Source organism: Cylas formicarius, unplaced genomic scaffold, assembly GCF_029955315.1.
Source record: "Cylas formicarius isolate icCylForm1 unplaced genomic scaffold, icCylForm1.1 PGA_scaffold_5__7_contigs__length_24384050, whole genome shotgun sequence".
In the NCBI taxonomy this organism is placed as follows: domain Eukaryota; kingdom Metazoa; phylum Arthropoda; class Insecta; order Coleoptera; family Brentidae; genus Cylas; species Cylas formicarius.
In genome coordinates this window covers 4,196,043-4,455,644 of record NW_026844341.1, presented here as the reverse complement: position 1 = coordinate 4,455,644, position 259,602 = coordinate 4,196,043, and the positions used below count along the sequence as shown (strand labels likewise).

General features: G+C 35.0%; 6 protein-coding genes and 2 long non-coding RNA genes across 19 annotated transcripts in view; 4 read left to right on the top strand and 4 right to left on the bottom strand.

The window, feature by feature from the left end:
• The first annotated feature begins 54,279 nt into the window (after positions 1-54,279).
• Positions 54,280-87,702, top strand: LOC132702357 (uncharacterized). The gene is made up of 6 exons (XM_060670940.1): positions 54,280-54,488; positions 69,770-70,035; positions 70,258-70,453; positions 77,205-77,351; positions 82,903-83,070; positions 87,381-87,702. The coding sequence occupies exons 1-6, from the start codon at positions 54,280-54,282 to the stop codon at positions 87,643-87,645; spliced, it is 1,251 nt and encodes a 416-aa protein (XP_060526923.1). The 3' UTR covers positions 87,646-87,702.
• On the bottom strand, positions 61,100-67,120 carry LOC132702373 (uncharacterized). The gene is made up of 3 exons (XR_009618880.1): positions 66,981-67,120; positions 66,847-66,927; positions 61,100-61,571 (listed from the first exon to the last, which is right to left on the bottom strand). It is a non-coding gene; the product is annotated as an uncharacterized LOC132702373 (long non-coding RNA).
• Positions 87,703-119,863: 32,161 nt separating the features above from the next.
• LOC132702356 (uncharacterized) lies at positions 119,864-122,390 on the bottom strand. The gene is made up of 2 exons (XM_060670939.1): positions 119,970-122,390; positions 119,864-119,917 (listed from the first exon to the last, which is right to left on the bottom strand). The coding sequence occupies exons 1-2, from the start codon at positions 122,388-122,390 to the stop codon at positions 119,864-119,866; spliced, it is 2,475 nt and encodes an 824-aa protein (XP_060526922.1).
• Positions 122,391-128,093: 5,703 nt separating this feature from the next.
• LOC132702143 (solute carrier family 35 member F3) lies at positions 128,094-181,208 on the top strand. 10 transcript variants are annotated; one of them, XR_009618855.1, is made up of 13 exons: positions 128,094-128,279; positions 147,813-148,150; positions 156,660-156,827; positions 156,879-157,047; positions 157,138-157,316; positions 157,375-157,518; positions 160,053-160,227; positions 167,023-167,112; positions 167,168-167,297; positions 168,313-168,340; positions 170,548-170,577; positions 173,901-174,001; positions 178,834-181,208. XR_009618855.1 is itself a non-coding variant. In XM_060670595.1 (12 exons), exons 2-12 carry the CDS (start codon positions 147,875-147,877, stop codon positions 178,860-178,862), a joined length of 1,491 nt encoding a protein of 496 aa, XP_060526578.1. In that variant the 5' UTR covers positions 128,094-128,279; positions 147,820-147,874; the 3' UTR covers positions 178,863-181,208. The 10 variants fall into 10 exon arrangements, 9 of the variants coding, with proteins under 9 accessions (XP_060526578.1, XP_060526577.1, XP_060526585.1 ...); XM_060670595.1 differs by lacking the exon at positions 168,313-168,340 and having other exon boundaries at positions 147,820-148,150; XM_060670594.1 differs by lacking the exon at positions 168,313-168,340.
• On the bottom strand, positions 128,284-134,393 carry LOC132702144 (uncharacterized). Its single transcript, XR_009618856.1, has 3 exons — positions 132,582-134,393; positions 132,402-132,511; positions 128,284-128,421 (listed from the first exon to the last, which is right to left on the bottom strand). It is a non-coding gene; the product is annotated as an uncharacterized LOC132702144 (long non-coding RNA).
• An 8,334-nt stretch (positions 181,209-189,542) lies between the features above and the next one.
• Positions 189,543-194,557, bottom strand: LOC132702419 (thioredoxin domain-containing protein 5 homolog). Its single transcript, XM_060671011.1, has 6 exons — positions 194,264-194,557; positions 193,854-194,100; positions 193,622-193,759; positions 193,414-193,569; positions 193,021-193,356; positions 189,543-190,696 (listed from the first exon to the last, which is right to left on the bottom strand). The coding sequence occupies exons 1-6, from the start codon at positions 194,413-194,415 to the stop codon at positions 190,571-190,573; spliced, it is 1,155 nt and encodes a 384-aa protein (XP_060526994.1). The 5' UTR covers positions 194,416-194,557; the 3' UTR covers positions 189,543-190,570.
• A 403-nt stretch (positions 194,558-194,960) lies between these two features.
• On the top strand, positions 194,961-208,955 carry LOC132702383 (odorant receptor 49b-like). 3 transcript variants are annotated; one of them, XM_060670971.1, is made up of 8 exons: positions 194,961-194,999; positions 200,048-200,271; positions 200,323-200,562; positions 200,615-200,957; positions 201,009-201,108; positions 201,161-201,253; positions 208,295-208,450; positions 208,846-208,955. In XM_060670971.1, exons 2-8 carry the CDS (start codon positions 200,070-200,072, stop codon positions 208,894-208,896), a joined length of 1,185 nt encoding a protein of 394 aa, XP_060526954.1. In that variant the 5' UTR covers positions 194,961-194,999; positions 200,048-200,069; the 3' UTR covers positions 208,897-208,955. The 3 variants fall into 3 exon arrangements, with proteins under 3 accessions (XP_060526954.1, XP_060526953.1, XP_060526955.1); XM_060670970.1 differs by lacking the exon at positions 208,846-208,955 and having other exon boundaries at positions 208,295-208,799; XM_060670972.1 differs by lacking the exons at positions 201,161-201,253; positions 208,846-208,955 and having other exon boundaries at positions 208,295-208,799.
• Positions 208,956-235,631: 26,676 nt separating this feature from the next.
• The window catches only part of LOC132702139 (chondroitin sulfate N-acetylgalactosaminyltransferase 1), a 464,298-nt gene continuing 440,327 nt past the window's right edge, over positions 235,632-259,602 (top strand). Inside the window, exon 1 of the mRNA XM_060670591.1 lies at positions 235,632-235,925. The gene's annotated coding sequence lies outside the window, so the exon portion shown is untranslated. The remainder of the gene's footprint in view (positions 235,926-259,602) is intronic.

The window sequence follows — 259,602 nt, the reverse complement described above, 5'->3', positions numbered from 1 at the left end:
AATCATATCTCAGCCACCATATTCACCGACTTTTTGCTGTTCGTAAAACTCAAGAAACCCATGAAAGGAAGGTTTGGAACGAGGAGGACGAGGATTGAAAAAAACGTTGCCATCCTTGTGCTATATATGTGGGAATCTCTTTAAAGGGAAGAACATTAATTTTGATGCATAAATAAATACTTTTTGATAAAACATAATAGTAATTTTACCTTTTGGACACGCTTCGAATACTTATTTTTTAAGTAACCCATAGGTCAATGGGATTTAAATCAGGGCGATTCGGTGATACCTAAGAGTGTCTTCCTAAACACCGATGTTTTCTTTTTCATCTTGAAGAAAGTGCAAATACCTGTTACCCGTTGCTTACCTTTCCTGTTGGTCATCCCTGCAGCAGTGTCATCAGTTGTTTAAGAGATGTCTATCATTTTGAAGATTTCCAACCATTTCTTAATGTCTAGGGATTGTCTATAAAACTGTCTCAAACCTTTATTTTTGTCCTGTTAGTTTTAAAATAAAGTTTACCTTGAAAATAAAGCAGCGTGTTTAATTCTTCCTCTTGATTCCACTCTGGTTGGAAATCAGGAGGAAAAATTTCCCGTTAGCCGGGAAAACTTTGGTGATATTCAGAGCGAACTTGCGACTCATTCTCATTGTTTGAATTAAAAAAAGCTAATTGTATGAAAAATAGTGTTTCTACAAAATTATAACTAGGCGTCGTGACACTATTAATATCTGTCAAGGTGTCATCAAAACATAATGTTGACCATTAAATTTTGCTTTTCCCCCTATTCTCCTTACTAAATAGTTTTTGATCTATGACTTTTCTGAATACATAAATCTAGTATCTATGTTCGTTATCTATGATACGTTCATTGTAATGTTCATCGAATAACGAGCACGATCTACAGAAAAAAAATCACTTGATCCTGCATGGATCTTCAGACTGGAGCAGAAATAATAAATTTATAACCAACTGGAAAAAAAAATGCAATTCAGAACGAAGTTGCGTAACCCACTTGAAATGAATGTAACATCCGATAATTCTCCTCTATATTTGAGGAAGAGTTCAAAGTTCATAGTTGACACTCACTTGGAACGGAATTTATAAATGGCATAAAAGATGATGTATGTCCTAAATTAAATAAATGTTACTACACTATCAAATTGGATAGATCTAATCGTACCATGCAAATGCATCTTCATGCACTGCATACATGTATGGGGAAGTGCTCAATTCCTAAATCGAACGTTAGGAACTCAAAAGCATCTATTTCCATTAATATTTGGCTTGCCATTTTCTGCCACATGCACACACGCTTTGAAAAATAACAAAATGTCGGTGAATGCTTTAGCTCTTGTCACACATATGGCACACGAAATAGGAACAACTTTAGTGTAGAAAATCACAGTCATTAATTTATAAAAAGAACATATTGTCTTATAAACTTGTTGTTTATACTATAACGTTTTAATTTAGGAACTCTTTCTTAATATTAAGTGCTGAGCCGTCCTAATTATTAAACAGTTTATTATTATTATTATTTAAAAAACGGCTAAACCAAATACAATCTATAAAGAGTGTCTTGCGACATGACTGCCGTAGCTTGTCAAATGAACATATATCCGGAACGCTGTTCTTATTCTACTTACCTACAACCATTTGAAATTTTAAAAACCATTTTAAAGAATTTATTTTGAATTTACTATTTTCTATTTATATTTGATTTTATTGCATTGGTTGTTCAAAATGTCCACTCAGTTGCAGTATACATAGTCGAGAAGTTCTTAGAATTTCTAGCCGTCAGGATCAGCACGAATTGTTTCTGCGGCATCCATGATTCCAGCTACCAGTTGTTCTCTGTTTTCAATACTTGTTGCGTAAACTAAAGTTAGCAGTTTACCCCATAAAAAGAGAGCTCGATGGCAGAGTTACGGCTGAACCTCTTCCAATATACCGGTTTATATAATTTTGATTAGGAAATTCTGTTACGTGTCTACCAAAGTGAGGACGTGAATCCACATTGTTTTGTTGTTTTACATTAAGAGGAACATCATCCAGTATTATTGGAATATTATTTTCAATGAAACCTAAAAAACGAATAGCCCTGAGACGTTGTTCAATTATAAACGGACCAGTGATGTGGTCAATCTACCTTGAAAATGGGATTCCCGAGATTGTGGTGTATTTTCAAGTGCCCAACAATGTGAATTCCTGGTATTATTAGCACCGTTTCGGTGAATGAGGATTCATCACTAAATTATATTATTCGACAAATCCTTTGATTTATCAATATCCAGCGACTAAATTGAAGTCTTGAGGCATAGTCGACAAGTGTTAAAACTTGTACAGGTAAACTGTGGCACGAGTACAGCCAAAATTGTTCAAAGTTCTCCACATTCTTATGCGGCGTAGAGGGCGGGCACTTTATTAGGGGCCCTTTTCTCAGGAACTACTGATTTTAGAAAAAAAGAGTTTATACAAAGGTTTTATGGTTTTATTTAAACTTTAAAATTATATATTTTTTATATGTACAGGGCGTTAAAAGGAACACCCTATATATTTTGATTCTTTTAGAATTTTTGCCAAAAATAAAGGTAACTTTTATAGAAACTACTTATTCGAATTTTGTATAGCTTAAACAGAAATTGAGATTATATATATTTTTTATGCAAAATTATGTTGTTAGTAAATATAGTTTTCCACGGCTGGCAGTAATGACTAGTTGATCAAATTTTCAACACATTTTTAGAAGACTTCCTTCTAACGATCTGCGACAACTCGGTATTTTAAAATTATACAGGGTGTCTTATGTCCTATATAAAAAAGCATATTCTTATTTTTAAATTCATTTTAAGGATTTTTGCAATGGGTGATGTGTCTCGTTTTTCTAGGTATGATAATACAGAGGATTATAGGTATAGGAAATTAAAACGTCATCATTTTTTATATCCTCAACGATGTAAAATAATATGTATATTTATGATAGAAGTTTTAAAAATTTGAAACACATAAAAGTTACAAGTAAAAGCAACAGTGTAACAATCAAAGTAAAAACTAAGGTAAAGCAAAACAGAAAATCTACAATAGGTTTTTAACATGTCCACCATTTTGAATAATGCACGTTGTATAAACAACCTCTATATGGTTTATAGCATTAGAAACAAAAACAGTGTTATTTAGTTGGACTACAGCTTCTCTAATACGCCTTTGTCCATTTACCGTAGGGCATCTTTCTTTATATACCATATGTTTAATTAACCCCCATAAAAAAGTCCATTGGGGTAAGATCTGAACTTCTAGGTTGCCAGCAGATATTTCCATTTTGTCCATTTTCATTTAAAAATTCAGTGATATCGTTTCCACGGTGGTACGGAGCCACCATCTTACTGCCATATTAATTGAGCACGTTGACAAGCCGGTATTTCGTTTACTATTAATGGTTGTACTTGATATTTGAGCATATTTAAATATCGTCTAGAGTTTAAGTTTACATCATAAAAAATTGGTCCTATAACCTATGATCGGTATATTCCACACCACACTTTCACAAATCATCTACCTTGTCGTTTTACTTCCAACACCCTTTTCTTATTTTCATTATTCCAGTAATGTGTATTTTTAATATTAAAAATTGGGGCTTTTGTATGAAAAGTCTAATCATCGGTCCAAATTATATGACGCAAGGCATTATCAGCGAAATGTATGTCCATTAAAATATTGTATATTCTCAAAATGTAAAAGTATATCCAATTGCTTTTCCTCTGTTAGAACTTGTGGTCTCTTCTTGGACGTTGGCAGAAGGGTTCTTGCCTAAATTTTGCATAAATTTTTCGAAATAGCTTCTTCTCTGGAATAATAAACTTTCTTTGATGCTCTCTAAAAGTCAGAGCTGGACTTTTCATATTCTGTATACATTTTTAACTTAAGTAATAATTGTTTGATTAAAATAACATCTGTCAAAACTTTGAGTGTTAATTATAACATCACTTAAAACAATTATTAACACTTATTTGGTTACCACAGCCGAATAGGGTCAAGAGTAAGTTTCACAAAAATATTATTATGCCAAAAGTTCAGATTTTTACCAAATTATATATATTCACAAAAAAATGACAATAAAACCTTAATTAATGTAGTGAAAATTTAAGTTTAATAATGGAGAGGTGTTTAAATCTAATTGATCGTTAAGCAATACATTTGAATGTTTTATTTTGTTAATTTCCATGGCTTCTAATAAATTTATTTACTTTCCAACTTTTTTTGGCTGTATGAAAAATATCAAAATTGTCGTCAAAAATGTGTTTTTCTGTGTTTAAGTGTGTACCATAATTAGAATCTAGACTATTGTTTTTAAACGCTCTTTTATGCTCGTTAATGCGTTTCATGAAGGATCTACCTGTTTGTAGGACAAGATGCGCATTTCAACCTGTAGACACCTTTGTGAGATTTTGGACATTTCGTTTTATTGTTTTCAAAAATTTTCCTATTGTGTTGTTAGTTCTGAAAGCTCTTTTTAAACCACATTTTGACAAATGTTTTGAAACTTTTTCACTTTTTCGTGTTTTCGGAAAAAAAGTTTTCTGTTGCCTGGATTTGTTTTTTATTTATAATTTTATCGATAATGGACGGATTGTAGCTGTTTATTCCTAAAAATTTCGAAAACCATTAGATTTGGGTTTAGGGCACACATATTCCAAATTATAAGCCTTTGGACCTGCTTTGAAAAAAATATCAAAAAGATTGGCGTCTCATTAAAAAAAAATGAATACTAAAAGTTGAAATTAAAAAAGAATATTTTGCAAATCTGGTTAAGGTTAAGTACAGAGTGCGGCAAAGTGGGATGTTAATAAAAACCAAACTTCATAAAGCAAACATTTTTTTAATATTATTTTTGAAATGTACATTTTATGCCATTTAGGAATGCTATTTTTTAAAAATAATATCTTTTAAATGACGGCCATTATTGTCGATGCACTCTTGTAGGTTCTCGCGGGAGCGCATCATTACCCGATGGAATTGAGGCAATTTCTTGTCTTATGGCTGCCTTTAATTCTACCAAAGTCCACGGACGATGTGTGAAAACTCTCGCTTTCAGGTAACCCCAAAGAAAAAAGTCGCAAGGCGATAAATCAGGCGAACGTGGCGACCAGTCAAGATCACCCCGTAAAGACACCACTTTGTTTAGAACATTTCTTGAAGAAGATTTAGTGAACGATGCGTTGTGTGCGATGTAGCACCATCCTGCTGGAACCAAAGATGTTCTCTTTGATCGTTGTTCAACTTGTTCACTTTTGGACGCAGGAAATTGTTAAGCATATCAAAATATCAATCTCGATTGACTGTTACCGTTATTCCACCTTCTGCGAAAACGTAAGAACCCCACACGCCGAACTGCGAGATTGCACACCAGACTGTGACTTTTGGACTGTGAGGTGGTCGCTCATGAAGTTTCTGTGGACTATTTGCACACCCATAACGGAAATTTTGCTTATTTACGGTACCCGAGAGTTAAAAGTGTGCTTCATCGCTAGACATGAATATCCCGGCATAAACTTGTATGGGTTTCAAAATCTCTTGCGCTTAATTCCTGCACTACCATCATTTTGTCCGGATGCATTTGGAGTGTTGTGTAAAATTGTTCGAACACTTCTATCGGGAATTCCCAAAGCAGCTGCATGCTTACGAGCTGAACGCCTTGGAGACTGTTGTACGGAAACTCTCGGCCAGTAGATTTTCGGTTAAGCGCAGAACCTGTTTCCCTAAAGTGCAAAACCCACCGACGAATTGTTCTTCCATCCGGAACCGCGTCATGCCGATCAACATCAAACTGATAACGAAAGGCGCGCTGCGTCGCTATTACAGATTCCGCATTTCTAATAAACTCCTCCACAACGAATGCACCATGCACTCCGCTCCAAGCCATGTCGATAACTGAAAATTGCATACCTTTGTGTTGCCGGTTTTACAAACCGAACAACCACTATTTGAAATCCTGCCTACATTTTTGCAGCACCCTGTACAAATATGCGGGGTGTTTCATTGAAAAAGGGGAAGTTGGTAATTTTCTATACATTTGCGGCGATCATTTGTTTTTATTGCATAGTTCAAAAGGTAGTAAACAAAAAATCTTGAATAAAAAACTTTTTCCTATCCTCTTCAGATGGGTGTCAAAATATAAATGAAAACCCTGTACATACATCTTTCATTTTGTACGCATACCACTTATTAATACTTTTAGTTTGTGTTGATATAGAAATTGACTAAGGTTGATAAAAAATAACTCCAGACTTCACAACTCATATCATTATCGCACTCTTTGATCTCGTGTTTGCTCTATCCTCAGCCGGAGTTATTCGACGCCGATAAAATTTCGCGAAAAAAAAGTAGAAGACTGAGTTTTATCCGACACGACTTCTATGTTACAGTCGTCCTATTTACCTTGGAGCCGGGATATTTGAATTTGCATACCAAAGGGGATAATATATTGATTCGGCCGTAAAAACCGTCAACAACAAATTTCGGGCGGTTTTTTCCCCGTCCGTTCACTCGCGTTTCCACTTTATTCTACGTTTGTTGACACGAACGGCGAACTTTTCGTTTGATTTTGATTTTCTGACAAGTCCCGTTCAAACAACTTTACGCAAACTCGTCGGAAAAATGTCGCTCTTTAAAATCTGTCTCCGCTCTTTTGTTGACTTTTCAATTTCCCTTTTCGGATAAGTCATACGTATCTTCGTATGTCATGCAAAATGCACTTATTTTTATTACTTTTTGATTAATCCTGGTAAGACATTTTTGACATTTATAATATATAATAATAATATAAGTTGGTCAGTTTGCATTGGGAAGAACTCTTGGTCAAAGAAGCAGTTGAAACCAAATGCAAATAGTGAGAGAAGTTACTTTATACCAGAAAGTTTTTCCATTAGAAGTATCGTTCGAAGTCTCCAAACCAAGCTTTCAGTAATCTCTAGGATTATGAGCAGATATTGAGAGTTCCAAGAGAACGAGCGACAACAGCACGTAAAGATCGCAATTTGGTTAGTTTGGTTAGTTTTTAAAGCCACAGTACGGAACATAATCCACACAGCTGGCATGCGGGACAGAATTCGAGCTATGAGATTACACCAAGCACAGAAGTGAACGATTTCGTGGTCCAAATGCTAGAGAAACTTCATTTTGGAGGTGGCTCTTATATCTACATGTGATAACGTGGGGCTATATGAATGTAATGCTTCCCTTCCCTGGTTTCTTAAAAATAGTGTTATTGTTTTGTTAGAATGCCGTACTTTTAAGAAGAATAAATTTTATTTTTTGGAATAATTCAAAGTGGTCCTTTTCATTTGACTAGTTAATATATTCTATATTATACAATAATCAAAATCAAAACAACCCTAACAGAACATCGACTAAACCATCACAAATCGGCTATGGAAAGGTTGTACTGACCTAGAAATGAAGGAATCCGAGGGCTACTAAATCTGAAAGCAGCTTTCGTCGAAAAAACGAGGAACTTTAAACAATTTTTCTGTCAATGGACTACCCCAAATATCCAGAATATAGTTAGAATTGATAAAAACTATCAGCTCTGGGCGTCTCGGAGAACGAAGAACTCACAGAAAGCGGACAAAATAATATCTCTTCCCTGAGAGAGAAGAGTTTTTTAGCTCCATTCAGAACCAGATCAAGATCTTACATAAAATAGATTGTTGACGAAAGTGTGGTCTCAGCTTAGCAAGATCCTCCATTAGGAAATTGCTCTAAAAACTGGACAACATAACACCAGAACTCAATAATAACTAATAACAAAGGACAAAAATTCATCTGGAATATGAGCATCCAGACAGATCGAACAGTCCCTAATAACAAAGCTGACATTTTGATGAGCAAAGATTACTTACTGTAGTCAGCATAACCATTTTAGTAGATGAAAACATTCAGAAAAAACATTGAGAACACGAGAAAGTACCAGCAGCTTTCCTTTGAGCCGAAGTATCTCTGTGATATCACCAAATAGATTGGTAAATAAGAACTTATCTGATCTCCAGCAGCTGAGCATTTCAAGATCAGCGAAGATCTATATGCAAAAGACTCTTAACTGTGTCGATTATCCGCTAATTCTTGTCCACGTGAAGAATGTCGGTAGCCTTGGTAAAAATCTTACAAAAAAATAAATTAAATAAAATCATTAATATTAAATAAAAAAAATAAACAATAATATAATAAGGTATGTTCCAAATACCGCCACTGATTACGCTATGTCTCCTGTTTTTTATAGGTTAAGGGCAAATTATGTACGATATAGGTTGAGTTTAATTTTTTATATCCTATAAAGAAGCTAATATGGAAATACTTATCTATATCAAGCGCGAGATTATTGAGTCAACTCCATTTCCAAAGTCCATTGATATCTTTCAACAATATTATTCTTTCGGAAAAGGAAAAGCTGCGAATTCCAGATTTTTACTAATATAATTTGTAAAAAAATAAATGGAAATTAATGGCAAAGTTGACCACCCTGGGCTACCTTCAAACGATGAGAAAACGGTAAACAATTTTACTTTTATCATTCTAGCGTCCTTTTAGAAAATCCTAAATTATAGAATTTTCCAAGCAGAAGGTCGAAACCAACTCTGTCACCTTAGAAAAATAAGTGCGACTGAATCGACGTGATATTTTCCCTCCAAGGTTTCCAGTTCATTGCTTTTATTAATTTTTGATATATAATATGTTATATATGTATTGTAAAATTAATTAAAATTTTTTTGGATTCTTTCTGCGTCGGTTGTTTATAAATCAATCTTCACGTTTCGCCAATCATCACGTTGGCTTCCTTAGAGCTTAACTGTGCTCTGTACCTGCCTATAAAGGGGTGACATGAAAATTGTGTCGGATTTCAATTTTAGTGAAACGAAAAGACCTGAGTCACGGTTAAGATTATTTGATTGCTTATAGATTTCTATTCATTCCCGCATTTTTATTTAATAGAAGAATTGATTATATGATTGTGTTCAGCAAATAGTGGATGAGTTTACTTGTGGTAGTCTTTGCGATCTTTCATATTCTTTGAATCTAGTTGATATTTTTCGTCCTATGTCTTGAATGTGTTCTTTGCCGCATATACATTGAATCCTGGAAACTCCTGGTATTTTAAACTGAATTTTGTCTTTGACGGAGGTGGTTTTACGTAACATTTCTTCAGAATTTTTTATATGTAGTCAGCGATCTTTTGAATGTTAAGTCAACAATGGCACGTGTGAGGTTACGTTCGGACTCATTGTGTTTGGAATGTTCTTAAGAACATAAATAATAAAAGGAGTACAAACTTTTTACTTAGAATTTATGAATCTATCCTAATCTTAACAAGTAACGGAACGGTACTAATGAGAAAGTTCTAGCATAAAATAGTGAGACTATGGAATGTTATTAAAGCCATGAAAGTATTACGTGAAAAACTAGAATCCAATCGTATTCACTATCCCGAAAAGCTCGCGAATCCAAACAAACGACATTTTCCTAACGCGTATTTGACTTAATATCATTATTTGGACAAACTCTATCTTTTATCGTGTTAATTGTTAAAGTTGTTAAAATAAATAGGAGAGAGAAATGAGAAAAAAATATACGCTTTGAGATTTGAGACCTTGACAATTTTAAGAGACAATATGAATAACAGAAAACAATATCCAGGTTTTTTGGATCCCCAATCAAAAACTATCGTTTGAAATTTAATGAAATGTTTCGGAAATGACGGGCCATAAGTTGTGCAGCTAATTGTGTCTGAAAGACTAAAAAGTGTAGTCGATGAAAGCCAAAGATATTTTAAGGAATCGAAGTTTGGAAAAGTAACTAATTTAACACGTTTACACGTACTACACGTACACGTACACACTGACACAGCGGTCAGGGCATACGATGGTACGTCCAGGTGAGCCTACTATGCGTGTTCGTTACAGCTTCCACTTATGAAAGAAACGGTAAAAAAATATAGTATTTGATATTTTGAGTAAATTTTTAAAGAAATATAATGAAAATTACATATCAAAATTAACAAAGGGTTTTTTTTAGAAAAAACAAAATCTTGGCTATATGAGTCGGTAAATAGTTTCAAGAGGAAAAACGGATGTGCCACATTAATTTGCAAACATTGTTTCTAATAATCTTTCTACCAGTACGGTGTAAGGTTGACATTTCTGGCATGCAATTTAGTTATCTATAAAAAGTATCCAGTCTTTTCTATTTAGTGCCAAGTTTTTAGCTTCTACCCATGTTCATCCCCTCTTTTTCAAAATCTTTCCCCATGTGCTGTCCCAGGTTTCTCTGGGTCTTTCTCTTTTCCGTTTTCGCTAAATTTTACTCTACCAAACTCTTTTAAGCGGTACTGTGCTGCCCAATCTTTGTAAATGGCCCCACCAACCAAGTTGTTTTTTTTCAATGAATTCTTCTATGGATTCCACCTTTAGCTCTTCTTCTATAAGTGCATTTCTAGTTTTGTTCCTTTTAGTTATTACTTTCACTCTCCTCAAGTATTTCAGCTCTGCTGCTCCAATTTTGCTCTAGTCCCTATATAACAATATCTAAGATTCGGAGTCATATATAAGGGATTAGAAATTTCCTTTTTATTTATGAGCCTCTTACTCAATGCATAGTATACCATATTTGCATTTTCTATTCTATTATTTAATTCTGTGTCTTGTCCTCCTGTCTCTTCGAACGTAATTCCCAAGTACTTGAAGCTACTAACTTGTTCTATTAGTGTCCCATGCATTCTCACCTCTTTCTATTTCTCGTTCGACACTGCCATAACTTTGATTTTATTTATTTTCATTTCGTTTTTTGTTAGTATCTGATCCCAATTATTTAGATTTGCCTCCAGATCCTTCGATGTTTCCGCTATGATCATTAGCGCAGCGAAGGCACATTCCGATATATTAATACGCTCGGTATCCAACGTCTTTTGATCGCTGTTCTGCCATTCTAATCATATCGTTCATGTAATTAGTAAAGGGCTTAAACTACTTCCCTGTCTCAGAACATGGGAATTATTCCGTGAACATATGACCGAGATATTAGAAGCACATAGAGTAACAAATAGGCACAAGAAACAGAAATGGTTGACTGAAGAAATATTGAACCGTATGGAACAAAGAAGACAATACAAGAACAAAGCAGTAGAATACAAAAGGAAACAAAAAAAAATAAAGCAAAAAATACTAGCAGCTAAGGAGAAGTAGATGACGGATAGATGTTCTGAAATCGAAGAATTTGAAAAAAAACATGATATGTTCAACATGTACAAGAAAGTTAGGGAAGTTGCTGTCTTATATAACAAAAAGGCTGCTAACACTATAGTGGATAATGCAGGAAAAATTATCCTTGAGATATGGAGTAAATACGTAACCGAAATATTTGAAGACGACAGGCCAAATATACAAGATAATGTAAATCGAGATGAAGGACCAGAAATCTTGAAATTGGAAGTTCTACATGCTATAAAAACCGCCAAACCCAAGAAAGCAAAGGGACCAGACAACATTCCAATACAGCTCTTGCAGATGATCCACGAAGACCACATCAGTGCCTTAACTAAGTTTTTCAACAATGTATATGATTCTGGTAAAATTCAAGAAGAATGGTTGAAGTCTGTTTTTATAACCCTTCCGAAAAAACAACAGGCGAAGAGATGCGATGAATACAGGTTAATCAGCCTCATGAGCCACACACTTGAAATCGACCTTCGCATAATACATGGAAGAATAAGAAGCCGGTGCGAAAGGGATATTGACGCAACCCAGTTTGGTTTTAGAAACGCACTTGGAACCCGTGATGCACTTTTTGCCCTAAATATCCTCCTACAAAAGTGTCGCGACCAACGTAAAAACATCCATGTAGCTTTCATCGACTACGAAAAAGCATTTGATAGGGTTCAACACGATAAGCTTTTTAATATATTAAGGACCTCAGGTATCGATGGAAAAGATCTACGTATCATAGAGAACTTTTACTGGAACCAAAAAGCATTGGTACGATTCGATTAACCCGCGAATGTTGCATTCAGCGAGGTGTCAGGCAGGGATGCATTCTCTCCCCGCTATTATTCAACCTTTACTCAGATGTGATTTTCAAAGAGGCTCTACAAGATAAAGACCATGGAGTGAAGATCAACGGCGAACTGATTTTAATACTATCCGGTATGCCGACGACACGGTCATCTTATGTGATAGTATCCAAGGCCTTCAAGAGCTGTTGGATTGCGTAAACACGACAGGACGGAACACAGGTCTAAAAATGAATGTCGCTAAAACAAAATTTATGGTATTCCCTACATATAGACCAGCTAAACATTGAGAGAGTTACCTATTACAGATATCTTGGATGTTATGTCACAGAGCAACTAGATCCAGATGAAGAAATCAAATGCAGAATAGAAACAGCTCGCACAACTTTTATGAAAATGAAACCATTCTTCTGCAATGATAGCTTAAACCTCAAATTGCGCCAAAGAATGATCAAATGCTGTATTTGGTCTGTGTTGTTATACGGTGCTGAGATTTGGACTCTCAAGGACAATGCTATTAATCGTCTGGAAGCATTCGAGATGTGGTTGCATAGAAGAATGCTCCGAATACCATGGACCGTTCAGCAGACCAACGAAGCAGTTTTAAATAGAGCAAGTGCCGTCCGTGAGTTATTTAACACAATCAAAATACGAAAAATATCGTACCTGGGGCACGTTCTTAGAGGGGACCGCTACAAAATCCTTCAACTTATAATGAAAGGCAAAATCGAAGGTCGCAGAGGTGTTGCAAGGAAACAAATGTCATGGCTAAAGAACATCCGCGATTGAACAGCAAGGGACATTCCTCTATAATTGTTGTAATTCTCGTTATCTCCTTTTTTGTGCAGTGGTAGTATTAAACCCATTTTCCAATCTTCCGGTATTTTTTCTACTACCCATCCCATATTGAAAATTTTTAACAATAATAACAATAAGTTTTTTCTAGCATGTTTTTTACCATCTCAACTGTAATCTTATCCTCACCTGGTGACTTGCCATTTTTAGCTGTTTTATTGCCGTAATTAATTCTTCTCTCGTTATAAGTTGTCCATTTGATTCTGTCTCTTCCTTGCTCTACCATTTGCATACTTTCGTATTCTATCTTTTTGCCGTTTGTTTTATTTTCGGAATTGAGCAGTCTTTCAAAATATTCTCTCCAGCGCTCCATTATATCTGCTTCCGTTGTTAGTATTTCACCTGCTTCGTTTTTAATTGCCGCACTCTCTACTTTCTTATTGGCTCAAAGACCTTGGAATATTCTGTAGAAAAGCTTTTGATTGGTTTTGCTCTCTGACTCTAATTTATCTACAAATTCCCTCCATTTTTCTTTTCTTTCTTTGTTCTTTATAAAGTTCATAACTTCCCTACGTTTTTTCGGCTAAATTAGCTTTCCATTTTTCCTTCCTTATATTTACCTGAGTTTTTATTGCTTCTGACCACCATAGTGTTTGTTTTTTATTACTGTTTTGTTTGTTTGTCCCACAAGCGTCTCTGTCTGAATTAAGCATCATACTTTTGTAAAGTTGCCATATTTCCTCCAAGTCCTTATTTACCAGAGTCTCCTTCAGATTTTCTAATTTATCGTTTATAATTTCCCTATATTTTTGAGGTATTATTTCATGCTTCAGTCTGAAAGACTTAATTTTAAACTGATCTGATATAATATATAATTAGAATTTTACTATATAAAATTGCATTAGTTGTAGGTCATACACTATGCCATTTTTTATTATTTGTGGATAATGACTTAATTGAAATGTTCTCTCACATTTTGTTAAATAGAAACCGCAAGAAATATTTTCGAAAGCCAGACAATCGTCGACGAGACGCGATCAAGAGTTACGTGCAAGACGATAAAGTGCAATCTGGAAATTAGATAAAGTGAAATCGCTGACGTCGCAACTTATGAGGAGCAATCGCCAAAATTTGGAAGTTTTTAAGTTAATCCTCGAGTGATCGGGGCGCCAAATGCACGAACGACCCCTATGAGATTGTGCCGAGCTTATGGCCCGGATTATCCCGCGTTTATCTCGTCGTTGGAACGAAAGTTTATTTCACTGCTTTTATCTCTAATTTTCTTAAGGTCAGTATTTCGCGGTTAAAGAGTCCCTGGAAATTGTGGTCTCTCCATAAATTGTTGCACCGTTTTCGCTAGTAGCGAATCATTTTCGTACTCTATAAGAAAGTTTCAATTCAATTAAAATGTGACAGAAATAATAAAATGAATCATTCTAGTTGTGATTTATTATTTCTCCGAATATGTATAAGCACAGTTCCACTGCATACCTAAAGACTTACTTACTTAATGTATAATATGAATCATTATAACGTCTTTAGTACGAAATAAATCTTATCATAGAAGTATAAAAACCAAACCGTCAAAAGTTAACAAGAGCAACGGAAAATCTCTTTTCAGGAATATTTAGACAAACGTGAAAATTGCAAGTTCTACTAAATTTATAATTGGAGAATTTGGCAGATCAAGTAATTTTTGATAGAGGCTATACTCCAGACTAGTAGAATGAAATTTTTACTATCAAGAAAGTCGAGTTTACCAATCAAACAACAAAAGGAAACAAACTTCACGTTAAGTGCTTAGATTTTATTAATCCTGACAACATTTGGATGGATAAGCAAAATGTGACTTAGAAAATACAAATATGTGAGCCTAGAATTATTTATTGTAGTTGTAATTGACTTCAAGATAGAGTTAAGATTGAAGTTGTGTTGTGTGGACTTGAAATGTTTTAGGCCAGCTAACGAATTGAAAAATTATATTTTCAAACCATTCAAACATTTCAACGATTTGGATGAGTGTTGGTTGTATGCCTCTCTTCCTAAATAAATCATTTTGATACATAAAACATTTTTCATTGAACCTTACAGAATTAGTTATATAAGACAGTGGGATTTAAATAACAAGCAAAATATTAAAAACAATTTATTACATTTTGTTTCTGTTTGAATAAACTGATAACGATATTCAGCAGTCTTGTTCGCCATCGCTGTAGATTCAGAATTGCCTTGAGAATTTTAATTATTGTTGTGAAATCCGATTTGTTCGTTTTCATTTGTACTTTCTTTTTCTGCATGCCATGCTGACAAATTCAGAGGAGGGGGTTGAAAAGCTAATCGACGTTGACATTTTCGTATATGAAGGTCTAAGCGTGACCTAAGCACCCGATGATCTGATATATCATACAAAAGCTTTGGTTTTCCATATTCATTATTGTGTTAAATAGATCAACTTCGATTCGAATTAAAGAGGTTACTGTTAAAACTCTGGCATTTATGAAACGCACCTATTCACAAAACTTCCCCACTCCGGGTAAAAATCGCGTGGGCGATCGAAAGCAAATTCTACAGAATACTGCGCATGCGAGCCCTGAACATTTCCAAAGAAAATTTGAATCAGAAGGCATGCGCCAACCCGAACACATTACTACCATACTACTAACAAAAACCTAACTTTCAAAATATTTTTTTTATTTGACGTTGTCTTATGGCCCTCAGCTGAAATGGTGCGTGTGTCCGAACGATTCCGATTTAGTGACAGTGAAAAAAGTAATATGGGTCACACTATTTGCTTTATGTTTGCAGGACGGTAAGAGGCTTTATTTATGAGAAATATATGTTGACTTTAATAATTAATTGCTATTTTATATTTAATTTTAACACCGTCCACTATTGGGGATGCAGAAACTAATAAATGAAGTGAATGGCCATATATTGTCATTAAGTAAACCTGAATTTATTTCGAGGTCATAGAGAAAAAAAATTCAGATGCTTGCCAAACAATATTTTCATTTTTTTTTAAGTTAATACTAACCATGTATAAAAGAAATAAAAGCAATAACTTTAATTAGAAATTTAATTTTGACGTGTTGTCCCCTTGTAAATTTTTGAGATTGCCTATACCATCATAGCTGGTGTATAGACATGAAAAACAAAATTTTAAATGAAACAATATTCTTAAGTTATATAATTATACATAGGAATATAAAATAAAAAATAAATATTTTATCTCAACAAAAAAATTAATAAATAAAATAAATAAATAAATAAAAATACAAATATTCTTTGTAGGAGTGTGTTTTATCGAAAATTTTTAAATGCAAAAGTTCTCTGTATGCAGTTAAAATAGTTACCTTTGTACAAGGCTTCTCATAAATCTCTCACAGAATCTAAACTTTGACAATTTTTAGTGAAACACCCGGTACATTATATCATTTTTTCGGCGTCCTTGCTCATCCTAATTGGTTTTCACAAATTTTAATTTGTTATTTTTTATGTTAAAAGAGTTAAGAGACTATGCAGTAGCCCTAGAATTTTCCAGTTCGTTCACCTATAAAACAACTTTAGGTCTGCAGAAAAAAGGCAAGAAATATTATTGAAATGTATTGACTAATACAGTTTAAACGGAACTCTTGTATTCATTCGTTTGAATTTCTTATATCTAATATTCCAATTAAAAAAAAATGCTGTTGCTTTCTACCTTCAATTTGACTATTTTATTTAACAGGCAACTATCATTATGAAACAAGATACAGCCTGTCATATTTAAATAGCAAACTTTTTCCACTTTTCAAACGATGTAATTTTTTGAACACCTTGTATAGGATAATCGAAATATCGAATTTTTAATTGCCATACTGTATAAATGTTTATCAACAAATTTATGGCTCCGAGAGTAAGAATCCAAATTCGTCAATTCAGGTGAAATGGGTGGTCAGTCTGAGAGTCGCTTAACTCCTTTGATGTAAACTTTTGCCACACCGATTTTTACCACCAATCAAAAATAGAAAAATGGCGCAGAGTTCACAATAATGATACATCAGTCAAAATTGTCAAAAGGTATTAAGTATAGGGAAATATGAAGGAACCTGGCTTGAAATTTAAAAGTTATATCATATACTCGCAGTAATGAGTTTCCCTGTATACATATATATATATATATATATATATATATATATATATATATATATATATATATATATATATATATATATATATATGTACATATATATATATATATATATATATATATATATATATATATATATATATATATATATATATATATATATATATATATATATATATATATATATATATATATTTTTTTTTTTTTTTTTTTTTCACGTATTGATTCACGCATGGAAAAATGTGATGACACTATATTCCGGGATATCATCCGTTCGCTTGTTGAACTCCGACTGGAATCCTGCAGACGAAAACACTTCGAACACTCGAAGTGTTTTCGGAGCGCGAGCATTGCAGATGCCAAGTGAGATTTTTCCGAAACGTCTGCAGGATTCTAGTCGGAGTTCAACAAGCGAACGGATGATATCCCGGAATATAGTTTTCATCATATATATATATATATATATATATATATATATATATATATATATATATATATATATATATATATATATATATATATATATATATATATATATATATATATATATATATATATATATATATATAAACTCCCTCAGCCATCCTGAATTATCTTTTCTCAAAAACTCAACACATGTTTGCGAATACGTTATTATTATTATCTAATGAACCTAAATTTGTAAGCCGTTAATTTTGGTAAATAGTATTGTATATTTTACAAGAAACTCAGTGCAATTTTTAAATGGGGTCTAATATTCAGCGCACCCTGCACTGCTCGTTTTATAACATCTGGACCCGCGCCAAATCTTTCCGGATAAAGAATTAGCGAGGGAACCGCATTCAGGTAAGGCCAGGACGTCTCATCTGCTATTCTACTTGATAAATTGTCCACGATAAATTTTCCGAAAGCCATTCGGAACAGGTAATGAACTATTTTACACCCGGTTACAATTTTGCCATTCTTGTACGGCTTAGCAGGAAACGTTTTATGGGAAAGTTTGCCTTCGGCGATTGAAATTTGGCTGGGATTTCATATCGTACCGACTCCTACCAGATGGGTCAATAACGGGCAGTAATTTTTTAAGTCTGTGTAGTAACTCGATTCGAGTTGCTATGGGTACTAGTTAAGTGAAGCGGGTTCAGCAACCAAACTGTTGATATAACCTCCAACCATTAGACCTCTAAGATCTTGGCCTGATGATCAGTGCGTTATTTGAAGGTTTGAGGTTACATCAAGCGTTTAATTGTTTGTATGGGTCATTTGGGAGGGTATAAAAAAGATTTTTTGTGTATCTGATACACACAAACCAGTTGCTAGTTGCCTGTAGAAAGTACTTACCACGTATGAGCATATTAATGGGAAGATTATCCTCATTATATCTTATAACCAATAGATCATTAAATCAATTTAATTGATAATTTATTACTGTTTGATAATACTTTTCCGCTGGATATAAAAAATAAAGTCGCCGAAACTGTAAAAACTCGAGATGAATTTGAATTCTATCAAAAAAACAACAATTCGATTATTCAAAAGGACGTGAGTGAACATACGATTTCCTTGATCTTGACATTGCATTGCAGACTTCAAATGAGAGTTATAAGGGAAATGAAGAGGATTTCAAACAAATGAAAGTTGTATACGACGCACCAGAACGTGGAGTAGCGTCGGTCTCTGACGAAAAACGAAAAAACGAAGAAAAGTGTCAATACTTGCTGCAAGTTCTTAATGAACAAAAATGTTTCCTGACTGTAACAAAAGTTAATTTGTGTAACTGAATCTAACAATGTAGATTTTTCTATTAATACTGTATTAAGGTATAAAATTTCGTATGGTTGAACTGAATTCTTTTTTTATTAATGTATTTATTTATATTTCTTGAATAAAGATCTTTTGTTTTCTGGAATAGGTAATACATAATACAATAATACAAAATTTATTAAGTCTATGAATAAATTAACAATATTTATTAAAAACCATCAATATAAGTACCTATTAAGGTTCCAATGCAAATATCTTCAAAACGGTTCGAGTAATCGATAAACCACAAGAGAACTTTTTTATAGAGCATTCAATTTCCTATAAAATTTATTAATTATTTAAATTAATGATCTACTGGTGATAAAATATGACTATTTATAGATGAAAATGAAAAACTGTAATGAGAATAATCTTCCCGTTAATATTAAAAACTTATACGTGGCAAGTACTTTCTAGAGGTAACTAGCAACTAGTGTTTGTGTGTCAGATAAAAAAAAACGTTTTTTTACCTACCCTAATGGCACATTGTAACAGTTAAACACGTAAATATGTGATTTTCTGCGTCCCAAAATAGATTTATGGATTTCATTTCCGTCCAGTGCATCTTTTACAGTTCATTTTGCTCTGTATAGTATGCAGGTCTCGGATAATATGCCCAAAGTATGAAAGTTTGAAGAGCTTGTCGTCTGCATATCCTATATTATTAATAAGTACACTGTTTATTAAGATGCCGTGTTCTCTAAAGTCCCTCCAATAGACTCTCCGAAAACATATCAAAGACCAGGGGGGAGAACACACGTCCTTGTCTCCTCCGAAGCGCGAGACTTCTGTTTCCAGTAAAGATTAGATACAATCATTCCGATTATATTTGTACAAACTCTGAGTGTCCTCTTTTTATTAATTACGCAGTGAGCATCATAGGTATGTATGTGTTGAAAATTTTCTTGGTGGTTCCCTGCCAGCGGCAGGGGCAATGTTGTAAAAATTAAGACCATCTTTATATAATATTTACATTTCGTTTAAAAAATGTGTTCATATTTCAAATAAAATTGAGGTAGATATCTATTTATCTATCTGGAAAAAGTACGTCAACTGAAAGATTGGCTGAGCTGCTAAAAAATAGAAAATTTTGAACTACGTAATAAGTTGACTTATTATGTAGTCGACCCTTAAACTATAAAATAGATGTTAATTTGGTTAGGTGGTTTATATTAATGTTATCCTTCCTTGAGGTTGGTTTCCTTATTTCTGAGAACATCATAAAGCCATACAAAGCAGCAAACCCTTTTATAGAAAATCAATTTGTTAACTAAATTATTTAGCGAATTGGCTATTGATAAATAATATGCTTTTTCGCAATGTTTGCCAAAGGACTGAAGAGAATGCGTAGGGATTTGCGCTACTAACCAAAACTGAGTTCCAGTCGCAGCGGAAGAAATTAATACGTTTACATGAAGCCGTTAATCAATGGCCGATATCATTCCGGTTATGATTTAGTGCAGTCAGTGTTAAATTAATAAACATTTATAATCGCCCTTAACTAGACGGCTTTAATGTTTGATTGTTAATTGCTTTACGGGCCTCGGTGGTGGTCAACAAATACGATTAATATGTTATTGGTTTATGTGAATGACGATTTTCCATCGTGATGTCAAATATGAAATTAATGTTAGCGCGCCAAAATACGAACGATTTTAAACACAGGCTGTTGTAAAATCATTAAAAATATTTTTTCAAATAGCTTTTAGTTGCAAAAATGCAGACATTTCAGCTAAAATACAAGAAAGAAGAAAGCAATATATTTTATATAGAGGCTCCCTGTGAATAGGCACGGTTTAAATATTACATGAAAGTAAGCAAAATATTAAGATAACAAGGACAAAAAAGGAAGAATTATAAATACGAGTTGGTTGGGAACCATGTGAATTTATTTTTCTGCAAGTAATTGTACATTATTTGTTTTTGATGCTTATTTACAATACAAGCGAAACTGAACATTATATTTTATAATATAATATATAATATTGTGTAATAAGAAAAACGTTTGTTCTCTGTATCTCCTTTCTTTCAATTTCGAAGGATGGTTTCGTTCCCTTTTCTGCAAAATCTCCACTTTTTCTAAAACTTATTCTCTCTTCAACTCAACATCTAAACATTGTATCCAAATTTCATATATTTCTATCTCCATGCACACTGGCTTGAATGCGGATTTCGTTGAGTTCCATCTGGATGTTCTTTTTCAACTCCTAGTACTCATTTTACATATTTCTCTTCCACTCTTTCTATTTCTTCTTGTTGTTTCCAGAAGTATCTCGCTTTCTGTTCCATACATTACGACATACTTTACAAGTAACTATCATCTAGTTTCAACTTTTATTGCCAAAAAGGATATGTTAATTTCGCAATGGCTACTTCCTCAGACATTCTAACAGAAAAAGAATATTTTGACTCTTTTTGATTGTCACATGTTTCTGCTTCAAAAAGTACCAACTTATTTTACATTAGATCTTTGTATTTCAAATCAACATTAATACTTTGCCTATTGGTCACATGATATCGTGTCATCCCAACACTGTACAGAAAGGTCGTAATTGGAGAGTTTTAACAAAAAAAAAAGTTCTACAGTAAAGGGAGTAAAAACGACTTACATGTTATGGGATCAATTCTCCAGAAATATTCGGTGGTACCAGAAGAGATATAGGGCGTTGTTCAATTTTCGTAAATTTGGAAAATTACCGAAAACTTTTTTAATTATGGAAATTTGAGTTAAATGTGCATTGAGATTTATTCTACAATTTTCTGTTTTCTGACAAGGCTCTGGATATGATGTTTAAAATAGCTCTTTTCTGTAACATAAGTTTTTACTCTATTTCTTTCTATTAAAACGCTACACTTACGACCACCCAGTATGTCAGACCAGGTCTGCGATTTTCGTCCAAGTTTTTTATTAATGAGAAAAAAACAACGACAGGATAATACATCACGGGAATATAGCGAAATTACAGCCTGCTAAAATTGAGATATAAAATTTCACCATTAAGTCTACAAGAAGCTACCCGGGGGCGCTGGATTCGGTCCGGTTTGCTGAATGGAGTGACAACCTCGTGATTGATGAAGTATCATAGTTATTTTAGCCGTTGCGGGTGCATAGTTTGGTTCGAATTGCTTAATATGCGTTTGTTTATTTTTATTTCACACATTGCGCAAGCGTTAAGCGGAGAATCTCATCTACTTATAATAACTAAACTAAACTAGAAAATTCAAGTGTCTCGAATGATGTCGAGTTCGTCAACCATATTCACTAAGCCGATCAGATGTATATATCGGGAAGATTGTTAACCTAGAAAACTTTTTACCCATACACTTGGGTCTATTCGTCCGTTTGATCCCGAATGACCCAAGTTACAACTGAGCTATTGACTATCTTAATCACCTGATATCAACAGACATTAGAAACATAGCTATTTTTAGGTTGGTTATCGTCAACCTTGGGATTTGTTTTGCGACTCCAACTGGTCATTTGAACCTCTCAGGACGAATGGACATCATACGCTTTCTTCTGCTAATAAGCAGATCTGCCTTTCCTAGTCGCCTGTAATTAGTATGAACTTGAATTTCTACCTTGTCTTCGCATCCCTAGTGAGTAATCTTGAAACTTCAAAAAATTTGAGTTATGAGTCTGATTCACTTTTCTTTTACTATATATTACAATTACTAGACACTCCTTGATCGTGGTTAAGATTATCTTAAGGACAAGGTTCTTTTTTCGATATTCCAAGTTCAACCAGAGATTTGGAGAGCTCTCCCAAGATAGCCATAAAGAAAGTTATCAAAGCAAAAAGAATAGCAAAAGCGGAAAACCTCCTGTTCAAGTTCATATACAAAAAAATAAATCTTTTGGAAGAAGAAAATATAGATATACTGGTGTGACTAAGGTCAGACTTATTTTTGATTCCGAAAAAATGCGAACGCACAGTAATGTGTTGAATATGATGAATATGATTACTCTGTAGACTGACCTTTTGTTGAGTTGTAGAGACCATAACGTTATACCCAATTTTCTTAAAATATCCCATCACGTCCAAACCTTGTCCGCTTATAAAATTCTTCGAAAATCTAGTTTCGCTTTACTCCGATAAAAAATTCTTCATAAGAAAATAGACCAAATCAATAAGGCTCCTCTGCCTCTAGACCTTGAAATTTCTTCCACTTTGACCCCATCCGAGTTCGATACTCTTTCAAACATGATCCATGAGAAAGTTTTAAATGTTCATTTATCTACTACCCAAAATCATATTCAGAATATTGAAAAATTAATGTCAACACCAGAAAAAACATCAAACTCTTTTCAACTCCCAAACACTGTAAAAAATGTATCATCGCACCATCAAACTCTTCTCAACTACCAAACACTGTAAAAAATACATCATCGCACCAACTTTCGGAAACGGAAAAATTAGTTCTTTCAAAAGGTTAACTTCGTTCTTGCCCCACGTATTATCCCAAAAGAGGAAATCATTTCCAATGTCGAGTTTATCCTAAACAAACTGCCATCTCGAACAGCTAATGAAATTAGATTTCAAAGGGCAAAAATCTTTAAAAAATCTAAACCTCCAATCCAAAAGATTCAAGATATTCTTACAAACGGATCATATCATCAACTTAAAAAGATCTTACGTTATTTATGGACCGCAACATTAAATCTGTTGTTAAAGCTTCTTCTCTATCAGACAGAAAATATCTAGCTTCCTTATTAAAACCCCTTAGAGGGAAAACTGACAGTTTCGTATTTAATTCCTTTCACTTCATTACAAGATATTCTAGTTAGTTTCGACGTAGAATCCCTGTTTACCAAAGTTCCTTTTCCTGAAACTTTTAACATCATTTCAGATATATTAAGGTCCGAGAATTTGGAACCAAACCTTCTCACCTATGGGTTCTCCACTATCACCAGTCATCCGGAATATATTTATGGAAGCCTTTAAGAAGAAAGCTCTAGACATTTTTCATGTAAAACCAAAATTATGGAAACGCTACGTCAATGATACTTTTGTTATTTTTCGTCATGATCAAGAAACCCTAGTAGATTTTCTCAGACATTTAAACTTTATACACCGTAACATACGTTCTACCATTGAGTTGGAAACTTTCGAATCCTAGATATTCTTATCAATATAAAATCAGACCTAACATTGATTGGGTCATTGTGTTTACAGGAAACCTACGCATACAGACCGATATCTTAATGCATGGTTACATCACCATCCGATCCAAAAATCATCGGTTATCAACACCTTACCTCTGCTCTTCTCTCTAATAATTTCCACATTCAAGATATTAAGCGTTCCATCCATACACTTCACCACAACCCTCCAATAGCAATGAGGCCGAAAGCAATCCTACACTTGCCACTGTAGTCCTTCCTTACATTCAAAATATCACTGACCCATATCAAAAGTTCTAAAGAAGTATAACGTCAAAACTAGATTTATCACTAGTCCAAAAATCTCTGAACATCTTCTGTCCGTCAGACAAAATTCCATTTGAGATGCCACGAGTTTACAGCATTCCATGCATATGCGGCAATGAATATATTGGAGAGACTGGTAGAAAAATATCAACTAAGCTCAAAGGACACAAAAGAGCCTTAAAACTAAGACAATAAACTCATCAGATGTTGCCGAACACAATCATGGAACCGGACATAAAATTTTATTCGATAAAACTAAAATTCGAAAAATCGGAGAGTCTATAGAAATCTATAAATAACGTAACAATCTTAACCTCGACTCCGGTCTCTACCTGTCACCAATATGGGAATTAGTCATCCGAGATGGAGTTTATGCGCCTCGTTTAGCTCCGCCCCCCTCAAACAATATATAAGCAGGTACAGAGTAAAACGCGAGCCAGTTTCAGTCAAGCTCTGAAGAAGTTCGACTCAGCAAAAACCGGGAAAAATGGGATTATAAGCTTAATGATTCATTCAAGGATATTCATATTCATAGGATTCATTTATAGTCAGGGAACGGGAACCCGAGAAGCACCGTTTCGCTTGAAGGTTTTCAAAAGTGTAGAGGAATTGTTGGATTGAGAAGATCGTGTGAAACTCTTGAAAATATTGAAGTCAAGTGCTATAGTAAAGTTTGGCAATATAAGAACCGAATCAGCATACAAAAAGGAGTCAACTCACTGCAGTCGGATATCGGTGCGGAAAAAAATATTTATATTATCAAAAACCTCAGATCCACCAATCGATTAATATAATTAATTAATATATATTGGAGACTAAGAGAAGTTGGATTAAAATTCAAATATTTGAGAATATGGATTCAGAAACAGGAATTAGGTCCTGGATCGAGCAGGTAAGAGCTACTTTTAACCTGATTCCTCTGTAATTCCACCTGTCCGAATATTAGATATCGATTCGTGTTCTCTTCTGTTGGATAGCTACGAAGCATGAACTTTGATCGTTAACACCATTTCCACAATAATGTAATAATAATAATAATAATAATAATAAAGAGCCTTTATTCGGTTTCGACGGATGTATCTTACAAAAAAATATAAAATAAAATATATAACTGTGGGGCGGCATCCAACATAGTTTCTCTGCAACCCCCTAAAACGAGTATATGACACAATTTATAAAATAAAATATAGCAAATAAATTATATAGACATTCATTCAAAATGGTAGACACTGCTAGAGTGAATTCAAAAAAGAAATACGTATATTCAATTTAATAGTTACTAGTTTTATGATCGGTCTCTATTAAGATAAATGTATTGCTTAAGTTTTTGTTCGAATGAAGTTAGCGATGTGATTGATCTCAGTTGGAGAGTGAGTTTGTTGTAAGCCTTGATAGCACTGTACGTAGAACTGTACTAAAACTGTGCTGAAGTATATTTGGGAACGGTAAACAGCCCCCTATGCCGAGTATTAACCGAATGAATATCTGATCCACGAGTAAATTTGTAAAAAAGATACGTCGGACGTTGGAGAGATATTACTTTTTTAATTAAGACTAAAAGCTGCGACTTAAAACGTTGGTCTAATGTTAGCCAGCAAAAATGGTCTAGGCTAGTAGATATATGATCAAATTTACGAATATTGTATGAGAATCTGAGACAGGCATTCTGAAGACGCTGGAGACTAACATCCTTCTGAAGTAGGGCAGACCAGTAAACTATCATACAGTATGAAATTGTTGGGAGAATTAAGGAATCGGCAAGTTTTAACTTAGTTGCTGTGTCCAGAATATCTTTATTACAGTAGAGAATCTGAAGCTTGTAAAATGATTTCTGGATCAATGAAGCTACGTGACCTTCAAAACGCAGATTATTATCCAAATGCAGACCCAGATTTTTGCATTCGGCAACGGGCCGTAAGAGAAGGTCATTTAAGTAAATTTTGGCAGCGTCTAGACTAATTATTTTTCCTTTATCTTTACCAAAAATTATGAGTTGCCTCCTTTTTTTTCGTTAAGTAACAGACCGTGCTTACTAGAAATATAACTGAGAGCACGTAGGTCACTGTTTATATAATTAACGGAGGTATTAATTTGAGAGTAATTAAAAGAGAGATATACTTGAGTGTCGTCTGCATACTGATGGGAGGAACAATGCTTAATAAATTTACAGAAGTCGGAGGTATAAATGGATAATGTGGATACTTGGTACACAAAGTATCCTGGACAAGGGATGTCACTAAAAATGAGGTGCTGCAGCAAGCGCAGTGTGAGAGGGAATTAGTACACGTAGTTAAAAAATGAAAAACCATCTTGGTCTTATAATGCTTAGAAGTAAATATTGATAATGGAATGGAAAATTAAGGAAAATAGGCAGGAAGAAACATTCCTAGTTGAACAATATCAGAGACTCGACAGGTATGGATAATCCTGAGAGTTTGGCCAAAAGTGTTGCCCATCTTCAATGAACCATGAAGATAGCACTCTAAGAATGAATGAAATGTCTGGCACTATTACTGAATTAATTGTTCAAAGGCTTAAAATTCCTTTATTTTTATTGAGTTAAGTAAAGGGTTAGACAGTCGCATTCTACGAAAGTAATAGAAATGCCCTTTCAGACGGCACCGACAGAGTTCATTAACTAAGTGGCCAGTCGTCCGGTTGGCCAGTTTCTCGTTCCGGTTCATGTTGGAACGAATAAACGCCGTTTTTATTCTTATTCGGCAGTAGTAGGAAATATATTAATTTTCACCTCCAGTACTACAGTTTCCCGCGGTGGAATACATAAATTTCGCTGATAGAGGAAGTACATGCAAATTTATTGAAATTTATGCCGCTGTTTCAAGTCGAAACGCATTTCCCCCGCAAATATGCAAAAATTAAAGCTACCCCACATTCGAGCCGCAACAAATCACGAACGTTATTTCCTCATTTTCCGCTATTCTATTAAGACAAGAACGAGACGGCCGACGGTGGGAGTAAGGGGAAATTCTTTCTCATCCGATGTCTCATTTGACCCTCCCCTAGGATGCCGTACCGAGGAATAATCAGCCCGGACAATCTGCCACTTAGGTTTCGCGAGGCGCTGTCGTCCTCTGGCGGGACTTCGCGTAAATTAACGGGGAGGGTGGCGCGAGTTTCTCGCTGCTATAATCGCGATTGTTTGCTGAGATTGCTTGTTTATTCCAAATTGGGCGTGAAAAAACGGGGGAGAGTTGTTTCGGTTTCGACGAATAAATTCGTTACATTAAAACGAAATTATTTCCACTTCCGTTTCTCTTCGTGGTTGCTGAAAACACTACAACGCCAAAATGATGCAAAGCTTAATAAAATGTAAAAAAGTAGTGGGTTTAAAAGTAAAGTAAAAAAATAATTCAACACAAAATGCTTTTTATGCTATAGATGAATATCTAAATTGCAAGGCCCCCGAGCTTATGCCTTAAAAATCTATTTAATTTTAACACATTTTATATGACATTATCCTATACTTTGTTAAAAGTCAATAAACATGTGTTTTGTTGTCTTGTCTATAGTATTCTGATGACTTGACACTTATCGGATTCCTTCATAAACGACTGAATAGAAGAAAACAGAAGATCTCATTCCAATAATCCAATGGGAAGTTTGCAGGATCACATCGTTAGGGTTAAAAATTCCAGTCCTTTCTTTTTTTAATTATAAACAACAAAGACATCCAACTTTCAAAGTAGTTTTTTAAGCGCATAGCATAGCATGGCATTCCAGCAACAAGTTTAATAAACGCCATTTTAATTACTATTTTTATTTGACTCAAATGGAGCGCGTACTTAATAAACTTTGTGACTGAAGAATTTTATCTAGGTACATATTTGACGTGTCCTAAAATATCAGAAACATTTAATGTGGGTAACGTAACTAATTTATTAGACTGCTTAAGTCAGAATTTCTAGAAGATATATCAGAATTTCTGCACAATAAGCAAGAATTTCTGAAAAAAGTAAGAATTTCTAAAAAAAGTCAGAATTTTAGATTGGCACTGTACCCTATGCGACACTTACATAAGAAATTTTGACTTGTTTTTCATAAGTTCTGAATTATTTTTTAGAAATAAATCAATCATAAATTTTTTACAGAAATTCTGACTATGGTCAGAAAATCTGACTTATTCTCAAAAAACTGCCTTATTAAACTAAAAACTATATTTTATTTTTGGTGGACTTACAACGCTTTGGTAATCTGCAAAGCGTTTTATTTATAATAAATAATTTGTAGTACCTGGCCACAAAAAACTATAACTAAACGTCCTGGCATTTATTACATTTATTGCCATTATAATAAAGGGATTAAGTTGGTAAAGTTTTATGTACCATCTGGCAAATTTTGGAAGCAAGAGTATAAAAAAAATAAATAGGAAATAATGTTTTCAAATAAAACGAGCACGTTCTTTGATTACTTTGTCGAAATAAATTTTTATAAAAAGGCAACGCAAGTTGTTATTGCCACTCACCTCACCACCGCGATGTTTGTACCACACGGATCTTCAAATTCTTACAAAACGTAAAACCCCTAATATGAAACTCGTAGTATCCGGATTCGCAAGACGGTGTACATAATTGAAGAGAGAGAATGTATATACCACGCGAGGCGCGGGAAACGCAAAAAGCTTTCGGAAAAACAACTTGGTGAAATTGAAAATCAGCCACTTGTAAAAAAATCGCAGGAGCAGCGCACAAATAAATTTGCGTGCCTGTATTTTTATTAACTTTCGATGTTATATTTGCCTCGAGAGATTTGTAAATTTGATGTTATTGCTTGCTTGCGAAAATACCTCAAATCCCTTTGCATATTTTTGAGTCAATTCATTAAAGTCTAACGCCATTGTTTTTGTTTTTCTGCTATTCAAGAATTATACATTCGTTAAAAACAGCACAAACAGTACAATGAAACATTATAAATATATAATATAGCGATTCCAGTCCTCAGGAGATCTAGTAAAAATACAACAAATACAACAAAAATATATAGGAATAAAAAAAATACAATAAAAAGGTAAAAAAATGTAATACAAAATGTAAAAACAAAAACAGGCATAAAAATGAACAAAATGGAAAATATCGGTCACAATTAAATAGAAGAATCAGACAATATCCTTTATCACTTGTGTTTCTTCAATAGCGAAATATTCAATAAAAAATGGTTATATTTTGACTTCAAAAATTTTAAACGGCCAATTTGTGGGTTGATTTGGTATTAGGTTATACACGTTATATGCATGATTATTTGAGTGGAAGGTAAAAAGATTCTCGAGTCCTACAGCAGAGGTTGGATATAATTGTTGAATATGAGCTCTCAAAGATTTTTTCTCGCAAACCTAAGGTGGTTCTTCATTGCAACTTTTTAGGTTTATTCCATTTATTAATGATATTTTCACACCTTTTACTAGCAGTCACCTATTACTTTTCTCTGCCGATGCTGTTTCAATTTCTCGGAGTTTTGAACTATTATTCTGTTTTAACTGTGATTTTTTTGTACATTGTATTGTTTGTTCTCACTGGTGGTTAATAACACAGGTCTACAAAATTAAACTTTTTGACATGTTTGAAACCTAATTTTTTAAAATTTTAGTAGGCTGATTTCAAATATTTTATGCATTTATTTTTATCACGTAAGGATTCTTGCAAATATTAAAGGAAAAAAACGATATTTCAAAAATTATTTATTCTTTTATTCAGTAAAAAAGTGGAATCCTGTCTGAAAAAAACTTTGCTCGAACTTTTTTGAGTGAAATCTTAGTCTTTTTACCAGAAAGCTGCATTGCCCGGACATTCAGTTGTGTTTTAAAGGGCATATCCCGTTTTAACATTTATCAGTAGTCCGCCATCATTGTTCTGCTCCATCTGCCTTGGGATTGCGGTTCCATTTCCTTAATCTCCTGATGAAACCTCTCTAGCTAACTATTCCCAGATTTCCAGGAAAATATTTCAAATGTGAAAACAGGAATTGCACTTTCAAACTCATATTACAATCCAGGCGATGAAGGTTTTTTTAACATATTTTGAATAACACTTTTGTAGTTTTGGTAGAGCTCCCAAGAAACTTATCTATTACTTCGTTAAATGAAAACCAGGCGTTTTTCTCCACATTGATCATGGTGATCACGCGGCCTAACAAAAATCTTGGCTGGAAATTTTTTGTACAAATATTTCAAACACTGTCCACTGTTGTCTAGGGCTTTAACAAACTGCTTGATTGATATGAGGAGGAGGTAGTAAATTTGGGGTCAACTAAGCTATCTCTTAATACATTTTTGCTACTAGGTACAAGGTTTGTTCTAGAAGGCCATTTCAGTCTAATGTCTATCTCTTGCCGGAGTATCGCACCAACAAATAAAGCATGGGATTTTTTTTAACTCCCTTCTTGTCCTGGGAGAATGCACGGCCCTTTAAAATCATCACAAAGCATCCAATGCTCTTAGTTTCTTCAAAAGAAGTACTAAATTTCCATACTTTTCTTTTAGATGTTCCGAATGTGCAACGGGAACCGAGGCCAGTTCGTTACCATTGTGCAATAAGACGCAGTCCATCCTGAGTAAAATATGGACACAACTCTTTTTCGAGATCCCGGTAAAAGCTTGATGTGACGCCAGGTGCCAGTAAATGCTTGTTACGAAGTCTGGACAGTAACAATTCAGATGCGTTCTTTGGAATGTGCAAATCTCTAATTAAATAATTTAATTGGCGCTGTTTAAGCACTTCAGACTCTCTGCAATCTGGTGTGAAATCTAAATCATCTGGGTCGGAATTAGATTCCTCTGATTCTCACGATATGAAGTTTTCTAGTACTTTTAGGGCGGTAGGTATCGGCACATCTAGTTCATGGGGAATTAGTCGAATAGTAGAGTCAAGATTGGGATAAAAAATTTGTTTTTTTTCTGTTGAATCCTTGAACATTACAAGAACAAAAATAACATTCATCACTGTGATTCCTGGGCTTTCGCCATACCATAGGAACACCAAAGGTTAAACATTTCTTCCTTTTGGCCAATTACGTAATGCTTCTCAAACGGAACAAACAGTATGAGGAGCCGAGGACTTTTCTTGGTCGCCAAGCATGACCAGCAATACGGTATTGACGATTTTGCGCCAACTCTGTTGCTTTGCAGAGAAATCTAATATTATCCAGCGTTGCCAAATCACATTTAATTTCATTCAAAAATCATGGAGGGCTCCCAATAATATACAAATAAGCAAACAGCTTTCAAACATCAAAATCACTGAGGACTTGTGTGATCTAATAATGACATTTTTGCATTAATTGCATTGTCAGGAACACATTTCATCTAGTCTTTTATATAATATAATTTGTCATTCACAGAGAACCTACAATTAATCTTGAAAAATACGTTCAATTAGTTAATGTCTCAAAAACCAAAAACTTTTCCTTTAGGCTTAGTGATCCAAATCCGCCCAAGTGTTGCTTTTTTATAAATAACAAACAATTCTGTTGAAGTAGTGAATTCTCATACAGATTTCTTCTTCTTCATGCACAATGTCAAGAAAATAACAAACACATATCCTGCTCATAGCATGTGAAATGAATCTAATTTTGCCTCCTCGAGAGCATTGATGCATGTTTTTAATAGTACCATTGTCAGTTGTTTTTCTAGTAATGTTTCTGCCTTGGGTTCACATTATTTTGATATTAATAAAAAAGTCCAATCTAACTTCTTCAAATCTATTTCTTCTACTCTTTTAGGACTGGAGTATGGTATATCTAATCTAAAATTCACTTTATTTAATATGTGTCAAGTTATTCGAGAATGGGTACTTCCAAGGGATGCGCAGGTAAGCCCTGTGAACTGTAATTTTGTTATATGTAACAAAATGCAGTCCAAGAACTGTAAAACGCACTGAGCCTGACATCCTGATTAAATTCAAACAAATTCGCTTTCAGACCGATCCTGGAGTCACTCGAAATTGTTACTAGATAATGTTTTGCGACATTTTAACTATCAATGACTCTTTCTAAAGTCCCTTAGCTCTAACTTACCACTCTCACAACCAGGACTCTAGCTCAACTTGAAATAACCAATTCACAAAATTCACGTATAAAAGTTTGTCATATAAACCACTCAACCACTGCACTGTATGTAGCCTTCATGAAAATGAAAATAATTTTTATAAAAAGATTAGAACTATCCTGCTTAAAGATGTGGAAAAGATTGGATTATCTTACACCTAGAAACGGGGTGGAGATCTGTGTGAATAGATAAACTGCATTTAGTTGAACATAATAAACATAATTATTTGCCTGCTTCACTGAAAGGTGCAAATAAATTTCAATGGCCTAGTAAAGGTTTTTGAGAGAGAGTATTTTGAATGTAATAATAGTTTATTATAATTTATTATCCTATATTTAATTTTTACTGTTTTAATTTTCAACAAAATCCGACGTTTGCTGACAGAAGTCCAAAATAAAAATATATCTTTTTAAAATCTAATTAAATAAAAAAAATATCTTTTTAAATATATAATCTTCTAAAATTAATTAAAGAATTCCGTAGCTACTAAAAACAAAACAATATTTAGGATGGGCAAAAGGCAGGAACAACAAACATGTTATAAAACTTCTGGATTCCTCTTGCGTCGGTTTTTGTTGAGTCAAACTAGCTAACGTTTCGCCAAGCATCCTGTTGGCTTCTTCAGAGAGACTGAAACTGCCTCGCATTTTACTCTGTACACGTATTGTTGTCTTGGATGACCGATTCCCATATCAGAGACAGTGTTCAAAGACTCTAGGCTCTGTAAACAAAAGAGTTGGTAACCGATGATTTTTGGGCAGGATGGTGCAACCATGTATTAAGGTGTGGTAGGTTTTCTGTAAATGACCCAATGTTAGGTCTTATTTTCTATGGATAGGAATAGCTAAGAATGTGTGGTTGTTATTAGTTTCTATTTTAATGGTAAAAGGTATGTGTAATATACCTATTATATTGTCAACTACGTTGCTACATTGCGCTATCAAGTTTCTGAATTATTTCTGCCCCAATGATCGCGCGAGGACGTGATACACTGAATTACGCGTTGTATATCGATTCTAATACTAGCAATACGTTTTGTCAAAATAACATTTTCTTTGGAGATTTTCTCATTGCCAGCAAGGTGGTCTAACTAAAGTATATCTTCGCAATAGTTTGGAACGCTAACATTGCCAATCATTAGCTTATTGTAGGAAGTCTCTAATAACCCCAGCTGTAGAAGTGAGAGCACAGCAGGTTGCAGTCATAAAATGTAAGTTAATTCAAGTTAATTTTAAAAGGGCTAGAATAGACAAAATAGACCTTTCCTAGTTCGACATTTTTTTATACGCGAACCCAGATAGTCGCAGTTTCTTTTCTCTTGCGTTAATCTCTTAATTAGATTTTCTCTGTTGATGGTTCTTCAACTGCTGCTTTATCGCATGTAGGTCCTTTATTTAACATAATTGCTTTTACTGCCTTTTAGTCTTGTCTGGTTTCGTTGTATAAATACATGTTTGTTCAATTGGAGTATTAAATTTGTTGTGATTTGCTGATTGAATTATTGTTATTGAAACAAGCAGGCTCGACAAGAAACTTGATTAAACCAAATCCGCTACGTCCCATCGAGCTTGATCGCCCCGTTCTCTCGACTTTTGTGTACTGGAAGGTCATTTCAAGGACGATTACACGCCTACGAGTTCGTTAAAGACCGTTAAACCGATCACCGAGACACGGGAGCAGGAACAGCGATTAAGATGATTTGTAATGAGCCCCGGAAGCGGCCATAATGGCTTCGTTAAACAAATGTCTGGTCCTCAAGGGCCCTTGCAGGAACTCTGGCACTCGAAATGCTATGCAATTATGCCGAGTGTGTCGGCGGACGTATTATTGCAGAATGCGAGGGGAGGAACAGTTGGTTTTTCTTTATTTTGGATCGGTTTGATCACTTCAACAAAAACTTAATTTTATTTTACAATGATCACATCGATATTATACCTTTCAGGGGTTTTTCACTTTACATTATAAATTTCTCAAAGTAAAAAATTATTGGTACAATTTAAAATCATTGTGTTTTCCTGGAGTATATTAATATCGTCGTGGAAAGTTTTGGGGGGTTTTAATATTCCTGGGGAAGTCGGTAAAGTCATCATTAAGCTCATTTTAAATGTTAATTTGAGTTTGTTGTGGGTGGGGGGTAGATGGGTTTTTATTTTATTCTTTGGGTCAAGATATAGCACGTTCCTTTCATCTATAGATTTTAAAAGTCTCCTAGTCTACTATAATTGTTTTTATTCATTCTCGGCTTCTCAACTTTTCCACATACGATTCTATGTATGACATTATTGTGTTCTTTGGGCTTTTAAATAAGTTTTTAGGCCAGATAAAGGTACCTACAGATTTGCGATTTGGAAACTATAAGAAATCCGTCTCTGTCAAATGCTTACTTCTGTGCTCCCAAACATCTGGTATTTTTAACAAAGAGGCTCTACGAACCACGAAAATATACATATTTACAGTTATCTAATTTGTCGCTGATCAGTTATTTTCACCTGCAGCAATAATCGAGATTTCAGCGTACCCCACAGTATCATCCCTATGTAACAACTAATTAAACAAAAAATTCAACTATGAGGGCAAATGCGTATCATATTCGCTACGAAAGAGGTTCTACAAGCAAAAACGATCATAAGCGCACGCCGGAACCGCTAAGTCTGCCTTGCCTGACCGTCCTCGCAAAACTGACCCTTTCTGGCTGTTTCGCGGACGGCCGTGATATTCACGACATGGCATTACATTTTGCTATTGAAAAAGAAACGATCCATCAGATGTTTTTAAAACGAAAAAAAAAAGGATTTCTAATAAAAATATTGAAAAGCGGTTTTGTCAGTTTAATGGCTGTATGTTGTAGATAACAAAAACATAATAATATTTTTTTTCAATTTTATCATAAAATTCACCCCCACCATCCCTTCGCACCATACGGTTTTTGGACGACCAGTTGATTTTATATTCTTAGGGATAGTGTAAAATTGCGACACATTTATGTTTCTAAAACCTCTTGTAGTTTTATATAGAGGAATAGTATTGTCATAGCTGAAAACGGAAAATAATCACTCAGACCAGACCGAAGAGTTTTTTTTATTAGAGTTACACCAAAAACAAAAATGCAATCTAGACAATTGAATGAAGTTTTTGTAGTTCCCGTAATTTTTGTAAGGTACAATATACAGAGATTTCAAATGAATTTTTTAGGGATGAAATTATTATAAAATAATTTTTTTAAAATGTGTCTGGACTGCCTTTAAAATTATGTAAACAGCAAATACCCCTTAGCCTACGAATTTTGAAAAGCTGTTTTGTTGACATTAACGTAATCAAATTAATATCGATACTTTTGGTCGGATTATTTAAAAGTAAGTTTATATTTAGATTCTAAAATTTGTAAAATTTCTTTTCAGAACGTTTATCTTAACATCAATTTATAGAAGTTTATACCTCTTTCAAAAAAAAATATTTTGAAGATACTCAAACCTTTTATTTAGCTTACTAGCGGATAGCCAAATTAATATTGCAGTAAGTTTTTTTAGTTATGAACAAACTAAATAAATCCGAAACAATGTCATAAGTTATAAAAGGTTTCTTACTTTTTGGATAGAACACATTCAGTGCAGTAATATTTATTACTGTTATGTCGTCGTTTCATAAATCGAAAGTTTACATCTTCTTAAGAAATATGTAGATCAACAAAAACTGAGCCCCTTGCAAGTCACGATGCGGCCGCCAGAAAATTACATTTAAACGCACGCGGAGCCATTCATGACGTGCAACGGATTTAATTTTTTATGAAAATTCTTGTGAAACATTTTATTTTTTGTGAGGTTTCGGTCATCAAGACCTTCTTCAGACATTTAACTTTATCCTACAAAAATGTATTTTTAAATAAAATTATTTATAGCATTGTTTTCCTGGTCATAAATAAAAACATAGATAAAGATGTGTATAGGAGTCAGCAAAATAGATTGAAATGATTAAAAATTACTAGTGCAAGTCAATAGAACATACAGAGTGATTAAAAATAATATAAAAAGGGATGCCGAACAATAAAACATACATAATTTTTTTATATTATGATTACGTACCCTAAGCCAAACATCAACGGTTCACTATATAGTTGTTTGGTAACTTACAGTTTTACAACATTCACACCAGACATAAGGAATATGTAAATCGACAAGCCACATTGATAAGACGAACCAAAACAATAATGCGAAGCACGGATGTACGTTTCTTACGTACTTTTTTTTTCTAAAGCGGTTTTGTTTGTTTGTGTGAGATTCACGGGTTAATTTGTCTATTTATTTAATTAAGTTACGATAAATTTTGCTGAGATTTTTTGTGCCAGTCTCAGAATTTATGGCGTTTGGATTTTTTTGGATCTCAATCATTTCATCAAATTCCCGTCTTTTTGTGTGGTTTTCGAAGAGTAAAATTTTCATAGTTTGAAAGTCAAACGAGTGCTGATTCTCCCTGGCATGGCTCGAACGAGCAGTGTTTTTTGTTGTCATATTTATGGCCGTTTAAGCGACTTTTTAAGTATTGACTAGTTTGTCCGATGTAGACACCGTTACAATTTTGGCATGGTATTTGATACACAACATGACTTTTTTTCTCGTCAGGGATTTTTGATTTTAATTTACTCAAGTTTTGTTCTAATAGCTTATAACCTTTGTTTGCCACAGTAATACCGTGTTGTTTGCTTAAATTTTCCGATACCCATGGAACGTACTGTAATGGGAGATATTGTTTTTGAGTATTTTTCTTTTCGGATTTGTTACCAGCATTTTGATTGTGAAATTTATGCATCCGTTTTTTGAAAATTTTATATACATCCGGATACATAAATTTCACAATCAAAATGCTGGTAACAAATCCGAAAAGAAAAATACTCAAAAACAATATCTCCCATTACAGTACGTTCCATGGCTATCAGAAAATTTAAGCAATGTTTTCAAACAACACGGTATTACTGTGGCACACAAAGGTTATAATCTATTAAAACAAAACTTGAGTAAATTAAAATCAAAAATCCCTGACGAGAAAAAAAGCCACGTTGTGTATCAAATACCATGCCAAAATTGTAACGGTGTCTACATCGGACAAACTAGTCAATACTTAAAAAGTCGCTTAAACGGTCATAAATATGACAAAAAAAAATAACACTGCTCTTTCGAGCCATGCCAGGGAAAATCAGCACTCGTTTGTTTGACTTTCAAAGTGTGAAAATTTTACGCTCAGAGAACCACACAAAAAGACGGAAATTTTATAAAATGATTGAGATCCAAAAAAATCCAAACGCCATAAATTCTGAGACTGACACAAAAAATCTCAGCAAAATTTATCATAACTTAATTAAATAAATAGGAAAATTAACCCGTGAATATCACACAAACCAAAAAAAAACCCGCTTTAGAAAAAATGAATAAATAAGACATCATCTTCGTTAACCAATGTTACGAGCCGCCTCGGATGTTTCAGATTTCGGTGAGAAGTTTATTAATAATTATTTTTCACGAGCTAAGAAAATGAACTGACAAGCTGAACCCATATAACATTTGATAAGATCCAACTCGTAAATTTATGTTTTCCTAATTCTTAGCTATGGTAAGTATCCCTGGAAGGTCTACAGTGAGATGTACCGTTATATTAAAGAAATGGCAGGACTCACAATGCACGGAAGAAAAGACGGGAGACTATTTATACTTTGTTATATATATTGTTCCCCAAAAAATACCAAAGAGTTAAGCAAAGACCATATTCTGAAGCACGGTCGGCTTGCCATTACTTAAGGCAAGTTTAAAATTTTGTGTTGATGAGAAAGAAATGAATCACATATTACTGAGTCTTAGCGTTACCTCCTTTTTTATATAATAAATTTTCTCTTTCCGTATTTTTATTCCTGAAGATTAGATCAACCTCAAACGTTCTTGTAAGGGCTAACAAGATCGATCGGTGCCGAAGCAGTCCGACTTACGTCTAAACAATTCAAGGGAGAAAGGCACTTGTGCGGGCAATCGATTGATATTGGAGTTTAATTTCCCCCCGTCGACAAGCAGAAAAAAAGGAAGCCCACCGGCCACCTTATTACCCCACGTTGGACTTCCTGATTGATTAGAAGCCATCGCGCATTTTCCACCTCCCCGGTTTTTGCGGTCGTGTTTGAAAATAAAAGGGCCCGACGCCGGAGGCTGATAAAAGGCGAAAATAATCCACTGCCTGTTCGGGACCGCATCGAGTAGTTATTTGGATCACGTGCCACTTTTAGTTCCCCGACCGGAATACGGAATCTACGCGCATGCAGTCGTGTCGGACAGATGATGATTGTGCGACTGTCTCTCTATTTGGGGTCCGGACGCCAGAAACTCACAGGCGGCGAATTTATTAATTATTACCATACGTTTCGTTAGGCAATGGGCTTTATTTAAAATTGATAATAATAAATGCCTTTTATTGTATTAACTGTAATTGTATAACTCCGCCGTAATCTAGCTTAAAAACTACTCTACTGAAGCGGACGTTGACATGTTTAACAAAGACATTAACTATAGATATTACGTATTCGAGCAATTCATAACAATAAAAATTTAAGCTTAAGTACCAATATAAAAAATAATCCTATAAAAACCATAAACAGCTTTACAATATGAAAATGTTATTGTAAGCTTAAACCGAATTTAACATAATTTGTACATAATATGAATTTGAAAGTTTTAACATTGAGACTTGAACAGTGTCTGGGTATTAAATGGTAGCAACGCAGTACGTTATACGATAAAGAACCATGAAACATGGCGACCGGTGGTGGAGCATAAGTTTGCTAGTACTTCTAATATTCAAATTATGTGGGTTACAACGAAATATTAATCGCTCGCGAAGAGAGGTGGGAGCAATGGGTTCGTGAATTATTTTAATTAAAAAACAACTAAAATGTAGATCTCCACTAGCAACCATTCTCAGCCAATTTATATCGCCATAAAGATGAGAAATATGATCAAATTTTCGGATCCATAGACTGAACGGAGGCATGAGTTTTGAACGCTTTGTATTACGGCTCGACTCTCATGCCCAAATGCCCACAGAGCACTTTATGTTTGATGGATTATGCTTCATATTTTATGTTGTAAAATTGTTATTGCATGTTATATTTTATTTATAGCATACTCTATGTCTGTAACAACCTGATAAATGAAATGAAATTTATTTACATTTTTGTCTTTTTTAATTTATTTTATTTCATTTGTGAAAACATAGGAAATTTTTGTTGTCATTGTGAAATATTTTGTTTGCTGTAAATGTTTGAAACAAATCTTGTTGATGTTTTATCAGAAACAAGACCAGAAATACGAAAACATGGACTAAATGTAGGACAGAATGGAGAGTCTCAATAACAAGAATTTCTTGGGTTGTGTTTCTTGCTCTCATTCGAAGCTCCTTTACTCGACTGCGTAGTCCACAATTTTGCCACTCTTTTCCTAAGCAATACTTATTCTCCTATTTTTTATTTCCTAGCCTCAATGCAACTACCTTCTATTTTTCCTACTTGGTGATACGTTTCGTCAATTGTTGTTCTCTATCCTACGTTATATCGCGCTTCTAAAGTCCAGTCACTCCAGAGCAATTATGTAGTTGCATAAATTGACACAGGAATTTTCTAGTCAGTTTTGAAATCCGTGGCATGACCCACGTCAAGATCAAAATTTCTAAATTTAGCGGATAATTAAATCGTTTCAAAATCCCCGACGATTTGGTTAGATTTGGTAAAGAAAAGCGGGTCCATATTTTAAACCCTGTGGATTATTTCACAAAAAAATGCGAAGAAACCGCCTTTACCCTTAAACTCGGTACACAATGTACAGGGTGGTCGTTTAAGATGGGCGTTATCTCGAGACCTACGAAAGTTGTTTCTATTGAAATGACCTCTATTCTTTTTATTTTCCTAATCGTCTCTTTTTTATATACAGGGCGGTAAAACAAAGTAAATTTTTTTTAAATCCTACCATTTTATTGCATTTTTTGATAGTTCGTTCAAAGAAAAATTCAACACGATATATGTATCGTCCCGATAAGGGATTTATGAATTATGCAAACTCCTTTTTTTAAATTACTTTACATATATTAATTTATTTCGCGGTTTTTTCGGGCTCAAAAAATGACGACTCTTTTTACTTGCGGCCGAAGACAAAGGTCAAAACTTTTAAATCGATCCACACGGACTCTCTCTCTGATCGACCGTCGAACCGAACGCATCACGGACAATTCCAAAGTGTAAAGCAATTAAAAAGTGCCGGTACGTGTAAAACCCGCGGGTGCAGAGAACCAACAACCCCCGTACAATATATATTTATATATATATATATATATATATATATATATATATATATATATATATATATATATATATATATATATATATATATATATATATATATATATATATATATTTGTACGAAAATCTGTGTGGACTGTATTTGGGCTGGTTGCTATTTTTTGATTTTCCCTTTACGATATAATGACGACTCCGAAAGGGTGCGGCCTACCTTGATCCCTTGAAGGGGTTCTCTGCACCCGCGAGTTTTACACGTACCGCCACTTTTTAATTGCTAATATTTGATATTAGCAATTATTTGTATTAAAAAAACCCTTCTTTTAATTCCAATCGAATATTGAGTATATCTTCTGCAAAAATAATGGGTTATTATATATATATATATATATATATATATATATATATATATATATATATATATATATATATATATATATATATATATATACACCCGGTGTCATCAAATTTTTCCATCCGTGAATCAATACGTGAGAATATATATATATATATATATATATATATATATATATATATATATATATATATATATATATAATTCAACTTTTTCCTCCTTCGTATACATTATACAAAACAGACTTAACAATAATGCAGCTTAATAAAATGATTTGAAAATAGCGAAAGTCCGAAAAAATCGTTTAAAAGATTATATATATATTATACGCTGATACCTGTGAAAAAATCAGTAATATTACTACAACAGAAACCTACTATCGTTTTCAAAGCTAATGCGATGATAACGTCAAAAAGGTCAAAATTGATAATATCATCAATTGTGGGTTTGTGTCGTTCAACAAGCAGGTTTTTATATATATTTTAAAGACATGTGGTCTATATCATTAAGAATATGAATATAGTTTAAAAGTGTTTTTCCATTTAACGTCCCTATATACAAGATTATTAAATTATGAATGTAAAATAATTTATGTATTATTGCAAAATAATTGCCAATTAAGGCATAGTCTATGTTATATAATTGCAATTGCTATTAAAGTGACTGTTCGAAAATTCAATAATATACAAGGTATCTCATTTAAGAAATTTTTTTATGTATTTTTTATATATTATTATATGTAAATATTTCAATATTTCTAGAATATTTTTTTTAATTTGATCATTGCCTAAAGAAAAGCATTATTTTCGTAAAACAATAGATGAAAGAAAGTTTAAAAACTTAATTAGCAATCCAAAAATGATTTTAAACATTACCAGAATTCTGAAGATGATCGCTAATAAGTTCGAAAAGGTGCATTACAGACTCATACTCATATACATCGTTGAATTTGTCTTTGAAAGGACGATCCAAAAATGCAATCAAATTTAGGGAGTTCTATTTAAGAAAGTGTAACTTTGTTGTGCCACCCTGTACATAAAAAAGTGACGATTGGGAAAATGAAAAAAAAAAAAAAAGATCATTTTAATAGAAACAACTTCTGTATTTAAATTTTTTTCGTTCGTTTCGAGATAAGGTATTTACTGTGTCAATACTTGAAACCATCTCATTTTTATGAACGAGCAATTTCAGTTTCTGAAAATTATTGTATTATTAAGTATTGTAGCATGTTGCCGATGCAGTAGATATTTTTCTGAGATCGCTACATAAGCTTGTTTCTGGATGCATCAGCACTGATCATGAACATAAAGGCGAAATGCAGGAATGAAAAACATCTAAAACTTTCCCTTTTTCCAAATGAATAATATAATTTGTGGCACTGTTTCGAAGTGGAAAATCAATATAACTTTTTAGTGGCTTTTGGATCGAAAAAATTAATTCCTTTTAATAATTACTTTTCCTCTCTTATAAGAGTACATGTCACAGTTGAGTCGCTTCGCAAACATTTACACGGTATTGCACATGGTTCATTAAATGATGGATTACAATCATCCATTGCTTATAAACGACTGACATTTTTGAGAGAATAAGAGAAAATCCAATAGGATGCCTTTCCAAATACTATATTTTTGGACGAGACTTGGATATTTAGTTCAGAGAAAATATGGTCAAGGTTCGCTATAATTTTATATGCTGGGTCTAGAAATGGCTTTGTGGAATATGCCAGTCTTATTTTAATATCGGGTTGCAAATCGGGGGACTACCTTGGCTCAATGAATACTGAAAGTTTTGAAAATTGATTTATATATGTTTTTTATTGGAAAAGTAGACTTTTTCGAATCTATGAATAGAGATAAAAGTTTTAATTTTGTTTTCACGGAAACTCTCATTTCCTCAATTCTAATATGCTTTTCAAAAAAACTTATGGATTTTTTTTACTGAAAAATGTGGTTCAGTCAACAGCTGTTGCCCAATGTTAGTGAACCTTCATTAATAGCAATGGACAATGGACTTGGACAATGGATTTGCATGAATACGAAATGATTTCAAAATATAATCTTTTAAGAATGGCCAATTTAATCCGATAGCGATGGTTTAATCAGATTGCAAACGTTGTTATGACGTTAAAATAGGTTCCATCAATCCTGTAACATCTGATGCTGGACTGATCGAGTATTCGTAACACTTTGTTTCAGGTTTCACTCCAAAATCATTGTCGGGTCGGCACACAGGACGCCTGAGAAGTGAGGCAGTTGTATCAATATGCACCAATCAAACTCGGAGGACGATATCTTTTTCGATGATGACCAGTTCTTGTTCACCTTCTTTTCTCTTTGCATTAAGGGTTTTCGTTGTTTTTGTTCTTGATGCACTGGGAGTATCTAATTGATATTCGCTTTCTCGCATATATTTAATGCGTTTTATATTGTTCTTTAATATAAATACCGTTTTATTTCGAGTTTCTAGTAGGTTCTACTATTTATAACACAATGAACAACGTTCACGTTGCAAAAACCCTTACAAAATAGAATTTTAATTTGGTTTTTAGGATTGCACATCCGAACGTACCAACTTTAAACTAATGAATTAATTGAAATCGTCACTATACGTGATGTACCTGCACGACTGCTCTGACTGGCATTTAGTTTTATTTTGCCATATTTCCTTGCTTATTCATGTCTTTGTTGCCTTCATTTCCTTAATCAATAAGCCACCTCCTTTTAATCATTTTGCTTCCACACTTATGATGGTCTATCATGCTATTCTCCGTTGCTCAGCATTCTATTGCTAGGTCTAACTGTCCTCGTCTGCTCCTCCGTGCTCCCACTATATTGTCAAACATCATTTTCCCCCTATTCGTCAATCGTTACCGCAATACGTGTTTTCTTTCACTCGTGGTCTATTTGGTGATTCAGTAGACCATTACTAACCACTATCAACCATCATTAAGCGCAGTTGTCTTCAATAAACCAACGCTCACTTCGTCACTCTTCAGAACAAATCGGTATACACCCCGTATAGTACTTACACGTCCGAACAAGGCGGCTATAAAATTCCATGTTTTACGATAACTGCCACTCAAACATTATTAGCTGCCTCCATGAAGGCGGCGTTTAACACAAAGCTGGATCTGTACGTGTAAAGGAAACACATTTATTGAAGCTCTGGTTTTATTATACAGCCGGGATGATCTTCATTATTAATATCAGTAATATGAATTAACTACTGCATTATTATCGCATCTGCTGAAATCATGTAGCCCCTAGTTTCATGATTTAATTATAAGTCGAATAGTTCATGAAATCATGTTCTAAACTGTGATTAGCAGGGTCCCAATTTTTTTGCCCATGCTGTTGACATTACTGTTTGTAGTGATAATTCGTACATTTAGACACAATTAGTGTAAAATTGTTAATCTCAGTATCTTCTGAACAAAGAAAACGTATGCCCCAGATTTTTTGAAACCTTAAGCGACTAAAACTGTGTTTTGTGTTTATTTGTGTGTCGATCACTTTATTGTAAGTACGTAATGGAAGCACCCCCTTAATTAGATTAATTTAATTTAGTTATTAACCTATATTAAATAAAATTTGGTTAATATGAATGGGGCTAGGGTACAAAATCAACCAGCACCTCCGTTTACATTTGTTGTTGAGATTTAGTTCCGTATTAAAATATAAACAATTTAATTACACCTGCGTTAAGGTAAGAGAATATTAAATAGAATAGATTTATTCTCAGTTTGATTAGTTGCAAATACTGCAATTTTATTTCGAAAATAATGGTTCTGTGCGGAATACGTATCGCGCACTACGTTCATTTTATCGTCGACAAAATCGTCCGTCAGAGCAGTTAATTCGATTAACCATGGAACATTTTCGCACCACGTTTACTCTTATTGATAACTCGCATCCCCAGAGACGTCGTACGGTGCGTACAGAAGAAGCAATTGCTGCTGTAGAGCGTAGCACTGAGGAAGACACGAATGATTCCATCTGCCATCGAGCACAGAATTTGGATCTGTGTCCTTCCACTTTATGGAAGATTTTGCGGAAGGATCTTGGTTTACGTGTTTACAAAATCCAACTCGTGCAAGAATTGAAGCCAAACGATCATCAAGTAAGGCGTAGATTCGTCGAATGGGCCCAAAACGTGATTGCCGTTGTTCCCGATTTTCATAAGCGAATTTTGTTTAACGATGAAGCGCACTTCTGGTTGAATGGCTACGTCAACAAACAAAACTGCCGCATTTTGAGCGAAGCTAATCCTCAAGTGTATATCGAAACACCGTTACATCCAGAAAAATTGACTTTTGGTGCCCTTTATGGGCTGGTGGAATCATTGGTCCGTACTTCTTCAAAAATGATGATGGCCAGAACGTTACAGTCAATGGTGATCGGTAGAGCTATGACTACTAACTCTTTCATTCCTAAATTGAATAACCATGATGTCCAGGAGATGTGGTTTCAACAAGACGGCGCACAAGTCACACAGCTCGTGCCACAATCGATTCATTGAAAGACACATTTGGTGACCGCCTAATTTCACGTTTTGGACCTGTGAATTGGCCTCCAAGATCTTGTGATTTAACACCGCTAGACTACTTTCTGTGGGGCTATGTAAAGTCACTGGTCCATGCGGATAAGCCACAAACGCTTGACCATTTGGATGACAACATTCGCCATGTTATTGCCGATATACGGCCACAAATGTTGGAAAAAGTAATCGAAAATTGGACGTCCACATTGGACTACATTCGCGCCAGCCGTGGCGGTCATATGCCAGAAATCATATTTAAAACGTAATGCCACAAGATTATCTTTCGAATAAATAAAATTCATGTCAATCGAATAATCCATCGTTGGTTGCAAATTGAAGTTTTTCAAAGAGCACAGAAAATGAAGCTATTCGCAATTCAATCAGACTTTATTTGGAACTAAAAAAGACTGCAATATCAATTACTGGACCGCTCCGCTCGCCAGTTAATTTTACGACACCTATCAGAAACATTGCACCTGAAAATTACGTCTCATAATAGAATTGAGGCAATAGACATGTGGGTCGTAAAGTCTCCTATCTAGGACACATATTACGCGACCTTAGATCTTTCTGGATATAGGAAAGAACTATAGCAAAAGAGGCACTGGCGGAAAACAGCTTTCCTGAACTGGTATGACATACAAAGTAATGTTCTTCTACACGCTACCTAAGCGTAGGGAGTTCTTTGTACCAGTAGCAATACTGAAACAAACAGTTTTTTTAATTTGAAATTAACAATGTTTGTATTAAGAATTAATAGAGAACTCCACAGACGTCCAACTGAAGGAAACGCATAATTTATTCAGAAAATTGCTATTTCGAATCAAATAGATGCATTTAATCAAGAGACGAGTGAAGTAAAGAGTGTTGCCTAAACATCGAGGAATGTAACATTTTAAATGTACTATGATTGCATTACAAATAGTTGAATTACAGAAATTTGACTGGCTGTTCTTTAAAACACCAATATTAAGATACCAATTTCATTTTTCGCACAAAAATTTAGAAAAATCAGACGTAATACAAGACGCACAAAAAATCGAGATTAAAAAATACCCTACATTTCCGCAAGCGTTTATTCCTTGTAACGTTATTATACAGCAAATGTTTATAGAAGAATTAACAGGACATTTTGTCTTGCGTTGAGCTAAATTTCTAATTTATTTATGCTTTTAAATTCAGTTTAAGTACATTTTAAATTTTTAAAGTAACTTCTACAGGCTACTGTAATATTATTTAAAAATCTTCTGGATTCCTGCTGCGTCGGCTGTTTATGATTCAGACTTGCTGGGTCTACAGTGCGTAAAAGTGTAGTAATTTATAAGCATTTTAACTAGCCGTCAAATAATTTATTCTAATATTTCATATTTGATATCTATGTTCTTACTATAGTGCAAAATGCAAATCAGCAATTCAAGGAAAAACTGCCAGAAAGTGATGAAATCAGAAGCCAGAACTTCAATGCTTTGTTTTTTTTGGAACAGTTGCAAGTCTTTAGGTTTGCAAATATTAATACCGATAAAAATACCAGAATACTCGGCTGTCCAACTCTAATATTGAAAAAGATGTGACAGATGCAGCAGTAGTAGGTAACTTTTTCCATTCTTATCAATTTGTAAGAATTTATATCAAAAAGATCATCCAACATTTGATTATATTATTTTTCGGTGATTAATAGAACTTTCAAATAATGTATTATTTAAGAACATAAGTACAGTAAGTATTGCATTGAAATAAATTTGGAATAAAAACATAATTTCTACCAGAATATTTATAAACTCACCAGCAAGAAACTTGACCACTAAATGTTTTTCTGTTGACGATTTACTTATATTCAAAAACCAAGTCGCATTTCTCGTTTCGCATGTTTCGATGATTTTTTTAAATAAAACTTGGTAGAGTCCTTTTGCCATGTTTGAAAAAAGGCCAAACATTTTTTTCCGGGTCTAGCTTTGGGGAAAATGGGCTACCTCCGTTCAAAATTACCCATCAATAGACGAAAGCATAGTCTAGATACCAAATTATAAAATTGCTTAAAATACCAAATCTTGGTCAAAATACTGATTTTTGCTAAAACTTCGTTCTTTTTCTAAATTTAACATTCCATATCTAGCCGATCTTCGCCGAAACACGTGAAAGAAGAAATGTGATCATGTTTTTAAAAATAACATTTGTTGTGTATTTTTGTTCACTTACTTTGTACTGCGCCAAAGCATGAATTTCTTCTTGCTAATACACCTCTTCTTAACTGCCCTCTCTGGCGCACAATTGGCTCACCATAACCTACGATTGAGTTATTTTGCAGCATTATGCTATAGTATATAAATCTATAAGTAGTTCAAGAGATGGCACACGCGCACCACATTGGAATCCCGGGTCAACAACGTAACGGAGAAAAATTCTCATTTTTGCAGTAGCACTTAAAGCACCACCTCTACTTTCAAGCTTTCTTCTTTCTTGCTAAATCTATACAAAACTCCATGATCAACAGGCGTAAATTTGGCAATTACCTATGAGATTAAATTTGCAACTGATTTGAATATCCTAAAGCGGTAACTTAAAATAATTTGAGTAGATGCTTTATTTCTGTAGTATATGCTTAATTTTAATCATACGAAAACTGAAGTTAAGTGGGTACTTCAAAAAATAGCAGGTGTTCTGCTATTAAGCATCACCTTCAGCATTTTATTCATACCAAATGAAAAAAATAGTCCAAAATTTTAAATAAGGAGTAGGGAATTTCTTTTATTTATCACCCAATGTTCATAAATATTTGTACATCATAATTTAAGTACAATTTACCAATTCGTCATGGTTAATGCCGTCCATACCCAAATAGCACAAGGACGTCCGTAAAACATCCTCGGGATATCTAACGGGACATAGCGTATATCCAGGGATATATTGTTTCAGCTAAGGGATATACTTAAGATGTCTCAAGGATATGCGATGTTACTAATTGGAACGTCCATAATATGTCAGATACGTTTGTCCGTAGGATGTTTGTTAGGACATACTAAGGATATCCAGTTATACTAGTTGAGACGTCGTTAGTATGGATATAGGATCTTATATAGATATACCAGTGGACCTTTCTTTTCCAATTAATATTTAATCCTTAATTTTGCTTTTGATGGTAAAAGTGAAGGGCTGCCGATTGATGATATTAATAAAACACGTTTTATACACATCGGATTTTAGGAAAAAAAATTTGGTATATAATATAGCAAAAATATAGAACAACCTAACCTAAAGTATCATAAAAATAGAGTAAGACACTATATCTTGAACTAAACTTTCATTGATGAAAGTAGTTTTTTTCAGCCAAGCAGCTATTGAATCGTCACATTCATTTCATGTTTGTGATGTGTTTGCCTTCTTATCCGCATCTAAAATTATATTAGTTTTTTTATATATCTGTACTTTATATATGTTTAAAAAACAGATTTAAAAAACCCCTACATCCGCCTTTTAAGTAAAGGCTTGATTTGACGCTAATAATACTCTCATAAAAATGATCTTAGATACTAATTTCCACAAGGATGTAGGTATACATTTCATTTCATTAAATACAAACCTCATTAAACTCTCATCGGTAAGATCTTCATGATAGTATAGAGAGAGAGAATATAAGAGTATATAAAAAAACTAGAAAAAATATTACTTTTCAGTTTGACAGTAAAGGCCTTCATGCAATATTTTTTGGTCAACCTAAAAATATTCGTATTTTTTTTTGCTCGTGATGGTACCTACTATCACCATGAAAACAAGCCTTAAAAAAATAAGAAAACCGGTTTCATGAATTAACCCAACAACCATTTTAATGTGAAAATTGGACTTTATGAACGGCTATTCCTAAAATTAATGCTTGGTTTTTGCATGGTGATTCCTGCATCCATTTAAAAAAAAAACATATACTAACTATACTATATAACTAAAAGTATAATTTTGTTCTGGGGGATTTTCTCCAATATTGCTTACTTAGTTTTGTTTTGTATGCCTAAATTTAACTTTAACATTAATTTTATGTTATTTTTATTTTCAAAAACTAAGCAATAAGATACGAAAAGTCTAGAATCAAAAAAGATATGTAAACTAAAACGTATATAGGTTACAAAAAAGTCAGTTTTAGCTTAACGCGGTCCAGCAATCACTTCTTAAAAAAAGTATCAACTAAGCAATCACCATAATATATATTTTATAAATTATATTTCTTATACTTTATTTATATTACATTTACGTCCCATTTATTTTTAAAAGACATAACACATACTTAGTTAATTTCGTTAATTTTAACTTTGAAAATTTCTCCTTTTTCTTCATGCCCAATCAATTAAATTTCATTGCAACTTCATTTGAGTTCAGCAGGGTCAGAACTTGTTTTACAAACTCTTAACTGCTGCAGCCGCCTTGTCATCTCATTAATCTAACAAATAATAGAAAAAAAGGCATGATGTTGGTAGACAGAGTACACAACAATGGTTCGTTCAGCTTAGAATTTATCAAATCTTATTTTATATATTACCATAAAGCTTTACATACACACAACAAAAAAATTACTGAAATGAAAGCACTGAAAGCAGTAAGCACAGCACACAAAATACTCAAAATAGACGCCAAGTCGTAGTATACTTTATACCGTCACAAAAACAAGGCTGAAAAGATGGCGGACGACGGGACGGAGGAGAAGCCGATGAGACTCAAGCGAGTCCGGCACGGCACGACCGCGAGCACTGACGTCGATGTAGATGTGCACAAAAACTTTGGCAATAAAATGTCTCCTTAGTATATATGCTAACGTATATCCTAAGAATATCCTTCACAAGTCCCGGGACATGCGACTTAAATGGGATATTGACTGGATATACCACGGATATTGTGTGCTATCTGGGTATTTGGTCCTGCCGAAAAATTCAGTCTTTGGAGCACCACTTTGAATACCCTTTGACCTTAGACCTTTTTTCGAGATATACTTAACGCTCAGGATGGATCGTTCTTCGCTGAAGCGAGCCATTGTTGTAAATAATAAAACGTATAACATTTTCATCAGAAATGTGACATACAACATTGCCTTACCGAAATATTTTAGGTCATTTCAGCACCGCAAAAAAACCCTCCGGCTCCAAAACCTCAGGCTTGTCTAGTCCAAATGATAAAACGCGATAAAATTAAAAACTTAATCCTTAATGAAAATATACCAGTCGCGTTTTTCGAATGTTTCGTCTGCCTCCGCAGCGCATCCAAATTAAGTAGGTTAATTAAAAAAAAAACTACGACGGCAAGTGCCTGTCCGTTATCCTGCGGGATATTAAAAAAATTCGAAACGTCGACGCGGAAATAAACACGAACTTGGCCCGCATACATTTAACTTTTTGCTGAGCGCGAGATTGCATTGCGCTGCGATTAAATCCTTCACAATTAAATAAAGCGGCGAAGAGAGCTCGGGAATATTTAATTGTCAAAAAATTGAAATGAAATTCATTCAAATGCATTTACTTATCATCACACGGTTAACTAAAGGCAAAAGAAATAAAAGGAGAATGTATTCTATATCTAATTTAAATGTTTAAGTACAAAGTATGGGGTGTTTTTTTTCGATGTATAGAACTTTAAGTTGCAATAAAACAACGATGGATTATTCGATTGACATGAATTTTATTTATCCGAAAGATAATCTTGTGGCATTACATTTTAAATATGATTTCTGGCATATGCCCGCCACGGCTGGCGCGGATGTAGTCCAATCTGGACGTCCAATTTTTGATGACATTTTCCAACATTTGTAGTCATATATCGGCAATAACACAGCGAATGTTGTCTTCCAAATGGTCAAACGTTTGTGGCTTATCCGCATAGACCAATGACTTTACATAGCCCCACAGAAAGTAGTCTAGCGGTGTTAAATCACAAGATCTTGGAGGCCAATTCACAGGTCCAAAACGTGAAATTAGGCGGTCACCAAACGTGTCTATCAATAAATCGATTGTAGCACGAGCTGTGTGACATTTTGCGCCGTCTGGTTGAAACCACATCTCCTGGACATCATGGTTATTCAATTCAGGAATGAAAGAGTTAGTAATCATAGCTCTATACCGATCACCATTGACTGTAACGTTCTGGCCATCATCGTTTTTGAAGAAGTACGGACCAACGATTCTACCAGCCCATAAAGCGCACCAAACAGTCAGTTTTTCTGGATGTAACGGTGTTTCGACATACACTTGAGGATTAGCTTCGCTCCAAATGCGGCAGTTTTGTTTGTTGACGTAGCCATTCAACCAGAAGTGCGCTCCATCGCTAAACAAAATTCGCTTATGAAAATCGGGAACAACGGCAATCTCGTTTTGGGCCCATTCGACGAATCTACGCCTTACTTGATGATCGTTTGGCTTCAATTCTTGCACGAGTTGGATTTTGTAAACACGTAAACCATATCCTTCCGCAAAATCTTCTATAAAGTGGATGGACACAGATCCAATTTCTGTGCTCGATGGCGGATGGACTCATTCGGGTCTTCTTCAATGCTACGCTCTACAGCAGCAATAGCTTCTTCTGTACGCACGTTATGGCGTCTCTGGGGACCCGAGTTATCAATAAGAGTAAACGTGGTGCGAAAACGTTCCATGGTTAATCGAATTAACTGTTCTGATGGACGATTTTTTCCACGATAAAATGGACGTAGTGCGCGATACGTATTCCGCACAGAACCATTATTTTCGAAATAGAATTGCACTATTTGCAAGCGTTGATCAGGCGTGAGTCTATTCATGATGAATTGCCAAACCAAACTGAGAATAAATAACTTGACAGCTGTTAAGTCGGTCGCCATCTTGAACAGTAATGCCAACTTAAATTTCTATACATCGAAAAAAAACACCCGTTATTAATAAAATACCGATACATTTCTGTGGAAAGTTCTCTTTTTTATCTAATTTCCGCTAAAAAATGATCTAGACTAATAAAAGTACGATATCATACTCAGATATCAGACTATTTTGCTTCTTGTAATTGAAGGATTGTAAATACCAACTAATCGTTGCTTACCGATACCCTCTATTGTGCAACTTGCAATTTTTAAGTTGCATCTGATCAGTTGCAAGGCATCAGTCCACCTACAGCTAGTCGAGAGATCTTATGGTTATCAATAGTTATAGCAGAATTATTGAGTGCTTTTGTAAAATTTTCAATCTCGGGAGAAGGATTCAGATTGAATATCACCAAATTTTATGCAGTCGATTACTGCTGTAGCCTTTTTGGATCATCTAGTGCAGTTAGTGCTGTGTTTTCCTCTTTACAGTGTTATTTTGTCAGTTCAGTACAGCTTTCTTGAATTAATATGAGCATTATTGCTGAGTTACTGGTTGTCTGGCAAACCAAAGGGGTCTAGAAAATTAAGTTTTCCCAAAAATGAGAAGACATCTTAAGAGTTTTCCACAAATATTTATCAGAAAACCCTTAATATATCAGTAGATATAAAAATGTAACCACAAAAATTTTATTTTCAGAGCATATTTCTAAATGTTTACAAAAGGCATATTTAATATTAAAATTTATATATCAAAATCGTGAATTTTTAAGCAGTTTTGTTTCAACTAAGTAACGGGGTTGCAGTGTATGGCCCTTGTTGAAACTATTTTGATAAACGCCGAATTCAAACGCTTCAAAACCCATATCTCAGGTTGATTTTTGTGATCCGAAAGTTCAGCAGAATTAGTCACACACTTCAAAGAGTTAATTGGCTAAATATGAAAAATAGAATATTTCATCATTCTGCCCTTCTATATTCAAAAATACTAAGTAGAAAGTCTCCTCCATACCTTTTTAACAAAATAAACTATCGCTGTGACGTACATAATCTTAATATACGATTTAAAGGAACGCTTACTCCGCCAATGCAAGCAACTGAAATTTTTAAACACTCCTTTTCATATAATATTGTTTCGTGTTTAAATAATTTGCCAAGTAAAATCAAAAATTTAAGCAAAACGCTTCAAAATTAAACTTTTTCAGAGACTACTGGATGGGTAAATTAAGGAAATTTCTAGGTAACTTTTTTACAACTTATAAAATGGAAATTCACGTACTTTTTTTTCTCCCTTTTATCGGGTGAGATAGAACAGTATACTAATATTTAGTAGACTGAATCTCGCCTTTTTGCCAAAATGTAATCTTGTTATCGTTATATTGTATATAATTCATATAAAGTCCTCATCTAATTTTGAATTCCAGTAGGCCCAATAAATTATTTAAAAAGTCGGAAGATGCTGAAATCTGGCAATCGCTTAAGGTGTAGCAACAAGACAAGTGGTCTTAGGTTATTAATGTAGAATTAATAGTCCATATTTGTGCCAAAAAGAACTATGTAAGCAAAATTCAAGTTGATGCCTTTCTGCAGGGGACGAACGAGACTCCATTTCTGATTCCAGTGAGTACCTAACACTATGAAAGACGTGAGCTGTGTACGTCTAGCGGTTGTGGCTCTGGGTCTGTAAGTCTACTTTTTTTTTTATTCCCCACTACTCTTACGACCTATTTAGCACTCCACTCTGCCCAGAAAATCCTGACTTCAATTTGCCGGAAGGACTTCACAGCCTTTAGATGACACATACGAAAATGAAACCTGTTTTTTTTTTAAATTAAAAAATAAGACTATTAGAACAAAATTTGGATAAAAGGAATTTCTTTGGATGCGATACCAAATCGCATAGGATGACAGAAATCAGCCGTTGTGTCAACTACATTTTGATTATTCCATCGAATAAACAAAAATGCCCCTCAGGGCGTGTTGTACGTTAGTTATTATATCGCTGGCAATGCATAATGGGCTGCCAGTTCACGACTCAACAGAAGAAGCTACTGAGGATTTTAGTACGACCACAAACAATCTCGAGGAGGTGATTCGACACGAGCAACGGCCCTGGTGGTTTAAAGATGGAATCAAAGATATCGCTTTCTATCTTCGATCGCACAAATTCAACGAATACGACCGACGATATCAAACTGATGCCAAAACTGCACCCAGGTAGGTTTTGTTTTATTTCGAAGAATTTGGTTTGCTTGGTGCATGTCAGTTATAAGTCAAAAGTGGTACACTAATTACAAAAATGTGAACGAAAGAGTGTTTTCAAAATGTATTACTTGAAACTCACCCCTAACTGTGAAGTGATCATATTCTCGAACTTGGAACCGACATATTTTTGAAAATATTATATTGTATCTTTCTATAGTACATTTTCCAATAAATAAATGATTTTCTGTTTGGGCAGATGCGACCTTAAGGTGTATTTATTTGAAGTTTTCCACCAGCAAACCAGTTGATATCTTGGTTTAGCTGGATATAAACTTCATTCTGCAAAATTAGCCCCTTTGCTTCAATTTTTGCTTAAATACCTGTTAAACATTATGTGTACCTATCTGTCTATTTTTATTGCTTAAAATAAAGATGAATGATGCAAATGAAAATTCGTAGATCTTTCCAAGATTAAGCCAAAATTTTGTAAAATCGCAACAACTGTTTCCACGCTAAACAGCATGAAATTTCAATAAATTGAAAAAAATTGACAGCTGCATGTTTTTCGAAAAAGAAGAATGGAAATGCCACACACATTACTTTAGTTGTACCAAGTTTAAAGAGGGCCATATTAATATCCACAAAATTTCAAACATTAAAGAAAATCGATGAAGGTATCCAAATTTTTAGTCTGTCGAATTTTTTTGTGAGCTTTACTTAATATGGCGATATTTTTTATAAAATGTTAATGTTTTATGTTAGTTTTTAAACGGTTTTAGTTAATTACCCATATTGAATATCTGAATTTCTTCAGTCCATATTAATATGATCTGAACATATATATATACAGTAGCAAAATAATGCAAAAGGTGCAGTGTTTGGATTGCCACCCTGAGTATGAAAATCTCCACAGCGATAGCGGATAAAATGGGCGTCCTGAGTTTTATTTTGCAGTTTCAATTAAAAAAAATATATTTCCACTGAAGCTAAGTTTAATCGTAATACAGGTTCTGGGCATAAAATATTTCAGAATTTTTAAACCCCAAAACCTCTAAACGGCTCTAGCAACGTTAGCTATGCTTATTGTGTTAACTTCCATGTATTTTTTCTAACGTGGAATATTCTATATTCCAATTAACACATATTTAAGATGGCGAATACCGAAGGTAAAGGATATGTGTCCACTTACAAAACCTAAATGAAAAACAGAGAAGTTTCTGGACTTTTTTACGTCGAAAATGACATTTCCAGATGAAAGAAAAGAAGAGCCTTCTTTTTTTCAAAAATCATCGTACCCTTATTTGTGAAAAAAAGAGGCTCCTCAATATTGCCCATTGACTATTCTGATACTGAATTATAAAAATATAAAAATAAAAAAAGATGCTCCTAAATATTGCCCATTGACTATTCTGATACTGAATTATAAAAATATTTCTATCGTTTAAGAACAAGAAATGAAATTACCTTTAGAAGAATTAGAATTTTCAAAAATTGGCTTGTTTTATTCTGTTTTACAAAGTTCCCTTTTCTGCAATAAAAAAAACAAATTAAAAAATAATTAGATGCTATGCCAATAAAGGGAGTTTCTATTTCTTTTTGTTGACACGAATTGTTTTTACTTACTTTACTTATTTGAGATATATAAGATATAGGATATATTAGCATGAAGTTCTTAGACTTGTAATAAAACATGATGTTATTTATGCGGATTTTTTTAATTCCTAAACTAATAGAGCGTGGTGTTTTTTCTTTTAGTTTTATATTTAAAAATATCAGAATTCCAAAGAATAACACTCCGTTTAAATATTGAATATGGCGTCGAATTGAAAATTTTAGGCTAAAAGAATTCAAACAAATTGCATACAGAAAATAATCCGCTATTTGGAGAACGACTGGAAGACGAAGAAGAAGAAAATGAAGTCACGCTAAATGAGATCCAGTATGTACTTGAGAACCTAAAACAAAAAAAATCTTCTGGGTCTGGATATAGAGCCACTGGACTTGTTAAGAACTATGTTAAGTATAGAAGAAAAATACAAAAGAGGAGAATATGTGAAGATCACATGGGGAAGATTGTGTGTGGGCTATATTTAGTAATTAAGAAGAAATTTATAACGGTTCACTTAGTTTCTATTCATCTAATTGAGGCTTGTAATTGCGTACCAAGAGTAAAGGGTAGTCAAAATTAGGGCAAGCAATTGATACTACAAGTCACAAAAAACAAGCAAGCCGATTGTTCTCATCCACTCCACCCTGTGACCTATTTAATGCAAACTAGCTCACGTGTTTGACAACTTAATGAAGTACTCTGTAACTCGCGTATCACGAAAGCGGTAAAAAAAAGGATTGTCAAGCTCTACGAAACCGATAACTATGCAATAAACACAAGGGAGCAAAAGCAAAGAATCACATCCACAAAAATGGAATACTGAACAAGATGCAATAGGGCGACAAGAGGAGAACGATTTACATAAGAAATGAATAATATAATATGGTCACGAATAGATGGGTAGACAGAGTAATACAATGAAATGCGAGGTAGACCAATAAGATCTTCTCGGGATGAAGTAGATCAAGCTATGCGAAAAATGTCAGGATGACGGAAGCTGGAAGGACAGGGAAGAAGTTTGGTATTTTATCTGTTTGTAACCAAGTTGTGGATCTAAATTAGATGACTGTAAGCATGGCATTTAGAATAAGGAAAGAAGGCATCACAGATACTACCTTTTTGTGTAACCTGTGATTATGAGCTTCATTCTTCATTCTTTCCTCCTCCTGTGCTCTGATAGTAGGGCGGCACTTATGGCGCTGAAGTCAGTGCGCACACTCACCTTGTTTATAAAGGAGTGCCAAAAGGTACCGAGGAAAGTGGCCGAGGAGATGAATGTCACTTTGGTCTGGGTCCCGGGTCACACCAGGATCCGGGGCAATGAGGCAATGGACGCCTTAGCCAAGGAGGACTCCTCGCACAGGCATATGGGAACAGAGCCCCGCTTGGGGATCGCCCCGTACATGAGGTCGGAAGCTCTCGAAGCCTGGGTGAGAGAATGGGCCGTGGTGTGCTGGAGAGTTGCTTATGATGGATGAGCCCTCCCTCCCTCGGATCAGGGAGCCGCTTGGACTGACCAGAAGGGAGTGTAGAGCACTAACAGGGGCCTACACAGGACATTGCAGGCTTAGGAGGCATCTTTGCTTGCTAGGCATTGGAGACGACCGGGAGTGCAGGTGGAAGGGGAGGAGACCCCGTATCATCTGCTCACCGAGTGCCCTGCTTTGACATGGGCAAGATTTGGAGACTCCGGAACGACCCTGGTCGATCCGGACTCAGTACACGGTATTGGGCTAAAGAAGTTGCTGATCTTCTCTAGGAGGGGCATTCTGGACTACCTCTGGCGCGGTCTGGGGGCACAACGGGCCCATCTGGCACCAATACCATACCTCCTCCTAACTCCTCCATACTATTCACTAACATTCTTTCTTGTACTAATCGCATTTCCTGTTGGAAAGAAAGACAATAGATTCGGCGCTATCCTGGACTAGGTGTCACAGTTGATCTCATATCTATGCTCCAACTTTAGTAAATACGAAAGAGCAATTGTCTCCATTTGTAAGCAACACGAAGGCAGAGACGCGCATTAATGAGCCGCATATGAAAAAAAAAAATTCTCTGCATGCGAAGCAGTTGGAAAATTTCTATTTCTCGAGAACAAAGGAGTTTTCTTTTTTAATTTGCGCTCGGCTGCAATATGTAGCGAGGTCATAGACATAACCCGCTGGAAGTTTAATTTTTTCCGGCAACTAGGCGCTTTTTTTTATTTAACCAGGAAAACTTTTAAAAGCGACTTCATAAGCCAAGATAATTCCCCCATTTTAGTTTAAGCTGTTTGGGTGGAATTTTAAAATGCGGCTCGGCGTAGGCTATTAGCCGAGTCTGGTTTTATTTATTTTGTCGATTGAAGAATAACAAAACGTGTCACTTTTGCCGTTAAAAATTTAGAAGTTGAAGCGCGCTCCTACGAATTCGCTCGATTAAGCTCTCGGAAACGTTCGTCTGAGTCGGGCGGCTTTGCATTCGAAATTCTCAGACAGCCTATTTTTTTAACATAATTGCCTAGGATTTAATAACAATATCAGTATAATTTTCTTTGGTAGATTTAAAACAAAAAAGTTATTTTTCGTCCTTGTTCATTTCCACGGACTGGAAGTTCTATCTGGAATTTACTTTTATTTTCACGAATTATGGACAAACAGGATTCATCATCTGAAACTTAATTATAACTTAACAAGCGGCCGCTTAAATATTCTATAGTGATCCAGCGCATTAATGGAAGGACGAAATCCTTTATACGTTATACTCAAACATGAAATTTTATATGGGCGCCAGACAAGTCACATTCTAAACAAGTATTAATTAATTCAGTGTTTCTTGTTTGACAAGGCACTGCTTGCGGTCTGCAAAACTGTTTTTATGTGATATTATTTCGCTGTTCGTCTGATCTTATCTAATGTAACGTCAGAAGAGCGTACAAATTAGTCTGTTTCGCAACGCGTTATAATTCAGCATCGAGAGATGCCTAGTTACTAATTGTTGCTATTGCCATTGTAAATACGTCAGGTGTAAGTACCATAAGGTAAGGCACATGAGAGGTCCTAGCACTTTGGAAAAAGAAATTTATCAAGTAAATCGACCTAGTGAAAAAGTGTGCAAAATATTTTCGGGTTTTTTAAATGACCTCCAGTGAGCGTAATGGCTATAAAACTTTGAAATATTAAACATCGCAATAATGTAATGCTTTAAATTCTTTTTTGTTTAATGCCATTTGCTTTATCTCTACAGTTGGTGGGGTGGGGGCCGAGATTATCCCGTAGCTGATATTACTACGCTTGTACATCCTTACCCATTTTCAAATATATTATTTTTCCGTGATGGATTAGGTTTACTAAACTATACTCTACTATACTGTACTGAACTATACTATACTATCCTATACTACACCATACTATATAACACTATACTACAATATACTATACCTCACAACACTATTCTATACTATCCATATCTTCGTCACTAATCAATTGTTGGAGATTAACTAACAGTAAAATGGGAAATGCGCACTTCTGTTAACTTTGCTGAACTGCATATAGAAAACCAGAATAATTCCTAAAGATTGGCACAGGTCAACTTGCTCAGTTTAATGAGCCATGTATTGAGGTTGTTCTTGAAAATCATTCACCTAAGAATATACATAAAATGCGAAGAAAATATTGGTTTGTCTCAATTTGGCTATAAAAGTGGTTTCGCTACAAGAGATGTGCTGTTTAGCATTCTGTTTCTTATACAGCGATGTGTAGATGTGAACTTTGATGTGTATGCCTGCTTCGTAGATTGTGAAAAGACATTTGGCACTGTTCAGCATGACTTTCTTAAATAGCCACCTTATACTGGAACCAGACAGCTGACATAAGAGTTACCGGCTAGACATCTATTATGAGAGGAGTTCGACAGGGATGTTTACTCTTTCCTCTTTTGTTTAATTTATATGAAGAAAATATCTGCAGGGAAGCCGCCGAAGAAAGAAGGTAATTGCTAATGGAATCGTCATCAAATATTTAAGATACGTTAACGATACGGTCGTACTAGTATCGGATAAGGATAATTTGCAGCTACTTTTATCAGCGGTAACAGATCATAGCCAACAAATGTTTCTACGCTAAATATAAAGAAAACCAAACGGATAGGTATCAGCAAAAACAAAAACATAACTAATAACAGATATTAGCTTAGAAATAGTGGAAAGAGTACAAGCATACAAGTATTTGGGGTGCTGGGCAAATGAAAACTGGCACTCAACTCAAGAAATCAAAAACAGAATAGAACAAGCAAGAACATCGTTGAAGAACATGCAAAATGTGATAACCAACAGAGCCTTAAGAATTCTCTGAAGAATGCGCTTATTATGTTGTTATGTTTTTAGCATTATTCTACGGTATGGAAGAATGGAATCTCACTGAAACAATGTGTAAGAGGATTGAGGCTTTCGAAATGTTGGCTTACCGGAGAATGTTGAGGATATTATTTATTTTACTATATTACCACTAAAAGAAGAAAGCCCATTCGTGCAAGGAAAAATAGGTGGAAAACATAGACCTGTCAAGAAAGAACGTCTTGGCTCTAAAATCTGTGTCAGTGGTCTAGAGTAAGCACCACTATATTGTTTAGATCTGCTGCGGACAAAGTGAAGATTATGTTCTGGGAGAACACGGCAATTGCAGAAGAAGAAGAGGAAGAAAATTTGCAGCATCAATGAAGACCTAAATTAAACATAATAATAACTTTGTTTTTATCTCATACTGTTCATCTCGCCGTTTGATGCTCGTCAAAGTTTGCTGATTGTTTACTCTTTTTTTATTTTTTATTGTATAGGAATTATGGAATTTTTACCGGACAAGTGATTAGGAGAAATCGTCACTATTGAAACGAAAAAAAAATAGTGATAATTTCAAAACACATTTTACTGCTTAAAATAGTCATAAAAATTAGTCAGCCAATTGGACATTAATAACAACCCACAAGGTGAAGATATTTCGGAAAATTATACGTATTTTAGTTCGTTTTTTCATATCTGGATTGGAACCGATCTAAAACTGGATTTAATTGTCAATTACCTTAATTCAATCCACCACCACATGTGAAAAAAATACACGTAGAGTATCCGAGTCTTACCGTTCCGGAACGTAGTTAATTAGTTAAAATGTTATGCAAACGAGCAACGACAATATGCAGTGACCAAACATCCCTCGAAGCTGGATTGAATAATATTAAAAGACATTGGCTTCAGAATGGCAATACTGAGATATGTTTTTAACTCGCGGCGCGTGCGGATGCGAGTGCTGCTGCTCTAATTAGTTTTGCATAGGTTTAAATCGATTCTTAATGCTGAAATTTCTTAAATGATCTGTTTTGTACATCATAAAACGAGCAAATATCCAAATGTTCCGGTGTTTCGGTTAGGAACCCAAAATTCTGATGGTGAGGGTACTAGAGTTCGACCGTTGAAGGTCCTAGTTGGAATCCCTGAACTGGTTCAATGAATCCTAAAACAGAAAAACAAACCTCTTACTGCACCGATTAAGAATGTTGGGATACTTGAAGACCAAACGCTCTATCAACACGAACAGAAAAGGAAGGACAGATACCAGAGAGGTTAAAAGCAGCTAACAATCAAATAGTAAGCGTCCTTTCTTTGCCCATTGTTTACACAAATCTTTGCTCATTACCTGCCAATGCTTATATTGGTTCCGTTAAACCTGCTTGTATTCTAATAACCGTAACCTTGTTAAGACCTGATATTCCTGATTTCACTATTTGTTTTCCACCTTCCGATCAACCTAGCAGGCAGGATGGCGGATGCTTGTTTTTACGTTGCCGACTATGTTGTCGATACATACAGTGTCAAATTCTTAAATTTAATAAAATTCCCAAAAAGGTCCTGGTCTGTTATTTCAAGCGACTGCGCACGTCCATACCTGAACATTAATTTTTTGTCTCATTGCAATCTCAGTCAACTTGATGAAAGAACACACCAGCGACACTCCATCAACTCTTGACCTTCTCCTTACTTGACCAACTAGAGTTTGAGTTGAGAACTGCAAATCTGATCATGTTGTTGTTAATTTTTGTATTCAAGCCTTATATTACACTAAGCAAAATAATAATCGCCAGAAAAGATATGCAGAACAGATTTTACAAAGTTACCTGCAGACCTTTCCTACCATGCTTGGCATTTTACTGATGACGACGTCAATGGCGCATAGATATATTTTCTATCTACTCTGAATTATTACATAGGCATAAGCTTCAAAAGTCATTTTGTAAAATTCAATTCTGGAAAGCCTTGCCTAACTGGACATCTCTTCAGATAAATAAAACATAAAAGAACTCTAACGATTTAAAGCCACTGCCTCTGCTGGTGATTATGCTGCACAGAAGAAATTTGGAGTTTGAAGATTTGGGAGATTAGAGACTGGGGAAGTAGACATCGTTTCCCTCCATCCCCGATATTCGAAATGCTTTGGCAGAAGTCTCCTATTGCCAGGACTTTATTCCAAGCATATTTACATCATATTTTGCTTCTGTGTTTGGTGATGAACCCGCTAATCTACCGTCTCATTATGATGGGCCTGTGAATCTAAATTTCCTAGGAGACATTCAGTTTGACCAAGAGGGCATGAAAAAAATTATTTTTCTTCTCTTCTGTTAGCATAGTGTGTGTTATATGTATAGTTCTCGAACGCCTAATAGCAAATCAGCTTTTACCCTTCCTGATTCACTGCCATATTATACCTACATCGCAGCATGGCATCCAGTGGATATTGTACACCTAGACTTCAGCAAAGCTTTTGACAAAGTGCCACATCAACGCTTGTTATTCAAACTTGAGAAGGTCGGAGCAAGGTATTGAATGGATAGCCGCGTTCCAAAGCCACCCACCGTTAAGAGTCCGAATCGGTAACGCGTTTTCACTACCACACAGTGCACAATGTTATTCTTATAGACGCATGAGCGCTTATGCTGATGATAGTAAATTATTTCAAAATCCTATAACACATGCGCATGCCAGCGAGATTTCAATACTATTTGGAAGTGGTGGCTATTACCGCTAAATGTTCAGTGTTAGTTGTTGGAAAGAACAATCCCGGTTTGGGATGGAGACATTCTATCCAATGTAAGTTCTTAGGTAGACCCAGGTGTAACAGTGTCCAATGATCTGTGGTGGTCTGTACATATATCAAACATTGCTAAGAAAGCGAATTACGCTTTATTATTGTTAAAAACGACTTTTAACAATCTCAGTCCTCGCCTCGCTTGCATACTTTTTATGATCTACATTCGCCCAATACTGGAATTTGTCTCCCCTGTTTGGAACTCATGCAGGATTGTGAAATTAGAGAACAAGGGCAACTTCAACTTATAAATACACCTTACGACGACCGTCTCAATATACTTGAACCTGCCAATATTAAGTCAAAGTCAGCTGAGCTGGCCGGGGGTGGGGGGGATCTTATGCAAATATATAGGTTAGAGCATAACCAGCTTCCATCTGACTTGCTTTTTATGATCTTAAGCAATGACGAAGAACGCCTAAGTAGCCATTTATTTAAGATAAGGGAAGAACAATTCAGGGCATCACACCGCCTGCGTTTTATGAGTAACATGAGTAACGAACACTGAAACAGTTTACCCGATCTTATTTGTATTTAAACGTCGCTTGGACAGCATTTTTGCTGAACAGCATTGACACTAAATACTGGTTTCTGCTCTGCACATTATTCCTTGTAATAATAATAATAATAATATTAATAATAATAAGAGCACTGGTCCTCCTAATCGGAACCGTCAGGAAGATCAGCGTGTAGATGGGAATGGAGATGGAGTGACCATCCGTCGAAATGGACTCCAACGACCGCATGACCAGGTACCGGAGGAACGTGCTGTGCAACCTGTTGTTATACCCACTAGCCAAAACCCGGAAAACGAGAGAAGACGACTTATGAAGTGGGATAACGAAACCAACAAACAAATACCATGATCTGACTTCAAGGTTACCTCTAATGAAACCGATATGACTTTGTACCGATCTAGAATGTACGAGGATTTTGTGAGGGAAATGCCACACACACAACATCTCAGCGAACAACGAATCGCAGACCAAAAACGTACTATAATAAGAAATAACCTATTTCCCCCACAAAGAATCCAATAAATCAAAGAAGAAGTAGAGAGGCAAATGGGACAAACAAACGAGTGGGTTGAAACCGTAACAAGAGCCAAACGGCCAAGTGGACAACGGATGCGAAGAGCAACTATAAACCGTCCTAATCAAGCAGTGATAAGCTTTAGCGACAGATTCGAAGAAGCTCTTATTAGATATCGAGGCTCCTATCCATCTCTCAGGCCAGCGCTTCCCAAACTCCATCATAAACCAGGGACTAAAAACATCCTTCGCGAAACAGATCATAAACTGCAAAATAGCCTAACCGAAGAGATGGACATAGAAGATATACCTGTACGTCTACTGCTCGGCACTAGCAGCTATCTATGTCAACGACCAACAAGTGCAACAAGACGATAGCAAAATGCACAAAAAACACGACTCAAAATGGCATCAACAGTTAAAACAAAAAATCGAAAAAATGAGGAAAGAAATTGGCAGAATACAACAACTGGCGAACGGGGAAGAAACAAAAGCGCTGATGAGAAAGATACCAAAAGAAATTAAGGACAAAATTAAAACACAGGGACAAAACAAGAGAAAAATAATTACAGATCACCTAGATACACTTAAACAGAAGCTTGCAACATACTCTAAAAGGCTCAAAATATACCATGAAAGTTACAAAAAAGAATCAACGTGGGTTCTACCGATCACTCAAGGGTAGCAATCAAGAGATAAACAAAATACCCAAACACAAACAGATGTCGAAAACTTCTGGAAAGGCATATGGTCAAAAGAAACAAAAAGCCAAAAAAAACCTGGATAGCTGTAGAACAGGCAGACCAAGCACAAGAAACTACCTAGTATACACAAATACATTGCGCAAGAATTCAACATCATTTTGCAAAATCCAACGAAACGCAAGACCCCGCCCAATACCGACCTATAACATGTATACCCACTATCTATAAAATCCTGACGGCTCTAATTTCAGAGAAGATTTATTCCTACCTTGAAGATAATTACATTTTAATAGAGGCACAGAAAGGGTGTCGAAAAAATTTTGTGGGATGTAAAGAACAACTCACCGTAGACTCTGTGATTCTAGAACAAACGAGGGAGAAATGCAGAAACCTCCACACGATTGGCTGATTAAAACCCTGGAAATATATAACATTGACCAAAATATATCGAGTCTACTAAAACATTCCATGAAAACATGGAATACAAAATTGAGGATTGTAACTGGAGCGTCATCAATAGAAACCAAAAGCATAGAAATAAAAATAGGAATATTCCAGGGTGACTCGTTATCGGCTTTATGGTTCTGTCTATCCCTCGACCCCCTTATCTAAAGCACTAAACAGAACCGGATGCGAAGCCACCATAACAACTGGGAGAACAAAACAAGTTATAAGTAATCTATTTTTTATGGACGATTTAATGATATACACTGCCACCAAAAAGCAACTTCAGATAGTCCTCGAACAAACACAACACAAAAATGGAGGCCGGATATTTGGATGACACTTGGTCTGAAAATAATGCTTAACGTATGTTAACTGTGCAAATATATGAAGAAACTATTATACAATCAATGACAACTAAACCATACAAATACCTAGGAATACTACAGACAAACAGAATTAAACACAAGAAAATAAAAAAACATGTTTACGAAAGAGTTCCAGTCAAGACTAAACAGCATATTAAAAAATAAGCTAAACTCAAGAAATATAGTCAAAGCAATAAATATCTACGCCCTCATTCATCATTCAATCATTACAATATTCCTTCGGTGTAGTTAAATGGTCGCACGCAGAGCTTGACAACATCAATAGATCAATAGAGTCTCACGAAGCACTGAATGCACCACCCAAAAACAGATGTAGATCGCGTTACGATACCACGAGACAAGGGTGGTAGAGGTATTCGCGATGCAGTCTGGGCATGTCTCCAACAAATTAACGGTCTTAGCAAATTCTTTCTTCAAGCGATAGTCAAAGCTGACAAAAGATACACGCCATTAAGTCTAGCCGAGGAAAACTATATACCATTCCCACTAAGAACAGTGGAAGAGAAAATAGCCGCTTGGAATACGAAGGAGCTCCATGGACGATTTAGACACGACCTAAATAAGGAAAAGATTGACCCGGAAGCATCTCTACAGTGGATTAAGACAGGAAATCTGTACCCCGAAACAGAAGGTTTCATGTTCGCTATCCAGGACCAAACAATCAAGACTAGAAATTACCTAAAGTACATAATCAAAGAAAATATGTGACCGATGCCGAAAGTGCAATGAGAACCAAGAAACTATAGAGCACATACTATCAGCGTGCCCAAGATTTGCCCCAACAAAATATTTGGAGAGACAGAAGGCTGCTGCAATTATATATCTGGAAATCCTCAAATCCCTAGAAATCACTTATCCAAACAAAGAATCATACTATTCGTATAAACCTCCCCCTGTCGTTGAAAAGAGACAGATAAAAATCTACTGGGATATTACAGACAAAACAACACCGCATAACAGACCAGATATGACAGTAATAAATATACAAACAAACTCGGCAATGCTAGTAGACATATCTATACCCAACAACAATAACCTTCATACTAAACATATAGAAAAAGTAGAGAAATATACTCACCTTAAAAGGGAAATCCTGGAGATGTGGAGCCTCGATGAAGTAAAAATCGTATCGTCATCATGTCATCCACATGCTTGGTTTCTAAAAATTTTAAAGAAAGCATTCAACAAATTGGCATTCCATGGAATACTTACAAACTGATGCAGAAGTCCGTCATATTGGATGCCACACATATCGTCCGATCATTCTTGGAGGAATAACAAGCTTTGTAGTCCTGCCTACCGGTCGACTGTAGAGGATACTCCGGTAAACAACCGAAATAATAATAATAATAATAATAATAATAATAATAATAATAATAATAATAATAATAATAATAACAATAATAATAATAACAATAATAATAATAACAAATATCGCCCATCTACGAATTATGAAAGGATGCAACATCAAAACAAATTTGGCTTTAGCATTTCTTTGAATAGTCATGAAGGCCATTGTTCGCTAAATTCTCGGGCCGGCATGCGTTTGAACCAATTATTAAATAGTTCGCATAGCAGATCAATGGGTCTGATTATAGCCGCACTTTGACAGACGTTATTACGAGCGAGATATGTATTAGAGCTAGATTTACGACCCGCACCTACGCCATCCATCTCGGAGACGACGCGTAACATAATGCCGGTGCTCCCTGTGCGGGATTTGTATAAACATGGCGTTAAGTAATGATAGTTTGAACATAAGTAAATTCGTCGACGATGACAACGTAACGTTGCACAAATTAATTAGGTAGTCTGTGAAGTAGGTTTTACAAAATTACGTTCCAGAAATTTATGAAAAGCTACATTTTTTAAAATCGACCGATTTTCTCATGCTTTATGTTTTCACTAGCCGCCTGGTGCGGGAAAGCGACCGTCAAAGCCAATAAAATAGCGAAACATAGAATATTTCATTTGTGGTTTCCACAATTTTGGCATATTTTCTACAAAATAAAAATTTTCGTAGTAACTTTAGCTAATATATAAATGGTAAAATAATCAAACAGCAAAAAAGACTATACTATTAACATCTAAACTTTGTTATTATTATTATAGTTGTGTTCGAACTGATTTCTTTAAGAAAAATATAAGTTTCACATTTATTTATTTCAATTTACAATAAAAAGATAAGAATAAAAATGTAAATAAAAATGACAACGTAGCAAGATAGCAACTTAGGTAAAAAAAATTTTAATTAACCACATAAAAATTATAAAAACAAAAAAAATAAAACCAGTAGAAGAAAACAGTACCACACTTGTTACTCAAAATCAACTACTTTGTTAATTTTGTCTTAAATAGTCGAAGTTCTGACGTCTTTGACGGTTCAAACCAATATATACCGCTCAAAATTTTATAAAACGTCAAGATATCGGAGTGGGTTCATCCAATTTCCATATCATTTATTATAAAAGACTCACATACCAGGTCATATTCAATGGGATGCAGAAGGTGCAAGAAATGGTTTTAAAACAGTAAGATGAGAGCAGTGTACTATTACAGGTAATAAAAGCAAGAATTCTTAGGTCAGTTTCCTGTTAAATATGACTCCAAGGTCCCCTAACTAACATTTAGATCCAGACCATTTTCTCAACACCACAAACTTACATTATTAAAGTCGCTCTGAAGGTGCCTCGAATACAGAACCACAGTATTCAGATCTGTTAAAAAAACAAACTGCACCACTATTTCCCTGGAAATATAATGGACCTGCTATATACTCCCTGTTAAAAGCTGTGACAAAATTCAACCAGGGTACCACCGGGTCCGACGACTTGAAACTTAAGAAAAAATACTCAAGACTGTTTCACTTGTTTAGACTTCGCAAAAGCACTCAACAGATCGTGCTGCTAATAAAGCATGTTGATTGTCGCACATAATTTTTTTACAAAGCCACCCCACGCCTAATATTGACAGAATAGTTAATCAAAAAGTTTGTAAATATACTTCTACACCTCTTTAGTTATTAACATTGATTCCGTCATCATTCTTATGAATTATTATTAAATAATTTATTTTCCAGTAGTCAGGAAAAACACTAGACAGAAAAGTATTAAAAATCTGATGGTACACACATTTTTTTAATAAAATTGATGGAATATCTTCTAGGTCATATGAGTATTTAGTTTGAACACTATCTATTCCCGTAAACATGTCACTTACAGAAAAATTAATGACATTTAAGCCAACACCATAGTCAAATATATAATCAGAAACATTCCCATCATGTTTTTTGTATGCAGATGAAAACTAGTTCGCAAAAAAGTTAACAATGTTTTGACCAGTGAAAGTATTTGTTGTTAAATTAAAATTTTCAGACCTTCTGCTTTTTGATTGTTAGCCACAACACTATCTACCGAAATTGTAGGTGTTTTCGTAGCGTCTTTTCGTTACTTGACCATCCGCCGTTCTCCGGTGGTTTGGTTGATCTAAGGGTCAGATTTAATTATTGCGCTAACCAAAGAACATGTTCGGACCTGATCGAACCTGATCTAGATCTTGTTGAGGCCTGTTCAAATTTGATAGACACTTGACCTAGAACATGTTCGGACCTGATCGAACACTTGGCCGAGACGTGTTCCGTAGTTGTTACGGATTTGTTCAAAGGCATATTTCTTTCATGCGTTTCGCTTGTTTGATCAACTTCATCGCTTTGGGTCGCTTTTGTTTCGGTAGAAATGAAATATTTATCTATGTAACTTCTTGTTGTGACATTTTATGAAAAAAAGGGTCGGCCCATGTCGCTCATCGTAATGTCTGGGTGTCAATCAGTAAATTAATTTTAATTGACAACTTCGACCAACGCGTCAGTTTTACTAAATTCTTATAAAAGTTAGGCAGACAATTTTTCGGAAACTGCTACATTATGAGCAAAATAAATTGCGTCTTTTCAAGTACCTGCAATTCCCCTCATCACACAAACAAACACAATCGTTGTTTTACAGAGCCAATTATAAAAGTTTCCCCAAACCACCACTTAGGAGCCTACACTGGGAAGTGAACAAGTATTGCGACAGGTCGTTCTTGCAATGCGTGGACTATCTCAGGAAAAAAGTGCGAATGACATCGTTGAAGAGGGAAGACGACAGTGCCGTGGTGATTCAGGAGCAACGATGGGAGAGGGTCAAAAACGCAGAACAGATCGGCCAAATAGAATTCGAATGCAAGAAATTGAGAGATGCTGACGACCACTACGCCAGGCCATTTGAAGGTGGGTATTTATATTGGTATGGCGACAATACGGGGTGCCAAAATGCTATAGGAGATGCTTTCTAATATTAACTTTAATGTAGAGACTTCATCTCGACGGCAGTGTATGATCTATAGGTTTCCAAAATCACCAGACAATGAACAATATTCAGTTTTGGCACCGTTTATTTAATTTTCTTCTTTGGGTCGGTGGATCTTGGATATGCTAATTATTATATTATAGGGCCCTTAGAAAGGTTTCAGTGGCGCACAACAGCGAGCTATTACATGTGTTGGTACACAATGAATGAAGTCCCAGACTTGGAGCATATAGGAGAAAGATGTGATAATTTCGCGTATTGTTTGGATATCAGTTTTGGACCGACGAACGAGGATCCAAGGGCTGACGACAGCATACCTTTTGCCTGCGCCCTATATAGGTACTTTCAATACATTTCTTGTCTAGTTTAGGTTTTCACGGTACGGAATCCGGGCAAATATGTGGTACCACAGACGTTGAATCGAATGGGGCATCGTCAAAAAGATGATTTTGTAGCCAGTTATGGAGCAATTTTATATTAACAACTTTTGCACGTTGCGACTTTAATTTTCCATTAAATCATCCATTTAAATCTTACCTGTTTATGTTAATAGTGTGATTGAAGCTATTTTTATAGTAGCGCCTTTATACAGCAAAACTTCTGTTAGTGGCCACTCTCATATAACGAACATTTTAGGATTTCTTCATTGAAAAAACTTGAAAAAATTGGAACCGCCCACAATAAGAGCAATAAAATGTTCGGGAATATTTCTTCGCTTTGAAAAATGATGCGTTTCAAGAAAAAAAAATACTCCTCCAAAACTCCGAGTGACAGTTTTGTTTTGTGCAAATATAAAAGCAAAAATAACTTGGATTACAGGAGATTTATGATTGAGTGACATCAAAATCCCTTCTAACGCAATACTAATGTGTTTTGATGTACAAAACTTATTTCCCAGTATTCCACCTATGGATGTGATTTACTAGATTTCGCCCTAACTCGGAAGCAGGTTAACCCATTGGTTAAACAAGATTTATTAGATTGCTTAATAGTATTTTTAGACCAAAATTATTTTGAATTTAATGGACAGATTTATATATCTAAAGAAGGTTTGATTATGGGAAACGCACTTAGTCCCTTGTTAGCTGAGATTTTTATGGATAATTTGTAAAATACCATACTAGAACATCCTTTAAGTATAAGTTTTTTATGGTAGTATAGATATGTGGATGATGTCTTTGCTTGCTTTGTTGGAACGTGCAGACAATTGAATTCTTTTTTAAATTACATTAACTCAATACACAATCGTATAAAATTCACTATCGAGATTGAACAGGATAACTCTATTAATTTTTTAGACTTAACTATTACGAAAGTGCAAAAGAAATTAGATTTTTCAATATATCATAAACCTTCACACACGAACACAGTCATACATAACTTCTCAAATCACCCTTATACACACAAAATGGCTGCATTTAACTCTTTTATATACAGACTTCTTAATACGCCACTCTCAACAGAAAATTACAACAAAGAACTTAATATCATTAAACAAATAGCACTGACCAACGGCTACAATCCGTCCATTATAGATAAAATTATAAATAAAAAACAAATACAGACAACAGTAAACTCTATTTATCCGAAACCAAATACAGAACACGAACAATTTAAAACAATTACATACATAGGAGAACCTAGCGAAAAAGTTTCAAAACATTTGTCAAAATGTGCTTTAAAAATAGCTTTCAGAACTAACAACACAATAGGAAAATATTTAAAAAAGAATAAATCGAAATGTCCAAAATCCCAAAAATCAGGTGTCTACAGGTTGAAATGTGGATCTTGTCCTAAAATATATATTGGACAGGTAGATCCTTCAAGAAACGCATTAACGAACATAAAGGAGCGTTTAAAAACAATAGTCTAGATTCTAATTATGCTACACACTTAAACACAGAAAAACACATTTTTGACGACAATTTTGATATATTACATACAGCCACAAAAAGTAGGAAATTAAGTTTATTGGAAGCCATGGATATTAACAAAATGAGACATTCAAATGTATTGCTTAACGATCAATTAGATTTAATTACCTCTCCTTTATTAAACTTAAATTCTCCCAACAACATTAATTAAGGTTTTATGGTCATTTTCGGTATGTATAGTAGCAGGTAGTTTGTAAATACTACATTTGATAAAGACACGGTGTTGTGGAAACAATTGTCATGTCAAAATATATAATTTCCTGAAAATCTGAACTTTTAGTTCTTATTTGTTTTGATAAATGGATTTTCATCAAGTAAAAGCCTCCTCAGTGCGATTCTAAAATTGCACCGGAAAATCGAGGAATGGATTTCTTAATACATTGTGTAATGTGACCATTAAATCTTAGCTTATTGTCGATCATAAGTCCAAAGTTTTTTGCCTCTGTTTTCAGAGGAATGCACGCATTCGATATTTTTATTTCAACTAGTTGAGATAATGGATGAACATTCACGGTCATGCCAAAGAACATTGCTATACATTTTTTTTGGATTTAGATGGAGTGAATGTTCTGGGACACCCTGTTAATGATTTCTAGATCATTATTTATGATTTGACAGCTTGCCAAAATTTTATCTCCCGAAAATGAGTTATAAACTTGTGTATCATCTACATACATTTGGGTTTTGCAATGCTGTATAAAACTAGGAAACGCGGACGTATATATACAGTATAAAATTGGCCCCAGAATGGAGCCTTGAGGCCCCCAGACATTATAGCACGGCAGACTGATTGCTGTCCATTTAGAACCACTCTTTGTGTACGAACTTGTAAGTAGTTCCCCATAAATTCGACAGCACCCTCATCAAGCCCTATGTATTTGAGAATAGTTAGCAAAGTTTGGTGATTCAAGGTATCAAACTCCTAAGAGTAATCCAACATGATCAAGATACATTTGGCTTTGTCAATTGTGTGGAATAGATTATCAGTGACTTTTAGGAGAGCAGTTGCACAATTGTGCCCATTCCTGAAGCCAGACTGAGTTTCAGGAAGAATACTGTTTTTCTCCAAATATTCAATCAGTTGAGTTTTAGTGACATTTTCCAGAGTTTTGGAAATTACAGACAAAATGCTAATAGGGCGTAATTCACTATAACTTGTAGGACTTTTAGTTTTGGAAAGAGGCACGCGAAAGGAAAAACGGAATTATTGATGCAAAAATGAACGATGTGACAGATGTATTTAAGAATAAATGGACAACAAAAGATTAGAAAGTTCACTTGTAAACTATCTGCTCCAACTGCTCTGGACTTAATGTTGCATAAAAATTTCGACACAACAGTCTCTGTGATAGGACAAAATTTCAGCTTCGAATCAGTCAAGACAATTGGGTTATGATAATAGTTCGGTATGATATCCGTAGAGGTGGGTGACACCGGGATTGAATTAAGGAAGTACTTACCGACGTTCTAGGACGATTGTTTATACACTGAATTTCCTTCATCATGTCAGAAAACATGTTTTGCAGTTTATTAACTCGATCACCGAGTTCTCTGAGACTTTTATAATAATAATAAATTTTAGAAGAAAAAATACAAAAGTTGTAGAGTAGTGAATTGAAAGTTTTAGTCCATGTTATGTTTGAGTATACAAAGGGATCAACAAACTATATTTTTTTATTATTGCATTCCTTGAACATTATACCTTTATAAAAGCTGATTTAAAAAATATATAACACATTACGGTTATTTTTGATATCTAAGGCAGAAAATGCCCAAGAATTAAAATTTGACCTTGTGGGCAATCAGTCGTAATTTTCTTCATTCTTCATTTAATTATTTGTTTTGAAGTCTTTAATAAACCTTTTTAACGGAAACGCATTTCCTAGACTGTTTAATATTTAATATCTAATATACCCCCCTCACTCCCTGAGAAGTGTCTAGAACCGCAAGGTGTGGACTTTTAGCTGGCCATATCGTTGTTCCATGTTTTCAAACCATTCTCTATATTTATTGTTGAGTCCGTTACTATAACAATATTATGAGGAGGTATTTCATTTTATTACCAAATAAATACGGAAGCTTCATTCAGTGGCATATTATCTATAAACTATTCTACATCTTCTGATATAAACCTTTGGTATCTGCAACCTGATAATGCACAATCATAAAATATAGGGCCTACAATTTTATTATTTTGAGTTCCACACCAAGCAAGCAAGCAAACAGAAAGTTTGACTTCAAAATATTTTAATGGATTTTCTGTGTACCTATAGTGTAAATTTTCTCTACCGGCTACTTCTGCTGTTGTAAAAAAAGAGTCGTCGGTCAAGAAAGTTTTATGACAAAATACAATAATTACTATAAAAAATCCAGCAAGGGCGTAAAATCAGAAAAATATTATTCGGTATTTAAAAAACTCCATCTCGGTCCTTAATAAACTATTCTGGAGACACCGTAATTAGTTGTCAGTATCAGAAAACCACAAAATGTATGCCTCAACGAGCAGAGATTTTTGAAGTACGCATGTATTTATAACGCAAGAAATGTAAGACTATTATGTATTTTGCAGGTTGCGCCGGAAAAGTTAAAATGATCGAAACATATCCCACCAATATAATATAAAGTCGTATATTTCTTAAATCTAGTTTGGAATGATCCAACCTTAAAACCAACATTTAAATTTTCGTCATTTTCTGTTTTAAATATCAAAAGCAACCGTAATGTGTTAATACACCCTTTAGATCCACTTTTAAAAAGCTCTCACGTAAGGGCATAACATACAACAGATACCACTTTTATATTAAACTTTCTTTTGTAAAATCTGAAGAAAAAACTCGGGTGGGGGAGGGGGAGGACATTTATAATGGATGACCCTTGTAACAATTAACAATAATGATTACAATTAATAAAAATGTTGACATAATACATTATAAAAACTTATATTATGTTCCATAGTATTTACATGTAATAGTATTTAGTTTTTTTTTTGAGGGAATTGGAGGTGAAATCCTTTACGCACAACCTGCGTGGCAAGCGCAAGGGAGTCTGGGACTTCATTTTGAATTGTGCAATCCAGGTTTACCCACAACACCCCCAAGATACGACATCGGCTGCTAGGGCCCTTAGCTGTCAATCTCTATGGCATACACACACATATGTCCCTCGTCTAATCATAGTATTTTCTATATATTATTAAATACTTTGATGTCTTTTAAATATACCAATGTGTGTTAGATCTCTTCCTATCTCAAGTTGTGTTTAAAAATCGGTTTTATTTTATGTTGATATCATTGATTATGTGAACGATGGTCAAATTTACTTCACACATATCACAATTAGGAGGAGGTTCACCTTTGAGGAGATGTTTCTGGTTAAGGGTTGTGTGTCATGTAGACACTCTAAAACTCTCACTGCTTCTAGTCTGCGTAAATATGGTATTGTTTTTCGAAGCAAGGTGTAACATCCAATGCAGATGCTTTGAGAGTCGGATTTATTCGTTAACCAATTGTCTCAATTGCTTTCTCCTTGATAGCAAGTCTAGGACGTATAATATTTCTTCGACTGCATATGAACTGGAGAATAAGAATTGGTTGTTAGGGTTTTTTGGATATGCTTTTAAACCCCTTATACATCTTGTCATTGCTACTTTTCTTCGTAGATTTAGTGACATCAATCTAGATCTACAGTAGAGACTCTTGACTGATGTTGTTGGAAAAGCACCCAGACAGCATCTAACTCCCAAATTTTGAATACGATCTAGTAGATCTAACAAGCTCTTTCTCTCAGATGAATAAACAGCCATAGTCAATTTTTGACAACTGAAAGTTTCGTACATTTGAAGTAAAAAAGTAAAAAAGTTTCAGGATATTTTGTGATGATTTTGCTAATTTTTGCACTCTGTGGGGTTGGTTTCTTAATTTGCCTTTACCAGATAAGTCTGCTATGAAAAACAAGTCCTAGAAGTTTATTGTATTCAGTATCCAGTAAAGTACTGGAAGTTTTCTTAGTCGACTTAGTTTTTTCTTTTAAACATTTAAAACCAATCTTTTGTCCATTTCGTATTACTACATTAATAGCTGATTGTAGCACTATTGTTATGCCTCCAACGTTTTTACCACTTCACAAGACAGGTATATCATCTACATATATACATTTTTTTTAATTTTTGGAGCTATACTTCCACATATATCATTCATTGCAATTAGAAATAACTTACAGGTAAGTGGGACGACGTTCTCTAGATGTAGATTGTGTATCACCAACTTTGAGCTTAAAACTTCAGTTTAACGGAAACCTTTTAGATGTAGTTTTTTCAGTTTTCCTTCTACTGCGAAACGCTACGTCACGTCGAGAGTTCTTTTTATATAAAAAAAAACAATACCAAGTGCTCTCTTTTACTTAAAGCTGTATATTATGCTTAAGCAGTACGAGATGATCGATTGTCGATCGTTTCTTTCTATATTTAAATAAATTGTTACTGTCTAGGTCTAGGTCTAGAAGTCTGTTGTTCACCATTCTCTCAAGTAGTTTGAGCTTGAGGGTTCAAATTTACTTTTACTTAATTTAGGGATGGGAATGACTTGAGAATGAGAATGAATTGCTTCTTTCCAGGAGTTGATGAATTTGCAGATTAACATTGGAAACAGTGTCAGGGACTGGCGCTCCGTGTTTGCGTCGTTTGAGTGCTTTAATTTGATATAGTATTTAGTTACTTTTATTTTTAGTCGCGCTTGCTTGAATTTTAATTTTTGCTATTTCGTTTTCCTGAGCACACTTGGAGTTAAAAAACTTTCAATTTGAATGAATGCATGAACGAGTATTAATTATCATTGACATCTTAAATACAATCTTTGTATTTTAATATTAAATTTGAATATGCTTTGCTGAATTTAAATAAATAATTTTAAAAATATCGATCGCACATCAATGGAAGCATCAACAAACGGTAATACACAGCAGCCTCAAATCTTAATATTAATTCACCTCGAGCATCGCTTAAATGGATAAACAAGAAATCACACTTGCAACCTGAAATAAACAAGCCTGGTGGCTTTGGAAATTGGACAAATCAAAAGCAGAAGTTTTGGCGGCTGACGTGAGAGCGGAGACGTAGCCGCCGGGTGTCGTTCTAGATTCGTCATTTTTTCCCGTTTCAGCTTCTGTCCGGACCCCTGCTGCGCTAACAAGCACGTAACTAGCCCGGAGACCTGCTGGAACAGTCTAGAAAATAATCCGTGCTACGGGGAAAGTCCGCCAGACCAGCGCGAATGCACCTTTAACAGGACAAGGAACAAGGAGTTCACGTAAGTATCCGAACATCCACGTCATCGTCGAGCGGCCAGTTATTGATACTCACGACGTATTTTAAACGTCTCAGCGTAATGGATTTACTTTCTTAAGAAGATCCAGAAGAGATAAACAAGAAGGAAGCCGGTTGCGTTTTTAATTAAAAGCTTCATGCAAAAACAACCTTATACAGGGTGTTACTTTATGGATCATATAATCTAATTAGTGAATCTGGACCCCACTCTAATTGGCTATCTAATTTTATTGCAATTCAAAAGACTTCTGCTGATGTCTTACCGAATCACATCAACATTCATCTAGCCATCTTTACCGCTCTGAGTTTCCCATTATATGATCGAGATACTATAGCTTCTAATATTTTATGCTGTCTACCAACTCTAATCCTTTATTCCTTCTTCGGAGCACTTATTAGTTAGTAATTCTGTGTCCGATATTTTTATTTTTCTATTGTTTAGGCAGAGTTCAAGGGTGTCATCATCGTCTGATGATGACTGGCCGGTTCTACATTTATAACAAAGTTGAAAAAATCCAACCCCAAATGTTGTTACAAGTTTAAAAAAATCTTTCTTAAGATATGAAAAACATATAAGTGAGTCGCAGTTTGGATTTCGCAACCAACTTCTTTTTAAATGCAAAAAATCCAAAAATTTGCAAGCTGGGAAGCTTATAATAAAGAAATTAGAAACTTATTTACTTTTGCGGCACTTCACTATTCGCAAGGAGTCTTCAAAACATGTGACGATCATTTAAATGTTTGCAAAAGATCCAAGAACTCCAATGAGATACCGCGTCACCTTAGAAATCCAAACTTAATTGACAAGCATTTTGTAGACTCTGTAAGACTAATTTCTGATCCTCCAACCACTTGAACCTTTAGGGGTTATTTAGGTTCAAAGAGTTGAAATAAAGAATTGGAGTTTTCGTAGCCTGAGCTCTCAGACAATTAAAATCCAATGCTTCAGGAAATGATTGAATATCTCTCGAGAAGCTTAGACTGTGCTGTCCAACAGTCGTGTCCATGTTAACACACCTTTTTAATTCATGCAATGAGAAAGGAGTATTTCCTGCGCTATGGAAGGTTGTAATAGTTTTAACATTAGCTCGAAAGAATGTATCTGATCTTAGACCCATTAGTTTATTGTCAACAATTTCAAAAGTATTTGAAATGTCAAAATGTAAGTGTGGATTGCGTAAGGGGTTAGCACCGCAACAGTTCAGAAGGTTCTCAGAGTATTCTGCTGGCTGCCGATAAGGGACAATGGACAGCTTTAGTATTATTGTACTATAGTAAGGCTTTGGTCACCTTTAGTCACTCTTTTTGTATGCAAAACTTAAGAATTTAAACCCAAAAAAATCAGATGATTTCGTAATTACTTAGAAAACAGATCACAGATATTAGAAATTGAAAATAGGAGATCGGGGGCATTAGTGTTGGATAGAGGTGTACTTTTAGGTTCTCTTCTGGGACCTTTGTTCTTTCTTATCTTCACTTCTAATATTACATTGAGCAGTGTAACATGTATCGATACGCTGATGTAATCCAATTTTCCAGATCTGAGGCTGCGGAAGTTTTAAAGATGTCAAATGGAATTTTAAAAAAGATTGCAATATACTCACGTAATGACGAGCTAATGTTAAAAATTGAACTTTTACTTAATGAAAATGCATTTAACAAAATAAATAAGAACTAAAAGTTCAGATTTTCACGAAATTATATATTTTCACATGACAATTGTTTCGACAACACCGTGTCTTTATCAAAAAGCTTTAAGTTTGCTGATAAATTAAAAAACACTTTTGAAAATTTTAGTGCACCAGTCTCTCCTGTTGAACAACGGGTGCAAACAGACACCAATAATTCAAGCCAAAGTAAGTCCCAGAATGAATCTCAAGTTGTCTGTGAGGTTCCAATGATGATATTTCTAATCCAATAGAATCTCAGAAAATATTACAACTTCCCAGTAGTGAGGCTAACTTTCAATTATTAATTTAAATGGAAAAAAGTATAAGTATAAAAGTATAAAAAGTAAACTTGTCATCTCTCTTAGTGATGAAGTACAAATACCAACTCAAAAACCTACTCGTAGAAAACGATTAGTTAAAAAAAAACCTTCCATTATTTTCACCAGCCTACCGAAAAAAGAAAAACTGGAAAAAAAACAAAAGAAAATAGAAAGAAATATTTCTGAATATTATTGCCAGGTAAAGTATTGTGATCCACCCAATGTTCCAAATGTAAGAATTAGGCACATGAGAATTGCAGTGTTGGGTTTTCGTCAAGAGGCTACCGTTTGTGAATTCTGCAAATAAAATGGGACCTCATCCGTAAATACCACATGTTGTCCGCAATTAACCCAGCCCTGATCCGTATTCACCCCTAGAGCTAAGTGTAATTACGGACATATATGTTTTTGTTTTGGACTAAAATTCAATAGACCTTGATTGATCTCAAATAAATATTAATGTTTTACATTTCCTCCACCTTCCCCTACCATTGGGTTGCGACCAAAATGGGACTAGTGCGCATGTAAACTAGATTGTAATCAGAAAATGGCCCGTAAAGATATCTGAAATAGACAAACAATTTCATCAGACCTTTGAATATCACAACGTACCTCTTCCGGCTGATTATAAAATAGTTTGTTTCCTTTGGAACTCTCAGTATCCACCCAAAAGGGAGACTAATTTAATACCTGGAAGCTATAGACGCCGCCGTCAAAAGTTGCGTCGCCTTGAAAAGCAATACCGTCGGGCTTAAAACAGACTCCTTGCATTACCGACTCTATGAGCTCGGAGAAATTGCCAATAAAGTTTCATCAAACGATGATTACGTATGGAATTTTATAAAGGCGCAGAAAACATATTAGAGACAAGTCGAATCGATCCCCGGGTTGCTTGCAACAACAATTTCGGGCGACAGCCACTTCAAACGGCGGCCAAAAGCGCAAGCTAATGGGAATTTGTTCAAAACTAAACCTGTTCATAAAATTCAATTTGATATATTATGCAGTGGGTAATTAGAATAAGGCTTTTTCATTTTCAAGCGGGCCTTTATGCAAGCTTGGCAGACAGATATTGGAAATTGTAATGGGTGGAGCGTCGCTTAAATAAAAGAAAAGTAGTTATTTTCATCCAAAAAAATAATGAAGCTTTGTTTTATTTTAAATCGATACCCTTGCTTAGATGCAGGATATAGGTAAAAGGATACGGCGATGCTAAAAATGGTGTCAAAAAAATTTAGGCCTACTATGTTGCGTACGGCCTAAGTCTACCTTTGCTGTGTCCTCTTTAAAAATGCTTTTCAACCATGTGTGACGTATTTATGTTTGGTCAAACAAAAATAAAAGTTCCAAAAAGTAGGTTTTGATGTAGGTGAATTTATTTTCCATTCGCTACGGTACAACATCTTTGACATGCCCTTAAAACTATGTAAAGATTATCTTACCAAAGATCCTTAATGTCGTTATTCCATAAGCTTCAATTTTTAGACCGTATTTTTGACTACATTACACTCATAAATTGAGTATGGTCAATATTGTAATGAGACTCAAATTCATCAGGGCAGGCAATTGGTCGAATTAATAGTGAAACCTTGTTAAAAATCAAGTACCAAATCTTGTCATTTTTGTTACTAGGAAGAATGGTTAATGGTGATAACGCAAATATTTCAATTATATATTAGGTATAAACTGCTATAATGTCATTTTATACCATGAACCGTCAATCAACTAAAACTTCGTGGTAGCCTAAGTGTTGTTTCCAATTCCAAGCAGTTATTGCAGTTATTGCAGTTAAGCAGTACGTCAAGTGAATATCAAACGCAAACTGCGGCGTTCCCCAAGAACGGTTTTCGGGTCCCTTTTGAAATGATATTCTTGGAAAAGAAGTCATAATGCAGATGACGCTACCACATTTCATGCTTTTAAGTTTACCTGAAAGAAACAGGTCAAAACAAATAGCTAACTAGTTTGAACAAAATATATACTCATTGGACGTAAATATAAAAAACTGTATCAATTAAAATATTAGAATTAGTATCTAATATTGGACACTTAAGTATACTTTATTTTTGGCTGATTGAATCACAGTTTAGTTATGGCAGAGATGGTTGAGGTGTGGGGGAATAAGCAATTGTTATATAAGTTCCTTAGACGTATTATTTATGAAATAGTGTACTATGCAACAGATGCGGTAGTAGTATATTATACAACAAGCGCGGTAAATGGCATTTGACTCACGAGTTTGTTTGACACGAGCGGAGTGCAGCGGAGCGAGAGTTTAATAAACGAGTGACTTAAAAAGTTTACCGTTGCATACTATATTTCTTCTACTACCGTTAGTTTTGGTTAGAACACATTCACTGACATGAACGTTAGAATTGGCAAGCGTTAAAATTCAAGCCGTGTGGTAAAATCCCCTAAAACATCCGCTTGCTCCCAAACCCGTGAGGTAATTTCTTGGCAATGTCCGAAGTGGCGCGGATTCGTGGACAACAAACTCACTTGGTAAAGTAACACTTTCTGCATGCTCGATCGGTGTATAATTAGGTATTTTACAGAAGGGAGTAAAAAATAATATATTATGCAACAAGTGCGGTAAACGAGTTTATTTCACACGAGCGGAGTGCAGCGCAGCGAGTGTTTAATAAACGAGTGGCTTAAAAATTTTACCCAACGTGTTGCAAACTATACTTTTTCTACAACAGTTAGTTTTTCGGTATATTTTCGCAAAACAACACGAATACATTCACTGACATGACCGTCAGAATTAACAAACGTCAAAATTCAAAGCATGGGATATATGTCCGAAAACATACGACTGCTCCCAAACCCGTGCGGTAAAATCTCGGAAATGTCCGAAGTGGCTCGCATCCGTGAGAAACAAAACTGACGTGGTAAGGCGACGCACGCTAGATCGGTGTGTAGTTAGGTATTTTACAGGCGGGAGTAGAAACAGAATATGCTCTACTCTAACAAAATGTTATCATGAATATTAAAAAAAAAAACAAAATTCAAATTGAACCATCCTGTCGTCCCTTCACACACCACAAATCTTTGATAAACAAATATGTGAAATGAATATTTTGATTCAATTCATACTCATATTTAAAATTGTATTTTGTAAAGTTTAGTCTAAATAATTTGTTACTTATTTTATTATTTATTTGGTAACGAAAAATATTTGTGCTTTCCAAATTTGAGTGTATAGTCCACGCATCAACCCTAGAGACCTACGAAGAATAAGATTGATTATATAAAAAAATGTTTCGAAATCCAGAAATTAACGTTGTTTTTCCTATCAGGCATCTAAAACGTACAATTCTATACCATATTGTTCTATTAGTTAAAATATTAAATTTTATTATATATGTATTTAAATTGTCATATGCTTTTTGTTTTGGTTTACAAGGCTTAAAAGATGAGGATAATGTTTTATGAACTTTTATGAACTGTTAATCTCCACATCATCTGCAATTACCGCAACTAGTTAATATCTTTTCCGGCCTCGAAGTTATGGTCCTTAATATATTTCGAATTTAATTTGCAGAGATATAATCCTGAATCGTTGGAATGTCTCCTGCAAATGTCCAAAGGCCGGATACGAATGGAGTTCCCGCTATGGAATTTGTGTCGATATAGACGAATGCGCATTAGAAGACGGGAACTTTTGCACCGGGGAAGGAGAAGGATGCTTAAACTTGCCTGGTAGCTATAGGTATAGTATTTCCCGAAATCTAAAGGTACCGTCGTATCAGCTATTCATATTAGTATGACTAGGAGTATCTTCTTCTATTTATTTGACATAATCCACCAAAAAAGCGGATGCTTTGTCCCTGACGATTGTGCAAAAATTAAAACAATAATTCGATCAAAGAATTTGTTAGTGAGAAAAAAAAAGTTTTTTTCAACTCATGATGGCAATTACGCGTCTGGCGGCCATTTTCAGGTACCCCTTGTATCTCAACTATCAGACAACTCACCGAAAATTTTAAAACTATTTCTTATAAAAGTTTTCGCGTACAACTCATACTGTCTTTGGAATTAGTATACAGGGCCAAATCAAAAAGTTATCGGACCCTACTTAATTTTTTTTAATTTAATATCTATAGATTACAATTTTTTTTCTTTTCTTCTTGAAAAATATATAATAACTTGCACTTTTTTCACGAAACAAGTAAATAAATGACAATGTTCAAAAATTAAATGCATAATTGAATAGTATGCTATGGCTATTGTTCTTGCCAACAAACAAAAACCATTGTCAAATATTCTCAGCGACTTTAGTTCGACTTAAAGCAGTTTATTTCAGTTTTTTTGGGTAGTTTCGGTTAGTTCCACGAAAGTAAGAAGGAAAGAAAAAAGAAAGATGTTTTAGGATATGTTGAAGCAACACCTTCGTCGTCATGTAGAAAAATTTAATATGACATTTGCATCCTGGTCCAGTGGTATTTGCAACAAATCGATGTAAATGATTTATTTGGCAGGCGTGTTATCTGGTCAGACCTGACTGACAATGGTAAAAATTTGGCGAATACTTTTTCTCAGGTGCGAGCATTTTTAATCGTTACATTATCAAGAACTGGCGTAGTGAGAATCAGACGGGAGTAGAAAAAGAATTTTCTCTACTCTAACATAATTCAACAGCTTTATTTATGAAATCTTATCATGAAAATTAAAAAATAATAATGAAATTGGACCACACTGTCACCCCTTCACACACCACAAATCTTTGATCCATAAAATGAATGTGTTCATTTAATTCATACTCGTATTGAAAATTGTATTTTGTAAAGATCAGCCTAATGTAAGGTCGTAAATAAGCGTATATTTATTTGTTATTTATTTCATTATTTATTCGACACTAGATACCTACTAAGAAAAGGATTGATAATTTAAAAAAATGTTTCTGAATCCAGAATTGAACGTTGTTTGTCCTATCAGGCATCAAGCATAAGAAGTACTACTGTCTGTAGGAGGTGCTTCTTCGACATTTTTTCCACTTAGACGTTTCTTGTGCAATATCTAGCATCTCAAAGTTAGTTTAATAGAGGTTATATCTATGAGTTTATGAAAACTAACGCCTTGCGCCGATTTACAGTTAAAAAAAAACGAAAAAATAACTTACATGAAAAATGCATCGAATCTACAGAACAAAACAAACAAAAACGTCAAATTAATTACAGAACCACACTTTAATGTTTAAAAGAGCACAACAAGGACGCTTTGAAGTTGAGCTGTCATGTATTATTTTGTGCAAACATAGTTTATATGATTTTTGAATGTCTGACAGCACGTAGACACGTGGGAACCATTGAGGAAGTTATCCCAGAACTACTGGAAAATATTCTATTTGCCCAATATAATGCTGCTTATAAGATCGTCCCCAAGTGACTCTAGCCCTAAATGGAATTTTTTTATAATAACCTTCTTCAAAGGTGGTTAGGTAGTAGATTAGTTAGTTTTTTTTTTCTTTCCAATTATTTGCAAATCTGAATTAGTCCTGCGTCGGTTGTTTATGAATGAGAATTGCTGACGTTTCGCCAATCATCCTGTTGGCGTCTTCAGAATTGAACTGAAACTGGTTTTTGTAAATAGTATTACAGTAGCCTATGGGAGTGTCTTTTAAAAATGGAACTTTCTATATTTAATTATGTAGTTCTTTTGTATTTTGTTGTTAAAATATTCACAGAGCGACAAGTTTTCTTTGATTATACAACTCAGAAAATTTATCTGCCCTTTTTATACCTTCATTGTTTATCATAACATCGAATATTCCCCTAAAATTGATTGCACAGTTTTCATTTTTAATAAATATCAAAAATCCAAGTTCATAATGAGTGTCTCTATTATTCTCTCCTGCTACTCACATTAAAGTGTCCTCAAAAATGTACAGGGCACTGAGGCACTATATACTAGGGCCTTACGGCAGATGTAGTTTTTTTTGGTTAGTTTTCTACAAAACGTCTAAATTATTTTCCTAATAACAAATTAAAAAGATATATAGGTTAGATTTTGTATTTTATACAAATTATGTAGAAATTCCTTTCTGCAATATATTTATGTTATAAACTTTATGAAATGTGAAGCCGCACAACTTAAGAGTTTTAATGAGAATTTTCATTTATTTATCTTGTGGATATTGAATGGGATGTATTATTTCTAATTCATAATTTTCATTGCCGGCTGACTAAGCATATTATTATTATTTTATTTATTTTTTTTTTGAGGAAATTGGAGGTGAAATTCTTTTCGGACGCCCTGTGTGGCAAGCGCAGGGGAGTGTGAGACTCCCTGGTGAGTTGTGCTATCCAGGTTTACCCACTAAAACTCCTCCAATGTACAACATCGGGTGCTAGGATCTTTAGCTGTCAATCTCTACTGGATTCACACATATGTCCCTCGTCTAATCATAGAATTTCCTATATATTGTCTTGTCTCGTCTTCAAAGATCGGTTTCATTTTATGTTGTTGTCTTTGCAAACCATCCATTGAACGACGGTCAAATTTACCTCACACATCACACCTTAGGAGGAGGTTTACCGTTAAGCAGATGTTTGTGGGTAAGGGTTGTGTGTCATGTAGATACTCTAAAAGCTCTCACTGCTTCCAATCTTCCAATACTTTGCCGTTACTTCTGGTATTGCCTTTTCAAGCAAGATGTTACATCCAATCCCGATGTTTTGCCAGTCTTGAGGATTTTTTTGTTAACCAATTTTCTGAATTTTCTTCTTGGTAACAACACTGCTAAAGGACGTTCTTCAACTAGAGTGGGGATATATATCAGAGACCCGGAATTCATTGTTCTAACAAGCTTTTTCTCGCAGATGAATGAACTATACAGCCATAATCAATTTTTGACAGAATGGGATCTTTGTAGATTTGAAGATAACCTTTCGGATCAGCTCCCCATTTTGTGTGTGCTAAAAGTTTCAGGTTTAGTGGTTGTTTACACTCTGTGGAGAGTTTCTTAATTTGCTTTTACCAGATATGTCTGCTATTTCGCATTACTACATTAATAGCTGACTGTAGCGCTTTTGTTGCGACGCCAATTTTTTATCACTGCAGAAGACTGCTATATTGCTATATTTATTGCAATTGTAATAATGTATTAAGTGTTGATCCTTGTGAAACGCCATTCTCCAGTACTCACTGTAGAGTATGTATCACTAACTTAAATCTTCTGTTTGAAAGAAACGACTTAATACATAAAGGAAGCATGCCTGTTAGATCTAGTTTTTTGAGTTTTTCTAGTACTGCGAAACGCCACGTCATGTTGGCAGCATGAAAAAAATACTGATACCAAGTGCTCTCCTTTTCTGAAAGCTTCCTGTATATGATGTTCAAGCAGTTCCAGATGATCGATTGTCCACCGATTCTTTCTATATCCTGTTACTCTCAAGGTAGTTCTGAAGACTGTTGTTCACCATTCTTTCAAGTAGTTTTCCCATACAGCAGGTTAAGCTAATTGGTCGCAAGCTTGAAGATTTTAATTTATTTTTAACTAATTTTGGGGTGGGAATCACTATTGCTTATTTCCAGAATGTCTTGTACATTTCATGCAGTGCTTTTTGGCATGTAATGATAAATTTTGTGCTTTGTTTTGATTTTCTGTTGTAAAGGACGTATTATATTCACACAAATCATTTTCAGAAAAGTCTAAGTCTTTTTCTTTACTGACTTTTAATTGCAGGAAATTGGGGTCATAGTTATTATTTATTAATGTTATTATCAATATCGAATACACACATGAAATTAAACAAATTTCTCTCTATCCCTAAATATAAAGGTGGTTTCCGCCACGGATCTTAGACTTCAGTGTGTCTGTGTCTGTTCGTTGGGTCCGATAACTGTTTGCCCTGAACTAAAAATTTCTGACGGCATCTTTAGTTTCGAAAAATGTAACCGCAACTTTATATGTAGAAAAATAAAGGAGATACTCCTCAGGGGTACCTAAAATAGGACCCTTACTGTACTGGGCTATATTTTAATCATTTAAAGAACAATATCAGTGTTTTTGTCGCACAGGTGTATTTGTCAGTGGGGATACGTCTACGACGACACGCGAAACGAATGCGTGGTGAACGAGGCAGTGTCCGTCATTAAACTACACGGCACACGGAACGTAACTAAAGCAGGCCGCAAGGGATTCAGATGGTTCATGTCCAAAGTCCTGAAATTATTTGCGAGATCCAGCGCAGGGATTAGTATCCTCGATTCGAGTCAATCGATTTACTTAAACTTGATTTACTTCGTGTTTGTCCAACGATGTCTTTGGAGGACGATAGTTTAGTAAAATGTCCTTTGATACAGTGACTCACAGCTTAAATGATGTATCTTTATTTATTTGGAAAAAAAACAACTTATTGGAATTAAGTTAATAAAGAGCCTTCCAAAAAAGTGTGAATTACTTTTTGTCTTAAATATGCCTTCCTTAGTTTACATAACATAATATACAATATTAACGTCACAGCTTAAATAAAAAGAACTGTATAACTGCTTGTTGTCTTCTGGGTACTGATTCTGGTATACTCCGGGGAAATTGTGTTCCATACTTCAGTAATTTTAAATTTTAATTCATTCTTGTTAGATATTGGGGCACTAATTACTTTGCTTTTTAATGGCAACCACAAATTTTCAATTACATTTCAGTCTGGTGACTGGGCTGGTGTCATAATAATATTTGAACAGGTATAAAGTAACCAACTGCGGACCCGAAATGATGTGTGCTTGGATCATTGTCATGATAGAACCGATAATTGTTACCCATATTTAATTTTCGGGCACTAGCAGATGCAGTCGCAATTAAATGCATATTACCTACTCCGGCAGATGGCATACATCCCGATAACTCCATCACCACCGTGCTTTACCGTAGCTTTAAAACTTTTTAATTTTAACTCTTCCTTAGGCTTTCTCCATATTGAGATTTTTCCATCAAGTGCAAATAAGTTTATTTTGGTCTCATTGTCAAATATTGCTGAATTCCAGAAATTCAAAACTTTATCGATATGCTCTTTAGCGAATGCCAATCTCACGCGTCTATTTCTTCGGTTAATGAAAGGCTTAGTTCTAACAGTTCGACCATGTAAATTATTTTTTGGCTGGAGTAGCCGAATTGTTTTTCCAAACTGGCTTTCCACGTAGACACACCTCTTTGGAGTACTTTTTTTGGATAATTCGATACCTCTCTTACAATCCATCTTTCCTCACGTTCATTGAAGATCCTATTTGGAGCTAACCTTGACTATTTTCATTACAGTAACGCTCAATGATATGCTGAAGAGTTGACGGACATTTATTTTACCATGTTGGCCATGTTCCTTTGGCTGTATCCATTTCTGTGGTGAGTAATAATTAAATTTCTCTCAGAAATTGTAGTCCGACGACCTATTAAAAAAAATGTTTTTTCTGAACGAAAACGTGTTTTAAAACGTCAAACTAAACAAAAAACAATTGCTATAAACTGATAAGTTTTCATCCCGGTTATTATTTTGTGATGTTAATATTGCATATAATTTCATTAATTCTTTATTGTTAACTAAGTAAGGCACATTTAAGACAAAACGTAATTCACACTTTTTTGAAAGGCTCTTTAATAACTTAATTTCAATAATAAGTTGTTTTTGCCAAATAAGTGACCAATTTGTTTTTGATATAGCGACCGCATCATTTAAACTGTGAGTCTCTCTATATCGATTATTTTCGTGGTAAAGTCTGTTCATAGATATAAGAAAGTGACTAACTGATACGAATTAAGGAAAAACCCGGGCAAGCTGTAAGAATGAAATATGGCCGAACAGGTCCGTACTTTACTTAGAATTTAATTATTTGGGGTGTTGTTAGGCAAGATACTAAACAATATTTATTTATTTATGTTTAAATCTAAAATAAAATTACAAATTATTTTTATTACCTACTTAAATTACTTAAAATTATTCACATAATATATCAGTATCACTATCGCTATCATCGCCTGTTCTAATTATTATTTGTTCTATATTATTTGCAATATGGATATACGATTGTCCTGCTTTTTCTATATGTTTAACAGAATTTGCCCAACTTTGTGGAGAGATTTTAAAAACTTCGGTTTCTATAAGTTTGAGGATATTGGAGTTAACACGGGGAAAAACATTGTTACGACGAATGGCAGATTTAAGTTGGTGCCAAACACGTTCAATGGGATTAAATATACAGTGGTAAGGTGGCATAATTATGACAGACGTATTCCTTTTGTAGGTTCAAGCTTTGTAGAACCTCAATTAATTGCTTTTTGGTATAATCTTCGTGAAAATAAATGTCGTTATTATACATGTAGTTTTGCATTGTCGTTTTGTGTCACATGAGCAAGGGGTTTCAGTCAACTGTCTTCCGTGATAACTTGCATTGTCCATTACAATGACGCTATTAGGAGGAATGTTTGGAACTAGTTTGTTTTTAAACCAACTTTCAAATAAATCGGCGGTAGTGTCTTCATGGTAATCCAGAGAAGAATCTTTAATATTTTTCGCAGACAGAGAAAGTCCATTGGGAATCCAACCATCTTTAGAGCCAGCGTGCAAAATAGCTATTCTTTTACCTCTTTTTGATGGAGCGTTTGTTTTAAACTTATCAGTCGAGTCAACAAAACCCTTTTCCGGGGCATCATAAGTGTCGAACCAAGTTTCATCCAAGTAAATAATTGGCCTTTGTTGTTCTCTGTAAATCCTATTTTTTTCTAGATATTCCAGTTGCCATTTCCGAATTCTAAAATATTCCATTAAAACTTGCCTTTTGTCAATTTTTTTAAATCTAAAATCCATGTGTTGAATACACTTCCATAAGGTCACATTTAACACACGTTGTATTACACACGAAATAAGAATGATTACTAATAAACTTAAACCAAGTAGTATACAAAACCAAAGAACACAGATAGGTATAAAATTATTTTCTATTACGGACCACAATTTTACCTGAATGTAAATTCGGAAACTTTAGGTAATAATCTTGTTGCATTGTATGTTAATGACCTCCCTTGGATAATCCCATTCAAAAGCAATTGATCACTTTCTTATATCTATGAACAGATAATACCAGCAAGAGGTACGAAAATTGACGCCAAAGTTAAGAAAAAATTCTTTAAGCGATGCAAAAAGAATAATAGATGGCCGCAGCAGGGGATAACTAATCCTTACAATTTGGAGATACGTTAAGATGGCGTCCTCAGACGCCCCGAGATTTAGTTCTGTTCCATTATATTCCAAAGTCAACCCCAATTACTTACAATTATGCCGCACTTACGCTGTCTTTGTACGTAATGATCCCCATTAGATTATTGAATTATGGGCGGTATTATATTTTGACAACGAAAACTCTTGATATAACTCGTGGCTCAGGGGCGCGTCTTGTCTTGTTTGTCGCGGCAGCCAGCGTCGTCTCACGGAAACCAACTAAGGCCACAGTTGTCGGTCGCCAACCACGTATTGAATTTAATCCATATACCTATCCAAAATAAAATATACCAACGTGATACGTAGCTTAAATAACCTAAATAGCAATACTTTCTTTGATATATTTGGTTTTAGATTGTCAGAGAAATGGTTATACCTTTTTTCATACCTTTAAAAGCACTCTAAAAGAAAGTCACTGCGCAGCTTGGTATTTTTAAGGCTTTGTGTCCTAGAGGGAAGCATTGTTTTTCTTTCGTGCTCCTGCGGACCACTATGGAACTTTCGCAAAATTGATGTAATTGTATTGTGCATACAGCTTGTATAAAGTGTCTTTCACATCTCGCCGAACTTCAAAGTTACATCAAAGTTTGGCAAATATTAAAATTTTTACAAATAATAATTGCGACTTTTTTTAATTTTCGCGAACCCTGTATGATGAAACCTGAAACTTTCTCCCGACACAGTCTACTATACTGGTTAACTAAAAGTATCCCATCTGAATTCCGATAGAGCAAATGGTTTTGGAAAAACTACTTGTTTTCTGAAGTACGTCGTAATAGTAAATGACGTCATCACGTCGAAATTGAAGGCGATAAACGGTGATATGCATTTGGATTTTTTCAAATATCTCGTGTATGTGATCGACGAAAATCGTAAACACAAAAATTGTGGCTCTTGATTTAAACAATTTAAACCAATCGGCCATATTTTTTGGGAATTTTAATTTACGGTTCATAATGTACTTTGAAAAAAAAAACAATTTTCAGGGTCTTTTAGATTTTTGGCTGTAATTGAAAAACCCTGTAGATAATTGAAAAAATGCTTGAAATATAAGTTACAATACCGAACCTTCCGTGTCCCCTGATAAAATAATTTTGCCGATCAAGTTAATAGTTTTCCAGAAATTTTGTTTTTTCTATAACAGAAAATAACAAAAACAAAAATTTTAAAAAAATACTAAGCCAGTCTTGATTGCTACTAGTTTTTACGGTTTAGATGGGGGTGTGGGCCTTCACTTCTCTGCTAAATTTGAAGTCGATAGTTACAAATTTAAGACATATATTACATTTTTTAATATGGTACAGAATATTCCGAACACCCTGTACAATATGTGAAAACCTAAAATACAAATGTTTTAGCAGTCCATACGGACTATATGATCGCGTGAAAGAAAATGGCAGCTGAAACACAGCCTTCTTGTTATGGTCAATTATCCTTATAAAACCCAATTTTCAGTTTTTTACAATTTGCCTGCGCACCTTGTACATTTTTACAAAATCATCAAGAATAAATGATTTTGGCCAGGATCTCGCGCTTCTTCTGGTTTAAGAATTTTTTCGATCGCGTATAACGTTTTTGAGAAATGATTTTTTTCTCGATACCCTGCATGTGCAGTTTTTAAATTTTTAAAAATACTTCCCAACCCCCCAGCCCCCAAATTTCAATAGGTTCCGTTATGGCACTAAACTCTATATTTATGTCAATTTTAAAATCGATAACTGCAAATCTCGGACACATCGTGTTGTCATAACGATATACCAAAAACAGACGAAAATTGCAAAAAAAAAGACACATGCCAATTTCCAATCGCAATCATTTCCTATGAGCTTATGTGTCTCGTGGCCAGTCTAAAAGGAGCAAAACTTCAGCTTCCTCACTCAAATCGTTCGGAAGTTATTTGCGTTTTTATGGAGCGTCGACAGAGAACAGAGAACAGAAAACAGAGACGGAGAACAGAAAACAGAAAACAGAGACGGAGAACAGACAAAAAATTAAAACGTTTCTTTTTCGACGCTGATTCCATCGGTACCAACGGCGACGCTGTACGACGCTCCGTTGCCGAGATATAGGTTTCGTTGCCAAGCGTGTACACTTTCGAAAAATTCGATTTCATCGATTTTTCGAAAGTAAAAAACTATTCTGACTTGACTTGCTATAAGTGGTGTATTACCTTTCTGGAATAATAATAATAAAAATAATTTGATGTAGATAATGGATTTTTTCTACTCTCGTTTGTAAAATACCTAATTACGCACCGATCTGGCGTAGGAGAAGCGTCACTTTGCCGCGTCAGTTTCGTTTCCCACAAATCCGAGGCACTTCGGACATTTCCGGGATTTTACCGAACGGATTTGGGAGCAATCGAATGTTTTCGGAAATACTTCCCACGCTTTGAATTTTGACGTTTGTCAATTCTGACGGTCATGTCAGGGAATGTATTCGTGTTGTTTTGCGAAAATGTACCCAAAAACTAACGGCCGTAGAAAAAGTATAGTATGCAACACGTTCGGTAAACCTTTAACCTCGTTTATTAAACACTTACTCCGTTCGTGTCAAATAAACTCGTGAGTCAAATGCCGTTTACCGCACTTGTTGCATAATATACTATTCCGTACAGAAACGGCTGTAACTTCTCGAAAATGTCTGGCAAGTTGCGTTAAAAAAAATCCGTAACCGAACCAGTTTTGCAGATGCTCCAAAGCGCCACCAAAATTGGTTCAAAAGGATTTTATGACTTTAAACACTAAAATGTTCTGGCAAATAAGATCACAAAGTTTTACTAATATAAATTTTAATCTTTGCTTTATTTCTTGTTTGCCATTTAATAAATTGGCTCCAGTTACCTATTTTTATCAAAATTAGTTTAATTCGCAATTACAGACAATACTCAAATTCTCAAATAAAAGTAAAGAAATACTCTCCTCCACTGTCTTCAGAATCAGAAATAAAATGTCTTCGTCGGTAGTCCAAGATTCTGTGTGGCAGACAAAACCAAACGAAAACTTCAGGTGGTGTCCCCTTACTATTACACCCAGACCATACCATTTCAATAGCATTAAGCTGACAATGTTATGGAGCAAATCTTAGAATTCCCTGACCAAAAGGTTTCACATATTCGTCCAGATAGAATTCATATCATTATTTTTTTTAAGTAGTCTGCACTTTTTGTTCTTACCTGTTTTTGCTTGTGAGGCATTTTGGAGGTAAAGAATTTGTCGCTCGCTATTCCTCTTTTGTTAATATTTATGATTGCTGTATGGCTCGGTTGTCTTACATTTGAAGCTCGTGGATTACATTATCAATTTGCGGAAGGATTCTGATTTTACCTTGATTTTTCTCCAATTGAAAAAAAGCCAAGATATCCAAAAGTGTTAGCTGTGATTGTTGATTATCTCTTCGCGGCATTTTGTAAAAGTTTATAAAGAGTTAATGTCAATTTTAATGAATATATTCCGAAAGATACAAGCAAAGGCACGGATTATTGAGAAGCAACGATAAATATTTTTTTCAATTTTTTTTCTCCCCCAGTTGACAAAGATTAAACGACAATAACCAAAAATAATGTCATTTCAGAAAGGTGATGCGCCTTGTTTATATAAAAACTGTCACTTTAACGAGTGTCGTGCTCATGAAGACTATTATATCCTAATATGATACGTAGTGCTTTGTCTTGTTTTTTTTTATATTTATTTCTGGCTTATTCATTATAAATAAGAAAGTGAAATACTCACTTTTTTGGCAATTTAGTTTTTTACACAGAAACAATTTTCTTTGATTTTACAACTCAAACATCGAACATTCCCCTAAAGTCATTTGCACAGCTTTCATTTTTAATAATCCTAAACAAAAACATAGAATTTTTAGTTTAACTCACGTTTAGACTTAAAAAGTTATTATTGGGACAATTCAAGTTCATATTGAGTATCTCTATTGTTTTCTCAATGTTATCTCCTGTTACTTACGTGTCGTCAAGAATTTATTGGATATTACAACACCCTTAGTATGAAGCATATATTGAATTGGTTCCAATACAGGGCTCTGAGGCACCCTTACGGTAGATGAATAAAACTACTTACATTTTTCTTTTTATGTCCTATTCATTGCTGTAATCTGCTGTAATCATATTTTAAGAGTGTTTTCTACCAAAATGATTTCTCAGAACACTTTTTATATCATTAGCATTGTTTTTCCCGGGAGTATTATTGTCATTTCTTTTTCCATAATTTGTATTACCATTTGTTAAAGACATTTCGGTATTGGCAATTCTAAGTTCTTTCATTGGGACGACTTGGGTTTAATTTCAACGTCTTAACCATATACCAATGATTCGTCACCAATTATGACCTTTTTCAGCATATCAAGATCATCATTGACGTCGTTTAACGGCTCTTGAGCGATGTTCCTTCGACGGTCCTCATGGTACGAGCCAATAGATTTACCGATGACTTCAGCCACTTTTCTAATAGTGCTTGGACGATTTTTCAACACAATACAGCTTGTACCACTAATAAAAATTGTTTTTGCTCAAAGTAGATTCACCATATGCCGTTGTAAACATTTCAAGTGTTTTTCAGCACTCTATTCCAATTTTTACACACAGTTTGATGTAACTTCTGTGTTCCATTTTTTTTTGACAACAGAAAATCACCGAGCACAGAAAACATGTTTAACGCTTCTGTCTCCCAAAAAAGCACTGGTGCAAACTGGCTGTGAACATATGTTAGGGACAGACGGAACAACATAACAAAAATAATATCGAAGATCGAATGTCACCCTATTTTTTGAACAAACCCCGTACATGTTGATTTTACGGGAATAGATGAACTCAATAGAAACATTGAAACGAATGGCCAGACATAAATTCCAGTGAGTCTTAAGCCAAAAGGGAATTACATTTTTTGGGCTTCTTGAGTTTTGAGAACTCCAGACGTTTTCTTGTTGCTTCTCTCAAACGATGCATAACTTCAGGGTAATACTCTCAATTGACCGTACCACCTTATGGTACCCTTGATGTACTACGCCACGATAATAAAAAAAAAGTAAGCAAAACCTTCTTCAAAGGAAAGCTATTTTTTATACCTTAAATAACGTTGGTATGTCTCGTGATTTCTGACAGCCAACATTCTAGATTTATAAAATATTGTGCTCTAAATATCCAATAGAAAAATTGTCGGCCCACCCTCTATTATTTCGTACAGTCAAAGAGGTTTAATTCCATTCAAATCTCTACATACAATGCTCGGATAGGATCTACATGATGACAAAATAAACTCGAGTACCAATGCGACCCCCGGAGCGGCACAGATAGGAGCTTAACCTATTTTAAATAACCCCATTTCCCCGATTTTTCAATATGTTTCCACCCTCGTTTTGCTTTCCGCGCTTTGTAGAGCCGCCACTCTATCCTGAGGGGTTGGCCCAAGGGGAACGTGCCGCAATATGCGGAGACAAAGGCTTATTAAACGCTCTTGATAATCCCTCTGCCATTGGCTTAATGTGTTCAACCCGATACCGCGTCTCTCGAAACATATTTGACACTACTTCGCGAATTAAATCAAAATTTTCGGTACTCGAGCCAGCCTCCCTTCTGGTCCCTCTTGCCTATTTCGTTACCATTGCAGGGATTCTTCCGATATGAAGCCTTGTTTTATTTTTGATCAATATATTTTATTTCTGCATCTCAGAAACTATTAATCGTACAGAAATCATATCGATGGTGTTATCATTTCATAATTGAGTTAGAAGCTAATAATAATCTCCGATTGTTATCAGTAGAAAATCAGACCTAACATTGGGTCATCCAGTTTACAGGTTATCAACTCTCTTGTTTACAGGGCAGCAAAACTGGACCGGGAATTAAAACGCTTAAAATTTGCTCTACTCTGAAATAATTTCTCACTAGAAGGCTTAGTCCATTACGGAACATACATCATAACCACCACCCAAAGTCACCACATGTCCACAAATCTCTCAACACCTGAGATCCATTAAAGACAAAATTCTGTTTTAGACACCTGGAGTTTACAGCATATCTATCAAAAAATATCAACTGGGTTCTCTAGTCCTTTCGAACATGAAAGAGACTTAACGCTAAGACAAATAAACTCATCAGCTCTCACCATCCTTCTACCAAAGAAAAATCCGACAGTCCATAGAAATCTCTAAAAAACAATCTTAACCGCTTTTAGGTTTAGCTCTCCGAGACGCAAACAGTATATAGGCAGGGACAGAGTAGTATTTCTGTAAAAAGTTTTGATGTCCGTTATGTTTACAACCAAAGACATGATATCTTTCTTTTTGTGAATAACACAAATTATAAATTATATAAATATTAAATTTACGTATTTTTCCCTCACAGAGCCCATTATAATTGTAATGCTGGGTGCTGAGAATATGCATTCCATTCATTTTAATGGATTTGTTGTGCATGTTCTTAGCTCTTGCACAGTGAACACTGTGTAATGTCCTATTCCTTTCGAAATGTAGCCAACGTGGTGAATCGAATTGTTCTTTTCTTACGATCCACGTCGCCAAATTGCCAAGAGACAGCTCAAGCTGAAGCTAGTAGTCGACGTTGAGGCAGTCTTAATACGTCAGGTTCCTAAACTGCAGTGCACCTAAAAGCCGTGGGCTCCAGATTGGAGAAACGAATTGCAAGATAGGGCGGATGTAGCTATGTCTTTTTTAACAAAAATAATCCCTAATTTGCTTTCTGACTGTGTTTGGTACATGTACAAACAACATTAAATCATTACAGTGATGCCGTGCTCCATCTGAGAACTACAGCAGACAAAAGCTTTCCATCTTGGCAAAAGCCAGATCGAACTAGTGGGAAATAGTGTTTAGTTTTTCCTGCAATGTAATGACACGTCCTAAAGCGTTTCCAAATAAAGCGCTTAAGGAAGCAAGCAGATCTGCGGTGTTTAACAACATCCACTAGGAACGCTTTGTAGCGAGTAAAATGCTTCACCCATGCGAACTCTAAGTAATAACAAGCGTCGATGTGGTACTGTATCCAAGCCTTTGCAAAAGTCAAGCTGTGTAATGTCTACGGAATCAATATCTAGTTTCTTAAACATGTGGTTTGCTCGGATCTGCTAAAGCCATGCAGTGACGTGAAACTATCTAGGATTCCAACAATGATCCAGTGAATATACCAGAGTCCAAAAATTTTCTTAAAATAGCTGATGGAAGCTTCGCAATGGTGATGTTTAGTTCCGACTTGGTGCTCGATGGCAAAAGTTTGTAAACTGGTTACCTGCACCCCTGCATGTGTGCGATGGCTGGGTGGTGAATTAATCAAGCCCACGGATAGAATTAAAGTATGTTTTAATATTTACAAAACTTCTGGATTCCTCCTGCATCAGTTTTTGTTGAGTCGAACTTGCTAAAGTTTCGCTAATCAGCCTGTTGGTTTCTATGGAAAGCAACCTTAATTCTGTTATTAAGGCTTCTTCTCTATCAGACTCTGTGAACAAGTCTGTCATCCCTCATGACTCTAAAATTTCTTGGATTCCTTAAGATTCACAAACCATGATTACCTCTTTGACCTATTGTCAGCAACATCTATTGTAAAATCCTTTTTTAAAAAATTGTTTTTCAAAACCTATGACAAGAAAGCTCTCGACAGCTTGCATCTACAACCAAAATTAGGAAAGCGCTCCACTTAGACATTTAAACCCTATATATCTTAACATACGTTTTACCATTGAATTAGAATCTAATAATAACCATATTACTATCCGGCTCAAAAATCATCGGTTATCACTCTCTTCTTTACAGAGCCGTAAAAACATTTGAATCCGAGTCACTCAACCCAGAATTAAAAACACCGTACCTCAGCTCTTCTGTCTAACAATTTAGGATATTAAGCGTTCCACCACAAAATACACTTCACCACAACCTTGCAGTAGCGATGAGTCCGAAAGCAATTGCACACTTGCCACTGTTGTCCTTCCTTGCATTCAAAACATTACTGACAACATATCAAGAGTTCTTAGGAAATATAACGTCAATACCAGACATACCACTTGTCCAAAAATCTTTCAACATATTTGATCAAAGAATACATTAGACAAAATTAATAAGAACTGTTCAGATTTTCACGAAATTATATATATTCACATGACAATTGATTCGACAACACCGTGTCTATCCAATGTAATATTTACAAACTACCTGCTACTATATATACCGAAAAATGGCAATAAAACCTTAATTAATATTGTTGTGAGAATTTAAGTTTAATAATGGAGAAGTATTTAAATCTAATTGATCATTAAGCAATACCTTTGAATGTCTCATTTTTTTTATCTCCATGGCTACCAATAAATTTAATTTTCTACTTTTTGTGACTGAATGTAAAATATCAAAATTGTTGTCAAAAATGTGTTTTTCTGAGTTTAAGTGTGTAGCATAATTAGAATCTAGACTATTGTTCTTAAATGCTCTTTTATGTTCGTTAATGCGTTTCTCGTTTTTATAAAAATGTCCTATTGTGTTGTTAGTTCTGAAAGCTATTTTTAAACCACATTTTGACAAAGGTTTTGATTCTTTTTCACTGGGTTTTCCTATGCATGTAATTGTAATTGGTCGTGTTCTGTATTAGATTTCGGATAAATAGAGTTTACTGTTGTCTGGATTTGTTTTTTATTTATATTTTTTTTCGATAATGGACGGATTGTAGCCGTTGTTCAGTGCAATTTGTTTAATGATATTAAGTTCTTGGTTGTAATTTTCTGTTGGCAGTGGCGTATTAAGACTTCTGTGTATAAAAGAGTGAAATGCAGCCATTTTGTGTGTATAAGGGTGACTTGAGCTGTTATGTATGACTCTGTCATGACTGTCTTCCCTTTACCTGCACGTGTAAATATTATGTTATTTTCAGAAGCTTTGTTTTTGTTAGAGTTTACTAGTGACATTTGAGAAATTTCTTGGTGTTTGTTGTCATCTATTAATTGAGAGTTAATATCCTTAATTGCTAATTCAAAGTAACTAAACTAAACAGTCTAATTCTCTATTAATGTTCGAGTGCTGTAAGTTAAAGTTGAAACCTTTTTTCAGAATTCAAATTCATTTTTTGAAAATGTTGTGCCTGTTAAGTTTATGAACCTGTTGTAAAATTGGTCGGTATACTTTGTAATAACTGGCTTGCTGTTAGATATTTTTGTATTAGAAATTAATTTGTCTAACTTTAGTTTTTGTCTAAGAAACTTTTTATGAATGATAGATGAAATGTTTGTTCGAACTCTATAATCAAATGTTTCAAACTCTATGGGATTAAGTCTATGAGACAATTCAAAACGTATTACCTTTACATGAATGCTATTTGTATCTCATTTTTTATACTCGTGTCTTCGTTCTTCCTTCATCCATTTCATCTGGCCTTGGATCTGGGCTTTCCTTGCAGCGGGACTTCTGTTGTTTGTTTTTAATTTAGTAAACTTGGGAATAACCTTATTTTGTAGACATTTGTTAAAACAAACTAAATGTTTTGGGTACATATTCGGCAACGTAGAAGCAATTTGAAATAATAAATAAGAAAATAAATAAGAACTAAAAGTTCAGATTTTCACGAAATTATATATTATGACATGACGATTGTTTCGACAACACCGTGTCGTTATCCAACCAAAACCAAACGAAAACATTTGATAAAGACACGGTGTTGACGAAACATAATATATAATTATATATAATATATAACTCCGTGAAAATCTGAACTTTTAGTTCTTATTTATTTTGATAAATGGATTTTTATCAAGTAAAAGCCACCTCAGTTCAACAATAAATAAGAACTAAAGGTTCAGATTTTCACGAAATTATATATATTCACATGACAATTGTTTCAACAACACCGTGTCTTTATCAAATGTAATATTTACAAACTACCTGCTACTACATATTCCGGAAAATTAACAATAAAACCTTAAATAATGTTGTTGTGAGAATTTAAGTTTAATAATGGAGAAGTATTTAAATCTAATTGATCATTAAGCAATCAATACCTTTGAATGTCTCATTTTTTTATCTCCATGGCTTCCAATAAATTTAATTTTCTACTTTTTGTGACTGAATGTAAAATATCAAAATTGTTGTCAAAAATGTGTTTTTCTGAGTTTAAGTGTGTAGCATAATTAGAATCTAGACTATTGTTCTTAAATGCTCTTTTATGTTCGTTAATGCGTTTCTCGTTTTTAAAAAAATGTCCTATTGTGTTGTTAGTTCTGAAAGCTATTTTTAAACCACATTTTGACAAAGGTTTTGATTCTTTTTCACTGGGTTTTCCTATGCATATAATTGTAATTGGTGGTGTTCTGTATTAGATTTCGGATAAATAGAGTTTACTGTTGTCTGGATTTGTTTTTTATTTATAATTTTTTCGATAATGGACGGATTGTAGCCGTTGTTCAGTGCAATTTGTTTAATGATATTAAGTTCTTTGTTGTAATTTTCTGTTGGGAGTGGCGTATTAAGACTTCTGTGTATAAAAGAGTGAAATGCAGCCATTTTGTGTGTATAAGGGTGACTTGAGCTGTTATGTATGACTCTGTCCGAGTTAAGTTTAATAATGGAGAAGTATTTAAATCTAATTGATCATTAAGCAATACATTTGAATGTCTCATTTTTTTTATCTCCATGGCTTCCAATAAATTTAATTTTCTACTTTTTGTGACTGAATGTAAAATATCAAAATTGTCGTCAAAAATGTGTTTTTCTGTGTTTAAGTGTAAAGATTCTGTTAAGGGTTGAATAACATTTTTCGGTAACTTCATAATTTTTTTGTTTTGGGTTAACTTTTTATTTTCGCGCTGTGTATACAACACCCCCACCATACCCAACCTTGGTTAAGCCGCGCGAAAAGACAGACTTGCGTGAGCGTCCGTAGTGCGAACCACGAAAAAACAAGCTCTCTTTTGTGACCGGTTCGCGAGAACCCCGCGCTGTGTTGTGGTAAATACCACCCCCAACCCTCCAGAAAATACCCCTAAGAAGACCCGGCCGGGCAGACGACGACGCGGGAAACCATCAAGGTGGGTGATTAACCGTTTCGGGTGTTGTATGTCTTACCGTTTTCTTGCCGCTCTGTCTCGTTTAAATTTTGAGGGTGATTTACAACCACCTTCCCCCAACCCTTTACAGATTCTAATTAGCCTGTCACCAATAACTATTATTATAACTAACTATTATAACCTGTGGAAGTTTCTTCGAAAAAAATATGTTGATTATAACCACGCGAAGTAAATAAAACTTTCAGGTCGTAGAATTTCGTTATTTTTTTCTTAACCGAAATTGCGATTACGACCGGCTCGTCGTTTCGCCACCTAAACCATCCGGTAATTAGGCCATTAAGACATAAAAAAATAAAAGCTTCCCGTTACGCCCCGCAAACAAACAATAAACGGAAAAATAAAAGCCACCCCGTATCCATTTACATCGTTTTTTATTCGCCGGAGGAGACATTACGCGCCTGGTATGCTGCGATGGGGTCGGGGATGGAGGGTTGAGCGTTGGGCTAATTTTCGAAATGTGTTGGAGTCGCTTGACTGTTGAGGGTGGAGGAGCAAGATTTTTTTATTGCTCATACCGGAGCAATCGAAAAACATTTTAACGTTTTACTAGATTTAGTTGCATTCAAAACTCATTTTACTTGGCTGTAACTTTTTTGAGATATAAAGGCAAAAAAAAAGCAAATCTAGAGTTAGTAGCCAAGTTGTATAAAAGCCAAGCTATGTATAAAACAAAGAGTATCAATTTTCTGACATATAAGTCTACATAATATTTTTTTTTAAATAGAACACCCTGTATATTATATACGTGTTTAATAGAATATCTTATTTCAATTACAATGATGTAACAGACTATATATTTAAGTCCACTCGTTTTTGATAATTCGACAAAAATAGGAAATTTTTGTATAATTTCAAAGAGTGCCCCCCTGGCTGACAAATAAAAATATGTTTATGTTTGACATATTAGTAAACAACACTGATGGCTGAGTTATTGTCCAACTCATTATTGTTAAAATAGTTTTTCGCGAATTTAGCATCAGTGAAAGGAGTGATATGGTTCAAGTATCCTTTCTGAATAATGAAAATGCAACCGCAGCTTGTCGTCAGTATATTGGACTTTATCCAGAGCGCCGAGCTGCTTCAAAACCGATATTTCCAAGGCTGGCAAAGAAATTTGCAGGAAACGGTAACGCATTAAATGCTTAAAAGGTATATGGAATCATAATGTTTCAAATGAAAAAAATAAGACAAACATATTAGGATTCTATGAAGCACCTCCAGTTTCCTCTATTACTAAATTATATGAAGCGACTGGTATTTCTCTGGGATCAATCCACTCGGTTTTGAAAGAATACAAATAGAATGCATTTAAATTTCGTAAAACTCAAAAACTAAGTGCAGACCAAAGTCAAAGAAGGAAGCAGTTTTGTTTGGATTTTTTAAATAGACATAATGGGAATAATAATTTTTTGAAAACGTGGACTGATGAAAGTTCGTTCACTACAAGAAAGGGTTGTAACAGACAAAATACGTGATATTGGTTTTTAAATAATCCTAGCCAAATACACGAAATACCTAATCAATTAATGTATGGTGTGGTGTCATAGATGCGCATATTTTGGATCAGATATTTATTGATCAAAAGTTAACTGGCGATCATTATTTGCAACTCCTGGGTCACCAAATAGAACAATATATAGGAGATTTACCCCTAAATATATAAGCGATGCTTATATGGCAGCAAGACAGTGCCACTCCTCTCACATTGTTGTGCAAGTTAAAAATTTTCTTAAAATGGAATATCCCAGGGGTTGGATAGGGAACGGCAGAACTATGGAGTGGCCCGCGAACAGGCCCGACTTAATTTTAATGTATTTTTTCTTTTGGGGACATATAAAAAATCACGTGCACAGAACTCCTTGTACACATACGACCCAAGTTGAACAACTACATAAAACCACAACTGAGAAAATGTTTGGTAAACTTTAATATATAGAAAATTTTCACCTAATTTAAGCAGGCTTTTTAACCATTTAATGTTAAACCCCCAGCCAACCAGTACCAGTTAAGACATACACCTAAATGATCATCTAGTCCAATATAACTCACCAGCAATGCTAGTCAATGAAAGCAACATTTTCCAAAGAAAATTATTGGAAATGTGCAAGGTCTGAGCAGCAAAGAATAAATTATCCTGATTTTTATATAAGGAAATGAGAGATAAAAATATCAATCACATTTATAGTCAACGGTTTTGGTTGCCAGTGTTTTATTGCTGCCAGTTAGATTCGAGTCCTGTAGTCCCCGTCACCCATTACAACATTAGTCCTTGCCGTTTTGTTATTCCCTGTGGTCAAATACCAGTAATTTATACCTTGATCTTTGTATATGCGCATTTTTATGTATTTTGTATTTCAATTATACTCAGGCAATCGTCCAATTCTGTTGTTTTGTATGTAAATGTACGAGTCCCCTATTTTCACCCAAATTATCGCATATTAGTTGCATATGAATTTAGGACTTCCAAAAGTTGCTCTTTTTGTATTCAAATTCAAAATAAATATAATTTTCTTAAATATATTTATTAATTTCAGTTTTTAAACTTGATGACGGTGGTGCTTTGCAAAGCAGACGGCTGTGGTAGCTTGCGTTACCCAAGACAACAACACTGTTAATTTGAATATTTTTTAAAAGATTGTTTTGAAATCAATTTCGATTTGTATCCTCATGAAAATAAAAGCTAGATTCCTTAATATTCTTTGCCGACAACAGCCAGCAGTTTGTGACAAATCCGTCTTCTGCCCAGGGGGTATTATGATGATGTTTTCCTTTATTTGAAGGTGCTTTCGTCTGTCAGTTTTGAGTAGAATCAACCCATCCTTTGGATACAGTATCATTTGTGTCGAACATGTTTCATCATGGTTAATTATGGATCAATTGTTTAATCTATATCATCAAATCTCCAAGTGCGCAATCTGTGTGATTTCATTACTTGCCTTTTGTCTAGTTTTAGCTTTTTCAGTTTATCCAAGGTAGGAACAACTTTGCTTTGACAAAGACAAAACGTTTTTCTTCTTGTCTACTGTGAGTGGAAAATTACTACGTTTATTAATTTTCTTCAGTTCTCCACTATTAGTAACATTGTCAACACTCAAGAAATATATCAGAAAGGAAAAAATATACCTGGCTCACCCCTGCCTTGTCACTTATGTAAAAATAAATGTGTAGGTATTGTACGACCAAAAATATAGTGCATTTATTGCTTTGACGTTTTAAGTGTTTTACAGTACCTTAACCGCAAACTTTCGTAGGACCGTGGTAAAACCCAACTGATGTTCATTGTGCATTAAGTAAGTCCCGCATGAGATGGACCGTAACGAATATTTGTAGAAGCTTGAAATTTTTATTTGAAACGTAAATGGACCGTTTTAAATTTGATTAAGCATTGATGCTGCGGGGTATTATCGAATAAGTAGAAGCGTTTATTTTAACATGTATCGTTCTCAAGGGTTTAATCTAAATTGTTCGGAGGTATTTGACTTCCAGTAAGTACGTATTTATGTACCTTATTCGCAAGCTTTGACCCTGCGAGCCTGTTTTCACCGGATAGTTCAAAGAGTAAGGGTAAGTACCTGTACTCAATCTTACAGGTAAGTTTGAACATAATTATTTTTGTCTTGTGTGCCTATCGATTAACAACATTCTTCTTCTTGAATTTTTGTGGCTTCTATATAGTTCTTCGATTTGTAAACAACAGTCTTTTTTAAGGCTATGTTACTATTTACCTGACTGTGAAAAACAAGTAATTAATGAAGAAAATATTTATCGAGAACGATTAGTGGCGGAGTTGATCATTGATCTAGCTGACGACAGTAGCGATAGTGATGCTTTTTTAAGTGGCTGATACTTTAATATTATTATATTTAATATTATGTACCTTAATAATGATAATATGTAGAAATGTAATGAAAGAGAAAGTTATAAATTGGTCCATTGTACTAATTTTTTATGTACATATTTCAACAATTTCTCTTCGAAAATATTGAAAAAATACTTATATCCCACTGGTTAGTGTAGGTAGATAAATTCCTAGGACGGTCCTGGAATGGTTACGGGTAAGGGTCTGCTCGGCAGGGTGTTCTATAAAAGGCTGCGGTTTTAGAATAATAAAAAATAGGCAAAGTTAATCACGGGGGTCGGTTGTAAAAGCACTATATTTCTGGTGAAGCTATAATAGCATCGTTAAAGTTTTTTTGGGAAAGACCCGTCGAAAGCCACCACGATGAAAATTGAGACAGACTATACCAAGTGCATCGGGAGCGGGAAATTCAAATTCCAATTAAGCCAGTCCAATAAGTTCCACGTTTTGTTCAGGAATTCAGCAGCAGCGAAGGAGAAGAAAAATTTTGCGTGCTATGTACCAATAATTTTATTTTTATCTAGATTTTGTATATGTTATCAATTCCCGGATTGATTTTCCATTAGAAAATCAAATCGACGTTGTTTTTTTATCGGCGTTGTCGTTGCCGCCCTTATTCGTTATTCTAATCTCGGGATCCCCGTTTGATTTATTCGGTTGTCTCTTCCGCGGAAATTATAAAAAAACAACGATTTTAAATGTAAATAGGTATCGCTTTTCTCGACGAAAAGGGGGCAATATCGTTTCCCGCAAATCAGGAGGGGAAGGCCGTTCAGTTTCCAATCTATATTTCGCGATTTTTGGCAGACTTTCAAAAGATTGTCGTTAAATTGATTCGCGCCATTTCCCGGTGAATGCCGTTTTTTTTTCGTTTCGGCGGAATGTGGGGGGGGGGCGAATTTGGCACTGCGATATCTGAGATTTATGTACTCGAAGAAGCTGTCGATATCGACGTGTAAATCCGATCGGCTTATTTATTGCGATTCGGCAGTTTGGTCCGATCATTTTACAGTTTTCCCCAGACACGGGCTCTGGCGAACGAATTTCCTCTCGGTAATTTTCTGCCGAGAAGAAGGCTAAAACAACGGCGAAATTCTTTTGGAATAATGAAATGATGAACTTAATAATCATGTTGCTGATTCAAATATTTTACCTACCTCGCAATCTGGGTTAAGACCCTGCAAAACTACAAAAACAGCACTGCTTAATGTCACTGATGAAGTTTTCAGGGCTCAAGGTGTGTCAAGAATTACTACTTATACCTTAAATTCATTGTTCTGGAATTAGAAGTATAAGCGCCCAAAATATTCTTATATTCTTACCAGAATGCTGGCGATATGCAAATTTACTTGTCATTCTCGGTCTAATAAGTAGCTGTGTGTTTCAACAGCATAAATGAGTTTTTCAAAGAAACTACCACAGGCTACTGTAATACTTCTTACAAAACTTCGGGGTTCCTCCTGCGTCGGTTTTTCCACATTGAAGATATTAAACGTTCAAACATTCAAAACATCACTGACCATATATCAAAAGTTCTAAAGAAGTATGACGTCAAAAACCAGATTTACCAGTTGTCCAAAAATCTCTCAACATCTCCGGTCCGTCAAAGACAAAATTCCATTTGAGAAGCCAGGAGTTTACAGCATTCCATGCATATGCGGCAAAGAATACATTGGAGAAACCCGACGAAAAATATCAACTAGGCTCAAAGAACACGAAAGCACCTTACGATTAAGACAGATAAACTCATCAGCTGTTGCCGAACATACTCATGAAACCGGTCATAATATTTTACTTGATAAAACTAAAATTCTTGCATGTAATCAGTTCTTCTACCAACGAAAAATCCGAGAGTCTATAGAAATCTATAAACAAACCTAACAGTCTTAACCGCGACTCAGGTCACCACCTGTCACCAATATGGGAATCAGTCATCCGAGACGGTGTTTATACCCCTCATTAGTGCCCCACCCTCTCAAGCAATATATAAGCAGGTACAGAGTAAAATACGAGCCAGTTTCAGTTAAGCTCTGAAGAAGCCAACAGGATGATTGGCGAAACGTCAGCAATTTCGACTAAGCAAAAACCGACGCAGGAGGAATCCAGAAGTTTTGTAAATAGCAGCATAAATGAGTATCTTGAAGTGATTTGTAGAATCTCCAATTGATATTAAATGATTCCAAAACGCAGGTGGTTTTTTTTTGCTAATAAAAAAAGTAAATTATCGAGTATAATAATTTGAAACTTTTTAGAATGGTACCCCGCTTGATTTTGTCCACAAACGTCACAAACTTACTAGTCGTTCTTGGCGGTAAGCTGCTTTTTGATTCTCACTTGTCTTATTTACTGCAAAAAGTAAAGTGAAAGTACTTTACATATATAAAGACTACTTACCTACTGAGATTAGACTCAAATTTTGTGAATCTCTCATACTCTCTCTAAAACGGGAAGCCCAATGCAGCTACGGTTTGAGTAAATTTGATTGTATAACACCGGCGCTCAAGGATTCTATGTAAGGATGGTATGTAAAGCATCGATATCTCAATGATCGACTCCTCAGGGGGTGTGGTCAGGAAGTGTTGACTTTTAAGTTTTATCAAAAAGTATTTATTTATTCATCAAAATTAATGTTGTCCCCTTCAAATTAACCCCCCCTTCCAGATATGGCAACATTTTTTTCGAATCCTCGAAGCACTTCTGGTAAAGACTTTTTCTTATCTCCTCAATGGTTATAAAACCCTTTCCTTTCATGGGCTTCTTAAGTTCTGGGAACACAAAGAATTTGCAGGAGGCCATATCTTTTTTGACAAAAAGTTACTTTAAAGGTACGAAGGTACGTAATACCGTACGAACTTGTGCAAAGAACTCTTGATGTACTAAGCCGCGATAATCAAAGAAAACTTGAAATTTGATGGAACTTGTCGTGCTTTTTTCGGTCTTCGCGATTCTGGGTTCTTCCATTGGTTTCTACGTCATAATCAATCAACTAACTTATACTTTGTGTTTACACTTTATAACTTAAGTATTGTACTTTTATAATATATCTCTATTGTATATTTTTCTTTTGTACTACTGACGCGCCATTTGTCGTAAAGACTTTTTACGTAAAAAATTGCTAAATAAATCTATCTATCGATCTATCTAACCAATGATCCGTCCAAGTCAGCATGTCAAATAAACTCGTTAGTCAAATGCCGTTTACCGCACTTGTTGACTCACATGAGCGGAGCGGGTGTTTAATAAACGAGTGAGTTAAAAAGTTTACCGAAGTATTGCATACTATACTTCTTCTGCGACCGTTAATTATTGGGTACATTTTCGCAGAAACAACACGAATACATTCACTGACATGACCGTCAGAACTGGCAAACGTCAAGATTAAAGACATGTTAAATATCTCCGAAAACATCCGATTGCTCCCAAACCCTTGCGGTAAAATCCTGGAAATGTCCGAAGTGGCTCGCATTCATGGGAAACGAAACTGAAGTGGTAAAGTGACGCTTCCCGCACGCTAGATCGGTGAGTAATTAGCTATTTTACAGACGGGAGTAGAAAAATGTTTTTTTTATTACTATTATATTATTATATAGAGTGGAGAACCCCTCGTCAGCCTCACTGCCATACAAAACCACTGCGTATCTTCCGTGTAGTTGTTTATTTCTTTACTCCTCTCGCTTTTGAAAATTCCTTTTTATTTCAAGAAGAATTGAAAAAATCAGGTTCAGTGGAAAGTAGTTCTTGTCAGCTACCACCATCTTTCTGTGTAGAGGTGGGCACACCCATATAATAAAAAAGCTATAACTGGACATTATACAAAAAATGTTAAAAGCACAATATTCTCCATTCTCAAATTTGTAGGGGTTTCTGAAACTCATGTTTTAGGTATAGTAAGTGAAATTAGATAAATTGCGACTGGTACCGATTGGTTTAAATATATCCATGATGCTTCCCGTTTGATTTACGAATATTGGCTCAGATAATTAATTTTTGTATTGGAAAATTCGGGGACGAGTGGAAAAAAGTGATAATACCAAAAAAATTGCCAAGAATGAATGATATGAAAATTATAATTAACCATGGATACCATGGCAGCCAGTGGTGACATATTCAGTGCTGCAGTTGCGAGCAAATTCATATTTCTAGATTTTTTAAAAGTTTTTACACAATGTATCATAAAAAATTGTTAGGAATTGGTCAAAAGGTCTCAGAACAGCACAGGGTCTGTTATTATCGTACGCTATTTACACTTCCAACTTGAACACTGTAGCGCTTTGCAGATGACACACATATATATCTTTCAATCACTAAAGATAATATGTTCCCTGCTTGTCACGCGATTTGGAAAATGGCAAATCAATCTCATCGAAGCATTCCCAAATAAATGTTGTTTAATGATATTTGCTCCAAAAAATGACGTTTCTGGTATAAAAAACAACAGTGTTGTCATAATAGGGGATTGTACCTTAGAAATGAAAAACAATGTTAGAAATGTAGAAGTTATTTTCGATATTTCGATAATATTTGAGAAACAGATTTCAAATTGTGTTCACCGTGCATTCGTACAATAGTCCCCAGGTTCTGCCAATAAATACTTGCTTAACAGCCCAAAAGAACAAAATACAAAAAGTTCGAAATTCTTGTCTTCTTCTTATATACGGAATCCAAAGTTTTAAGGGGTTATCGTACAAATTTGGATAGATGAATTAGTTGAATACGGAGCATTTAGTTTGTGTTTATCATCGAATATTGTTTTACAAAACACCGGCATACTTGTATAATAGAATCAAATTAGGTTCTCATGCACATAATAGAAATATTGGTTTTAGAGGGCTAACATCACCATCTCCCCAGAGATCTTCCTTTTTTGATAGAAATTTTACATACAACATAGCATATATGCTCTATGAAACTTCTTGTTCATTATAAAAACCTCTTGCTTCAATAAAATTTAAACTTCTTATTTCTCAGTATTATTTTAACGGATAGTACAATAACTATTGATATTACTAGTGCAGTGTTATTAATTACATATTATAATATATTTTAGTTTTGATCTTCGCTGTTGAGTAGAGCAGGGCAAGATTTGGAAATAACGACGCTATTTTTTTCGAATTTTCTTTAGTTATGACTATAACAGACCCAGGAGGAACAAGATTGCTTTCCAAAAATCGTCGCTGAGCGGGGCAAGTTCATAGTACGTAGCGCGAAGCCGCTTTTTGTTTGAAAAAGAAGGCGCTTCGCGTGTCATTGTTCGAGAGGGACGCATTGTTTTTCCATCGTGCTCCTGCGGACCACTATGGCAATTTCGAAAAATAAATGTTATTACATTGTGTATACACCCTGTATAAAGGGTCTTTTACTTATCGTCGATTTTCAAAGTAACGACAAACTTTGATAAATATAAAAAATTGTACAAGTAATAACGATTTCCAATTATAATATTCCAAGTATCTCGCGCACCCTGTATGATAGACCTGAAACTCTCTCGCCTCACAATTTACGAAACTGTTTGGCTAAATTTTTACAAATTTTATAGTTTTTGATTAACCACTAATAATTTACCAACGAAAACGGCAATTTTCAGGGTCTTTTAGATATGTTTACCCATAATCGACACAAACTGTACATGATTAAAAAAAATCCGGAAATGGAGGTTATAGCCCTGGATCTCCCACGTTTCCTGGTCCAAGAATAGTAAATGGTTTTCGATAAAATAAGTTTTTTCTGTAACCATGCAGTGCGCCGTAATAATGAATGACGTCATCGCGTCTTGACAGCGATTTTAATATTGATTTTTTCAAATATCCCAAGCAGCGTATGTGATCGACGAAAACCGCAAATACAAAAATTGTAGCTCTTGATGCGGCCTATGACACTGCTTGAACCGATTAGCCATTATGATTTTTTATTTGGGGTTAATAATTTACCGTAAAAAAACAGTTTTCTAGATTTTTGCTTATAATTTCAAAGCCCTGCATATAATCGAGAAAATGTCTGAAATAAATGTTATTGCACAGGACCTTCTGCGTCTGCTGGTTAAAGATTTTTGCTGATCGGGTTAACGATTATAGGGAAAAACATATCTTTCTGGAAGCCAAAATTACCACAAAAAAAAATTCAAAATTTTTTAAAAAATACTGGTTAAACTTTGATTGCACCCAATTTCTATTGTTTAAATGTGGACACGGACCTTTACTTCCCTGCTGAATTTGAAATTTACGAAACTTACGAACTTAACACATTTCTCATTTAGCACGGAATATCGGGAACACCCTGTACAATAGGTGAAAACCTTAAATACAAAAGTTTTAACTGTCTATGCGAGCTATAGCGCTATATAAAAGAACATATGAATCATAGTCTTTCAATTAAAACCAATTTTCAATAATACGTTTTCAGTTTTTTCGAATTTGCGGCGCACCCTGTATATTTTTTAAAAATTATAAATAAAAGAAGTTTGTGGAGCCGTATCTTTTGCGTGTTCTGGTTCAAGAATTTTTTTGGTTTCGTACACGATCTTTGAAAAATTTTTTGTAGACCCTTGCAAAGCTATGTATGTTCCAAATATAAAGTTAATTGCTTCAAATTACGGCACTTATCGTCTTTCATAGCAATGTCAAAAAACAGTCGAAAATCGCGAAAAAAAAGATGGATGCCGGCGTCGGATCGAGGCTATTTGTTATAAGCTTATGTGTCTCGTGAAGGATTAAAAAGGAGGCAAATTTAAATTTTGTAGCTCGAACGGTTCGAAAGCTATTCCGGAAAAAGCAATATGATAGTCTCCATTACATTTTGACAAATCCGTGTTTGCTATCAAGGTGAGTAATTATTAGTTTTACCTTTTCTCGAGGGTGTTTTTATTCCGGCGGATGATCCTTCCATGACCATTTACCCCAAGTTCATTTGACTACTGGGCTATATATAGGCTCTTGTATTGCCTGAAAGAAGATAACGTTCACTACGAGCATTTGATTGAAATTATTTTTTAAACAAATAAAAATACATTATTATGTGGATCAACTATCTCAAACGGCTGCTTAAAGGATGGCTTGATCTGCTTTATTTAAAAGTATGGAGGCACCATAAAAATTGAATGAAAATTTTAATATTGATGACGAAAATTGTAGGAGAAGGTTTTTTGTGTAGGGTTCATTTAAACTTTTGAAACGATATTTAAACGAAATTAAGAAAATAAACTTAAAGGTATAAGAAAGATCTTAAACCCCTGAACCTGCATTTCCCATGTAAATTATAAGCGTAAATCTTACCCCTTGAAGAGTATTTTAACCCTTTCTATTTTTCTTTAATATTTTTCGTGATCTTTTTGTAAATTACACCGTTATTAAAAATTCGGCAGTAGTGACTAGAATAGATTGAATTTATTATTTCTAGTGCTGCTGAAAACACTATTAGAGAATTTACGAAATAATTGTTTATTATTTATAACTACCATAATTTACATTTTAAAACAAATTACTTTTTGATTGTTTCGATTTAGACGATAGCCGAAAAATCCCAAAGCGCTTACAACACAAATACTAAAGAAGCAATTCAAGCTAAATGACAAAACAAATCGAAACGGATTAGCTGAAGTGGACCAAACAACTTGTTACCATTAAGTTGCAAAGATAATACAATAAAAAAATCACTGTTGAGAATTTCATGTCGAACTGGAAACAGAAAAGCCTGGGGTTTTTTAATCCCGACTTAACCTAGAACTTAATTAAACATTCCACCAGCTCGGCAGCAAAACGCGTCAAACAGTGGATTTGTGCAGTGCTTCCCAATAATAACAACTTATTAATATTTTTAATTAGCTTCCCCATTTTGTCGCTTGTCGCTGGGTTTTATTATTGCAGCTACTGTTGTGTCTGAACGAGAGCCCTCCAACGCGGCAGTGTGGTTTTAGGGAGTGTTAGTTTTAAAACGAGTGTTGTTCGAAAGGCCAATTTTGTGTTGAAGTCCGGTTTCGGAATAATACCGAGCGTAGCGTTCATTCGGAAAAAATACAGAAAAACGGTTTTTAAATTTACCAAGTTTTTGCGCAGCATTATTCAGAATTCTATAGCAACGCAAAAGTTACTAACGTAATCAAATCACTCAAATACTCTAGTCCCTATACATTGACAAATACATAATGAATGGAGACAGACGTTCACAATTCCCATACCCAAAAAGCTGAAAGTTCAGTAGTCTGTAAGACCCGAAACCTATTAGTATCTTGTCGGTTCTTTTCAAAGTTTGAAATAAAACAACTATACCAGCACCAGTCAGCGTTCTACAAAGGTCATTGCACTAGAACAGCGCTTACTCGCGTCATGATATTGACCATAACTACGACAACTCAAAGTCACAGCGCTGGTGATTCTGAATTACTCGAAACCATCTCAAGAACTTATAGCACACATAAGTTCTTGACTACTATGGGATTACAATTGACGTTCTTTATCAGGCGAAGTCATTCTTCAATAGATGTTAGCAAAAAGCTAAACTTTAATAACATATTCACTGAATACTTTATGATCCCTTTTGGGCCACCACAAGGTTCGGTCTTGTCGCCTTTGCAATTTAGTAACTGCAACGATTCAACTAAATACGTCATAATCTGCTCAGTCCATCAAAATGCTTCGTTATCCGTTTTGGCACATACCAAAATCTGAGCAAAATAAGTAACTGCGCTATAATATTTAATAATATACCAATAATCCAACAAACTTGTGATAAAAACTTAGGAGTGCCCATTAAATCCTGCTGACAGTTTCATAAACACATCATTCGCTTATTACGCAGAGCTTTTTACGTATTTAAGCTTGTTTATAAGTTTTATTAACAACAATATCAAACATTTATCCAAAAAGCTTGTTAGAATTTCTAGTGTCCACACCAGCAAAACTCGATTGAAATTGTAAAATTGAATCATTTCAAATCACAAAACATAAATCAGTTCTATTTCAGAAATGCTTTTCCTGCTGTGATTTTAAAGCTTAGAATTTACAAAAAGGTTTGTATAAATTCTTTAAAAATCAAAAGTACAGATTTCCTTCATCAAATTAACAAGCGATGTTGTTTTCGTCAACACTTCTTAGTGGAAACTTTGTTTTTGTAATTTAGTTGTAGCTTGAATAAATTATAGCCCTTATGGTTAATTTTTGTAAGTTTCTTGGAGTTAAGTGAAAGAACGATGAATTGTGTGTTTTTTTTCTAGTTTTTCTTTTTTCTTAATTCTGCGTTTCTCTATTTCGTTTTTTTTTTACAAATAAGATAAATAAAGAATGGATAGATGACAAAATATATCGAATTACTAATCTGAATTCATCAAAAATAATCGACACACCTTCAGTTATCTTTTTGTCATTCTTCCTTCTTTATCGCGCTTTTAATCAATCTAGCGCCCTCTGAACGCGAAAAATGATAAGGTTCTGGTTTGATATCGAGTGGAAGGTAAGAATACAACTTTAAATATTGATTTTACCTTTTCATTCTGCATCTACCCGATAGATGGCACGCAAGTCGTCAATCTGCACATATAATCGATACTTTTTCTAACTATCTATAATGGTTGGAAATCGTTACTTAAAGTATTGCCTCGACAGATGTCGCCAATAGTCTATGCCAGAAATTACACGGCGTAATCTAACCGAAAAAAGAGTAAATTAAAAAAAAAAGCAAGGGAACGTTGTCACTGCGCTAAATCCCAGTTCACACAAATATGATGACGGGAATGTGATCAAAAGTCGTTGAACGATCGACCACAATCCAGGGTACAACTGTGGAATTGACTTTTGTAACCAAAATTGTTGGTAGGTATTTTTTTAATTTCATTTTTATTTTGTTGTGTGTTAACAGGTCTATAAGTTGTTCGAGAAGGGGTGATATTATTGCTATGCTGATATTTGAAAAAAGCTCTAACACCCAGTCCAATTTCAAAATATCCTGGAATCTGCAAGATTTTCCAAATGCTAGCTGGTTGCAGCATACTGATAAATTGGGAACATTATGGTGCTCAGGTCTACCGATATTCTTCTTGTGTAAAGCCAGCTGGGCTACGAAAGCAGCGGCGATATTTTTTGTTTTTATTAAGTTTAAGTCATCGCCTTGAAGTTAGAGATTCATATCATTAAGCAATGTATAAAGGTCTGTCAGGTATGCGATATAGGTTTACGCACGATTCTGTGTCTTGGTTTTCCAAGAACTCTATGACAGAGTCAAACAGGTTGTAAAAACGACTTAGACACTTTTTGATAGCCAACGCACTTTTGTGTGAAAAATAAATCTGTTAAAATCTTTATCGTTTGCAACACAAATCTCATTAAATAATCTGTCCTTTAAAGAGTTGTTGTTGTTGTTGTTGTTGATTGAAACAGTCCTTCACTTAATTCCTTCAATGGAATTCCTTTTTCGTCATAAAATTTTCCAGTCATTTGAGCAATTAACAGAGAGATATTGTATGAATCTCGAAGTCCGTCGGCGTATTGCTTAGTAGTCATCGAAAAAAATTTCGATACACTTGGTTGAGCATTAAATAGGCTACATTTTTGTTCTTCTTATCTGGATGCGCTTTATTCAAATAATTTTGAAGCCATAAAGGCTACCTAGCTTCGTTTGAAAATGTTTTTTTAACATTGAAGGTACAAAGGTAGAGATGAGTTTGATATGAGATACTAGAAATATTCAAATAAAGTGTTGCACATAAATACTTGTTTAAAGATAGCGCTCGAAAGCACTAGTAAAGATATAAGAAAAATTACGCCTCTAGATCTCAAACGCCCACAAGGGAACGTTATCGCCCACTTTGAGAAGCACTGGTTATGTTATGTTTGGTTTTAATATATTTTTCTTTTCCCTACTCTAAGATACCTGATCCTGTTAGAAACAGGCGTGCGCAAAGTGTCATTTCAAACCTCCAGCTTTTAACACTGCCCATAACATCGTTTCCCTTACTTTAGTTAACGGTTAAGGCAGAATACTTGTTATATTTTAAAGTCAGTATTGATAGTCACGTAATGGAAAAAGTATAGTAAACAACATTTTAGTTAACCTCCTTAGACATGCGTTAGTGATTGATTAGTACATACTTTTGTATTTTAGAACAGAGAGTAGACAAATACGTTGCAATGAAGTTAGAACATTCATCCGTGCAAATTGTCTCTTTGCCAATACAGCGCCATCTATGGAGAATGTTAAAGAAACCTTTAGAAGAAACAACGTTTTTGTCGAATAGAATTCGTATCTGTAGTATAAAATTAGGGTTTCAATTTAAAATTAAAAAATTTTCACTGGAGGGGAGGGGGAAATTGTATTGGTCGGTCTTGCTATAATGTATGTCAATATCAATTATTTATAACATTTTATTTTCCTCACAAGGAAGTTGTTATTGTTTAAATTTAATTATAGTTTATCTTTACATATATATTTTTTATAATTAATTTCTATAAGTTTTCTCGGGTTAAGTATAAAAAGATCCTTCAACTTGCGAAGAGGCTAAACTTCGCTCTCGGTTAATTTTTCCTTTGTGTTATTTTTTCTTCAAGTATTATTTTGTTTTCCTTTCCTTTGTAATTCTGGGGTTTTCTATTTCATTTCGTAATTTCTTATTTATTTATTTTTACCAGTAAAGACCATTTATTATTATTATTATTATTTTATTGATATGGCATACTTCGAGACCCGCGATCCGCTGTATTACACTACTCTTTAATAGTTGCAGCCTACCACCGAAATAAACTAAATGTTCGTTTTTGAATGGTATTGTTCTAGTTAATTTCTGAATTAGAGAATTTAAATTTCTCATTGAATGAGTTCATCTTTTATGCTTAACCAATCGATCAATTCTTACCGGTTGCCTACTCTGCTTTCCCTACTAGTGTCTTCATGATACAATCGAAGATATAGCTATTTAGTTCCGCATCTCCCAAACTAATATAGGAATTCATGAATCTTTCACACTTAGCAATAATAGTATATTATGCAACAAGTGCGGTAAACGGCATTTGACTCACGAGTTTATTTGGCACGAGCGGAGCGAGTGTTTAATAAACGAGTGAGTTAAAAAGTTTACAGAACGTATTGCATACTATACTTTTTCTACGACCGTCAGTTTTTGGGTACATTTTCGCAAAACTCGAATACATTCACTGACATGACTGTCAGAATTGGCAAACGTCAAAATTCAAAGCGTGGGAAATATCTCCGAAAACATCCGATTGCTGCCAAACCCGGGCGGTAAAATCCCGGAAATGTCCGAAGTGGCTCGGATTCGTGAAAAACGAAACTGACGTGGTAAAGCGACACTTCCCGCATGCTAGATCGGTGCGTAATTAGGTATTTTTATGTTGTCCACCCTGGATTTAAAAAGATTCAAATTAAATCTAGCTTCCGCACTAATCTTAATACCTGAACTTTCTTGTTGGATCATTGTTTTGACTCTTGTTGGATTTTGGTTCCACAACTTTAAAATTTGAATGAATTGTTTATCGAGTTTTTCGATTTCAGAATCACTCATTAATTGATTTGATTTGTTTGTTTTCTCCGTTCCGACACGCGTCACTTAAATGGGAGAGCGCTTTTAAAAATATTTATTACACAAAAAGCGAAATAAAGTTTTATTTGGACTGGCCGATACTGGAACCGGCTGAAATTATTAAGAGCGTTTTTACAATGCGACAATCGAATTTATAAGGGTTTTGATGCGTTATGTGTTATCTTCGCTTAGCTTTGGGCTTCGTCTGCTGTTAGGAGCATATAACTAAATAACAGTTCTTTACATTTTATTTCTAACAAAATACTAGTGTTTGTTCCTGCAAAAAAATTACGACAGCGATATTATTTTGATATTAGAGTTATCCGAAGATATATGCAACGGAGTTTGAATTAGATGCTACAGGGTGTTAGAAATAAACGAATATATTTGGATCTATTTAAGTTGAAAAATTCATATATATTATTATTAATATTATAGCAATAGTCTTTGACTAGAAGAAGGTAAATAGAAAAGTTCAAAATATCAAAATTAAATTATATTATTAACAATTAATTAAAGTTTTTGTAAGATCTTTCAGAAAAAAAAAGAATAAAAAAAATATATTCGTTTGTTTTAAACACCTTGAAGCATCTAATTCAAATTCCGTTGCATATATCTTTTACGTCAATTTTGCATAACGCTAATATCAAAGTGTGAAAACCAGTATTTTTTAAAAAAACTAAAATAACTAAGTTTAGGCATGTATTTTTATTAATAAAGAAGATAAAGAATATTAAAAGGAATTGAAAACAAAAATTAAAAATAGATTGTTCCTTTTACAATATATATATTTTATTCATCACGCTTTTTGAGCCACCCTGTATAACTTAAACTAATTTTAAAATGTGCTTACAACATTTGTATTTGCTATTTTCTCATAATTCTTGAAACCAACCAACCAACCTTTCTTTATTATGACTTTACTTGACTCGCCATGACTGATGATTCACGACCCACAATTTGCTTTAAAACTAATGCCATGGTCAGTAGAGTCAATCACTGTCCACAGACGATTCAACGCAAGGCAAAACCACAGAGCACCTATCCCCTTGAAAAATTCCGCTTTTCAGTACTATATTGCCAGTTTTTAGATGTTCAATTTGTAAAGAAATTGACGAATTGGTCATGGTTTATTTGAAGAAATATGTTATTCTGCTGTCAATTATTATTATTATTATTATTATTATTATTATTATTATTATTATTATTATTATCATTATTATTATTATTATTATTGTTATTTTTTTTTATTCTTTAGCTCGACGTTGTCGGTTTTTATTTTTAATAAGAAGGTACGGTCTAAGACAAATACTCTTCCTACTGTAAGAAATTTCTGACCAGGTGGCAAGTCTGTAGTATGCTGGCTTTTTGTAGTTCCATATAGAGATATTGTTGAAGGCTGAGAGACTGAAGTGACTTATGAAGTTTTTTGGGTATTAGGCCTGTAGAAGATAGGACCACTGGTATTGTATGAACCTCCCTTTGGCGCCAAACTCTTTTGATCTCGCTAGCAAGCTCAGAGTATTTTTGTATTTTACGGTTGTAAGTATTTGAAAGATTTCTGTTCCAAGGTACTGCGATATCGATTAAGTAGGTTATCATTTCATTTTTAATAGTGAGTATTATATCTGGCCTATTATGTTGAATTGCTTTGTCTGTTATGATAGATCTGTTCCACATCAGTTTATGGGTATTTGACTCCAGAACAGCTTCAGGTGAATATTTAAAGTAAGGACACTTTTGTTCAAGAAGGTGATGTTTAACTGCAAGGTTTTGGTGAACTATTTTTGCTACATTATCGTGCCTTATTGTGTATTCTGTGGGTGCTAAAGTTGAACAACCGTTTAGTATGTGTTCAATAGTTTCTCCATTTTGGCCACATCTTCTGCACTTATCTTCTGTGTGAGGGGTATTAAGGATATATTTTTTATAATTTCTTGTTGGTAGTACTCTATCCTGAATAGCCAGCAGGTAGCCTTCGGTCTCGGCGTACAAGTCTCCGTTGCTCAGCCATTTGTTTGACGCTTTAATGTCAACATCTTCCTGATGCAGGTCGGAAAAATGCCCGCCGTGGACCGCCTTCTGAGCCCATTGATGCAGGATCTCATCGTTTATTTCAATTTGAAATACTGCGTTTCTATCTGCCATGTTTAATGGAGTGTATTTTTTATCTGCCTCTATTACGGTTTTATGTAGTGCAGCATCTTTATTGTAGAAATACTCTCGTAGCTTGTTCACTTGTTTATTGTGCATATTGAGTAGGTGTATTACTCCTCTTCCCCCTTCACTTCTTGGAAGAGTCCATCTCTCACGGCACGAGTTGGGATGGAGGTGACCGTGTTTTTTATATATTGAACGCATTTTGCTTTCTATTAGCTTGATGCTGGTTTTTGACCATTTTATAATGCCGAAAGAGTAGGTCAGTACTGGAATAACAAAGGTATTAAGTGCCTTGCTCATATTTCGACCATTTATACAACTGTTGGCTATTTTGCGCGTTCTTTCGTACACTATCTTCTCGAGTTTTTCTCGAGTGCCAACATGATCAATATTTCGCGCCTGCTCAATTCCAAGATACTTGTAAAGATCCGTCTCTTGCATGTTTTGAATCTCTGATTCTTGTATGTTCACCACGTTAGAAAACTTTCCCTTGTTTATATGGATAGTTCTACATTTATCCAAACCAAACTTCATTCGGATATCCGTGCTAAACATTTCCACTATCCGGATCATACTTGATAGTTGTTGTTTTGAAGATGCGTATAGTTTGAGATCATCCATATAGAGCAAGTGGCTTAATCTATGGGATCTATTAGGAGTCTTTAATTCGAAGCCGTATCGGCTGTTATTCAGAAGCAGGCTGAGAGGATTTATTGACATGACGAACCATAAAGCGCTCAGACTGTCGCCCTGGAAAATTCCTTTTTTAATCCTCATCCTCGGTACAATCAGCGACTTCCCTTGATGGTGGAGTGTTAGGTCAGTATTCCACTTTTTCATGCAAAGACCAAGAAACGTCCGTATTTGGGGGTGGATACCATAGAGTTTCAGTACATATTTCAACCAGGAATGTGGCACAGAGTCAAATGCTTTTTGATAGTCGATGTAAGCCATATGAATATTTCTATTGCTTTTTATTGCCTGGTTTGATATGACTGAGTCGATGACTAGTTGTTCTTTACAGCCATACGCTTTTCTAATGCACCCTTTCTGTTCTTCAGCGATCAAACTATTCCTGTCTAGGTGGTTGTAGATTTTGTTAGAGATGCATGCCGTGAGTATTTTGTATATAGTGGGGAGGCATGCTATTGGTCTGTACTTGGATGGATCATTGATTTTCGTTGTGTCCTTAGGGATAAGATGAGTTATGGCTGTTGTAAAGAATGACGGTAGTAACTCTGGATCAGACACTATTTTGGAGAAATGCTCGGCTAGGTACGCATGTGTGACCCACAGTCGTTTCCACCAAAAGTTTTGTATTTTGTCTGGACTTGCAGCTTTCCAGTTGGCTGTCCTAGATATTGCTGCTCTAACGTCTGTTTCTGTTATCCTGGAGTATTCCATTGGATTTGCGATTGTAGAAGAGATTTCAGATAGCCACGTTGCTTGTTGGTTATGTTCATCCTTGTTTGTGTATATTGGGGCCCAGAAATTTTCTAATTCTTGGGGTGTTATTTTGAGGTCTTCATTACACTCGTGTTTCTTTTTATCTAAGCTACGGTAAAAGGCTTTTTCACTTACATTAAATAGATGATTTTGGGTTTTCCGTTTATAGCTTTTATTATATCTTGCCAATCGGGCTGAGTAAACTGAAAGCTTCTGCTTCATAGTGTCCATGATTTGTTGGTCGTTAAGGTTAGGAACTTCTCCGTGGCGTCCGTACTTTTCCCTAATATTTTGAACTTGCTTAAGTAACTTAGGTGTGTTGTGGGATTTTTTCTGGAAGCTCGTTAGCCTTCCGATGTCTGTCCTAAGTGTGTCAATAAGTTGGCTTAATCGTTTCTTCCATGCCGGCTCGCCCTGTTTATTCACCACTCTAGAGTCGGACGTAACTTTAAATCCCATCGCTCTAGCCGTTGCAACTGCGGAGCAATAGACTACGGCGTGAACTTGCGCAATATTTTTTGCGTCAAGTAGGGCAGATGGGAGAATTTCAGTATTTAATAATTCGACAATCTGAGATAGTTTCACAGAGGTATGTAGTGTTGGTATCTTAGGTCTATATTTGGGCTCTACATCTTTATATTGGATCAGCGCAGTATGAAATTCTGTTTTAAGCGATTCATTTAAAGCATTAGTACCGATCTGACGGTTTGGTATATTTGTGCGGTCTACTATTAGCTGCTTTAGGGAATCGTCAATAGGAGTCATTTCTTCTGTGTGGTCCTCATTCTGATGAGTAATATGATCTTCTACTTCTCGCCTGACCTCATCTTTTATGCTGTTAAGTGTTGCAGAAGGTAAGAGATTCCGTCGTTTGATTGCACGTATTTGGTCTGAAAGTCTCTGTGCACTAGCGTTCATTTCTGGGTATGTGGTAGAGAATTCTTGATGTAGTTCATCTCTATATCTTAGCATATCTGTTTCTAGGTTAGTAATTCTGTAGTATATGCGCATAAGAAATGTGTTTATTTCATTAGTCCATTTTTTGCGCATTCGAGGTGCTGTAGGTACAGCGTGCCTTTCTTCATCAATGGCCCCCTGCCCTAGAGCTGGAGGAACATTTTCTGAATCTGCTGCATTTGCTGAAGTGTTGCCGCCATTGTGTCTTGTGGTAGCCATTCGCAGGGTGGCGCCACTCGGTCCACCACCGACTGCAGGAGACTGTAGCTCGGGTTCCGGGGACCCTCTGCCTAAATCCCGTTCACCATAAAGTTCATCCGAGGCATCATTATTTTGATTCTCCATCATGTTTTAATGGGGTCCTGTATAACAGGGTTGAGTTCAGCCGCTCCTAACCTGGAGAACAGTCGCTGTTCGCCAATATCTGGCTATCCTCACTTAGTTTAGCCTGCCGGTGGAAGCAGTTTCCGGGGTGTGGCACGTGGAGCCATAAGTGAGAATTGGGTGCCCTGTGAGGACCAGTTATCGCCGACCACTCACCGATTATATCGTTGAGTGCCACCGTCCTTGATAAAAGGTACTACCTCTACAGCGCAACCCCCAATCATTATTATTATTATTATTATTATTATTATTATTATTATTATTATTATTATTCGTTAGCTGCAGGGCAGCAAGACTACGTCCTCAAGCGTTCCCCTCCAGGACCGATCGGTTGCTGCATCCAAGAGTGCCGACTTCTCCATCATACAGTAAGTATTGCAATTTTTAGACCCAGTCTAATTAAGTTTGTTTTCAGATCCGTCGGTACAACACCCATGCTGGATATGATCAATGGGACGACCTCCACACTCTCCATATGCCACAGTTCTTTAATTTTCCATTTCAGATCGCCATATTTTTGGATCTTGTCAGCCTTCTTAGAGTCGATGTTGTGTCTGGTCGATTATGCCTGATTTTCTTGTCTGTGATTATGGCTTTGTCCCAGTAGACCGTAGCTTTGTTATTGTCGATGACTGGTGGTGGTTGGAGCCAGAAATATGGCTTTTTATCTTCAAAGTTTATGTCGTATTTCTTCACCAATTGGAACCTTGTTGTGCCTCTCTATATATTTTGTGTTGTGGCGTTTTGTGTGTTGACATCCCGAAAGAATGTGTTCTTGGCACTGTCTGCATTTGTCAGATGCAATGTTCTCTTTCATGATGTACTTTCGATAGTTCTGAATGCTGACAACCTGGTCTTGCATCGCTATAACAAACATTTCAGTTTCTGACATTAAATAGCCTTTCCCATTCAAGGGTAGCATTTTTGTCGACGTTGTTTCGGTTTATATCTCGTTGGTATCGGCCGTGCAGTTGTTTGCTGGCCCAAATTTGAATTTTTTCCAGAGTTGTATCTGGTTTTCCTAACTTAATTTTTCCACTTAGATTTAGCGGTGTAAACGCTTGGTCTGCTTTTGTGATCACTTGATGGAGGTGGTCCGTTTCCTCTTCGTGCTCAGAGTAGTGCTTTCCATCGATGATCTCGGGTGGTGTTTTCGGAATTTTGACATTGCCGTGGGCACTAATCGGTTCAGATTTTCCAAGTCAGTTTTAGACCATTGTACAACTCCAAACGAATATTCCAGGACCGGCATGGCATAACTATTTATGGCTTTGCTGATGTTAATTGAATTAAGCTCAGTTTTAAGGAGAGCATTTAACCTTTGCTTGAATTTGTCGATAAGAATGTTTTTGATTTTAGCGGGTTCTATCTTGTTTGACTTGTAGGGCTGATTATCCATTCCATCCATTTATAGTGACGTCCTCATTCAGGGGGAGAGGGACGTTTGATGCGAGTTTTCCTCTTACTATTATTACCGTCTGGCATTTACTTAGTCCGAGTATCATACCTGTATCATTGCTGGCTTTGTGCACTAATTTTAGAAGGTTTTCTGACTGATTTTTGGTTGACGCATATAGTTTCAGGTCGTCCATGTAGAGGAGATGGTTCAGCATATGTGTTGCTCTTCATAAGGTGGGAATGAACTGACGTGAATCTTTTCCAATTTGCTACCCTTCCAATAACTCTTTCAATGTCCTCTGTTGTGACCTTGATTTTTGTCATTTTTAAGCATACAAACGCGTCTGTATTGTCGGAACATACAGCCATTTCCCCCGGATCGGGGTATTTTTCCTTAGAGCTGGGTGTCTTTTGGTACAAACCCCTATAAAAAGTCTTTGCAGATCTAGAGAAGTCAGCATTATCCATTTTTATGCGGTAACTCTTACGATATCTCTTGAGGCGTTCGGCGTACGTAGCCAGGCTTTGCTTTAGGGTGTCTAAATAGTCAGATAGAAAGTTGTTAACTTCAAACCCTTTTTGTTGCTGGATATTTGAGGAAATTTTTTCCGTGAGTCTGGATATGATTCTTTTGTTTCCAGAATTTCTCTGCAGTTCTATGATCTTTCCGATCTTTTTTCCTCAATCCTTCGTTGCAGCCGTTTATCCCATGGCGGTGTGTCGTTTAATTGTCCCGTTAGGCCTTGTTATTGAAGCAGTTTCTGACCATTTCGAGTAAAGTAAATTTAACGCATGTTAACGCTCCGCAGTAGATCTGAAGGTAGAGTTCTTCAAGGTCAGCTTCGTCAGTCAAACTTTGACGTTATATTCTTAGAGTTAGGGTTGAAGTTTAGCTTTGGTATTTTTGGGCGAAGATTTGGACTCATTCCCCTCAACCTGGTAAGAAAGTTCTGGAAGTTATCCCAGTTTTCGGTAGCGGTCCCCGTCTCCTCAATTTGGGTTTCAGCTTGGTCTAGTGGTCGGCAATTCTCTGTTCGGATAATTTGGAAGGTTCTGGAAATTTGCTGGTGAAGCCTTCATGCAGTTTCTGTCCATACAAGGCGGTCACTCTATAGTACGATTTAACCAATTCGGTCTTTTCTCGAATGGAGAATTTATAGGATCAAAGGAGTCAAGGTGAGGGGTTACGTCATGGGGTAAGTAAAGGAGGTTGGAGTGATAAAAAAGGGGTTTCAGGTCAGATGGTCGTTCTGGCTGTACCCGTCTACGCATTACGGATAGCTCAAACACTGCTGGTTGCAGTGCGCAAGGCCAAACATTATTATTATTGCTATTATTAATATTATTATTATTATTATTATTATTATTATTATTATCGAGTTCAGTTTGCTTCAGAAATTTGGGGAGATGTACACCACTGGTAAACATGTAATAAGTCTGTTATTTTTTGGTTCCCGGGTTTGGTCCGATTTTGGAATCAAGTTTGTTAACCCTTTCCAAATCGAGTTCTGGAATTAGCTGGCTAATCGGTAGTGTGTGCAAGGAAAAATGTACCTGCCTGCACCTGATGCAATGCAATGAAATGATAGGTGGTACCTCCGAGACTATATTTTTCTCTGCCGGTATCCAGTAAGCTTCCTCATTATACTGTTGAGGTTTACTCCATACATTACTCCAGAATATTACTACTTCTTCTTCTGGGGGCGGTCTGGCATCTTTTCCAATTTCTTTGGTATTTAAATTTCTGTAGAATGCGTGCGTATTTTTCCTGAAGAGGGCATTTTATTCATTATATTATATACAAGTGCAGTTTCATTTCTTCTCTGTAGTCAGGATTACCTTTTTTAATTTTTGTTTTCCTTGCAATCGCTGTGACTTTTTTCTCTGTTTTAGTCATTGGTTGGTTAGAGAGGTAGACAGACGAACTACCTACCAGCGTGGTGAGACCTCTGGCTGTTTTATTTCATAATATCCTCCCTTTTGTAGAGCCAATTTAGGCAACGAGGACCGACACTTCATTACATCATGGAATCCAATAGTCTATTCGCCGTCTCACCAGCTGTTCTGATCTTCCGCGAGCGTCATCTGTCAGCAGGGGTTGAATAGGTTGTCTTCTTACTTCAGGTATTATGGCCCTCAACTGCTTCTTTATCATATTCTCTTTGCGTTATATGTGTTAACCCGCCGGAGCATGTTGGGATTGGCAAGATTACTACCCCTGAGCGCGGGCAGTGTGGTCGCCCCATCTCCACGCCATATTATATTATTAATATTATTTCTTTTTCTCAGGTATCTCCTGGCAACAGGAAGCCCTTCTTCATCTATCCCAAGAGAGAAGATGGTACGCTTATTCATAGCGCTCGCGAACGCTTTTTAATAACAACTCATTACCCTACGAACTATGGCGCAGATGTCTAATAGCACCGTTTTTTGGAGATAGTTTTGTAGGCTCCATTCCAGTCCAAGCTCTTGTAGGCTCCATTTTAGAGTTTTTGGTATATCACCCATGGTACCTACTACTATTGGGACAACAACCACTGTCTCCTTTTCCCACATGCGTAGGATTATTATTATTATTATTATTATTATTATTATTATTGGTCTCAGATTTGTCTGCTTTGCAGGTATTGGTGATCTGATATTAGTAGAAAGAAGCTTCCTCCTATCCTACTTCACCTAAGCTCAAAAATTTTTAATCAATGTGACATATCTGGAGTATTATGGCTTTTTGTTATTCTGCTTCTCCAGGATTTTCTTGAAATTTTTTGCAACAATTCCCTCCGTTGACATAACCACTGGATATATGGTTAATCTGTTAAGACGCCAGATTTGTTTTAGCCATCTTTCTCAGCTTCCGTGGATCTCGGGTGAATGGTATGGCAATATCAATGATTGTCTCTTCTTTTCTGTTTATTAATGAGGAGCATGATCTGTGTTGTTTTCGAGAATTAATATTAGTTCACATTTGTAAAATGCAGGCATATCTTTCGACAAAAGGTCTCTTTTCAACCCCAGTTGCTGATGTATGATTTTTGACAGTTGATTGTGCCTTAATAAATAAGCATTATCTGCCAGTGCGCTACACCCACCCATGATGTGTTCTACTGATTCTCCAGTATTGCTGCATTTTCTACACTTATCAATGGTGTTGATTTTCAATATATGTTTTTCGTAATTGTATTGCAAACATAAAGCCTTCAATTTCTGGATAAAGCTAACCCATACGAAGCCACTGTAGTGATGATGTTTTGTCGATGAATGTGTCTTCGAGTGTCAGAGGGTATTTACGATGAAGTGCATTTTCCTTCCAAGTTTGCATTTCCTGATGCAAGATTGATGCTATATCAGTGTTATTGGCATAAGTTGAGTGTTGTGAAGTTTTTTTTCAGCATTTCTTATTTCTTATTTCTTACTGGATGATATGGTTTATGGAACCTAATAATATCGTACTAATTTTAGAGACCTGATTTCTGCAAATTTTGCTTATATTTAGAAGCTCCTGTCACCTTCTTTTCTATAGATATAAAGTCGTGATGTTGATGAGTTGGGGTGTAAACGTCTGAATTTTGTTATTATTATTGACTTTTGTAATTTACAAGTTTCTAAACTACTGCTATGAAACAGGCCTCTGGAGTGAACTTTTAATTCGTCTCTCGTAGATTGCGCGTCAGCTTCGACGCCGACCACTTACCCCAGTAAAATCGATGCCCCAACATCCAAACCGACCCTTCCAGTTATTCGACGTCCGCTTTACGTCCGATCCGGTCGTTTTTCTGTTCGACATCGATGGATCGCGACGAAAATATCCGACTACCAGAAACGGTGCTAGGCTCAGCATGCAACCGAAACTGCTGAAGGTCGTTAACTCTTAAACTTTTCTGGGTTTCTCCTTCGGTCCGTTCTCCGAAAATATTGGTGAGTGTTTTTCACGGCGAACTTTTATTCATAACGTATCGATTGTTTTCGATACAAGATAAATATTTATGTGTTTCAAATGGGGTGACGTACGAGCGCACGTAATGAAATGTTAATAGCATCACGGCAATAGGCTCAAAACCTGAAACAAGGAAATGCTTTCAAAACTTTTCCGGTTGTCTGAGGATAATTTTTTATTTTGGCAAATGAGATTGCCTAATGCTGACATAATCACCAAACAATCTTTTACCAGGTACTTAAATTTATTTGCAGTAGAAAAAGTATTCCAAAATTTGCGAATTCAATAATTTTCAAAAGTTCAATCCCACAACACCCGTCAAAATGTGGGTTTGCAACATGATCTGTGGAGATACTTTTCCAAAATGTCACAGTATGTTCAAATAAATAGCTCTAAATCCGAATTCGTTACAGTAGCCTGGAATACTACAGGGATCCCATCTGGGCCCTTTTTGTTCTCAATATTTCTCAGTGACGTGGGATCGATGTTTCCATTATTATCCATTCTTACTCTACGTTGATCGGATATATTCGCACTGTTAAGTCAACAGACTGTTCTTGAATACTATCTAAAATCAGGCAATGGGAACCATCGGCTTTGGTCTTACCAGATTATAGTGAAGCTTTCGATGCCCTCAATCACCTTGTGCTGTGTGGCAACTTAAAATATTAAGGGTTTAAAACTAATACAATTCAACTAGTTCCTAAATATCTGGATCACAGAAAGGGGTAGTTTCGATTGACAATACTAGATGGAATGACGACAGACAAAGTTAACAGGAGGACCCTCAGAGCTCGTTATTGGGGCCACCTTTCTTTATTATATACTGCAGATATGTCGAGTTGCTTTGGTGAGTTCAATAATAGCTATGTTGCAGTGGAAGTGGAAAGGACACTAAATAAGAGTCTTTATATGCTCTAATTATGAAGAATTCAAACTAATATCCTCTGGGTCAGCTAAGCATTGAGCAGCTCAAATCGTAAATATATTTACAAATGATATTAAAAAAGATTTTTATATCATTTATAAATATATTTACTACTTGAGCTGCTCAATGTTTAGCTGATATCTAAGAAGATGTTGAACAATATAAATACTTGGATATAATATTCGATAAAAAAAACTTAGACTTCGTAAACAGGTTTCCAAAGCAATTTTTAAACTGAAGAACTTTAGGTTAAAAGAAGCACTGGTTCTGTGTCATCTAAGTTAGTGTAATTTTGTGATGTATGTCCTCCTATTTGATTTATTTACAACCTTAAGAGGTCTACTTTAACCTGAATGTCCCTCTTATTTACTGAAAAAAAAATTGCTTATAGCAAAATATGAAGTACCCTGGATTAAGAGGACTATGATTTTTAAAATTTCATTTTTAAAAACATCTTTTAGGAAGAAATACTTAGGGAATTTTCCTTATGTCACTATCTTATTATGTTCTCTGGTTTATTTTATGCTCGATTAAGACGTACATATACGCATATATTTTTGTAATATAAAATTGGTATATCAAATTAAGTTGTATATCTGTTTTACAAGTTCAGTTGAGTTAACAGCTAAGCTAATCTTCTCCTAGCTTAAAATAAAGACGCGTTAATTTGTTAATGTATGTTAATTAATATGTTAGTATAAGACCTCATAATATTAATTGTCGAACTCTGCTTACATTCCCATATCGATACGTGTAAGTTTTGCGATTCCTTTCAACTGCTCTGTCTAATCTTGTTGGTTAAAATATTGAAATCCTCTGTTTGAGTTTGTTTTAACATTTTGTACACAGTAAAAAATAAATAAATAAATAAAAACCTATAAATGTAACAGACTTATGGAAATCAGTTTCCTCAATATCCACATTACAGCAGCTTCATGCTTAAAGGCATTTTAAAATATGATTTCCTTTATTTGTTGAATTTTACTTTACATACTTTACTTTACTTATAAATGCCATAAGCAAATCAACTCACTTGAGGAACTTCATCTAACACCGGCATACATTCTGAACTATAACTACTATTTTCATGAAGGAGCAATGCCATCTGAATCCTATTCCTCATAAAAATAAATAATATTTTAAGTGGAATATTTGTGTATTCACATATTTATAAGTTTAAGAACCTGCTGGAATTTCGATTGCTTAATATATTGATATCGATTTCTGTATGATAATAATATATATAATATATAATACAATGTTTGTACAGGAAATTGTAAAATAAAATAAAATAAAATGACGCATAATCCAAGATTACAAACAGTGATCTATAGACAAGGAAAGACTATAAAGTACTCTTCTACTAAGTACAGACATTTAATCACTATATCTTCCCTTAACATTTTTTTAAATGCACATAAATTATCACACATTTTTATTTCTTTCGTTATGAGGTTAAAAAATCGAACACCAATTATACTCGGGATTCTATAAAGGCTATTATATTTTGCATAAGTAACCCTAAAGTCGTCTTTAGTCTCAGTGAAAATTATTGTTCAACAAAAAACCTGATTTAATTTGAAACACATAAACACACATTTAAAATACATATAGACTATACAATGTTAACATATTAAATTTTTTTAAATAAGTTTTACAAGAATTAGTTTTGTAAATTATATCGTACCTTATTCTACTCTCAACACGAACGTAATAAACACTTAGTATTTGTGATTCTTTTAAGATGTCCTTCAGGTCATGTAATAAATAGATGTTGGCCGTAACCCTGATACCAAAGAAGAGCAAGGAGTTTTAAAATTCTACCGATCGCAAATTTTCAGTATTTATGTGATGGAATCTTATAAAATATGTTTCTAGTCGATTAACCAAAAGTTCACCTCACTCAAAACTCGTTCCATTAGTCTTCCAGACATGAATCACACCTACTTGTCACAGATATCGTAAAGTCATCAGCAAATTTCTCAAATCTTTGTCTCTAAGTCGTCCGAGCCGCGTAAACTCACTAAACCTGCAAGAGGAAAAGTACTGGTCCTAATACAGAGCCCTGAGGGACGGCCGTTGTTACCATGGATGACTTCGACTTTATTTTAGTGTATATTGTTTCCTATAAGATAAAAAGAGCTCCAAATTACAATGTAAGCCGCTTGTGCCATTGCAAGACATTTATCATAACATTATGTCGTGATCTACATAATAGAATGAGGCCACAGAATACCTACAGGACACGATCTCTATAGAATAACAATACCCTCAAAGAATAAAGTAACTGCTTCTATGGAGGATCTCCCACTTCGAAAACCGAACTGGTTATCGAATAGTACTTTATTGTTTTCTAGATGCAATAAAAGTCGTTGCAAATATGCGTAATAAAACAAGTTCGAGAAAATCGTGCTGACTATAACTGCTCCGTAATTATTAACATTTGTTTTACTATCTTCTTAGGTATTGGATAAATCTTTCCAATTTCGTGGCTTGAAGGAAATTTTCCTTCACAAAAGAATAAATTTACTAGATGGGTAAATAGCTTTATTGGGGATATCATCACATCCAGCAGAAAATTTATATTCAAGCTTTTTAATAAGTGAACTGTATAGCTCCTCTTCAAGAATAGACGTTAAAAAGTTAGTATAACATTTCGGCGTTCTGGAAATTCGCGTTATTTTTTGGTTAGTTTTTACGCTCAAGATTAGGAAAAGATATGTTAGAATTTGATTAAAATATTCAAACGTACAATCAAAGGTATACACTATACGTATTAAGTCAATTTTCAAGAAATGTTGCTTGTTCAAAAGACGTTATGGCCTCATCCGAGAAAGATCGTCAGAACGTAACCATATTATTTTGAATTGCATTTATATTGTGGACGGAACTTATTAAACATAAAATCGATCTGTGGTCTGATATTGTATTGTCAATAACAATTATACAGACACTAGTTGCTGGAAATCTAGTTGGCCAGTGAACTCTACTTGCTAAACCAAAGTAGGAATAATAATACATAATATAACTTAACTATTCGGTTTATATAATAAATTCAGCACATTCAGTAATTGAATATAAAGAAAGTTTGATTTACCACTAGGAGAATGATAAATTAAAAGCAATACCAAGGTTTCTTTCTTTTTTATTGCTTCTTTTCTTAGATATGACTTACCACAAACTTCCAAACTCTTTGTCTGCCGAAAACCGGCCCAAAGCAGGGCTAAAGCTTTCTTGGACCATATTGCAAATTCACCCCAATTATATCTAGCTACCAAGTCGACCCTTCAAAAACAAACTGATTTAATTTTTCTTTTTCTACAAAATTATTTATGTCAATATTAATATTACTGACCTTGTTGAGTGTTAAATACTGAGCGTTTTGAGCAAATTGTGCCCTACTGAGTTTGTACCGGTTTCTGGCGAAGGTAAAAAAAATGTTAACATAAGCCCCTTGGGGCCATTGCCATGGACACATTATTTTTTGTAAAACCAGTTCGATATACTTTTTTAATTTTTCAAAGAAACTTCCACAGGCTACTGTAATGCTTTTTACAAAACTTCTGGATTCCTCCTGCGTCGGTTTTTGTTGACTCGAACTACCTAACGTTTCGCCCATCATCCTGTTGGCTTCTTCAGAGCTTGACTGAAACTGGCTCGTATTTTATTTTCTCTATCAGACTCCGTGAAAAAATCTGTTGCCCCTCACGACTCTAAAATTCCTCGTTTCTACGGACTTCCAAAGATTCACAAACCAGGATTACCCCTTCGACCTATTGTCAGCACCATTGGTTCTCCAACATATTCTCTTATTATTCTCTTATTAAAACCCCTTACAGGGAAAACTGACAGTTTCGTACTTAAATCCTTTCATTTCATTGAACAATTAAAAAGCATTACATTAGAAAAACAAGATATTCTAGTTAGTTTCGACGTAGAATCTCTCTCTACCAAAGTTCCTATTCCTGAAACTCTCGACATCATTTCAGATATATTAAAATCCGAGAATCTGGAACCAAACCTTCTCACCTTAAATGAAAAATGCTTATCGGGAACATATTTTTCTTATAACGGTCAAATTTTTGAGCAAACGTCGAGAACAGCTATGGGTTCTCCACTATCATCAGTCATCGCGAATATAAATATGGAAGCCTTTGAGAAGAAAGCTCTCGATAGCTTTCATTTAAAACCAAAATTATGGAAACGCTACGTCGATGATACATTTGTTATTTGGTCTCATAGTCAAGAAACCCTAGTAGATTTTCTTAGACATTTAAACTCGATTCACCCTAATATACGTTTTACCATTGAGTTGGAAGCTAATAATAACCTGGCATTCTTAGATATTCTTATCAATAGAAAATCAGACCTAACATTGGGTCATTGTGTTTACAGAAAACCTACGCACACAGACCGATAACTTAATGCATGGTCACATCACCATCCAGCCCAAAAATCATCGGTTATCAACTCTCTTGTTAACAGGGCCGTAAAACTATCTCAGCCCGAGTCACTGAAAAAAGAATTAAAACACCTTACCTCTGCTCTTCTCTCTTATAATTTCCACATTAAATATATTAAACGTTCCATCAAAAAATACACTTCACCACAACCTTACAATTGCAATGAGGCCGAAAGCAATCCAACACTTGCCACTGTGGTCCTTCCTTACATTCAAAGCATCACTGACCATATATCAAAAGTTCTAATGAAGTATAACGTCAAAACCAGATTTACCACTTTTCCAAAAATCTCTCAACATCTGCGGTCCGTCAAAGACAAAATTCCATTTGAGACGCCAGGAGTATACAGCATTCCATGCACATGCAGCAAAGAATAAATTGGAGAGACCGGACGAAAAATATCAACTATCCTCAAAGAACACGAAAGAGCCTTACGCATAAGACAGATAAACTCATCAGCTGTTGCCGAACACACTCATGAAGCCGGGCACAAAATTTTATTTGATAAAATTAAAATTCTTGCATGTAATCAGTTCTTCTACCAACGAAAAATCCGAGACGGTGTTTATACCCCACACAATCTTCTTGATGAAATGAGGTATGTAATATTACGGAAGAGTAGCTAGAAAATCAATATAGACTTTTGGGATTTGCAATGCAAAAATTGTCATTCAGAAAACACGTAATTGTTGGAACGATGTCTATTATCGGCAGTCGTGTCGTTAATGTGGGTGTCGTGACCAGTCAAGTTAAGCTTGTAGAAATTACTGTTTGCGTGGATAAATCACAATTCAACATCTCTATAATAACAGCGTTGTTGATAGAAAAATTGCGAAAACCTGGGAAAGGTTGAGTGGTACGGCTTTTCGATTAAACAAAATCATAGCTTCGATTTGATATCGCCTATTCATGTTTTTTTTTTCTAAAAAACGAACGGAAGGAAATAAAATAATATACACATGCTTAACACGCAAACATACACAGAACCTTAGAATAACTTCTGTGTAAACTACAAAACATCAAAATTTCTATATAGATGAGAATATAGTAGAACATGATTGTGACTATGCTAAAGAATGATGGCAACGACAATTTTGTATTTGTTTTTTTTTTCCTGCAAACATTTCTAGATACAACGATGAGGATACATCCGCTGTAGACTAAGGTTTCTAAATGGAAAAATTTATGGGATCACTCGTTCTCACTTAACAACTTTCACATTTCACATTGTTTGCGTGCGTACCCGCCGTGATCTTGTCAAGAATGTTTTTCAATTTAAATCCCCGTAGGACCTTGAATGTTTCATTGCTATATATAACACGCTACCCACCCGTATATCCTTTACATCGTAAATAAATAAATAACGTTACCTAGTCGAACAAAAAATCAATTCTACTTTCGTCTGCTGACGTCTCGACAGTGGATCGTGGAGAGTAAAGTAGCCCCTTAAAATTACTAATGTATCAACATGAAATACCTTATTCTTCAATTGCAAAGTGATATAAAAATTATAAGGGGAAGTCTCAAACGAATGTAGAAGTGGCCAGACCGGACATCGAGGATATTATCGTGAAAATCAATGATCGCAATAAACGGAAGCGAAGCGTTATTCTCTATGCTGTCCCGGAAGCAGATGAACCGCAGTCAACAGACGCACGTGAGCAGAGTGATATACAGGTAGTCAAGTCTATTCTGGATTGTATTGATCCAGAAATCCAACAAGCAGAATCGACCAGACCGATACGTTTAGGACGTGCTGGGTCAGGCAACCCGCGCCTTGTAAAACTAACCCTGTCGGACGAGGGTTCTGTACACAGTATGATCCGGAAGGTTAAGAAACTAAAAAACAACCACATCTATCAGAGGGTAGTCCTGGCTTATGATAAGGGGTGTTTTTTTTTTATGTATAGAACTTTAAGTTGCAATAAAACAACGAAGGATTATTCGATTGACATGAATTTTATTTATACGAAAGATAATCTTGTGGCATTACATTCTAAATATGATTTCTGGCATATGACCGCCACGGCTGGCGCGGATGTAGTCCAATCTGGACGTCCAATTTTCGATGACTTTTTCCAACATTTGTGGTCGTATATCGGCAATAACACGGCGAATGTTGTCTTTCAAATGGTCAAGCGTTTGTGGCTTATCCGCATAGACCAATCACTTTACATAGCCCAACAGAACGTAGTCAAGCGGTGTTAAATCACAAGATCTTGGAGGCCAATTCACAGGTCCAAAACGTGAAATTAGGCGCTCACCAAACGTGTTTTTCAACAAATCAATTGTTGCACGAGATGTGCGACATGTTGCGCCGTATTGTTGAAACCACATCTCCTGGACATAATGGTTATTCAATTCAGGAATGAAAGAGTTAGTAATCACAGCTCTATACCGATCACTATTGACTGTAACGTTCTGGCCATCATCGTTTTTGAAGAAGTACGGACCAATGATTCCACCAGCACATAAAGAGCACCAAACACTCAGTTTTTCTGGATGTAACGGTGTTTCGACATGCACTTGAGGATTAGCTTCGCTCCAGATGCGGCAGTTTTATTTGTTGACGTAGTCATTCAACCAGAAGTGCGCTTCATCGCTGAACAAAATTTGCTTATGAAAATCGGGAACAACAGCAATCTCGTTTTGGGCCCATTCGACGAATCTACGCCTTAATTGATGATCGTTTGGCTTCAATTCTTGCACGAGTTGGATTTTGTAAGCACGTAAACCAAGATCCTTTCGCAAAATCTTCCATAAAGTGGATGGACCCAGATCCAATTCCTGTGCTCGATCGCGGATGGACTCATTCAGGTCTTCCTCAATTAGCAGCAATAGCTTCTTCTGTACGCACCGTGCGGCGTCTCTGGGGATGCGAGTTATCAATAAGAGTAAACGTGGTTAATCGAATTAACTGCTCTGATGGACGATTTTGTTGACGATAAAATGGACGTAGTGCGCGATACGTATTCCGCACAGAACCATTATTTTCGAAATAAAATTGTACTATTGGCAAGCGTTGTTCAGGCGTGAATCTATTCATGGCGAATTGCCAAACCAAACTGAGAATAAATCACTTGACTGCTGTTAAATCAGTCGCCATCTTGAACAGTAATTTCAACTTAAAGTTCTATACATCGAAAAAAACGCCCATTAGAACCAAACGCCAGATGGAACAGAGACTTAAGCAGGAGTTAATCCAACTCAGACCGACAATAGCGGGAAAAGCTAAAGAATTATTTCAAAGGACATCCGAAAATTTCGGAGGTAAACTAAATCTGCTCAACAGGAAATCTGAATCATCTATATATTATCAAAATATGGACGGTCTTAATACGAAAGTGGATTAATTTTTTAGTTTGGTACGTCAGTGTGAATATCATATTGTGGCTATATCAGAATCATGGTTAACGCAATCGGTGAACTCTAATGAACTAGTTCCATCAGTATACAATCTTTTCAGAAAGAATCGCAGTCTACATCTTGTTAAGGAAACACGTGGAAGTGGAGTGGCTCTTTTGGTGACAAGTGATATAAAAACAGAAATTGTTAAAACAGCGTACTTCGATAAAAATTTTCCAAATATTGATCTATTAATTTGTAAATGCACTCTGCAACATAATTCAATCATTTTATCGCTCTTGTATATACCTCCTTCAGTAGCCGTAGATTGTTTTGTGGCATTTATGGAAACACTTCAGCATTTCGAAATTCAACACAACCAGAATGTTGTAGTTTTGAGTGACTTCAACTGCCCAGATTATGTTCACCAAAGCAACAACTACCGTAAAACGTTTACTATCAATTGTATGCTAGATTTATTAAATATGAAACAATGCAATTGTATATTTAATAGCAGAGAACAGGCTTCTTGATTTAGTATTATCTGATATTGACTGACTCTTGTTGAAGAAAGTCAAGACCATGACGTATTGACTATCTGTGTTAATCAACTGACAATAAGGGAGCCACAGTTTGGAACTGGGGCAATGCAAAAATATTATAATTTCACGATGTCGACGAAGAATTGCAGAGCTTTAATGAAAAATTATATGACCTTTCTGATCGAAATGTACAGTCTGTCCATAGATATAAGAAAGTGACCAATTGCTTTTGAGTAGGATTATCCAAGGGTGGTCATTAACATACAATGCAACAAGATTATTACCTTCTTCTTCTTAAGGTGCCATATCCATTTCACTGGATGTTGGCGACAATTCTGGCTAATTCTTCGCGATCCTTTGCGGCTCTAAAAAGTGTGTGGGCATCAAGACCGGTCCAGTCCCTAATGTTTTTGAGCCATGAATTATACTTTCTACCGATGCCTCGCTTTCCTTCTATTTTTCCCTCCATGATGAGCTTAAGGAATTGGTACTTTGTATTTCTGAAGATGTGGCCCAGGTAAGCTGCTTTCCTTCGTTTAACCAGTTGCAACAACTCTCTCTCCATCCCCATGCGCCTCAGGACCTCGTCGTTGGTAGTGTGATCTGTCCATGCGATTTTGAGCATTCTCCTAAATACCCACATCTCGAATGCTTCCACTCGATTCATAGTGCCAGCCTTAAGGGTCCAGACCTCGACGCCATAAAGTAACACCGAGTACACGTAGCACTTTATGAAGCGGTAGCGTAGTCTCAAACTAAGACTCTGGTTGGTCAGTATGGGTTTCATTTTTATAAACGTCGCCCTAGCTTGTTCGATTCTACCACGAATTTCCATATCTGGGTCTAGGTCCTCGGTTATCCAGCTACCAAGATACTTAAATTTAGAGACCCGCTGTATCCGTTTTCCTCCAGTCGAGACGTCCAAACGCACATCTGGTGTTCTGCTTATGACCATGACCTTAGTTTTTTCAACGTTAATCTTTAGGCCCGAGCGTTCTCCCGTCGCAGATATTCTATCGACAAGGCGTTGTAGTGCTTCTTGACTTTCAGCAATAATTACGGTATCATCTGCGTAGCGGAGGTTGTTGACTGGGAGACCATTGATCTTTATGCCATCATCCGTCTCAAAAAGTGCTCGGTCAAATACGGAATCGGAGTATAAGTTAAAAAGAAGAGGAGACAAGACGCATCCTTGCCTTACGCCTCTCTCTATCGGGAAACTTTGCGTGGTTTCATTTCCCACCCTTACAGAGGCTGTCTGCTTCCAGTACAGGTTCTTTATAAAAGAAAGATCGCCCTTATCCACTCTTTTCTCCTGCAGTAGACTCATTAGTTCTGTGTGGTTGACACAGTCAAATGCTTTTTGATAATCTATGAAGCACAGAAAGACGTCTTTTCGTTGATCTCGGCATTTTTGGAGTAAGATGTTCAAGCTGAAGAGTGCTTCTCGTGTGCCGAATCCCTGCCTGAATCCGAATTGGGTGGGCCCGATTTCTTTTTCACATTTGCCATAAATTCTTCTATGGGAACTGGTCGCATCGATTAGGGTTAGGCTTTTTTGGTATAGGCACAAAGACTGATTGTAGCCAGTCTTGTGGTATTTGGCCTGTACTGTATATTGAGTTAAACAGTTGCACTAGGATCTCAATATTCCCGTCATCCAACAGCTTCACCGATTCCATATAGATATCGTCCGGTCCCGCTGCTTTTCCCTGCTTTCCTTGTTTTATAACTTTTAGGACTTCGGATTTTAAAATTTCGGGGGAATTATCTCCCGTCGCGGTGTCTATAAAAGCTCTTTGGTTATTACCCCGGAAGAGTAGTTCGGTATAGTCCTTCCAGTGATTTAGCAGTTTTTCCGTGCCGGTGATGATGTTGTTATTATCGTCGAGGATGTTGTTTGTCTTACAGGGTCTTGAACAGCGCGTGGTATTCTTGAGAAGTTTATGCATGTTAAAGTGATCATGTTTTCTCTCTAATTCTTCCATTTCTTCGCACCTTTCTTGCAGCCATTGTTCTTTGGCCTTGCGTATCTCTTTTTTAACTCGTCTGTCAAGCTCCCTGTATCTGATTTGATCTTTATTCTTATATGAACGGCGTTCAGACATCAGCCCAAGGATCTCGTAGGTCATCCATTCCCTTCTCTTGTTGATAGGTGGTCCCACTATATCATTTGTGGTGGTGGTTATCGCGTCCTTCAGTCGATTCCAGACAACTTCCACATCCGCTGGTTGTTGAGGCGAGTTTCTTACTAAGCTGACTGCTCTGTTTATCCTCTGGTGTACCTCCGTCCTTATCTCGGGCCTCTTAATGTTGTTTATGTCTATCTTCTTCTTATGTGGCCGTCTTATTTTCTTTAATTTAATATTGAGCGTTCCCACCACTGGGTTATGGTCTGAGCCGATGTCGGTACCAGGGTAGGTTCTCACTCCGTGCAATCCGTTTCTGTATCTCTGGCTGATTAGTAGAAAATCTATTTGGTTTCTCACTATATTGTCCGGTGAGTGTTGTGGTGATTGCCAGGTATATAGCCTTCTTAACGGGAGTTAAGGAATTACCTAAAGTTTCGGAATTTAAATTGACGTAAAATTGTGGTCCCTAATAGAAAATAATTTTATACCTACCTGTGTTTAATATTCTTTGGTTTGGTATACTACTTAGTTTAAGTTTACTAGTAATCATTCTTATTTCGTGCGTAATACAGCGTGTGCTGAATCGTGTGCGAATTATGCAAAATATGTGCGAGTCTAGTGTATCTTAGGAGATGCTCCCGCCCAAATCTAGAAAACACTATTCTATTGAGACTAAGGAAGTTATAAACAATGTTTATTTAACTCTCATTGAACGTGGTGCCAGCAAGCACGCATCTTTAGAAGCAACGGCCACATTGACGAAAATTCCAACATCAACTGAATGGAAAATTGTGAATAATCCCATTTCAGCGAGGAAAAAAAGAAACGATGTTGACATTTTCTCGAGTGTAGATGAAAGTGATCAAGATATATTACGGGGTAAAATTTACCAATTATACGAGGAACAAAGCGTGCCTACATTAGATACCTTAATTAGGAGGCTTGAAAAAGATGAAGCCGGTGTTAAACGTGGCAGAACTACCTTATGGAAGTGTATTCAACACATGGGTTTTAGATGAAAAAAAATTGATAAAAAGCAAGTTTTAATGGAATCTTTTAGAATTCGGAAATGGCGATTGGAATATCTAGAAAAATATTAGGATTTGCAGAGAACAACAAAGGCCAATTATTTACTTGGATGAAACCAGGTTCGACACTTATGATACCCCGCAAAAGGGTTGGTTGACTCAATAAGTATAAAACAAACGCGCCATCAAAAAGAGGTAAAAGACTAACTATTTTGCATGCTGGCTGTAAAGATCGTTGGATTCCAAATGGATTTTCTCTGTTTGCGAAAAATATTAAATCTTCTTACCATGAAGACACCACCGCTGATTTATTTGAAAGTTGGTTCAAAAACAAACTAGTTCCAAACATTCCTCCTAATAGCGTAATTGTAATGGACAATGCATTTATCACAGTAGACAGTTGACTAAGACCCCTTTCTCATGTGACACAAAAGCAACAATCCAAAAATACATGTATAATAACGACATTTATTTTCACGAAGATTATACAAAAAGCAATTAATTTAGGTTCTACAAAGCTTGAACCTACAAAAGGAAAACATCTGTGATAATTATACAAAAAATCTAGGGCATACAGTTTTAAGGCTTCCACCTTACCACTGTATATTTAATCCCATTGAACATGCCTGGCACCAACTGAAATCTGAAATTCGTCGTAATAATATTTTTCCCCGTGTTAACTCCAATGTCTTCAAACTTATAGAAACCGAAGTTTTTAACATCCCTCCACAAAGTAGGTCAAATTCTGTTAAACATATTGGAAAACTAGAACCACGGTATATCCATTTTGCAAATAATATAGAACAAATAATAATCAGAACAGGCGATGATAGCGATAGTGATACTGATATAATAGGTGAATAACTTTAAGTAATTTAAGTAGGTAATAAAAATCATTTGTAATTTTATTTTAAATTTAAACATAAATACATACATAAATAAATAAATATTGTTTAGTATCTTTCCTAACAAAACCCCAAATAATTAAATTCTAAGCAAAGTACGGACCTGTTCGGCCATATTTCATTCTTACAGCTTGCCGGGGTCTTTCCTTAATTCGTATCAGTTAGTCACTTTCTCATATCTATGAACAGACTTTACCTCTGTTTAAAAATTACACTCATTAATATCCTGCTTGGTACACATCCCAGTTAAAAAAGATATAAAACAAAAAGCAAAAATACACAAAAAATACAAGAAAATTGGTGTTAGGACCAGTTAATCGATTTTCAAAGGCTAAGATGTAAAATTAAATCTCAGATCAAGACTGCTTATGGCGTTTACTTTGGCGCAGTGCAACAAGGTGTTTCTAATGATCCTCGTACATTTTGGTCATATGTACACCAAAAAAATAAATCCACCCGAATCCCCGGTAACAAGGTTTTCGACGGCAATGTCCCTTTCTATTGTGGAAGCGTTTGCTACCTTTTTTGAGAGTGTATCAATCCCTTCTGGTACTGAGAGCACTCTTTGTAATGTAGTAGATTTCACTCAAGCTCTATAAATTTCTATCCAATTACTGAGCATGAAATAATGAAGGCCGCAAAGAAATTAAAAAAATTAAATGACATCAGGACGCAGGACATGGAATTCCTTTTTTTTAGTAAAAGATTGTAATGGATGTTTTTTTTTCGATGTATAGATCTTTAAGTTGGCAGCATTACTGTTCAAGATGGCGACCGATTTAACAGCTGTCAAGTGATTTATTTTCAGTTTGGTTTGGCAATTTATCATAAATAGACTCAAGCCTGAACAACGCTTGCAAATAGTGCAATTTTATTTCGAAAATAATGGTTCTGTGCGGAATACGTATCGCGCACTACGTTCATTTTATCGTTGACAAAATCGTCCATCAAAGCAGTTAATTCGATTAAGCATGGAACGGTTTCGCACCACGTTTACTCTTATTAATAACTCGCATCCCCAGAGATGCAGTACAGAAAAAGCTATTGCTGCTGTAGAGCGTAGCATTTGAATTGAAGCCAAACGATCATCAAGTAAGGCGTAGATTCGTTGAATGGGCCCAAAATGAGATTGCCGTTGTTCCCGATTTTCATAAGCGAATTTTGTTTAGCGATGAAGCGCACTTCTGGTTAAATGGCTAACGTCAACAAACAAAACTTCCGCATTTGGAGCGAAGCTAATCCTCAAGTGTATGTCGAAACACATCCAGAAAAACTGACTGTTTGGTGCGCTTTATGGGCTGGTGGAATCATTGGACCGTACTTCTTCAAAAACGATGATGGCCAGAACGTTACAATCAATAGTGATCGGTATAGAGCTATGATTACTAACTCTTTCATTACTGAATTGAATAACCATGATGTCCAGGAGATGTGGTTTCAACAAGACGGCGCAACATGTCACACAGCTCGTGCCACAATCGATTTATTGAAAGACACGTTTGGTGACCGCCTAATTTCACGTTTTGGACCTGTGAATTGGCCTCCAAGATCTTGTGATTTAACACCGCTAGACTACTTTCTGTGGGGCTATGTAAAGTCATTGGTCTATGCGGATAAGCCACAAACGCTTGACCATTTGAAAGACAACACTCTCCGTGTTACTGCCGATATACGGCCACAAATGTTGGAACAAGTCATCGAAAATTGGACATCCAGATTGGACTACATCCGCGCCAGCCGTGGCGGTCATATGCCAGAAATCATATTTAAAATGTAATGCCACAAGATTATCTTTCGGATAAATAAAATTCATGTCAATCGAATAATCCATCGTTGTTTTATTGCAACTTAAAGTTCTATAGTTAGTGCCTTTTCGAAGCCTTTACTTAAAATATTTAACCTTGCGCTCTCCTGCAAAATTTATCCGCGATGTTGGAAGGAATCCAGGGTCTGTCCAATTTTTAAAAGTGGTGAAAGAAACTTGAGGTCGTTCTGTATGACCGTATTTTTAACTCTGTCAGAAGCATTATCTCTCCAAGTCAGCACGGATTTTATAACTCCCGCTCTCCAGTTACTAATTTGGTACGGTTTACGGAGTATGCAGCAAGGGTGCTTGACAGCCAAGGACAAGTAGATGGTAAATATACCGATTTTAGTAAAGCATTCGACAAAATAAGTCATGCCGGTTTGCTTCAAAAACTTTGCCGATGTTGCGGTGATGTTTCTCAGAAAGTGACAGGACACATCTAATAGATATTTCACATCAGGAGTGCCACAGGGTTCTAACTTAGGACCTTTACTCTTTCTAATTTTTGCGGAGGACTTAAATGCTTAATGCTGTTATTTGCGAATGACTTAAAAATTTATACTTCCATTTGCAGTATTGCTGATTGTGTTACGTTGCAGAGATGAGTAGAGATCAGTGGATATACTCTTTGACTGGTGTATCTCAAATGAATTGAGTCTTAACGTAGATAAATGTAAAGTTCTAAGCTTCACTCGTAAGGAAGAAACTATCGATTTTCAATATAGAATCTCAAATATTATTATCCGACGTGTTACAGATACTAAAGATTTGGGCGTGTATTACGATCAAAGACTTACATTCGTGAACCACATGACGAGCATTGTATCGGAGGCTAACCGTAATTACGGTTTTATAGTACGCAACTGCAATTCTTTTTCCGACATTGCTGCTTTGAAGGCCCTGTATTTTAGCTATGTTCGATCTAAACTTGAATACGCCTAGGTTGTGTGAATCTGATTTACTCTTGTCATAGTTGGGCAGTCGATGGTGTACAGAAAAAGTTTTTGAAGTATCTGTTGTTCAAAACAGAAGGCGCGTATCCACCGAGAGGCATAAACTATGAATTTAACTTGGAAAAATTTAATATGAATAGCTTGGAATATAGGCGGAACTGTGTGTCAGTTATCTTTGTTTATAAATTGCTACACAACATTATAGATAGTCCGAATCTACTAGAGTATTTAGATATTCGTGTACCACCGCTCAATTCGCACACCAAAGGCACCTTTCACTGTGTTCCGGCAAGAACAAACCTATTAAAAAATTCGCATATAAATATAGCATGTTCCAATTGTAATTCTGTTTCGCACGTGTGTGACATATTTAACAGTGGACTGAGGGAATTGAGAAATATATGTTTGATGTCTAGTCGCCGCTAGCCGGAATCAAGATCTATGGTTATTCTAATTTCTTTGGAGCTCACTTTGTCAACTTTCTCGAACAACTCACCAGAATAGGTTAAGTTACGTTATATTACATACTGTTTCTTTTTTTTTTTGTTACTATACATTGCTCTGTAAGTGGATTGTTTTCTGTTGAGCAATAAAGCTATTATTATTATTATTATTATTGCCTAAGGTAGGGAGAAAAGATGATCCTAAGGTTTGAATCAGGCGTTTCCAAATCTGCGATCTAATTACAAATTGTACCAGGCTCGAATGCTTTAAATCTTAAATTATATTTCCTACTCCAGATCCAGTTGCTCAAATAAATAAGAGCGATTTTGAGAAGTAGGTATAATTCCTAAGCAATAGTGCAAAATTCATTGTCAATATCATTAACGCAGAGAGGATCGATTTTAAAAGCAATGCACTGAGCACGACTAAAGGGCTCCGTAAGTTTGGTATTAATCCGCAAATTCTTCCTGTAATCCGTTCCACAAACTCCACGTGTTTGCCTCTCGCAACGACTTTGTTTTTCAAATATTCGGCAGATCTTCGAGTTGTTTGACGAAAGAGTTATTACATGCTTACGATTCTGATGTTCTTGCGACATAGTTTCCATGTTAAGGCTCGATGCTAGCTGCCGTTTCATTCCCTTTATACATGATGTTTGGAACTTTCATGGAAAGTTTTTACTGGATGAAAGGATTATTTTAAACGTACGTCATATTTAAGAAATGACAGCTTCTTCGCGCATGTAAAAGTGTTTTGTACTTTACGTTTTCTGATATAGGTTGTAGGCTTCGATGCACTTTATCAGAATAGTACAAATTTGGCGCCAAATTATAATACTGAAAAATTAATTATTAAGCATGACCCAGGCAATGCTTATCGAACAATACGCTGGTTCAGAATTTGTATTTAAGAGTATATTATGCAACAGGTGCGGTAAGTTTCACTTGAGTCACGAGTTTATTTGGCACGAGCGGAGCGAGTGCTTAATAAACGAGCGAGATAAAGAGCTGCATACTATACTTTTTCTTCGACCGTCACGAAAAAATCACAATTTAACAAATTAAAAATAATAACAGATTATCGGATTACTAAATTTAGCACCATTCAAACAAAATATTTACTAGTTGCGATTAAACCTATTCGTTTTTCGTTCCGATCGATTCTGCTATTGTTGTCTCTTTTTAACTGTGTACGTTACACACAGAGAGATGTATTATTGGATATGTCATACAAATAACGGAATAAACAAAATTTTAAAAATTATGTTGTTTATTTAACTTTTAAAATTGATCATGAAGTAGTTAATTTAATGAAAAAGGTTGTAATAATAAAGGATAGAGCTTTTAAAAGAATTAAATTGTTAAGATCGTATAAGCAAGAAGAAGCAGGTCCCAACCTTCAATTTGTTTTTGTTTGTACTGGAGACATGAATATTTGAAAATGGTACAATTCGTCTTGGCAAGATATTAAAATAAAAAACTGTAAAAGCCACTAAAGTTCGTGCGAGCGGTATGTAAAATTTCTGTTGGAAACTTAAATTATAAATATCACTTTACTTACCTACTAGTCCACTAGATTTTAATTGCAGCTCATAGAACGTAGAATTTAAATTGTCTGATATATTGCATAACATTTTTATATTTATTAGTTCTTGAGTACATTTTTGCAAAACAATACGAATATATTCACCGACATGACCGTCAGAATTGACAAATATCAAAATTCAAAACGTGGGACCCGTGCGGTAAAATCCCTGAAATGTCCGAAGTGGCTCGAATCTGTGGGAAACGCAACTGACGTGATAAAGTGACGCTTCCTGCACGCTATATCGGTGTGTAATTAGGTATTTTACAGACGGGAGTAGAAAAACATTATTTAAAACTTTACTGACAACATATTAAAATGTTAAGACCAGATTTACCACTTTACCAAAAAATCTCTCAACATCTTGATCCATCACGAGGAAAAATATCAATCAGGCTAAAAGAACATGAAACAGCATTAAGATTACAACAAATAGACTCATCAGCAGTTATCATACATAATCATGAATCATGAATCCCGACATCGAACAAACTAAGATTCTTGCATATATTATTTTACTAAAGAAAAATATGAGAATCGATAGCAATTTTTAACTAACCAAACAATCTTAACCGCTACTCACCAAACAGTATACAAGTAGGTACGGAGTAGAATACAAAAAAAATATTTAGATTTGTAAATATTATGGTAAAGCAAGACATGGAATGTGAAACGAGTATTTGAGGACAACTGCATTCTCATAGGCAGTTTTAATTAAACAATTGATGCACATTTAATTTACTTGGGTTTCAAATTGATTTCGTTTCCTGATCACATTCCACCATTTCAATTCGATGTTCCACTTCTTTATTTCAATCCCATATACGAAGCACGCCTTCCGTACCAGCATTTTTGGAAGAAAAAAGGCTCCAGTGATTTTCTATCAATATACGTTCTACCACGTTACACTGAATAACCCAATCTGCAACAATTTGATCTCTCCCCTTTACAAATGCGAACCACTGATGCTTCGACTCACATCTTAGTTCAATTCTTCCATTGTTCTTTTCTTTGCCTTTTTGCGCTCCTTACCTGATGGGACCATTCGATTGTCTGTCAATTTGTTCGGTCAGTCATTATTAGCAAGAGACGACCTATAAATTAATGCACATATAAAGGCTTCAGCAGCTGACGCGATCAACCGTCAAGCAAGCGGAGGAAAATATCAATACATGTTGAGAAAGTATGAGCAAACAGTAGTTAGGAATGAAGTAATGGATGAAGGAAGTGCGGAAAAACAAGAAGGGTTTGAATGAGAGTGTGTTTGGAAAATGCTCTTGCTTCTGACTTACTCTACTGCTTTGTTTGATGGTACGAAAATATTCAAAATTAACTTTTTAGTTTTTTTTTTGTTACAAAACAACTTCATTGCTATGATCTTAGTTTTCAGATTCACTGCTACGATTCACGAACGCTCCGTCGTCATGGATTAGGATTTCGAAGCCATGACCCGCGACGGGGATATACCGACGATCTTCAACCCCCGAGGAGGTAGAAACCGCGCCCCCAGCGTCCTAATAACCGACGAGGGGGTGGCCAACGGTCCCTCGTTCGGGCATTCCGACTCAGTCGGAAGTCAACCCGATTCCGTGGAACCATTGTCCCCGGCCACCCCCCAGGCAAACAACGCCCCTGGATTAAGCGATGCTGCACACAGGGGAGGATGTAGCGGGAAACTCAAGTCGTGCTCGGCATCACTATGTTCCAAGTCTGCCAGGAAAGTGAGTTCTTCGTTCTTCGTAGGTTTGACTAAGAGTATTTTATTTATTTCTATATTTATGTAATTTTATGTGAATACAAAGAGAAACATACATTCGTCAAAAAAATATCCTGTATATAATGTTACACATCTACAAAACATATTTTACCACATATGAGCGCAGCGCCAAAATTTCCCGACATGAATATGAAGGAAACAAAGTAGAGTAACAATTTTTTATTATTTTTCAAATAATATTTTGGTTTGTCTGCAAAATGAGCTAAAATAGTCTCTTTTAACTTAACTTCGTTGTTAAACCGTCGTCCACGTAAGTCCTTTTTCAAATATCCAAACAAATAATAGTCGCTTTCTAAATAGTAGCACTCTAAAATGGCAGCTTGTGCAACAACAGCAGTATGGACAGGTGCATTATGGTGCAAAAGATGCACGCCTCGGGTCAGTTTTCCTCGACGTTTTACAAGTATGCAGTCTTGCAATTTATGTAATAATGTTACGTAATATTTACCATTGACAGCGGTATTAGTTTTTTTAAAATCTATCAAAAGAATTCTTTCACAATCCCAAAAGATCGTGGCCATCACCTTTTTTGTTGACTGGCAGACTCTGAATTTTCTTGGAGGTGCTTCACCTTACGACGCCAATTGATTCTTTTTTCGATAGAACGTTATAACAGAGAACCATAGTTTCATCTCCCGTCACAATAGTTTCTATCACGGGTTTTGGTTCCGACCCACAGAGTTCCAAAAAGGACCGCGCACACTCGACACTGCGTTGTTTTTTAATAGCCGAAAGGTTTTTAGCACTAACCTTATGCATACCTAAATGATCATGCAGGATTCGACGAACACTTGTATCAGAAAGCTTAGTAATTTCGGAGATATCTTTGACCTTCAAAAGTGGATCCCTCAATACCACCAAGGGACTCTTGCCCCATTCGAAAACGTTTTGCCCATTCTTTCACTACAAAATACGAAGAAGAACTTTGGCCGTACACACCATGCAGCCTTTCTTTAATACTTTTAGGTGCTAACCCTTCTTTTGCCAAAAACTTTATGACTGCTCTATACTCAATTCGCGTTATTTGCGACATTTTTTCGGACACGTCTTGTTTAAAATGCTGTCAATAAAAAACTATTTAACGCAAGACTTCAATTTTTTTTTCGCAGTCTACTAAGATACATATTTAAAAGAAGTCAAAGTTTTATCGTGATACTGGAGCTGCATCTACGTCAGGTCGGGAAATTTTGGCGCTACCCTCGTATATTAAACATTAACCTAGGCATTGACGCACTAAGCGTATGATCGAAGAAATCCCTCCAGTTGTAAAAAACTTTTGGGAGGAGCAGCTCTTTTAATACATTTTTAGTCTTATTTAGAGGTAATTATTTTAGGGCTTTTGGATATAACACCTCTGCTGCCTGCAGTCCTTCCTCCATCTCAAACCTGCATTAAGCCTTATTGCTCTTTGCTGTAATGCAAAAATCCGGTCAGTATACTCTGCAGGCGTCCTACGCCAGAACTGCGTAGGACATTTTAGGGTGGAAAAGTGCGAAATAGATGTTTTATACAGATGCAATATACGGAGTAAGAAGACGCTTCCCCGAAGTTGGCTTGTATCTATGTGGGAGTCCCATTGTAATTTGTTATCTAATTGTACTTCGAGGAAGCGCACACCCTTCAGGCCGTCCCGGTGACAATCTGTTTCGCGAAGTGTGAAAAAAATGTTGTTATTCAAACCACTCCATCGACGATAAATTAGCTTTAAGCTATTTTTACTGAATTTGTAGTATGTTAGTTTTTTTCAATAGAAGATCTTGAGAGACGCACTCGAAATCCTTACTTAAATGGCAGATCACACTTTGTTTAAGCCTCTCGATAATAAATCAAGTATTCCCATAATCGTGTTTATCCCTTCATGAACTCCAAAGTGACAATTGGAGTGCAGGTTGCTAGTCTCTAGAAAGTGTCATATTTGACGCGCCATGCATGTTTGTAATATTTTTGATATAATAATGCAATATATCACCATTTTTTAGAGGTTTTTTGTTATTTCAATGATTTTCAATGATTTAGTACGTATATATCGAAACTATGTATATGTCTAATATTATCTATTACATCGCTAACTTGAATGAAAGTTACATCATTTGAGCTAAAAGGTGTATGTTTATAAGTTACTTGTTTTACACTATCTGGTCGATCGTAATCGGTATTTTCCCTTTCCCTGAGGGGAGAGTGAAAAGTAATCATTAAATTTCTCTGGGGTGGTAGTTGAAATATGTTTGGAGGTTTGAGGCAAGTGAGTTTACAACATGTCAAGTACTTCCGCCAGGATTTTTAGCTATTTAAATCAGATTATCATGGTTTTCAAATTATTTTGACGATTGACCTATTCTGCTGGTGAGAGTTTTCTGTGGAAAAGGCTGCAACCCCAGTTATTAATCTTTCACACTTGTTATCAACACTCGCAGCACAATTAATAAGATTACAATGGTATTGTTGTATGGTGTTTGGAAACATTTTCGTTAAACATTCGTGTTGTTTAACGAAAATGTTTCCAACGGTCGTAGGAAAATTATAGTATGCAACACTTTCGGTAAACTTTTTAACCCACTCGTTGATCAAAAATAAACTCGTTAGTCAAATGCCGTTTACCGCGCTTGTTGCATAATATACTATTATTACAATTTCGGTCTGGTGACATTATTTTTTCCACTCCCGTCTGTAAAATACGTAATTACACACCGATCTAGCGTACCGGAAGCGTCACTTTACCACGTCAGTTTTATTTCCCACTGATCTGAGCCACTTGGGACATTCCCGGGATTTTACCGTACGGGTTTGGGAGCAATGGGATGATTTCGGAGATATTTTCCACGCCTTGAATTTGACGTTTGTCAATTCTGACAGCCATGTCAGTGAATGTATTCGTGTTGTTCTCAGAAAACGTACCCAAAAACTAACGGTCGTAGAAAACGTATAGTATGCAACCCATTCGGTAAACCTTTTAAGTCACTCGTTTATTAACCAGTCGCTCCGCTCGTGTCAAATAAACTCGTGAGTCAAATGCCGTTTATCGCACTTGTTACATAATATACTATTTTTCGATGCTAAGCAACGACTAACTTGAAAGAACTTCGGTATTTGTCTTTGCGAGTTATCATTTTGTCACGTTGGCAGCCTTCGTTAAGTAACTTTGATTTTAAGCAATCAGGGATTTTTTCGATTGTTTCGATTCCGGATAGAAATACCCATGCGAACTTTATACCCGCTAGTAGAGGAATGTCATCTTCAATTGGCTTAGGTCCTTGTTATAGTCTGGAAGTCATCAGAACTATTAGTTTAATTCGGGATCTAAACTTATTTTTTGTTTTGTTGGTTAGAGGATGACAAGCTTGTTTTCGTTTGGCGGTAATATTGGCCACCTGTTTAGTTTAATTTGTTGTCTTATTTTTTGATGGCTTTGATCCTTTGGTTGCTGCTTCTTCGTTCCCCCGCTACCGAAGAATAGAGTCGTTTTTTCATATATTTTCAGTATTAGTCGTTTTGGTAATTTTTTTCGATTGATCACCATCCACGGCAATGGACACACAAACTGTGGTTTTCTTTAATGCGGCTTGTAATAAACACGAAGGGTGAAATTCTTCATAACATTAAATATAATTGGATACTATTTTATTGCAGTGATTGCCCGTTGTCTATATTTCTATACTATTATACACAATAACAAACCAAACAAAATGTCTCAGGAACTTTTAAAGATTTTTTACGTAAAGTTTATCCACACGCAACCAATTTAAATTTTATACTACCGCAGTATTTCCAGTGGTCCAAAAAAAATTCTAGTTGCATTCAATTGGTATGTCGAAACTGCAGCTTTCAACTAATTTAGATGTCCAATATGGTTAGGCGGCAGGAATTTAAGTTGTGACCGCAGAGAATCTAAAGCATGTGCTTGGGACAATCAAATGTCTTTTACGTAGAAGAGTTATACAATTTCCGTATATAGAAGATATGTCTGTGGAGAGCAACTTTGATTAAGTGATTAAGAAAACAAATTGGTTAACAGCTACGAGTTTTATTATATTTAATACCTCGAAAACTGTACTAATACTTAGACAGGCTACTAAGGTTCTTGGTTTAAATGTAGTAGTAAAACTTTGTTTGTTTCATATCATTATTCCACTGCAATTTCAAAAGTCGAGTATTTATTTACACGCTCAAGCGTGCGGTGTTCTCCGATTGCAAAGTAAATTGCATAAGTGTGTGTGATTATATACGGCGATTTAGGGGAAAATCGCGCTCGTATATATGCCGTTATATTTTACCAACGATCGAGGCGTTTAAAATTAAATCAGAAACACGCAAAGTCGGCAACACGCAAGACGGCAGGCTCGCGAATTGAACGACGTGACAAATTGGGAATGTTTTACGACACTTGTACTGAAACGTTTTCTATCTCGTCCCGATTTCAATTTTTATCGGCAACTGGAAAATACCAAACTTGCTTACAACGCTCTTGATGATTTTATGAAGTTGTTTTATATTACAAATGAATTGACAAAACTGTTCAACAGGTAAATCTCAATTGCAAGGAAGTTAAGCTAGCAAGAACAGAAACAAGGATATGTAAGTGCTATTCAAATAATGTTATGTATGTAACACGTTAGGCAAGCAAAACAAGATAGAAAATTGCAATTTCCCGTTAAAGCATTCTAGGCCATAAAAAAAAAGTTGCTTATAGAATTCAAAAGGTTTATAAAAGGAATCTACAAATAAAATGCGAATGTAGAGTTAAAGTTAAGTGTGCGTGAAAACTGTGCTAACCTTTGGCTTGGTCGTTATGGCGACCTAGAGAATTTGAAATTACAGAGGTTTCATTTAGGTCAGCCTCTCTGAAAGTCCATAGCTTCACACTGATCCATAGTTACACACTGATCGAGCTCGTCTTTTTGCTTAATGATTCTTCTTGCGATGACCCTAGAAAAATCTCTGTGGCCACACTATTATGTTATGTTCTTCTTTATGCACCTTAGCACATTGTCTTTGACTAGCCTGTCACATCACAGTATCTTTAGTACTTCAGGTTTTGATTGTTTGAGCTTCACACTTCACAAAAGTTTGTCTGATGTGGATGGTGACTTCTTCAATTACCGTCAACCATTGGAAAACCAGAATTGACTTCAAATTTTGTTTCATGCAGGTTTTTTGCTTTCTTCAAACAAACAATCAGAGCATTGATTTTATTTAGTATATAATTGCAGTATAATGCAGTAGTTTATGCCTATAGCGAGATCCAATAAAAGGTGAAGATTTAACAGATCAGGGATTACGGAATACAAAATAGACATGGCTCCATCTCAGTTGCACTCTATAATTGGTAAGAGAAACTATATAACTACAACTTATATAAGCGGAAATAGGTACCAAACAATTGCCCTGACAGAATCGCCTAGTTCTATTGACCAACGTCACCTTTTAATTAAAACTTCCAATCTCCTCGATCCGGCCCCGTCCCCGGGGAACATCCCTCTATCTGGTTGTTATAAAATTACGCGAATCGATAGCTCAATTTGCCGTGTCGCTGTCTTGCAGTAGCCGCCCCGATTGCCTGCTGGGCGGTAATCGAGACAAATGAATAGCCGACATGTTTCAGTAGCGAAACAACTCGGCGAATGACGAATGGCAAATGTCATCTTTATCGACACTTTTGTATTTATGTCCCAATCAAGCAGATTCTAAAAAGCAAATCTTTAAAAATAAATTCATCCAAAATTGTTACCAGAAAAGTACGCTCTATTATGGAAAACTTCAGTGGCGTAGTGAATATTTATAATGTTATATATAAAGATAATAATCATTTATTAAAAAGCAATTAATAAAAAAAAACGTTACTGATATTTATAAGATTTTCGAAAGCTCTGGCTTTAGTCATAGAATTATAAAAAACTACAGTAAATTACCCCTGGTATTACGCAAAGGGCTAAAAATGTACAAATAACCAAAATTTATAATTATAATAACAAAAAAAATGCTTCTTTTTTGTTGCCCCACCATCCCCTATGAAAGCCAATTGAACTTAGTTTAATTTTAAAGAAAGGTTCCTTTCTACTTTATTTTTAATCTAGTTAAGTTTATAATACAACAATCGTCCAGCTGGTCTCACGAACCTATAAAAGTTTAAACACACTCGGAAGTCAACTTTTCAAAAATAATTGTTTACACGGGTTTCGCAACATCAGACCTAGGAAAGAGGGAATAATAATAAAACAAATAACATAAATTTAATAATATCGAGAAACTGCAAAGTTTGATGGTTCCCATGGCAAACAATGCAGATATCATCCAGATATCTTGGATCATCTATTAAATATGTTTAGAATTGGCAAGCTCTCAAGATTGTTCATGGAAATTTCACTTAAGACAGGTGATCAAATTAATATTTCAGACAAACGTCTAAAAAACTTCTTATAAAGTTTATAGACTCTTTGTTCTAACGCAGTAGTGATAACAACTTTTAGGAAAATAGTGATATCCAATAAAAAAAAATTTTAAATCAATGCACCCAGATGTGGCTATATTTGAGAATAAATTTCCGACATCACGAGAAATCAACATTGTGTTTAATGTCAATATTCTCCAAGTAACTGGTGAACTCCACTGTTTGGGTTGAATAAAAGATAGTAAAGGCAAGAAAAGTACTTCTACGTGAATGGTACTACGGGTCGAATGGCAATCCTCTATATATTCTAGGATACCCGTATAAGAAAAGTTTATATTAATAAAGCTTCATCGAAATTCTTTTTTATTTTCTTAATTAATTTTACTTACCGATTTCAAGTGAGCGCGTCTGAATTGACTGTAGTTAAAGTTGTTATGTTTGTTAGAATTCAGCTGACTGATTATTTCAGTTCTCACGATAAATGTCTGTAGACTGAGAACTACTTGATAGTAAGTACATTTCGAAAAAACACGAATGTGAAGATTTACCGAAACCCAATTTAAAACTACAAAAGAAAAGAAAGGTGTTAAAGTCGAATACAAATATTTCAACAACATAATAAGGGTCTCTGCCTATATCAATAATATAGGAACTTACGAAGAGACTATAAAATAAATTAAGAATGTCCATATAACATGCGGATGCGCGAGATTTGAAACCTACTTTTCAACCAATGACCTAGCGGGATTCAACTGCCAACATGGTACCTCTTTTTTTCAAAGTATGCCTAGATCTCTAAGTGTGTAGAAATCGCTGTTCAGCTAGCAAATGGCGCAATGTTAGTGGGTGACATGTAGAGGCATGCCCGAAAATTCAATATTAAAATTATTATATTATATATGCGTACAGAAGGCGCTATTGCTGCTGTAGAGCGTAGCATTGAGGAAGACTCGAATGAGTCCATCCGCCATCGAGCACAGGAATTGGATCTGTGTCCATCCACTTTATGGAAGATTTTGCGGAAGGATCTTGGTTTACGTGCTTACAAAATCCAACTCGTGCAAGAATTGAATGAAAGTAAGGCGTAGATTCGTCGAATGGGCCCAAAACGAGATTGCCGTTGTTCCCGATTTTCATAAGCAAATTTTGTTTAGCGATGAAGCGCACTTCTGGTTGAATGGCTACGTCAACAAACAAAACTGCCGCATTTGGAGCGAAGCTAATCCTCAAGTGTATGTAGAAACACCGTTACATCTAGAAAACCTGACTGCGCTTTATGGGCTGGTGGAATCATTGGTCCGTACTTCTTCAAAAACGATGATGGCCAGAACGTTACAGTCAATGGTGATCGGTATAGAGCTATGATTACTAACTCTTTCATTGCTGAATTGAATAACCATGATGTCCAGGAGATGTGGTTTCAACAGGACGGCGCAACATGTCACACAGCTCGTGCCACAATCGATTTATTGAAAGACACGTTTGGTGACCGCCTAATTCCACGTTTTGGACCTGTGAATTGGCCTCCAAGATCTTGTCATTTAACACCGCTAGACTACTTTCTGTGGGGCTATGTAAAGTCATTGGTCTATGCGGATAAGCCACAAACGCTTGGACCACAAATTGGACGTCCAGATTGGACTACATCCGCGCCAGCCGTGGCGGTCATATGCCAGAAATCATATTTAAAATGTAATGCCACAAGATTATCTTTCGGATAAATAAAATTCATGTCATTGAAACTTAAAGTTCTATACATCGAAAAAAAATACCCCTTATATTGTATAATATTGGTTCGGAATAAAAATATGGGGAGAGATTATAGTATCTTCGCCTGCTCTTCCCCCGCGCTACTGTTGCTGCTGTTGAGAAGCGCAAACCGTATACTGCGGCTTTCATTTTTCATCGATCGATTTGTTCCAGCCAATGCGCGGACAAAAATTAACCTCGTATTAAAAAAATTAACAAATTTGAAAATATTTCAAATTAGTTGTTATTATTTATTTTATTAAATTTTCCTGTTCATATAATTAATTAAAAGGTTTCGAATGCAAAAAACCTTTTTCAGATTTACTTTGGAGTATGGGTAACGATCTGCGTAACCGCGTCCTGGGTAGGCGCGACACACTGTATCAAATACTTATACCTCAGAAGGCCAAAGGATGACGACGAGGACCCTATACTTGTCCCCCACGACACTACCGGTTTTAACATGACAATAGTACAAACAAAATACGTAAGCTAACCAAAAAAATTCCGCTTGTGTTTGTATATATGTTCCTTTTAGACGTTATCTTATCAAGCACCGTTTTTTACCACATGGTTCGTGACAAACTGGACAATGCTTTTCTTTCCTCTATACTTCTTGAGTAGGTTGAGCATGAAGAGATGCGAGTCGATATCCGACATATTGTCGGAGAGCATCAGAGATTTTCGCGACAAAGGATTTACTGCAGGTAACGAAATACGAAAAAGAAAAAGTGTGAATCGTAACCTGCTACGTTATGCAACCTTTATGTATGTCTTCAATATTTTGTCCATTCTAGTTCGTTTCATGACGAGGTGCAGCCTCTTCTGTCTGTTATGGGTGGGCACGAACTACATGTATATATTATCGTTAAAAATCCTCTTGGCTACGGACGTCATGGCTCTGTTTGCTACCAACGTTTCTTTCGTTTACCTCTTGTCTTGGGTTATACTGCACGAACAATTCGTCGGTATACGCGTAAGTAGCGACACAATTAAAACCTTTACGTCCGTTTCTTAACGCGTTTTATGCGCAGATCATGGCTGTGATAATTTGCGATACAGGAGTTGCGCTGCTAGCTTATATGGACGGCATCACCGGCAGTCCGACACTAGGTGGTGTGGTTCTAGCTACGTCTGCAGCTGCTGGCTCGGGAGTGTACAAAGTGCTGTTTAAAAAGGTAGACTCGTAGTGGAGATTAGATTAGAAATAATATGCAATCAATCGACGTTTTAATGTAGAGAATGTTCATATAAACTTTAAGAAACTAAAAATCGTATATGCCTGGGTTGAAGCGTAGAGGACGGCTTACATAATAGAAAATTTCCGAGTCAAAAGTTTTGAAAGTCAAAGTTATATTACAATTTTGGTCACTTTTTCATTACTTCCTAACTAATTTTAATTTGTTCGTATTTGTAGGAGACGCTACCATCCGCTACATAAATTTCCTCACTTTCAAAGACGACACGACTTTTTGTGCAACCCTGTTTTATATTTTTCGTACAATGAATGAGCTCCTTCATCATTTTCACATTATAAAGGTAGTATTAGGTGTCGGTAGGAGCAATAGTTTTCGAAATTACTGTAACTGTAATACTGTTTACAAATCTTTTCAATTCCTCCTGTGTGGGATGTTGATGAATCGAGCATTGTTAAATCTTTTCACTTTATTGTATTAAAAACCATTAGATTAGATGCAAAAGATATTTTGGTTAGTTTCCATCCTATAAGTTCTCCATTATCCCCAGTGATAGTAAATATTTTTATGGAAGGCTTTGAGAAGAAAGCCCCCGACACCTCCCATTCAAAACCAAAATTATGGAAAATATACTTTAATGATACTTTTGTTATTTGATCTCATGGTCAAGAATTCCTCAGAGATAATTTTAACCAATTAATTCTTCTTCTTCTTCATGGAGGTTGGCTATCATCATTGCTATTTTGATTTTGGAAGCTGCGGCTTTAAATAGGTCAGATGATGTAACATTAAACCATTTTCGTAGGTTTCTAAGCCAGGATATTCTTCTTCTTCCAATAGATCTTCTTCCCACAATTTTTCCCTGCTTTGTTTGCCTACAAAGCCTCCCTTGTGCTGAAACTATTTCTAAAACCAAACTGAGTATCTGCTATATCCTCTTCCAGCTTCTTATAAATCCTGCGGTGGATGACTTTGAGAAAGATCTTCAGTGTGTGGCTCATAAGGCTGATCATACGGTGTTCCCCACATTTTTTGGCATTAGGCTTCTTAGAAATTGTGACAAAAGTTGAATGGAGCCATTCCTTTGGTATTATTCCTGTTTCATAGATCTTATTAAACAGGGAAGTTACAGCAACTAAGTGTGGTTCGTCAATCAACTTGAGCGCTTCTGCAGGTAGGTTGTCAGGGCCAGGTGCTTTCCCATCTTTGGCTGATTTTATTGCTGCTTGTACTTCTTCCTTTAGAATAGTTGGTCCAGATTCATTATTAGTGTTGGTAGTTATTTCCTCTCTTTGATCTTTGAATATGGTTTTAATGTAGTCTTCCCATAGAATCAGTTGTTCTTTAATAGCCAATACAATGTTTAACTTTTCATTTGTAATAGTATATGATTTTTGCTTCCAAGCAGTTCCAGTAAACACTCTTATTTTTTTATGCAAACTGTGAGAGTCGTGGAGTATCTGCAAATTTTCTATTTCGGCCCATTTCTCTTTTATCCACTCCTCCCTAGCTTGGCGACATTTATATTTGATGTCCTTATGCAAGTCCTTATATTTCTGTTTGTCCGTATTTTTCAGGTTTCTTCTTTTTTCCATAAGCACTAATATATCCTCAGTCATCCAATCCTTTCGATTTGTTCTTTTCTCCGGTTTCAGATGCTTCCTGCAAGGTTCTATGATATTCGATTTTAAACTTTGCCACATTTCTTCAGGTTGGTTCTGAGTTGCCGAACGGGTATTTTTCAACTTATTCAGGTTCTTATTGATGTCTTGGTACAGCTTCACTTTCACATCATTCCTTTTTAGTAGGCTAGTATCAATAGGTCTTTGGTTCGATGATATTTTCAGCTTTTTGAGCTTCCAACCAATTAATTAGAAACTAATAATTATAATCTCCCATTCCTAGATTTTCTTGTTAATAGAAAATTAGAACCATTATTGAAGAAAACTAAAACAATTAGATTCCTTAATGCAATATCACACCCGGCCCAAAAATCATAGGTTATCAACTCTCTTGTATAGCGAGCCGTCAAACTATCTCAAGCCGAATCACTGAACATCTAACTTCTGTCAAATAAGTTCTACATTACAGATATTAAGCATCCCATTACATTTCACTACAACCTTCCAAAGGAGGACAGCAATTTGATGCCATATGCTCGTAGCCATCCCACAGCTTCAGCACCAGACGCAAGAGAAGCAGGACATATGAGTGGGTTGAGGTTATGTGTTGTTTGAATTACCAATATCAACATTTCCACTGTCAGGAGTTTAGTCAAATTACCAGAATCACGCAATCGCTCGCGGAGAGGAAAAACTATGGTTACAATTCTAACAAATTCTTAATAGCTTCCTCCGACATGGCCTGGCTATTTCCGGAACAAAACGCGAAAATCTCCATCGACGATAATTCAATTTGCATCTTTGATTAAATCTCCGGAGTTGCTCTCCAAACGCTGATGACCCGCACGTAAAAATCCGCCTCGACGAGCTGATTAGACCGACTTCTTATTGCAGGTGATCGGAGAAGCGACTTACGGGCAAGTCGCGCTCTTCTTCTCGCTTATCGGGATGCTCAATGCCGCTCTATTGTGGCCTCTAAGTCTCGGTCTCTTCCTTACCGGAGTTGAAACGCTCCACTGGGAGAAACTGCCTTGGCCCGCATTGTTGAGTTCGAGTTGCCTCTCGCTAGGTAAGTACGCGCAACCGTAAACAAATTTTCGATGGTTAAAATTTCAGGTTTTGTTATTCATTGACATTCAAGGTCAGTCACGGAATGTTGTGTTGCCATTGAAAAATTTCACTTTCGGTAGATGTATGGGGGTTGATTATAGTCACTTTGGACATGCAATGCAAGACCCAAAACGAAATCATATTTTCGGAGACGCGACGTTGTCGCCTCTTGGAGAAAGTAGCATCAACTTTGACGTTTTAAAAATGCCACCCTGATTTGCCATTTTGCTATTAACTTCTTATTATTTTTGTAAAATATCCCCGTATACTTTATTCTCTACTATGCCTATAAAATATCTTTAGCGGGTTTTGAGAAATAAATTATTTTCCCTTTTTTTTATAAAAAACATTTCTCTCATCAAATCTTTATTATGTCCATATTTTTATTCATAAAGAGCTGAAATTTTGTCTGTAGGTTATACAGAAATCGTGTAGACAAGACCTAATGTGCGATTATTCCTGGAGAAACAAAAATATTTTTTTTATATTATATACAATGTGTCCAAGATTCGCTTCCCTGTACGAGGATCTTAGCTCATATTATACCCATAGAGGAAAGTTTTAGAGGAAACTTAATAATCGGCTTCAGATTTAAGATCGGTCAATTGGTTCGTGAAATATCGTCGAAAACCCCCGATCTGTGTTTTTTAAAAACAGAAAGAATCAGAAAAGTCGCCGTAAATTCAATTTACACACACCTACAAATGTGATACAAATTGGAAAAGAAAATCGCGACAGAAACGATTTACAAGTAATGTAAAATAAAATCTAATTAACCCCACTTGAATCGAGAGTATTTGTATTGATGTTTCTTGTTTTTTCAAAACTCTTTGCCTCAGGGCATTCATAGACATCATTCTTCCGTCAAACTCTTGCATTAAAAATTTCCTGACTTGAATAGTGTTTAGAGCTGGACATCCATACTGTCGAAACCAGGGAGTAGGTCGTAAAGCCGTCAAATGTTTTTGTCGCCATTTTCAACAGGTTTGAACAGTTTGTTACATTTATGAATTTAATGAGGCAAGACGTACTACTTATTAAAACACAACTTTCATGCCCTCCTTAGATAGAAAAAAGGTGACAAATAAATCATGACCTACTTATAAAATAATTAAGAACTAACTATACGAAGCGTGACAAAATATTTTTTCTACTCTCGTCTGCAAAATACCTAATTACCCACCGATCTAGCATGCGGGAAGCGTCACTTTACCATGTCAGTTTCGTTTCCCATAAATCCGAGCCACTTCGGACATTTCCGGGATTTTAACGCACGGATTTGGGAGCAGTCGGATGTTTTCGGAGATATTTCCCACGCTTTGAATTTTGACGTTTGTCAATTCTGACGGACCTGTCGTTGGATGTATTCGTGTTGTTTTGCGAAAATATACCCCAAAACTAACGGTTGTAGAAAAAGTATAGTATGCAACATTCGGTAAACTTTTTAACTCACTCGTTTATTAAAAGCTCGCTCCGCTCGTGCCAAATAAACTCGTGAGTCAAATGCCGTTTACCGCACTTGTTGCATAATATACTATTTCCACATATATATTGCATAATATACAATTGTGCACTTATGAGACATCACTGAACTGGAAATTTTAACGTCTTCCTAAAAAATCAAAAATCCAATAGGGCGGATGGCGGCGTAACAAAAGACGATTGAAACATGTTATACACGCTCTCGTACTTGTTTTAACAATATCACATTTTGACAGTAGTCAGATTAACCGTTTTGGATTTACTGGTGAAAAACGATACCCACCATTTTTCCTTAGCCAATATTTCGCAAACCAGTTGACCGAGCTTATATCTGAAGCCGGTTAACGAGTGCACTAAGTCGGAAGACAATTAAAAATTCTTAGTATTGACGTCAACTTTTACAGAAAATTGTTTTTACGAGAATACGAAAATTTATTGCAAATATTTTACTACTTATTGTGCACAAATTTCTACATAAATAAATTCGTCAAAACTTTATATTAACAGATCATTTCGGAGAATTTTACAATATGGCTATTAGTAATAATCCATTAACTATCAATTTTTCCAAATTTTCGATCGAATTGATTGACAATTTCATGACCACCTAAGCAAATATTTCAGTTAGAATTTGCGTTTACTTAGATGTCCTTAATACTTAGATATATGAACAATGTCTTTTGAAAATTCCGGAATAAAATATATGCAAAAATGTTTTATTATTTTTGTTTCCTGAGAGAATTTCTCTACATAAAACTATTGCACGAGACCTTTAGCTAAAATTTTAGCTCGTCGGGGATGCAAATGCGGATGTAATAAAGATCTAAAAGAAACCCGCTAAATATAGGGATATGGAGGTATTATAAGAAAAACAGAAATTAGTTACGGGGCAAAAAAAACACCGTGAATCACCCTGTAGATATTTTATAAACTTTTTAGAGGCTAATGGTAACATTTATAGCTAAATTTCGCCTTTAAGTTTAATGTAAAAAAGCGACTTGAGAAAGAGGGAAGTATATCATAAGATCTTTTGTATATTGCAGCATTTTAGGGCTGATAAATATAATTTATGTAGCCACCAGACATAAGTTTAGCGTGCAAAATCTAGCATTTCTAGCCAGTGCTACTATTGTAGCACTTCCGTAAGTTCAGAAGGTGACCTATCAAAAATCGGAGCGGGTATTTATAGTATACTGTGCCGCTGTGGTAAAGACATATGAAAAACAGTTGGAAAATTATCAAACAAATTAAGAGAACACACTTTGACAGATAACATAAACATAAACATCATAAAGAAAAAGAACACCGCAATTGATCGGACCAAACCTATCGCTTTCTTCTGTCTAAGAAAATTCTACAGGATGTCTTTGGTTACCATCACAACGTTTCGACTAGTTTACCATCTTCAGGCGCACCTAAGCTAGTCCCAATCAAGTCTAGGACTGCATTTCTCTTATCTGATCTGATTATCAACTGAATTTCAGGTTTCGTAATTTATAAAACCTCAATAACTTTTTGAATTTTGAACATTTCTTTTTGCAACGTGCTTAAGATGAGTAATAACTAAATGCAATAATTTTTGCATCTAAGAAGGCTTAACAGACACCAAAGTATTTATTTGAACAAAAAAATTAACGAAAAAAACACACTCCTCTAAGAATAAAAATTCATCCCTACTAGATGAACTAATTCCCTGGTCTTCAAGCATCATTTTGGAAACCATCAAATCTACTGAGATTTGACTCGGTCACATTCAAATATTAGATTTCGATATGAATCTAAGACTTTACTTTTTGAAAACGCTGTAATTTGTTGATTAAATTGAAAGGAGTCCTGTCAAAAATTCTGCGTATCAGGTTCACGCTTCATGCTTTTCCGTAACTTTATTTATGTTTGTGTAGAAATATCGCGCAACTTTACAAGAAATATTCTCTCGTACCTCGCAAAAGTTTACGAGATGGATCGATATTTCCGGATAAAGTTTGACGAAACTTTTATCAAATACCCTCCATCGCAAACCGAGATACCTTGGCAGCCATGTTTACGACTTGGCTTCCATCGCAAAACGCAATCATTCTAAAATGTTTGAATACGTCGCCTTTTTGGACAAACATCGTGACAATGATGGAAAACTCTATTCACCGATCAGTTCCCCACGTCGAAGACTTTTAAGATTTATAAGATTATTAATACCTCGTAATTCCTGAAAGTTATGTCCCAGTTAACACTTTTCGCAGGGTTTTGTTATAAAGTAAAATAATATTTTTTAATGGTTTTATAGGAAACCTTGAATTTTATAACAGTTTTGTACGACGTCCAATATATTTCAAATAGTTGAGGTTTTAAAAAAAATACTGTGAATCCCAAATAATATTATCAAAATTATCGCCAAGTGTAATACGACCAAAAATATAGTGCATTTATTGCGTTGACATTTTAAGTATTTTACAGTACCTTAACAGAGCTTCGCTGGACAGTGGTAAAACCCACCCAAACAGACGTTTATTTTGCACTAAGTAGGCTTTGCCTGATATGGACCGTAATTTTCATTTCAAACGTAAACAGACCGTTTTATATTTGATTGAGCATTGATGCCGCGGGGTATTTTCGAATAAGTCGAAGTAAGTACGTATATATGTACCTGACTTTCGAGCTTTGACCCTGCGAGACTGTTTTCACTGAATAGTTCAAACGGTAAGGGTAAATACCTGTACTCTATTTCTCGTACAGGTAAGTTTGAAAATAATCATTATTGTCGTGTGTGCCTGTCTATTTTCTTCATTCTTCTTCTTGTATTTTTGTGTCTTTTACATAGTTCTTCGTTTTGTCTTTTTTAAGACTATAGATCACATTCACGGTACATAAAGGTACGTCATAAGAATACAGATAAACATTAGAATCTTACAATTAAACATTTTTTGAAGGTTCCTTTTTTATAACACTTTAAAATGTGGTGACAGTGGAATGAATCAGATGTTCCCCTGCTAGAAGAAGACATGGCAACCAACTCAGAATTTGAAGACGAAATGGAGATGGCAGTCGAACCTAATGACAATTTAGAAGACAAACTACCTCAGAAAATAAAAAAAGGTATCCATTTTGTCTTCGGATGCTAAAAAAATTGTTTTGAATATCTACAAAGTTATACAAAATTCAGATTGGGAAGTAGAAGCGTGAGAGAAGATGCTGTTACTTCGCGAGTTTTTAATGAGCAACATGGAGATCTAATTATACGTATAATCTACGACACTTATAAAGTAAATAGTGTTTTAACTCTAGAAGAACTACATAAAAAGGTACTGACAGGCTTAAACATTAGTTATGCCAAAGAGTCGTTGCGTACCTTTTTAAAGAAAATGGAATTTCGGTTCCATACAAATGACAATAAAACGTTAAAAAGCGTAGATTATTTAAATGCAATTTCGATAGCAAAATAGGCCAATGGTGGCAATGGCATTTAAACGAAACATGGTTCGACACTCACGATACAGTAAAAAAGGGATGGTGTGACAACAGTAACAAGTGTGTAATAGACGTGTCGCCTTCACATGGAAAACGCATAATAATTCTTCATGCTGGGTCCAAAAATGGCTGGGTGGAAGATGCCTTATTTTTGTCTGCGAAAAACGTCAAAGATTCAAGTGTGGATGACCACCGGAAATATTTGAGAAGTGGTTTGAAAAAATTATCGCCAAATACTATTATTGTGTTGTCATTCAGTATGAATTAGAAAAATTCGAAATACTTCTTTAAATAAAGAAGAAATTAAAGAATTTCTATACGAAAACGATTTATGTTTTCATGAGAGCTACACGAGAAAACAACTTCTGGGTTTATTAAAAATAAAACATTTTATTAAAGACTCCAAAATCGATTCGATACCACAACAAAACGGGCATGAAATCTTGAGACTATCCCCGTATCATTCTATATTTAAACAGATCGAGATGATTTGGTCTGAGTTGAAAGCGCATTTAAGAGGAAATAACACTGCACCAAAATTTAGGGATAGTACGATAAATGCAATTCGACAAGAAGTAGCTCAAATATTAGTACAAAACTGGTCTAACTGTGAAAAACGAGTAATCAAAGAAGAAAATATTTATCGAAAACGATTAGTGACGGAGTTGATCATTGAACTAGGTGACGACAGTAGCGACAGTGTCGATTTTTTAAGTGACTGATACTACATTATTATTATTATATTTAATATTTTGTATATTAATAATGATACTATGTAGAAATGTAATGAAATAGATCGTAATAAATTGTTACTTTGTATTAGTTTCTTTATGCATGTGTTTCAAGGATTACTCGGCGAAAAAGATTGAAAATATCCCACTTGTTATTGTAGGTAGATAAATTCCTAGGACGGTTCTGAAATGGGTACCGGTAAGAGTCTGCTCGGCAGGGTTTTCTATACGGGGCTGGAGTTTTGGAGTACTAAAGAGTGGGCAAAGTTGATCACAGGATCGTTTGTAAAAGCACTATATTTCTGGTATAACATTTTTTTCATATAGAAGGACGTCATTAAGTTGTTGAGATAATAATATTTAATAATCGTTTTTCTGTTCCATTTTCAAAATTGAAGTTGTTTTTGTTGCTTCCGGAAATATGGAAAAAGCTTTCAACATTCAATGCAAATCACTCAGCGTAGGTGCTAATACACCGAAAAAATGAGGGCCCATACTTAAGTAGTGAATGAGGAAAATGCCGGAGGAGGTTACAAAAATCTCGGAAAGCTTATAGTGTTTCATTTTTTATAATGTGTATTTGTGTATAGGAGTCTAACCAAATTAAAAGTACACAAGATCATATTTTAAAATTGGTATTTGATGAACTTTAAGGTTAAGGTATGCCTGCATAGAGCTGCCATTTGACAGTTTTCTTGGATATATGTCACAAGGTATTTCGATACTATTTTCACAACCATGCTCATTGAATAGGACAGACAGGGTCGATTTTTTTCCGCACTTGTTAATGCAGAATGTATTCAAATTGAGATCTAAATTTTTATTTGGTGATATTACAATACAAATAAATATCTGTAGATGTAAATCACCTAGCCCAGAACTTCATAGCCGCTAGACGGTTGCTATATGTACTTAAGCACACACCAATACGTCACAGATCCCTGTTATCTGCTAGCAGAATTTGTCCATTAGGCGCCAAAAATGTTATTGAAAACTACATTAAATTTATGTGAACCACGAAACACCAAGGTGTAGTTAACTGTCATTAAAGTTTAACCAAATAACCCATTCCATTGCAGTGGCCAACCTGTTGGGAAATTTCAGCGTCGCACTCACCTACGATTTGTTCATCACCCTAGGACTGATCACGGCAGTGCCGGTTTCAGCTGGTAAGAGTTTCCGTTGCTTTGGTCTGCTCCACTGTTACAATGAGCAATGTTTCAGCGTTGGACGTGGTCCTCTACGGTGCTCAGTTCGAAGGCATGAAGCTTGCCGGGTTGATTTTGATAGCGGTTGGATTTTTCTTGGTCATGTTTCCCGACAACTGGCCCGATTACATCACCAGACTGCTTAGGTACGATAGATACATCGAACATAATACTTTTTAACCACTTTAAATAATTAAACTGTTTATCTGTAAGTCACCGACTATGTTTCTGTAGACGCCTGAACACGTGAGCTGCCATAGTTATGGTACCAAGAGCACCAGAGTTAGATTACGTTCAATTTAGTCTTTGCTATCCAGATGTAAATAGTTTCATTATTTCGACCTTCATGTTTGCACTGCTGCATTTATGACCGCTCAGTGGATTGCCTATTAAAAGTATCTAGAGGATACACCAAAGGGTCTAAAATATTTTCGTTTTAAAAACGAGAAACCTGAACAAAATAAAATTAAGTTATATAAATATTTCATTTCTTAGCTCACGTATCTCCTATGGAAATTTGAGACTTTCTGCGAAATATCTATTCAAACCCAAGATAAATGAAATGAGGTGAAGAGCAGATAAATACAAATAGGCATCAGTGATTCAAAGTTCAGAAGATTTAATGCTCTAGTTACTAAGAGTGGTGTCATAATGCTTGATTTGAGAACATCCACATAATCTTTCAAAGAAACCTGCACAGGCCACCGTAATACTATTTATAAATCTTCTTGATTCCTCCGATGCAGAATTTGTGAATAGTAAAGCAGATAATCAGTTGTCGGTCATAGAAGTTCCCAATATAGATAACAATGACAAAACGTCAATCAATAATAAACGAGCAATATAGCAAATTACAAAAAAGTTTTGGCAGCGTAATGTTTTAAAAATATTCGAAAGTGAATTAATGTGGTAGACAGTTGTACTGGATTCATTTTCAATTTTTGTCTTTTCTTTTATACATGTTTTAATGGAACAATAATTGACATTTACTTAGCACACAATCTAAGTAAACTACAAGCTAGCTTAGAAGTTAAGTCAACCATTCATTGACCCTCGTGTGTAAGAGGTTGTAAACCGCGGCAGTCAAACGATTTCCGAATCAAATCGCAAAATTTAAGTCAGTCTTAATTGTTTTAAACTGGTACTGATGTTTCGTTACAGAGCAACCACTCGTTTCTTCAACGGCAAGGTTGGTTTTTATCAGCTAGAACCTTAAAACGCGGCTTGTAAACGCTTAGATATTCGTTTTTAATGCGGCGCCAATAAAACTGAGCTCCCGAACGTGTAAAGGTTTTACTGGGTTTACATTCGTCGTCGATCAGTTTCATGCTTCCGCTTTCTAGTTCACTGAAAAAGTATCCACATAGAACTGTTAAAGCACCAAATGCACCAATTTTAATTACTATAAAAAACATGCCGGATGCACTATTCATTGAGAGAGTGTTGTATCCATATATGTATTTAAAAATTGTATTGCTAGCTGTCTATGGTATTTAAAGTACCTTAAATAACAGTGGACTAACGCATTTGGAACCGGTTCAAGTCAGTCTGTGTGATTTTTAAAATATATAAGGGGTGTTTTTTCGAATGTATAGAACTTTAAGTTGCAATAAAACAACGATGGATTATTCGATTGACATGAATTTTATTTATCCGAAAGAAAATCTTGTAGCATTACATTTTAAATATGATTTCTGGCATATCACCGCCACGGCTGGCGCGGATGTAGTCCAATCTGGACGTCCAATTTTCGATGATTTTTCCAACATTTGTGGCCGTATATCGGCAATAACACGGTGAATGTTGTCTTCCAAATGGTCAAGCGTTTGTGGCTTATCCGCATAGACCAATGACTTTACATAGCCCCACAGAAAGTAGTCTAGCGGTGTTAAATCACACGATCTTGAAGGCCAATTCACAGGTCCAAGACGTGAAATTAGGCGATCACCAAACGTGTCTTTCAATAAATCGGTTGTGGCACGAGCTGTGTGACATGTTGCGGCGTCTTGTTGAAACTACATCTCCTGGACATCATGGTTATTCAATTCAGTAATGAAAGAGTTAGTAATCATAGTTCTATACCGATCACTATTGACTGTAACGTTCTGGCCATCATCGTTTTTGAAGAAGTACGGACCAATGATTCCACCAGCCCATAAAGCGCACCAAACAGTCAGTTTTTCTGGATGTAACGGTGTTTCGACATACACTTGAGGATTAGCTTCGCTCCAAATGCGGCAGTTTTGTTTGTTGAAGTATCCATTCAACCAGAAGTGCGCTTCATCGCTAAACAAAATTCGCTTATGAAAATCGGGAACAACGGCAATCTCGTTTTGGGCCCATTCGACGAATCTACGCCTTACTTGATGATCGTTTGGCTTCAATTCTTGCACGAGTTGGATTTTTTAAGCACGTAAACCAAGATCCTTCCGCAAAATCTTCCATAAAGTGGATGGACACAGATCCAATTCCTGTGCTCGATGGCGGATGGACTCATTCGAGTCTTCCTAAATGCTACGCTCTACAGCAGCAATAGCTTCTTCTGTACGCACCGTCCGGCGTCTCTGGGGATGCTAGTTATCAATAAGAGTAAACGTGGTGCGAAAACGTTCCATGGTTAATCGAATTAACTGCTCTGATGGACGATTTTGCCGACGATAAAATGGACGTAGTGCGCGATACGTATTCCGCACAGAACCATTATTTTCGAAATAAAATTGCACTATTTGCAAGCGTTGTTCAGGCGTGAGTCTATTCATGATGAATTGCCAAACCAAACTGAGAATAAATCACTTGACAGCTGTTAAATCGGTCGCCATCTTGAACACTTGAATACCAACGTAAAATTCTATACATCGAAAAAAGTGTTAAAAGACAAATGCGAAATATGTAAGCGGGTGATCTCTTGTTTGGAATATGGGGTAGTTTGTAAACGTTGGGTCAAAAACCAATCATTACACAAGAGAATAGATAGAACCATAAAATATTTCGTATTACTATGATAAAAACACACTTTATCATTCTTCTTAATTACATTTACATGGAAAAAACTAAATTTTTGTTGACGAGTTTACTAGAAACAAATAAGAAATATAATCTAATGCCTAACAAGATAAAAAAAATTACTAGAAAAAAAATCAAGTGAGCTGTTGTTACTTTATTATTGCTTTGTTTGGCATTGATCAGTTAATTTGAATACAATGTGTTAAACTCCATACCATTTGAGTTTTGAAACAGTGACAATGACCCAAATTTTTAAAATATCATTTGAACCAGTTCCAAGCTATTTAGTTACCGCTTCCTCTACAAGTAATTTAAAAATTAAAAAATTAAATTTTGTAGTGCTAAGTTTTGTGTGCTCCTACAAAATACGCTACAATATGTTCTTATTTGCAGAAGTATCATCATGTTGACGCACAGTGCGAGGTAAGTCCGATTCTTGGTGCCATAGGTTAATTTGCATGGAAAGGTGTGTATGTTCCGAGTATTTTTCTTGAGAACTGGTATGGTAAATTGTATACTTACGATATCTGTACGCTTTGGATACAGAAAACTAACTCGCCTACGTAACACTCGCACAATCAAACACAATCGTGCTTCGCAAAAGTTTCCTCCAATGAAACACTTTGTCGTCTACCGTCTACCAAATTTCAAAGATAGCCTTAGCTTTTAATCACATTCTTGCCACGTCCATTTACAATACATTTCCGTTGAAATCCTTTTCGCTTCGAAAGCACCTGGGTTTCAGGCCTGTTTCTTCTTTCATTTTATCCAAATCCTGGTTTTTCTTCCTCTATCTAATAGGAGTGAAATCCATCTAGTTATTTTTTCATTTTTATTCCTCATGTGTAGGTCAAAATTATTATATTACTGTTGTTTTGTGTTACGCACACCTAAAACTATTTCAGTGACAAGGTAATTGAGCCCCATTTCCGGCTTCATAGTTTGTCCATCCACCTATTATTTGAACGCAATAGGCTCTTTAGACATGGTCACGTATTTTGCCTCTTCAGCTGCTGGAGATTAAGTGCTACATTTGCGAGCCCCTTTCAAGAATTGATAAGGTGGTATTTCACTTGAGTCTTCACTGCAGTCTTACATCCATTTTTACCTGCATCGAATAACAATATCCGAAAAGTTCTTTGGAAAGCGATAATAAAATTAGTAATTAATATTATAATTTATTGAATAAAATTCGGAAGTTACAGAATTTCATGCCTGAGTTTCTTAGTCGTTAAGACATCCTGTATACCTATGAGTTCATACTACATAAAGCAAAATCTCAACTGTGCTGCCACCTATAGATGAGTAGAGAGACTAAATCTCAATTCTTATATACACACTCCAAATTAGGAGCAGTTGCTGAGTGTGAGTATTACACGTTTGACATCTTATGCACTCCCATCAACGAAAAGAATTCTTCCACAATCCCAAAGGACTCTAGCCATCGCTTTTTGTTTTGACTATTAAACAATAAATTGCGGCATCCTTTTTTTAAAAGTTTCACTACAAAATAGGGTCTCGCTAACTCTTGAGTTCGGTTCTTTCATTATACCAGACTTGCGTCTACGTTACCTCGTATGTGCTGTATGCCTTCTACATGTTTGGTTTTAGTTGATCGCCATTGAATATGCTCAAATACGAAACTATATAAATAACTCGCAGGAGTCGCAATTTATCACAAAAATAATGCCGTCGATGTTTAGGAATTTTATAAACCGCTCTTAAAGGAATTCATATACATACGCATACCACCAGACACTCAGGTCATCCATACTTGGTGTAGATACGTAGCGAATTCATTTCCAAACCTTCTAGGCTAGAGTTTAGACCGATAGTAACACGTGTTTTCGATTTTTTTAGTATGCCAACCCCAAATAGGGGCAAAAAACGTGAACTTATGTATGTATGCGTAGTTGGCTGCGTTGGGTTACTGATGCTGTACAAAATCCGCTAGAAAGAGTCGCTGGAGATACTTTTGGGTGATTAAAAAACGCATCCGGTTGGCATTTTCCTAACGGGATTTGCCGTCGGACGTAGCCGGCTAAAAAGTAGTACCCGCCGTTTAGTCACCCAATCGGGAGTAGATTAGATGAATATATTTTAATAATGCTACCCCGTAGAAGACAATAATGTTCGAACCGTTTGTTTAATTTGGTTCCTATTTTTTGTAAATGTTTTACTTAATAAACGATTCCCCGGTACTGTTTTGTCCACTGTTCCGTATATCAGTTTCTTTGAAAAAAGAAAAGGTAGGTCACAACACTTTCTAACCCATATTTCACCGACGCATGCGATTAAATTAGTTCACACGATGCTTTCATACATCACCGCCAGATTCGATAGCGGATTACGTTTCTCAACCATTTAAAACCGAATTCTTTTACAAAATTCCAATTCGCACGGTCAGCATCAGCTCTGGGAAATGTGGATTAAGAACGAAAGGTTTCTAAAACTTGATTTAATAAATACCCGAAGAAAGGATCAAGCCACTGATTCGTTTGAAGAGCAAAAAATATCGGAATCTAGGTATGAAGAGCATAATCCCACACCAAAACGAGTTGTTCTCACCACCAATTTCATTAGAATAAACGGTTGAATGATAGAATGATATGGACTATGCAGCTGCTACCAAGAGGGTTCTTCCAACAAGGATAGAATTTCCTGGTTTAAAAACAGATCCAAGGTTGAAGAATTTCGATTTTTGCACCAGCCGAACTTGGAACTATGATTCAGGAGTCTATTTCTGGAAAAATGTGATGCTTTAAAGATTGAACATAGCCACTACCGAGAAGGTTAAGGAATTCATCAATATCAGAAGATATCCTGACTCTAGAATGTCACTACAAAGACGAGAAGCAAATATGGAGGAAGAATGATATTATATATAATGTAATTGATCAAATCATTTGAAATCATTAGTTCATATAAACAGAGGTTTACCTTCATTCTTGCAGCAATTAGTGACATTCATATTTTTATGTATGGAAGGCATAGAAGTCATTCCAACAAACTTCAAAATTATTTATGGAGTATAAATTACGTGAATTCTTATCACTTTGGTTCAAACACTTGACACTGCGAATTGTATATAATTATTGAATTAGAGCTTAACCTATCTATCTATACAAGTTCTGACAAAATATCATTTTACAATTTGTTGTTTTGACACTCTTGTTAAACGAGAGTCTACAAATTGTTGAGTTTTTTGAGAAAACAATTTAATCAAAACTATCACAGTATCAAATATTATCTAATAGAAAATGCATCTTTTCGTATAAAAAGTTATAAAATAGAAACAGAAACTAACAAAAATGCCTGGAAAGTTGCAATAGCCTATAATGAGTGTGGAATGTAATTTTTTGTTGGCTCCACAATTACTATGGCATGTCGAGTGTAATTTGCATATAACGTCTTCAGTGACCTGTATCAAGTTGAACTTCTTTGATGGTTTTCCTCATGAGCGGAATTTGTGTTGATCTGTGTAAGTTTGGATGGGAAAATTTAGAGGTCGGCACGAAAATTCCCTAGAGGGGTAGTCATTTACACTTGGTGGGCGTAGCTGGTTGAGAATCGCGGTCTAGCTTCTGCCAAACCATCCGAGCTACAATACATTCGCCGCTATTTTCATAAACAGCTTCCATTTTGTCATTCAACCCATTCGTGTAATCTCTCACTATCTTTCTGTCTCCTTTTCTACTATGTGTTTGTGAACGTTTATGTTGCGTGCGCACACGTCACACCCGAAGATCATCTTTCTCCAATCGAGAGGGTCCACGTGCGTCCAGTAAGGAGCTGGGAGGCACCGGCACGTCACTAGCCGTCAGTGTATGTTTACCAGTATTGAAAAGTGAGTTCTCTTGTATGTTTGTAGCATTTTAATCAGCTCGATTTTATGTTGCGATAAGAAATTCGGTGCTGATTTTTGTTTGCTTGTGTGCTTGTCGATCGATCAGCAAAACTTCAAACATTGAAGACGCAAACAATGCGTTTCGATTTTTGACGTCTTACAACTCGAACTATCATAAATATTGTTCCATTTGCTGATTGCTTTTGATTGGTTAATAGCGTATTTTGCGATATGAACTTGTACATTGTATATAGCAATTGTAATTGTAATCGAAAAATTAGTTTTGGAGGCTGTAAATTGCTTGATAACTATGAAATAATAGCCAAATAATTAAAGTAAATCGGTATATCTGAAGACACTAAAATTTTTAGCCATTTGTTTTGTCTGCGTTAAAAAGAGTAATCGATTTCAATGCAGAAAAAGTGGTTATAATTTTTAGATTTTTCATTAAATTATACTGGCTGGTTTTCAGGTCTACGGTCTTTATCAAAGATCAGGCGTCACAGCTAAATCACCTGAATTAAAATCTACGCAGTGTTTCAAAAAACGTTCTTCTACGTTAAAGGGGTTCAAAAAAATCGTCGCAAAAGTCGTCAAGAAAATTTTGATAATTTTGTTCCGACACTACTTGCTATTAGGTAAAGTGGTTGGAGCTAGTGGAAGTTTTAGCAAGTAATGCTGACAGAATTAATAAATCATTAGATAAAAAAATAAAATGCCGAAAATGTTGTGAACTGTGTTTCAAAAACCAAAAACAGCTATGCAGCAAAAACGTTGTGAATTATTTTGGAATTTAATTATATCAGCAATAAATAACTTCTATGGTCCAATTAAAGGTAATTTAAATTTCATACTTAGCCATCTTATACCGTTTGATATTAATTTTAAAAGCTGACTTTTTGGGGCCCCCTACAGGAGTCATTTTCGAACCAATTAACAAGATAATTTTTTGAACTGGACATTAGGTCAACGATTTTTTGAAACACCAGAGAAAACGATCGATTTTGGGTCATAAAAAAAAATTATATAATTTCATACTTATACTATGTAGCAATTTAGCACATATTGTTGGCTTCAAGAGCGCCAACTGTTAGAAATTTACCGGAAACCCAGAGAAAAGTCCAGTGGATTTAGATCAACCATCGCCGGTTCTAGCACGCAATCAGCGAATGCACGCCGCTCTCTATGACTATTATTGGACTATAATTCTTCGCTTTCATGGATTCTCATGGACGCTTTCGCCCAGCTTTCTAAAATTTCTCCATTGTCAAAGATCGAGCGTTTGTGTTCGGAAACCCTATATAAACATCAATTGAAATTCCACTCAACCCCTATTGATCGTTACAAAGGCAATTTGAAAATGTAAAGGTCAAAATATACAGGTGTGTGTCACACTTCAATTGTCATGTTCGAAGTATTAATTCGAACCTATTTAAATATTAACGACCCACAAAAGGACAATCATTATATATCGCGTGACCACCACATGGAAAAAAACAAAATTTTTGCAAAGCCATGTTTCCTGAAACAAACTCCTTGACAATTAAAATAGTACAGTATGCATCGTAAAGTATACTTAATATTAATAATAAAACAACTTATTAATTTTAACTTTATTTATAGCGATAAAAAAAATTAAAACAATTACTCTTATTATTATTTTTTTAATAGCTCAGTTTTCAAATCTTTAAATAATACTGATTAACTGTAGCGCCTTACCTTGAACCAGAGATATTAGTTGTGAACTAGATTAATGACTGGGTAGACAGTACTGCTAAAGTCTATCGGAACTAAAGCACACACTAATTATGGTTTACCGATTAAGAGTATTAAGAACAAAAAAAACGGAAGAACGTTTTTTATGAATCGGTAAAGGCAGGGGTAGGCAGGCCTCTCATCTCCCAACCAGGCAGAGGTGAAAGGGAAGATATTTTTTGCTTTGTGTTAAATTTGGCTATAGTATTAGTATTTATCCAAAAAAATGTATACGTAATATACCAGGCGCAATGCAAAATTGCCCTAAAATAATTTAATTTTTAAAATATAAATTTAAAATCATGTTGTTGTTGACTATCGTTGGAAACAGTTAATAAACAAAGTTGCTAGGAGGGTAAAAGGAAAGATGACAGTTGGTCTCATAGCACCTTACCCAACAAAAAATCTTCAGGCATTACCTTCCAACTACGATTATAGTTTTAAAATATTCACGGCCTAAAAAAGTGTGATAGTTTTGCTCGGTCAAGCCATATTCGCCATTCGTAATACTGGGTGTTTACTATCATAGTTTAAACTATCTAATGATATTCATCACACATCCTATTTCATATGGCTACATTGTTTTTTTTTGAAAAAAAGCTTGATAATGTTAAATGAATACCTTTTAATATTATTACCCTTTAATCTAACGGATGGATATTTAACTACAACATGATTATGCAGCTGCTCTTGGATCACTAGTATCCAGGAATATGAAGGAGATATCAAAAATATAATTCGAGATATTTCATATCATTGTCAGTTTTATGCTATTGAAATGGTATGGTCTGAATGTAAGAGGAAATACAAAAAATATATTGCTAGTCTCAATGGAATGCCATCGGAAGTTTTGGCAGTTTGGGAAAAACGATAAATGAAGTAAGTATTTTCAGAGCACTGGAAAAATTATGTCAACCACACAGAAAGGGCAACCCAAGAAGCTTGAAAGGCAATACGGATATGTGATGCTTCAGACATTGCGCCGCTTGTAATTAGCACCGACGAAGGCAATTTAGTTCTGGTTCTTAAAACAGTGAAGGAGAGTAGTTTTTTATTTTTGTTTAAAATAAGTTATATTCAGGATTGTTTGTGTTGTATATGCGAGTTATAAACAAAATAAATAACATAAATAAATAATAAAACATTTTTAGTAATTGAAGATGCCACTTCAAAATCGCTAGAATGTTTCATAGTCTCAGACATGTCTTCTGCACAAACCATAAAAATGTTTAGAGCTCTATTTGCCCGTTTTGGTCTCCAAAAAGAAGTTTCCACCGATAACGATCAAATTTTATGTCCGAGGAATTCCAAAATTTTTTGGCAAGTTTGGGGATCATTCACAAAGCGGGTGCTCCACATCATCGAGAAACGAATGGACTGGCCGAATCAGGTGTCAAAATTTCAAAAAGAGCGTTACGCAAAGGATATGCGGATGGAGTGACCGATTTACAACTTATTTTAGATACTTTTCTTTTTCAATACCGCAATAGACCGCACATTACGACCGCTGGTCGCTTTTTATGCACTAGGTTTAATTTAATTCTACGTTCTACCGAAAATATTGTACAAGAAAAACAAAACAAACTAGAACTTAAGCACAAAAAGAAAGGGGAACTGTCATTTTCAATTGGGGAGAAAGTATGGACCCGGGACTACCGTCCAAACTCGTATATAGAACAGTTTCTAATTGAGAACTAAAATAATTTTGATAATAGTTGGTAACTTGCGTCAATTTATTATATTGCAAATAAGGAATAAAGTAAAGATTAAAAAATTTATATTAGTAGCTGTGTGACCTTATTTGCAAGAAAATTTTAATTTTTAAAGTTATAAAATCCTTTTGGACCAATTGTGGTGGCGTTTTAGAACACCTTTAAAACTGGATCGGTGTCGGAAAATTTTGAACAGAACTTGCCATCACTGTATACGTTTAGGTTCGAGATTATTGCTATAATGTAAATAATATAAGAAATACGTTATTGGAAACCAGCGTGACGTCATTTCAGAAGATAAAACGTCATAAACCAGATTGCATACATTACACATACGTAACAAAAATGGTGGGTGACAAAACATTAATATAGGGGGTATGCCATTTAAAGAATGTTAGATTTTTTATTTTGAAAATCAGAGAGTCCGGACCATTATAATAAATTCTTTGTTTAACCAAAATTCCATAGCCATTTCTTAAATCATAACGCATAAATATTAATTTTTCAATGTCATGACAATGGTAAATTTAACCGTTATATACATACAGGGTATTTCCTTAAAAAAAAAACATACTTTTTCAGGCCGTACTTTTTTTGATGCGCCTTGTATAAATCCAAATATTTTAAAACTATATTCATTGCGCTAGACTTTATTTATTTTTTTTAATAAACTTTATTTGCGGATTACCATTTAAGCGGTTTTGATTTTGCTTTGGTTCTTTTAAGCTTCCGTAATTGGTTAAATTATTTTTTCGCTTGTTTGGTTGGTGCCGCTCTGGATGCGTATTGAAATAACGTTCGTATCATACTTTTCATAAGTTTGGTACATTTTAAATTGCTAAATAAACTAAAATCTTAAGGTGGGCTACTAAATTTATGTGTGACAGAACACAAAATTTAATGAAGAATAAAAATTATATCCTTAACTGACATTGACAGCTTTATGGACAGCCTACTAATGCATAATCAAAAAATACGCCATATTTCCGCCTTTTATCATCACAGACACCAACAAATCTATGATTCGGAAAAGGGATTTTTTAAGACAATATGATTGCCATATAAAATAAAAAATCTAAGTATGCCACTGCATTTGCCATAAAAAATGATTTTATCGAATCCAAAATTTTCATAAATAAAAAAGTTATGGACAATTTTCAAACGCGAAAATGCGGTTTTAATCATTATTGGGTCCTCCATCATGCAAGTCGATTTTGCTCTTTCTAGTTTAGAAATAGGTTTTTCCTGTTAAAACGCTCCAATTCGCGACGCTCTAGAGAAATGTGCAAAAATTGCACGAAAGACGTCGATGAATTACCAACCACAAATCTGAGGTTAGCGCTTAAACGTTTTCTTAAATTTTAGGTGGAGCAGGCGCAGTAGGAACGGTTTGAAGAACATGACCAAACGGGACGTGGTTGACTATCGGACTGGCTACATTAGGTCCCACCTTCGGTCTCCTTCTGGACGTGTCAGATGATTCAGCCAAGTGGAAGCGGACTTACCGCGTCAGGGCGGAAGCCTCCCCGAAATTTTATTGTTCTCGGTGTGAAATTTGATGACGAAAACAATATGCGATCTCTCACCCGATCCCGTAAATATGATTAGAGATTACTAGAACGTGTTTTAGGAAAACAATAAGTAATCAAGGTGCTGTAAAAAAAGGACGGAACGTCTCGTCAACGTGATATCAGATTACATATAAGACAACTGTAACTATCCAATTACATAATTTTTCAAGGAAACTTGCACAGGCTATTGTAATACTACGAGCTCTAACAACTAAATGTTCGGACGATGTAAAAAATGATAAAAAAGACATTTTTATATCTATTTAATTTTTTTTTTTGCTTTGTCGATTGAATAATCAATTTACGCACATTACGATAGCACAGAAAGTGCTATCATAATGAATTATTTTTTATTTCGCATGAATTACATAGCCAAATAACGGAAACACCAAATTTGCTGACAAATAAATTTGCGGGCGCCCAAGAAATCAATGCTACCCATGCCTTGATGGTAAAATGTAGTGTGCTTAGATAAATGAGATGTCAGTTCGGGTTGTATCTTTCAAGTTTGTATAATAGTTGATAAGAAAATGACGCGTGGTGTTGCAACAAACAAAAAAGTGTGAGAAATTATCATATCTCAGTACTGCAGAGGTAAATCAATGCAAAAAATTTCAAATGACTTGAGTATTGCAAAATCAACAGTCAGGGATATTATAAAAAGTATGGAGAGACAGCTAGTGTTAGCGTTAGTGGTAAAAGTTCAGGCCGACCCCGTAAAATCACTGAAAGAGATCGTCGTATTCTGGTCAAGATTTGTAAATCTAGCAGAAGAAGCGTCTTACGACAAATTCACGCCCAATGGAATCACGAGGCAAACTATCTCCCGGGAATGTTGTAGACAATGGATGCATAAGTCTAGTTTGAGTTTTTATAAGATAAGTTTACAATTTTTCCTGTTTCAATATAAAAATTATTAATATTCTATGATCTACTTTTGTTAAAATCTAAAATATCCTGGACAACGGAAACCTGGAGTAACGTTATCTTCAGCGACGAATCAAAATTTGATGTGTGATGTAGGCGATTTTCGAAAAAGGGTGATTCGTATAAAATCAGAAGCCTTTCACAAAGACTGTCTAAAGCGTACGGTACAACTTCCCCAGGGTGTTATGATATGGGGGTGTATGAGTGGTAAAGGGGTTGGCAACTACGAGTTCATTGATGGTATTGTAAATGCAGAAAAATATCAACAATTTTTATCAAGAAGTTTGATTCCATCAATAGAACGAACTTTTGGAAATGAAAATTTTATATTTCAACAAGACTGTGCGTCCTGCCATACTGCGAAAACAACAAAAAAGTGGTTTGGGGACCATAATATGAAAGTTTTATCGTGGCCATCAAGTATTGAATTATTGAAACTTTTTGGTATCGGATGAAAAAGACTTTGCGTAACAATCCTCAGCATACAGTTCCAGCATTAAAGGCAAAAATCACGGAAATTTGGAATACTTTCACCCCCGAAGACTTTTTTGGTATGTTTTTGATATTTTGTTATGTAATTTATGTGAAACAAAGAAATAATTCATTACGATAGCACTTTTTTATATAAAAATAAATGCGTGATGTTTTCTTGTTATTTCGTACATCATCCGAACAATTAGTTGTTAGGGCTCGTATTTACAAAACTTCTGAATTCTATTCTGTACCTGCTTATACAGGTTTATTTGCAGTGAGTGTCCTATTAGACGTTTATGGAGAATGAATTACGATAAAAACCTGAACTGTTGTTAGTTATGTAAGCAAATATGAGCTAAATACGTAAAATATATTTTGGCCATGCGGTATTGCCAGACATACACGTAACGCATATGAGCTTTCGTTTTCTAAATGGAACACCCCCGAATATTATTACATTTTTAGATTCTGCGAAACAGTCTGGATCTTTTTAATGTAACATGTACCATACCTATCTTGAACATTTTCGGAGATAAAAAATACTTCTTAAGGAACCCGTTATAAAATAACAATTTTTTTCGCAACCCGTGAAGTCACATGCTTGAATTTTTGGTTGCGGTTCCCTAATAAATTGCTTTATCACAATATTGTAGGAGAATTAACTTATCGTGTGTACATAAGATAATTAGCATAATTGACAAGATATAACCACACCCCATATTTTATATTGGCAGTTAAATGACAAATTAGTTTCCCATCTAAAAGTACCAAACTATGATATATTCATATATAAGCAAAAAAACCAAAACATTGCAATTAAAGCGAATTACAGTAATCACATTTCATCTGGGTAGCTTTGGTCGGCCATGATGTTGTTTCCTGTAAAAAAATAACTGACAAGTTGCCTTTATTTCAGAAAGCAAGGCGCAGATATTTCGAATTTATCTTACATTTATGGTGAATGTCAAAGAATTATTTCAAGAACGTGCAGAAGATTTAATGAACAATATCCGCATTTGCCACCAATGTTTGCGAAAAAGTTTTATAGAATTGAAGCAAATTTTCGAAACCAAACCTGTTACAAACTGAAAAGAAAATGAAACCAACGTTTTACAATAATTTCACGCATTTCCATATGCGTCCATTCCCAGCGCCAAAGATGATTTAGGCATATCTTATTGGCCCATTAAGCGGATACTAAATTTTAGTACAATCTCTTCAACGTCGGATTTTCACGGCCGGAATAATCATTTTTGGTCATCAGAAAATCAAAAATTTATACGAGAAAAGCGATTTCAAAATACATTTAGTTTCAACGTGTTTTGTTTGATGACAGATAATAAAAATAAAGACGCGAATTTGATCAACGAAAAATATCTGGATATTTTACCAACTTGATAGACCTCCGGATAAGGCATCTAGGTCCAAGGAATTCGTGACCGCGTTCGCGAGGTTGATGCCTACCTTTGGGGTGCGATTAAAGAAAGAGTGCATAAAACTCCAGTGGTAACAATAGAAGATTCGGAACGCCGTGTCAGACAGGCTTTTCAAGAACTTAATTCAACCAAAATTCAAAGGCAATAGTAGTTGTATGTAATTAAAAACAACTAAAACCGTTTACGGGTCTTTAACATTGGTTTTGTGTATAACAGTTTTTATGGATATTAAATTTTTCTTGGCATATGTATTTCCTTCCAGTTTCACTGTTACAATTACTCATTTGAACCAATTTTTTTATAGAAAACGAGACCATGGTCAGCAACAGCCTGCTACCCAGCTTTAATCTCAATGTTTTGGTCCAGTGCAAATAGATGTACCATAGTTTGGTACTTTTAGATGGCTCAATTACATGGTATTTATATCTTGCCAGTTATAATAATAATAGTAATAATAATAATAATAATAATAATAATACATTTATTGTTATAACTATCAAAGTTACATAGAAATAATTACATAACCAAAGTGAAATAAGTGAAATAATGGTCAACAATACGCCTTGCTAGGGCAGCCATCTAGAAGTTCTAGATTCTGTTCAGGCCTCAATTTAACAGCGAAAATATAATAATAAAAAATTTCATAGAATTTATTTGAAAGCGCCAAGCGTAGATACACATAATTCTAAAGTGAAATAATGGTCAACAATACGCCTTGCTAGGGCAGCCATCTAGAAGTTCTAGATACTGTTCAGGCCTCAATTTAACAGCGAAAATATAATAATAAAAAATTTCATAGAATTTATTTGAAAGCGCCAAGCGTAGATACACATAATTCTAAAGAAAAGAAAAGAGAAGAAATGGACGGGGAAGGAAAGGAAAGGGGCACATGTTTTGTAGAAGAGCTTAATATTAGTGCGTACGTAACAACTGCTTTTTGAAATTATTCCTAAACGTTGAATTGGACTGATTAATATTAAAATTAGTAATAGAGTTAATGCAAATGGCTATATTATAGGAATATGATCTTTTAAATAATTCTTTGCGGTGACGGGGTATAACTAGTCGGTGTCTTCCACGCAAATTCAAATTGTGTATTGATATGTTAATTTTTCTGTAAATATAAAAAGGTAATTTTGTTTTAAGAATGTTGAAATAAAGAGAACTCATTCGTAATTTGCATCGAAGGTGCATATTAAACCAACCCGACGCAGCAAGATACGGGGAGATATGATCTCTCCTCCTTACCCCATAAATTAGCCTTAGACAGGAGTTTTGAACCTTCGATCGGACGCATCCAGGCACGGTCCGTACACAGCACTGCAGTGATTAAATTTTGACAGAACAAGTGATTCACACAGCAGCTTACGAGTTTCCTGACAAAGTACATGTCTATTGCCATAAATTAATTTTAAATTAGCATAGGCAACCCTCAGTTTATTAGTAATATGTTCTCTGAACCGCAAGCTTTTGCATGAATCAGAGAGTGGCAATTTTATGTTATTAAGTTTAATTGTTATGTTATATCATCATTTACAAAGAGTATTACTGAAGATTTATTAGGGTTAAGCTTTAGGACGTGATCTGTTGCAATGTTAAAAAAAGTATTGAAGACATCCTCCGCGGTAGCTCTTTATTGAGGAAAAAATGAGTAGTAAATTTGAGTGTCATCCGCATAAAAATGACAGTTGCATTGGTGGAGGGCACCAATGAAGTTAAAAGTAAAAATAGTGTACAATAAGGGACCAAGAATGCTGCCCTGCGGAACACCCATGCGAACACCTAGGAACGATGACTGCTACTGATTGTAGACAACCCATTTTGTCCGACCTGACAAAAAGGAACACAGAAACTTTTCGAGCACCTTCGGAGAAACCAACGTAATGGAGAATGGCCAAAAGAATTGAATGATTTATCATATGAAATGCCTTACTGAAATCCAACAATATTAAACCCATTATCTTTCCATCGTCAGTCGCTCTAAAAATGTCATCAGTAATGTCCAGCATGGCACTCTCACAACTGTGATTAGGTCTAAAACCAGACTGTTTCTCTGGTAGAATATGATTAGAATTTAAAAAGCTTACCATTTAATCGTTCATAATTCTTTCAAGTACTTTAGATAGAACAGGCAATATGCTAATTGACCGCAGGTTACTAAATTCGCTTGGATTGTTTATTTTCGGTAAGGGGATGACTTGTGCCCGCTTCCATGTTGACGGAAAGTACGAATTTAAGATACACTCATTTATTATATGCGTAATGTATGGGGCAATATATGGACAGTAAAAAAAGTATTAATGATATTAATGTTGAGAATCTCATCTTCCGTGGACAATACAAAGTCAAAGTGATCCATTCTGTCATTTAACCTATTATTATTATAAAAATTCAGCAGTTCTTGATTGGGGTTATCATTATTTTCCACACTGTTTATAAAGAAATGCGAATTATCTTATGAACGCCCTGTATGCGATAAGTTAATTCTCCTACAATATCATGATAAAGCAATTTATTAGGGAACCGCAACTAAAAATTCAAGCGTTTGGCTGCACGTAAAAAAGTTCCAGATTGATTCGCAGGCCCTAAAAAATTAATAGTATACCGGGTGTTCCGTTAAAAAAACCAAAGTTGATATATGTTACGAGTATATCTGGCAAGACCCCATTTCAGGTTTTCACCGTAAGTTGTTCTCTGTAAATGTCTAATAGGACCCTCACCGTGAATAACCCTGTATATTGTTTGAGGGGGCGGAGCTAAAGGAGCGGAATAAACATTGGTGAAAGGTAAAGAGCTTGGGTTGCTTATAGAGTTCTATGGATTCTCGGATTTTTCTTTGGTAGAAGAATTGATTGCATGCAAGAATTTTAGTGTTATCGAAAAAACTTTTATGTCCAGTTTCGTGATTGTATTCGGCAATAGCTGATGAGTTTATTTGTCTAGTCTTAAGGCTGTTTCATATTCTGGTTGACATTTTTCGTCATGTCTCTCCGACGTATTATTTGCCGATTATGTACTGATCGAAGATGTTTATATATTTTTGGACAAGTCGTAAATATGGTTCTTATTTCTTAAGAAATTTTGATATTTGGTCAGTGATATTTTGGAATATAAGGATCGACAACAGTAGCAAGTGTGGGATTTCTGTCTGACTCATTGTCTTTGGTAGGTGGTGCTGAACTGTATTTTATGATGGAACGAATTAAAGTGATACCGAGTTGAGAGAGTTTTACTGCTCTGTAAACAAGAGAGTTGATAACCGATGATTTTGGGCCGGATGCCAGACAATGCATTAAGGTCTGTGCGCGTGGATTTTCTGTAGAATGACCCAATGTTAGGCCTCATCTTCTATTGATAAGAATATTTAAAAATGGGAGGTTATTATTAGGTTGTAATTCAATGGTAAACCGGTGTACATAGTTTAAATGGCTAAAAGAATCTCGGATTCTTGCACATGAAGCCAAATAACAAAAATATCATCTAACAAGCCTTTGTATAGAAGACATCAAGCGCAAAAGCTAAAAGTTTGAAAAGCACCTACTGAAACTGATAAGATTACTCTGTACAATGACTTCTTGTTACGTTGTAGACACCATAACGTTATCCCTAATTTTCTTAAAACACCCCATCTTGTCAAAACCTCTTCTGCTTATAAAATTCTTAGTAAATCTGATTTTGTTTTTCTTAGAGAAAGCATTCATCATACCTTTAAAGAAATAGACTAAGTCAATAAGACTCTTTTGTCTCTACATCTTGAAATTGCTTCCCATCCGAGTTCGATAAAGTTTCAAATACGATTTATGACATGAACATCTTCATTTACCTTCTATCTAGAATCACATTCAAAAATTTGAGAAACTCGCGTGACTTGTGAAACCATCAAACTTTTCTCAACCACCAAACACTGTCAAAAGGTCTTAAGAAATATATCTAATGTTAAAACATCTGCGATCGATGAAAGACGAAATTCCGTTTGAGATATAAGGAGTTTACAGCATTCCATGCATATGCGGCAAAGAGTATGAAAGAGCCTTAAAAGTACGACAAACAAACTCACCAGCAGTTGCCGAACACAATCGTGAAACCGGACATCAAATGTTATTCGATAAAACTAAAATTATTGCTTGTTATCATTTCTTCTACCAAAGAAAAATCCGAGAATCCGTAGAAATGTATAAGCAATCAAACAATCATAACCGCAGCTCAGGTCTTTAGGTCTCCTTTAGCTTCGTTCCTCAAGCAATATAGGCGAAACGTCAGCAAAATAACCGACAGAGGAGGAATCCAGAAAATATGTAAATAGGATTAAACTACATGCAAATAGTTAATAAAAAGTTTATTAGAATGTGAGCTAGGCAGTGAAGAGTTCAATGGTAATTCTCCTTTTAAAACATCTTCAGACAGTCCTCACTTCTGGGTAATTCCTTATAATTAACGAAGGAGAGTTCTGTCTGTGAACAAATGCCGAGAGCCAGTGAACTCAATCTAAACTGAAGTGGCACCGGCGGTATAGATAAGTGAAACTAAATGTATAATAAAAAATGAAGCAATGTTATATAAAATAAATAAAAAATAAATGAATAAATAAAAGTTATATAAAAATGAGAATCGAGTGATCTAGTTGCTTGATTACTTTATTGGTCGATATATTCTCACGAATTATTTGTATTTCTATTAAAAAAATATATAACAACCTAACTGATATACTTAAGATTCAACGATTTACAAGAAATTGTGATAAAAAAAAAGCAAATGTATTGTCGTGGACATTATCTCAAAAAAAATTAAAATACACACATAAATACTTAAATAATATTTTTTATTTCTTGAAAACGCAAAAATTTTGAAATTTCTGAATCAATAAGTTAAAAATATCAATCAATCAATCAATGTCTATAATATACACATATACCCTATATAATTAATTTATATAATTAAACGTCTTGATGCAGCGCTTTGAAAACTGCCATTTCTAAAACCAAAATTTTGAAAAACCGTTAAAAATCAACAAGAAAAAAAGTACGTTTTTTTCTTTTGACCGATATAGACATTACCGCAGCTATATGCAACACAATAATTTTGCACTTTGAAAAATGAATTAAATTAAATAATTTCATTATTATTATTAGCAAGATTGTCGCCGTCAAAAATAGTCCAGATATATCACAACCACTTTTAGTGGTCCCTAGTTGAAAGCAGGATAACGCGTAAAGTGATTTCAAAAAGTACCCTGGAAGAAACGTTTTACTCCCAAAAACCTCAATCAGAAAGGGAAATTGAGAAACGATATAAAAAATTATCTTATGACACCTGTCTGCCATTCCTACCTGTCTCACTCTACACAAAATCGATATTAGATTGAGTTCGCTGGCCTCAGTTGCATAACACAACAAAAGCTAGCAGGAGTCCATTCAGGGAGGCCCCTCCATATAATAAGAACAGCATTTATAAAGGGAGGAAACTTCTATTAGTTTCCATCTATCCACGTGACAATAGGGCGAAAACGACTTAAAATACTAGGAAGCGAAGTCGAGGACTGTACTACACTTCTTGAGAATAGGTACAGCGATTTTTTTATGGGACGTTAATCTCCAATAAAACTAAGGAAAACAAAATACGTAGAATCAACACACTGTCATAAATATTTCAAACTCCTAGCGTTAACAATGACCATTGTGAAAATCTGAATGTCTGACACCACCATATCGAAACAAATAGAGATAGATATAAGCAATATAAGCAAAACGCATTGAAAATTGTCACATAAATTTTTAAAACTTACAATAAAATGTACAGAGTGGACGGTTTTAAATGTCAACGAAGGCTCGCTTTAACGTTTAACTAACTTTAACTAACCAAAACTAAAAGCAACTCTAACCAGCCAGGATCGCAAAGTGGATACATTAATTGAAAAGGCTTCTCTCTATTTGGCATAAAAGTTTTTCCATGTAACGGATATCACAATATTGGCATATACAGGGTGAAAATAAAAGTTTAGAATGTGACGAGTATTTCGAAAGTCATCGAACATTTCTTTAATCAATTCACTGAAATGGAATTTCAAAAATATCATTTACTGGTGGAGTGGCACGCTTATTTAAAAGTTGAAACTCAAAATTGTACTGTGAATTACATTTATAATCTTAGTGAACAAATTGTTATTGCGATAGGAAGAAATAAATGTAAACTTTTGTAGTAAATTTGTAAACCATTTTCCTCCTAAATCAATCTTCGTGCAACATAAATGAAATTTACCCAAATCCGAATAAATCAAGCAAAAGAGGGCGTATTCTTTATCTCTTAGTGAAGGAGTTTTAAAAAAACATTAGATATTTTTTTGTACAAACAAACACTTTCAAGTTTGCAGTTTTTAGTTGTTCAAAACTTCAACACTACGAATAAATTTGGTAGGTAAAGACAGTAACTATAACCATCAATTCGAGAAACGTGTAGTTGCGTTGCTAGTCGATAGATGGAAGCAGATGTACAATTTTAAAGGGAATATAATTTTCAGCTTAAGGTATCCCGATAGAAATGTATATACGGAGTTTTAATCGATTGTCCTTGGAAGATACGCTACTGATCAAGTATTTACGAGTACTTAAAGGTGAAACTTAAATATAGATTGTGTAACTAGGCATTTTTTTGTAAAATTTGTACATTACTAACTGGTTTAATAAAATATTAGAACGATGTTGTCTTCATTTCAGATATAACTAAAATATAATAAGTGTATGGGTGGAGAATGTTTCAGAATATTCTTTTGGCGATTTTCTTTGGTAGAAGTTGCTGCAATTAGCCGCTGCGACTTGCGACATCCAAATAAAATTCGACAAAATTAACTTAACTTAAAATTAAACGAGTTTGTAGTGTCCAACCTCGCAATTTACTAGATATTACCGACAGAATAATAACATAACTTTTACATAACCCTTTAATTTTTTTTTTGTTCCAATTTTCCTCTAGATTGTTCGTTAATTACGATGTGTGTGGTAAATCTAAATGGTTCGCTAGTTGCGCTTGGAGAAGATGAAAAACCTTTTGGTTAGTTCACCTGTGAGCGCAAGGTTAAGTCATTTTTATTTTTGGTGCTTCGCTTCAAGTGTTTTGTAAAAATGCTCTAAATTGAGTTTTATTTCAATGCTACCAACTAACCAAATGCTACCAATGTAAATTTTGAGTTGGCAACAAAGAAAATTACAAAAAAAAAATTACCAACATCTCTCGCCAGAAATTAGAACATGTTCTAATTTGATGAAAGTTCAAGGCCATTTAACATTTCTTGTCAAAATCGGACTCAAATTTCTAGATTGGTAATCAAAGGAGGCGGCATTCTTTTGAAGTAGTAGCAAATATGCCTCCAAAGTACCTCAAAAATGCCTCCATGTCTCCAAAGAACCGGATATGGTTTGAACTATCTTTAAAAGTGTGTCAAGTTTGCATAAATTAACTATATATAATACAATAACGAAAATTTTAATATTGTGACTTTATGTTGCACGGCAATGATTCGAAGTTACTTTCTCCCACCTTAAGTTGTTACTATAGCAACTATGCATATTTGGACAACATTCCACCAGCTCGTTGATAAAAAGTTGGATGTCTGGTTAGTGGTCAGATTTGATTTATTATTTTAAGGGTTTGTGGCACAAATAAAATTGTGAAACTTTTGCTAGATATTTAATTAGCCAAATTGTAATGAAATACACAAAAACAATAAGGGGACTCTGAAGACAAATGACAAACAATGGGTTTCATCCAAAATAAAACTCCTAGAAAATCGGAAGGTTATCGAAATTGAAAAGGACGGAGTATTCTACAGGATATCATGGGATTAATGCACTAGCATCTTATATCACAAAAATTAAGTAGACTAACAAACCAACCTAAGCTGTTTGGTCGAAATTTTTTGATCTGTGAATATATGGATCACGTGACTTTTTTTTTTCGTGCTTCTCATCAAGTTTTTTGTAAAATACTCTAAATTGAATTACGTTCCAATTTCAAAATCGCCTAAAAATTATCAAGTCGCTAAAACTATTTGCCTGAAATTGGAACAAATTCTAATTTGATGCAATTCGGTTCATTCGGTGCATCGCAAAAATCGAGCCAAGAGGGTCGCAATTAGTAACATAACTTCTCTTTTTTGAGTGCTAGAATAATAGATATTTAATTAACAGTGCTGCAAACAACACTCATGAGATTTGAATTATCTTTAAAAGTGTGTCAAGTCTCTATAATTGAACTATTTATAAGACAATTATGAAAACGTTAATATTGTAAGGTTATAATTTCACACGCCCCACTCCCGAATTATTTTCTCCCACCTTACGCGGTTACCCTAGCACTCCTCACTCGACTTAGTTGGTGATTGGGTTAGACATTTGGTTGTTTTCAGGGTTCTGACACAACAAAAATTAAGTGACACTTTTGCTAGACATTTAATTCGTCAAGTTTTAATCAAATATAGAAAAATAACAAAGAAACTCTGAAAACAAATGGAAACAAATGTGTTTCACCCAAAGTGAAACTTCTAGAAAATCGGAAGGTAATGGAAATCGAACTGGAAGGAATATTGTACTGGATTTACATGTCACGTCGCGTCTAATATCATGAGATTAATGCACTAGTACCTTATATCACAAAAATTAAGTTCGCTATTTAACATGTACACACCAAAAACCAGCGTGCCATTCACAGCTCGTCGTGAACGAGGTGCTGATTAACGAAATCAAATAAGTCCTCCAAAGATCTGCTCCCACTGTATTCTGAAATTTTCTCTCCGTCTTTGTACAGGAAAAGCGATGGAAAGCCTTCAATCTAAAATGTATTTTGACACAAGCAAAAGAGGTAGCACTGATTTTACATTAATATACAGAAAATTTAACTATATTTAAGTTACCATTTGCATTTTCATCATATTGTCATCATCATATCAAATTAAGGTAATGAAAACGGAATATTAATTTTTGGAAAAATATAATTTTTAAGATAGGATTAAAGTCAAGTTAATATTAACTTACACAAACAAAAAATGAATAAAAACAAAAAAAAACACAATTTTTACGAATTCTTTGGCATTGATGAGGACAATTGGTCTAGAATGTAGAATTCAGAATTCAGTGACATTTTTTATAAGGTGTAAATTTTGAGATAAGAGCCAATGGTGTTTATTTTTAAGCTCGTAGTCGTAGTTTATACCTCATACTTCATATTGCTTTACAATAAAAGACATACCCAACTTTGTAATAGGCTACTTCAGTTCTTTTAATGATGTTAATTTTTTATATTATTGTAGTATCTATTTTCTGATAATAATAACAATTATATTGTTAAGTGGAATAAATTTAGGATAGAAAAAATATATTTAAACAATTTTTTAATAGAGCAATCAACGTTTAAAAAATAGACAGGGTGTTCCATAAAAACATCACTTTCGATTGAATTTTAAAAATTATACTTTAGAAAACATGAATTGGCCAAATTTTCTGCTTCACTATGTGCCCTAAGTAGCTAGTATTGCAAAAATCGAAATCCTATTTCTTTCATAGTAACCAATGAAACACACAGTACATAAAGAGAGACAAGAGAAGATTCAGCCTACATTTCTTAGAAAAGTTTATAAACTAAATATACCGGCTTAAAAAAAATAAACTAATATTTTGACCTCTAGAAAACATTTAACGTGCAATTTCCAAAAAATCAACTATAGTTAATTGCTCATTGTCAAAATTTGAAACAGATATATGTCTGGTCATGCAGTTATTACCTGTTCAGGATGATGATTTTTTTTAACTTTTTAACTTTTTTTTTAACTAACCAAAACAGTGATTAACCTGTTACATTTTAGTAAAACGCCATTTATTACTTAAATACTATCAACTGAAAATAGTCTACTTTATATTGTTATATTCTATTAAATATTTGATTTTTAATCTTTAATTTTGATTTAGTAAAATATTGAATACATTTTTTAATGGGGCAATTGCTGAACTAGAATTAAAGTAAACACAAAATGAAGAGAGCATGAAGTAGCGTGAGAAGCTAGAAAGGCCATACATCTTTATCTCTATTTCTTGGCTGACTGAGAGTGTTTTTTTTTTTACAAGGAACAGCTGTTCTAGTGAATTTGGGGCCTTTACAGCACGGAAAAATTCTGTAATATTAACATAATGGTTCAAAATTAACAATCAAGTATTATTTTCAGGGCATTGAAACAAAACTATAAAAAATATAAATTTTACTTTCACTTTATTTTCTTTAGCTCATTTAAGATTATAAGATATAGGGCCCATAACATAAGCTTATAAAAAATAAATGGTTTTGGTTTAAAAAAAAAATCTAATATTTTTTCATTAACCTATATTAATAGTTGTCAAAATTTCCACCTGAATGTACTAAACATGCGCTTTTCTATGAAAAAATATTTATTTTTATTTTTATTAATTTTACACTGGCGTTGACAATACTTTTTGAATTTTTTTTTTTACATTAATATTACAAAATTTTACACACAAATAAATTATTTTTCAAAATTGGTGAAATCCGTGGTTATTTAGAAATATCTAAAATATTTGAAATCTGGTATCAAAATTTTGGGTAGTGATTTGCCAATCAGGTTTTTCTATTGTTCCTTTCTGTAACCATTTATTCGATTTTCGAAAAACTGTTGCTTTTGTCGCAATTTTGTTTTGGTAACTTTTTAAACCTGATTAATCCGTAAATAAACTTTCATATTTAACATTGTCCATAGAAACTTTTCTATCTTAGGTGAAATTATTATCCTTAATATGGAAATTTTGCACAATAATCAAACTTTTTTATAATACACCATTTTTTGAATTTGATCATTTGATATCTTTAAGGCTTTAACTCTCCTTAGGACTTTTTAAGGTTTAGCTCATAATGGTTATTTATAATTTTACATTTAAGGGACCGTATTTTTTCAAAAATTGGGAATAAGTAAATTTTTGCTCACTTCATAAATTCCATTAGATAACATACGATGGTTTCTGGAAAAAAATATGTCAAATTGCTTGAGGCCACAATGTTAAGAGTTTCTTTCAATCTTCCCCTTGTTGAGAAATTTTAAAAAGTGGACAGAATAAAAAAAACAATTTTTGCCAAGTACTACAGCAAGTTACCTCTTGTTGGTTGCAAAATTCCCTATTGCCATCCGCAGTGCAGTCCACTTTGGCGATGGTAACGCCACCATACTTATGGAACTTTTTACCCAAATTTTCCCAAGTCGGCGCCAGCCTCTTGCAGTGTCCGCACCATGGCGAGAAAAACTCCACAAAAGTCAGGCCAGACTTGACGCCCTCACCAAAATTGTCGGCATTTAACTCCAAAATCGAAACTTCTTCTTGTTCAATGTTTTCCTTTGGCGGCTCCTCTTTTTTCTCCGGCACCGTCCCCGCCATTTTGTTAACATAATTTTTGAGGTTTTCCAGTGTCCTTTCGCCTTGGAATTTATCAATCTATCCACATATAATTATTTTTTAAGGAATTTGGTGATTACTGAAAAACTAACATACTTTCTTGCCGTCTTCTATCCACAAAAGTGTTGGGTATCCACGAACGTCAAAATTATTGCACACCTGCCTATGAATGGTGCAATCAATCTTTGCAATGTTGATTTCTTCATTGAACTCCATAGCTTTAGCCAAATCCTCCCACACAGGTGCCAATTTCTGAAATGTTAATAATTATGAACAATTATTGTGTAACTTCTAAGGTAATTACCTGACAATGACCACACCACGGAGCATAAAATTTCACAAAATGTTTTCCCTTCTCCGTAAGGGAATCAAAGTTTTCTCCAGTTAGCTCTTTTAATGGACTTTCATGAACTATGTTTACAGTTCCATCAATTTCATCCCCCTGCAATTGTAGTAATACAAATCTTAAAGAGCGTCCAGACAAACCAAAAAAATTAACTGACAGATTAAAAGACAAGTTTAGCTGACCTACTTACCTGTCTGAGTTGTTCATTAATAAAATTTGTCAAAGTAGGCATATCTCTGGTGCCCCTAAATTTGACCCCTTCATTATCACCAACTTTGAAGAATTTCAGTGTGGGATAACCTGTTACGTCCTGCTCTGAGCATATTTTTGAGTCACTAGTGCAATCAACCTTTGCTATGCGGATATTACTGTCATCTTCGTTGAGCATTTCTGCCAGTTGCTCCCATGTGGGTGCCAATCTTGAACAGTGCCCGCACCTTAAAATAAGTCCAAGTTAAGACGCATTTCTAACATATTATTCATTGTGGCTTTTATCCTTTGTTTCATTCTTTGTTTCACATTTCTTTGTGGACAAAGAAAGGGGGATATTACAACAATCATAATCATACTTAATAGCAAACTCCACAATTTTTATCTTACCAAGGTGCATAAAACATTACAAAATGGTGTTTCTTTGGAAGTTCTTCGGAAAAATTGTCTACGGTATATTTTACAGTGAACACGTCGCTTTCATGAGCCAAAATTGTAAAGACCGACAAAGAAAAACACAAAATTACATTAAGAAAACTCATTGTTTGAAATTACTTTTTAAGACTAGGAGGGGGACTAAATCACAGAAATGTTGACCGGGAATGATTTGGAATCTACAATTATTTAAAAGCAATGACAATCGAAATTGTTTGGTTATCTCCGGAGCCAATGTCACGGAATGAATATACGACACGGACCATAAGAGCCAAATTCGTTAACGTGTTTGCCGTCACGTGACGTTACATTTAAGTGATAATTTTTGATGTGATCTCTTATAAACGTATTTTTATCTCGATCAATTTTCCTTTGTTTACTTACTTCTCGGAAAATACTTACCTGCGCGCTGGTGAATGTTAAAAGAAAAAATTAATTAGCTAGAAAGGGGCGAGAATTATTAATAAGTCCTGCGACATTAATAGGCTGCATGTATCCTAATAATGGGTTAGCAATTGAATAGATAAATGCTATTTAAATGAATAATTTCATATAGGCACCGTGTAATTTGACAATATAATTAAAATATCGATCCAATCGGCTTTAATTTACCGTGAATTTAATATGAGGTCTAATAAAAAAAATACAATTAAATTAATGTACACAATCGGAGTGTTCAAATTTCGTTAAAGTAAGTACCCCGTTGTGAAAGTTGCTTAATTAGTTAATTACTTAATAAAAATATGACTATTCAGAAGCTTTCAGTACAAATCGAAACAATACATCCAAAACCCATTGTCTGTGCGGCTATTGTGTTTTGCGCGCACATTGTTTATGCTTAGCTTTCGTATTATACATCGTGTGGACGTTCTATCTCAGTAAAGAGCCTATTATCAGATTTTCTGGTCTCTGCCATACCTACTAGGGTTCACAGGGATTTCCTGTATATCTACTATATGGAAAGATTTTTTTTTAGAAAATTACTTCAGGTGTCTAATAATTGCGTATATACATAAAACAAAACAATATTAGACAATCCTTAAATGTCTCAGAAGTGCTGGTTGCTTAAAAAATGTGTCGATGTTCCTAAAATAAAAAAGTTATTGCATATGCATATTTTTAAAATTTGAAGCGCGCTAGTAATAATGGATTTTTACTTATTTATTTATTATATCTAATTAAAAAAAAAGTTAGCTTTAGTTAGAGTGAAGTAGCGTTTCAAAGCCAAGACAAATTAAAATATTTTTTGTTTATTGTTCTTTACTCTATCTCTAAGAGAATTCGGAAATTCAAATAAATGTTAAGTGGAGTAAGTTGCCTACGATTGAAATCGAGAGACTTTTCACATACATCAAACAGAGACGTAGAGTTTTATCAAATAAATAATTATTTCTGTCGCAGGGGATGTATTATTGTATTTCTTAAATGGCATTCCTACATTTCATTACTTAAATATGTCAGTAATTAATAAAATTGCATTCAGATAATACTAAATATTTGAAAACCGCCAAATATATCAAAACGAAGGTATTGTAATAAAAGTAATTCTAAAATATAAATTGGCATTTTAGTTGGTAATTTTAAATAAGACATTTTTAATGCAATTAATATTTAAATTTAAGTTGTTTAAAACGAAAGGCAATCGACTTGAACAAACATGAAATAACAACAAACATTAAAGATTCATATATATATCGTTTTGTCAAATAAAAACAAAATATTTGGTAATGACAATTTTGAAAATAAATTGATTACATTACATCCACATTTTGCTACTTAACTAAGTTTCCAACACTTGATTAGTGACCGAATTATAGTGATTGAATCAATTTATTTATTGAAAAAATAACTGATAATATTAAATATCTAGCAACGAGTAAGGAAATCAAAACGCAAAAAGTCAAGATAGACAAAAAGTAACTTATAAACCAGTTTGTTGATCATTCTTTTAAATAAAAACCTTAGTGATTATAAAAATTAAGTTTAACTTTGTGTCGCTTATGCCAAATTAAAAATTTTAATTTCCGTGCAGACATAAGCGATAGTTTACATTGTAAATTTGAAACCTCATTTAAATAATTTATTTTATCGTGCTACCTATTTTTCTCCAATAAAACTATGTTTTTAGAATCCGTTTTATCAGTAAAATTTGATGCCTATGTCTGAACGATGGGTTCCAGAGTTCTTAGGATACTTTCATTTTTAAAAGACCAATCGGTATCCTCTTGATGAAGTGTTGAATCACGATATAATTATTGAAGGATTGCCAAATTTTCCAAATTAAATTCCTTCTCTAAATCAAACTGAGTAGTATGCAAGCGATTATGCTAAAAAGGACTGTCCTTGTAAAAAGGAATTTTTAGCGTCACATTTTAAGTAATATACATAACTCCTAAAACGAGACGTATAATTTTTTTCCAAATTCCGAAAACGGCACACTGGTTGCCAACCCAATTTCCCCGTTGAGGTGATATTTCTCATGAAGATATCAATAATTTATCAACCTACTCCGAATCTTATATCTCAATAAATTCATCAGGGGCTCTAACAGAAAGCGAAGAAAATATTCGAGTCAAAAAATGTAAAGAAAAAAAGAAAATCAATAATAGAAAGAATAAGCACAGTGGAAAGGCTTATAAAGATTAAATAATTATAAAATTAAGCCAAATCTTTGCTTGTTACAATAGATGTATAACCATTTCTGAAGAAGAAAGAAATGCCTATTTTGAAAGTTTTTCTCAAATGAATGCATTCATCATGTCGAAGTTCAAAGGAGAGGAAGCTATGTATGGTCTGTTCATAGATGTAAGAAAGTGACCAATTGCTTTTGAACGGATTATCCAAGGGTGGTCATTAACACACAATGGAACAAGATTATTATTAATAATTAATTAATTAATAATTACCTTAATTAAAAATAATAATCTTGTTGCATTCTATGTTAATGACCACCTTGGATAATCCGTTCAAAAGTATTGGTCACTTTCTTATATCTGTAAACAGACAATACCCTATATTTCCCAAGGGTGCCTTCGAACAGTAATTAACAATAAGGTTCGTGAACCATTTCCTGATGGAATAGACAGAAGGGGCGACCATCCTTCAGAAAACAAAGCTATAGGAGCGCAAATGAAGAGATATAAATAAGAATATCTACCATCAGACCTTAAATTATTTAATAATCTTTATAGGGTGTATGAAACAAAAACGAATGATGCTAAGGTTCGCCCTTTAAAAAAGACATCGTTTTCAAATAAATTTAAAACAATGTCGCCCCTAAAGACAAGTGCGAAATATGAGAGTCTTTTAATAATAATACCAAGCAAGCAAAAGAACCAATTAAACAAATATCTTTTAATAAACAGAAAGTCGCAGGGCATAATCCGGAGAAACTTATAGTCACTTTTGAACTTCGCCCCATTCAGACAGCATGCTGGCGGTTTTTTTTAGAAAATACGATGTATACAACTGCATTGTTTATGACACCTTTATCGAAAAGGGAATATGCTATTTATGAGAATAAAAAAATGGAAAGCGTGGATCCAACGAAATATGTCTAAACCTTTTTTATTACTTAAAAGAAACAGACACAAATGGTACCGTCAAAAACACTAAATTTTTTTGTGACAATTGTGGAGGCCAAAAGAAAAATAAAATATTGCTTTTTTATTTTTTCACTTTATAAATAAAAGATGTTCAAAAAATATTGTTAAAATAACACTTCACGTTCTTGTTAACTGTCTCTACGTATATGCCAGAAGATGCGTTACGGCTCCATCAGAATGGGCAACTATTCTTCGTTTAAGGTTGCGGGAGGTGTGGGAACTTTCAAAATAAAAAATTTGAATACCGTCAAGTCTTACCAGGGTTAATATATGACTAAAAATGTTTTCTTTATAAAATGGGTGTTTTTTTTCGATGTACAGAACTTTAAGTTGGCATTACTGTTCAAGATGGCTACCGATTTAGCAGCCGTCAAGTGATTTATTCTCAGTTTGGTTTGGCAATTCATCATGAATAGGCTCACGCCTGAACAACGCTTGCAGATGGGCCCAAAACGAGATTGCCGTTGCTCCCGATTTTCATAAGCGAATTTTGTTTAGCGATGAAGCGCACTTCTGGTTGAAATGCTACATCAATAAACAAAACTGCCGCATTTGGAGCGAAGCTAATCCTCAAGTGTATGTCGAAATACCGTTACATCCAGAAAAACTGACTGTTTGGTGCGCTTTATGGGCTGGTGGAATCATTGGTCGGTACTTCTTCAAAAACGATGATGGCCAGAACGTTACAGTCAATAGTGATCGGTATAGAGCTGTGATTACTAACTCTTTCATTCCTGAATTGAATAATCATGATGTCCAGGAGATGTGGTTTCAACAATACGGCGCAACATGTCACACAGCTCGTGCCACAATCGATTTATTGAAAGACACGTTTGGTGACCGCCTAATTTCACGTTTTGGACCTGTGAATTGGCCTCCAAAATCTTGTGATTTAACACCGCTAGACTACTTTCTGTGGGCTATGTAAAGTCATTGGTCTCTGCGGTAAACCACAAACGCTTGACCATTTGGAAGACAACATTCGCCATGTTATTGCCGATATACGGCCACGAATGTTGGAAAAAGTCATCGAAAATTGAACGTCCGGATTGGACTACATATTTCAAATGTAACACAACAAGATTATCTTTCGGATAAACAAAATTCATGTCAATCGAATCATCCATCGTTGTTTTATTGCAACTTAAAGTTCTATACATCGAAAAAAAAAACACCCCTTAGATAATCATCAAAACAAGAGAGAACCTGCAACGCAAAAAATTTCGCTTTTTCTATTCTCTTCACATATCCATTTTGCTCTGGCTTCCCCTACTAAAAATTAAATTACCGTTTCATTTGGTAAATCAACGATAACTAACCAAAATTATACTTTTTTTTGAGTGTTAAGTTCACTAAGCTGTTCGACCCATGTTAGACAATGTAATGACATAAAATAAATCATGTGGTTGCATTTATTCTTTTTTTAGAAAAGCCCTCTTTAATCACTCCAAGTTTTTAGGTTAGGTTATGGATATTCATTTAAAAATGTTCACCCCCCCCCAACCCAAATATTTTACTTTTAGAGATAGAACATAAATAACTTTAATTTGTGTCAGCTTTAAAACCATACTTACTCTAACTATCCCTAATAAAAGAAAATTTAGTAGGAGCAGGATTTTAAAAATCCACATAGCAATTATTTTTAACCAAATAAGGACGAAAATAATTTACGCAATTTTCTCTACTTTAACACTTTTTTCTAAATTTCTAGGATAGTCTGTTTCCAAACCAAATTATCCCGTTGTGGGTGTTTTGAAGCTATGACAAAAAACTACGTTCTGATTTACCTCGTATGAGACTTATCCAAACGAAGAGAGGCTAAAATGGCAAAAACAATTAAAGTTAATTGATTTACTAACTGAAAACAAATCATGAAAATCGGATAAAAAATAAAACACTTAAAATTTTTGGGTGGCGGAATTTGCTGGGGAGAGTACAACAGAATACTGGTGGACGATATTAAAAAAATACATCTTAAGGCCACAAAAGCCACATTTTTTTTCTTCTTATTTCGTTATTTTTAATATTTGGGCGAAATATCGCTACTACTGACACGCTTACCTGTTAATATATTTACAGTATTTATGATGTTTGTCAAGCACCTCGCTATATAAAGGCTTCGTCATGTTTCCAGCCAATTATAATACGCTCTCATCATGCCCAAAAGAAACGACTTTTTCCGGTACATGAGATTTTTTATGATGTTTGTCGGAATATGGCGCTTAAGTTTTCCTAATTTTCTTGTGCACAGAAACATGTACGTTGCTTATTCCGCAATTTATCAAATGACGTGCGTGTCGTCCGGCTTATTAATGGCGTTAAAGGTACCTCTTTTATTTGAGACAAACGTTCCAGCTGGTGAGTGTAAATGCGCCCTTTGATGCCGTTATAATTTACCCAACAAAAAAGCAATAGACACCACCGCCAGGACTATGGTGGTCGTGATAACCACCGTGAAGCTGGCAATGTGTCAGTCGCGTGATGTGTTGGGACTCATTTCCCAAGCCTTGGAGGAAGACTATCGAATTTCCATCCAAGAGGACCCCAGTGTGAGACGCATCTACCGCTGGCACTCAACGTACTGCAACAACTTGGTAAAATTGTTGGTCGGTTCCTTCATACTGCTCGCATTTTTCACCGTGGGAACAGGTAACGAGTTTCGCTAGCTGAAAGTTGAGGCTTGTGAGCGATGTCGTTTCAGTCGATGCTAATATTCTTGCTTCACTCGCTTCCGGTAGACAGCTGAACTACACTACGGAAAAGCTGATAGCGGTTCACTTTTGGTATCCGTATGACGAAAGTCGCCACTATGCGATGGCTATTTTGGAGCAACATGTGCGTACAATATTGTCGTGCCTGACCATCGGCACCGTCACTGCATTCATCAACTTCATGATCGTCGCCTTGATGCTCAGATTAAAGCTCTTGCAGTATTATTTTAAGGAATTCCAGGCGTATTCTCCAGATGGTTTCGTCGCGAGTGCCAGAGTTGGGATAGACGTTGGTTTGAAGTTAGTTTGCCAGAAACACCAAGAGCTGATTAAGTTAGGATTAGTTTGAGCCTTAAACTGTAACATCTAGAATGCTCCTTTCAGGTCTTTCGAGAATTTTAACCGTCACATGAAGCACATAATCCTGTTGGAATACACTCTAACATCGGTAATGTTTGCCGGGCAGTTGGTGCAGTTAGTAGCTGTAAGTAGCCATCGATATTCAATATGTCGTCAGTTTGAGTCAGCTGCTTTAGGGAGAGAGGATTATGTTCAACTCTGCCTTTATCGCCTTGACCATTTCCCAGCTTATGATATTTGCTTGGAATTCTAACGAGATCGTCGTCCAGGTACGATCTGTTTTTTGCGGGTTATGAATGATTTTGAGGTTGAGGTGGTAATGTATTAATCCATTTTATGTAGGTATTTACCACATGCAAGTGTATAAAGTTCGAGGGGGTGTGTTGTGAGTCTGAAGTGTAATTTTTGCCTTTGCCTTTTACCGAGTTTTGGGGTTATTCACATTTTTGCAATTCTGTTGATTGTTATTCACTTAAAATTCTCTATTTACTCTATGCCCACAATATGTTGCAACAAAGCAAGCAAATGGCTTAGAAAGGAGGGTGTTTTCTAATTTAATTAATTAAGGGGCCATTTTAAAAACAAAACAGAGACAGGGTGGTAAAGTTATCAAAAATAAATAATATTGTCTTAATATCTGTATTACGTAATATTATTATTAATATACGTAATATTTTAATGAAATTTTTCACACATCTACTACAAATCAAGGGGCATTATTTAGTGTACCAGTTTTTTTTTAAACACACCAGTGGCGGGCGTACGGAATTTAACCTGTCTATTTATAAAGTTTTATTTTAGTAAAATCATTAACGTGATGTCATGTAGCATTTTGTGGTGGGGTGATTCTTCAGAGGCAGATACAATCTTTAAAATTCCAAAAAAGATTGTTCGAACTTTGTATTGTGCACAAAGTAAGGATCACTGTACTATTTTAAAAAATGAAAATACTAACTCTCCCTTCAATTTTCATCTATCAGTGCATAATGCATATCCATGAAATTAAAGAAATGAAGAATTCCGACTTTCACATGTAAGATACCAGACATAAAAATGATCTGTGTGTTCCCTATCAACGTGTAAACAAAACTCAATCGTTTGGGCAATAAATTATTACTATTATTATTGTCTTGGCAGGCATGGATGGTATGTCACTGATTACGAAAATCATTCTTACAATCTCCAATCATTTCTAAAGATGTTTATAAGTTTCTTGATTTTTTTCAATCCGATGTACGGTTTTCCCTCAAAAAAATAAAAACCTGTTCTCTGCATGGTCATAACAATATCAATTAATAATAATGACAATATTAATACGACCTCATGCAGAAAATTATTATTAATATTATTATTATTTCTTACTGAAGTAATTGTCTATCTGTTTTATTAAAACACAAAAATCGAAGTACGAATACGAAGTATGTAAACTCTGAGGTGTATTTTTGAAATGTTTATAATTATTTCTTATAATTCTAATACTCTCTGTCTGTAAGAATAATTAATTCTGTTGTCAACGCGGTTGTTTGACATCAGTTTTTAAATTCTCTTCGCGTCTTATTAATTTGGTGTTTAAAATATTTGTTATTGTTATTTAAAAAAGAATGGTGAAGTTTACTAATGAGGAGTGGGCAGATATGCATTTTATGTGTGGTTCGGCTGATGACAATGCGCCTGAAGCTAGACGATTATATCAAGACCACTTTCCTAATAGAGTCATACCAGATAGCGGAACAATTTCAAAAGGTTGGCAGAAACAAGTGCTGTGAAGGCAATTAATTGTTTAAGAAGGGCTTATCGGACTGTAAGTACTCTAGAAATTGAAGAAGCAGTTCTAAATTCTATTGATGAAAATCCTAAACTTAGTACTACAAAAATTAGAAATAATCTGAATATGTCGCACATCTTGGTTTGGAAAGTTTTGCTCGATTTTATTGTACCCATATCATAATCAACGAGTCTGGGCATTACTTTTCCGTAGATTTGCCCTTGCTTGTTAATTTTTGTCAGTGGTTTTTTGACAAATTTGAGCATTATGTTAGCGTTTCTGATAAAAACCCACATGCAGTAGAATCATCAAAAACACTTTTGGTAAAGGTTTGGTCTGGAATTGTTGGAAATTAATCAATTGAGTCCTTTTTATTGCTAGAAAGGCTAAATGGGCATAATTATTGCCGGGTTTTAGAAGAAAATTAACCAATATTGCTGAAAGAAGTCCCAAATTGAATTAGTAACATTATATTATACATTATAGGATAGATTATTCTTAAGGTTCCAAAGGAAATTATTCCAAATCCTGGAAGATCTAGAATATAGACTTGTGAGTTACTAAAAAATCAGAATAAATGTTGGTATAAAATTGGGTCTATTCCTCCACCTGGGTCAAAGAATGAAGTATTAATATTTCGATCAGTTAATAATATAGTAATAGCTCCTGCTAGAAATGGTAACGAAAGTAGTAATAAAAGAGCAGTAATACCGACAGCTCAAGAAAAAAGAGAGATTTGATCTATAGGTATATTATGGAGTCGTATGTTAATAATTGTTGAAATAAAATTAGTAGCTCCTATGATAGAAGAAATAAATGGCTAAGTCAACTGATCTGCCTCTATGAGCAATATTAGATGCTAAAAGGGCATAAACAGTTCAACCAGTATCTGCACCTTTTTTAATAATTCCACTAATTAAAAGAAAGGTTAAGAATGGTGGGAGAAGGCAATAACTTATATTATTTATTCGAGGGAAAGCATTTATTAAAAAACAATATTTTATATTTAAAACTTAACCACCCTTTATCTCAGAAGTTATGACCTTTATGACATATGTTCAAATGAAGCTTTCTTTTTAAAATGGCCCCAAACATCGCCCCCTTAGTTATTGACATCCAATTAGAAAACACCCTGTATATAGAAACAGTTGAAATATGGAACAAATTAATTTAATAATCAGGTATTGTATTTCAAGAAAAAATCTATCCCACGTCATCATCATTTTTTCTTGCGCATTTTTGCAGTAAATAGATAATATACACGATGGGTCAAAAAGTAGGTGTCGATACCTGTTAGGGCACGAAAGAGATTTTAATACTTTTAGGCTAGTAGCGCCATCTAACGTGAAGTAGTTGATTTAGCGGACCTAAGCGTGGTTCTAAGCTCAACTCGATGAGGATTGTAGCAATTAATATTAACTTAATTAAGACTGTAAAACGTAAAACATTATATTATTACTTAATTATTATTGCAATTATTTATAAAGAGTGGTCCTTCAATTGGTAGTCACACGCAAAAATTTTGCTCTTTCAAGGTCAGATCATTTCAATTGTTTTTCATCGTTTCAAGTCCTGAAGGAATTTGACGGAAACACTTTGAACGAGAGTTTATCGCTAAAAAACTGAATTTTATTTTCATTCCGTCAATATAAATCGTTTAAAATGAAAGAAGCAGCTTTAATTGTTGTTACTTTAAATTTTGAAAAGGATGATTTAGATATCAATGAATTTATCTTAAGGAAAGATTATCTAACTTGTAAACACAATTTTAAATGCTCGATGCAGCAAACAAAAGTGACGAGGAAGAGACAGAAAATCGGTATTTTAGTTTATTGCCAAAAATTAAATTAAAAATTGGCAGTTTTAATAAATCACCAAGGGGTAGTAAATCGCATATGCAATGCTTCGATTTTTTCAGGCAGAGTAAAAATATTTTAATGGAAAATTTCCATTCATTTATCAAAATATAATCCGCCTACATAGTCGGGGAAATATGAATACCGAAACGGGTTTATAGATAAATTTTCTACTGTAATTGGCAAAAATTAACAACTATGAAAAGTTTTGCATGTTTCAAAAATTCTCTCCAAAAGGAGCCACTCATGTTAATTAACAGTTTATCGTTATCGGATGGAAATTATGATACTGCTATGCTAAAGATCGATATGACAGTAACTAATTAAATTCACACGTCAAAGGCATTTTTGACATCCGTCAATTATCAAAAAGAAAAGCCATCACAATTGTGAACTTTTTTATCTATTATAAGACAACATTTGCGTTTTTCAAAATTACCAGTAGGTAGTAGATGTGGATGTAATTCTTGTTTTTATTACAAAAAAGTTAGATTTCTGACACAAAAGTCCTACGAATTTGAAGATCGCTCGCTCTTTTAATTTTTGGAAAAGAGGTGCGTTTCAGCTCAAAGGGTTTCGTGTTCGTATTGTAAAATAGGACAATCACAACATATTTAAATGTACAAAATTTATGTTTTGGGTCAAGCAATTCGGTTTCGAATTGTCAGAGTTGCCCAAAAACAAAATGGAACTAATCAATTCAAAAGCAACAAAAAGAAAGGGAAAGAGGATCGCATTGTTCAGAACAAAAAATAATGCGAGAGTTGGAAACAATTCAAATTCATTCAGGTCACTTAAATATATGGAAAATATTCTGAGGTTTTGGCCGCCACAGCAATTTTAAATTTAACCACAAAAGTGAAAAAAAAAGAGCAAGGGCGGTAATGGACGTTTTCTTCGTTAAACACTGATATTTATACGGAACATATTTCTATTGGTGGAATTGAAAATTAGGTTTTATATGGAAAGGCTATGGTCAAACTTAATCATTTGCATGTTGCTGCATAAAATATTAGACACATAAAAAATAGGCATAGTTTCAAGTATACGTTTAGCAGATCCAGAATCTTACCAACTGGACAAATCGATATTTTAATCGGCGCAGACACTTATTATGAACTAATTTCCCGCATATAATAAGATTCGGAAAAAATTCGCCAATTCTACAAGCAAATAAGGGTGATTAAATTTATTGCCAGCTTTATTTAGCAATTCGGTTAAAGATTTATTACCAATAATTTTTTTAGTGTTGAAGAGAAAGTTGGCGAATAAAATTTTCAATACGCAGTTGGGTTAGGTCATTGTTCTATTCCGATAAATAAAGAAACAAAAAATTGAACTACACGATATGGAAGAATAAATACTTAAGAACCTCATGTATAAATCTGTATTCCGACCAGTCATGACATATACCGCCGAAACAAGACCGGAAACGTCTAAAACTCAGGACTGCCTAGAAACAAATGAAATGAAAACATTAATTAAAATAGCAGAAAAAACACTCTGGGGAAACAAATGAAAACATAAGACACATATGGAATTGAAAACATTAACACTTTGACAAGAAATAGAAAGCAAGAATGGAGTATGTATATGGATAGAATGTCTGAACAACAGATAGTGAGGATAGTAGGAGATAAATCGCCTTCCGGTCGGAGAAGTATAAGATGCTCACGAAAAAGATGGAACGACAACTTCTGATAAAAATGACATTGAAGTAAAACTGGCAGAAGTGCCTAATAAAGAAGAAGAAGAATAACATTTCAACTTAGGAGATTGTTTACATTTGGCATTAACACGATTTTTCATTTTGGAAAACAGATTACAGAAAAACAAACTCTTAGATCACGATTAGACTCATTTATGTCGTACAGCCTCAATTATTCCACATTCTTTGTAGATTAATTAGATTTAGATTAGATTAGTATGGTTTAATTTTTGGACATTAAGAAAGTGTGTAGAGGATGATTAAAATAAATTCATATCACTCAGAAATCTAATTGTGGCAATTTAAGAACTTTACTAGTACTGGCTACTTACCTGTCCATTTTAAAAGTAAATTTAAAAGTAAAATGAATTGTTCGTGAAATTTGATGAACAATTCGAATGTGGATTTAAAAAAAATCCGTTCCATTTAAAATGAAAAGAAACTTGGTATAGACATCTACTTTTTGACTCATCCCGTATATTTTCTATAGTTGGTTTCATATTTTGCCGTCTTGACGAACACCAGCAGCAATGTTAAACCAGTTTTCGACACCTACATAGCGTTTACAATAATAACTTTTTAAAAATGATCCACGTAATTTTCAATGTTTGATTACAACAAAATAATTTAAAATATTACTCTATATGTTATGTCTTCAATATCCATTATTAACTTTCTTCGCAACGGACTCAATCGCTTCTCTTTAGACGTTCGAAAAACTCAAGCAAAGCGACTTGAGGGACAATGTTTTTTGAAAATGAATATTTTGGAAGAGGAACTACTGACAGACTGACTGAATTTAACAAACAAAAAAATAGAGGCTGTATCTCAAAATGCTAGGTGGTGTAGCATTCTATATCCCTGGATCCCAAATATCGTAGCGGATGTCATGAAAACAAAATCATAAATAAAAGCTTCATTGCTGGAAATGATACTACAGAACTTCAGATATGATTTCCTCTGTTTCTGAAAAATCGAAAGAAAAAAGAGATACGCCGACAACGACGATATACTGGAACATACGGGGGGTTCGAAATATTCACTCGATTCTGTTGATAATAGGCACTGTTATTTGGTGTTATTAAGAGACTATTTTATTAATTGGTTTATCAATTTTGTTAAGAAAATCATAAGCGCTTTATACCAAAATAAATTATTTAAGTAATTTTCTTTGCAAAATTTCTCTAAAAGTCTTTGTTTTGGTTATTGTAATGGAGGAAATGACACGTAACTCTTATGCAACGATATGCTACACGTATGCGGTATGCTACGAAAGCGTATGTCGTAGTATTTCTTTGTCATAATTTCGACCACAATGTTATTTTAGAAGTTTTTTCACTCTAACCAATGACAGAGGCCGACGGAAGTCCTTCAATTTGATAAGGCAAAACCAGTACTATACCAACTATATTAGGGAGTAATCACTCCAACAGCACCATGTAGCAGGTTCTTTTCGAGCAACGAATCTCACTTGGAGCGTCTTCAACAGGAATTTCCCATACTGCTAGATGCCCGTAACCAATGTACGTAATTTTATGCTGGACACTGGTGAAAATTGGATTGGAAGATTTGGACTAATTCACTGGTCACCTCGCTCCCCTCACTTAAATCCTATAGATTTTTATTTATGGGCACACCTTAAGACGTTGGTTTACAGTATTCTTGTTGTAGTGTACTTCATGTTATGGACCAGACTGGACTATAATATTAAAAATCACTCTCAAATTTCAAATTCAGCATCTTGAAACCTCATGTTTCTAAAAACTTTTTTCATATTTGTTAACAAGCGATCCTGTAAAATATCTACGTCTTTTTTGCGATCAGCCTACGGTATGGTATGGTATATAGGTAGACTAAATTTTGAAAAATAACCTGCTAACTAGCCTTCCTTGTATTGGTGATCATGGATTAGAAAGGAAAAAATAATTTTCGAGATGATTTATTGCTTTCCCATAACTTTGGGTCGCTCCGTCTATTGCAGAGTGCAGCATTGGCCACAGCTCTATTGGAAAGTAGCTGGTACGAGCAACCATTGGAAATTCAAAAAGAAATCTCCTTTATGGTAATGAGATGCCAAAAGCCTTTGCGCCTCACAATCGGTGCTTTTGGAACCATGGACATCGGAGCTGCAATTTCTGTGAGACCTGTGCCACTTCCACAGATACAAAGTTTTGGATTGCTGAATGCAATAAAACTACCTCAACCGGTGTGCTCTTTGCAAGAGAGATAACTGTTTTCTCAGCAGTAGCATTAGCTCAGGGTGACGATGTTTCTAAAATCAATATTTGAGAAATCAACAATAACGCACTAATAGTTGAAAATATAAAATTAAAAAGCACATCCATCTACTTATTATCTATTGAAATAATCATTTTAACTGATCCATACTACCAATAATAGCAATTTAAGGCCGCAAGTAGCATCCCTTATTATTGCAGTCATTGAGCCAAAACCGCTTATCCGTGAAAGTACTATACTTACAAGTATCCGATAATGATATTGAAATACATTGTTAACAATTTACCTTTGCAGAGAATGAAGCTGGGATATTCATACACATCGGTGATGTCCGGTGGAGATTGATTTGTATTTATACTCCAGATAGACGGCGTATAGAAAAATTTAGAATATAAAATTCCCGCAAATTTGGCTGTGTTGTTTATTTTATGTCGCTATGTTGCAATCGAATAGCTCGGAGAATTAATATCAGGCAAAAATTCCAGCTGTAATCGCTTATAAAAATAAGTAATTCTACGCTTTGAAAAGTGCAGCTTGCTTTAATTTGGGCGGTCGTTTTTATTCGATTCGCAACTCGGAAACGTAATTAAAATCACGTGGAAAAATTTAATTGCTAACATTTTACTGCTACGCTTGACTTCGGGTTTCAAATATCCCCTTTTGAAATACGTTTTGTATAGTAATACGCAATTGAATTCAATCCTATTGAGGTTCTGTCGCCATATTTGATGGGCAAGAGCATTTAGATCATTATTTTTGATATCTAGAAATACGAAACAGATTTATATTTGTTTGTACGGGCTGTCCTAATAAGTGCAACGAGGTGCCGTGATGGTACTAGAAATTTGAATAAAAACCTTGAGTATTGTTTTACGGTTGAGTCAACTTCAAATATTTTTGTTTAACACGTTTTTTGAGATTCTGAAAATTCGATGAATGTTTTTTATTAAACTTGCAGTAGTTAAAAAGGCCTTTTCCTAGCATATCAATCAATTCAAATCAGATTCATGAAAAAAGAAATGCAAGGATATGATTTTCGAATAGTCAAATAAGGGCCCAATAACCCAGTTAAGACTAAATATTTATTTTATTATAAATATGAAGAAAAAACCTTAAAACTAAATAAAACGCGTAATTTTGGGAAGAGTTTCCACTTTACGACACAAGGCGAAAAAATTTTTTAGTCAAGCAAATTGTGATATCGTTCTTCCTTTCCTTAAAATCCCTTTCTGTTGCTTTCAGTGAGTTTTCAACGCTGCTTGATCTGCCATACCTAATTTGTATATATAATTATGCTTTTGATTGTACTATTATAGATTCGATGTTTCTTGTCTTTCGATATATTTCTGGCTCAGAGTTTTTGTTTATTTAATTTCAAATTCAACCGAATTACTCTCATTTACAGAGTAGGATGGGAACAACCTAAGAAATACAAGTTTACAATTTAATAATTAATTCCATATTTCGAAGAGTTTAGATTTAAGCTTACTAGCTGACGCGTTCTCAAACACAGCATCAAACTCTGTTAGTAAAGAACTCTTTAAACTTGACAAACGCCGACCGTGCTGTTTCAATTCGTGTTTTTATTTCTTTCGTCTGATCAATGCGTGAAATTATTCATGTTCCCAAATATAACGACCATAAACATTGTTTTGTTAAGGTTCGTCTTTAAATGGTATGGTGGATTATTCTTTGCGAAAGGTACAGTGACGCTCTGTATGGAAATCCATAATTGTTTGGTATCGAATTTTTTGTAATATTTATCAATAAGCTGGATAAGAATGCGAACAACGAACAATAGAGCAGAAGGGTAATTAGGGGCCTATGGGTCTATACCCCGACTGTTGTCTGTTGTAGATGTTAATACGTCGAGGTTCCTTGCGTGCTGAGTTAATACACATCAACTACAACAAGATCCACGATTCTTGCGTTCTGAGTTAATACAGCTCAACTACAATAAAAATTTCATGAAATTCCTCTAAATTGATCTAAACCACCTTCTGATACACTAAAATACTCCAACGGTTTACACCTCGACGAAACCTGATACCCACCTCATTACATTTAAATAACAACAACAACAACAACAATAATAATAATAATAATAATAATAATAATAAAATAAAATCCGTGTGGTGGCGGGATCAAGAATAGCACCACAGGATCTTTCCCCTGTCGTAAGAGGCTACTGGCTAATCGAAGCAGCTGACCGCTGTCCTAGTCCTTGATCCCAGATACCTTAACCATATTTATACTCACTTAACTCATTTCCATCGTCCTATCGCACCGGAGAATTAAAGCTTTCCGCTTCCCCCTCCTATCCATTAGGGAAATGTAAGCAATAAAGAAGAATAGAAAACGATGTCAAGTAAAAATATAAATCTTGTACCCCAGGTAGGTGGAGCCAACGGTTCGGAATCCTACACTGCATCTGCAGTCTGCCCTGCGGATTCTGGGGAGGGCAACTTGACATTACGGTGTAGGAGAGCTCCGAGAACTAGGATAGCAAATCCTGCAAACAGTACCCCAAATAGTTCAACAACAAACAGCAGGGCATCTGATTTGCATACTGCTGTTGACGCATCTGAAAATACTGGAGGTAACCATAAGGAGGATACTCAAGATGGACCAATAGTAAGTACAAGTACAAACCCAAACGAGTGGCGTGGACAAAAGAAGAAATGAGGGAAGTATTGTGGTGCTTCCAGTATTGCAAAGAGAGTGCAAGTGACAATTATAAGGTTGCGTATAGCCTGTGGAGAGAGAGAAATCCAACAGGCGGCCAAATATAGATGCGAAAAAGCTCCTGAACCAAAAGAACTGTATTGTAAAAAACTGTAGAGTAAGTCAAATTGAAATAGATGAAATAGTCAGTTATATTAGAAAGACGATAAACACAAGCGAAATCGAGACTCAAAGAGAAAACAAGGAGGATGAAGCAAAACTAAACGAAGATGAACTGCGGGAATTAAAAATCCAAATGAAACACGAAACTACAAGCTACCACACGAAGAATCTTTTGAAAGGAAAATAATAGAGAACTACGAAAAACTCGGAATTGAATTTAGGCTACCTAAGATAATAATGACGAATGAAGAGCGAAAATTGATTGCATCCGCAAACAAATTTATAAACGAGTGGTTAAACCAAAAATCAGGTAGACCATCGACACTGGTGTATGCCTTAGCAGTAACAATAACATAAAATGTACTGGGAAAACCTACAAAAACAAAAAACAGACAAAGAGATAGACGCGTGAGCTGGATAGAAAGATTAAAAAATAGATTTAGAGAAACTGAGACGGGATTTATCAAGAATATCTGAGATTAAAGATATTAATGCCTGATGTAAGATAGAAACCAGAGGACTGATAAAGAAACAAAACATTCAAACAAACAAAGGTCTGATTGAGATAAGAGAAAAACTAAAACAAAGAGTAGCGGCGCTTTGGCAAAGACTACAACGATACACAACGAGAGAGGAGCAATATTTGCAAAATAAAAACTTTAGTTCCGACAGAAAAAAAGAGATCAAGGGGGATACCGCGCTTCGAACGGAGGTACAAAGAAAAAAGAATGAAGTGGCAAAAATTAAGTACAAATGAAGTTACAGAAGCTCTGCGAGAAGCAGCTACTTGGAAGGCTCCAGGGCATGACATGATCCCCAACTTCTGGCTAAAAAACCTGATATCAGTCCACTCTGCGCTGGCGGACAAATATAACGAAATAGTAAAACCTAATACATTTGCTAATGGGCTGGCCACTGGTAGGACGTTCTTGCTCCCTAAGAACGAAAACATGAGGGACGTAAAAAACTACAGGCCCATTACCTGGCTATGCACCAATGACAAAAATTTCACAACCATTTTAACAACTAGACTTCAAGAGGTTTTGGATACGAAGGCGATACTACGCTTAGAACAAAAAGGCTGCTGCAGAGAATCTAAAGGTTGCAAGGACCAGTTATTAATGTCAAAGTATATCCTGGAAGAATGTAAACAAAGGAAACGCAATCTGACTCTAGCGTGGGTGGACTACAGAAAAGCTTATGATAGCGTGCCTCACTCATCGATTTTGAAAAGCTTGGAGTGTACCGTAGTCCATCACATATTAGTGGCAACATGCAGGATCATGATGAAGAACTAGAACACAAGCGTCTACTTAAACACCTCCCTTGAAACCATAACGGTACCCAACATAAGTATACATAGGGGAATATTTCAAGGAGATTCCTTATCACCGCTCTTATTTTGTATCACTTATACCACTTTCCAATGAGCTTAACGAACTGAAAGCGGGTTTTGTTATGAAGGGCATCAAAATAGATCACCTATTATATATAGGCGATCTGAAGGTCATTGGGAAAAACGAAGCAGAGCTAGACGATCAACTCACGATGGTCAATTTGGTATAGAGAAGTCTGCCAAAGCAGTATTCAAGATGGGAAAACTACAAACTAAAGATAACACCAGAGAGAGTCAGTTTAATTTTCGTCAGCTAGAAGGGGAAGAAAACTATAAATATTTAGGCATAGAGGAAGGAGAGACAATGAACCAGGAAAACATAAAGAACCAACTGATCAAGGAATACTGAAAACGCATTCCACAGATTTCAAAAACAGAATTGAGCAGTAAAAATAAAATCAGTGCCATAGGACAGTTCGCCTTACCCGTTCCTCAATTTAGTTTTGGAATTATTGACTTTAGATTAGAGGAAATACGAACTCCGAATAGAGGAACCAGAAAACTTCTTGATATGTATGGAGTGCAATACCCAAGAGCCGACATACACAGATTATATGTATCGCGGAAGCAAGGCAGCCGAGGCCTTTTTTAAATAGAAGCGATATGAATTTTATTTATCCGAAAGATTATCTTGTGGCATTACATTTTAAATATGATTTCTAGCATATGACCGCCACGGCTGGCGCGGATGTAGTCCAGTCTGGACGTCCAATTTTCGATGACTTTTTCCAACATTTGTGGCCGTATATTGGCAATAACACGGCGAATGTTGTCTTCCAAATGGCGAAGCGTTTGTGGATTATCCGCATAGACCAATGACTTTACATAGCCCCACAGAAAGTAGTCTAGCGGTATCAAAAAACAAGATCTTGGAGGCCAATTCACAGGTTCAAAACGTTTCTTTCAATAAATCGATTGTGGCACGAGCTGTGTGACTTGTTGCGCCGCCTTGTTGAAACCACATCTCCTGGACATCATAATTATTCAATTCAAGAATGAAAGAGTTAGTAATCATAGCTCTATACCGATCACCATCGACTGTACCGTTCTGGCCATTATCGTTTTTGAAGAAGTACAGTCAGTTTTTCTGGATGTAACGGTGTTTCGAGATACACTTGAGGATTAGCTTCGCTCCAAATGCGGCAGTTTTGTTTGTTGACGTAGCCATTCAACCAGAAGTGCGCTTCATCGCTAAACAAAATTCGCTTATGAAAATCGGGAACAACGGCAATCTCGTTTTGGGCCCATTCGACGAATCTATGCCTTACTTGATGACCGTTTTAATCAATTTTTGCACGAGTTGGATTTTGTAAGCACGTAAACCAAGATCCTTCCGCAAAATCCTCCATAAAGTGGATGGACAAAGATCCAATTCCTGTGCTCGATGGCGGATGGACTCATTCGGGTCTTCCTCAATGCTAGGCTCTACAGCAGCAATAGCTTCTTCTGTACGCACCGTACGGCGTCCCTGGGGATACGAGTTATCAATAAGAGTAAACCATTATTTTCGAAATAAAATTGCACTATTTGAAAGCGTTGTTCAGGCGTGAGTCTGTGTTAAATCGGTCGCCATCTTGAACAGTAATGCCAACTTAAAATTCTATACATCGAAAAAAAATACCCATTACAAAACGTGGAAAGAATAGGCTTCCAACTGTCTCAGGAAAAATCACAATGCTTGCGTTTTTGTAGACTTCACAAATCCCATTACTAACCGGTGATCTACATTAAAAATAGACCAATCCCATGTAAAGAGTCTACTGGATTTCTTGGTATAATATTCGACTCACTTACTTGCCGCGAGCAAATCAACAACCTAATCTTAACATTATCAAAATTCTGGCTGTGACGAAATGAGGTGCGGACCCAGACGTACTGATCGGAATTTACCCCTCATTGTTACTCTGCGGATCAAATTATCCGATCTTGTTTGAGAACTTTGACGGATATAGCGGCCGACCCACTATCACAAGACCAGCTGGGATCCGCGGGCATGAATCCATGCGAAAACTGGACGTCGACTTGCCCGAGGTGCTGTCTGTCTGTGCAGACTTGATCTTACTCTCTACTGTAAAGAAAGGACAATATCGTCCGTATTCCACCAGAAGTTCAGAGAAATCATACACGAAAAGTCAACTAGGGCAGTGATCTACACAGATAGTTCGAAGATGTTGCGTGGTGTGGGGGCTGCTCTAGTGGTGGAGGGTTCCTCACACATGGGCACTTCCACACTATGCCTCTATATACACTGCAGAACTCTACGCAGTATGGCCAGCTCTCAATTATTGCGATATGACCACTTCATCTCAAGAGTGGCTCATAGCTTGTGATTCTCTCAGTGTGCTACAAGGAATGGTCAGTTCCTATTCCGATGACCAATTAATACATATGATTCTAGCAAAACCTTTAATTAAAATTTAATTAAAATTTAATTAAACGAATTGGCGGTCCGAGCGGCACGTAGTGCAGCGGAAAAAGATGTAGTCGATGCAAACATTATTAAAGACACTGATATAAAAGCCTACTTGAAAGACAAAATCCTTAACACCTGGCAGGAAGAGTGGAACGACGTTAATAATAGCTTAAAACAAATAAAGGCGGTCTGCGACCAATGCGGGGAGCGTCTCACCGTTTCGCATATAATCTGCACTTGTATGACAGATTGAGGACAGAAAATTGGTCTTAAGATTCCTTACCGCAATAAACTACTGAAATACAATCTGATCCAGGCACCTAGACTTCCCTGTACACTGCAAGCAATGTACATTAATGTACATTAATCCAAATGCTCGCAATCAACACCAACATTGTGACCACGGTAACAATGTCCTCTGTTTCAATGTATCCTCCAGTCCTCTTATAGAGGCTCTAACTAACCAAAACAAAAAGATCAGAAAGTATTTAAGAATTTAGAGAAACAATGATATCAAACCCAAGCAGTACTAAAGATGTGTACCAACATATCTTTAACTTTTCTTCAGAACAAATTTCATGATGCTAATGTAAAAAATAGACAGGGATAGCAGTCTTTGAGACCTTATGCATTAATACGGGGAACAGGCATTCGAATAAAGTGTCTATTCTCAACCACTGCGACTCTTTGATATTTTGGGACACAAATCTACAACAGTTGCTTTGTCTTCTGTGAAGGCGTCGGCGATCAAGGAGTGTTAAACATATGTGAACCAATAGGAGGCAATATAACAATGCGGATATAGTACATGACTCACAGAGCTTTTTGCTAGTTTTAATATTCAATTTGAAATTTGCTCACTAAATCTTGATGAAGTGTCCACCGTTACTCCCAAGTTTTTGGGCCTGGTAGCAAAGGATAAGGGCTGCAGGTCAATTTTTTTTCTGTCCATTGACTAGGCAATTAACTGAAATATTTTTAAAAATACCATAAAATTTATATTTGTTTATTTATTCATAGTCTGTCTTTCGGCGCCGTCGCGTCGTTCTGAGAACTCAATGGAGTCGATATTACTAATAGGATTCCCCGAATCGCCAAGTATCGTATTTGGACATCACAAAGGCATTATAATTTATTATGAAATACATATTATTATTAATTAATGATGGATAACACTCTGCAATTGGAAGATGCTATTAAAAAGTGGTCAATTGACGGGTCACTTGAGAAGTAGTCAATTGACCAGTCCCAATACTAGTTATATATTAAATAAAATTCACCGCGGAGTTGTTTGTAACGTTATTGGGACGCCACTGTTTGCTAAAACCGGAGACGTGTTGTAGAAAATAAAACTCGAGCACAAGCCCGTTGGAAAACCGCAGAGTTTTTAGCATTAGAGCGTTCTGTTATTGTTATTTCGAGTTCTTCCCTTTGTGCGATCAACCGAAGCAATAATTTGCAGATGCTGTTTGCGCCCGCACCGAACGTTGCAGCAGCGCGGCTTTTTCGAAACTCGTTTTAATTTTAACTTTTTCACGTGCGGCCACGATTAAGCGATTCGCTAATAATTTTCCAATCACGCGGAAAAAGTTTAAACTGATCGCCAGATTTGACAAGAGTAGCTCAGGGGATATCAACATTTAATACATGTTTTATTCTATTGGTATGGTTTATCTCAAAGTATATCGTCTTGAGTTGCTACCTGGAGCAGTCGGCATTGTAGGGCAGGGATAGACTTAAGGTGTTTTCAAAATATATCGTCAGCATCATTTCAAAACTGCGGCAATCCAAAAACATAAATTTTGCAATAAGTGAACAAAAAAAAATTAGCTGAAAGTAAGTCAATAATAGCAGTTTTTAGTTTCAAATCATGTTTATGTTAAAGAATTTTTATAAATATAAAAAAAACATTTTTGTACTAGGTTTCGATAAATTAGGCAAAAATCACATCAAAAATCGTTTTTTTTATTTTTATTTAAACGTTTTTCTTAGTGAATTTGTGGTTGGGGAGAGCTTTGATGAATAAGAAGGTACAAAGTACAAACAACAGCAAAACAATATGCCTTTAATTTTGCTTCTCCCCTGCCTTTGTGCGAAGATGAAAAAAACTAAAATTATGAAGAATCACTCACTGAAAAGATGATCCGTAGTAACAACTTGATTTAGTGGCTCCTTATCCTTTTCTTTTTCATTTCTGTCCTCTCCTGTTTTGCTCTATGTTCTAGATATATCTAATTAAACATTTCTGTCTTTTTTCATATTTTATCAAATATTTAAAGAAGTATTTTTCGCACATCTTTTCTTCACAACACAAACACCTACTTTTTGATTCTCTTTTACTATTTGGAACAATAATTTTATAATTCTTCTTTTTGTTGATATTGTATTCCTAGTTTTGACTGTCACTGAACCTATTTTTCATCCCTTTGTGATTTATCTTCCTCCACCGAGACACCCTATAGTTTGTAATTTCGTCTTCACTTAACGGACAATAGTCTATTTTGAAAACATTTATTTATTTCATTATTTCTTTCAAAATCAGTTTGATCTCCAATTTCGTAGTCATTAATTGTGGTTATGTCGGCACTGTTAAAAGTTTCTAGGTCCATAAAGGCTTCCAAATTCTAAGTATTATCGAGGCCTATGATTTCAGTAACAAAAGTTTCATTTCCACTTTAGTTATTATCCATATTTCATCGTAAATTGTTTCAAGGGTAAAAAAAGAAAAAAATGTTGAGTAAAACGTGGGTACTTACGCAATATTCAGCTTTCTGCAGGCAAAATTAAACTATTTATATTTAGGCACCATCTAGTAAATTAAAGTGAAACTATTTGGGTTGATCAAAAAGCTCGAACTACCTAACAAGATGGCATAAAAATCGAATTTTTATAAAAAAATTTACAGTACCTCCCGAATGATGGGTAAAGCGGTGGATATGTCCTAATTGTTAATGCGCATTTAAATCCTTTTGTTTTTTTCTCTATCACTTCTCAGCGCCCATTTCTGGAACCAAACCTTCTCACCTTAATTGAAAAATGCTTGTCTGGAATATATTTTTCTAATAATGCTCAAATTTTTGAATAAACGTCGGGAACAACTATAGGTTCTCCACTATCACTAGTCATGGCGAATGTATTTTGAGAAGAAAGCTCTCGACACCTGCCATCTAAAAGCAAAATTATGAAAACGCTACGTCGATGAAACTTTCGATATTTGGCCTCATGCTCAGGAATCCCTAATAGATTTGCTTAGACATTTAAACTCTATACACCCTAACATACGTTTTACCAATGAAATAGAAACTAATAACAATCTCCCATTCTTAGATATTCTTGTCAATAGAAAATCAGACCTAACATTGGGTTACTGTGTCTACAGAAAACCTACGCACACAGACCGATACCTTAATCTATTGTCACAGATCCGTAAAACTATCTATCTCAGTCCAAGTCATTGAACCCAGAATTAAAACACTTTACTTCTCTCTAATAATTTCCACATTAAAGATATTAAATGTTCCATCACAAAATTCAAAGCAATCCCACACTTGCCACTGTTGTTCTTCTTTATATTCAAACCATCTCTAACCACTTATCAAAAGTTTGAATGAAATATAACCTCAAAACCAGATTTACCAAAAATCTCTCAACATCTTCGATCCGTCAAAGACAAAATTCCATTTGAGATGCCAGGACTTTACAGGATTCCATGCATATGCGGCAAAGAATTTATTGATTAGAGAGACCAGACGAAAAATTTCAGCTAGGCTCAAAGAACAGGAAAGAGCCTTAAGACTAAGACAAATATACTCATCATCAGTGGCCGAATACATTCGCGAAACCGGACACAAAATTTTATTCGATAATACTAAATGAAATAAATTCTTCTACCACCCAACAATCCGAGATTCTATAGAAATCTATAAGCAACCTAACAATCTTAACAGCGACTCAGGCCTGTCACCAATATGGGAATCAGTCATCCGTTTATGCTCCTCATTTAGCTCCACTTCCCTCAAACAGTATAAAAGCAGGTGCAGAGTAAAATGCGAGCCAGTTTCAGTCAAGCTCTGAAGAAGGCAACAGGATGATTGGCGAAACGTTAGCTAGTTCGACTCAACAAAAACCGACACAGGAGGAATCCAGAAGTTTTATAAAAAGTATAATAGTAGTCTGTGGAAATTTCTTTTAAACTATATATACCATTATTTTTCCTAAATGTACATACACAAACTTTGAACTATTTTTAAAATTTTGCGATTGATTTTGGCTTTTCCAATATTTACCCTTCTTTCTGTCCAAGGTTATTGCTTTAATATTTCTTGGCCTTGACAAAACGACATTGTCAAATTTTTACCTGACAACTGACTAAGTAAATTCATGACCTTTATTGTGGTGTCAGTAAATAAAAAAAAGTATTCTGAATTAATTGATAGGATTTATCTACTCCGTGAGGGGTAAAAATGCTTTGTTGAAAAATGAAAATATGAAAAACGGAAAGTGGTAAACCGGAATACTACTAATGAGGAAAAGGAATTGGAAATTTTACCTTTAGTTTGATACCAAGGTCAGTAGTCGTCATGTAGCTATCTTATGTAATACATCCCAATCTACCATTAATTGCATCACGAGAAAAGACATTTATCCATCTTCCATATGGAATTACATTAAGAACTTGTAGACCGTGATTTTGAATATTTTGTCTAAAATAATGTTTTTTCTACTCCCGCCTGTAAAATACCTAATTACTCACCGATCTATATTGCGGGAAGTGCCACTTTACGACGTCAGTTTCGTTTCCCATGAAACCGAACCACTTTGGACATTTCCGGGATTTTACCGCACAAATTTGGGAGCAATCGGATGTTTTCGGAGATATTACTCACGCTTTGAATTTGGACGTTTATCAATTCTGACGGTCATGACAGTCCACGTATTCGTGTTGTTTTGCGAAAATGGACCCAAAAACTAACGGTCGTAGAAAAAGTATAGTATGCAACAAATTATGTGATAGAAAATGCTGATGAAATGCTAGCTTCAGTATATCCGGTATCTGCGACGCGACGCTTGCATAAAAACTTTATATATATAACAACTCTGTGCTTTGCGTCCAGTTCTCCTTGTAGCGGGTTAAAGAAAACCTCGTAGTTCTGTTTGTAAAATAAAAAGTGGTTTTTTAAAAACGAGATCCTTCGTTTGAAAACCTTAACTGGCGCAGTCGTGACGGATTTGGGGTAGTTTTCGGTCAAAGCCACGTCATCGGGACGATTTGATTGCGAAACGTGGGTTTCAACCCTTAAACTCCAAAACGAACCTGTGATAGACTGTCTGACAAACCCAACGTGATTGAGTTCGACTGAGGGCAAGGAAGGCAAGAAATCACCCCCGCAAGCAGTGCTACGCAAGGAAAATTCCAATAGGAAGAATAGGCTGACGACTAAGAGAAATCAAGGTTAGTGCCCAAAATTCCTATTGTTCCCCTTTCATCTTCCCTGGTTAGGACGGTGGAAATAATTTTAAGGATTCTTAGTTTTAAGTTCAATTTTAAGAAATTTCAAAATCAATTAAATTTATGAACGAAGATAAAGACGTCGACAATTTAAGTGCGTTTTTTACTTCATTAAATTTAGTGGAAAAGAAAGTAGAGAACAGTCAAATCAATTTGAAAATGAATTCTAATCAATCGTCGAATTCAGGTGTAAATTACACTTTGTTAAAAATGTTTATAGATAGTATTCTGCCATATAATGGTGATTCCAACACTTTAAATAGTTTTCTATCAGCTGGAGATTTCCTTTTTGATACATATGGTCAAGGAAACGACGAAATTTTAAAACAATATTTGTTAAGAACTATAAGAATGAAACTTGTTGATCGCGCACAAATTCTAGTAGGCTGTAGAATGGAGTTAGTAACGTGGGACAATATTAAAGTAGCTTTGTTAAATTGTTTTGGCGATAGACGAAATTTAGAATGTTTAGAACAGGATTTGTTTATGGCCACCCCCTTTAAAAATGAACATCCTTTAGATTTTGGGAAAAGATTACAAGTTTTAAGAAGTATCCTTGCTCAAAAAATTAATGCATTTCCTGCCGATACTATGGATAATGCAAGCAAAGTAATTCATTTACGTCAATACGATCAAATTTGTTTAAGGACGTTTATTAGAGGATTACCAGGACAATTACAAAGTATTATAAGACTTAAAAATCCGAGCTGTATAGAATTAGCTATGACCCAAATTATTGAAGAGGAAAATTTTCAATATACACAAAATATCTTCAGAACTCCAATTCAATCGAAAGTTTTGCCTAATACTTCTATCGAACCCGTTAAACAATTTTCACAAAATCCAAATTATTTTAGTAACCAAAATTTTAATTATGTACAACCGATTCGCCCTACAAATTATTTTCAAAACAACAATCACCATAATCAAAATTTTAGAATTAGGCATGATCAAAATCAGTTTACTCCCCAGACTAATAGTTTTCCCAGAGGTCCAATTAATATGCCTCAACCACGCGAAGTTCCAAGAAATTTTCCTACAAATAGGCAAGTTTTTGGCCCACCTAAAAACGTATTTAAACCGACAGGTCAGATACCTAACAATAAACCCGAACCTATGTCAACAAGAACAAACTATACTATACCACGTCAAAATAATCAAATTAACCATTTCAAACCTACTGGCCCTAGAAATTTTATTTCGCAAGAATTATACCAAATCGACGAAAGTAACGCGGTACAAACAGATGAAACATCTGCGGTATTTCAAAATGAAAATATTCACCAAGACGAATACTCTGAAATTGAATTTTCAAATCAATCGGAATACTTTAATGACACTCAAAATTTTGACGAACACCCTGAAATTGAAAATCAAATCTCTCAAAATTTTACAATAACGAGCCAATGCGACTCAACGAAATGACATTAGAAATGTATACCGAAATTAATAATAGTTTACCGTACATCCAGATTAAAGAACCCGCAATTAAACTTTTAATTGATACTGGTTGTTTTCACTCGATTCTTCGACCTTCCATTGCAGAAAAATTTTATTGTGAAAAAATATATCATTCCCCAACTATTATTAAAACAGGAACTGGTGAAAAGGAAACTCTATTTAAAGCAGATATTACGGCTTTCCCAGAATTAAAGGCTAATACCAACCTATCTTTTATTCTTTTTGACTTTCATAAATTCTTTGACGGTATAATAGGATTAAACGACCTAAAACGTTTTAATTTTTCTATCGATCTTGTTAATAAACAATTAAGGAATAATACAACTAATATACCAATTTTATTTAGACAACCACAAAACGAAATATATTGTATTACTGTGAATGCACACGAAATTGTTAACGTAAGAATTCCAGTAACACAAAACAATGATGTTATTATTCCCGAGCAAGTCATTGAAGGTCTCTATTTTCCAGAAACACTTACTACTGCAAAAAACGGTTTTGCGCAAACAGAAGTTTTTAATTACACTGAGAAAAATATAACGTTAAATTTCCCACAACCTCTAAAAGTTTTATCTTTTCCGGACTTTCATAAAGAAAATTTTGAACTTTTTAATTTAGAACACATCTTACCAAAACATAAAGAACAATTTAGTAAATGCGACATTTCCAAAATAATTCGTTGCGAACATTTAAATTTAGAAGAAAAATCTGCTATAATAAGGCTTTGTAAAGAATATAACGATATTTTCCATCATGAAAACAAAAAGTTAACGTTCACCAATAAAATCAAACATTGTATAAGAACAACGGATGAATTGCCTGTATACACTAAATCATATAGATACCCCTTTATCCATAAAGAGGAAGTTCAACGGCAAATTAATAAAATGTTAGACGACGGCATCATTAGACATAGCCAAAGCCCTTGGAGCAGCCCCATTTGGGTAGTCTCGAAGAAACCTGACGCCAGCGGCAAGCAGAAATGGAGGATTGTCTGTGACTTTCGTAAGGTAAATGAGAAAACGATAGACGACCGCTATCCATTGCCTAATATAAATGATATACTCGATAAATTGGGACGGTGTAATTATTTTTCAACTATCGATCTTTCATCTGGTTTTCATCAGATCGAAATGGATCCGGAATCAATTGAAAAAACAGCTTTTAGTGTCGAGAATGGTCATTTTGAGTTTGTTAGAATGCCTTTCGGATTGAAAAATGCCCCCGCGACATTTCAGCGCGTCATGGATAATGTTTTGCGTGATGTACAGGGAAAGGTTTGTCTAGTATACATGGACGATATCATAGTATTTTCGTCATCCCTAGAAGAACACATCAAACATCTTAAACTTGTTTTCCAAAAACTGCGACAAGCTAGACTAAAAATTCAACTAGATAAAACGGAATTCCTACGAACCGAAGTAGAATTTTTGGGTCACATAATAACAAAAAACGGAATTAAACCGAATCCCAAGAAAATTATTGCAATCCAGAAATTTCCTGTACCGAAAACAGCAAAAGACATAAAATCTTTTCTAGGCCTTCTAGGATACTATAGAAGATTTATTAACGGATTTGCAAAACTCACCAAGCCATTCACAAATTGCCTAAAGAAAGGAGCGACCATCAAACACACGCCAGAATTTCTAGAAGCATTCGATCTTTGTAAAAATATCTTGTGCAATGATCCAATACTACAATATCCAGATTTCGAAAAACCTTTTATATTGACAACGGACGCCTCTAATGTTTCTATAGGAGCGGTTCTCAGCCAAGGAAAAATTGGTAGTGATCTTCCCATAGCCTTTGCCTCTAGGACATTGAACCCGGCTGAAAGCAATTACTCAACCATAGAGAAAGAATTATTAGCAATCGTGTGGTCAACAAAATATTTCCGACCATATTTATTTGGCCGAAAATTTGTGATAGTTACCGATCACAAACCTCTACAATACCTGTTTAATATGAAAGAACCAAATTCCAGATTGCTAAGATGGCGACTAAAACTGGAAGAGTTTGATTACATAGTTCATTATAGGAAGGGCAAACTGAACACTAACGCTGATGCCCTATCACGCATCGAACTAAATATGATAGATAAAGAGTCACTTTTCGGAAATCCTGGAGATATTAATGAAGATATCGATAAATACATACATGAAGAAGATCAAAATATAAGCCTTGAACAATTGGAACAAATTGAAGACGTGTTTAACCCTCTAGAAAATGTAAACACTCCAAAAATTAATATCATCTCGGACATTCAAATTAAACCGCCAAATATTCCTAATACTGGTAAGACAGTACACTCAGCAGCTGAAGATCCAATATTAAATATACCAATTACCGAAAATATTTTAAATACTTACTCTAATCAAATAATATTTAACCAAAAAACAAACGGTCGTTATCACGTGATTAGGAGTTACCCATTCCAAAACAAATCTAGATTTTCTGTTTATTTAAGTCAAAACTATCAAAATGAAATAATTAAATTCTTTTTAGATTATTTGGATCCAACAAAAATGTACTGCCTTTATGTACAAAACACCGAAATAGATTTAAATCGAGAACTATCTGTTTTGTTACCAAATACATTTAAAAACCGTGCTTACAAATTGGTAATATCGAAAACTCTTTTAACTGACGTCACTGACAGGACAAAACAAAAAGACCTAATTGCATATCATCATGAAAAAACCTGTCATCGAGGAATTAATGAAAGCCTAATAGCATTAAAAAGGCTCTATTATTGGCCAAATATGAAAACTGATTTAACTGAATATATTAATAATTGTGACACGTGCCAACAAACAAAATATGATCGACATCCACCAAAATTAAAGTTTATGTTGACACCGACCCCTTCTGAACCATTAGAATCCATCCATATGGATACTTTTCAAATATGTAACGTAAAATTTCTTACAATTATAGACGTATTTTCACGGTACGCCCAAGCTTATCCGTTAGAACCCGCTTGCACAGCAATTGCTATCTTAGACGGTTTAGCGACCTTTATAAGTCATCACGGCCTACCTCAACAAATAACGTGTGATAATGGTACGGAATTTAAAACGTCTTTGCTTTTAGATTTCTGTAAATTGCATAAAATTGCAATTCATTTTACAACTCCCGGCAATTCTAATAGTAATAGTCCAATAGAGAGATTTCACTCTACTCTTGTTGAATTATATAGGGTACTAAAATTAAAAGAACCTAAAGAAGCCCCTAAAAATTTAATAAAATACGCCATTATAGGTTATAATTCATCAATGCATAGCGTAACAAAACAAAAACCTTTTGACGTTATTAATGGAAAAGTAAACGGTTTAGATCCCTTTGATTTAACGGATGAAATCATTGTAAATAATTATATCACAGATAGACGTGAAAGACTAAAAACTATCTATCAACAAATTTACGAAACATCGTTAGAAACAAAAATACGTTTAAATGAAAAACAAAACGAAAAACGAGAAAATCCACCTGAAATGAAACAAAATACAAAGGTTTACGTTACTGACAAAACAGCAAAACGTAGTAAGGACAAACCCCGAAGAAAACCTGTTATTATAGATCAAGATATTGGGAATAAAATTATTACAAAAAATAAAAAAATAATTCATAAATCTCAGATCCAAAAACCTAAAGCTTTTTCTTCTTCGCAGGTTAATGAACCGGACAACGCTGTTCCTTCTTGCAGCTACGCTGTTATTAGTGATAGCGAATAATGATATTGAAGTTATCCCAATTAAAACACCACTTCTCCCCTTCCGCTTAGGAAATGCTCGAATAATTCAACATCAACATACATTTTTGCATTTTGTAGAAACATCTCAACTTTTTAATCAATTACGTAATTTAGAATACGCTTACGCTGTAATCTCAAAATCATTAAACTATACAAATAAACATAATTATCAGAATGTACACTATATTAATGGAAATAATTTACTTAATAATGTTCGATATTTAATTACTCAAGTAAAATTTAAACTTGGTAACATAAAACCTAATAACCGTACAAAAAGAGGTTTAATAAATGTTGTAGGTAAATTATCGAAATGGCTTTTTGGCACTCTCGATTCAGAGGATGGACAAAAATACGATAAAATTATCACAGAACTTGTGCGTAGTAAACATTCATCTGACATCCAACTAAAAAAGCAAACCTCGTTGATTCAACAGCTGATTGACAACTATAATGATACTATAACACTTCTACAGAAAAATCAAGAAGCTATTAAAAAACATATAGACATTTTTGAATATAATTCAAATAAAACTATTACTGACATAACTACTTTCATTAAAGCTCAAAATACACTAATGCAAATTATTCTAAATTGCCAAAGTTTTATAACTTTTTTGGATAATTTAGAAAATGCCATTACATTTGCGAAATTAAACACATTACATCCTGTAGTAATATCGGCGGCTGAATTAGAACAAATAATTTTTAAATTGACTGTTCTCTATGGTGATAATCAAATTCTAATTTTTGAAAATCAAAATAATTAGTATCAGTTAGCAAACTTACAAGTTAAATTTACAAAAGATAAAATAATTTTTGCCGTCCATATTCCGATTTTTCTTAAAGATATTTTTGAAATATTCCACCTGTTCCCAGTACCTGTGAATCACTCCTTAATTATACCTAATTCACCCTACCTAATATTGGGCACTGACATGCAACAATATCAAGAATCAATCTGCCCAATCATTGAAGACACCTACGTTTGCGAAAATCAACTTACCCAGCCCATCGGTGATTGTGTGACAACCCTCATTAAATATGCCGAAAACAAAAATTGCCACGTAGTCAATGTAAATGTTTCAACGCATATAATACGACCAATCACTAGTAGATTTGTTTTGATAATACCATCGGAACAGAAACTTAAATTACAAATGAATTGTCAAAACAAAGAAATAGCTTTTATTGAAGAAGCCTGCCTAATCAATGTTCCATATAATTGTGGTATAAGTACCCAAAATACCGAGCTTTGGAATAAAGAAGAAATTTTTAAAGCAAACCCATTCTCACTGCCACCCATTAAAATTGAAAATATGGAACATCACGATGTGAAGTACCAGCCACTCCAACTACAATCGATTGATCTCAATACGATCAAAAAACTACGAGAAGCTGCGAAATCATCGATCCCCGACATTGGTTATGAAATTCATCCAGTCACTTGGAGTCTCGCCACTTCAACAGGAATGATGTTTATTTTAATCTTGTTAATAGTTATAGCATGGAAAATCTACAAGAGCCATTTGCTGCAAGATTCCAAGAAAACCAAGAACGACCAGTCTTCCGAAAACAACCCTTCGTCCCTGTTGTTTTCCACTTCGGAGGGAGGAATTATGTGATAGAAAATGCTGATGAAATGCTAGCTTCAGTATATCCGGTATCTGCGACGCGACGCTTGCATAAAAACTTTATATATATAACAACTCTGTGCTTTGCGTCCAGTTCTCCTTGTAGCGGGTTAAAGAAAACCTCGTAGTTCTGTTTGTAAAATAAAAAGTGGTTTTTTAAAAACGAGATCCTTCGTTTGAAAACCTTAACTAACACGTTCGGTAAACTTTTTTACTCACTCGTTTATTAAGAACTCGCTCCGCTCGTGTCAAATAAACTCGTGAGTCAAATGCCGTTTACCGCACTTGTTGCGTAATATACTATTTCCGATGAAACTACTTTGCGTCGTAATGTTAATCGTCATTAAATTCATTATTATTCAACAGTTAATCATGGGTTCGGTAAGTGCAAAACCAAAACTATTGGTCATTTAATGCGTGATGTGGAACGACGCTTTGTGTGCGATGCAGCACCATCCTGCTGGAACCAAAGATGTTCTCTTTGATCGTTGTTCAACTCGTTCACTTTTGGACGCAGGAAATTGTTAAGCATATCAAAATATCGATCTCCGTTGACTGTTACCGTTATTCCATCCATCTTCGGAAAAGTAAGGACCCCACACGCCGAACTCCGAGATTGCACACCAGACGGTGACTTTTGGACTGTCAAGAGGTCGCTCATGAAGTTCCTGTGGGCTATTTGCTGACCAATAACGGAAATTTTGCTTATTTACGGTACCCGAGAGGTGAAAGTGAGCTTCATCGCTAGACATGAATACAGCGCCTCTGGAAATATTTTGAAGCATATCCCGGCATAAATTTGTACGGGTTTCAAAATCTCTTGCGCTTAATTCCTGCACTACCATTATTTTGTACGGATGCATTTGGAGTGAGTTGTGTAAAATTCTTCGAACACTTGTATCGGGAATTCCCAAAGCAGCTGCATGCTCACGAGCTGAACGCCTTGGAGACGGTTGTACGGAGACTCTTACTGCATTCACATTTTCCGGTGTTCTTACTGTCCGTGCTCGGCCAGTAGATTTTCGGTTTCGGAACCTGTTTCCCTGACGTGTAAAACCCGGCCGACGAATTGTTCTTCCATCCGGAACCGCGCCATGCCGACCAACGTCAAACTGATTACGATTACGAAAGGCGCGCTGCGTCGCTATTACAGATTCTCCATTTCCAATAAACTCCTTGACAACGAAAGCACGATGCACTCCGCTCCAAGCCATGTCGATAACTGAAAATTGCATACTTTTGTCTGCCTAACGCGAGTGTGTACACAGTGTCGCTGGTTTTACAAACCGAACAACCACTATTTGAAATCCTGCCTACCTTTTTGCCGCACCATGTAGAACGGAATATTTTTATTTTTATTGCGCCATAAAAATAATTAAAAAGAGGATAAGTTAATTTGTATTCATATATATTTAATACTATTTCCTTTTTTTGTGAATTTGAAATTTCACCACCATATTCACCAAAATGTTTTCTCCTGTTAATTTTTTAATCCTAACAGAGCCCTGTTGGCTAATAGTTCCGTATATGTAATTGGTATATGACATATTTAATAAGAGCTGTAGGTTTTTGTATGATGCAAGTTTGAAAACTAGTATTTAAAAGAAAAATTGAAATAATGGAAAAACTATTAGCTTTAAGTAGGTATTATTATTAATAAAAAAGTCGAAGAATTTTGAAAGGAATACAAAACAAATAAAATAAATATATGTAGTATTCGTGACGCATGTTTGATCCATCCTGTAAAATTTAAAATAATTTTAAATCGTGCATCCTAACAATCTCTACAACTTTGGAACTTACCATTTTCTCGTAACTATCGAAACCAATGAGGTAACGAACTGTATTCAGTAGATTTTAAAAGTTACTTTGACGAAAATATGTAATAATGATAACATCCCACTTAAACGTGTGTTAACCGGATACGTACGCTAGATCGAGTGCAAAGGAAATAGGAAAAAAATCAGAGCTTCAAAATCCTCGGGGTCTATAATCTCCCCCCTCCAATCGCTTACTTAACAATGGAAAGCCGGCCCGAATAAATTATACGACGATATGTTTATTAAAAGTTCCGGGGACTCGCGTGGTCCCGGACCGCTGCTAATTGCCGCACTATATTTCCCTTTAAATCCGCACTACAAACCAGGCGGGAGATAACGGAGAAACGAAATCGGTATGAAAAAAAAAACGCGGCGGTCGTATCGCCAAATGTTCCATGCAATTTGCCACCGGCCAGTGTTGGCGTCTTAAAACTAAATCAGGGGGTTTCCCCGAGGTGAATGTAGAGTCAAAAATGGTATAGAAAGCTCCCGTGAAACCCTATCTTCCATCTAATGGTAATTTTTGAAAAATGATTTCAAATTTCAAAATTCTAGCGATGGAATATTTGGGAGTGTTTGGTGTGATGTTTTCAAAGTATGTTGGAGTTCTTTGGTAGATGACTACAAGTTGGAACAAGCACCGTATAAATATCTAACTATAAATTAATGCTTCGTGACAACATGTCATGGGCTGTGAAATTTATATTTACGTCGCTAGAGTGCTTGTGACAAACTGGTTTTCACCGCTAGAGGGCGTTAATTCAAATATAGGTTTTTAATGCTTCACCGAAATTTCACATAGAATGGTACAGGTGTTTCAACAAAAACAGAAAGTATCTCAAATTGGCAAGAAAAAACCTTTAAACTGCATATCGATAACTTCACGCGTTCAAGAGGTATTGCTAGAAGAGCAACTTACAACATTTGATATAACAAAATACATTTGAAATTTTCATTGCATTACACAAATAAATATTTAAAAGACCTAAGTTCATCCGCTGGTAATGGAAGCATTGCAATTCGAATTCAATTTTCTATGACCATCATGTGCACTAATTTCTTATTGTGATACTATTATTTGTCCCTCTCTCTCTCTCAAACGAGACGTAATCACTCCAGAGATATTGACTCAATCAAAGTTATTGGCATTTCAATCAGTCAAACACCTGCAGTCCTTATTTGATGTCCCACAGTTAAAAGCAAAGCAAAAATTTGCAGAATTTTACAAGGATTACATTTTATCAGCTCATAATAAAACATTATTTGGTAATAGCATATTATGCAACAAGTACAGTAAATGGCATTTGACTCAAGAGTTTATTTGACACGAGCGGAGCGAGTTCTTAATAAACGAGTGAGTTAAAAAGTTTATCGAACGTGTTGCATACTATACTTTTTCTACGACCATTAGTTTTTGGGTACATTTTCGCAAAAAAACACGAATAAATTCACTGACATGACCGTCAGAATAGACAAACGTAAAAATTCAACACATGGGAAATATTTCCGAAAACATCCGATTGCTCCCAAATCTGTGCGGTACAATCCCGGAAATGTCCGAAGTGGCTCGGATCCGTGGGAAACGAAACTGACGCGGTAAAATGGCTGTTCCCGCAGGCTAGATCGGTGTGTAATTAGGTATTTTACAGACTGGAGTAGAAAATTAGTATATTATGCAACAAGTGCGGTAAACGGCATTTGACTCACGAGTTTATTTGACACGAGCGTAGACAGTGTTTAATAAACGAGTGAGTAAAAAACTTTACAGAACGTGCTGCATACTATTCATGCATACAGCACGAATACATTTACTGACATGACCGTTAAAACTGACAAACGTCAAAATTCAAGGCGTGGGAAATGTCTCCAAAAACATTCGTCCAAAATCCGTGCGGTAAAATCCCGGAAATGTTCGAAGTCGCTCGGATCCGTGAGAAACGAAATTGATGTGGTGAAGTGACGCTTCTCGCATGCTAGATCGATGTGTAATTATGCATTTTACAGACGGGAGTAGAGGACCATAGCTATGACGCCCCCTTGCAGCATAGATATGAACATGAAAATTATTTTCAGTGTTTTTTTTTCAAATTTTAGTTATACAATTTTTTACCGCATAACTGTACAACTCGTAGTTTACGAGATACAATCGCTTATTTGCAAAGTGTTTTTGATTACTGGGATACGCTAGCACGTGTTTTCACCAGGGTGTTGACATCTGTGACGTTTTGGAAAAATAATGCAGTCAAAACGAGCAAGCAAGCGTAGAGTAGATGTACATTTGCAGATGTTAACGATTGTTGACCCTCACTGGTTTTAAATAACTAAATAGGTCACTGCGCGAAATAGTGTATTATACAACAAGTGTGGTAAATGGCATTTGGCACGAGCGGAGCGCCGCGGAGTAAACTCAAATAACCATAAGCCTTCTCCACAGCAATAAAAACCAAGCCGGGTTTAAGGTGTTCGTTTTTCTAGTATTTTGTTGGAGAGTGAAGATATTGATACAGGAGCTTCCAGTTCGCAAAACAGGCCTGTTCACCAATACCAGTTTATTCCGCTTCTATCCTCCTTTTCAAGATGCGACCATACAACCTTCTCTCTCTCTCTCTCTCTCTCTCTCTCTCTCTCTCTCTCACCCTTTATACATATGGAGCTAATATGTGCTAAGTTCCAATCGAATTGAATATTGCGACATCCATATTTCACCAGCCTTATAGAAATGTCTCCCGGTCCTGAAGCTTTTCCGTTCTTCATTTCATTCGATTATGTAACTTCTTCTAGTAAGTTTTCATCTTCTATCACAATATCGTTCATTTTGCCAGAAATTCTATCCTATTTTCTGTCAATAGTGATTTTTAGTGTTCTTGCCATTCATTCAGTTCCAATTGAGTTAACTTTTCTTATGTAGTTTTTTTCTTTTCTCAGATTTTTCAAAAACTTCCAGGCCTATCTTACTACTCTAGTTCCTCCTAAGTATCTTTCCACGTTTTCACCCATTTTCTCGTACATTTCATTCTTTCTCTTGGCAACTTCTTTTTTCGTTTGTCCGCTTAGTTGTAAATTATGGGTTTTCTTCTGCTCAGCCTATTCCTTTGGTTTTTCCAACCACCACACCGGCTGTCTTCCTTAGTCTCTCTGGTTCCGCCCCAAAGGTTCTTTTCCTTCATTTCTGCAAGTTTGGTCGCTAGCCTCAGTTTGCGTAAGAACTCAACCGATTCTTGTGCTGCGTGCTTTGGAGTGATCTTCCTAATTTTTCAACGTTCACCTATTGCTAAAATTTGTTTTCATGCCACCAGCAGATAATAGTCCGATGCAAATTAATATATTAACTGACATAAAAATAAAATAAATCTGGCAGATTTGTGATTTCCTTGGAAGAATATATCCCGTATGTTTTCTATGTTGTTTTCAAATATATTCAGTTCTTCGGTACAATTTTCTTTATCTGAAACACCTTTTGGAAAATGTCTAACAGAAAAATGAATATTCGTATCGTAGAAGCTTGCATCTTTTGTGATTGGTTATTCAGACGTATTAATTTTGTTATTTGTGTTAGTTTTGGTTAGTTTATATACTAATTTATACCAATAACATAATAAAATACTAGTAATAATAATAACAACCTGCTTTTCAAATCGGTATCAACAACCGTTAGCACTATGGAAGCCAAATTTGTAAACCTACTGTTTTTCCAGAACCTCACAGGTTCTCACATTCGGTGTCCACACACGCTGGCATCTGTTGGCATCTGTAAATATGGCACCCAGTACTATATTTTTGCCAGTGTATACCTAGCTGTTTTTGCAACCAACCGCCTCATTAACTTTGCCTACTGTTTATTAATTCAAAACCGCAGCCCCCTATAAAACACCCTGCCGAGCAGACCCTTACCCGTAACCATTCCATAACCGTCCTAGAAATTTATTTACCTACACTAACAAGCGGAATGTAAGTATGTTTTCCATCTTTTTCGCAGAGCAATTCTGGAAAAATGTATATACAAAAATTACTACACACCCAGATAGCACACAATATCCCCAGAACATCTAGTCAATGTCCCATTTCAGTCGCATGTTCCGGGGTATGTGGAGGATATTCTTAGGATATACGTTAACATATATAGTAAGGATATACTGTAAAATATATCCCAGGAATATCCTATGAATGGATAGCTTGCGGATTTACTGTACACGATATATCACCGACATCCTCTAAATAGATGGCCTGAGGATATCCCCTTGCGCCATAATGGGATAATTAGAATAGAAGTAAGGGAAAAAAGTGAAAAACCGTAAAACAAAATGAAACCTAAAAAGTTAAATTTTGAACAACTAACAAGGAAAATACTTGGTTTTTTTAGATTTGTGGGGTTTTGAGAGACATTTTATTGGCAACGTTTTTGTGCACATCTACATCGACGTCAGTGTTGGCAAGCCCTAAAAAAAAACGGAATCAAACCGTTAAAGTCAACTTGTTTTTATTATTTTTGGACACGAATGAGACAAGAAACGCTATTTTAATAAAAATACCACAGAAAATACGGATTTATCCAAGTAAAAAAATTACAAAAAGTTAAAAATAATTTATTTGTTTATAAGATCCCATTTGACAACACTGTTCGGCTGCAACCAATTACTCGCGGTCGTGCCGTGCCGAACTCGGTCGAGTCTCGTCTGCTTTTCCTCCGTTTCGTCGGGAAAACCACAAATGCTATAGTGTGCATTTGTCCACATCACAAGAGGAACCGACGACGAACACCCGAAAGCGGCCGAAACATTTATCCAAATAAATTTATAAAATGCGGTTAAATTATTTTACTTTAGTTAATTATCTATATAGGTGATTTCAATTATACAGTGTACTTACAAACAAGATAAAATTAACAGTTTACGAAACAAAGTAGAGGTTATTCGACATAATAGAAAGAACAACAATTTACGCTATTATTTAAGCTAAAAAAAACTTACAAAACTACAACTTATACATACTACAATGAAGGTAGGAATTTCATTGGCACCTAAGGAATTTTTTTTACAATTTGACCTTTTAAAATAGGTATCTCTAGGTAATGGGCCCTGTTTTTTTTCTAAAGTTTTGATGCAATTTAAATTTTTTTATACTTGTTGGCTGGTTAATTTTTTGCATAATCCAAAGTGTTTTAATTGACAACCATATCATCAAAATAGTCGCAGCTTATTGAATAAATTTAAAAACAATCAATAATTTTGGCTGAGAGAACAATTGGGCACCAGTTTTTATTAACCTTTCATGATTCGTGATAATCGCCGTAAGGAATTTTGCGAGTTAAAGGTTACTATGACCCCAATGATTTATTTAACATAAGAACCTTTAAACAAACACATTTATGATAGGTTTGGCTCTTTGATTAATTTTTCTCTTTTTTCTCTTGACTATCCCATCAGCAACAATTTTTCTTACAGTTTGGTCATGTCACTTGTTTTTATTGCCGCTCCTACTTCCCCTTCTGTAGACATTTTTTTATTTGCTGAGGTAGTTCGTCTTCTAAATTGTCATTAGGTTCGACTACCATCTTCACTTCGTCTTCAAATTCTGCGTTGTTTTCCATGTCTTCTTCTAACAGCGAAACATCCGTGTCATTCCACGGTATCCACATTTTACAGTTCAAAAAATGTTTATCTGTATTCTTATGACGTACCTTTATCTACCGCGAATATAATTTGTAGTCTGGTTGTTTACAAATCGAAGAACTATGGAGAAGACACAAAAATACAAGAAGAAGAATGTTGTTAATCGACAGGCACACAAGACAAAAATGATTATTTTCCAACTTCCCTGTAAGATAAGTAGAGTACAGGTACTTAACATTACCCTTTGAACTCTCCAGTGAATACAGCCTCGCAGGGTGAAAGCTCGAGAATCAGGTACATAAATACTGCAGAAAACATCTGTTGCGGTGGGTTTTACCACGGTTCTGCGAAGGTCTGCGGTTAATGCACTGTAAAATACTTAAAACATCAATGCAATAAATGAACTATATTTTTGGTCGTATTATACCGTTAGTTCTAAAAATACTATAAGTTGGCAACCCTACCTGGTACAGTTACTTATTACGCTTAAACACATCCACGAGACAGAAGATTTCTCGTGGTAGAAAAACGAAACAAATCGAGATTCTGGAACGCGGAGCGGCGCAGTAAATTCTCCGGGCACGAGGAAATTCGCGAATTCGCCGAACTCGAATCAGTCTTCCGCCAACGCCGGCATCGAACGCGTCGCGACGACAGCCGACGGCCGCCGCATCGAGGACCACGACACGTAGGCAACCGGTCGGTAATATTTTGAGAATTTTCCGCGATTTTTGAATCCGACTCGCCCGCAATTTACGATGTGCAACCGTGCGAGACCCGGCAGCGGTTCGTCTCGGTTTACGCGCTGAGCAAACATCGTGGCGAACAGCTGATTTACCGGGCTTAAAAATTCGCCGATGGAAAACTGGAACGATGGCAGGCGGGGCGAGTTTCTTTAAGGGTTGTTCCTGTGCCGATGTCTGCGAAGGTTGGCGTCTTTTCTATCTAGTCCCGATCCCGTAATTCCGGCAGATAAGTTTTAGAAAGTATAAGTAATACCGATAGATATACAGTGTGTCCCTCTTAAGATTTGTATCGTGCTTTCAATTTATCTTGATAACATTTTAATTGGCTGTAACTTTTTTGTTTTTAGAGATATGAAGGTAAACATAAAAAACAAAATGTAGTTAGTAGTCAAGTTTGTTTAAAAGCGACGTATAAAACAAAACGCTATCAATTTTCTGACATATAACACCCTGTATATTATATACGTGTTTCCTAGAATATCTTATTCCGATTACAACGGTGTAACACACTTTACATTTTAGTCCATTTTTATATAATTTCAAAGAGTGCTTCGACTGACAAATAAAAATATGTTTCACGTTGATGGTTGAATTATTGTCCAAGTCATGATTGTTAAAATGGTTTTTCAAGTATACTTTCTGAATAATAAAAGTGCAACCGCAGTTCGTCGTCAGTATATTAGAGTTTATCCAGAGCGCCGATATCCTTCAAAACAGGTATTTGCAAGGTAAAGAAATTTGCAAAAAATGGTAACGTATTAAATGCTAAAAAGGTATGCCGAATCATAATGTTTTAAATGAATAAAATACGGCAAACATATTAGGATTCTATGAAGCACATGCACTTTCCTCTATTACTAGAGTATATGAAGAGACAGGTATTTCTCGAGGATCCATCCACTCAGTTGAATTAATATAAATATAATGCATTTAAATTTCGTAAAACTCAAAAACTAAGTGCAGATCAATGTCACGTCATAACAAGAATAATAATTTTTTGAACAACATATTATGGACTGATAAAAGTTCGTTCACTACAAAGAATAGTCTTAAAATAATCCTAGACAAATACAAAAAATAAAAACCCAGGGGCACCAATCAATTAATAATGGTGTCATAGATGGGCATATTTTGGGTCATTATTGGCAACTCTTAGAGAACCAAAAAGAGCACTATAGAGAAGATTTACCTCTTAATATATCAGCACTGATTATATGGCCGCAAGACGGTGCTCCTCCTCACAATGTTGTGCAAGTCAAAAGTCTTCTTAACATGAGGTTGGATAGGGAACGGCGAAACTATGGATTGGCCAGCCAAAAGCCCGCACTTAACTTAGTAGTTAAGGATTTTTTTCATAAGTGTGTCTTTGCCGTTTTAGTGTTCTTATTCTACTATAATTTGGAAATAATTATTGTTGTCAGTGTTGAAATTATATAAAATTTTCCTATTTTTGCCGATTTGTCACTAAAATATAAAGTGTGTTACATCATTGTAATCGGAATAAGATATTCTATTTAAAAGATATATAATATACAGGGTGTTCTATTTAAAAAATATGATGTACGCTTATATATCAGAAAATTGATAGTATTTTGTTTTATGCGACGCTTGGAAAAAAACTAGGCTACTAACCCTACATTTTGTTTTTTTGTTTACCTTGCTATATCTAAAAACAAACAAATTACAAATTGAAATTGAAATTGAACAAATTGACCGCGCGGTATATCCTTGTGTTTCTTTTTCCATTAACCTAGTAGTAATTTTTGATGTCAAATATCGAGTAGGGCTATTAGGGATTTCTTTAAGAATATAATGTCAACGAATTCTTATTCAAGACTATATAAAACATAACTATACTAATTTCCATGAGGTTCGCTTAAGCTTTACTCCTGTGGAATATTTTTTTATTGCTCAAGTTTGATCATTCTTCTTTGCTGGCTAGACCTTACTAACGAGAAATGGACGGGCTTTTTCGTATAGTATCAACTAAAGTCATCGCTGACTGAGTCGGTTTTTTGAAGAGGAAAATTGAGAAAATTGGAGATTCGTGTTCAGGACTACCTAAAAATAACTCGAACAGTGACCAAAATTTTTAATGTTATGAAAAAATTTATATTTCAAACTTTGTAAATTTTTAAGATTTTATAAATTTTAGTTAAACAAATTTCAAAAATAATTGTAATAAAAGATTTTTTAAGGGACATTAATTTTTTAGTAATATCTTAAAATAACAGCATTATAATGTAAACAAAATTAACATATAAATTGGCGAGTGAATTTGACTGTCGAATATTCGCAAACTTGGTTTTACAAAGGAAACAGTATGCCGACGTCAATCAATTTTTATATTTCTGTTATTTTTTTTATTAAATGACAATTAAAACTCTTTTTGAATTAAAAAAATACAACGCTGTAAAGTCTGTTTAGCTCACATCTAATCCTTTCTAATCATATTTAAGTTTAAGAAAATCAGTGAAATCTATCCAACAAAAAAGATTTATCAAAATTGAGTCATCAGCAATCCTTCTATAGGAATAATGGAATGTAATGTATTAAAACTTCAAGGAAATTAGTATAGGCAGGTTTTATGCAGTCCTGAATAAGAATTCGTTGACACCTTATTCTTAAAAACATCCCCAATAGCCCTTCTCGATATTTAATATCAAAAATTTTTCCCAGTTAACCAGTTTGATGTAATAGGAAACAAGGTTTTAGTGCGTTTTTGAGAGATCCATTCAACAAAAAAAATTATCTCTAATAGCACTTCTGTCTGCTCTCTCTTTTGTTAAATTGTCTCAGTTGGAGCAATAAGCAACACAAGACTTCAGTGCATTTAAAATGATCAAAATCGAACCATAAACAAACATTTTACAAGGGTGTACAGTTCATAAGTGGGACCACTCTAAATAATAAATTCATCTCAAATTAAATTCGTCCTTAGAATAGCTTGAATCTGTGCTATCACTATCATACAAAGATATGGGTTTACCATGTTCCAATTTTTTTTATATAATAAAAGCCACAATTTTTTGGGTTTATATTATTGCGTCTAACTTTGGTTTTTAATTCGGGACATATCATTTTCATCGGATTCAAATCGCTGATCTAAGGGGTATATTACCGGGTTTTTTATGATCCCGTCTACAAAATAAGTTTCAATTTCAACTATTTTGTATAAGTATATTCGAAATACATGTAGACTAAGGAACTCCACATTCCATAGTTCGTTTTTGGACTCAAAATTGATGAATTTGAGCTAAATATTTTTGTCACCATTCCACCAATCGTTGGATATTCTTAATGCAACTGCGCTTGGCAATACAATAAAATAGATGTCGCAATGTTCACATAAATTGCAATGATAGTGTTTCGTATTTCCGCATTTTAGCTAGAGTCACTCTACATTGCATATAACTGAAAGACTAGTTTGGTGAATGAAAGTAATGTGACAGCAGCGTTACTGCAGGAAGTTTATTAAAACAATCAATATATTTATAATTATACATGAAAAATATATATTCTAAGAAAATAAATAAAACCTTATACAGAGTGATATACCTATAGGCCTATTTGCCGTATGTCAAGAAAGATTAATTTCAATATTCTGAATTTTGATGAGTGTAAATGAGTTGTGCACTTTTTTTTTCAAATATATAGGATGTGTCATGTAACCATGGTGAATATCAGTTTTGTAATTTTAAACGGAACACCCTGTATGTTGTTACATTATTGCACTGAAAACAAAAATTTTAATAAATTTTATTTGAGGCGCCCCCTGCTCAAAACGTATAGGTTCTGGGCTGATTAATAATTTCTGCAAAAAATGTCAGACGCAGCACTTTGCTTATGAGTAAGATTTATACGGGAATAACTTTCACCACGGAGTTGTCTATAAACTTTCCTTGATCATTTCATAAAGCCATAAAAACTGTAGAAAAAAAATGGTTACTTATTGACAAGTTTTACTGATAATATTTTTTGTCCGATTGTAATGTGGAGGTTGCAGTAATTTTTCATTTTTCATAAAAAAAACTAACATTATCCTATATATTTATGGACATTTTTAGGTATCAGGAGAATTTGATAACATTCCTTTATATCGATGAACAGCTTACCCCTAAATTTTTTACTGCATTATGCATTATAAAAATACAAGCGGGGCATTAGGGTTTGTCCATATTAAAATGAAAAAAAATATATAGTAAATGAAACTTCATCATTTTTGGTACATTCCCTATAGCTTTAGGAAATGTTCAAGGACAGCTATTGACAGCTCCATGGTCCAAGTTATTCCTCTATAAATCTTGCTTCTAAGCTGTTTACCGCTACTGAATATTGTAATTTGAAACAAAATACAAAGAATAAAACATAAAAACATCAGGAATTGTTCGTTTTAGATAAGAATAATATAAAAAAAGATAAATTGCAATAAATATTATTGCTTTGAAAAATCTACTCTTCACAATTCGCAACTTCGTTTGATAATTTTAGTCATTGTAGTTCGAGTGGTTGGATGAAAAGAAGTGCAAATAAAATAAGGTAGCAAAATATTCTTTAAGTACGCATAGTTCTAGAGTCACCAATATTTGCTTGACGGCTTTCGTAAAGTTTCCGTCTTTCCGTCTTGCACATTTCATGTAATGGGCAATTCTGTAATTTTATTTTGCCTATTTCAAGTAATAAGCAGAAGTTTTAGCAGAAGCTTAGCTTTTAGTCTTAGCAACCGGTTAAAACCGGTATACCGAGTTACAAACATGTTCTATAAAGAACTTTTTATTCCTTCCAGAATATCGATCGAGTCGTAAAAAAACTATTTAATGAAAGATAAAAGCCTATAGTTTAAAATATATATATATATATATATATATATATATATATATATATATATATATATATATATATATATATATATATATATATATATATATATATATATATATATATGATGACACTATATTCCGGGATATCATCCGTTCGCTCGTTGAACTCCGACTGGAATCCTGCATCCGACTGGAATCCTGCAAATCTTGCATCCGACTGGAATCCTGCAGACGTTTCGCCAAAATTTCACTTGGCATCTTCAATGCTCGCGCTCCGAAAACACTTCGAACACGGAGCGCGAGCATTGAAGATGCCAAGTGAAATTTTGGCGAAACGTCTGCAGGATTCCAGTCGGATGCAAGATTTGCAGGATTCCAGTCGGAGTTCAACGAGCGAACGGATGATATCCCGGAATATAGTGTCATCACATTTTTCCATCCGTGAATCAATACGTGAGAATATATATATATATATATATATATATATATATATATATATATATATATATATATATATATATATATATATATATATATATATATATATTTATATATATTCTATACATATAGGCATTACACTTTTATAGCTGAATTGCATAAATAGTTAGTTTTTCCACATTTGCGCCCTTTTGAATTGCACATTCTTGAACAGCGGTTATAAACTTGCCTAAAACCAACTGCAAAGCAGCTGGCGCCACTTTTTCCGTTTTTAGAATTTGTTTTTTATAGCGGAAATTATCTGTGAAAATTTCAACTGTCTAGCTATCACAATTAGAAATTATGGCTATACGTGTCCGATGGCGCCAGTTTTTCTGTTTTTAGTAATTGTTCTTATAACAGCATTATCCGTAAAAATTTCAACTGTTTAGCTATGGCGGTTCTTGAGATAGTGCCTGGAGAAAGACGGACAGATAGAGGAATCTTAGTAATAGGGTACCCGTTTTTACTCTTTGGATACGGAACCGTAAAAATTGATTGAGTCATTTGTTATTTACTTAGTAGCAAAGTTGAATGATCCCAATTATTTATTTTTAGCTTTTTATATAACATTTGTATAAGCCACGTTTCTCACTTTAATAGCAGGATGCTTTTGTTCACGGTTTATATCAATGCTTCGAGTACTCTTTGGAACAAGTACCGTTAAAATTGGTCCTTTATTCTCATTTTCCAAAGGATTGCTAATGTGCTACAAAAAATAGCATTTTGTTTAATTTTTAAATATGACATCCCCCATAAGTTCCTACTTACACAATGGCTCAAAATAACGATATTTTTTTGTTCATATCGTTCATGGTGTCCACGTTTTCCAGGGCAACTTTAGGTTGATGTTTTTGGACTTGTTCACAATCATTTTTTTCTAATATTCCATGAAAATTAGCATCAGGCTTGGTTAGTGATTGAATCTTCCGTAATAGCCACTGCTCTATTTGCTTCTGGTACTGTATTTTTAATATCTTCAATTTTCTGTTCTTATGATAATCATTCACATTATTTACTGATTTATATGCCTTTAGAAGTTGTAGCAAGGAATTCTTGTGGTACTTTAAATCCTAGGCCTGCTTTGGGCGGCTGGCTCCGAATACGTGAAATCGGCAATTATGCCAATTCGACATAGCAGATACAGTTAACAGAATTTGGTAGATGGCTGCCTATCCTAATGCACTTATAATAACGTCCTTTCTCAGTTATCGAAAGTCCGTGATTGGGTAGCATGACATTCTGTGTTCTATACTGGAATATAACTATTAGACATTCAAAAAATTATGAACAGTCCCTGTTCATAATTTTTTTATCGATCTTATGTTCCTCTTTTGCACTTAACTAGTATTTCAATTTTGTTTAATATTGATGTGTCAGAAAATGACGACACAACCACAAGTATAGTGTCGGATTAAAAAAAAAAAGTGATGTCGTAAACAAAACGCGACTCGACCCAAGGTCAATTAAAAACCACGGCGACACATTAATAAATTATGTTTCGCGGCATTTCTCAGAGCTACTTTGTTTAACGATTAAGTTACGAAACAGTCGGATTGATGAACTTTTCGGTGATGAACACTATGACGCCGGCGCCGCAAAGCGATTCGATCCCTATATCTTAGGCGGCAAAAAACAATTGGTTAATCTAGTAACCTTTGAAATGCTCAACTGTTGGTAAGGTTCCCATAACAACATAATCATGTTTGTTTTTAACATTTGTCATCATTCGTGTCGTGAATTTAGTTGTGAAGTTTGATTAAATTTAGGGATAATTAGGATAAATAAGTTTACATTTGAGTGCAATCTATATTCTGCTATATTACTAAGGAAAATAGTTAATTTTGTAAATTTGAAAAAATCGCAAGTAATATTGAAGGTAGGAGCTAACTTTTTTGCTTTAATTGATAGTTATCGTTCAATTTACAGTCGGTAAAAAAATTCTTTTAGTTTCTTCTTTAACTTATATTTAATGAGAAATATATTTCAATTAAATATCGGAAACCTCATTAAAAGTAATAAAAATAAAATAAAAATCATTTGAAACACTTTATTTAAACGATAAAAAATAAGGCAATTTTAGAAGCAAGAAATTATGTCAAACAAGTCTCCGTACACTATCATTTTTTAAGATAGATTTGCTTTAATAATGGCATTAAGTCTTTTTGGACTTAAAACAAGCTTTCTTGTAACTCTTCTTTACTCATAATTTGATGTTTTCTCACTCGTCCCTTTAATTCTTCCCACAATTGCTCTATTCGGGGATTAGGGTGGTGTATGAAGTTGTTGAGAGACATTATGGATCATCCAGTGAAGTACAAGCATAGCAGTGTGTTTAGGATCATTATCCTGTTGGAATAAATAACGTCCCTCACGGTTAAGTTTTTCAACACTTTGGTTTAAATTATTCTTTAGGATGTTCAAATAGCCACGTTGGTCCATGATTCCATCAATAAAAGCTAAATTGCCTGTCGCATTAGCTGACATAGACCACAATAAAACATTACCTCCACCATGCATCACCGTAGGACAGACATTTTCGATTTTCAGAGCTGTATTTTTTTTCCTCCAAACTTTATCCTGACCATCTGACCCAAAAAGATTAATTTTTGTTTCATCACTAAAGATAACGTTTTCCCAAAACTCCTTGATTTTGTGAATGTGTTCTCCGGTAAATTCCAAAGGTTTTTTTGCCATTTTTTTATTTATTTATTTTACCAATATCTCTAAAGGATTTTTTCTCTTTCCATAAATCTATTATAATTTTTCGAAGCGCAACTGGAATTTAATTTTTCATTTTTTTCATTTTGCTTTTACTTCAAAACCACTAACTTAAAAGTGTAACTGTTTAAAATTATAACTCATTGGTTTTAGCGAAATTTGATACAAGCTGACTTGATAAAATATTGATAACTAACGATTCTACATGCACTTCTGAATAGTGATTTATTAAAGTGTACGGAGACTTATTTGACATAGTTTCTTGCTTCTAAAAGTGCTTTATTATTTATCGTTGATATAAATTATCTCAAACGATTTTTATTTTATTTTTATTACTCTTAATCAGATTGCAGATGTTTACTTGAAATATATTTCTCATTAAATATAAGTTAAAGAAGAAACTAAAAGAAAACTGAAAAAATGCTATGTGAACGGAGACTTTTTTGACCGACTGTAAATTGAACTATAACTATCAATCAAAGTAAAAAAATTAGCTCCTACCTTCAATATTATTGGACATTTTTTCAAATTTACCTAATGAAAGTGAAAGAAGAAACTAAAAGACAACTGAAAAAATGCTATGTGTATGGAGACTCTTTTGAGCGATTGTATATAGGGTGAAATATTAAAACAGTTAATGCCGAAAAGACATTACCTTTCTTAACATTCTCAACAATTTGTTATGTGAAATATAATACCGTATTAAACATAACACATCAAGTGGGTCTAGAATTTCCGTTAGAATTCAAATCAGAGGGTGTACTATAAGAAAAAACAACTTTAATATGGATATGGATGTGGATGAAAATATGAAAATATTTTTAAGTTTTGTAGCTTATATTGCTGTAAAATCTTTCTAGGTATTTGATTTTTTTAATAACGGGGTATACCGTAAGAAAAAAAAAACAATTTGATGAAATATATTTAGGTTATGTAGCTGCACAATTTTTCTATTTGATTTTTTTATCTATCACTAGCCGTTGTTAAGATTTCAACCAAGCGTGCAATATTGGGACACTCTGTATAATAATCTAATCAGAATTTCTTATCTCGATACACTATGTTTTATATGTACATAAACTTGCTATTTTGCATTTTATTGTTTATGTGCACAAAATAAAATGTTACTAGCCTTAATCCAACAGAATTTGTTTAGTCGGCGGATTAGTTTACTCTTTGGAATAACGAAAAAAATTGTCACACCAATAAGACTGTGTAGAAATTTCCTTTACTCTCTGAAAGTTACTATGTGGCAAGTTTAAAATGTCGATTAGGTGGATAAAAATTGTGAAAATAAAAGAAAAGTCGGAAAAGGTAAAGCCCTTTTCAGTCGTAAATGTCGAGCTCCATTTAAAGTTACCGCAGTTTTAAAAAATGAAAGTGATTATTGCGATAATCATTGCTTGATTGGAGAGGCGTGTGTCGCCAAAGTAGAGGCATAGTGTTGCCTATTTTGGTTTATCCGCTAATAAGTGTCTTTCTGGAAATGTGTTGTTGGTTGGTTAGGTTTACATGGAGGTAAACAGTGTGACCAGATGAGGTATGTGTCGCCGGTGTGCACTTTATTGGATAGGCGTGTGTCGATAAGCATTGGGTTAGTGGATAGGCATGTGGTGCCCGAAGTGGTTGTTTCTATAAGCATTGTTGGTTGCAGAGGCATTTGTCGCCAATGGTGATTATCCCGACAAGCATTGTGTTATTGAAGGGGCGTGTGTCTCCAAATGTGGATAAATATTCCAGTAAGCAGTATTTTACTGGATGATGGTGGTGCAACCGAATTACAATGTTCTTGATAGCTTATGCTTTCACACGTTTGCCAAATTATATTACATTGCAAGTTACATTTAAGATGATTTTGGTTTTGTAGTTATTTTTTTTGTATGTTGGTTAATGATAGTAATAACACTAACGAAGAGCTGCATTATTCTTCTTGGTGAGTCGGGATAGACGAGTGAACGTAAAGCTTTCGAGGTCCACATAACCACCACTTGCCCGATTGCACTAGTAAGTATGGCCGTGTCGGCGCCCTAAGCATTAAGTGGTCGATACTCTCCAATATTTCGGATTGGGTGTTACTTGTTATGGATTGTTTATTTCTGACTCTTATTATTTATCGGTCTAGACTAAACAGTTATCTCACTTTGGTATTTTTCCCGAAGTGAATGAAATGTTAATCAGCAAAGATTCTCTTTACTTTTATTAGCTTTATAAAAGTACTGGTTAACTCGGATTTTAAGTAGCTATTTTTGATTGGTGATTTTGTAGTTGATCTAGCAGGTCGCGAATCATTGGATTCCCTTTCATGATCATTTAAGTGATTAGATTATTCATTTGTTTGTGCGTTCTATTTATATGTCCGAGAAAGCTTACCCTACATCGCCGTCAGGATCCGCCGCACTCCGGATTTATATTTTTCTTATTTTTTTTTATTTTTATGACATATACGAGATGCTAGGAATTTGGATTTTCTTTACCACCCAATACAGGCAGTCAATACGGCAATATATGGAATTTTAATAGAGCGTAACTGCAAATTAGGCCAAATAGATACGAAGCACAAGGAAGTAGGTTCTTATTCTGCAATTTATTTATACAAGAATAGCTTTTATGATTAACTTAACCTGTCCATATTGCTAAACTATTTATTAATTTTAACAAGAAGTTTACTCTTTATCTTGTTATTCTTTTTACAAATACAAAAACGGTTTCTGCGTAACTTAGAACTTAGTACAGTTGGCAACCTTGTATAGTTGCAAAAGCAAAAGTCACCAAAACCAACCAACATTAACCAAAGAATTAGCCAAAAGAAATTTTAAATCATTTAAAAATCGGGAGCCAAGCTCACCGGACGGCCGAACGCCTCTCAGCAGTCACACTATAGAGAAATTAAAATTGTCTACTAACTAGGGAATATGCAAAACTGACTAAATGTTTTAGATACTACGCAAAATTTCTGTAAAATTTTTAGATATTAAATATATTAATATTAACGGAATGTGCCAGATATTAAGTACAATAGCTTTCGACTTTGATGTTTATGTAAAATTCCTAAAATACTTAGTTATTATGCCGACTAATGGTTTTCGGAAATGTTTTCTAAGCTATGGTGCTCAAAGTTCCTCTTCTTTTTGCATATTTTAGTCGCTATCGGTGAAAGTTTTGATAAAAATTGGTGGGGCTTCTCGACATATTAAAAGAATGCACCCACCGCAGTGCTTAAAACAAACGAATAATCTAATCACTTACTTGGTTATTAAAGGAATTCCAATGATCCTGATAACTAGTGTTAGGTCTACAATATTATGAATGATAGAATTATTCATTAACTGTTTAGGCTAAGCTGATTAATAATACGAGTCAAAAATAAACATTCCATAACACCCAAAAATAAATATGGGAAAATGTCGACCACTCAAAGCTAGGGGCGTTGACATATATAGGGTGTTTTTTTTCGATGTATAGAACTTTAAGTTGCAATAAAACAACGATGGATTATTCGATTGACATGAATTTTATTTATCCGAAAGATAATCTTGTGGCATTACATTTTAAATATGATTTCTGGCATATGACCGCCACGGCTGGCGCGGATGTAGCCCAATCTGGACGTCCAATTTTCGATGACTTTTTCCATCATTTGTGGCCGTGTATCGGCAATAACACGGCGAATGTTGTCTTCCAAATGGCCAAGCGTTTGTGGCTTATCCGCATAGATCAATGACTTGACATAGCCCCACAGAAAGTAGTCTAGCGGTGTTAAATCACAAGATCTTGGAGGCCAATTCACAGATCCAAAACGTGAAATTAGGCGGTCACCAAACTTGTCTTTCAATAAATCGATTGTGGCACGAGCTGTGTGATATGTTGCACCGTTTTGTTAAAACGACATCTCCTGGATATCATGGTTATTCAATTCAGGAATGAAAGAGTTAGTAATCATAGCTCTATACCGATCAAAATTGACTGTAACGTTCTGATCATCATCGTTTTTGAAGAAGTACGGACCAATGATTCCACCAGCCCATAAAGCGCAGTCAGTTTTTCTGAATGAAACGCTTCGCTCCAAATACGGCAGTTTTGTTTGTTGGCGTAGCCATTCGACCAGAAGTGCGCTTCATCGCTAAACAAACTTCGCTTATGAAAATCGGGAACAACGGCAATCTCGTTTTGGGCCCATTCGACGAATCTACGCCTTACTTGATGATAGTTTGGCTTCAATTCTTGCACGAGTTGGAGTTTGTAAGCACGTAAACCAAGATCTTTCCGCAAAATCTTCCATAAGGTGGATGGACACAGATCCAATTCCTGTGCTCGATGGCATATGGACTCATTCGGGTCTACCTCAATGCTACGCTCTACAGCAGCAATAGCTTCTTCTGTACGCACGGTACGGCGTCTCTGGGGATGCGAGTTATCAATAAGAGTAAACGTGGTGCGAAAACGTTCCATTGTTAATCGAATTAACTGCTCTGATGGACGATTTGATCGACGATAAAATGGACGTAGTGCGCGATACGTATTCCGCACAGAACCATTATTTTCGAAATAAAATTTCACTATTTGCAAGCGTTGTTCAGGCGTGAGTCTATTCATAATGAATTGCCAAATCAAACTGAGAAAAATCACTTGACAACTGTTAAATCGGTCGCCATCTTGAACAGTAATGCCAACTTAAAGTTCTATACATTGAAAAAAAGCACCCATTATATGCGTTTGTATCCATACATGATTATGGCGCCCTTGCATCTAACTGATAAAATAATCCAAATGAACTTTTCAAGGTATTTTCTTGTATAACTAAGTAAACAAAAAAGCATCAGGTACAGAGGGATAAAAAAAACTGTCTCTTTGAGATCAAAAATTTGGCTATAGTTTAAGATCGTCTTAAACTTCTGCCATCGCAGTACCTTTTAACCTCATCATATATAAAATTGTTCTTTCCGACGGTTTAGTTTGTCTTCGGCGGAATGGCTAAATCTACACCTTCAATCTACACATGTCTGAATTAAAACAAACCTTTTAAAGTTTATAGCTTCAAAAACTATTAGATTACCTTATTAAACATTTGGTCAACGTTTAATTAAAGTTAAATTTCATGAATATCAAATTTACCTCTAAGGAAGCAAGTAAAAGTAAACATTTGTTTCAGGCATTCGCTGATGAAACTCAAATTTATTTTCTTTTTGATACGGAGCATTTCATGGAGGCTGTTAGATTTATTAACGAAAACTTACAAATACTAAGTGGTCTCCCTAGAAGACATAAATTAAAATTTAATTTTGAGAAAAGTCATGTTTGGGAGCAAGAATAAAAAGGATTTTTTTTAAAGCAATGCTAAAATCTCTATAGGGAATGCTAAAATTGTTTTAGTTGATCTTACAACACTAAACTTGATTTTGAAATTTTCACAAGTTTTCTATGGTAGCGTACATTTTAAGGACTATAAGCATGGAAATTATAAGAACCAAGCCGAAAACCGGTTGATAAAAGACTCCCTGAAATGACTTGCTATATGTCCTATATAAAAGACTAGTTCAACAAAGGTTTTTTTCCTCCTTTAAAATTTCTTGACATTACCCTGAGTACATTTTATTTTTGAATAACTTACAGTGCTACTGTCATATTGAAACATTCACTAAAGTAAAATTTAAAAAAATGTTAATAAAAATAAAAGCTAAAACCCCAAAACACACCAAAAAGAAGTCGTATCTGGAAAAGCAAAGAAGTAAAAGCTAAAAAGGAAGGGATCCTTTTGCCACCTTCTACAAATCGTGCCAGGGGCGTAAATAAATAAGAAGGTGGCCTCCAGATGATTCTCTGAGGGGGAAAGAAATCAAACAATTTTAGTTTTCGTTGGATCAATACCCCAACGCATCTTATCAATGGACTCGATTTTCGAATATTATTTAGTTCACTCTGCATACCATATTTTCAGATAAATACGTTTCCTTTGGTCAAGTTTCATGATTTTACTTTATATATAAGCTAAAGTCATTGTGTTTCAATAATAAAATGTAAATTTGCAGTGGCAGGGATAATTAAACCCGGTGGACAACTTACAATAAAAGGATGGGTTTGGTAAATGAAAGTAATGTGACAGCTGCGTTATACAGGCAGTTGGTATAAATAAATAATAAGTGTATTGTTCATCGGGACGCTAAAAAGGATTATTAAGGGAGAACATTCCATCAAAAATAAAGCTGTATTAAACTCACGATAATGTGTCAAAATATCGTCTAAAACAACGAGGGGGCACTTAAAATGGATTTTTAAGATAATACAATAAATAACTGCGACATATGAATTGAAAACATATTTATTTAAAAAGACTTCCTAAAACTTAAGCAAGAAGTAAACATTGCATGCACAAAGACGACCAAACAAGCGAGTTGCATAAGCAAATATATCAATATCACATACTAGTAGTTATATTGGGAACAAAATTTATACCAGCATTGGATTTAGTACACTACCACAGTACAGGCATTTGTTGCTTTGGACATAACTGTTGCAGGGTAACCTAAATTAAAAAACAAGCGTAATAAACACCTAGTAACTTAAAATAGTATATTATGCAACAAGTGTGGTAAACGGCAATGAGTTACGAGTTTATTTAGCACCACCTGAGTGCTTAATAAACAAGTTTTCATAGGATCTGTTTCTATGGAATCAGTGTCAATTTGTGTGTATTTGTACTACAGTATTCACTTGCCTACCTCACCTATCAATGAAATATCCCAAATTTTGAATAGCTGCCTAGAATTCTCAAAAATTTCCGAAAGATATGTCCTTTCAATTCTTCCTGTTGCAGCTAAACTGATGGTAATTAACCACTTTTTTTGAAAGGAAATGCATTCACTAAATGTAATGACCAACGAAAGCAAGGAGTATTCCTAATGCTTGTTCTAGTAAAAATTCAACTTGCAGCTTAGTTGTTCTTTTAAATTTCCTGTAATTCTTGTACACTAAAATATATTACCCAAACATCCTTCCTGTAGCTATTTAAGTGTACCTAAAAATGTAGGGAATTCTGTTTAGGAAATTCACATGTAAATATTTGTGTAAGTCTATTTTGCAGTTTGTTAAATGAAAAAAATATAGGCTTCACCGTTTCACTACAATCCTATTAGGTCCTCGTATTTGCCACATTTGCTGTAATTTCGCGAAAGAAGCATTGAAAGCACAAATTATGCAAGTCTGTGAGGGGAAGTTCGACATAAACCACATTTAAATGTTTTAAATTAACTTGTACTTAAGGCATCCTACCCTTATATACATTCTGTTACTTACAGTTATGACCATAAACACAACTTTTTCAGTGGGTGGGCATTTTGATCACAAAAAAGCTGGGACCAATTGACACCAAAAATAAAAAATTGGGTGGGGGGCGGGGATCGCATTGACACGTTGGTTAAAAAAGCACAAGAATCTCGTTTTAAAAGAGTTTTGTAAATGACGTTGTTGATTATATCGTTCTGAAGTGGCTTTTACTTTTACAGTTAAATTAGAACAAAAAATGTTTAGATTTTCACAGTTTTTGAAAATGAACATCTGCTTTTTTTTTCTAATTTAATTGTCTTGATTATATCGTTAACATGTAAGCTAAGGCTCTTAGAATTGGGCTTACGTTTGATTTTACTTTTATTCGCTGCTATTCTTTTTTTTTCAGTTTTTGGGACGCCCTGTCCATTGCAAACCGTGTTACATTTACACTTCAAAGCATAAACGACGTGCAATTTGTAAAATAGTCGAGTTACGCCTTTAATTTTAAAATATAATTGTGCTAGGGTCTTTAGATTATATTTAGCTACATCAACTTACCAAACTTCACCTCCCGATTCACTCAACTGTATTGGTGGTATAGAATAAATTTTATACTGTGGTTGTGTTCTAATGTCGACAAATTTTCAGTTTTTAGTATAACTAATGATACGCGACACTCCTCACTTTCCCCATGCAATTCGCTTGTTTGCTTAAGTCCTAGCCAGTCTAAATCAATAAGTTCTAAACCCACATACACCTATATCGCAGTTTATTGTAGTATTTTTAAGATCCATTTTAAATGCTCCCTCGTTATTTTAGAGGTTATTTTGGCACATTATCGTGAGTATAATTTAGGTTATTCTGTGAAGGAATGTTTGCTCTTAATAACACTTCTTAGTGTCCTGATTAAGCCTACATTTATTTATTTTTTTATTTTATTTATTTTTATTTTATTTATTTATTTATTCATACATTATTATTGGGTAATCCCGAAGTTGCTAGTAGCTAGTAGCCAGTAGCTACTTATTGACGGATCAAAGATGTTTCTTTAGAACTTTTGATATGTGCTCAATGATGTTTTGAATATAAGGAAGGACAACAGTCGCAAGTGTGGCTTTTGGTTTCATTGCTATTGGAAGGTTGTGGTGAAGTGTATTTTGTAATGGAACGTTTAATATCTTTAATGTGGAAATCATTACAGAGAAGAGCAGAGGTAAGGTATTTTAATTCTGAGTTCAATGACTCGAACTGAGATAGTTTTACGGCTCTATAAAGAGGAGAGTTGATAATAATTACAATGCATTAAGGTATCGGTCTGTGTGCGAAGCTTTTCTGTAAACACAATAACCTAATGTTAGGTCTGATTTTCTATCGATAAAAATAACTAAGAATGGGAGGTTGTTATTAGTTTCTATTTCAATGGTAAAACGTATAGAGTTTAAATGTCTAAGAAAATATACCAGGAATTCCTGTCCATGAGGTCTCATGCATGTCACATCACCATCCGGCCCAAAAATCATCGGTTATCAACTCCCTTGTTTACAGAGCCGTAAAACCATCTCAGTCCAAGTCATTGAACCCAGAATTAAAACATCTTACCTCCCTCTCTAATAATTTTAAATTTTAAAAATATTAAAGATATTAAATGTTCCATGACAAAATATACTTCACCACAACTTTCCAATAGCGATGAAACCGAAAGCAATCCCACACTTGCGACTTTTGTCCTTCTTTATATTGAAAACATCACTAACCACATATCAAAAGTTATAAAGAAATATAACGTCAAACCAGATTTATCAATAATCTCTCAACATCTTCGATCCGTCACAGACAAAATTCCATTTGAGATGCCAGGAAAATTCTTATATGTGATCAATTCTTCTACCAAATCGGAGGGTCTATAGAAATCTATAAGCAACCTAATAATCTTAACCGCGACTCAGGTCTCTACCTGTCACCAATATGGGAATCAGTCATCCGAGACGGTGTCAAACAATATATAAACAGGTACCGAGTAAAATGCGAGCCAGTTTCAGTCAAGCTCTGAAGAAGCCAACAGGGTGATTGGCGAAACGTTACCTAGTTCGAGTCAACAAAAACCGACGCAGGAGGAATCCAGAAGTTTTATAAATAGTATTACAGTAGCCTGTGGAAGTTTCTTTCAAAAACTTCATTTGTAAATGTTGAACTACCGTCGTTGGGGCCCAGAGAAATGATTAAGGTGTTCTACAGTGTTTTCCACCGTCTTCGCAGCTTCTCACATTCTCTCTTCGTATTTTGTTTTGGTTAGTTTCGTAAAAGCAGGTATATTCAAATTTACATCTTCGGTATATCTTTCTAAAATTGCTTCTTATTTAAAGCAAGTAAATTTTTTCAAAGAAGGCGTTTGTAATTTTTCAAAGAAACTTCCACAAGCTACGGTAATACTATTTACGATTTCCGTCAGTTGTTTATAAATCAAACTTTCTGACGTTTCGCCAACTGAAACTGGGCTACGATGCCAAGTAACTAATGTACCATCAACGTAGCGTTTCCATAATTTGGGTTTTAGCTGGAAGGTGTCGAGGGCTTTCTTCTCAAAGCCCTCCATACATATATGCGCGATGATTGATGATAATGGAGAAAATATCGTGTGGACATAATGTAATCGTTTTTCATTGTTCATTGAAATGAAAGGAACTAAGATTCAGTTTAGCCCTGAAGAAGGAAACAGGTCAGCAAATCCAGAACATTTGAAAATAGTAAGACGTGGGTATTTTTTCGGATTTTTTTTACTGGGAGCTGACATTATCTATGACTATATCAGAACCAGAAGGAAGTCTTCAGTCATTTCTTCATGATAGTCTCTAGTGCGTTACCAATATAAGTAATTATTAATCTTTTACCCTTTCCCGTTGGTGCTTTTATTTCAGTTAGTGTATTAGCCAAGCTTGGCCCGGGTAATTGATATTCCCGTTTTCCTGTTGAAACTGTCTAAATGCTCTCAAATTTTATCTTTCTATGTTAAAAGTGACTTCCTCTTTTGAGTTTTTCCTTAACTAAAATTCAATAATTAATTTGCTCCTAGGAGATAGAACGTGAACATCAAATCCAGGATGAAATTAGATGTGTATATTGCAGTTGCAGAGTTGGTTAAAAATCTGGGCTATATATTTATGAGAATATCAAGTATTTGGATCATGTCGCGCATGTCATGTCATGTATCCAAAAAAGGTGTCATATGACATAAAAATACAGTTACTTAAGAGTCTTGTTCTCTCTCGTTTGTCTTTCCGCAATATTGTGTATTACCTCTATTTAACACTGTGACCTCTTATCGATTATAGAAAATTCAGAATAGTTGTTAACGTTTTATTTCTAACTTACGCAAACTTGACCGTAAATCCGAAGCATTCAATAAAATAAATTGGTTAAAAATCAAAAATGCTTTCATTACAAATTAGTTTTTTTTGCAAGTGACAAAAAAACAAAACACTATCAATTTTCAGACATATAAGCCTACATCATATTTTTTTAAATGGAACACCCTGTATATTATATATCTATTTAATCAAATATCTTATTCCGATTACAATGATGTAACACACTTTATATTTTAATACACTCGTTTTTGACAAATCGGCGAAAATAGGACATTTTTATATAAATTTCAAAGAGTGTCCCAACTGACAAATAAAAATTTTTAGGTTTGACATATTAGTACACAACGTTGATCGTTGCATTATTGTCCAAATTATTATTGTTAAAATGGTTTTATGCGAATTTAGCATCCGTGAAAGGAGTGATATGCTTCTAGTATACTTTCTGGGATCCCTTCATGCGCTTAGCATGGACAGTTATCACTGCGTCGATGATTAATTGTTCTTTACAGCCTCTTGATTCTTTACGGCATGTTTTTGCTCTACGTCGAGTAGTTTGTTAGACTCCAGATGGTGGTAAATTTTGTCTGCGAGAATCGAATTGGGAATTTTATAAGTGCTCGAGAAACAAGTAGTGGCGACATCTTTTGATCGTATGACGACCATTAAGGTACATACTAGAGTAACACCTACTTATGCTGGTTGTATTGACAACATACTGACGAATTCAGAGTTTATTCAAAATTGAAAATTTTATCTCAGACCATTTGACACAGAATCTGAATACGGCTACCAACGTTGAGTATAAAAGAACTTTCTTAGAGGAAAACAAAAACAGTTTTCTGTGCTATGTGGGGAGAGAAAATTTCTAAAATGTATATATAATGGGATAATTTCATGGACACACATACATAAGACTGTTTGATCAATATTTTACTGTAAAAAAACTTTGTACTCAACCGAAAATAAAAGCGGTACCCCACAAATTATAAATTGCAAGAAACAGCTATATTATTAATCGCATCGTGACGTACAATATAAGGATACTTATAAAACTACAAGAAAGGAATATGATGAACTATTAAGAAACGCACAAAATCTTAAATATGACAAACGGATAATTCACATAGATAATAAAATGAAATGTATGTAGGTCATCAGCAAAGAGATTACAGAGAAATGCTCTCCCAAAAATGAAGTAGGTCTCGAGGGGAATGTTAACAAGTTCAAAAATCGCAACCATATATCTGCAGTATTCCATACGACAACTAATCTATGATACTAAATCCAGTAACACCCGAAGAAATTTGTGAACTAGCGGTAGATATCTAAAATAAACATGTCAGTGTGATCGGTGAGAAACCCACCAATATTATTAAAAAGTCGATTGTAGAAATTAAAATGGTATTTTCAAAACTAAACTAAAATTAGCCTTAACTAAACTGTTATACAAAAAATGCGACGCGATGTTGAAAAAATGGATAGCTATAGACCAATAAGCGTGCTACCGGATTCTCAAAAATCTTTGAATTTGCTATGTGCAAAAGGTTAACAAACTTTATGAATGATTGGGACCTACATAATATAAATCAACACCATGTTTTAAAAGGAAAATCGACCCAAACCGCTTTATACCAATTTTTACAGGCACTTTTAAAAGGTTCGGCAATGAAAAAAACGAAAAATCAAAAGTTTGCTATAATAACCATGGCGTACCGAACTGAAGTACATTAGGCCCCATTATGTTTGTTATATTCATCAATGACATATACACGGTTAAAGAAGGTTCCAGACATTTAATAATAAATTATCAAATGACACGATTATTCTGATTTGCTACAAGCGTATGCATAAGCACCTAAATGAATCCGAATCTTTCCTTAATTAAAATTATTACATGGTTCGTGGATAACAAATATAGCAGTCAGCAATAACAGTCTAATATAGAAACAATAGGCAACCTCAGCATAGAAAATAAAAACCTACGCATGCTGGGGCTTATATCTGAATGAATATCTGAATTGGTCTTTTCATACAACTCAATAATTAAATTAGGACAGTTGGTAGGTATATGAACGAAAAAACACTAACGATATTTCATTTTGGTAACTTCGAATGAAGAATGAAATACGGAATAAACTTTCGGGGAAAATATAGTACTAATCAAGGCTGTTTTATAAGTCAGAAAAGGGTAATCACACTAATTAGAAAAATGGAATATAATCAAACGTGCCGAAATGTGTTTAAACAAATGTAAATTTTGACAGTATACATATACTCTATACATATTTCAATGCCTTATGTTCCTTCACAGAAACAAACATTTATTCCAAAATCTAAATACAGAAAATTATAATGCGAGATCGGAATATTACACCTATCTCTTGTATCGCTTGCAAATCACTCAAAAGAATCCTGAGTATATGTGTGTAAAACTGTTTAATAAACTACCTCTGAATGTTAGACGAATCAATAATATCAATGCGTTTAAAAGGGAGATTAAAAAAAAGAACACAATGTAGTATTACGATTGTTCTAGTTGCTTTCGAAAAATCGATTAAATCGTTTCTCTTCGAAACCATAAGCGCTCCTCACTAAACTCGAGATCTCGATAACGGTGCGTCGTACAGCGTAGCCGTTGGTACAGACGGAATCAGCTTCGAACAAAAAAATTTTTTTGTCTGTGCGTTATCCGTTCTCTGTTCCAGGGTTTTTCGAAAATAACTCCCGAACGGTTCACACACACACACTTCAAATTCACAGTCTACGGGGTGTACAAGATATGTAAAAATGGCTGCGTTCAAGCTTCGGCATCTTTTTTCTTTCGATTTTCGATTGTTTTCTGGAAACACGATAAGTGTCCGAAATTTTGAAGCTATCTATTTCAAATTTGGCAGGCAACTAGCGTTTGGTCCTCTAACAGGACCTGTTGAAATTGGCGGGCCGGGGGGGGGGGGGGGTCCTGAAGTATTAAAAAAAAAAAAATCGCGTTTGCAAGGGTCTAACAAAAAAAAATGATTTTTCGAAAACCGTTTATGCAACGGAAAAAATTGTTATTCTTAATAATTCTTCAAGAATATACAGGGTGGGCCCCATAGTCCAAAAAAACTGAAAAACGGGTCACCCTTAATATTGAAAATTTGCTATAACTAAAAGACTGTTTCACATGTTAGTCTCTTTTATATGAAGGTATAGCTCGTACAGACAGCTAAAATTTTGTATTTAAGGTTTTCACCTATTTTAGAAAGTGTTCCCGATATTCCGTGCTACATAAGAAACGTGTAAAAGTGTCTTAAATTTGCAGATATCGACTTCAAATTTAGACACAGTGGACATTGGGTGCAATAAATCCTCCACAAATATATATTTTTTAATTTTAAACATGTTTTTCTCTATAGCGTTTCACCCTATTGGCAAAATTATTTAACCAACAAACGCGGAAGATCCAGTGCAATAACATTTATTTGTATTTTTTCGATTATATACAGGATTTTTAAATTTTAGGCAAAAATCTAAAACAACTAAAAAATTGTTCTTTTAAATGAAAATGAAAAACTATGAACCATGGAATAATTTGGTTTAAACAGTGCCGTAAACTGTTTCAGGTTTCGTCCATCGTACAGGTGCGCGAGATACTTGGAAGACTATAATTGAAAATCGTTATTACTTATACAATTTTTTCTGTTGATCAAAGTTTGTAGCGACTTTGAAATTCGGCTTTATACAGGGTGTATGCACAATGTCAGTACATCGATCTCGCGAAAGTTGCATAGTAGTCCGCAGGAGCACGACAGAAAAACAATGCGTCCTTCTAGGAGAAGGAAATGCAAAGCGACTCCTTTTTTTCGAAAGCAATCTTATTATAGCTGACCTACTGCTGGTCCTTGGCGTCATTTCATTTATTGTTAACATGGGTAACAATTTTTGGAATAAAGAACTATCTATCTAATGGGAGGGTTACCTGCAAGGTCGTCGGTGGTTTCAGACTTAGACATTAGGATCCTGTTATCATCCTTTTTCTTTTCAGACGTTATTTAATGTCAAAAATCACTCAAAGAAACGCGTACAAGCGAAATTCAAGTCGCACACATCACCACGTCCCGTCTCATCTAACGTTAATCGAAAATGAAACGAAACTCCAAATTAAAGCGCCGCATCTGATCAATTGAATTCCTGCCGAGTGCTCCTTCGGCTTTTCAAAAACGTTTCAATTCCCGATCCAGGGCTCGGAAACCGATGCCGTTTCGCCGTGTTTTTATAGAAAACCGTTTTAGATTGGCCCGGCAAGATAGGCGGCCCAGTCGGAAGACGCGAAGGTGTTTTTGCAGGAGGTTTAAATCCCGCACGGCATTTACCTTTCGTCGCGGCAAAACTAACGCTTTTTCTTTTTTTACGTGCAATTTTCCGAGATGTGGAAGCGATGTCCGTATTTGTCCGAATCGTATCGAGGCGTTCGGGGTAGTAGCGGAGGGAGGCCGGCAAAGAATTTTGCTCGATGGAGAATAATTATGCTTTGTTTACATTACAACGTTTTTATAATACATATGATAATATTTACAGTGACTCAGCTTAAACGATTCAGTTGCATTATAATTAATCAAAGAGCCAAAACTATCATAAATGTGTTTGTTTAAAGGTTCTTAATTATTTAAAATAAATCGCTGCGGTCATAGTAAAATTGTACTACACTTTCATTGTAGTATATTTAATATAAGTTGTAAGTTTTTTTTAGCTTAAATAATAGCGTAAATCGTTGTTCTTTCTATCATGTCCAATTACCTCTACTATGTTTTGTAAACTGTTAATTTTATTTTGTTTGTAAGTACACTGTATAATGCAAACCACCTATATAGATAATTAACCAAAGTAAAATAATTTAACCGCATTTTATAAAAGAATTTGTTATCTGAACCCTGTTTATTTCAACCTCTCTGTTTATTTGGATAAATGTTTCCGCCGCTTTCGGGTGTTCCCGTGCCTCGGGTGATTTGGACAAATGCATATTATAGCATGTGTGGTTTTCCCGATGTGGAACTCTGCAGACTCGTTTAGACTAGGAAAGAACCGTGTTTTTATGTCCTGTAATGTTTGTTCTCACTGGTGATAATGAAATGTTTATATTATTTAGATGATCATGAACGTATTTCATCATGTTTTTTATTCAGGGTGTTTTCTAATTTAATGCCAATAAATAAAAGAGCAAATTTTGGGTCCAT

What these genes read in the sequence shown, in the direction of transcription:
- LOC132702357 (XM_060670940.1), top strand. Translation starts at nt 54,280, where the DNA reads ATGCATAATGGGCTGCCAGTTCACGACTCAACAGAAGAAGCTACTGAG. An exon ending in CTACGCCAGGCCATTTGAAG is followed by an intron (nt 70,036 to 70,257) that starts GTGGGTATTTAT and finishes ATTATATTATAG; the next exon opens with GGCCCTTAGAAAGGTTTCAG. An exon ending in TTTGCCTGCGCCCTATATAG is followed by an intron (nt 70,454 to 77,204) that starts GTACTTTCAATA and finishes TTCCCGTTTCAG; the next exon opens with CTTCTGTCCGGACCCCTGCT.
- LOC132702356 (XM_060670939.1), bottom strand. Translation starts at nt 122,390, where the DNA reads ATGACTCCTATTGACGATTCCCTAAAGCAGCTAATAGTAGACCGCACA. An exon ending in TGCTGGCTATTCAGGATAGA is followed by an intron (nt 119,918 to 119,969) that starts GTACTACCAACA and finishes CCCCTCACACAG; the next exon opens with AAGATAAGTGCAGAAGATGT.
- LOC132702143 (XM_060670595.1), top strand. Translation starts at nt 147,875, where the DNA reads ATGACCCGCGACGGGGATATACCGACGATCTTCAACCCCCGAGGAGGT. An exon ending in CAATAGTACAAACAAAATAC is followed by an intron (nt 156,828 to 156,878) that starts GTAAGCTAACCA and finishes TGTTCCTTTTAG; the next exon opens with ACGTTATCTTATCAAGCACC. An exon ending in CGACAAAGGATTTACTGCAG is followed by an intron (nt 157,048 to 157,137) that starts GTAACGAAATAC and finishes TGTCCATTCTAG; the next exon opens with TTCGTTTCATGACGAGGTGC.
- LOC132702419 (XM_060671011.1), bottom strand. Translation starts at nt 194,415, where the DNA reads ATGAGTTTTCTTAATGTAATTTTGTGTTTTTCTTTGTCGGTCTTTACA. An exon ending in GTAATGTTTTATGCACCTTG is followed by an intron (nt 194,101 to 194,263) that starts GTAAGATAAAAA and finishes ACTTATTTTAAG; the next exon opens with GTGCGGGCACTGTTCAAGAT. An exon ending in TTAATGAACAACTCAGACAG is followed by an intron (nt 193,760 to 193,853) that starts GTAAGTAGGTCA and finishes CTACAATTGCAG; the next exon opens with GGGGATGAAATTGATGGAAC.
- LOC132702383 (XM_060670970.1), top strand. Translation starts at nt 200,070, where the DNA reads ATGCCCAAAAGAAACGACTTTTTCCGGTACATGAGATTTTTTATGATG. An exon ending in TGAGACAAACGTTCCAGCTG is followed by an intron (nt 200,272 to 200,322) that starts GTGAGTGTAAAT and finishes CCAACAAAAAAG; the next exon opens with CAATAGACACCACCGCCAGG. An exon ending in ATTTTTCACCGTGGGAACAG is followed by an intron (nt 200,563 to 200,614) that starts GTAACGAGTTTC and finishes ATGTCGTTTCAG; the next exon opens with TCGATGCTAATATTCTTGCT.